General features: G+C 38.8%; 4 protein-coding genes across 6 annotated transcripts; 3 read left to right on the top strand and 1 right to left on the bottom strand.

The window, feature by feature from the left end:
• Positions 1-96,902: 96,902 nt before the first annotated feature.
• Positions 96,903-155,104, top strand: KIF2A (kinesin family member 2A). Of its 2 annotated transcripts, XM_058044632.1 has the most exons (21): positions 96,903-97,169; positions 120,923-121,017; positions 122,278-122,397; positions 122,826-122,880; positions 124,886-125,008; positions 125,558-125,658; positions 128,020-128,115; positions 128,861-128,915; positions 131,903-132,065; positions 135,377-135,467; positions 135,615-135,678; positions 136,084-136,175; positions 136,417-136,559; positions 137,276-137,480; positions 140,430-140,540; positions 144,758-144,825; positions 146,518-146,631; positions 147,760-147,910; positions 149,368-149,469; positions 151,473-151,608; positions 153,380-155,104. In XM_058044632.1, the coding sequence occupies exons 1-21, from the start codon at positions 97,106-97,108 to the stop codon at positions 153,463-153,465; spliced, it is 2,235 nt and encodes a 744-aa protein (XP_057900615.1). In that variant the 5' UTR covers positions 96,903-97,105; the 3' UTR covers positions 153,466-155,104. The 2 variants fall into 2 exon arrangements, with proteins under 2 accessions (XP_057900615.1, XP_057900616.1); XM_058044633.1 differs by lacking the exon at positions 146,518-146,631.
• DIMT1 (DIM1 rRNA methyltransferase and ribosome maturation factor) lies at positions 154,764-161,982 on the bottom strand. Its single transcript, XM_058044634.1, has 12 exons — positions 161,813-161,982; positions 161,600-161,673; positions 161,186-161,272; positions 160,759-160,820; positions 160,554-160,647; positions 160,406-160,455; positions 159,490-159,613; positions 159,281-159,373; positions 158,521-158,585; positions 158,188-158,251; positions 157,608-157,714; positions 154,764-156,876 (listed from the first exon to the last, which is right to left on the bottom strand). The coding sequence occupies exons 1-12, from the start codon at positions 161,865-161,867 to the stop codon at positions 156,834-156,836; spliced, it is 918 nt and encodes a 305-aa protein (XP_057900617.1). The 5' UTR covers positions 161,868-161,982; the 3' UTR covers positions 154,764-156,833.
• A 965-nt stretch (positions 161,983-162,947) lies between these two features.
• IPO11 (importin 11) lies at positions 162,948-248,018 on the top strand. Of its 2 annotated transcripts, none has more exons than XM_058043397.1 (32): positions 162,948-163,013; positions 163,492-163,559; positions 169,931-170,015; positions 170,301-170,444; positions 173,760-173,860; positions 182,903-182,975; positions 186,290-186,493; positions 188,119-188,251; positions 189,198-189,256; positions 190,050-190,098; positions 191,304-191,374; positions 192,730-192,922; positions 193,684-193,836; positions 194,064-194,107; positions 195,001-195,091; positions 196,270-196,317; positions 196,951-197,056; positions 200,977-201,103; positions 203,086-203,119; positions 203,306-203,346; positions 204,389-204,505; positions 205,873-205,986; positions 207,134-207,249; positions 208,719-208,795; positions 213,702-213,781; positions 214,355-214,435; positions 216,755-216,850; positions 218,349-218,462; positions 219,343-219,464; positions 238,565-238,660; positions 242,011-242,095; positions 247,706-248,018. In XM_058043397.1, exons 4-32 carry the CDS (start codon positions 170,307-170,309, stop codon positions 247,868-247,870), a joined length of 2,928 nt encoding a protein of 975 aa, XP_057899380.1. In that variant the 5' UTR covers positions 162,948-163,013; positions 163,492-163,559; positions 169,931-170,015; positions 170,301-170,306; the 3' UTR covers positions 247,871-248,018. The 2 variants fall into 2 exon arrangements, with proteins under 2 accessions (XP_057899380.1, XP_057899379.1); XM_058043396.1 differs by having other exon boundaries at positions 191,244-191,374.
• LRRC70 (leucine rich repeat containing 70) lies at positions 229,617-231,533 on the top strand. Its single transcript, XM_058043398.1, has one exon. The coding sequence runs from the start codon at positions 229,635-229,637 to the stop codon at positions 231,531-231,533; it is 1,899 nt and encodes a 632-aa protein (XP_057899381.1). The 5' UTR covers positions 229,617-229,634.
• Positions 248,019-288,358: the final 40,340 nt, after the last annotated feature.

Here is a 288,358-nt window from a genome sequence, read left to right as displayed (position 1 = left end):
CTGCAGAGGAGGCACTGGCATACCCCCCTGCAAGAGGGAAGCAGCTGTGTCTGGTTACATGTGCTACAGCCCCTCATGCAGTGGCAGAATCTGATGAGAGGACTGCAGTGCCAGAAGGCAAGCCACGCTGCCTGGGGAGGCAGCATGAGCTCTGCTCCTGACTGCTGGAGCACTCACCACCCTCTGGGTCTGCTGCTAAGCTCTCACCACAAAACAGGCTCTCAGCTTCCAGCCCAAATTCATGGGTCAGAGTGTAAATGGCAGTGCCACTCTGCCTCAGCAGGAGATTCATTTCACCTTGCTCACATGGAGCTGGGCTAGTCTGGACACAGTCAGGGGTGCCTCTGAAGAGAGACAGGCTCAGGTTCTCCCCACAAAAGACTCAGATCCAACACTGATGAGCTGAAAAGCCACAGCTGGCTCCAACCAGCTTTAGCTCTCTGAGGTCAGTTAGTGAGCTACCGAATTAGGAAGGTCACTCAGGTTGCTTTGCTTTGTCTGTATGCGATTCTCAATTAAAACTAGAGAGGTTTTATTCTGTGTGAGACAAAACCAGATCCTGATGCCACGGCCAGTGACAATTGCATAGCGCGTGAAGGAGGTACCATCCACAGAAACCCATGATCTGAAGATTGCTTTCTTAGAATTTCCTCTTAGATATGATTCAGACAGCCTGTCCTGGGGGCAATAAAATGGTATTTTCCCCTCTGGAACTGTTTCAAGTAGGCTTTGAAATTGCTGGGTCTCTCGTGTCTGGATTTTAATTTCTGCCTAGACCCTTACCATTTCATCAGCTACAGAAAGCAGAAATTGCACCAAGTCATTTGTCCTACTCTCATTCTAGCGTCTGAGGAAGCAGAACATCTCGAAAGGCTGTTGAAAGCAGAGCAGAAGGCTCAACATGATCCTTTGCTGCTGGCTCAGCCAACACTCCAGATATCCTGACAGTCAGGATCTAAATTGCCTCACTGTCATCTGTGAAGACTTAGAGCAGTCCAGCAGGCAGTGGGGTGAAAGGCACAGTGCCATAGTATGACATTCATCAAAGACTGGCCTGGTGTCTGGGACACCACTCAGATGCAGTGATAGGCATCAGAGCAACAGGAAAATAGCCTTGAAAAAAGGTGTACTTCTGCAGAACAGGAGTGCTTGTGGAGCTGGGGAAGAAGCAATATGGAAAGAAGACCCATCAGCCAAACATTTCTTCTATACAATCTTGAGGGAAGTGAAAGAGACGTGGAGTTTTGCAGAAAGATGTGAGAAGTATTTAAGTTTGTAAATGGAGTGATCAAAGCATGAGAAATTTGAACCAGGTCTACCAGAACCAGTTCTGTTTTGTTCAGTAAAGATTTCCTGAAGGGAAGTCATTACACTGCTGACTCCTGGCAGCTCCAGCTCCTCTCTGTACCAGATCCCATGCACCATGAAGGACAGGGATTCATTTGATGATTGTAAGTAAATACACATTACATCTGGCTTTCTTCACTCCCTGCCACTCAGGAGTGTGATCACTGCACTGTTCCCATGGAAAGCAGGGCCTGTGGACCTGGGCTGCCTGAGGGGTTTCTGGGCTCCTTGCAGCTAAACTTTGGGGAAGCAGACATGCTGTAGCTGTTGTGCCTGAGCAGGTAGAACCATGACTTCCCTAGGAACTAGCACAAATTGCAGGCAAGGCCCAGAACCCCTGTTTTTCACGCTTTCAGGTTTCAGTGATGAATTAATTCAGTTCCTTAAGATAAACTGTAGCCTACTGAAGTTCGTGGGAGCTTTGCTACCAAATGAATGCTGGTGAGATCTCATCTGGGGAATGCAGGCATTTTTGAGGTAAATTGATCTTCTTTTCCCTGAGCTGAAGACTTTTGAGTGTATTTTGAGAGGGAACCACATTTGCAGGGAGAATGTAAGAAAGGGACGAAAAGAAAGCCTTTATATTTGTTTCATTTGAGCCTGTGTGCAAATTTTTTATTAACTTTTAAGAACTCCTCAGCATATTACTTATTTCTGAAACACCTTGGGATACATGTTAAGATCCAGTTCTAATTTTTATTGCAGTGATGATTGATCTTTCTGAGTATTGTAGCTTGCTTCCACTGGGTCAGTTAAAACTTGGGAACAAAATATTATGGTATTGCTCTTGCATTGCAGTTTTGCTCTTTTGTTAATTTTGGCTGTAGCCCTAGATGTAGCAAAATTATTGAACTTGGTTTTACTTAGATCTCTAATTTCTGTAGCTCCTCTATTACCATGTAGCAGGGCACCATATAGGCATAATAAATAAATAATACAACACTGAGGGCTGTAACAAATCACAAAATACATTATTAAAAAATAAAAAATAAAAATTCCTCTGTTACTTAAATAGAGATTGATTTTATAATGTGGAATGCTGAGGAGAACTACTGGAAATTATATGTGAGCCTGGAGACACAGAGAATACACTGTAATGGGTGATTTTCTCCCCCAGTTAGAAAAACAAAAAATCTCAGTGAATGGATGCATTTGTCAAATGGAAACTGAGTTCATGGCCCAGGTAGAGTGCAGTGCTTGCTTCAGTCATGCTTCAGTAGGATGGTGTATCTGCTCAGCCAAAACACCAAAACAACACAAGCTGGTGCTGCAGGCTTACTCTTTACGCCTTAAACTTAAACAGTGGGATATGTGAAGAGGTTTCAGGAATGAGGCATAGGCACTGCCCTGCCCTGGTTGATGGGACACCTCTCAGTGGTTTTTCTCAGACTTTGGGAGAGGGTCCTTGGCAGAGATGGAATCACACCTGGGATGATGATGTGCTGTGGATCTGGTGTGGGTCCCAGCAGCTCCAGCTTTTTGCTACATCCTTGGGAGAGGTTTGATCACTGCAGAGCACCAGGTGGAGCAGCAAAGGTTTGTTTGCTCCACCTTGTGCCCCACAGTGATCAAACCTTTGCCCAGGTTGCAGCACAGTGGCAGAAATGTGGAGCACTGCTGAATGATCAACATGCCTTTCTTGTTTTTCAGTGAAAGGAGGGAACCATATGCTCAGTACTTCATTAAAAGGCTTACAGCAGAGTCAAGCCCTGTTCTTGTTAAAGATCCCTTTCCTTCTTGCCTCAGGTACCTTTTTACCCTTCCCCATGAGCAGGAGGAAAAGAATTACTCAGGGAGCTGGGCAATTCTCCTCTGCACAGTGGAAGGACCTGTGACATATCCCCACCTTGCTGGATGTGGCCTCAACATGCCCATGCTTCTTTTAGAGTACAGCATCCCTGCTGTGAAATCACGGAGCTGTGCAGAGTCATGTTGAGTACAGCTGTTTTCCATGCTGAATACTAAGAAGTAACACTCACTTCTTTTTCTATCAGTAGAGCTGCTTTTTAGCATTTTACCCACCCATTATCTCTGACTCCTTCCAGTCCTGCAAACGTTCAGGGAGGATTTTCAGCCTCCCTGAATAGCCTGCTTCTGTGCTGAACTCCACACCTGGCAAAGAAATCTTCCTGGTGTCTACTCTGATCTTCTCAAGGCACAGCTTGCAGCCATTGTTGTTTTCTGTGTCATCTTTCAGGAGGGGTTTGGCTCTCGTTTCTGCATTCCCTTTGAGTTGTTGTAGGTGGTCACTCCTTTGCCCACTCTCTTGTGATTGCATATCAGCTCCTCAGGCTTCTCCTTGTCAGTCATATCTATCCTGGTAGCCTTCTCCTGGACCCCATTTCCAAATCTCTCCTTATCTGGGCTCTATCTTGGGAGAGCAGAATCACTGAGTGGAGGGGAATGAAAGCATCCCTTGACCAAAAGCCTTACTCCATCTGATGCACCTCAGTGGGCATCTGGCCTTGCTCACAGCAAGTGCCTCTACCTGCAGTCCATCCCAAGTCCTTTGGTCCATTTCAGCAGGGTGGTGACATTGCCCGACACTTCCCAGCTGTGCTGTGCTTCTGACTGTCCTGCCCAGTGGAAAAACCTTCTGCTTCTCATGGCTAAGCTTCATGGGGCTACTGGTGGCTTGAACCTCTGCTGTCTGGATTGACACCCTCAGGTATTTTATCTTTAAGGTGATTATTGAAGTGCTGCTCTTCCCTGCCTAGGCTAATCTTCCCCATTTCGTGTCACCTGCAGATTTGCTGAGGGAGGGGGTTTCTCTGTTGCCATGCAGGCCACTAATTAACGTACTCCACAGTTTCAGTATCACAGAAACTAGACCCTTCTCATGGCTAGGCTTCAAGAGGCCACATTTCAATCCGTTAGCACATTGGAGATTGAAGAATGGTGGCTCAGCCTTACCGTCCTCACCAGGACAGTGCCCAGCTTTACCAAACACAACTCTATTTCCCTGTTCCCTCCTATCCTATTCAGCCCTTACCCCTGCACAGCCTTTTTCTCTGTGAGTCAGAGTTGGTTCTGCATCCCTGTACTGAATTTTCTGCTGAGAGTGCCATGGAGAGGGTGCAGTGTGGTAGTAAGGGTGGTCTTCTGTGAAAAGGACTAACACCTCAAAAAGAAGACAGACACCATTTGCCCTTAGACAGTAGGGGCACTGAGCTGCTCTCCAGGTTCATTCGGAGGACAGAAATTACCTCTTTTATATATAACTACTATTAACTTGTACCTCTATTTGGTCTTCATGTTAAAGTTGGTACTTTCAGTTTACAACATGAAACAGTGCTGAGTTGTAGTGCACGTAATTAAAATGGGGGAGAGTGACATGGGGGACCTTTCAGCCAAGCCAGCAAACCTCCTATTGACTCTGCTATATGATTTATGAGCTGGAAAACACTGACATATGAATACCTTAAAGTACAACTACCTGCAGGCTATTTTTGTTCTTCTAATTCTATGGACAGGCCTGAAAGAGCTTTAGAATAGCCAACTTGGCCATTGCAAACATCGCAGTTTTATGGATGCCACCTGACACAAATTAGTCCCATGGATATTCCCTCATCTCCTGCATGGATTTCACAAGAACACATGAACTCCTTTACTGCCACAGCTGCATCACCAGTGGTGCCTTCTGCAAAGCTGGCTGGAAGCTCCATGGCTACACAGGGTAGACATGCCTCCTGCGCCTCTGGAGCAAGGATATGGCATCCCCACAATGCAACTCAGCTTTTATTTTATGTTCCAGAGAGGTGGCCAAGAGACAGCAGCTTGAGCTGTGGGGGTCATGAACAGCAGTCACTGACATCACTGAACTTATTGGAGAGTTGGATAACTGGTCTAACACAGCTCCTTCCTGCTGCCCCTGTTTCACAGCTCCTTTTTCATCCCTTCTTGCAAACTTCCCTGTGGTCAAGCTGTATTTCTTCATACAGACATGTTTAATGTTTATGCATATGGGTTTTCATACTATTTGCCTAGGAAGTAAAAGGATTAAAGGGACTGCTTTATTTACTGCAACCCAAATTCTCTACATCAGCAACAGCATTTTTATGTATTCATATAGCCCCCATTTAACCACTCACAGACAGTTCTTACATGCACTAGAATTGGGATGTACTTTGTAGGATGACTGCCACTGACAGCACACCAATCCTGGCAAGCCTTTTGGTAACACATTATGGCAACAATTCATCATAAATGTCCCTTTGTTATGAAACCATAACCATATGGTTATGAAACCATTTTGTTTTGAACTCAGTGTGTTGCAATATTGAAACAGGCAGCATGACATAAGGGGTTCGGAGAACCCTGATGTGACTCGTATTTCTCCTCTTCTCCTTTCAACTCCCATTGTCCTGCAGTGCCATCAGCATCTGAAGGGATGGACTTTGCTATTTTGGTGTTGCTAAAGAAGAGAAGAAAACATATTACTCTTTGTGATGCAAACAATAATTGCAATATTTGATGGGTATTTATACAACACATGAACTACTCTTCAGGGCTTCAAAAATAATTATCATTGGAAGTTTAAAACATATACTTTTTCAACTCCTATTTTTGCAAGGTTTTTATTTGCTTAAAGACCTTTGTTTTTACAGAAGATGATATTTAGCTGTAATGTGAAAATATTCTATACTCTTTAACAGGTCATTCTAAAATTAATTAACTGCTTAGGTACAAGGTATTTATCTGAGGGGATGTCTTGAAGGACTAGAGTCTCTTAGGGTAGGGTTTCTGCTTCATCTCATCAATGTGAGAGTGGGGTCAGGATGATTCTCTGCGTGATGGAGCCTGCAGCTTTCAGTGATCCAGGACAGGGACTGTCATTGCACGACCAGTGTCATGCTGGCATGTCCTGCCAGCTCGTGACCACAAGAGCTATGGGACCTTGACAGCAGCACGTTGTGAGCTGCCTGGGGTAGCCAACCCAACAGGCTTTCTCATGGGGCAAGTGCTGCAGTGCTGGATTTCTTCAGCCTGACCAGCTCCTGACACTGACTATGAGAGTGGGCCACCCCCAAATAGCCATCGAATTCGGGGTGAGGCTGCAGGGCACAGCTCTCTACGGCACAGCTGGGCTGCACTGGGGACAGGACTGTGCCAAGGGTAGGGACAAGGAACAGGTCTTCTGTATGTTTTCCAGAGGTGTTTACTCCCCCGAGGGTCAGGGACAGAAAGACATTGAATCAAAAGCACTCATCACCTTATAAACAGGGGCGGTCCCAGAGGAGGATACAGTCTTGAACCAGTTGGGAGAAACTGGGGGTGGAACACAAAGCAGGAAATACAATTCTAAACCGACAGGGGGGTACAGGGGAGGATAACAACTCAAATAAACCAGTGGGGTTTCAAAGGATACAAAATTGATAGGGAAGTTTCTAAAGGAAGGGGCAGGCTTGGGGAGGGATTTACATTCAATGGGAGGAGGAACAGGAACAAAAGGGCAGGTCTTTGTTGAGATGGACAACTAGGACAAAACTGACAACACGGGGGGGAAAGGATCAACCCATGGATAGTAAAATATGTTATAACAATGCAAAATAGGAGGGGGTTATAAAACTGACTACTAGGACCAAATTACAATCAAAAACACGCACCACAAAACGCAATAACTTCATTGACAGGGAAAATTTACTGCAGGGTGGTGAATGAAGAGAGAATAAGGACAAAATAACAATTCAGATATGTATAGTGGAACAGAAAATGAGCAGCCTTTATGGTCATGATATTGTCATACAATGCATGAATCCAACAGGTCCGTCAGAAATGTTATGCCTGTCTCTTGGCCATTTACACATCAGTGCCATAGAAGTGTGCTTAAGAGGTACACGATAAAGACTGTCCTCAGAAAGCTGTGTTGAGAACCATGAAATCAATTTTCACATGAAACAGCAAGGTTAGGCTTGCACGATCAGTCAAATCTGATTTTCTCTGCTTGGTCATCTTGGAAGAGTGAATCAGGTAAATGTCTTGGGGGTACCTTGCCAGCAGTCTGATTGCAAGTCCCATTTTCAAAGGACCCACGTGTACTTCTCATTTGTGACTGAAGGCAGAGTGAGGATTCCTTCACTGCACGTGTGCCCACCCTGCTGCTGAGCAGGCCTGGTGAGGCTGCTTGTGCTTCCTCTGACACACTGGGGAAATCAGGCTTTACTCACAGCCTGGCCTGTGGGGGAGAACTTCCTCTCTTTCACCATTACTTTACTGGTTTAGTCCTATTATTTGGGCCTTCCTAGTCTAGCACCATTTTCACAACAGAGCTGACCTCTGCCTGTCAATAGAGATGGCTAATTAGGAAAACTTGTTTTTGTGGACCAACTGGATCACATGGATGCCAAGCTGAGAGCAGGAGTGGGTTCTGTCAGCAGGCTGCAGTGACTCAGTAGCGTGAGTCCCTGCTGCAGGACATGGACAACAAAGGCAGCCTTTTTGGAGGAAATGCATGGAAAAGATTTGAAGAAAATTCTGCAAAATTCTTCCTATTCATTAAAATGAAACCAGTACTTTGGAACAATGTTTCAGGGAGAAGAGCTGCTTTAGTTTTCACATATTTGCAGAACAGGAAGTATTTGTCACCCTGAATAAGCTGTGAAAAAGTATTTTTAACTTGTTTAATTACAACTGGCACAGCTAAATGCTAGAGGTGGCCAGCTCTCTAAAACATGATCATTACCAGAATGGCACTATGGGAGCTCTGCAAGGGTAACTGTAAGCCAGTTTGCAACTCTCTTTTATCATTAAGCCATCTTTAACAGCTGAGCTCCCTGCTTCATTTTAAAGGGCTGAACATTAAGGATTTTACTCACAACAGCATTAAAAGCAGGAATAACTTGGTTTTTACCATCAGGCAGATTGTCTTTCCACTTAGCAATGATAACAGAATTGTTACCTTCGCCATAAAGTGGTTATCACCTTCCATTTCTAGTTATAAACCACATACATACATGCACACTTGTATGAATTCCACTTTTATGGTTTGGGGTGAGAAGAGCTTCTTATTTTCCAAACTCTTAGAATGAGACACTGACAACAATTTTTAGTCATTTTCTCTTCATGGACTAATTGCTGTTAAACCCCCCTGCGCCCCAGTGCATGTGTTTAAGACTGTGGTGGATAATAAATTGTCATAGAAGTAGATAATTTGGGGATTTGTCCCTATATTCATTGTGATTCTAGGACCTCTCTCCCAATACCAACAGGCAAGTGTCAGTTGCTTCTGTCTCCATGTGGTCCCTTCCTCATCTCAGAGATGTTTTCCTCACTCCTGCAATAAAACATGGCAACAGAAATTAGGAGCTGTGAGTTACTGTCCCAGGCAGAGATTCTTTGGCACATACTGCTGGGTCGTGGTCACATTTGCAAGCCAGCTCCGAGGGCGGACAGAGCCTGCATGCACACAGGCATCAGGGTAACATGATTGTGGTTTAAGTCCAGTGAGAGGTGTCCTTAGTGGCTGTCCCATGAGGGAGCCAGGCAGCTCCAGCAGTGTCCTTCTGAGATGCTTTAGTCCCTGCTTGGGTGCTCCAGGGCACACAGGGTCAAGCAGAGCTGTCTGACGCGGTGCTGCACCATCAGACAGAGTGTGCCTGGAGCTGTGCTGTGCTAAAGCAGCGGTGAAACAGCTTGAAGGCTGCTGCCAGGAGCTGCTCTGGCTGGGGATGCCACAAGAGTGGAAGGAGGGTGTTAGTGATCACAACCATTTCTGCAGGAGAGCTAGGAAAACAGTTCCTGAAGGGATGGACAAACGGAGCATTTCCTTGGACCAATTCCCCTGGCTGGCTGTTTTATTTATTAGCATCCATCATTACAGATTTTCTTTCCCCTTCAGACTTACTCTTGTTTCAGATTTAACAAGATTGTAAAGTGTTAAAATTACTAAACATTGGACCAGATTCATATTTCTTTTACAACTGTTAATTCACCCTGTCTCTAAAAAGGGAACTACCCTTCTACAGCAGCATAACCAGATCAGTATCTTTCTGGTACCTCTACAGTAGTTTTCATATCATACTTGTTTTCTACAAAAACAAGTCTGTTATTCAAATAAAGCCTTTTGATTTCTAAGTTTGGCACAACAATCAATTCAAGTTACAATGTCTTCTGCCATTATTACATTTTTATTGTAAAAAGTACATTAGCTGTTCTGGTTACAATCATGAAGAATTCATGAGAATGAACGCATTTTGTACCACTTTGTCCTCATTATAGTTTAATGATACTCTCAATAATGGATTAATTCAATGTCACTTTCCACAATTTATCCTGAGAAAAAAGAAATTCAAATAGTTATGCAGCTTCAACAGGCAGTATTCTCTAGCTATTTTGGTATCAGTCTAGAGATTTTATCAAGAAGAAAAATAGTAAGAAAATGTACAATCCTGCTTGAGAGAGAATGCAAAGGGAATGTGTAAAATGGTGCAGGTGACCCAGTCCTTGTGACTGCCTCAAGGTCAAAATCTCAAGTCCAGATGCTATAATTAAAAAGATTTTTATTTATTCACTGTTTCCAAAGTGGAGCAAAACCAATTATTTAAAAATTAATATTTGAAAAAATTAAAGCTCTGCCAGTCAGATTCCTCACAAATGTATCAATTTCTGGTCATCATGAAAACTTGAAAAAAAAATAAAAAAAATATACAGACTATATTCAAAGAGCAGTCAAAAGGTCAAAAGTATTAGTAACTGATGTATATATATACTTATCACAAACTACCAGGAAGTTACACCTCTGTGGTTTTTTGCCGTATGCTGTCTACTACAAGTCCTGGATACCTACCTTGCCTTACCTACCTAACCTACAGAAGAAGCAGAGCATGAAAAGTAATTGCCAGTTTGCATCCAAGACGAAACTGGACAAGAAATTCAAGTTTTGTTGCTCTGGCCTTTGGAGATTACTTCTGTCTCCTCAAAACCTCAACTGTGATATGAATAAACTGGAGCAAGAGGAATTTTTTTTTTTGCCTGCAGACTACTTTTTTTAATATGTTACATTAAATAAGCTAGTGAACCCAAGAATGATGGATATACCTAGTTGGCATCTTCTTAGAAGCCTATTATTGAACTAAAAGTGAACTTCATTTGATGTACTCCTCCAAGAATCCCTTTTGCACCAAGAGTTTGTCTGGACAGACTGGGGATCTAACTCTTCTGCCCAGGGCTGCTCTTAATCTCTTCAGTGACTGGCTCAAGCTTGGTCTGAGACTACATAAACTCTAAATCTTGTAAAATTAATGAAATAAATGTGTTTTTCCACATAGACAGCATCTAATCCCTTATTTTTAACTTTTTAAATGATTAAACATAATTAGAGTGCTTCTAATTAGTAATATTTACTATTTAAAATTGTTATAGCCTGAAATTGCATCTGGCTTGCCACTATATGTTTTGAAATATTTATAGGCCCAGATTTTCAGTGCTCCCTGGATAAAAAGGAGAACAGAGAGGGGGAACCACCCATGAAAAATCAACAGGCACTGTCGGGGCCAGCAGTGCACTGCCAGTCCTCCAGTGCCTGCCCATCCCATCCCATCCCACCGCGTCCCGTCCCATCCCATCCCATCCCATCCCTCATGCAGGCGGTCCCGAAAGGATGCCCAGTGCCCAGGACTGTCAGGGCACTCCTGGGGTCAGCTCTGGCAGCCCAAGAGACACTCAGAGCAGAGATGTCCAGTGTAGCCCTTCTGTGGCCCTTCACCAGTATTTAAGGTGCTCATTGTGCTGGGCCAAGGTGCAAATATGAGCCTGAGTCTTTGCTGGAACAGGACTTCATCATTGCCAGTGGACAGGAAAGTGTTTGAAATGAGCAAAGATGCTTCATTTGGTCTTGCATGCTTGCTTGCTTTGATGCAAATCTTCATTTTTGAAAAATTTCTTCTGTAGATATTCTCAGAAGACATTCTGGGTCAGCAAGCAATTTATAAAGAACAGATGTGGCATGAAAATATGAGGAATTCGACTGGAAGTGATCCTGTTTGAACTATGAGCATAAATAACACCCAGCTTGGTCCTGCAGGGTCTGGACCCTGCAGGGATTGCTGCATCCAGGGACCTTCTCCATCCTGTAACCTCATACATGAGCATGGGTATTGTTTTCCTGCTCTCCTTTTCCCTAATGTTCTGTACAGCTGATTCTTAGCTTTGGTTTGGTTTTTAATAAATATTTATAATTAAATAAAGACATTAGACTTTACTGGAGGTGCGGCTGATAACAATTATGAGAAAATCAAATGCTCCTCCAAACCATTTGTGAAGTTAATGGGATTCTAATACAGGGCCAAAACTATGACTCAAAGAGGCAAGTGCTGAAGTTCAGTTAGTTAAAAACATAATCCAGCTTTGGCCATCTGTCTGCCCTGTAGATTTGGAGACAGGAATAAAGGAGAAAAACCTGCCTAACTTTGTAAACTGCTATTGCATTCATATTCTGCTCTGTGTTTGGACTGACATCAGTACAGTTTTCTGCCAATTTATGTGATTACAGTTGCCAAAATGCTTATTCACACATAGACCCGACTTGTCTGCATTAAGTCCTATTTTTAATTGGTATTTGAAACCAAAAATTACTTCATCAGGAAAAGGGGCATGTAAAAAGACATTTCAATGTATAATTTTCATTAGTATTTTACATATGTTTCATGTTATTGTTACCTATTTCAATCTCTGAAAGCTCTCTAGTTCTTTTCCTAGTCTGAAAATTTTGTCTGAGATGAATCAATCGGTTTCAGAAGTCTGGTGTGCTCACAATTATGTTCTGCCATAAATTCCTTTGTATTCTCTCTGCACGTATTTTAGTAAAGTTTTTGTTGGTGATTCTTCTCTGTTGCCAGCTTAAACTTCAGCAGACCCTTTCGGAGACCATAAAAAGGAAAACTATGTTCCTGGAGCAGGATGTGGAGGTATCACAAGCTTCTCTACCCCCATAACATCAGATCTACCTTTATCTGCAAGTCATGCAAATGCAGTCATGCGGTGTGACTGACAAACCAGATCAATCACACTCCTCATCATTACAAGGTGATGGAATTGTCCAAGAGGGCTGAAAAGATGCTGGCACTTGGGAGGAAAGTTTTTTTCAAGTGAGTGCCTCTGTACATCTTTGGGCAGATGGATCTTTCTTTGCAGGGCCTGGCTGGTGCACCCAATGTGAGAGTTTTGTTACAGGGCCTGTAATTAACAACTAATGAAATCCCCCTCGTCCCCAGCCTCCCCGTAGGCCAGCAGCAGGTGCTCCTATTTTCAGACGTATGCGAAATATCTGCCAAATCATTTGGCACATCTCAGCGAGAAATGTGCCAAATTACCTGTCACCGCTAAAATGCCTTTTTAAAAGAAAGACAAATGCTCCCGCGGCTCGGTTTGCGTGGAACCAGAGTGCCCTCCCGTGGAGCCGCGCTGCTGCCGGGGACCCCGCAGGCGCTGGGGACCGCCGGCGCGGCCACCGCGGGACGGGAGCGGGGCTGGAGCGGGGATGGGAGCGGGACTGGGAGCGGGGATGGGAGCGGGGCTGGGAACGGGGCTGAGAGCGGGGATGGGAGCGGGATGGGAGCGGGGATGGGAGCGGGAATGGGAGCGGGACGGGAGCGGGGCTGGGAACGGGGATGGGAGCGGGACGGGAGCGGGGATGGGAGCGGGGCTGGGAGCGGGGCTGGGAGCGGGGCTGGGAGCGGGGATGGGAACGGGGCTGGGAGCGGGGATGGGAGAGGGGATGGGAGCGGGAATGGGAGCGGGGATGGGAGCGGGGATGGGAGCGGGACTGGGAACGGGGCTGGGAGCGGGACTGGGAGCGGGAATGGGAGCGGGGATGGGAGCGGGGATGGGAGCGGGGATGGGAGCGGGACTGGGAGCGGGGATGGGAGCAGGGCTAGGAGCGGGGATGGGAGCGGGGATGGGAGAGGGGATGGGAGCGGGACTGGGAGCGGGGATGGGAGCGGGGATGGCAGCGGGGCTGCGAGCGGGACTGGGAGCGGGGATGGGAGCGGGACTGGGAGCGGGACTGGGAGCGGGGCTGGGAGCGGGGATGGGAGCGGGACTGGGAGCGGGACTGGGAGCGGGGATGGGAGCGGGACTGGGAGCGGGACTGGGAGCAGGACTGGGAGCGGGGCTGGGAGCGGGGATGGGAGCGGGGATGGGAGCGGGACTGGGAGTGGGCGGGCAGCGGGGCTGGGAGCGGGGCTGGAGCGGGGATGGGAGCGGGGATGGGAGCGGGGCTGGGAGCGGGGCTGGGAGCGGGGATGGGAGCGGGGATGGGAGCGGGGATGGGAGCGGACGGTCAGCGGGCGGGCAGCGGGGCTGGGAGCGGGGCTGGAGCGGGGATGGGAGCGGACGGGCAGCGGGCGGGCAGCGGGGCTCCAGCCGCGCCGGGAGCGGAGCTGAGGAGGTGCCCCGGGCTCGGAGCTGCCGTGCTGCTGCTGCTGCTGCTGCTGCTGCTGCTGCTGCTGCTGCTGCTGCTGCTGCTGCTGCTGCTGCTGCTGCTGCTGCTGCTCCGGCCCCGATGCGCGGCTCAGCTCAAAACCGCCGCGCAGGAAACCGCCGGAATCTCAGGATTCCAGGCACGCCATCGATCTTAGCAGAAGGCGTCTGAAAGAAGAGTGGATTGAACTTTTGCACAGGACAGAAGGAGAGGGAGGTGTTTTACTGCTGATGGTGACTGATGAAACTGGTGAAATTCTCTTTCATCTAATGTTTTTGACTGACATGTTTGAGGCGTCATTGTTGGATATTTCCTAATTTCTATTCCCTTTTATCATAATCTCAGGCTCCCTCTCTGGAGATTTTAATTACCTTCCCATGTGTTTTTTCAGTATGAATAAATTGTTGTTTTATTTATAGCCATCTTCATAAAAGATACCTCAAAAACTTGATCTAGCAGAAACTTAGCTGCAAGTAGCACTTGACAGTGTTCTTGCTGTGCTCCTTTCTTCCAGCTAACAACCCCATACGACCAAACTACAGAAGACAGAAAGACAGGGTTGACTGTGTCCCTAAAAAAGTCATCACGCCATGTCAACAAAGCTTTGGCTTTCAAATCCGTCTGAGTAAAGGAGCAGCCCCCCCAGGGTAATCTTGTAATTATCCACAGCTCAGTTATTGCAAAGTAGAACACAGCCTGAGCTCACTTATCAGCTTTTCACTTATCTATGATGAGTGTTTTAAATACAGTAAAGTCCCTAACTGAAAAAAAAAAAAAAAAAAAAGAAAGACATTTAATCCAGTCTTGTGACTATACCAAGCAGGATCTTGGTCTGCATAGCCTCCTCTGCCTCAGACATCAGCAAAGTCACTGAGTATCTATCTTTTGGTCACACACCAGGCAATGTGACCAGCATTGTGATCCTGTTTGTTTTTTCCACTTGTACTTGCAGGACAGGTGTCTCTTTGACTTTGCGAAGCCATTTCTAGCCTTTTCTCAGCCAAGTGTCTAACAGTCAATTGCTAACTGCCTCAGATTGTGGCTCACTTTAAAATTCCTGCAAAGTTACTATCTACTATCCTTACTGTTACTATTGCAGCTTACCTTTCCAAGGCACCTGTCAAACTGAAGCAAGACAGTGAATGAGCACTGAAATGAGACTTTTTGGGGCTTGAAGAATGGCTGATGTTGCACTGCACACTACATGAGAAATGACATTTGGGCAAACACACAGGGAGCAGTTCCACCAGTGAAAACACCTGGTAAGTGCCCTGAGAAGATCGCACCACTGTCTTTTTCCAAATTCTTTTTCGCATTGTGCAATGAGGACCTTACTTTCTTTGGGAGATGATGTCCTCTGTTGCTCCCACAGAGAAACCCTGTTCTCTGGACTTTGCTATAAAGCACAGCTATCCCTTCTCTTTTCCCATGCTGCCAGCTCTGAAAGGCACATCAGGCAGACGTGGAGGGGCTGTGTGCATGTAAGAGGTCTGCATATGCACGTGTGTTTGTGCACATGCATTGGGTGCTCGCAGGCTGCACACAGGACATCTCCAGCAGCTTCTAGGAGGTACATCCACAGCTGTGATTCAGCACTTGGCAGCCCATGAAAGCATTTCTCACACTCACTCTCTCTGTACTGAAATGCTCCATCTTTCCAGTCTTAAAAGATTTACTATGTTGTCTAAATGCCCCCTGTGACCAAAGTGACAACAATGTTTTCCCTATGTGCTCATCCTGCTTTCTGGAAGGAGCTATGGGGCAGCTGAGATCTGCCCAGTGAGGATGAAGGTGCAGCCATGGAAAATCTTACACAACAGTCACTTTGAGCTCTGAACCACATCAGGTTTGTTGTTATTTTTCTTGTCTGTGATGCAAAAAGGTGCAGCTGTTTTGGTTTTGTACAATAGAGAAGGAGCAGAAGTGGGAAGGATCTCACTATGGGAGACATTAACCACAACTGATGGCACTGTTGAGCCAAGTAGGTCAGTCAAAGCCCAAATTAATTAACTTTTCCAGCAGGACCTGATGCTTAGTGTGCTTTGAGAGACACAGATAAAGCCAAAATGTCTGGCCTTGTCCCAAGCTGTGGCTGCAAAGGATTCCTCTGCTTGGGTGGGAGTGCCCAGGCTCACCATGCCACTCACAGTAGGCACTCTTTCAGCAATTTGATTTTCTATGTGGCATGCCATGCATGTACTTCCAGAGGGATATTTCACAACTTTCACTGCAAGTTATGAAATAATAATAGGTGCAACATGGTCCTCAGGCACCTGAGCAGATGCAGCTCCAACAAGATGTCCCAAGGGTGTGTGCTGCAGCAGGAACTCTGCCAGGGAAAAATGAAAGCAGGGAAAGGCAGGCACTTGTCACATGTGAGCAAGCCAGTGATTTGCCCATTGAAACAGCAGTTCTGGTTTTAGCCCTCAATTAATGGAGAGGGGAAGGAAACTGCACAACAGGCCTGTAGCACGGAATCGGAAGATGAGTGAATTATGTGCTTCAGCTGAACACATGTAATTGCTTCCTATGCTCCCTCTGCCTTCCTTTTCTCTCTCCTCCCTGCTTGGAAGCAAGGATGGGAAGGCAAGGAGGACAAGCCTTCCTCCTGCTCCTGCAAGCAGGTAGGTATCTGGATGGGTTTTTCCATTTGCCTAGCAAAGGGCTCACAGTGGCTTGCCTCAACTAAGAGTTGGTGTCAGCAGTTAACTAGGCTTCTCCCCTTGGGTAAAGGCACAGACTTGGCAGCAGAAGGAAACAAGGACTGTTCTTGCATTTCTTTTGCTCTGAGCAGTGTGGTGAGTCATTGACAGTCCACAGTGATGTGCGTGGCATTTGCTCTTTTTTTTTAACTTGAGCTGAATTTCTTATATGGACATACACAGGCACTTGCTTGCTTTGGATCTGTTCTGAAAAACCCAGTACATTTTCATCTCCTGCCAGTCCTGGTAAATGCAGGAATGGAGAAATGGAGAAAACAGTAAGGCAAATATTTTCAGACTCCTGAGTCAGTGACAGACTGAAAATGTAGAATCAAGAAATACAGTTCAAAGTGAGATTTGGTGGCATATGGACATTAGGCTACCCAGAGTGTATTGAAAGCGAAGGGACACGACCCATCCTTTGATGTACATCGAACTCCAATTTATTGATCTACCAGCCACTTTTTATAACATTGCTAATTAAGCTCATACATATTGCAAAACCCGAGTTCACCATAGGTCACAGATTACACATTAACCCCTCCTTTTGTTTTTAATACCTGTGGTTTGTTATTGAATCCAAGATTTATTCTCTCACCCTGTTATGAAAGTTCTCAAGGCCTCCATGTTTGTCAACTTTTGCTTTCCCAAAATTTATCCAAGGACAAGATATTTACCTGTTATTAAAAACAACCTGAGAACTTCTGCTGTTTACATAAACGTGCCTGAGAACTGTTGTTGTTTACAGAAACGGGCTTTGAGAATTTGCTCCTCACAGCTGCCTTTCAGTTTTCCATCAGCTGTATATGATTATGGCATGTCTGAACAAAACTCTATAAGCCATTTCTGAGCAAAATTCTCCAACAAGAGTGGCTGCAGCTACTGCTGACAAATATATTTTTGAAGCATGCCTTCCAAGCCTGACTGCCAGTGAGCAGGCTCTCCTGTCTCAAATACAGATCCCATAGGTAAAAGGTTCCTATTGCTTCTCTAAAAGGTTCCTATTGCCTCTCTTGAAAAGTTGATATCAGCCATAATTAAAGATGGAGTTCGAAATGAGACAAAGCTTGAGTCCGACTGAACAAGGCAGCTCCTCCTACAGTTGTGTCAGATACCAAGTCTATGGAGGCAGACCAAATGAAATCCAAAAAACTGGATTAAAATATCAGAGTAGCCTTTAGGTAGCAAGGTAGGGATAGGCGCTGTTAATTAAAATAGTAGCCAGAAGTGCGCTTGACCACAGTGAGAATTCATAGTCATGAGCTGAGGGTTTCTAGCCTCCAGGCATCCATCCATTGGGTGCTTCCCTGAACCACAGGGGAAAACCCCTGCAACACACTGAAGGTCCCCACAGCTGTCATGGTGGTGGATGGGAGACGTCAAAAACTTTGACTCTGAAACCATTTCAGTGCAAAGCAGAGCAGTTTTTAGGAGATTTACACTTTGTTTGGCCTAAATGGGAACAGCGCCCTTGCTCCTGCACTGTGGAATGGCCTGGACAGAGGGAAGCAGGGCATTGCTGTAAAAGCAATTCCTGTTAATACACATTGCTCTTGCTCCCCTTCCTGTAATAGCTGGGAGTTTCTTTTGTGCAGTGTGGTGAATTCAGCACTACTGAATGTGGAGAGATCAAATTCAGTGTAAATCTGTTCCATCACTTAAGGCTTGTTTTTATCAGCCTTTTTTTGTTGTCTGAGACACGTGAGGCAATCCAATTACATGTGAATAAATTTGTGTTACACAGAGCTATTTCAATAGTCATGTACCTCTCTTCCTTCCTGAAAAACGTATCAAAACAATTTATATGTACATTTGAATAAGGCATTGATACAAACACTCTCCTTCAGGTAGAAATTTAACTTTTTCCCTAGCAGGGTTTTGTTGCTATACAAACATGTCTAAGTCACAGTTAATTGCATGGCTATCCCTGAACTTTTCTTTTTAAAGCTAGGGAAGTCATTAGAAAATATTCATGCATTCCCTAACTGAAACCAAGATTTGGTAAATGCAGATATTAAAATTGAACCTTTAGAGAATTTCAGAGATTTCTTCAGAGATTTGGCATCTTTAAAGAGGGATTTCTCTTACAAGTTGTCTCTTCCTTACTCTTGCACAGCTGAGGAGCTGTCATTAAGATTACCTCTGTGGAAGTCACATGAAACAGAGCTCCAGCCCTTCCCTCCTGCATGCACAAATCTTTGCTCAGAGGAACAGGCAGAACAAACAGATTATTCTGGAGGGTAATTATATAAACATGGGACCCATCTCAGTGCGAGAACAGGAATTAGAGGAGTCGTTTCACATAGCATGTGCAAACTGGGGAGGAAGGGCACTGGGTTCCTGGCCTTGCTGAACAAGTTCACAGTTACAACCTTGCTATAGGCTGACAGGAGATAAAATGTGATGTCAGCAGGTCTTAAAAAATGAACTGAAGGAGCTTAATGGAAGGTGGAATAGGGCAAGGGGCTGTGAGAAATGGCCTCCCGTGATGATCCCTGCAGAATAAGATCTCCCAAGGGGCATCTGGGAAGATGTGGGTCTCAAAGTCTCTCTGGCTGAACCTGAAGGGTCAGAGCAGTGAAGAAACACAGCCTCTAAAACAAAAGGAATTAATGCTTGTTGCTCCTGTGCAACTAAGTTTGATTATTAACTACAATAATTATACACCTGGTTTTTCCAGTCTCCTCAAGGCCTCACTTTGCCTGTTGAGAGCCTGATCTTGCAATCATTGCTCAGGCTCGAAACTTGGTGCCAGAACTTGTCTTTTTTCCCAGCCACTCAGTTGTTCCTAAGTGCAGTTTCCTGCCAAGTACCATTTCTAGCTTGACCATGCAACATCTCCAGTATCTGACATCAGCATCCATCTAGAGCTGCTGAGAGCTGGGATACAATCTGGGATGGGCTGTGACAGACCAGGGCTTGGATGGATGGACAAAACCTGTTAGCATTGATTGGGCACAAGCAGATCTGGCAAGACAGGAGTCTCTGGGATATGACACATGTCTTCCCAGTGGTGAGATTGGTGTGCACAGGTAGGGTCTTCTGTGTCTCTTTGTCTGCCTGGGAGACATACAAAAGTATCTTCCTGTCGTACCCCTAGAGAGATGGATGCAGGAACACAATTCACAAGATCTATTACACTATTACACAAGATCTGTCTTTTGGCTGGGGATTTGCTGGGCTGCCCCAGAAACTCACTGCCTTCTGTTCCAGACCCTCAGCCATGGATCACTTTGTCCTGCTGTGTTCATTCCATATGGTTATCCCCTATGGCACTAGATGTGCACGGACAGTAATCAGTTTCCTGAAGTTGCATTGACAGTCTGCTGGACAGACTGCACCTGCTCCATGCAGTGACTGAAAACAAGAGTTTGATACTCAGGTATCTCACTGCCTTTTCTAAGTGCGTTCCTTGGAAAATACAGGCCTGTCAGCCTCACTTCAGTGACTGGTAAAATTTTCAGCTGGGAGCTGTTGAAAAAACAGCTGAAGAACAGCAAAGTCGTTAGTCACAGCCAGCGCAGTTTCATGAGAGGAAGTCCTCCTTGTCAAACCTAATTTCCTGTTATGACAAAATAATCCCACCTAGCTGATCAAGGGAAGGCTGTTATGTAATCCTTCTGGATTTCAGTAAAACTTTCAGTACTGTCTCTCCCAGTGTCCTGCTGGACAAGGTGTCTAGCACACAGCTGGATAAGCAAGCACATCGTGTGTTGGGAGAGCAGCTGGTTCATGGGTCGGGCACAAGGGGTTGCAGTGAGTGGGGTGACATCAGAGTGGTGCCTTGTCACTACATGGGTTCCATGGGGCTCCACCTTAGGCTCTGTGCTCTTCAGCATCTTCAGAAATGATTGGGTGCAGGACTGGGAGGGATCCGAAGTTCACAGATGATACAAAACTGGGAGGAACTGTTGGCTCTGGCTGGGAGGCCCTGCAGAGAGGGCTGGGCAGTCACCAACCACATGAAGTGGTCAGGAGTAAGGGGAAGGTGCCACGTTATGCACTGATGTGGGGCAACACTGAATGTACAGACAGATGGGAATGAGAGGCTGGAGAGCAGTGCCATGGAAAGGAGCCCTGGGCAAGCTGATGGCAAGCTGAACATGAGCCAGCAGTGCCCTGGCAGCCAGGAGGGCTGCCCGTGTCCTGTGGGGCATCAGGGACAGCATCAGCAGCGGGGCAGGGAGGGATTGTCCTGCTCTGCTCTGCTCTGCACCGGGGCAGCCTCACCTCCAGCGCTGGGGGCACTTTGGGTGCTGCAGTGTAAGAAGGACAGCACTGGAGAGTGTCCAGCGAGGGCATGGAGGGGTGAAGGGCACTGGGGGGAAGCAGGATGAGGAGTGGCTGAGGACACTCGGCCTGCTCAGCCTGGAGGAGACTGAGGGGAGACACCATTGCAGTCACAACTTCCTCCTGAGGGGAAGGCACTGATCTCTGCTGTGTGGTGAGCAGTGACAGGACTGAGGGAATGGCCTCAAGCTGTGTCAGGGGAAGTTTAGGTTGAACATCAGGACAAGGTTTTTCACCGAGAGGATGGCTGAGCACTGGAACAGGCTCCCCAGGGAGTGGGGTGGTCACAGCACCAAGTCTGCCAGAGTTCAAGGTTTTGGACAATGCTTTCAGGCACATGCTAGGATTTTCAGGGCTGTCCTGTGCAGACCCACGTGTTGATATCAATGATACTTGTGGGTCCCTTCCATGTCAGGACCTATCAATGACTCTGTGAACTCATGTTCTTTCCTGTTCAAGTATTTTCTCACAGCTACAATGGCAGATCACAGACCTTGTAAATGCAGGAAGAACTAAAAGTACCCAATACTGTCCTTGGATAATAGGTTGGGCAAATTGATGCTGTAGAAAGTGCTCAGTCTGAATTAGATTCTTATTAAGTAGGTTGGGATAGAGTGACCTTGGCCATATCTTTGCTTTCCTTTATACAGATATGTCATTACTTCAAACAATAAGCTCTGATGCAAAGGCAGGAGTGAGTCACCTCCAAGGGCCTCTCTGAAGAGGTAATACAGCGGAGGCACAGAAATTACTTCAGCTTTTCCTCAGAAGTACAATAGAATTAGGTTCATGCAGGCTCTCTCCAGCCAAGGCCTGCACATGTTACCCTTACCAACACAGCACTCCGGCTTTCTCCAGCCTGCAATGGCTGCTGGCCCTCACATTTGGCGTAAGTCACCAAGTCTTCTGTTCATCAGCATCTTCTGGATTCACATATCACCTGTACAGCATTTCTTGTACATGTGATGGTGCCCAGAGACATTTAGTGCCTGTACTGACAGCTGCTTTTTCTGCACCCAGAGTAAAAGTCAGAAGAGGAAGTGAAAAAAGTAAAATCACAGCCATTAGCATCTGCTGTCAGAATTTAACTTTCAGCATTTATCATGGTATGGGGATGGGGATCAATATTTGTCACTCTTTTTCTGCGTCCCCTAAAATGAGGGACTGAGCCTTGCAAGGCGTGTTCCCCCTCCAGCCTCCCTTTGCACTAAATTGGTGCCACTCGGGTGTGTAGTCCTGTGTTCACCTGAGGTTCAAGGACTGTAGTGAGATGAAAACGTCCAGAGGAGGGAACCAAAACTGGTGAGAAGGCTGGGAGGAATGTTCTATGGGAAGAGTCTGACGACATTGTTCTTGTCTAATTTGGAGAGAAGGAGGGTGAGGGGGGACCTCACTGCTCTCTGCAGCTTCTTGGGGAGGAGAGATGCAGAGGGAGACATTGATCTCCTCTCTTGCCAGTGGTGGGGCACATAGGAATGGTTCAGAGCTGTGCTGTGAGAAGTGGAAGGTTTAGGAAGTATTTCAAGAGAGTGGTCAAACACTGCAACAGTTTCCTGGAGAGGTTGATGCTCCCAGCTTGTCAGTGTTTAAGAGGCATTTGAACAATGCCCTTGATAACATGCTGTAGCTTTTGGTCAGCCTTGAAGTGGTTGGACAGTTGGACTGGATGAATATTTGATGTCAATTCTGATAGAAATAGTCTTTTCTACTGTATACTAGAGAAGCACTGAAGAGATGTAATTTTGAAAATGCATGGAGTACCCATTTAAGGCTCTAATAATCCTCTAGAAACAAAGAGAGAAAAAAAACCCTGAAAAGCTGTCTACTCTAAATAAGAATGAGCTCTCCACAGTTAGAGATGAGCCAATATAATAAGGTGATACACAGATCCTGCCAAGCCTGGTACATACAAAATTAGATCAATTTTCTGTTCTTTAGTCTGCATAATCTAAACCAAGATGAGTGAGTTTCTTGTAACCTGATTCTCCCTGTTCATGAATGAGAAGAAAACCTGAGATCTTCCGCCCAATGATTCTAAAATTCCAGCAGCACAGCTAAACTGCAAACTGCAGCCTACGTTATTAAGTAAGAATCCAAATGACTGGGATAAAAATTGAAATCTTAATTACCCTGGCCCTTTTTGACCCAAAGACTTTGTGTTAATACAAAAAGCCCATGTAGATTTTCCATCTTTGTGGATTTTACGACTTTGTACATCTTTCTGTACCTGCAATTTTCTCTTGTGCAGCACAGAGATATGTGCTTTTACGTGATGAATCTCAGGATAAAAATGCAGCAAACAATTTCCATTGTGATTTATTACTACTGCCATGAACAGTGTTAGAACTTTATGAATAGCAGCATCTGACTGAGATTAGGCTGGTTTATTTTTTTTAAACCATATAATGCTTTCTTTTTTCTGATTATGGTCTGAAACATTCTTTTAAACATATGAAATACTAGTAAAACTTTATAAAACAATTTGTAATGAATATTATGTTAAATAATCTAGGCAGACATTCTAAATTAATTCTTTGCACAGAAATAGCTGTTAAGCACCAGAGAACAGCAATTCAAAGAATCATAGAACCATAGAATCACAGAATACGCTGAGTTGGAAGGGATCATCAAAATCCAACTCCTGTCCCTGTGCAGGACACCCCAGGAGTCACACCTGTGCCTGGAAGCACTGTCCATGTGCTTCTTGAACTCTGTCAGTCTTGGTGCTGTGGCCACTTCCCCGGGGGTCTGCACGAGTATCCAGCCACCCTCTGGACAAAAAACTTTTTTCTTGATATCCAGCCTAAACCTCTGCTGCTCATTCAGGCCATTTCTTCAAGTCCTGCCACTGGTCATGAGAGTAAAGAAATTGGTATCTGCCCCTCTGCTTCCCTTCGGGAGGATGTCAAAGAGCTCACTGAGGTCTCCCCACAGTCTCCTCCAGGCAGAACAGACCAAGTGACCTCAGACACGTCTCATACAGCCTCGTGCCAAGGCCCTTCACCATCCTCATGTACTCCTTTGGACACTATCTAATAGCTTTATGTCCTTTTTATACTGTGGCACCCAAAAGTGCTCCCAGAACCTGTGCTGAAGCTGCCCCAGTGCAGGACAATCCCCTCCCTTGCCTGGCTGGTGATGCTATGCCTGATGTACCCCAGGACACAGATGGCCATCCTACACCACTTAAATGTTGAGGGTTGATACAGATGTAACTTTAAGTATTTCGTTTCTTTTATAAATTGATGAACAGTATTTACAGTATTGATATTCCCTGTACATCACCCACGACCACTGTTGTTCACTTAGGAAGTGAATAGTAAAAAAACAAAAAAGTCTGGAAACAAATTACAGACAAGCCTCAAAACAATTAAAAATGCATGCAAATTATGGCACTCCAGAAGTTAATCACTCCAACAGATGGCTGGTAGCTTGTTAATAAGAGTGAAGCAGACATTTGTCTTTTTTTTTGAATCCCGTATCTTGAAGAGAATAGGAATGCCAAGGGACCACCAAAAATGGGATTACTGAAGCAAAGGGATTTGACTGGAAAATAGTGATTAAAATGTCCCTGGAACACCAGAAAAAACTATTTGGGGCAATTCCAATCCAATTTTCCACTCTTCCTTATTCCCTGTCCTGTTATGGCCTTGAATGTAATCCCCTAAACAGGGATTTGGATGTGCACTGTGAATGTGGGCTGTGGATGTGACTTCACAGGCTGGCCTAAAGCTGGGCTTGCACCTATGCTAACAGCCACAGAGACTTTTCACTGGAGATTTGCAGAGCAAACCCTGGTGAGCAGAGGCATCTCTTGGATCCTAGACAGCAGAACTTGAGCTTGCTCTTAGCAAAACATTCTGAAGTTGGCTTTAAATGTACCTGTGGGGCTGAGAGGACAAGGTGCTGGTGCTCTAGGAGAATGTTAGCTCTGTTGTGCTGTTGTGTATAATCAAAAGAGAAAAAAAAATAAACCTTGCAATAGTGTTAAAAGAGTAAAGCAAAAAGCAGATCCTGTTTTGGAAGCTTCCAGGTGTTCTGGTGGTGATGGGGCATACATACCCAGCACTGATTTTCACAGTTTTATAGGTTGGTTAATTAGGATGTCTAACAGGTACGTCCAATAGGAAATTCAGTCGCTGCAGTAACCCAGCCAGGGGTCAAACTCTATGAGTTGGTCCAAGGGCTTCTTTGCCCCACTTTCTGTTATGACTTCTCAGACTGGTGGGGAAAAAAATGTTCTTCTTGTAGGTCCTCTTCCTGGCAATAAGACTATACAATATTTGAGGAATGTGTTTAGAAGGTCAGCTTGTTGTTCTAAAATCTAAGAGAAAGGATAGGAAACATACCAGAGTTAATTAAGGAGATATGTAACTATATATAGTAATATAATAGTTGCTTACAAAGCTACAAATATATTAAAATTGTATAAAAAGCAAAAATCTTTTTGGCAACAGTGCACACATGAACACGCATATTATGTACAGTGATTTTTTACGTCTGGTTATTGTATAAAGAACATTTTCACAGTCACTCCAGGCCCTCAGACCATGCTGTGTTGAGTCACAGGGCCAAGGGCCTGTCCTATATAAGGAGTGTAGGAGAAAGCCTTAAGCCAGCAACATCTGAGCTACCTGCAAAAGAAACATAAAACCATCAACATGGCATGGCAGAGTTAATTAGTAAATCAGAGTGTGGATGCCTCTTACTGTTGCTTCTAGGATCTGCTCTACTGTTTTCACTGACCATGGTCCTGTCCTCTGTAATTCAGTGTGGGGTATTGTGGGTTTTTATTCTCTATTTTGGGAGTTGGTGTGGCTGCATATTCCCGTTTCAGGCCTCAATATAATGTGGTTGTGCATCCCAAATTTCTCTCTGCACAGAAGACACAATTTTTATCACAGAAATTTCCAAAATTCAAAAACTCAGAATTTTATTGATGCTGTGAAATTACTAAACCAAAATCCACAGTCTAAATTAAAGATTGTGAACAATGGATGACAGAACCAAATTCTAATAAATAACATGCCACTGTTGCAATGCCTATCTTGCAAGATTTCACTTCTACCTTCTGAAATGACAGCTCACAGATAAATATCACTCTGACAGTCTCTCTCACACCACAATGTATGTGGTTATTGAAGCCTCCCTTTAGCCAGCATGCCCAAAGGAACCTCTTAGAAAGTACAGAGGTTATAAAGTTTTAGTCCATATTCAGATAGGGAGGATATTTGTGGATAAAAGGGATGGGAAGAACTTCCATACATTACTACTGGGATGATAAACAGTCCTTCACTTTTCATCTCTTTTCTGTCTCCCTTGCCAAGGCTTACAGTGGTGAGAGGTGGTCCAGGAGATGCTAAAACCTATTTCAGAAGTTTCCTTGATGAATAAGATATTTAAACCTGCTTCTAAAATCATAAAGTGAGTTTCTAAAAAAATTCACATTTCTGTGATGCAGCTGTAAGATAACGAACTAATTTTTACTGTGCAAAAATATCTCTTTTCTCTCTTAGCAGCTTTTCCTGCATCTCTGAACTTCACTGCTATGCATCTCTTCTTCAGTCATTCACATCTCTAGGTTTAGTTTGTAAACAGTTTTTTTAATGCCTGAACTTACTTTGACTTTCACCAAAATACATCTGGAAACATTGACAAATCTCAGGTAAATTGCAAATAAAGGAAAACCTCTACCTCTTGAGCAAATAAAAAAACCTTTCTATTGAGCTCTTAGGAGAATATCGCTCAGCTCTTTGCACAGCTTTATACAATTATAAGGTTACATGACTGTAACAGTCTCTCCTTCTATTCTGGTAATTTCTGTTATGTCTTACTGGAATATTAACATAATAATCACAATATACTTCATTGAGACATATTACAAATGAGTGTAAAAAATATTCACTACTTCACCTTCATCCTCTATATGCAGATCACTAGAATTCAAATTGAATGGTAAAAAACATTATTATTTAGTTCAAGTAAAGTAACTTGCTGTTTTCATGCTCAAATAGAGTTTCCTCTGTATTAGGCATCTAACACCTAAATTTGATTGTTCCTGTTCACCATGTCTGAGATAAGAATCTGACCAGTAATATACACTTCCTGGATAGTTCAGAAGAATAATTCATTTGCAGATTTCCTCTGTTCATAAAATTTTCAATACTTTAACAACATATAAAATATCTATGTTTTATATAAACCAGGAATTGGCATTTCTGGCTGGAGAAAACTACATCAGACCATCTTACCTTGTTGCCTATTTTATGGAAAGGCATTTGTGTTGGAGAAAAGCTTGGAGGATTTTGAAAATGTAAGCAGAGGAGTCACCCAACAAAAATCATCTGCGCATTATAACTGCAGAACTCTTGATGCATAAGGCATTTGAAAGGGTTACAATGATGATACATGAATGTCAGCATTACCAAGGCTAAAGGGCAAGACATTGCATTAGGTTGTTTCTTATTGCATAAAAAAATTACTTCCCATTTAGAAAATGCTTCAAAATCTAATTATTTTTGTATAATCTGACACTTCCCCTTTTCTTCCTAGCTATGTGAACTACTGGAAGAGGATTCTCGGCTTACATGGATTTCAGCTAAATAGGTTGTCTAATCTTTTCAAGAAAATATATTTTTATATATAACTTTTGAGCACAGTGCCTTACTTATCAGCAGGATTGCTTGTGGACTGAAAACAAAGCCAGTTAGCAAGCTTAGAAATTACATTCAGAGCAAATTGCACTGGCAATAGCATTCCTGGAACTGAAGTCAATATCTAGTTCCTGAATTGTGTGCAGCACCCCATGTATCAGGAATTCAAACATGGGTTAAAAAGTTGGAGTATTACCTTCCCCAGGAGCATGCTCTGCACATGGCAAGGCGAGCCTCACCTCTATTGCATGGTAGCTCTCCATCTCTCCATCCTTTCATTTTCTTGTCACAGATCATGGGGAAGGACGAGGTGGTGGGCTGAGGATGAGAATACACATTTTTTCAAACATTGTTAATGTCCTTTCAAGGATCAGGGGTAGGTGCAATAATTTTTTTATTAATCTCTCCCAAATGCCCACAACTTTTATTTTTTTTAATAGGCTCTGTGGGATTTATATGAGTTTCTGCATTCTCAAGGGGTTTTACACCTTTTCTACCTGAGCTTTTCACCTGCTGTGAATAGTCAAAATTTTGGGAAACATTGCAAACATCCCGTGGCAAAGTATAAACTTCAGACCAGTTGACATCAATGCTTCCAACAGTACTACTTCCGAGACCAGCTTTGCCAGCCTATGGCTGGGCTGGGAGTGGAGTCAGGATCAAGAAACAACATAGCCACAGACTGCATGCAGCACAGTGTTCTAGTTCTTGCAGGAAAATCCTTATCTTCTTGCTGGAGACCCATGGGGTTTGCTGATGCTCTCCATGATGTCTAAAATAAACTGGCTCAGGAAAACCAAGAGGATCACTGTGCTGTGCCCACTTCCCTGGGGAACCTGTTCCAGTGCCTAACCACCCTCTGGGTGAAGAATCTTTTCCTGATATACAGCCTGAACCTCCCTGACTCAGTTTCATGCCATTTCTTTGGGGTTCAGAGTGATCAGTGCCTGTCCCTCCTCCTCCCCTCACGAGGAAGTTGTCAACTGTGGTGATGTCTCCCCTTCTCCAGGCTCATGTGACATCAGCCACTCCTCATACAGCTTCACCTTTTCACCATTTTTTTTGGCTCTTCTTTGGACACTGTTTAATAGTTGTATGTCCTTTTTAAATTGAGGTGCCCAAAACCCCACTTGAGGACTTGAAGTGAGGCCTACCAGCTACACTCTGACCACATCCACAGCTTTGGTAACGTCTGTAGATTTTGCATGGGAAGGTATGGTCTCCATCATCAAATGAAATTTATATGATCAATCTGTTTCTGTTCAAAGGATTATCTCTCTCTTTCCCTCACTGTGCCTATAATGAGGACTTAGAGTGACTGTGGATCCACCCTTCAGATTTCCTTTCCTGAATTAAGCTATGATGTTGTAATGAGAGGCCTCAAAGTCCCCTAAAGGAAACAAAAGTAGCATGAAAAAACACAAATCAAGTCCATCCTCAAGAGTCTGAGTCCTACACATGTAATGCTGTCAAATTTTCTACTGGAAGCAATCAGGCCTGTAGCTTCATTCTGCACACGGGAACTCCTACTGCAGTGGCTGAGAAGAGACCGCCTGGCACCTCCTGGGGACACTGTCTTTGTCTCGTAGAGACAAGTGGCCAGGCACCTCCTTAATTGTCTTCCACTTCCCCATTATCTCTTACAGCTTTTCAGGGTTAATATGCACTTATAAATGTGAACCACTCCTTCCTTCTCCAGGTCATCAGCATTTTTTCACTGTCTCTATTTTCTTTCTAATGAGCAAGTTTCTTCCTCACAAAAGGGCAACGGTTATTCTTTGCTCTAGAAACAATTATATGTTTGCTTCTTTCACGTGGTTATTAAAACCTCAGATTATTTCCTCACCATTTACTCAAAAGATTTAACACACAGTTCTTCCTAGAGAGGGCAAAGTCAGCTTTGGCTGCTTTTATTAGTTACTTTTCTAAAGTAACCAGCCAACTCATTTCACACACTGGAATTTCCTCTTTCTTTTGTCCTCTGTGCTCTGCCTCCAGGTTTCTAAGTACCAACCTTTACATTTTCACCTCCTCTGCAGAATGGCAAGATACCAAATTCACTGACATAAGTAGGTGCAGCTTCCAATTAAGTCAATGAGGTTACACCTGCCTATGTCAGCAGTGAATTTGGCTCAACATCCCTAGTGAGCAAAATGTCACATTTGCTGTGCTGAGCAGGACATTTCAAATAAAACACTAGCAAAAACAATTTGGTGGGATTAATTAAACCATTAATCCCACCAAAGCTACATTCAACCTCCCTAGGATTGAAGTAAATTCTCACTAATGTCTTTGGCTTAATATATAGTAAAGCTTTGGCATGAAATATATTGTTGAATAACACTGAATTAAGCATCATCACACTGTATTTCTATATATAAATTATATTCTTGAACGCATCTGACAACTTTTAACTACAATACTTAAGGAACTATCAGCAATGGAGCAGATCACGCAGATCTTTAATCTTCACGAAATTTGTGTAACATCTCTAAATTTTTGCAGAAATATATAAGACATTTATATCTGTATATGTATTTGTACAGTTCTCACAGCACACTTGTGTATTCCATTAGCATCTCATTTTGCATCAACAGAGATGGAAGGTTTACAACAGCATTGTTTCCTAATTCATTTTATTTGCACAGAACAGGTAGTAACAAATTTGCATGAGTGAGAGGTAAGAATGAAGTCTTGCTGTCAGCACCTGCACTGCAGCTACAGAAGAGGTCAGCATGTAATCTAACGAGATTTAAAGCCCAAGTTCAGCTCTGTGATAGATTTCCCTGAACAGCACATGGCAGCTCACAGCCAGGTACGTGTGGACCAGCATCTCCATTCTTTGCACTCTTGGATGCCCTTTTGCTTTTCAGTTTTCATAAAACCCAGATAGGATACACAGCCTCTCACTTCAGAATAAGGATAGAATTACCAATTCTTGTAGGCCAAACCCCACTGCAGCAGACAGAAGGAAAAGCTGGAGATAGAGATGAGGTCCCTGGGGATGAGAGGGAAATGAATTTCTGCAGTATATACTGTTTACAGTAATATTACTAACAATAATATTGTTAATAATATTAACAAAAGACTTCCAAAAATACAAGGTACCAGTTATATTTGGCCATCAGGTGAAAAAATATTGACCCAAACTTGGAGCATAAGAATAGCAACGTTGAATCTCTGCCTCATTCAGTTTTAGTCAAAATTTTCCCAAGGAGGGAAGACCTCAGTTGCCTTAAAGTCCTCTTCCATCTACTCAGAGAAGTCCATGGAAAAAGGAGGTTTGTACATAGCAGGTAGATGGCCAGACAGGAGAACTGTCTGCCTAACTTCTGTATTACAGGACACCATTATTTTTCTCCCTTGAAAATATAGGTGAATATGATAATATTTAATATTGAATATTGGGCTAAAGATTCTCAGCCATTACCTGAGTTTGGCTTTATATCAAATCAGCTGAAGTCAAAGTCAGGCTTATAATCAAAACCTAAATCCCATCACACAATAGCATAAAACGTGTTTCAGCAACTCTTCCCACTTGAGGAGCAGCTGTCGTTGCTGATGCTTGCAAAGATGGTTCCACACACCGAGTGTGAGTGCGGGTGAGTGATTTCATCTCACAGTACACCTTCTTCTGAAACACACTACTCAGCCCTCCTGCTAGAAATTCAGGACTATTACAATTTTCAACAGCTCTGTGTATTCTGCAGAGATACAAATAAGTTTTGCTTTAGTAATTATTTCTGACATGTTACTTAAAAGGTTTCTTACTTCTTTGAGAAAAATGAAAACCTCTAAACTCCAAGCACTGCTCTGGGCTCAACCCTAAATGTTCTCACAGCTGAAAACTCATGATGATTTTAGAGAAGCCTTGCTGGCATGAAGGATTTGGGACAAAGTACAGAGACAAGCTCTTAAGTTCAGGGCCAGCATGCTTCATCTCAGCTCCTGAGTCAGTGAAGTGGCTGGGGTAAGCCCCCCAGGCACAGCACCACTGCAGGTGCCAGGATGAGAAGGTAACTGCAGAGGGAGAGGAGCATGTGCTCTCAGTTTTATCCAGGGGGCCATGGCCAGAGAGACCCTCCGGGATGCTGTGATTCCAGTGCAGACTGGCAGCATGGCTGTGCCTGGTTTAACCAATCAAGGAACATATTGCAGCTGATTTCTGGGGTAGCTGTGATAGGTTGTACGGTTTCACCCCTCAATTGCTTTAGCACTCACCTCATTTTAAGTGCATTAGCAGCTTGATTGGAGTTGATGGTACAGTTCAGATACTTAAAATGACTTATGTTCTTAAGAATTTTGTTGAATTGAGGCCTTAATGAATACAGTTAATGAAGGTGGGATTCTCTGAGACTTGGACCATCTTTAATCTCACAGTTTACACTGCCAAGTCACTTGAATTCAGGAGAAGTCGTTGTCACCAGAAGGAATATCACCTCCCTCTTTCCTAGAAGATGGTCTTCACCACATCCCTGGTGCTGGGACCTGCAATCATATGCCTGTTCTGTGCACATGGCTCGGCAGGCAGCAGGCAGAAACAGGGTGCTAGGGGTGGTGATAAAGGTGGTGGGTGGTACCCCTTCCTCTGGCAGCAGAACCAGTATGTCCTAGTTTGACATATAACCAACAGCACCACTAAATCAAGAAGAAAACCGCTTGTTAAACCACTGGAGTGATTATCTGATAACTAAGTATTGAACAATTATGTCAGAGGTTTAACAAGCATATCAAAATTCTTTTCCAGGGAGAGCCTGGAGACTTCAGCATTTACGTCAATTGTCATGAGTGCTTTCAGAGCAAACCTTATCTGCAAACAAGAGCATGTACAACTGAGAAACATAATGTGTGTACCACCTAGTGGCAAAGGCCTGGGATTTCAGTGTGTTATTTCTGATTGAAACAATATGCACATTCCGGGAAGGAGATTCTGTTAACAAGGTGTGCAACTATTTTGGATTTCTCTTCATTAGTGTTTAAATCCATTAGCCTTTTCATGTTGTATGCCTAAACCCCACACTAATGTTGTAAAGAGTTTCTAAAAATGTTTAATGGTTCTGAACCCCCTGAATATGCTGCTGATATATGCTACAGTGGGGAAGGAAATTAGATAGTAAATGTGACAGAATCAGTGAGGGACAGACAAATATTGCAATCAGGTATGTAGAACAAGCCCAATGGTTTTAAGGTCAGTGCCACTGCACACCTGTGGCTCATTTGAGGCACAATTCTGGGTGTCCAGAAGCTCAGATGAAAAGGAATGAAATTAAGGGAAAAAACAAAACTGTGTTTTCTGCTGGATCAGGAGAGATGATAGCACAGTAAGAGAAATCCAGTTTTCTGTGTGGTAACCCTACAACTATTTAATTCATGTGTTGTCCTTAGAAGTCAAGGGTGAATGCAATATTCTTTTGTATTCTTTGCCATGAAAGGTGAATGGGCTTTCACATGGAAAGTGCACAAAAGAAAAACTCTGGATGGAAATGCCTCCAGACATGGCAAATCCTTACTTAGGCAGGAACAGTGAGATCATAACCCAAGAGAAAATAAATCCTGTCATATTGCAAACATTTTTATTGATAAATGTTCCACTTGAAAATCATTAGACATTATTTTTTATAAGCTGTACAATAAACTTTTCAATTATATGAAGCATAAAAGTTATGCTTATCCTTCACAACCATCCAGTCACTCTATTCTGAGCAGGTAATCCCATGCCCACACTTTGTGACATTTTCAGTATCATCACTAAGCAGAAAAGGGCCCACAGATAGACAAAGGGATGTGGCAACAGACTGTCACTTGGGTTTGGAAATGGACAGAAGCACAGCAGTTTTCCCTAGCCAGGGTGAGGAAACCTGCAGGCAAACCAGGCAGTGGGGGTCTCCTGGCTCTGCTCGCACCAGTTTCTCACTTGAGGTAAATCAGTAAAAAGTTCCACCTGAGACCAGGCAGGAAGTCCTGACCATGGTGAAGTTGATACAAAAACCTCTGTTAGCTGCACTTGTGGCACAATTTCACCTGGTGCTTCCAGTGATTTACAGCTCTCCTGAATTGGATTGTGGATTGATACATTTATTAATCTCACAAAGCTGTTTACAAAGTGAGGCTGCTTGATGGGACTGCAGCACGCATTGTGTGGGGATTATTCCATACCTGTTTCATCATTTCAGTCCCATTGTTGATTGTCATGTGAATATTGCATTAAATTCAGCTTTGTAAAAGCTGCTAATAGTTGCAATTCATGAAGTTGTCAGCTAATTCTATATCTAATTACTTTTTAAAAACCTACACAGCAATAGGGGTGGAAAAACCCACAACTGATACAGCTGGCATTCTAACAGCCAGGGCCAGGGCATCAGTGCAAAGAATTCTTGCACCAAAGAGAGCAGAAATGTAATAAATTTAACTACAGATTTAGGGAGGACCCATGGGTTTCACCTTAGATTGACAAGAGTCAAGCTCTCTACTGAGAGCCTGTTTGAAAGTGATTTGTCATTTAATGACAAAAATAATGACCTGCACAAAGCCATTAAATTACAGGTCCACTAGTGACATGCGTACTGCATAACAAGACCACAGTGTATTTTCTTCTGTAACACTGAATTTCAGATCTGTCTGTTAGACAGATAATAAAAACCCTTTGGAAAATAAGCTGAATGCATCACTTAGTGAAGGGGACAAGTCCATCCATCAGATCAGCTTCCCTCACAAGCACCTGGAGCCTGCCCCCTGGATCTCCACACACCCTCTCACAAGTGAAGCTCCTGGAGAGAGAGCAATCAGGTGAAATAACAAGGGCACACATACAAAACTGCAAAACTCTTGGTTGAGAAAGTATATTCTTGTGATAAAAAAATCCCGAATCTTGTTCTCTCTTAAGAATAGAGAGTGCATTAAATTAAACACTTTTATTGTAGGAATAAAGAGTCTGTCTTCATTAGCAATGTATCAAGAAAACATGAGTTTTGCCTGAGAATAAGAATTACTGAAATCTGTCAAATTTCATAAAATTCAATGGGTAAGGCTGCCTTTCAACCATATTATGAGAGACATTTCTGCATTGTTTTTGTCCAAGTTGATTTTCCTAAGCTGAGTCCCTGTACAAAGATTTCTGTCTTTTAGGCAGAACCTCCTCTTGCTTAGCCCTGCCACCTCCCATCAAGGGAGAGTGGATTGAGTTTACTGTGGAAAAGGGCATGGTCAACACTTGTGCAGGCCCACAAAAGTGATCCCACTGCAGGCTTCTACGTCCCCTGCACATTCCTCCATATCCTGAAATAAACTGCATTCAAGTCTGTGCCCTTTTGTACCTGCCCACTTTGTTATCTCCCTTTTCTGGTCCTGCAAATATGGTGACTTCAGACCAAATGACATATAAGACATTAATGTCAGACTGAAAAACAGCACCAAGTATTCCATTCATGTAAAGAGGCACAACTAAAGCATGTATTGACTTTAAACTATAATCACGAAACAGCCATGCAGAGTGTTTTTCTGAGAAAAAAAATACTACATGAATGTACTTTACTGAAGCTGCCCCTGCAAGTGTCACTAATGATAGGAAATAGCTGGATTGGTAAGAGTGACTTCTGAACTTAGGAGAAAGTTTCCATCGGAATTCCACAATTCATCTCACATTCCTGTCTTGGAAAAAAATATTCTTCCAGCAGAAAGGGAGTAGCTGTTTTGTCTGGACAAGCAACCTGAAGTGCCAGACCATAAGGTGTCTTCCTACAAGTTACCTCCAGTTCAAGGAAACTTGGCATCATTTCTCAAGTCAAATGTCAATACTGTCACTTGGCTCTGTCAGTGAAGCAACATGCCCCTTTCCAAATATAAATAAGCATTTTATAAAGTTGTGCACTTCTCAATCACGTAAGTACATTTATTTTGTTTATAACTGGTAGCTTGATATTATTCTTGTATTGCTTGGATAGTGTTCCAGCTGGTTAGATTTTCACACAAAGATGTGAATCAAAACCTCAGGCAAAACAAGAACTGTCTGTCATACCTTTTACTGATTTACAAGTAGTTCATGGCCTGCTAATGCCATTCTTAATTGGACTACACTGTGAATAGCAATTAAGACTAAATGGCTACTTGCTGAGAGCTGGTGAAAAAGAAACTGCAGCTTTAGGCATTCACGTTCTCCAGATAAAGTGCAGTTGCCTTGCTTTGATGATAAAGAAAGAAGCTTAATTTTTTAATGTATTAGTGTATTTAAAAAGCATTATTCAATTCACAGCAGGGAAATTGATTTTGGGTAGAATTATATTTTTTTAAGTTATTTTTCTAGGACCACTTTGAATATTTAAAGGCTCCTGACTGACAGCACTGGAGGTGGGACTCTCCAGTCCTAGAGCAAAGCAGTGACAGTCATAGCTGCAATAACTTTGCCACACTGCCTCACCTATAACGTGACAAAATCATCCCAGGTGATGCAGTCCATGCACCGCTGATCTGTCAGATAAGTACTGGATGTGTGATTTGTCAGTGTAAATGAAATCTGTGTAACTATTTACATCTCTACATAATCCTGAAGTCCCTAACAACCTATGTAAGATCCTCCCTCCTCAGAGATAGACGAGTGTGAGTGTCATGCCCTTCCTCTATAGTGGTTAAAATAAATGCCTGCAGTGAACTGAAATTATCTTCGGAGGATCACAGGTCCTTACTTGAGGGAAATGTCACATTCACTCCCTTATGGCACCAGAGGAAGGAATTTGCTGCAGTTAAGAGAAAATTTTATATTCCTGAATGGCTGAGCCCGAGGAAGACCACTGATCCTCCCAACTAGCAGTCTGCTGCCTTTCACTCAGGCTAAAGTTGGTATCCTGAGACTTCCCCAAACTGTTTCCTCCTCGAACCTTTGCCCCACCCTGGCAGCATGCATCCTTCAAACTCTGATCCCATTCCTGAAGCACTGCTGAAAAGCTGGTGCCTGGACACCATCTCTGTGGTTTAGCCACAACAGCCCTTGGCAGGCCTTCAGCCACAGAGTTGTCAGCCTGCCTGAAGGGATTTTGTCACTGGAAGCCTTCTGCAGTCCGACTGGGAATAAATCCCCTTGTGGGAGACAGACTCAGAGCAAACTGGCTGGATAGGAACAGTGAAAAAGGCAGCTGTGGCCTCAGCTGTGGTCTCAGCTGTTTCATCTCACCCTAGACAGAAAATACAATCAAGAAGATATCAAATTTTATGGGAGGGAAGCCTATATTTATGATGGTGGATCAAGAGCTCAATCAAGGTATCAGCCGTAACCTCTAAATGTGTTTCTGAGCTCTGAATGACAAGACTTCCACATTGGCTTGAACATAAGGAGATCTGACAGGTTTTCTATGAACAAAACTTGTTTCTCTGATACATCCTTACTGAAAAAAAGGTCTTTGTGAATCCCAGTGCTCACATCAGTTCCATATGGACTTTAAAAGCTTGAATGCCTAAGGATTTGTTTAAACCATATCACATGCCAGGAATTTCAGCATGAGTTTTTCCTTGTATAAAACATTTAAAAATAGGTAACGTATCAGTTCGCAATGATATGTGAACTGTACATACTGTATGTACATTTACATTTACATACTTTTAACTATACTGTATTTACATACTTTTAACTCCTAAATCTATTCTTTCCCTCCACCAAGGCCAAGATCTGAGAAGGAAAGGAAGTTTCAATTGCAGGAAGTCTCAATAGCATTAGCTCATTCCATCACAGAGTATTATCTACCATCATCACTAGAACGACTTATCCTGATGAGACAACACTAGCAATAATGTTATTTCATTTTTTCACTCCCCAGAAGGTATTTCTTTACCACTGAGCTACTACTTGGCAAAAATACTGCTGAACACATGCAGGAAATAAAATAAATTTAATCCAATTTATTTTGCAGGTGCAGAGTGACAAGGTCCTCTGCCACTCATTCAGCTTAGAGATCAGTCTTTTGCACAGTGTAAATAAGAAGCAAGTTGTTTGCCTTGGTTGTGGTAGTGATATAAACAAATGTAGTCAGCCTTGCAATGACACTGTGTGCCTGGGACAGGCCAGAGCCTATGTGAGGGAGGTGGAAGCACAAAGGTCTCAAAGAAGCCAGGTATAAATCAGTAGCAATGGAGAAAGAAGCTGCTTCATTGCTTATTCCTCTATCCACTTGTGCATCTGAGGCTGGTCAAGGTGAAACAGAAGGGATCAAACAGAAAGCCACTTCCACAGCAAATGATGCACACTGGGAACTAGGCTCTGAAACACAGTCTATAATCTGCTCTGACTCAGAGACCAGATGCAGCTAATTGGCACCGTTCCTTAATTAGCACAGAGCTGCCATCCCTGCAGACAGTGCAGGAGTGTGTGCAGTGTGCTGCAGCGGAGCACAGCACCTCTCAGTCGGGACCCCTCTCCTCCCATAATGATGCCCTGGCTGGGAAGGTTACCCTGGGCTAAGAAACACGGGAGAAACACTGGAGGCCAGAGGCAAACCATGAAATGTTTTTTCCCTACATGCAGGGGCTCATGCAGCTGAGCAGCTCTTGTGATAAGGAGGCTGTCCCTGTTTGTCCCTTTCAAAACCAGAAAGCAAATGTGCAGGGGGTTCCTTACACTTGTTACCTCCTCACTACAAAGGAAAAAAGGCAGTGCTTCCTTTGACATGCTTTCACCTACATTCTCTAAGTGCATTTAGCAGTGCAAACCTTTCCTGTCCTGGAATGGGCTGGTGTTTTCACCTCTAACCCCCAGATTTCATTGTCACTTCAGTACTGCCATATGCAAATAGTTACTCTGACTGCATATTAAGCACATTTGACTAAAAGATTTTACTAAACAATTCGTATAATAGTGACCTACCTCTTCTAAGAATAACATAATAAAGCAGCAAATTTTTCTTAACTACCAAAACAGCCTTCAACAGGCAAACTAGCGATTTTTCATTTTTGGTTTCTTGGGAAGAGGAGACATTTTGCAGAATACTTCTGAGACCACATTTGCAGAGGCAATTATATGTTCTCTTGTCCAAAGGGATCCATCCAAAGTGTCTTCTGCCAGACATCCTTTTCATGCTTACTACTCCTCCTGCAGCTACTGAAGCAAGGGACTCTCCTGACACTTATGGTGGTGGCTAGGGATGCAGAACAGTGACGCTTCCAGGGCCTTATTCAGAGCCCTGTCACACTGAGGGAAGGCTACGGGGATAAATCTAGTCTAGTTAGGTTATCCCAGGCATTCTCCCTCCCAGAAACAAGTCAAGGAGATGCAGAGGCACTTGCATAACATATATTTTGCAGGCCAGATTCTTTACACTCTTACCGTTTACCACATCTGCAGCAAGTCCAGTTGAGCCAGCTTTCAATCCTTTCAATGGTAAATTACATCTCTCTGCTGGGTTATTCTGGGTTGGCATTGCTGCACAAAAACAGAATTTGTCCCTTACTATAAACATTATATATATATATATATATATATATATATATATATGTGTGTGTGTGTGTGTGTGTGTGTATTTATATATATTTATATGTTATATATATATATACAGAGGGCAACAAATATAAAAAATGCAATTTTTTTTGCTGGAAAGGGCTATACTGTCCTTGAAGATACTAGGAAGACCCTAGGAAAGCTTCATGCTAAAATAAAATTTAAAATTGTGTCAGACCTTCTCCTTCCTTCTCCTGGGAAGAGTCACTATATGTAATTACAGTCCCACATCTTAGGCCCAAATAGCTTCCCATATTTACAAGTCTGTGTGCCATCACTGTAGAAAGTTTTTATCCATAAAAAGCCAGTCTTTGTAGCTTGTGCTTGTGTTTCTAAACTGAGACATAGAGTTATGCTTTACTGGCTTTTATCCAGAAGAGATAATGCTGCCAAGTTAACAATGTGTCTGTGAGCTTTTCATTAATTTTCTAACGTACTGTGTCTTAGTGGGCAATGTTGATCTGAAGTTCAAAATTTTCATGGAAAGAAAATAAATGCCTGTTAGGAAGTCAGCAATTAATTGGCTCCAAATTTTACTGTAATTTTATGAGCTCTGTGCAAATATATTTGCACAACAAATCCCAATGGACTGAGATAAGGTAAGTTGTATTTTGGATATTTTTAAAATTTGGAACATTCTTGGTGGAAAAAAAATCCTCTCTCTCTCTCTTGCTGCAGTCCTTTACACATGCACAACTTGCAGACATTATGTGCTTCATTCCATTTATGCCACTCGGGCTGCCCACATGCCTAGGAATGAAAGGGCTTTTGTGTAAGAATCTCTGCAAATGTTAACCCAAGCAGCAGGCTTGGTTTGGTTTACAGCTCCTCCTACTCGTGGCTGGAATGGTAGATACTGAGGAAATGATCTGTGGCTGCATGAGAGTGTGCACAAGAAGATTCAACAGGAATTTTCCGTAATTCAAACAGCTTGGGATGCTCTCCCCCATCTTGAAGGGTTCAGGTGATTCTGATGATATCCAGGGAAGGGAAATCAAGGCTTCAGGGAATAGGAAGGGCCTTGCTCATGACTGGGTTCCTTCATATCCAGCAGCAGACTGGCTGTTTCAATATTTCCTGAGTACTCAATTTCTAGCTGTGAACCAGTTCTCAGATGCGTTTTTTCATAGTCTCCTGAAAAGCTCACTGTACTCCCACGCCCTAGACCCTATGGGGCTTATTAAACTCTTTGTAATAAATACACAAAATATGAATTATGTCACTCAAAATACAGTGTGTCTCAATTCTGACATCAGTCATCTGCCATAAAAACAGTGTGATGCAAATGAGAATAATATATTTTTCACTGGCAGATTGCTGAGGATTGCGAAGATTGTTTCAGCCTGATGATGATAATAATACAGCAACACTAGAGACATGATTTCCTGCTTGTTTGAAAACAATGGAAAATGTAGATTGCCTAGGGAAAAGATGAATTATTTCACATAAATTAAATGAGAAAACCTCTTTGGGGTCCATTATATCTTCCTTCTTAATGTTTTATGGTTTTTATTCTGCATTTTAAAAGATTTAATGTCCTGACGTGGGCTAACTCTACAAATGTCACTTCCCAGGTGAGCTTGTTCCTATGAAATTAAAATTAAAGCACAGAATCCATAACAGACAGAACTTCCACACAGAACAAAATCTCCTTCACTCACTTTTTCCCATCCAGATTATGTTTCCCACAGAAGAGACTTAAGAATTGAATCAAATTAGAGCTAATCAACCATAGCATTTAGTAGTTAAGAAGAAGGCCACTTCCCATATGGAATGATGGAGTTTGACAACCTATTGACAATCTTGTGGCTTTTGCACCCATTAATCTGAGTCAAACTGTTTTATGGAAGAAGCGTGAGTGAGACGGAGTCACTCCATATTTATATACTACAGGAATAAGTCCAGAGTTGTTGTTTTGAGGAGCAGATGCAGGTTAAAGACAATTCAGTGCTGTGACAGCCCATTACAATGGACTGTTGGAGTGACCTGTGGTTCAGGCTGTGTCTCCCCTGAATGCTCCCATGGGTGTCACTGCATCCATCATCCCAGCATCATTACTCCTGCTGGCCTCCTGCTGTGCAGGAACAGAAGGAGCTGAGGTTGTGGTAACTCCATCTGCTAAAGCAAGGTCCTTCTAAAACTCTAGGAAGAAGCATAGGAAATACAGGAGCTCCCCTTACTCCAAAGTTCCCATGTGAGCAGCACCCAGTCTCACTTGTCTCTGAGCATCTACAGAGAATTCTGCTGCAGCCCTGAGACGGCCCTGAGGTGTCCCAAAACAGCACCAGCTGTACCCTGCACCAAGAAACAACACTGCCTGTACCCTGCGTCAAGACCCCTTTGTTAGAAAGAAAAGAAGGGTAGCTGTAATAAGAATTTCTCTTATAAGGGGAATGGAGGCCAGACTCAACTCCCAAGAAAGTCTTCTGTCCCCCACGAGCTGAGGTAAGGGACATTACTGAAAAACCTTCCAGTCTAGGAAGGCCTTCTGATTGCTATCTCTTACTGCTTGTTTAAACTGGCAGCAACCAAATAACAAAGACAAGTCTGAGGGCAATCAGAAGAGACTTCAGGGCCCTGGGGTGATTGGTAGAGGAATCAGGAGCAATGGTATTGATTTCAGAATGGGAGTAAAAAGTAGCTGACAAGAGATGAAAGAACGTTTGAGAAATATTAAGACAGAACTCATCTGATAAATCTCCAGACAGCAGAGTATTAAATGAGCATCCTCATTGTTAATCCTTTTACCTTGCATTGTCCAGACCGTCATCTTCTGGATGCATACCATGCCACTGTATTGCAGTGATTTTATTCTGGTGCTTTGTTGGATTTTGACTGTCTTCTAAGCAGAAGTAGATCAGTGGAGATATCACAATGTTTACTTTAAAACAATTTGTTGTTTTATGTGAAACAGTGTTATCTTACTATTTCTCCCAAGGCTGATTAGTCCAAAACTTGCTGCCTGAGTTGTTTCATAGCATAGTTGTGGTAATTGCCTGAGCATGAAGACAATTTGTTTTGTTTTGGTTTTGGGGTTTTTGTTTGTTTTTGTTTGTTTGTGGGTGTGGTTGTTTTGGGTTTTTTGAGATTTTTTTTTTGTGTCCAGGAATGACACTCAAGGGCACCTTAATTTACAGGGAAGAAAAACAAAAAGGCATCTATTGATAAATCAGATCATATCTTTCAGACATATAAACTGAAAAATAAACTGGTACACAAATGGCTTCACAGAATTACTGAACACTTAAACCAAATAGTGGATGAGACCAAAGCCATAGAATGCTTTGTCCCTCACTTATTTCAAAGTCTTTTTCTTACTTAAAAACCTGCTTTCTCTAACTGAACATCTGATTTTTCATAGCAAGCTAGTGTGTGTTCAGTTAGCTCAAAGCAAACAAGAACTAAAAAAAAAAGCCCTATCACACTGTTTCATATTTAAAATGCAACACGCTATACATAAATATGTACAGAGTCAACAAAACAGTTGCCTTTTATGCAAGAGACATGCACAGAGTTCCGAGAGGACTGTTGTTCTGAGGTACTAAATTTCCCAGGAGGTTCAGAGTACTTTTCAAATGGATAGAGATATTCCCTTTAATTAATAAAATACTGTACAAATCTCATTGGCGTCCATTATTTTTAGGAATTGTCTTACTGAATTAAATGGGAATGCTAATGGAAGAACTAGTCTTAAAATACTTCTAGGATATCTTTGTTTTTAAAAAACAACATGATCTTTAAACCAAATTTGTTGTTTCTCCTGACATGTTATGCAGATTTCAGCTGTGTCTACCACCCAGACACTGTGAAAAGCCCTGTCATTCTCAAAGATGTGCCTGGAATCCCGATGCAGAAGGAAAATACTAACCAACTGTCAGTTGTATTCATTTTTGCAAAGTCCTTGCCAGAATACAAATCTATTTATTTGGAGAAAAACACAGTAGTGTGCTCCTTAAATTCTAGGGTGGGTCCTTTTTCTGAGTGTAATTCCACAGTTGTTATACTGTGATAACTGTTGCTCCTTGTGTGAGTTGTGTTCAGCCATTTCAATAAAGGTCAGAGGAACCAAATAATGTCCAGCTATTCCTCCAGTGAGGCTCTCCTGCACAGGCACTCCCACTTCAGTATCTCAATCACTGAGCAAAAAGTCAGAAACTGAAAGAGAGCTTGATAGAATATCCCAAATTTAAAAGGATCCACAAGGATCATACAGCTCCTGGCACTACACAGCATCATCCCAGAAATCACACCATTTTCCTAAGAACTTTGCTCAAACACTCCTTGAACTCTGTCAGGCTGGTGCGGTGACCACTTCCCTGGGGAGCCTGTTCCAATGCCCAGCCATCCTCTGGGAGAAGAACATTTCCCTAACAGCCACCAAACACCTACCCTGACACAGCTTCATGCTGTTTTCCTGGGTTTTGTCACTGATCATGGCAGAGGAGAGAGCCCCTTTTCTTTCATTTGCAAGGAAGATATCCACTGCAATGAGGTCTCCACTCAATCTCCTCTTCTCCAGGCTGAACAGGCTGGAGGTTCCTTGTAAGTCGTCACCTCAAGGCCCTTCGCCATCTTCATGCTCTCCTTTGGACACTTTTTTAACAGAAAGTCTTTTTTTTTTTTAACAAAAAGTATTTATAGATTGAGGGTAGAGCTTTTCTTTTGAGAAAAAGAAAAGTCTCAGAAACACATATCATTATTTTTGTGGGTCAAAAACTATCACCAAAACCACAGAGTGATACTCCAGCAACCTTGTGCTTAATGTTGGTTTATTAGGGATGGAGATAACTTCCTACTCTTCTCATCGAGGACCAGCTCTGCTGAAGACTACAGACATTAATTATAGCTGTACCTTCATTGTTTTTTATGGCACTGACACACAGCTGATTTTTTGTTAGAGGTTGTGACTGCAAGGGAGGCAGCTGCCATGAGGAAGGAATTCACCTTATAAGAATACCACTGGTGGTCATGCACAGGTATCAAGCATTCAGACAGAGTCCTGCAGCTCTGCACACTCAAACAAAGTTTTCACATAATTTTTACTCAAAAAATACCTTACAGCAGAAGTGAGGAAAGGCTGAAGATAATGGTAATTATCCAAATTTAAACAGAAACTGTTAAAGAAACATCCAGTGTTACAGCTTTTTCGTTGACAAGCATAATCCAATTACTCAAGTTTTGTGCTAGCATGAGTCCAGAAAATAATTACACAAATTAAAGTAAATTTTTCAAGCTATTATTTCAGAAGAGGTAAAGCAATTGCACAACAACCTAAACTAAATTTCTCCTCTCCAAAACCTGAAAACATATATAAGACATGAGTTTTCTTTTGTGTGCAGAGAAATGAGAGAGAATGAAATGAAGAAAGGGTCTGAGTAAATTAGGAGAACAGGGAGAAGAATGGTACAGGGAGAAGGGCTGAGAGCAGAAAAGAAAAACATAGAACAGGGAGGACATCAAGAGGGACGAGGTGAAAATAAGCAAGAGCTAAGGCATATTCTTCATCAAAATTCTGATGAAAATATTTCCTTGAACAGAGCATGAGCTTAGCATGGGACATCAAGAACTATGTTGAATCAGGACAGTTGAGATTTTCAGGAAGAAATTAATACCTGGTGCTCTGTTTCCCTGAAATCTCTACACCCCATAAATTCAAGGGTGCCCACAGTGGATAAACAAGCTCTTTCTAAACAGACTACCTGACTAGGATCTCACATCATGCAGGCAATTATACCACTGACATTCATATACCTTCTGCTATACAGAATATCCCCAAATCCTTTTTGACAGAAATAATTTCTGAACTGAAGTGGAGTTGAGGAAGTGGTACAAGTGGAAATGGGAAGGTGGTGTTCTTGACTTTCAGTTAACAGGATTAATGTCATTGAAGAAAACAAAATTTCTCCAGATCTGTACTGGTGTAATTGAGGGCAGCACCTGACCCTGTGCTGTGCTAACCTGACATTTAAGAGGTCAGCGTACTCTTCTCCAGCTGTAACTTTCATGATCTTTAAGTCTAACTGAAGTAGCACAACAACTTTGAAGGATATTTTCTGGTCCGAGATGGAAATTGAAGCAAAGAGAAGGGAGGCATTGGACGTAAGATTACCCTATAAATTATAGGGTTCCACTAAGTTTCTGAAAATTCATATGTAATCTGGAAGTTAAAATAGCCACTCACTATTTCAGAGAGGAAAAAAAATTATTTCTGTATTATGCTGACTAGCTGCAGCTGGCAGAGGTCAAAGATAACACAGCCATGATACTATTGCTCTTCTCTGAATATGGAATGAAATCTGTTGTATACATGGCAATGCACTCAACAGTGAAATTACTTCCAGTTGGGTTGCTGCTATTTTTACTAATCTCAGCTAGAGTTTAGCTGGCTGTTTTCTCCTGAAGAATCAGTGTAAAGAGGGGGAAGATAATACACTGATGAAAATTACTGTTTCTGTTCAACATCCTATACCCAATAGTATTTTCTAGACTCCTCTAAATATAGCAGTACATGTTTGGAGGTAGATGCTGCACACAGTTCAGATTCACGGTGCTATGTGGGAGCGGTGACCTTCCTAAATGCCTTGTGTGCAAATCACTCCCACAGTCTTCCTCATCATCAGCTGCATCAGTTTCTTCTTTAATAGTGAAACAAAATTGCAACAGGGAATTAATTTCCACTGGCAATGTTCTTCTTTTTCATTCAAGTATTTTTCAATTTTAAGCACACAAGTAAATTCAGACTCAGACAGACTTGTAATTAAAATGACTGAAAATCCAAGGATGAATCAGATGTGTACTGATGAACAAAATTTCCACAAAAATTGCTTAACTGAACCAGATAGCTTCCCTCCAAATGTCCCATCTTGATCCTTCTGCTGGCCCCAGAAGCAGATTTGGTGTCCCTGACAGCTCCCGTGAGGATGCCTGGAGCAGTGTAGAGGAGCCAGGCTCTAGCCCTGCCGCACATGCAGGGTGCTGGATGTGTCCAGTCCCTCCCAGCAGCAAATCCCAGCTTTGCCCCAGAGCCACAGGTGATTTCCAGAGTCCCTGTCCATGGCAAAGCTGGCAGTGACAGTCATTCCAATGGCAGACTGCTGAGTTGAAGGAGCCTCTGCTTCACGTGAAATTTGGGTCAGAGAAAGATTTCCTTTCAAAATACTTAAAACAACTACAAATCCATAAAGCTGCACACCTGGTTTCAGGACAGCTCTGGTACTCTTCCAAGGTATGAAAATCACTGTCTGTATCAGCCATAAGCTTTGATTAAGAGACTAAGGGGAATCTTATATCCACATGAAAATCCTCACAGCCCCAGCCCTGCAGTTTATAATGCTCAGGCAGACTACTGTGTTCAAGTGGAGCACTATTAACTTTAATGGGGATTCCAGCCTAGCATTTTAAATTGCCAGATCAGAAACTGAAATTATACGCACACAGGGGCAGGTGTTGACTACTGCATCTTCTACAGTGTGGAACATGTGAACATTTAACAAAGGATAAAAAAATCATAGAATAACAACTATAACAATACCAATAGTAATTATGACAAAAAATAATAGATAACACTGTCCACAATATTCAACTTCAATTTTCCTTTGATGCCTTAAGTTTTAGCTTTTTTAGTTTTCAGATTCTGTGCTGCTTTAGTGTGTAGTTCTGAGCTTCATATTAAGTGTCGGTAAGCTCTCTTCACAGACTAGCTAGACAAAACAATTCCTTTTCCAGCTTGGGACCAAGGACAATCAATACAAGTTACAGGCCCAAGAGCATTGGGAGTAATTGAAAATTAACTCAAATATGCAAATGGACCAGAACTTATAAAAGTGAGAGACCTTGTGACTGGTCCTGCTCTTTGTGACCATTCTGGGTTCATCTTGGGTGTAACCCTGGCTGGGCTCTTGTACTGCCCAAAGTGGATCCATTGAGGCCTTTTAATAAATACCTGCTTTATTCTTTAATTCTGTCCAGCATCTGTTTCCAGGTCAGCCTTCTCAAGGTATCAATTTGAGTAAAACACATACCAATTTTTATTGGAGTAAGATTTGTGACCCACTATGCAGCAAGATGAGCCCAGTTTGAGAAAATTCCTCCCAGAATATTGAAATATTTTGCTGAATAGAAAACATCTTTATACAGAGTTGTTCAAATAAGAAACTTTTTATACTTTGTGCAGCTTTCAAATTTCAGATCATAGTCTAGTGATGGATGGACCTTTTTCAGGACTGGAGGGACTCAGATTCAGCAGGCTCTTGGCTCTCTCCCCAGCACCTAGGCCTGGTCCATTCACCCCTCCCAAGGCCTCTGGATCACCTTTCCCCAAACTCCAGAGGTATGTGGGCAGCACTCAGTCAAATCTCTCCTCTGAACCTCTTGGTTTGCTCAGCCTGGAGGAGAGGAGACCCCACTGCTGTTACAGCTTCCTTGTGAGGAGAAGAGGAGGGGCAGGCACTGGTCTCTTGTCTCTGGCAAGCAGTGACAGGACCGAGGGAATGGCCTCAAGCTGTGCCAGGGGAGGTTTAGGGTGGATATCAGGGAAAGGTCTTTCACCCAGAGGGGGGCTGGGAAGGCTGGAACAGCATCCCCAGGGAGGTGGCCACAGCACCAAGCCTGACACGGTTCAAGAAGCATCCAGACAGCGCTCTCAGTCAAATGGTGTGATTTATGGGGCTGTCCTGTGCAGGGTCAGCAGTCAAACTTTGGTGATCCTCACAGGTCTCTTCCAACCCAGAATATTGTGTGATGCTATAAAATGTAGAGAAGCAAAAATTTGCAGCCATCCCACTCTGTTGTCAACTATTAAAATCTGAATGTAATTTGAATTCAGTTGGTTTCAAGTTTGTTTCAATTTTAACTGGAAAACGTAAGAAACCTATAATGTTTTATATTTTCTCCCCTGTAGGCACCTATATACCAAATAATTTTCATTATTGATTTTAGTAAGGTAAATAGCTCAATCTCCTGAAGTTTGTTCTTTACAGCATTTCTTCTATGCATTTGCTGGACCTGGATAGGATACAGAAGTATCCAGAGGACTGATGCTCTTCTCAGAGGGATGCAACCAGCCCCAGCAATGCCACACTGCCAGTTTGGTTAATCCTCTTGCTCCTTTCTGATACTTCCATGCTTGCATATAAGGACAGTTCAGGGTGAGAGATGCCTTTTTGTGTCTTTCCTGAACACAGTTTAATGACTTCTTATTTTGCCTTCCACAGATTTTAGATATTTGTAATGTTAGACTTCCCTACAGCTGACCAAGAAGAACATTCAATAAATGAGGCGTAATCGTGATTCCTGCATAATTACCCCAGAAAATTCCATTATGTGAAAATCCAGAGACTTGTAAAAACCTGCTTGTTTCTGAAATATCCATGTCCTTATGAAAATTGTTTTTCAAAGCTGGTGTTAAACTAGTATATGTATATACTATGTTATTTTATTTATATATCTATATCTATATCTATATCTTTATCTATATCTATATATCTATATCAAAAGAACTTAGAAATCATCTGTATTTTTGACCACCACTCTGGATAGATTCAGTGTACTCATTTTTGGGCTTCAGGAGGATATTGCTTAGAAATATAAACTAGGACAAAATTAAGAAATTCCCTTTGGTGTGATCTAGAGTCTAAATCCAGAGAAATCTTCTCTATCTATATATTTTAGTTTACATATTCACTGGAATTGCCAAGAGGAATTATGTCTAGCCTTGCAGATCAATTAAAATCTGAAATCCTGAAAGACCACTTCCCTAACCACATCCTATCACAGCAGATTGTGACACATTATAAGAGATTCTAGATATTAATTCATTAAGACTTTCTTAAGTGTGTGATATAAAAGCCTTCATAAATCATTATTAAATTCTAGCAATTACTTATATCTTTGTTATTAGATTACTTATGTTACTTAATATTGGACCTGGAATTTCTATTTCCCACTTGAGAACTTGGGGGAGGGCATAAGGACGTATGGAAATGAATAAAGAAATGGAAGAAAGATATTATTAAAAGAACAAACCAAAAACCAAAAAACTAGCCAACCAAAGTATAGTAAAATCAAGCAAACCAACAACCCAAAACTAAACAAACAGGAAATGCTCTTAATCCTTCATATTCTTGGCAAAGGCCACGACTCAGGAGGCCACTTCCCCAAGAACGTGTCCCATGCTGGTGCTGCTGCCCTGAGCAGTACTCAGGAGCCAGCAGCATTGAGTGGCTCCAGACACTCAAATTTTGCTTTAGACAGCAGTAGACTTGTTTTTGTTCTTGCTGAGGGCTTTGATCTCAGTTTGCCCAACAGTCTCTGTTTTTGTACCGTCCCAGAAAAGCCGGGTATATTCTGTGAAGCTACTAATTGGTGACTCGTTAGTATTAATGTGTTTACTACAAGCCGCTTGTTATAATATGAGAAAGACCAACTTATCTCTAAGCAGAGATAGATTATACTTCATAAATTATCTATAAAATTAAATTTCTTGCAGACTATTATTTTTTTAATAATATATGTCAATTCTGTAGGAACATGTTGCCCATTACAAATCTTTCTTGAAAGGCAATAATGTAACTAGGTGAAAAAAAACTGGCCTAACTTGAGCATATGTCCATAACCTTTGAGAAGAGCAGCATGACCTTAGAAGATTGAAATTGTGTCTGTCTTCCATTAAGAGACTTCCACAAAACAAGCACATTTGTTAAGGGCAAGCTACAATGAAGAGTGCATTTCTGAAAGTACAAAAGCAGCAAAATGCATAAAAAGAAAATTCACAAACAGTGAGGCAGTTGAAGGAGAAGAGAGACCCTTTCAGTAAGCCACTCAGTCCATCTGATAAGCCCATCTGATTTATCTTGATCCCAGCCTTTGCTACATAACTTCTTTGTCAGTATAGTTAGCTCTATGTTTTCCCCCTTTACTTAATAGTAGCATTCACCTACAGAATACAGGTCTGTAATGGGATTACTCCCTTCAAACATTTAGAATCTCTTATCCTTTGAAATATCCTTTTCCCTCTACACACTACGTGTTCTTTCCTCCAGAGTTGTAATGTAAAAGAAAACAATACATACTCTCATAGTGATGTAATAGTTGTTCACTTGTAGCACCCATCTACATTATTTTCTTACTATTTAAAATATTTTCATATTTTCTGTCTTAAGTAATTATTTGTTGAGGTATGTAGCCATACTCCCCTGCCATATGTTGACTTGATGAAGTAGTGTATGTTTCATATTGGGAGATACCAGTTGCTTCCTCTTAAATTGTTGGCAAATATCTAGTGAAGGATCCTGTTCTGTTCAGATTTTTATCCTCAGTATAGTGCCAGTACACCATCTAGGAGCTGATAGAGGAATGGACCTACTGTCAGATGTCCCAGGATTCTTGCATTCTTGACTAGGATGATGTTAATTGATGCCAAACCATGAGTTGTTTGATCTACTGTGTATCTACTGTGATTGTCTAGATTAACTCTTATGCTCTGGCTCCCTGACTATATAATTAAATTCATTTATTCATAAACTTCAATAATTTTCTGTTATCTGAGCCACTTACACCATTACAAGCATCATATTATTGATTGGGGAGAAAGTCCTAGGTTACAAAGACCATCTACTTCACCCCAGGAAATCTGTTTACATACTGTCAGAAGGCACAATTTTCCTCTTCTGGCTCATTTGGCTCAGGAAAACCTTGACAGCCCTCTCAGATGAAATGGAAGCAGAAGCACAGTAAAATAGAAGGAAATGAGACTGGGCTACCATTGATCAGCTCATGGACCAAGCACATGTTCCCTTCAGCCAGTCATCCCCTCAGCAGTCATCAGCTGGAAACAAAATCTGTTTGGTCTGTAGAGTGCCAGGAGCTCTCTGCTGAAAACTCACCATCCAAGACACAGTGAAGGTGTCAGTGGCCCTGGTGTACTTCACAGAATTTGTTACCAGAACTCTTAGATAAAAAGGAAATCATAGACAAAGAGAATACGATTTAGATTTGTGAAGTCAAGAGGTTTAACATCGTGAAATGCCTGATTGAAGGTAGTCATGCAGTGTTGTACTTTGAGACAGGAGCTACAGGGAGGGCAGTCAGAGCATGGCACAGGTGTGCTGGGAACAGGTGTGCAGTACAGGTGTGCACTTGTCTGCTTCATGGTGTGTGGTGTCCAGTGTCCAGTGCCCTTTCCAGTTAACTGATTTTATCCCAACCCATGATGTTTGCTTTTTGTGCCTCCAATTCTCATCTCCAGCTCTCCACAGAGAGAGAGGCAGAGGAGAAAGGGGCAAGCAAATGGCACATAGTTTGGAGAATCTCAGTGGGAGCACTAAACTGGGTAGCACCATTCCTAAAACACATCAGGGTGCAATGGTGCCAATATGAAGGTTTAGATGCATGGTCAAGATACAAGTGTTAAACCTGTTTGGGTTTCTAGGGAACCTTGGTACTGTTCATCGTGTATATCCACAACCTTTCCGTCAGCTTCTGCCCCATTCATCATGCACGAGTGATATGTAGCCAGGGGTTTAAAGACCTCAGTGCTCTGACTGTTTTCTTCTTAAACTTCGCAAGCAAAGCAAAGGGCACAAAAATGCAGAACAGGTGTGATGACAGTTTTCCCAGTAACCATGAACCTTACTTAGGCCTCCTTTGTATTAAGGACTGTGCAGACATGAAGAGCGATACAGCCTCTGCTTGTGAGAAATTGGTAAATATGACAATCTCAGAGGAAGGAAGATATGTGAGTGTGATAAAAAGCATGTGAGGAGAAAGGGTCTGAGATAACATTTCAAAGAGCAGTTTGACCCAAATCCATAGTGATATTCCTTCAAATCTTCCCTTATGATTCACATAGCATGATGACCTTTAAACACAGCTTCCTTATTCTGATAAGTGTATGTGATAAACTAAAATATGTAGGTTTAGCATGTTCCTTTTTTTTTGCTGCTAACAACACAATAAAAGCCCTTTATTTGGTGTAGTCATCAACCTTTTCAAAAACTGGCTGTGTGACTACTGAAGAGCTCTGGCTACCCCCTATCTCCTGAGCCTCTTTTTGTTTTTTGAACTGCCATATCTTTTCTTACCGTAGGGGTATAATCCCTTCAAAGAAGGCGTTCTCTTTCCCTTGTTTTTTTCCTGCTTGTTGCTTCAGCCTATTCGAAATTAGAAGAGACTGTATTCCTGACAATGAGAATCCTTATTTATGTGAATGCTTTTATTCAGAAAACATTCCTAAATGTTCTTGACATACTTTTAACTGTACAGGAACAGAAGGGGTACAACCCAAAACCTAACTAAAGCAGCAGCATTTTATCCTCAGCCCCTATAATTTTATTACTATCACAGTTTTAACAATCAGACACAATTTATGTCACTCTGTTTTAACATAAAACCCACTTTCAATAAAAGTAACTTTATCAATAGATGGTCACACAGTAGGGTGTGTTGTGAAATATTTGCAAGTTAAACATGTGAGGGCACATCAGAGAGTGGTAGAATACACAGCCTTTAAAAGGAAGTAATAACACCTAGGTTGCATAATTATCACTCTGAATAATTTGAAACCTCTAAAATAAATAAACCTTATATTTTGAGGTAAATAAAATAAATATACCTTATAACCCCATGCAGTCATTGCAGGTGACTTTGTTGTTTTGTTCTTTTTTCTGGATTTTATTTTACTGAACTATATCTTAATCCATGTATCTGCTATGCTTTCCTCTTTAATTTATGGCAGCAGTTTGAGTGCAAGGAGCAGTAGGGGACAAGAAGGTAACAGTATTTGTGTATTATTGGGAAACTGGATTTTCAGAGACATCATCACTAAGACGATGAATATAAGGCAGATGTAAAAAAAGGAGCTTAAAAATGAACTTTCATATGATGGTGGATAACATAAAATTCACTGCAGCTGAGAGAAATTAGTTCATCTGTTCTATGAGTGCTGAAGTATTATGCCACAAGTTTGGGAAAGGCCAGAAGAAGGGTAATGTGTCCAAGATCCATGCAGGTAATGAGCTGACTGAAACTGTTGAATAAGAAGAGCAGATAGGCAGAAGTAGAGTCTAGAAAATGCTGGGAGGATAAACATAGCTGAAGGTATGTATGCAGTGAAAGCGATAAAGAAGTGTTAAAATTGTAGTTCAGCTATGAACCATAACAGAAAACAATAATACTGGTGTGATTGGCACTTAAGAAAAGCATGGAAGTTGGCAAAGGATTGAAAGGAACTCACTTTTGACCAAGTTAATTTTAAACTAATCATCAGAAAAGAAGAGAGAAGAGAGAAGAAAAGAAGAGAGAAATATTTTATTTGATCAAAGGAGTTTATGTATGGGAGAAATATTTTATTTGATCAAAGGAGTTTACAGGGTGACAGAGTAGTTTAAAATAGTTGCTTGGTTTTTGAAGGTTAAATGTAGTAGCTCAAGCATATTAGGCAGAGGATATCATCAAAGGAAAGGTCATAGAGTAGACAGGGACCAAGAACTGTTCTTCAAAGGAGAAAAAGGGGAAATTGCCTAAAAGAAATTTTGAACTGGTTTTAGGGAGGATGAATAGACCCAAGGAAAGAGAGTAGCACAGCAAGGACGGTTGGCAAGAGCTTCAGGTGTGGAGCGTACTCAGCAACATCAGAAAGAGTAGAGAGAGAAAGGCAGGGGATGAGGTGTTTCTCTGTGAGGTGGTTAATACAGATCTTAGTCAGAGGCAGGAAGGACAGAATGAGGGCTAGAACTGAATATAAGGCTGGGATCTTCACAATGCTAGGCAGGGTGCACTCTTTCAGAAAGGTGTCAGCGAGTGGCAGGGAGACTGTGAGGCACTGAACAAGCACTTTGTAAAGCCTGCTTTCTGCTGACATTGTACACTTCATGCTTTCCGTTTTTAAGCACAGAGTGCTGCATGCAGGGTCTGCACTCATACTTTCAAAAGGCCTTTATAAATGTGTTTGTTGTACCACTACCTGCACTCTTCATGCTCTTGCATCTGCTGGCAGAAATGTAGACTGGATCTGCCAGGGCCATAGCCCTCATGTCCTGAGGGATCCTTCATGCTCCAGCATGGCCATGCAGCAGTGCCTACCATTTTTTGCCACTGCTTTCTGTTTGAGTAATTTAAAGACTGATGTGTTTCACTGGTCATATTTTGAAACTTTCTGCGCCCCTCACTGATTGGCATAATTTAATTAACTGTACATAATTTGACAACTTCAATAAGGAATATTGTAGTCTACATTATTTGAATTCACTCTTTGGCAGAAGATGTCCTCATTCTTTCAGCTTCTTTAATATATTTTCAGCATCATGGATATTCAAAATTTTTGGATGGATATTCAACAATTTTGAATACCATATTTATATATTAAAGAGTGTTTTTATGGATATTCAACCTGAAGCTGTCAACACATTGACCATTTGGAAGGTCTTCTACTGAGCTGCTGAGTTATAAATTAATGGTTCATTTGCTTAAGATTTTTCTGTTGCCTTACAGCACCCTTTTCCTCCTTACTGCCTTTGTCATCAGCTAGTGCTCTTCCTTACATTCCCCAAAATTTGCACAGCTGTAAAAGGAACTGTCAAGTGAATTAGATGTGTCAGTTGTTATTCAACAACTTGTGAAGAGATCACTGATGCAAAGAACGCCTAATATGCAAGATGATATGTTTATGTGGCTACAGAATCGGTGTCTGAAGAGTTAAAGCTGATGATGAAGAGACCCAGCCTTGCCATGAAAGGGACTAAGGCAAATCTCAGACCAAGAGGTGTTTCTGAAATGCTCAGACACTGGGAGGCTTGATCTTTGACGTTCCAGAAAGAGCCTTATTAAAGCAGGAGGCTCCCCAGTGATGGGGAGCACATGGTTCTGCTTTCTTAGTAGTCCATTGCTCAGAGTAATGATTTGGAATCAGAGACATGGAAAAAGCAGAGATAGGCAATGGATCTTGCTGAATTCAAAGCAAAACACCTGTTCATTTACAGAGAAAAGAAGCTGCATTTTCAGGCATATTTATTGCTGACATTGGCAGTGGCACAAGGGAGAAAATACATGTCTTGGAAACTGTTTTCCACTAATCTTCTGTTCTATGCACGGGAGCACTTGTCTGTTGTTTTATGAAAAGAGGTGGTGACCTAGAAAGAATTTAGCAGGAAAAAGTAGGACATAGCAGAGTTTGGTTTACTCTTAATTACTACTTTCCTGTATTTTCTCCTTCTGTTCAGTCAACAAAGAAATTGCAAAATGATAATAATGTATTTGAGATAAAAATTCAGCTGAAGAAGAATTATAGGGTAGTAGAAAGTGCCTCATAGTGGAATAAGATTGGAAAAACAGGAACAAAGTCAGAAAATACAAATATTTATAACCTATATTTTGTCAACAGACATTATTGTTCTTTATAATAACAAATATTATCACATAAACATTTTGTTAAGCAAGAAAGTAATTTACTAACATAGTGTTCCAAATTTAATTCTTGAATGTTTGTAGAGTTTCTATGGAAACTCACAATCCACAGCATTGAAAGGACATATATGGACTGAGCCTACACCTGAGCATTCAGTGAGTTCTAACAATTTATTACTTCAAAATTGCTCCTCTGTTACATAAAAGTCATTTCTATAGGCCAATTAACAGAATAATGATCAGGGAGACAGTATTTAATTGGCTTAATTAGTAGCATGCTGGCCAAATTTCATTGTGTATATTTATCTGAATTCAAGCTTTGAGTTTTACAGAGTAGAGACTATGACAAGTTATTACAGTGATTCTCTCATACAGTAATTTACACTTCATTTCAAAACATGAGGATTTTAAAATAAGCCTAACATTGTGCAAGCTTTTATGCAGCATCAAAATCACACAAAATCATGCTCACAAATAAGCACGTACTACCAAGATGCTTAATCATGCTGTGTGGAAGGGCAAAGTTCTTATTCCATAGATGACACTGGAAAAATTCAAATGGATTTGCAAACCACTGTAGCTTAGCTCTGCTATTTCCTTTGCTACACACATTTAGCTACCTGAAGGATTTACATTTTCACTCACCACCTTTGTTTCCAAGTGCCTTCCAAATCAAATTTTGAACAGCAGTGCAATACCTAAAGGAACCTCTGTTTCAATAAGACAAGGAGAAAGTCAAGTGTCTGTTTCCAAATGACTCAGTCTCATTGCAGAACCACTGTGACTTAGGAATACTTTTGTCCATAACTATTACTCTGCTGTGAGGCCCCTGGTAAAGTTTATTAGAATGACTTCCAGTTCTCACACATGAGGAAGAAAATGAGCTTCCTCTCATTTTCTTCTCCCTTGAGCTCTTTAACATTTGAAAAATAAACATATGGCATTAAATTCTCATTGGGTAAAATATGGTACATTCACATAGCATTATTTCTAGTTGCTGGATTAGCCAGAGACAGCTGCATGAGATGGCTGTGTCCTTCATCTGGAATTCAGCAACAGCATTTCAATCAGTGCAATCAGCTTCCTTCCACTGTCTGCCTCAGAGGTCACTGCAGATGCCTTAAAAATAAAGCTAAGCTGGTCATTACTATCCAACATAAAATATTTATAGCAAGAAATACCTTCACCAAAGGCATTTCATATAGCACAGGGCATTTAAGTTTAATTCAAACACCAGCTTGTGAAGTTACTGAAGGCTTAAGTGGTTTTTTGTCTGTTACATTTATCTCGTGGTATCCTCTCTGATAATATTGTTATATTCTGATATTCTTGATAATTGTTATAGTCTGAAAAATATTCTGTTGACACAACAGAATAGTTGCACTAGAATCCACAAAAGTACAAATACTGTATTTTTGAATCTCACTGCTGATCTTTGTTATTTAATCCTACAGGAATACCATGTTTTTATAGCTTGGATTTTTGCTGAACCAAATTAATGAAAATATTGCACTGCAGAATACCTGGAAACAGCACTGGAGGAATTTAATTTTCTCAGCATTTCATTCCTAGTAAAACTGGTGTGGTTGCACTATTTTGCAGCAGTGATTTGAAAAGAAAATGGTGAGGCTAAATGTACTGAAAATCTGACATGTTCCCTGAGCAACAAAGGAATTCAAAGCAAATGTTACAGTATTACTGACAACACCAGTAGTGCTTGTTTAAGCGTTAGCTTCATAAACATTAAAATGGAGTATTAAAAAAGAAAAAAATTCACACAGGCCGCTCTGCCTGGATCAGCTTACTTGTGCTGTTTTTCTCAATTCTCTTTTAAAATAAAAACTTGTCTGCAATAACTGCTTGTGAACTTTGGTGTCTCTTCAGTGGCACCACCTGGCAGATGCCCTTGTCCTTGAAGGTTTTCTTCTTGACATGAGATTTTTATTACTATTTGCCTTCCACTATCACTTCCCACCCTCAGTAGCTGCACAATGAACAAACCATGGGGAAGTTTCTGACCTGAAGACAGTATATTCTGTCCGGTAGCATGGCAGAAAAGGCACGTTACTGGCAGGTGAGAGTGTTGGGTATGTTCATTCATGGGAGTTTGTGTGGTTATGCATTTTTTCCAGTTCACTGGCAAGCTCAGGCTAGATGATCTGAAGTCCCATGGCCAGAGAGACTGGATATACTGTTTGCACAGTGTTGGATAGCCTGGGAGAGCCCTCAGATACTGTGAGACACTGGACTGCTGGTGATCAATGACTCAAACATTCAACCACTCCAAGTAACCACCCTGGTGTCTTGAGAGACAGGACTGTAGGTGCTAATGGTTCAAACAATTGGCTGGGTGCTTTTCTATGGATGCACAGTGGCTCCTAGGTGCAGAAGGGCTTGAGGCTACAAACCAGGTTTCCCAATAAGGGAAAAGGCTGATAAGAGGCAAATCCTTCCAGGTGAAATAAATCCTTCCTATCAGGCTAATATCCTCTCTCAGTGATAACGCAGCTGTGAAAACTCCCCTCCCAGGTACTGGGACATTCCCTGCTAGGATGAAGGATTCACCTTGCCAACGGGCCATGATTGATTCAACTACACTAACTTCAGAGACAGCAGCACCATCTAGGAAGATATAAAAGGGAAGATGATATAAAAGGGAAGATATAAAAGGAAGATATAAAAGATGCAGGAAGTGTCCAGTGATCTAATGTTACCTCATTCAGGGGAGGTACAGGGGGCATAATCAACCCCATGGACTTGGTGTTTTGCAGAATTTTCCCTCAGCACTTGATGGATACTGTCTACAACCACCATCTCAACAAGACTGCAGTCACTGAGAAGACTGGGAAAGGACCAACGGGACCTTGTTGGAATCTACAGTCATGATATTTTTTCTACTTCATATGTTTCTCTGTCACTCTCTTTTTCTTTCTCCCTCCCCCACTTCCTCTCCATCTTTTTTGCTGTCTTCCCTGCAATCCTTAATGGCAGCTGAATCCACAAAAGCTATAATCATAAATCAGATCCAGCATTAAAGAAAATACCTTCACATTTATCTCGTGTTCTACTGGTGCCTGCCTGCAGAGGCCAGGTGAAATCCTCAGGTTTCATGGTGTGATCCTGTAGCAGTTTTACACCAAGTGCAGTGTTACAAGATTATACCAAAGTGAGAGACTGAGCTGTGTAAAACATCCTCTCTCAGATCTTATTTTGCTTTCATTTCCCATCAGTTCTGTCAATATTCTGTCTTCAGTACCCTCATAGATTTTATTCAGCTGTGATTCATGAAACAGAACACAGAGGAAAGCCTGCTCTCTCCTAAGGAGATTGGAAAAATCTGGGGAGTTTTCCAAAGAAAACTGACAGGAGAGTTTAGGTCATTATTTGAAGTGACAGGAGGTAGACATACTCATTCCAAAGTAGCTGCAATGGCTAAATCTCTGACTGTCAACACTTTCAAAAGAAAGATTGACTACTTTTCCTCATGTGAATTTTTGAATTTTATAACCAGGAAAAATCAGTGGCAGCCAAGCACCATTGATGGCAACTGTGTAGCTCCCTATTGGGTCTCACAGGAATAATCAGAGTAAACTGGAATGCTAAGTGTCAAGACTAGGGAGACATGTACTGAGTTTAGTTGAAAAGCTTAAGAAAAAATTCTGGTACCATGAAAGAGATTTTTAGTGCTCTGAAGGGTTCATGATCTCAATGCACATTTGAACACATTAGAAGTGGCTGAAATAAAAAAGAAATGAAAACTTGAAATAAAAAAGAAATGAAACCTTGTGTCTTCAAGTGCCCAGAAAATAAGCTGAAGGATAAGAATCCTTGAGGTAAACTGAGTCTCCAGGCTGTAAAGCTGCACAAAGAAGTAGCAACTCTGGTTGTGGTTAGAGCCAAAGTTTCACAAAGGAAACATCCAGGGGACACCCAGTGCCAGCACTGCTCAACTCAAACAACACTCAATGCCAGAGAAATCTGCAACAGCTCACAACTGGCAGGAAATTGATTTTGTTCTTTTTTAATTTTTTTTAAGGATAAAAGTGAAGGCTTCTTTTCAAGACACTGAGAGAATGTTTGAAGAAAAGGTTTGAAGGGCAGTATTAAGGAAGAGAAAAGGAAGAAAAAGGCAAAACGCTGACTTTTCCAGTTCTGGAATGTCCTTTCACAACATCTCTCTTATATTTCTCCACCACTGAAGAAGTAGCTACAGCACTTAAGTCAAGAGTAATTGAAGTTATAAGGAGAGCAGAAACCAGACCAAACTAGGTATTATCCTCACAAATTAAACTCTAGAAAATAAGACATCCCACATGTATAAAAGGGCTAAATCTCAACAGCAAATCACAACCAAGTATCTTGTGCGCCCTGGCTGCTAGCAAGTGGCAAAGGAATGAAAAGCTTCCAAGGCTCCCAGCTGCAGAACCAAGAGCAAAATCAGGTAGAAACAGGAAAAAAACAGATGGAAAGGTATCAGTGGCTGTGTACCTCTGGGCATGCCGTGCAAGAGCCTCCTGGCCCATCTCAGTTTGACTCAATCCCTACTAGGGTTCAGAGACACCAAGGCTATTCTGCTTTTGATAGAAGTGACCACGTCTTCACCTCCAAAGAGGCATCTGGAGTCCTGTTTTGGATGACACACTGGTGACTCAGCAACCACAGCCCTAACTCTGGAAGAGAGCAATTGTCTGATAGCAGTGACATGCCTCATCAGCTTCTACACCCTATGGGCACAGTTTGCCTTCTGACTGGTGGTGTTTATGTGCATGGTCTCCTCCCTTCAAAAAGGAGCCCTACACTCTTTTTCAGCAATGAACTTGAAATACCAGAAATTATGAGAAAGGAGGGGGGACTAAACCAGAGAAATTAGGTTGTTTATATCTATTTAAAGATGGATGTATAAATTCAGACTAACAAGTGAAAAACTTACTGGGTATTACAGAATTTGTAAATTATATTATTATGAACGAAACAAACAGGTTTGGGTTGGGGCTGGTTTTTGGTTGGTTGGGGTTTTTTGTTTGTTTGTGGGGGTTCTTTGTTTGTTGTTTTTTTTCATAGCATCTTAAAAGCTAGAGAAAGTTGGATATGAGTATTATCTTTCTCACTAGCCATGAAAATGGGATTGTTCCCAACTGAGACACTGAAGGGTGGCAGTAACAGACTTGTGTACACCAGGCTTCTAGTACATCCTGCTGGACACTGCTGAATAATATTGCATGTTCACAAGTGCAGGGGTCTTTCTACTATTAGCTCAGCTTCCAGTTCTGATTGTTACCACCACTCCCCTTTGCATATGTGTAACATTCCCCAAAGACCATACTTTTCACAGGTTTTTGTTTGTTATCATTACCTAAACAAACCATACACATTTACCTCCACCTATCTTGCCTGAAAACCTCCAACACATTTGCCTCCATTTCTTCTCAAGTCAGCCTTAATGATTTCAAATATTTGACAGCATGCAGTAATATTCTACAACACATTTCTGACTGTAGGAGTCCTAGTAATGTAAAATCTCTGTACTGCTTCTGCTTTTGCAGACTGAGAAATACTTCTCTCAATCTATATCTTTATGTGAATCAAGTAGAAGTGGAAGTCCAACTGAGGCTTTGGCAGAAAGGAAGGATTGCTTCAAGTGCTCTACAGCATCCTGACACGCTTAATCTGTGTTTGTTTTTTGGCCTGTTAAAAGCTGATTATTCCTGTCTGTGCTACTGCTGCCTGTTTCATTCCCCCACCCCCTCAGAACACTGCAGTTCATTTTTTCAGTCAATGTATGGAGATTTTCATTTATCCTCATTGAATCACAGCCTATTTATTTCAGTCCATTTAAACTTAACTAGATCTCATTTTCACTGAGATCCTTTTGAATGCCACCCCAGTTATCTAAAATATTTTCAATCCTTCCCAGCTTAGACTTACATGAAAATATATCAGCCATCCTCTCTCATTTTTCAACCAAGTCTTCATTTGATGGTAGGCAACACAAGACTGAATATAAATACTAATGCCCCGCAATATGTGTGACCAAGCTGGAGGTGAAGCAGTGATTGCTGTGGTTGGTTTTCTCTGTGTGCCATGAGTTTTGGTATTTTCCCTTGCACAGCACTGCTTTAGTCTGCCTATGAGCGTGCTGCAGGGACAGGGCAAATAAACACTCTAAAGCAGAGATATTACATCTCTACTTTAACCCTTTGCCACAAAGCTGTTTACACTGTCATTGAAGGAACTTAGATTGGTCTGACATGATCTATTCTTGGCAAATCCATGTTGCCAGTTACTTATGACTTTATTAACTTCTTGGCATTGTCCCAGAATGTGTACATTAGCAAACTGCTGGTAGCAAAATTTGGTTGTGTCTCAGTGGCAGTAAGTCAAGAGAGGACCTCCGGTGCCCTTCTGTTTTTCTGTATTTGCCATCTCTATCAATATCATTACTCAAAAAGCCCCATGACTGCACTCCCTCCCCTCTCTTTGAAGAAGAGCAGACAAAGCAATGTGGCCAAAAGTTTCAGTGTGACTCCTCACCTCTTTTAGCTGAATGTTCTCACCCACACATGGGTCACTTGTACCAGTAAGGACATTGTTACTAAGGACATTCTGTGTGGAGAGACCTTTGTGTGCTGCTGCTTCAGAAAAATTGCAGCTACACTGATATTTTATAAGGTTAACAGCTTGACTGACAACTTTATTTCATTTCGTGTTGGTGGCATTGAACCAGCTGTGCAAACTCTTTTCTGGTGGTCTGGGGATAAAGATGGAGAAAAAAGGAGCATGAGGAAAAAGGAGAAGATAATAAAATATTAAGGCACAGGAATGTGGAAAACACGTGGGTAATATGCGTCACTAGCAGAGATATCAAAAATGCCTATGGAGGGCACACAGAAGACAAAAATGGCCAGATCTGTGTGTGAATTGCAGAAGTGCAGTGAACACAACCATAACTCATACTTATGTTCATTTCTTTGTTAATTTTAAAAATGCTACACCCAAATGTCTTGCTTTTATCTTTCTGAAGAGAGGAAAAATACTCCAGCTGAATCCATGTGGTTTTGTGCTTTAACAGTAAGGGCAGACAAACCAAAGTGGGTCTGCGGATGCTTGGAAGTGGATCTGTCTTCTCCATTAAACAGAGTTCTATTCCCACCAGCATAAATGCCAACTTGTGAAGAGTGGATTCTATTTATGCTGCTTCTAGTCAGTCAAAAGCCATGGGCACAGCTTGTGGGGTTCTGAGCCTCTCAGGTACATCTTGGTTTTGCCCAACTGAGCACAGTACCAGAGCCGCTGTGGGTAGCAGCACACCAACAAGAATAAAATCAGTACAGCCTTCTTCCCACTGTTATTCCCCTCTGTGGAAATTTTGGAAAAGGAAGTTGAAACACAATCCTACTCCCTTTACATGAACATTCTGCCTCTTCTCTCTTTTTTTTGTTTTTCTTTTTTTTTTTTCAAACTACAGTGATTTGCATTTCTTCCCATCCTTAAGCCATTTGAGTGAAATACTGAACTGATTAATATGGCATTTTCCACTAAACTGTTTCAGGAAATGCTGCACCTTATCAGTGGGATTCTTTTGAATAATTTAATCTCCTTAGTATAATTAAAATTATATTCTGAAGTTTGTACCTATATTCCCGGGAGACACTCATCAAAATGTCAAGTGCTCCTTCTAGTGGAACAGCAGTACCATACTACAAACAAATATATTTATCCACTATTGCTTGCAAGTAGGAGACCTTTGCCTCTATTCTTTGTCACTTCATTTTTTAACATGAGCAAATATTGCATGAAATATTAAACAGTCTTTATGCACAGAATGACAGAATATTTTTAAAAGCTTGAAGAAAAGAAATCATAGTTAACAATTATTAGAAGGGGTTTTTTTGTCTTTTACTAGTGATTAAAGTGTGACTCTTCAAATTAAGTTTAACTGTTTATTTAAATACAGAACAAATATTATGAAACAAAATGTTTGCTTCCCCTAGCTTTCTCAGGGCACTATTTTGCCTTAGAGAAAAGCAGGGTTGTGGTGCCACCACCTGGAGAGCTGCAACAATTTTGCCTGTAGCTCAAGTTTCTGACAGTTGCTGGGACCAAATCCACAAATTTACATATGCGTCTTGGCAAAACTCTATTTGAAATGATAACGACTGTCCTTTTCCTGCAACATTCAGCTCTGGGACACATGACAATAATTGTCTATTCTGAAATCCAAAAGTACCAGGTAGAATGTATGTCCACAGCCATATTACTTCCTACCATTGGCCAGATTTTATAGAATGTATTTGAGATTCTTTTACTTACTTTTATTAATTTGAAAAAAAAACCCAGCTAGAAGTTATGGTATGCATTTAGGGAACTGAATAAGTTTCAGCTAGAGTTCACATTATGTATGAAAGACTTGTATCTGTTCAGCATGTTATTACTATTTATTATTGCTCTTCTTGTTCAATTTGGATGTAAAGTACAGTACAGTTTAGCTAGAGATAAAGATAAGACAGTTAAATATCTGTTGATCATTAACTTTGTCTAAACTGAGCTAAAGATAGAACAGTCAAATATCTGTTGATCATTAGCTTCCTCCTCCTAAGCTGTCATATATAAGCCATTGATGTTATTATAGGAAACAATGCATGTGCAATAAGCAACACAAGATCAAAACTAAATATTGTTCTATATAACCTAGTCACTGGGAAGTGTGCATCTAGTCTAAGCTCATCAGGAAAGATCCTCCCCAATCACTGGGGACAGGAGACACTGCTGGAATGCTTTCCCCTGAAACAATTTCCTAACCCTCATGCAGCAAACGACCCTCTGGAAAAGCCCATCTGTCCTCACCATCCCTGGACACAGCCTTCACACAGTAGGTAACCCAGCTTGCAGATGGCCAGATGACTGGTGGTTCTACCTCATCCTGCTTCTAACAACATAGAAGGATCATACGAGCCTAGCAGAAGCAATTTCTCTATGTTCTACAACAGAAATTAAGTGAATAGGCGCTTTAAGGTGTATCTTGGGAGCAAAACCGTTCTCTAACCAAGAGTGTATAGATGTTGCCTTTATTCTCAGTGGTGGGATTTACATGCACATGTATTAGTCATAACTACTCTGCACTTCCTGCAGCTAATCCTCCTGTTTATCACTTTGCTCACAATGCTCCTATTATAAGATCACTAGACAGGGGAATGACTGTCTGACAACACTGATTAGTTTAATGCATAACATAACTTCATTAGTATCCTGTAAGTACACTTGATGTTTAAACAGTCCCGTTTCATAGTTTGCAAACATTTCCACCCTAGCACATCTACGCCATGCAAGCTTAGTTGCTCCTACTAATCCACTAAAGGAAGCCTATTGCTTTTGTATATAATGGAAAACCACAACAAATGTCTTTCATTTATTGGTCTATAGTATGAAACATGCACAGTCTTTAACCTGCTAACAAAGTCTTAAGCTGAGCCCCCTTAAATCCTACATGCTCTTATTTTGTATATATTCATAATCTATTGAGTCTGAACCCCACTGCGTTTAGCAGTTGCCCCTGCCCAGGCAGACTAATAGCAATGCAGCCACCCACTCATGCCAGGGATGCCTTTGGGAGATTATGCCACCAAAATGCGTGAGCTTTCTGTCTTCTCATAAGCCAAAATCATCAAGGATCACTTTGGTGGGTTTTTTTAACCCTTTATAAACAAAATAAACCTCTATGGTTTTAGTTGTTTAAATAATCTTGAGTGTCATTCATGTACCATTATGGTGTCCAAATGGCTGTGTATGGGATGATTCTGAAGGATGAGTTACACGGTATGGTTCTGGATTCAGAAGTACCACAAAACATGTTCATCACAGCAGTTATTCGCTGCTAAAAGAGCTCCTGCAGTGCTTCTGTCATGGGCCAGCCTAGACCCTCTTAAAGGGCTCCTGGAGCAGGTTCAGCCATCCCTACTGCCACCCTGCTGAGTATCTCAATTGGTCCTTCCCATCTGGTCTGGGCATGGATGTCCCACGTCTCTTCCAACGCAGAGTGTAAGAAGTGTCTTGGCTGGCATGGCCCAGAACCAGGCAAGCCAGCCTGCCTTCATGGGCAGATCATAAGAGAACAGCCCAAAGTGGGTAGGCCACTGAGAACAGGCTCTTGCGATTTTTTTTCATTCCTCAGCTTCATTGGAGGGGTAATTTATTTATTTGCAAGCATTTTATTTTTATTATTTATTTTATTTTTTTGCAAGCATTACAGTATGTCCTACTTGTACAGCTCATGTAGAGAGCAAAGTTGATTAAATAGTGCATATTTGTTAAGGGATGTGTCATGATTTAACCCCCGCCAGCAACTAAACATTACATTTAGTCCCCCTGGTGGGAAGGGGAAAAGAATCAGAAGACTAAAAGGTAGAAAACTTGTGTATTGAGAAAAAGACTCTTTAGGTAAAGCAAAAGACATGCACACAAGTAAAATAAAACAGGGAATTAATTCAGCATTTTTCTTGGGCAATCCAGTGTCCAGCCTTCACTGGGAAGGCAGGGCACCATCACACATATGGAAGACTAGGAAAGACCAACAGCATCCGTCTGAATGTCTGCTTCTTCCTTCTGCCTCCCCCAGCTCTATATGCTGAGAATGATACCATATGGTGCAGGATCTCCTTGTGCTCATCTGTCCCTGCTGGGTCACCTCCCAGCTTCCCATGCCCTCCCAGGAGAGGATGGGGCTGTTGCAATAATAGGCAGATGAGACTCATTTTCTTCATGCAGGAAAGCCCCTTCTTCATTAACATAATTCATTGGTACACAGTTTTCACCTCGTGTTGAATTCCAGTTGGCTAGTAGCTTTTTTGCTATTCAGTTCATTAGTTAGTAGTGGGCATTTTACCTTTCCACCAAATCTCTCAATTTTTGGATTGTTTACATATTTACTGATTCTCATGGGACAGATTCATTGTTTATGCAGGTGCAGACTTATTTTGCTCTCCCAGAATGGGTTGTTATGTTTACGGACTTTTCATTCCTCTGATTTTTTCTTATGGGAACTTAAAAGCTACTGCTAGCTGAGCTAAAGTAGCAGGGCCTTATTTTATAAGACCTTATTTTTGTAATATCTCTACCTGGCTGCAGCGTGGGGGAAATGTTTTGAAGATTTATTTCTCTTCACATTATCCTACTCTGAGTTAATTGGTAATAAATTCAATTAAATTAACCAAGTTACGTCTGTTTTCCACATGAGAGTGATCAGTGAGTGACCTCTCCCTATCCTTTTCTCAACTCCTGAGACTTTCATTATAGTTTCTCTACCCTGTCCACTTGAGGAAGGAAGTGATAGAGGGCATTGGTCGACACCGGGCTTCCAGCCAGGGTCAAACCACCACAAGCACAATTCCAAAACATAGTCATATACTACCCATTGTGAAGAAAAATAACTCCAGCACAGACAAAACCAGCACAGTATGGTATGGAAATGATGGATCTGAACTCTGGGGTAGGGAACTAGCTATGAAGTAGAATATTTTTCTCCTTTCATATTTCAGCAATTTAGCAATGTCTGACAGGATCACTAATCTGTAAGGCTGAAAATACCATGTCCCCCTGTAATAAAAAATAAATCTTAAGTATAGAAAAGCCCAAAGTAATGATACCACTATTGTCCAAATTCATACGGATGTCACTGAATGTGGTGTCATTGAACGTGATGATGGAAAATGGTCTTTCCCAGTGGGTACAAATGGTACATCAATCACTGCAGTAATTGCACCACATCCTGCAGCAGAGGAAATCTGGTCATTTTAAATACACCTACTGTACTTATGTGAATTTATTTCATCCTTGAGTCTCTGGTGACGTTTCCAGTTTTTTTAACAGGACACTATATAAGCTGTTAGACTTCTCAGTGTCACATTTACAGGCTTGCAGTACGAAAAAAGGGCTCAATTTGCTAAATTTAACATCAAAAGGTCTAGAGAGAGACAACATACCAAAATAAACTCTCACTGTTTTAATAAATGAGGTGTCTATAAAGTACACTTGGATCTTCTTGGAACTACTACTGATACATATTCAAAATCCCTGAATTTACAATATAGAATGAAGAATAATCTAGAAATAGAAGGAGTTCTAATGAAAAAATGGTGTGGGTAAAAATTGTTGAAGACGCTTTGACCAATATACTTTTAGTTATTGTTCTTATCAAGAAGTATGATATGATAATGTTCCTCAGAAAGGACACAGAGAAAGTCCGTGAGCTTTTAATTTGAGGGAAAGGAAAAAGAAGTATGAATACTTTTATTAGGAGTACTGATACATATTTTCCTCTAGCATGATGTGAAAGCCTATTCAGCCTTATGCAAAATTGATTTTAATATTTTAAAAGATGCTTAGCTTCTATCTGTTAACTTTTGGTTTGGTTTGGGGTATTTTTTTTTTCTTATTGCTATTATTAATTTTTAGGATTTCAATCTCCTGAGGCTATTCAATGGCTAATTTGCAGAGCCAGCTGGGTAGCAGGCTGGTGATGGCAGTGCTCTTGCAGCTCGGGAAGAAGAATGATAGGCTGGACATAATCTCACCCATTTCCAAAGAGGGGATCTGGATTATCACAAAATCTGTGCTGGCCAGTTATGGAGTCACTTTTTATAGACTCTTCTTCACCAGTTTGGCACTCTGCAGCTGATATGTGATTTGGAGAATGAGTATTTATATTTCATCCATATCTGAGATCTCTCTAGTGTAGCAACAGAGGTTCCCATCCCAAGAAACATTGGATATTTCATAACTATCATATTATTCTTATCAGTGCAGTGGATGTCGGTTTTATACTGGATCTTTTAAGGTAGACAGAGGGAAGCAAAGGCTTTTACCTCAAAGAAGTTCATATGTTTATGTCATACAAAATAGCATTTTACTTTTTCAGCATTTTAATTTTTTCCCCCTGGATTCCTATCCTGACTGCTTTGTAAAGATGTTTTGTTTCACATCTCAACAATGTCTGCCACGCTGTTTGTACAACCCCAAACCATCTGCCTTGGCTTATTGCTGAGCATGGACAAAACATGCAGTGTCCCCTGTGCAGAGGAAGCCACCCCAGCCTGGCTGGACCCCTCTCCACGCTCACAAATTGTTCCGTGTGCCCAGAGCTCCTCACACTCTCCCTGCCCTTGGCTGCCTCCAGCTGCTCTGAGTCACCCACACAGTTAGAGTTCCACCTTTGTTTAATCATTGCCCAGAGTCCTTTGATCTGAGCTGTCTGCACTGTGCACTTCCAGGCACGGATTTACGTGGGCGCAGTACACAGTCACTGCCGAGCAGCCGAGCTCCTGCCCTGCGCACTGGCAGGATCGCTTGCCTGTCTCTTTTTCAGTCACTATTTCCCTTTATGTGCATGCAACAGTTTTCCTGTACTGTCTTGCTCCCCATGGAGAACCACAGCCTTCCTATGGTATTAGGTTCTGCCTAAGGTTGCTGGTAAAGCTTTGGTTGGTGCAGGAAAAAAAAAAAAATCTTGCAAAATTTCATGTGGTATAAAGCAGTATTTAGATACTGCAAGGGTGAATACCATGAAAATACACCCAAATCAGCGCTGATTTTTTTTCCCACATGGTCTATTGGAGAAACAAAGCTAAAATCTATTCCTTCACTAAAGTAAGCATCTGCAGTTAAAGGGCTGATTTATTATAGTACTGCTCATGCTCATAGTAACATTTAAAATATATTTTAAATTTATTTTAGAAAAAATTACGAAATTTGAGAAATGAACCTCTGAAGATGAGATTAATTTTGCATAAATATATTCAAATAAACATTTTTTCTGGCTTCAAAAAATTTAGGTTAATAAGGACATTTATGATTATGCCATATATCAAGAAAAGAAACCTGAATTACTTAACTGGGCTCTAAAACTCAGCAAATTGTATGATCCAGAAATATTTAAGTTCCCACTGTAATATTTTTTTTAGATATAAATAAAGAAATGCTTTGAACTGTCTATAAATCTATCCTTCCAAATGTTGAATTCAGCTGTGAAAAATGGCTCATCCTAAAAGAAATATGGGAGAGTTTTTGAGAGCTGAAATCCGTACTTCTCTCAGCTTCAGTGTAGAATATCACAAGCAAGCACATACTTAAGAACAGCCACCTCTTTCCAAATACAAAGCCAAAGCAAAAGATGTCTGACATCTGCTTTGACATGAGGTCTGTACAAAGCAATTGTACAAAGCAAATGGCTCTGAAACACACCCATTTTCACTCAGTTTTCACTGTTTTGCCATGGCTGTGCACCAGCATAACCAAAAATAGATCTTATCCCCTAAATTCAGTTTTGATTGCAAGTGCCTGCCTGTAAGAGGAAACAACTTGGAGAACCTTTGAACCTTTTACTATACTTTTCAAAAGTTCAAAAGGTTCAACCTTCAAACCTTTGAACCTTTTACTCTACTTTTGAAAAGGTTGTCACATCTAGAGTTTCATTGATATCATTCAATGTCACTTTGGCCCTATAATTCTTTGGCTTAGAATACACTCACTGAGGGGGAAAATGACCGATGGTTTATGCAACTAGTTCCTGAAGAATTTATTAAAAAAAAAAAACACAAAATACTTAATTTGTCAAGCTTGAAGTTGCAGGATGGGTTTGAAATGGCAAGTAATATGGGATTATAGAAATGAAAAAGGTTTATCAGATTATATTTTCTTTGTAAGAACAAATAGTGATTACATTAATAAAGACTAAAATTCCAGAAAAAAATACATCCATAAAGTTAAAAACAAGACATACAGGTCAATTCTGACACAGAGTGTCTACTTTTAGCCTGGGCCAGATAACTTCCTCCTCACAAAGAGAAGTCTAGATGGTGGGTGACACTACAAGCCCAGTGTCAGTCCTTCCTCATGCCCCTGCCCATCTGCCACCAGCCCTCATCCAGAACCCAGTCACTGCAGGGTGGGTACGGAGCATGTCTCCAGGCACACACCAGAGCCAAAGATGGTCTGCCTGTTCTCAGCATCCCCCAAGCACTGTGTGCATCAGCACAGCCTGTCACATGCTGCATGATTTATCTGACGCTGGTGAGAAACCTTGTCACCAGGACAGAATACTCAGGATCTCATTAATCCAACTTGAAACCATCACTACAGACATCAGAGCTTCTATGAGGATCAGGGAAGACCATGCCTGGAACTAGCTGTATTTCCAGTGCACAGCAGCACAGTGCATGATTTCTGAGCCTACATAGCATTAACATTGTTCCTCTGAATGGGTCTGGTCAAGCCCCCATGTGCATCCTTTTCCAAAATCCATCCTTTTCCCTGGCCTATGTGATGGTGTGCTCCCCCAGCAGCAGCCCCAGCTGAAGCCACAGTCACCAGTGGGGGCTGTGGTGGCTGCACCCAGCTCACTCTGGGCCTTGGGGCACGGAAGGAACCTGCAGCCAAGGGCTGTTTGGAGCAGTGATCCACGCAGCTTGCTGCAAGCCATGAACATGAGAGCTCTGGGCTGCACACCAGGATCTCCTCCTGCCCAGGAACGCCTGCCCACGTTACGCCTCAGGGGTGAGCGACTCCTTGCAGCAGCACATTCTCAGTAAGAGATTAATATGGCCTTTAAAGGTAACTGCTTGTTAAACTTGGACATGTCTGCTGAGAGACACAAAGGATCGATTGTGTACATACAATGCTCCGGACATAAACCACTGTCCATAAACCAAGTCTGTGCTGCTAGGATTGGATCCGGCCCCACCTAAACTCCTCTCTGAGAAGTTTAGACAGCAAGGGGGCCCTGTCAGGAACTCATGGCTCAAGGAATGGACCTCCCTGACAGCTCTGTCTGCCTCTGCCCCCTCTGCTGTAAATAGTTGAGTGTACCTTGCCATCGAATCTTGTTAAAACAGTCACATCTATGGCTGGAATTTGTTACATCAACAAAACATTTGGTAACTTTTTCTTACAAGTGAAGCGCATGACACCTCCTGCAACAGACTGTCTTCAAAAGCGCAGTTTCACAAATTCATCAGCAGTTTCTCTTCTTTCCTATAATTCATGTTACCTGTGTGCTTTCCTACTGTATGTCCTGCTCTGGAGTCCTTCAGGAGGAAAGACTGTCAGCAGGGGGAAAAGGTCCCAGTAATGTCTTAAGAGCCAGGAGGTCACAAATTTATTAATTCCTTCAAGAACATTACAGAATTGACCATTTTTGGTCTACACCAAGAGACAAATAATAAAGAAATTTTGAAGTAACATGCACATTAAAAGTCATCATGGCAAAGTATTAGCAACAAGATAAGGCCAGAAGATGACAACAACATCCCCTTAGGAAGCTAGGAAACAAATGTTTTCTAGGTCAATAAGCTCTATCCCTTTCCACGAGGAGCCCAAACTACAGATGACATGTTTTCAGGATTGGAGAGGCCACACATTATCTACTGCAGCAGAAAAAGCCAGTAAACATGAATTTACATGAATAGTGAGAACTTGCCTTTATTTGCCTAAATTTATTTATTGCCTTTAATAGGTCAGGTAAGATTCAATAGAGGCTCTTCATTTTACACAAGATCAAACAAAATCAAATAGAGGGCTCTTGTTCCTTTTTTTAAACCCAAAGGACTTAATCAGAAGAGGTTTCCAGCCTTTTGCAGTTTTTTAATCTTTCCCTTGCAGTTTGCAAGTTTCTCATGGTTCTGTATGGCAATGTAAGATACCTGGCAACAACACTTACCTGCCAAAGACATACAAAAATTACCCTGAGACCTTGCTCTTGATAGTTCTCATCTCCTGTTCAAATCCAGAAAAATCAAATAGAAGAGTCCAGGATTCTCCTTCAAATGCATCTGGCACAAAATTTCACTTTTCAGATTTTGGAGCAAGGCACAGTGTGTGTAGGGCAAGTCCTATTTTCCTTGGTGGTGTTCCATCAGCCAGTTCCCTCTGCCCTGGATGTCAGAGATGTCCATAACATATCAGAAAAAGGCCTGTAGCCAGGGAGTGATGATTCACCTCCTCATCTCACAGTGTATACCTTCTTGCTTTCCCAGTGTCCTGGCCAGCCAGGCAGCTAACCCTTCAAGGGCTAAACAGACATGGTTAGAGGAACTCCCTCTCTACCAGGAAGGATGCCAGGATTTTCCTCTTATGAAAACACTGTTCTGTATAACAATAAGGTTTTGAGCCCTAAAGCATGGTCAGTATAGGGGCATGTGGCAAGGGAAAAAGGTCTAAAAAGAGAAGTTTCTACAGTGAGGGTGTCAGTTGGCTCACACTGGATGAACTAAAATTGCAGACATGTAAAAAATCAGTTATAGTGGCCTAAAGTTGGAGTTTGATGCAAGTAAAGATGTAGTAATTGAAGAATCTGACTAAAACTCTAAAAGTAGCTCTGCATGCCAGACACAGCACCAAAAGCATCTCCCAAACCCAAAAGGGTGGTTACACAGTTGAGCATTGAGGAAGTCTTGTCGTGGGCTCTGCGTGTCTAGCCATGGACCCCTGGGTCATGGATAGAAAAGGATGCAGCTTTTATTTTCTTGTTCAGAAGGAAAATAATTAATTCATTTCTTTTGAAGAGATCTACCACTGTAAATCATAGAATCACAGAATGGGTAAGGCTGGAAGAGACAACAGTGGGTCCACAAATGGGGTATTGCCATTTTACTCATAAGCTATAGATGTGCAGGAAAAGAAAGGAATGATTGAGTCATTTTTTGTCATAGTCAGAAAAGACATGTCACATGATGCATTCTCTTAGCAGAGGCAATTTATAAATGGTGGAGTTTCTTTAAAGTATCCATTAGTGACCTACCTCCTTCCTTACTCAATTGTATTTTTCACTCTAATTCACAAATGATTTTTCCCCACCAGCATTAAGATTTAAAGAACCAATGATTCTCTTCAAAGCAAAAGAATAAATTTGAAGGATGTGATACATATCATTTAAAAGTTTAAAACAAAACAGAATAGTACATTTTATTTTGAAGTGAATGACTTGAAGAAATCTTATTATAGAGGGCAATTTGCTTTTTGTCTCATACAGAATGCACATATTTTGGAAATGTCTGCAGTTCCAACAAAATACTAACATCCCAGGGTCAGGGTGTCTTGTCTCAGGGCTGCTATAGTCTCTGCTCACCATGGGATGGGAGTAGAGTGTGCCTAGCACAGCAACAATCTGGGAAGCTTAAGTACTGCCTGCTTAAATGTAAACAATGTTTCTTTCTAAATCCTTTTCTAATCCCTGTCTGATAAGACTGAGCAGTAAAAATTCTAGCTTGACCGGTCCAGACTTACAGATATTTTCTTGATGCTAAGCACAGGGCATTTTGAGGAATTAACTTTCCCATGTGTCCTTTATTTAAGAAAATTCCTATAAAACCAGTATAGCTGAAAAGTGCAAAGTGAGTGATAAGCCTAATACACTTCAATGATTTTTTTTTTGCCCATGCTTTTCTGATGGAAAGATCTTTCCTTGTTCATTTAAATCCTTGCATGAACCAAAAGACAAGTGAATTCAGGATTTTTAGATGTCAGCAGTCACCACTACAGGTCTAGATATCAGCAGGATTTTTAGATATCAGCAGTCACCACTACAGATAAAAACAACTTTAAAAAAATGGCAAATGTCAACATGGCTGATGGGATGATGGCTGAATTAACAGTTTAGTGAAATTATTGTTTCCTTGTGAGAATTAGTACAAACCTAGTCATATATCAGTTCTTTCCTGGAAGTAGGATTGTTCAAAAAACATTAGCCTGAAGTATTTCAGCTGTCACTGAAAACACAGTGGGCTGAAGGAATGATGGTCTCCTTCAAAAAGTAGCTTTAGAAGAGAATATGATCTTAAACTAACCAGGCTACCTCTATATGGGCCTAGAAAGAGAGCAAAGTCTTAGGTTCTAGATTTCGCTGGGTTTAAATCTTTCAGATCAGTGATTCCCAATCTCTTTCAAGTTATGGAAAACTACCTATACTCAAGACCTTTCAGGGAGCTTCAAGATATTGACAGCAGTCTCCTGGACTTGAAACTGAAATTCTGTTGTTCTGTTTTCAATGGCATCCTGTCTGTCACCCTGCAGCAACCCACTGAGCTGTCATAGGAGTGACAGAGAGGCGGGAACTCTCAAGCTAGCCAAAATGACATCTGTCTCTGTAAGGATTCACAAAAGGACAAAGCATGCAGCAAAACAAAAAAGCACTCTCATAGATGTATGAAAGGATAATATATGCTGGCAGAGACGGAAGTCCTGATAAGCTGAGACAATATTTTCTGACAAACTTCTTGCTCACATTAATCCACACACATCTGGCCTTCAGTGAGAGTAGCACAACATTTCATTTCTTTTAAAAATTAGTTTAATTTTAAAAAATCATTTATATGGGTCTATCTGCATCAGTGAGTGCATTGGGAAAACGATGGGCACTTTCAAAAGCAATGAGAAGGAAACTAGGCTTGCAGGATTTTCCTGTTAGTCGCACATCTGTTTTTACCAAACCCGTGATGTGTCCAGGTGTTTGGCTGAGTTTTTGCTTGGACATACAGATACCAAACACATGCCAAGTGACCCGATTATTCTTCTTTAAGGAATCCTGTCTGCAGAGCCCCAGCTCCTCCCATGCCTTGCTGCTGCTGCGGGGGATTACAGACAGCCCTTTATTAGCCGTGACTCACGTCAGATGGGCTAACTGTACAAATGCAGCCAGTGTATTGTGCAGCGCCTGTGGATCCAGCTCAACGCGCCTTTGTTCTCTGCTCACTGCGGGGCTGTTGTCCCATCTCTTGGGTAGCCAGCGTTGCATACAAATACCTTGTTTTCTGCCACTAACTCTGCATCTGAATTGCTAAATATGGGTGCTAAAACCTCACTCTGCTACAAGCCAGTGAGGTTTTGTTACTGCTTCCAATGGGTTCAGGTACATGTGCACTCCTGGATGCTTGTTCCCTCTCAGGCCATTGCTGCTTGTCATGGTTTGACAGTGGCCAAATGTCAGGCACCCACAAAAGTTGCTCACTTATCCTTCCCTGCCACAGCTGGGCAGAGGAGAGGAAAATTTAATGAAATCTTCATGAGTTAAGGACCAGGAGAAAACACTCCAAGGGCAAAACAGGCTCAACTTTGTGTGCAAAGTGAGTTTATTACTAACAAAATCAGAGGACAATGAGAAATAAAATAAGCCCTTAAAAACACTTTTTCTTCCCCCAAACCCTCCCTCCTTCCCACCAGCAGTGCAGAGAGACCGGGCATGAGAGTTTGGTCAGTCCCTCACCTGAAGTTTTCTTCCACTGCTCAGGAAGAGGAGTCCTTCCCCTGCTGCACCGTGGGGTCCCTCCCACAGGACACAGTTCTCTGTGAATTTCTCCAGTGTGGTTCCTTCCAACCTCACAAGCAGCACCTTCTAATCTCAAGACCAGCAGTTCTGTCAAAACTGCTGCAACCTGAGTCCCTCCTATGGGCAGACAGTCCTCCCAAAACTGCTGTGGCAAGGGTCACTTCCACAGGGTGCAGTCCTCCAAGGACAGGCTGCTCCAGCCAGGGAGCAGGGCCATCTCTCTCCTTGTGGTAGTAATGTCCAGTAAAAGTGGGCAAATAGCACACCTAAAATTCAACTGCTTCATTTTGCTTTCAAATAAGGCATGTGAAGCACGTGCTTTCTATACAAAAAGCCACAGCAACCCTCTGTGAATACCAACCCATCCCCAGGAATATGCCTAAGGCCCAGGGAGAGGGCTGCCTTGCTGTCCCCTCATCCTGCCTAGCTCTTTGGCTGTGAAATCGTAGGAAAGGGTCAGAATAGTATGATGTCACTCTAAGACAGAGAAGAATTTATGAGACTGATTGAGAAAACATGAGCTGGATGCTTTGTTGATCTTTCACCTGGCTTGAGCAAGGACTATCAACTGAATGATGTCTGGACCGCAGATGAGGTCTCACAGGCCAAGGTTGTTTCATCTGCCCCTCTGTACCAGTCAATGGCCACACGCCCCTCACCATGAAAAACAAGCCTTGTTTGAAATCTAGTTCATTAATTAAAAAATGATAGGTGCAATGACCCTCTGATGAGAAAGCTTTTATTGCCACTTCAGTATGTGGAGTAGGATCAAAGTGTTTGTTCTACTTTTTTTGTCAACTGTAAATCCTTTCTGGAAGTAACTGAGATGCTCATTAATTCCCGTTTAGATTTTAATTTACATACCCCTCAGGATGCAACTGAGGGAGAACATGGGCCATGTAAAGCAAGCACATCATGTGTCTCCAAATCCCACCTATGACATGTGGTTGCTCCATTCCTGTGGGACAGGCCAGAATCTGTGGTGTAAAAGGAGAAAGCAGAATGTGTTGTAGGGAGAAAACACCTCTGGAGGAGGAAAACATCTCTGCCGGCTCGGGATCTGTCAGTGGGCTGTGTCCCTCCTCCCCTCCTGAAGAAGCTCTTTTAGGTGAGCTTTTTGCCTCGGTGTTCCTGTAGGTCCATTTGTGCATATGTATACAGTGTCAACAAATCTCCCTGGCTATACTTTCTGTTACATCTGTGCCACATGTTAACACTCTCTAATTAGTGTATCACCATGTATCACCTGCAATCCTGAACTTGCTTTCCTGTTGCTTCAGTAAACCGGGCTCTTTGTCAATCTGGATGTGCAAATCCATATTGAATGCGATCACACCTGTAGTATTAAATTGGTAAATTGGATCATTTCTGCATCTGTGCTCATGCAATTTTTTCTTTTGAGCTCAACCAGACTTAGAGTGCTAAACTGGCTTTAATGAGAAATTTAGCCCAGCCACACCCAGCTCTTCCGGTATCTGTACAACAGCTGGAACATAAGGAGGTTTATTTTCTGCTGAATTCCTATACCCTTAATGCAATAGCAGTGAGAGAGCCCTGGCTGTGAAGTCCTGTCTTGCTGCCCTGGGAAATTCCCGTGGTCCTGGCCCTGGGAAGCTGCTAAGCCCTACTGTGCCCTGTAGGTCACAAGAAACAAAACCCTTCTGTAATGCAGCTGTCCATCATTGGTCTGTGTCCAGCATCTCCACAACAGCTTTCTGTCAGCTGAGGTGTGCCAAGACCCATGTGCAGCTTGGCGACATCAAGCACAGCACACTGAAAGAAGAGGATTCACAGAAGAATCTTCACAGATTCACAGGTTTTTTAACCTTGTTTTAAATGGCTCTAGCACTTTCACATGGCAATCTGCGAATGCCATAAAAAATGGATTTGTTAATCAGGGGGGAAAGATATTTAGCATTCCTTCGTTTCTACCAAAAAAAAAAAAAATTCTATCAAATTGCGAGAAGAAAACTCCAAGCACTCCACAGACTTACATTATCAAAGCTCAAACAGAAATAAGACTCCATGAGAAAATCTCAGAAAACCTTAAAAATATTCCACTTAGTGCACTAAAAATCTGAAAACCTACCAGGGCCTGCAGTGCACATTTTATTTTTATGGACTACCTCTGAAGTGGTATTCCACAACACACCAGTGAAGCCAAGGTTTGACATTAAGGATTAAAAGGAGACTGATTCCAGTCACTGGCTCCACAAGAGTTATATTTTGTAGTGTGACATTTTGCCATTTGCAAAACAACAGCAGATCTCACTATGGCTTCTCACATGGAATCAGCTCTATGCAGTGTGATGAAGGGGAACATCCTTCTCACTCAACTCCTCATGGCAGTTCAAGGAAGATGAATGTGATCCATCCTTGTGGATGCCAAACTCCAGTGCTGACCAGCCAGAATCAAGGTATGGCCCTGCTCTCAAATCTCTCTTCATGAGGATGAAGAGAGTTACACAGATAGACAGTGCTGTCCTGCCATTTCCTGTGGCTGGTTTGGGCACCCACAAGGAGGCATAATCCAGCAGGTCAAGCTTCCCTCCCTGGCTACCCCAACCCAAAGATCCAACTTCAGTTAAGGGAGAACACTTCTGCTAATGACAGTGAGTGCTGAATCACAGACAGGTGCTCTGTTCTCAGGCACTAGGACTGCACCTCTTCTGGCTGGGGCTCAGACTGGGAAAGGGAAGCTGAACACCAACCATTCTAATGACTTCTTCTCTCCCAGGCAAAGGACAGACAGTACCATGCAGCACACACTGTTACTGCTGAAGTCAGAAGAAAAATGCAGCAATGAACTGGTAAAGAACAACTTTAATATTTTTAACCACATAGGACTAAAATGTAAGTTGGTGAACTCATAGCTTAAGCCTCTCTCTACTGCAAATCCAGTCTGTCAGTTTTGGAGTCCTTTTACTTTGTTATGAAACAGCAGCTGTATTTCTTGGCATTTACCAAAAAGGTATTGCTATGCTCTGCCCCATCTTCAAAAATTAAATCCTCATTTCCAGAAAAATATTGTGACTGTGCCTGCGGTAATAAATTATGTTTCCTGCATCATTAATGTCTCCTTCTTGCAGATTGCCTCATCCCTAGGTAACAGCTCAGTCCAAGAGAGCAAGAGAGGCAACAGTAACATAGTACTCATATAGATTAGGCATTGTGGATTTCTTCTTCATTCCCTTATTACTTGTTCATGACTGTGGATTTTTTCCATTCCATTCCATTCCATTCCATTCCATTCCATTCCATTCCATTCCATTCCATTCCATTCCACTCCACTCCGTTCTATTTTCCATTACATTTCCATTACATTCCATTTAATCCCAAATCTGTCCACATTTCTCATTAAAAAAAAATAAAAGAACAACAGAAAAAAAAAGCCTGAAAGACATAAGCAAATAATCAGCTTCATCAGATTTGAGGCAAGCTGGAAATAAAATTGTGTGCTGGACCATGTTATTTTAAAAGTCCCAAGAGAGCAAAAGCTCTTAATTTGGCAGCAAATTTCAGTGCATCTAAATAGTAAATAAGCTGTAGATAACACTAATCATGAAGATGCTTCAAATGTTACTGCTGCAGCTGCCAAAACACTTTCTATAGCTCTATTCTGTGACAATGTTTTTATCAAGAAATTGAAAGAAATAGCATCATTTCAACAGGCTGACTTACGTGCTTACATGGCTATATTTAAACAGACACTGTCAAGCTTCATTCCAACAAAGCTTCAAGAATACTACAGATTTCTGAGTGAAAGAAGTGGAACACCTAAAAAAAGTCACAATCACAGCAGAAAGACCTTTTAAATAAATTATTCTTAGTCAACAAAGATGTACTGACATATGAGCACACAGGCATATTTTTGTAATTCTTGGCCTAAAAAATAGTCTGTCAGGTTTAAGGATTCTAACTGAGTCCACACAAAACAGAAAAGTCATTGCAAAAATCCATCTGCATAACCATGACCATTGTATACTTTGTGCACCCAGATGTTAAATCGCCTTCCTTCCTTCCGCAGTAGTATTTCAGCAGCTACTGTGGTCCTACTTCTTTTGTGCATAACATTTGAAGGTTTTATAACTGGTATTTGTGACTAACAAATGATATTTTCCAAATTGAAAGAGATTAAGTAGCATTGTTCAAAAATGAATGCAATATCAGAAGTGATACATTCCTGACATTAATCTGTCACTGTAATTTCTTTCACTAACCTGTTCCTTGTATAATAACAAGGAATTGGCATTGGAATAACTCCGTGGCCTCTGCCATTTACTGCCTGGGTTCCTGCCATAGTCTAAAGAAAACACTCTTGCCTTAAAAGGCTCTAGAATTTTGCAGCAAGTCCATCTTTTTCCAGACAACTATCCCTGGACATTTCAAAAGCCATAGACAGACATGGTGTAACTCCTGATTAGCTCTGACAAGGGTAAATGTTAGGTTTTTTTCTTCATATCCTACAAAAAGATTGGGTTTTGATGAACATTAGTTCTATTGTAACACAGGAAAATCCAAGTCAGTCACAGTGATGGTTTTATTACACTTGTTTTGCGTATTTTGTTCATTTGCTGTGAAACTGTCATGTCCACTGAGCAATTATCTACAGAGCTTTAGAAATTAGGAGATGGGGAAACTTTCAAAGTGTTCTCCCACTGCTTTCATAGGTTCCTTGTTTAATTTTCCTCATTTATTCTAAGCAAAGAATGTGATAGAAGCAAGCTTCTCAGAAAATTCTTCATTACACTTCAACAAGACATAAATCATGAAAAGTACATTAATGGTATATTGGGGAGATGGTTATTTACTTACAAATATTGTTATTTATTATTGTGGGATATCTAACCAAAGGCAGAAAGCAGAAAATGGAACTTTCCAGGCTCCACTTTGTAGATTTTTTTTCCGTATTAGTGCAAAACAAAATTGGTTCATTCTAACAGAAGCAAAAATACCCTCTTGATTATAGCAACCTCATTGTGCTGTGTTTTCAGGGAAGCTTGTCAGCAGCTGTGTGATCAACTCTGATCTTGATTCCCACTGTAAACATCAAAGATGTTTTTTATGGTTTACCATAAAAAAAGTGTCAGACTTCAACAAGGGGTCTTTTGGGTTGTAGTTTTCTGGAGACAACAAACTGCAGAAGTGTTAGAAGATATCCAAACCATTTCTGCAGCTTCTGCTTCCCTGTTCCAACAACCTTTGGTTAATCCTCTTGTTTCTCTTACTAAAGTTGCACCATTTAATCTTTTACACAGACCAATTTATCTCAAAACTTGTATAGTGGCATGAGTGGCAAACTTAATATTAGACACATAAGCATCTGTCCAACTCTCCTTTCACATACAGTAGACCAGACCTTCAACAGACCATAACAATACAATGGTTCTATGGATTTTGTGTCAGATTCTGTACTTCCCTACACGGGTAATGATCACAGTGTTAACCTACCAACACAACAGAGTGGGATTTGAACTGATGAGAACTGAACATAAACCTGCATTCTTAGAATTTCTGAAAGCGTCACAGCTTCCTTGAATGTCTCTTTAGCAAAGAAAAATCTTAATGCTGTGCTTGATTTAGGCAATATTGACAGTCCCCACTGTTTACATCAATTCATTCCTCAGAGAAGACAATTAGAAATCCACTTTAGCCACAGTAGAATTGTATCTCTGTTGAAAGGTGTATCTGCAACAAAAATTGTAAAGGTTGTGACATGTCCTCTCCGTAGTTACCAAGAAGACACAAAGACCCATGACCTATGTACAGGGATGTTACAGCACCACATATCTTAGTATCATTAGGCTGTTCCCAAAGTAATAAGAAAGCCCTCAGCATCACAGAGCATCAAAAGCTTTCCTAAAATGTTAACGGTATATGTACTCCAAAGACTTGCTCCAAATCTGTCCAAGGTCAGGAAAAAAAGAATTTAGGAAGAGATTAACTTTTTCTTTTAATGAACACTTCTGTGTAATCCATTTATTATTGTGATATAATTGTCACTTGCTTAAAGAATCACTTCCTGTGTTAAACAAATGAAACATTTGCTTAATATATTGTATTTTTATGCAAATTTGTTGAAAAAGTAGTGACTGGGATTTGGCTTGTAGCTGGTGACTTGTGACAGTGGTATACAAATAAGACTTCATTTTACATGTGTAATGAATTGGCCAAGCTTGTTTGTATTTTTAAAAACATTTAAAAAATCAGATCCATAAATAAAAGATATAGATTTTAGGTACTAATGAGCACAAATACCTGTAAAATAGACAGCATTTCTGCATAAAGTAACTAGTTAGTGCTGGTTTGCATGGATTAAAAGTCAATACACCTTTTCTGGTACAGTGATTGTTTTATACAACATGGTCCCCATTGCATCACAAAAATGTGGATGTCCTGAGGGACTCTCTGAGTGTTTTCATGAAACAACTTGCCTTGAGGCCAGTCTTGCCCTGCAGCAAGGGAGATGTCTAAACACAGTCCCTCTGTCTCAGAGAGGATGCCTGTGAGCCAGGTTCACTGCTGAGCCCTGAAGGGCCGGGGTTTGCTCTCCTGGGTGCTCACCAGGATGCGCTTCAGTGTGCCTGCTGGAAACACTGCTGCAAAACCACCCAGCCCAGAAAGCTCCCCGCCCACCATGCCACTCTGAGCTGAAAATCTCATGGCAATTTCATAAAATTGATCAAATAGCACAGGATTCTAGGTGTCACTGCTGGAACAAGTCCCATGGAGACTGTTGTAGCAATGAATAATTAACAGTAATTATGCTCTGTATACACATACCATTCCTGTAGGGAAGTAAACAAAACAGCCTATGTAGCCAGATACCAGGCAAAATGCAAAGGGAAGAGAGGAATTATTGCCTGTAGCTTTCATGGTATTTTTTCCTATGTCTTTTAATAGTTTTAGTGTTTAGAGTGCCAAAGTATTTTTGAAACTCATAAAATTGCATTGTATGAAGTTACTGCAGATACATTCATTATTTCTGATTATCAGAAAAAACAACTTTAATCTCAAAATATATACTGTTAAGTATGAGTATATGAGTGTTGAGGAAAAATCTAGGGCACAAGAATGTTAAGAATAATTTTAAGCTACAAGGCAATGACAGTTTCTTCTCCATCTATAAAAGAGGATTTCTTTTCATGTGTCCAAGATCATACCCTACTTTTCAGCTTTAAAGTTCAACAGCTTTCAGCTTTTTCTTATAAAAAAACTTTTCAGCTTTTTCTTATAAAAAAGAATAAACCTCTCAAAAATTCTTTTCTAAAATATTAACTAGTAAGTGGATTGTCTTAAGGTTCTGTGAGTCATCTCTTGGAGATGCCATGACTTCCCAAGTTACACTGCTGCCAAATATTTTTGCTGAGTGAAAGGAGAACTGGCATTCACAGTCAGGAGTGGCATTTTGTCAAAATTTATCATTGCCACAGTAAATGTTATCACTTTGGTCAGTCCAGTAAACTGTAATTTAAAATATTAAAGATATATAGATATATTGAAGAAGCTGAATTTTTATTTATTTCTTAAACTGTGTAGAAATACATTCTGTAAACTCTTCTACATCTTTCATCTATTTATGCCTTTTATAGTAAAGTCATCACTCTATCACCTCTCTACGAAACAAAATTACTATAATAGATTTTATGAACAAGGACCCCAATTCTGCTGTACTTCCTCTTTAAAAAAGAATTATTTTTCTTCCTCTTCCAGACCCTGTAACCGTCCTTTCATGATTCTTGCCTTTTAGTGACAGAAAAATGGTATGTAACATAAGAAATAAATTGATTTCAGATTTTATAGTATTCTGAAGTCAAATCTAATCTAACTAATCTAAACAATTCCTTCCCGTGTAAAAAATATGATGCTTAAGGAATGCTTATTTATGAATATGTTAGTGTTTTAACCTGGGCAAATGAAGAACAGCAACAGTTCATCCTTCATCTCTTCTATTGCATGGAATTTACTGTTGATTTCAAATATGAAATTATTGGTATGCACTGCATGTAACTCTAAACTGGAGTAAAAATATGCTATTCAGTTTGGCATAATTTCATTTATTTTTATATTAGGGATCTTTTTTCTTTTTTTCCCTTTAATTCTGGTGTTCTTTTAGTTTTACAAGTCCTAAGAGTTTGCCTTGCAAATGCTGTCAAATTCTTAAAAAGACAGAATAAGCACACTTCAAGGATTAAGTTTGAATTTAAATATTTAGCACTTTGCATAAAAGTGACCCAGTTTCAGAAATATTATCAGGAAAATTCCACATACAGCTGCAAACCTGGCATTGTTTTCTATGTGTGGTTACTTATACCATGAGCAATTTCCAATCTAATTCAAGAGAATCTATGAGAAATACTAGAAATATGTTTCTCCACATGCATCTTTTAGGAACCAATTTAGGGTATTTCAGAAACATGCAGTCATACAGGAAATCAGACTTTAAAATTTTTATTGATTCTGGAGACTAGACATCTCCATTTTGAATGAGATACATGGCTGATGTATCACTTTCATCATTATGTTAGTGATTAACCAGGAAGACTCCCATTTCAAAAAAATGTCTTTGATGGTGGCCTCACTGAAGGTAGTAAAAACAATTTTCACTTTGAGTAGCTAGGTTTGAGATGGAAAGATTCTGAAATGACAGGAAATATAAATCATTGCTCTGGCTTAAAAATGAAATTACTGAAGAATATTATGACATTGGAGTTTTAGGAAAGTGTTTATTACATTTACTTCAACAGATTTTGACAAGCACTACCACCAGGATTTTCAGAGGAGCTTGTCTGGGCAATAGCTGGAGCTGCATCACAGAAAATGCAATGGGATGCCATTCAGAGTGACCTGGAAGATCTTGAGAAGAAGAGCCATGTGAACTGGATCATGAGATCCAGTCAGACCAAGCACAAAGTGCTGCATCTGGCTTGGGGAAAGCTCCTCTATCAACACAGACTGGAGATCCCAGCAGCCCTGCCCAGAAGGGTTTGGGGCTGTGGTGGCTGAGAGGCTGCACATGGCCCAGCCACGGGCACTGCCAGCCCAGAGAGCCACACGTGTCCTGGGCTGCACCCAGAGCAGGGTGGGCAGCAGGGCAGGGAGGGGATTCTGCCCCTCTGCTCTGCTCTGCTGAGACCCCACCTGCAGGGCTGCATCAGCTCTGGGGGCACAGCACAGCAAGGACAGGGACCTGTTGCAGTAGTTACAGAGGAGGGCTATGAGGATGACAAGAAGGATGAGGCACATCTCCTCTCTGAAGAAAAGCTGAGAGACCTGGGGCTGTTCAGCCTAGAGAACAGAAGGTTCTGGGGAGACTTTCCTGTCCCAGTACTTAAAACAGGCAGATTCAGACTAGATTGTTGTATAGCACTAAATAGTTATTTAGTTGTTTACATAGGGTGTTTTGGTAATTTGGACTGTTCACATGATTTGTATCTTATGACCTCATGGTCTTCCCCGTTTTCCCCTACCAAGCGCTATCCCTGGTGGTCTCTTCCCTGGTCAGTCCTTCCCCCTGCCCCTCCCCCCTTGAATCCCATTGGCTGTGATCCTCCTCCTCTGCCCCCCCATTCCACCAGGTGTAAAACTTTCCCACCATCAGGCAATGGCCTCTTTCTCACCTGGGGAGTCACCAGAGTCTGAGGTGTCACCTCACAAGTCAATAAACAGAGGACATGTGTCCCCACATGGAGAAAAGCGCTTCTGATCTTTTGCTTTCAGCTGTGTAAGATCACGTGGACTAAGGTCCATAGCTAGCTGGATTGGACTCAAACAGCCTGTCTGAGAGACAGTCTTACACTAGACACAAGGAAAGAATTTTTTACCATGATTGTTGTGAAGCACTTGAACAGGTTTCTCAGACAGGTGGAAGATACCCCATCCTTGGGGCTTATTCAGGTGGGACTAGGCTCTGAGCAACCTGATCTAACTGAAGGCCTCCCTGCTCATTGAAGGGATTAGCTGACCTTTAAAGATCCCTCACAGCTCAAATGTTGTATGATTCTACAAAGAGAGGAGATACACTGTGCTGCAGCTTTCCCAGACCAAGCTTCACTTTGCAGAGGCCCATTGTGCAAAGAGGGATTCAAAGCACCCAGTAGGTGCTGGAAAGGGGAGCTGTGTGGCTGAGGTGGAAAACTCTGAGCTGGCCCACAACAGCATGCACACTATGCACACTAGTCACTCCATGGGGTTCCTGGACAATGCATGTTTGGTAAGTGGCTGTATTTCCTTATTTAAGGCAAAATTGCCTGGAGAGGTGATAAGGTTATAGTGAGAGGTGATAGTTATTACAAGGACAGGTTGTCACATCTCAGTTACGTATTTTCAGGGAGAGAGAAGGCTCTAAATGCATGTAGAAGAATTACAGACTAAAAGGAGGGTACAATGAATACGCAGAGTTGCTCCTGGTGGGCATCACAGACAAGGATTGAGTTTACTTCTGGACAGGGCACCTCAGAACACCTCAGGATGAGGGTGAGCCTGCTGCCCTTCACTCTGCAAGGGCCTTGTAAGGACATGGACAGGAAAGAATGAGTACATACAAGTATTCACACGTGCTGAATTTCTGATCGTATGTTTTCATCCGTTAGAAGCATATCAATAATCTTTAATAATAACTTTATTATTGGTATTCCATAGCACATTTATTCTCTGGTCCAATACCAATGGCTTTGTAAGGGTTGATAAATGTTTGCACTTTGGATACATATGATCTCATAAAAATACTAAGTACAGATCTAAAAGCTGGAGAGCAACATCTCATAGAATCATATATATCTTGGGCAAGACCAGAGAGTTTATTACAAGGGAGAAATCACATAATTTTTCTATCTGGTTAAAATGTTCTATATTCTGTGTTCTGCAGAAAAATGCTATCATTTGAAAATGCATTCCTGTTGATATACTCTAGAAGCAGAGAGAAAAATGAAAGCCACAAAGGAAAAGATCAGATGAAAATCAAACTGAAGATTTATATCCACAAAAGGGTTAAGAAAGAATGTCAGAAATTGCAATCTGACACAAAATTATTTTCCAGACAAATCCTTGAAATGTTGACAGACTTTCAATAAAAGGAAGAACCTTATCTTACCTAAGTGATATAATAGTACTCAATGCAAACTGCTGAGCTTTGTAATTCGCAAACAGGTAATAACCCATATCCTTGAGCCAATACAGGTACTATATTTGTCCACTTGGACTAGTGAGATTACTTAGCAAAGCATTAGACTATGACCTGCGAATATTTATCTCAGCAAACAATACTGCACTGTACCATATTTATTCTTGATTGTCCAGCAATAGTAGATTATTTTGTCACTAGGCTGACTGGTCTTTAACAAACAGCTTTCTATGTAGCACCAATTTCACATCAAAAGACATATCAACTGTTAGATTAATTGCTGTGGTTGTTCAGCCCTCAGAACAAACCCTCATGGAAACACTCATAGAATAGGGAATATGGGGAATGCTGACCTTCTGCATGTCCTTGTAATTTTTTCTTACTCAGTGTATTTGGATTGGAGGACTGCTCATGCCTCTAATTTCCTGGAATACTAAGAATCAAATATGGACCACAGAAAAAAATTCAGTAGTTATTGTTGCTTTCTTACATACCAGTTTAGGTTGGAAAGACAAGCTTTTGTAGCAGAAACAGAACAGCAGAGATGACAGTAGGGTTAATGGTTTTGTGCTTGCCTTCATGGAGATCTCCTAAATATTGACGGCCTTTGAATACTGATGGTTTGGGGGGGGGCATAGCTCTGCACATTGCTGGTGTTCTAACACCAGCTAAGGTGTCTAAATGCCATTGGTCTAAGTAAAAATTAGTGTATAGAGGATGTCTTAATCTCAATAATGGATTACTAACATATTTTTGCCAGGCCTAGGGTGAAGTCTTTTTCTACACAGCAACAATATTTAGACTTATCTACCTGGCAGCTGCCTGGATATGGTATTACTGAGCCATCCTCTTGACTCAACTTCTTTCAATATGCCATTTTGTTGCTTTCCCACAGTCTTACACAATTATTATCAGTCTTCCAGAGTAGCAGGTGTTTTGCAGTGGTGCAAATTTTCTTTACCAATTATTCTGATATGAATACTTTACACTTGTGTGTGTAATGACAGGTCACTGTCAAGGATTATGACAAATTAAAGAGATTTCTGTGAACACAGTAAAACTTCATGCAAAAAAATTGTTACATTGTTCACCATGAGTCTGTCAAGCACCATCATCACCCAGAGTCATTCTATTTGCCTCTTTTTTGGTGAACACTCGAAAATCATGGAAAGCTGGTTTAATCAATATATGACAATCTATAAGATAGTCGCAGAATGAAGATATGAGATGATCTTTTATCTCTGAGGCACATAAATTGAGCCTTTTATTACAATACACAATTTGTAAAGTGTTTAGTACCCACACTTTTCTCCATAAGACAAATAAAATCAAATTCTTCAAAGATTTTTAGTTAAAATAAGAAATCACAGCTGAGGGGGAAAAGTTACAGTTTCTATAAATGAGCCACCATGAATTAAACACCATTCTCTAAAATCTGTGGCAACTTTGTGAGTAGATTAAAAAACTTATACGATCCCTATTTCAGTGTTTCTCAATATGCTGGGATATTTTACTAATTTATTTTACTCCAAGGATGAACAATTTGTGTAAAAACCACCTGTTTATCTAAACTTCTTTTTTTTCAGAAGGAGATTAATACAAAAATTTGTAAGTTATGAGGACAGGAAAGTTACAGGACAGGGATTTTATTCTCATCATAAACAGGTCTTGTTATTTTTCTATTTGCTTTGTATTGATGGCTGTTGACATCTGAGCAACAAAAAACAACTTGTCTGGGAAGTTTCTGACAGAGGTGTACATGTATTGCATATCCTGAAATTGTCTGGGTTAGCCTGGTTTTGTCTGTTTCTGATTTCCTTAGAGGAGGTTATAACCTCAGAATTAGAAATGAAAAATGCTAGTAACTCTAACAACCTCAGTAATTACTAAGTAAGTTCATTTTAATGCCACTGAAGGGCACTTAGATGGTTTTGGATATAATTATATAGAAAAAACCCTCCTCCACCTCTTCTGTCAGCATATTGAAAGGCAGGGATTCTTTCTTTGAGTTCTTTAGCTGCATGCTCAGGCCACCAGGTAAATAATTTTGACTGTTGTTGAACACACAGCATTAAACTTGTTGCTAAAATTATAACAGCTATGAAGTTCACATGAAATCTGTTATCCAGGTGGGGGAGAAGGTTTAAGCAGGGGAAAAAGGATTTGTCATGATTACAACAGAAATGTAAGGTTGCAAGGATCTGAAAGAGGTCATCTAGCCCATCCTCCTGCTCAGAGGTATACACCATCTCTAAGAGATACTTAATCTCTTCTTGAATCACCTTCACTGGAGAATTATGACAAACACTTCATATAATCTGATCCAGGGTTTAACTGCACTTAGCAGAAAGGATTTTTTTATCTACAACGTATCCCATGCTATTCTTCAAGAATACATCCAGCCTGAACTGACCTCTGTTTCTGCAAGAGCAGCATGACACCAGGTTGTATTAAGTGTCATTATTGTATATAATATGGGAATTTTCAAGACACTACTACTACTACACATTTCAATATTTTACTTCTCATTTGTATTTTAATATTTCAATTATGACATTTAATCTTGATGAAATATTAATTTTTGGGAATTGTAACTTTCTTCTATATGCCCAGTATATCTTTTTAAAAGCATGTTAAGAAGAAGGAAAAAAAGTCTCTTTTAAAATGAAACCTCGATAAAAAAAGTCATGTCTATGAGCTTTTGAGGGCATCTCATTCTTAGAAAGTCCAAAGGAAATAAAATAAAACTTGCTTATCTTTCAGAAGCTTTTCTGCCATTTGCCTGGATGGCAATGTTGTGCTAAAAAGGAGAAAATCATGTATACCTTTGCCAGGGGAAAGAAGAAAAATAAGAGAGGATCTTTCTTAGGGTAAGCTCTGAGACTCAGCTGGTACTTTATAGCACTTACAAGTATGTCTCAGAAGTTTAGTAACCAGAACCTAATACAAATGTATTTCTTTAACCTGACAGAAGAGCACAACTTCAAAATATTTCCTACCCACCTTCAGAGCTAAAGATATAAACAGTTTTCTCCCCAGTATATTTTCACTGTCTGTATACTACTTAGTCCTGACATAAAAAGCTTAAATATATTTAAATGTATTTCACTGGGTGGATCCAAAAATATTTTAGGTGTTTCTTCCTTCATGCATTTTATGTAGTGAGCTTGGAAACTTTGGAACTCAATTATGAATATTCAGGTGAAAAACTTTACACTACATTCACAGTGTATTGAGGCATGTTGATCTTTTCAAATAACTGCTCTCCTGAGCCACCTGCAGCTGGCTGTGACTGTAGCCATCCCAGGCCTTTCAGCCAGCCACTGGATCTTCTTCAAAGGTGCCTCTATCAATAGGACAGATTTTATGCCTCTAGCTTTAAAGAGATGGAGACCTCCCGCCATCTCCTCCAGAAGAAAAGGACTTGCCCAAACATTGATGCCTGCTGGAGTCCTTCCACAAAAAAGTGCAGTTTCTCCCCATTTATATTTTGATCCTGAGAGATGTGTGTGCCACAGAATCCATTCTGGTACAATTTATTTCTTAAAAATTGGTAGGATTTCACTGCCATAAAATGCCTGTGAGTTGCCCTCCTCCACACTGAATCTAAAGGAATCCTTGATTTCAAATGATCTCAAAGTAGCAGGTCAGCTGCAACTGTACTGAGGCAAACATCTGCTTTGACTGGGAAGTTACGGCAATGCATCCTTCAAATCATAACATTTCATTCTCATTGCTTTGGCAAAGTAAGAAGTGGCAAGACATTTGCTTCGGGACTGGAAGACAGTAGGGCTTTTCAATTTTAAAAGTTTCACAATTTCCGAAACCCAGAAAAAAGGAACACAATTTGACCATAATCCTTTAAAATAGAAAAATAACATATGGGTTGTTTTACAATAAAAGGTAGGGTATTAATAGCTTTCAGCTATTGTGGTTTTTACAGTAAGTAGTTACAATGTCTAAGATTATTTTTTAACTTTAAAGACAAAAACATCCTGCTAGCTGTGCTTATAAATTATAACAGCACCCTAAAACAAAAAACATTTGTTACAATACTCCAAAAATTCTTCATTTTGATACAGACATAATTTTTCTAATGCACAATTGATCAGAATTGTCTGCATGTATCAATTCTCTCTAATTTCCAAGATGAATAAATAGGAAATGTAGTGAGATTTGCAACGATAAAGAAGTTGATAAGTATTTTCAAATTTATATTTTCCCTGACATTAATGAAGACAAAAACATGTATGAATCAATTTGCAAGCAAATTTATAAAATTTTCCAATGAATCTGTCAAATTATTAGACAAAAAATGCATTTTAAGAAAATAATTTTATGTAGTGTTTTTTTTATAAAACAATTTCTACTATTTTTTCTTTTTTAGAAGACCTGATGAAAGTTTGTTTTTTGAAAAAACACAGGGAACAAAAATGCACCTACCTGTTTTGTAGGAGGGTGTTCTGTTTTAATTACTTTGATTTAAAAAAAAAGTTTTCTTATAATTTTTACTTCATAAGATTATTCATCATTATAGTTACAAGTGGGCTCCAGTTGCACAATCCAGGTAGTAGTAGAAAGATATCTACTATCAGAAGTCTATGCTAGTGCTTGGAAAAAACCTTGGGATTGCTGTGCCATCATACTAATTTCAAAGTTTCTGTCTTCCTGAATTTGTATAACCAAATCCCTCGCCTGACTTCCTTTAGAATAAATATCCTTTTAGTTTGAATTTAGGCCCTGGCTACTGTATGATTGAGGAACTACAAATAGCTCTTTTTGCATTTTTTTCACTTGTATGTTGAGGAACAGGTATTTTCAGGACAGAGCTCTGTGTCCCCCAGGCATATTACCAAGCCTAGTGTCTGTTTGGATGTTGACACAGTATGATGCCATGCAGTACTAGCTAGTTGCACAAATGTTACACTGGACATATGAAAGGACATCAAAAAGGGGTGAAACCACAAAACAAGCACATTGACAATCCACATTAATTCAAATTTCAACATAACAGTGTGCTAAAGAACTTAGTGTTAAGACAAAAATACCTTATGTGTGAATACCTGGTTTTACTAACACTGTGTCCTACTAGTGCAGAAACCTATGGGCAGCTACCGAATAACCTTTAAGGACAAGTAAAGAAATCCCCCAGTTTACACAAGGTGTAATAGTTCTACATGATTTGTTGCAGAAGCCTCTGTGGTGATGGTGCAAAGATGGGATGAAAAATTAAGGTCTAAAATAGATGCATACATGCTAAAGTTATTTTCACAGGTAATATGTCACTGGATATTTCCTTCTGACAGAAAAGTGAAACTGGGTAGTAGAAGGGTGTAAAAAATGTGTGTTTATCACTCAAACTGCCTGACTGGAACACCATTTTACCATAATCCCTCCGAAATTTTCCATGAAGACTTGGACAGCAGTGCAAAGAGAGGAATGGAAGAAGAGGAGAATGAAGGTTAAATATAAATAACCAGAGTTCTGGGCTAACCTGTAGGCAGCAAGAAGCTTGGACAGAGATTCATCTTCTCAGTTTTCCTCCAAAGCAGTTTGCTATCTATTAGGAATACTGCCTGTCTTTAGTACAATCAATAGGGAAGCATAATGAAACATGACCCCAAATAGATAGCTGCCCTGGGCCAGACACTCAGCAGCAGCATATGGAATGAGTAAGAAAATAAGTAATGTATATGCCAGAGCTATAATGACCTCATTATTGTCTACTGCAATAAGCACACCCAGCTTTCTTATTCTTCAGTGCTTCCCCTATTATTCTGTGAGTTTTGAACTAGTGTAGTTTTTCTTGGATTGCCATTTTCACCTTAAGGACATATTATAACTAATCCTACCAAGTGCAGAAGTAGCTATAAATACAGGGAAGAGCAAAAGATGTTGCCACCATTACTACAAATGCAGAGTTGGAGTGAAGGGCATGGTGAGAGAGGGAGGAGTGCTTTTCTCAAAAACACTTTGCTTCTCTCATGTCTCCTGGTTTGAAAGGATTGAAGTACATTCACACTCTTTTCACTTCTTGACTCCTTTATCTACCCAGCAATGCTGTGATTTTATGCATGCAGAAGCTCTTTAGAGTGCAGCTCAATCTGGAATAATAATGCAGTAAGAGAAATAACAAATTTATTTCTACAGTTGCATTTGGTTTGGGGACAGCTTTGCTCAGTTATTACTTTTCTCCACACTTTTGACTGACCATTGAAACCAATAGAATGTATTAAAACTTGAGGAGTGTTGGCCTTTACGCATGTGGAGTGTGGTGCCTGCAAGAGCAGAGATCAGTGATCCTGGGTAGCTCACTGACAGCTCTATTAAATTAGACACATGACAAGCATGTTTGAGCTTCACAGCAAGGGTTTCAGCACCTACATTCCCTATACAGAGCCAGAACGCTCTTATGCTTAGACATATTTGTTTAAATCTGAAAATCTAATCATCCATGTTGTTTCTAACATACAAATGGTTAATTATAATCCCCAAAGAATTGCTATTGAAATGAGTCGTCTGCTAACTTGATTACAAGCAGATTTGTAGGCATTTGAACCAATGTAATCTAGAATGCATGTCTGGAAGATAAAAGGTTAGTTACTAAACTTTGAATGTCCAGTTGAAAATATTTTGACTCTCAGACAAGGCAGCTATGAAAAATGATTAATGTTACAATAGCTCATTATTCAGAGGTAGTTGCATCAAAATCAGATTTTTATATAGAGTAATGCAGTTGGAAATGCATTCTAGTATTTTATCTTCAAGTAAGGCAGTTCTCTTTTTATTATTGACACTCTTGTACAGTGCATTTACTCAGGAAGTTCTGTGTCCATCAGGGGGTAGCTTTAAACAGTGATACAATACAGATGAAGAGATGTTTGAATGAAAAAAAATAACAGGGAGGGATCTGAGAGACAGTTCAGCTGATCTGTTTTCACCAAGGTACTGAAGTGGACAAGACATGTCTATCAGTCTAAGCGGGAAATGGGGATGTCAAACTAGTTCACACTCTTCTTGCACATTTTCTTACCCTTAAGTGAAAAAAAATAATCTACTATTATTAAATTTGCCCTTTGTATTTTTGGTAATAGGTTCTCATGATGACCTGAGAAGATATAGTTGTATAATGTCTCCTTTATTTGTTTCTTTATAATAGATATGCTGGCTTACTTTTTTAATCTTGCAAGTGACCACACGTTACTTGAACCTGAATGTTGGCTGCCCTGTTTACACATTTGATACCAGGTGCATCAATGGAAACAGAAATGTATTTTCAGATTTGAGCTTTAAAAAGAAGTAATTTCATATCAGTATGATTATAAATGTGTATGGTGATTAATCCTATTTTTTCCACTAATGCTGTGAAATAGTAAAAATATTTAATAATAAATTACTTCTAAGTTATGAAGCATGTAGACCCATATTAATAACTCAAGTCTTACATTGAAATACAGTAAACTGAAATTTTTTATTGCTATGACTGTGTCTGTATGAAATGCAAGCCGATGTTAGTGTGTTTGTTAAAGACGGAAGAATTCTTGCTAACCATTGAAACATAAGTGGTGCATGATCATTTTCCAGTATTTTGGATGACTCATCCAACAGCAGTCAAAGTTTTGAATGGAGTGCCAAAGCTTCAGTAATTGTCTTATTTTTCTGTATTGGCAAGAGCAATATGTCCTAGTGCTCTTAATGCATAAAAAGTAGACACATACAGCTCTTGGAATTCTGTAAACACGAATACGCTTTCTAAAAAATGATCTGAGTAATTTAATGTTGGGAGCCAATAAAATGTTATATTCTATGCAATAAAATTTTCCTGTACCTCAATTAAAAATGTGTGACTAGATTTTGGGAACTTTATTCTTCTCTTTAAAATTGCATTGAATATATATTAATGAAAATTTAGAAGAGATATATATTTAGAATACTTGGTATTCAAGAATAAGTTTTGCAAGCTTTTCCTTAAAAAAATGAAAAGAATACATTCTTACAAAAAGTTAGGAATCTTTAATTTCTTAAGAAAACTTATCATGCTTGGTCATATATTTTAATTATTTTGAATTTATTTACTATTAGCACTGTTCATTTTCCAGGCATAAACAAGAAGTTTTCTGGGCTTTGCTGACTTGCTCTACAAATGCTCCTATGTGTACTTCGTGACAAAACCAAAAAAGATCTATTTTAATATAGAGTAAAAGCTGATTTTGTAAAAACTTAATCTTGTGTATATTTTTCTAGGATACACCTTTGTTTTCTCACTGGCATGATTTTTTTGTAAAAGTTGTCATCTCTTTCTGCCACAACAGGAGTCAAATAACTTTCCAGAAATGCATATATAGTTTACTGCTCATATGCTAACATTTAGGGAGTACACAGAGCACATAATACGAAAAATAATACCTTGTTTCTTATTTAACTATTTCAAATGAGTCACTTTTCCTTTACTCTGCATCTGACCCGAGAACCGGAATGTTTTTATTTTCACATTATATAAAAAGATCAGGTAGGGTTAAAACAAGCTAATCATAAATAAAGCCTTGCAAGTGAGCACCAAGGGTCTCACAACTGCTGTGAACTGGGTCACAGGAGAATGGATTTTAGAGATAGCAATTCTCCATCCTGGCCAAAATTCAGGCCTTGAAGGCTCAATGACAAAAATGTTGTTTGATTTGGGTTGTCTTTCAGGCAATAAAAATAGGTTTCCAAGCTTATTGAATAAAACACAGGAGCTCATTAGTCAAGGTAAGTTCCTGAGAGCAGACAGTGTTTCTGATAAGCTCAAGAGCAGCTTAGCTCAGGTGATCAAGGCCTAATGAGTATTTCTGAGACTGTAGTGTGGTGGGGGAAAGCTGTACCACCCCAGCTGCTACTCTACATGTACAAAGGTTGTAGGAATTGGGAGGCCCGCCTCCTTGACTCTGACTTTCCAGGTATCACACTGATTTCAGTATAAAACTGACAGTGAAGGCAGGGAGGTGAGGCAAGAGTGACAGGCTGGCTGGGAGGGCACAGCCCTCGGTGGTGTGGCAGGGTGTCAGCTGTCATTCCATATAACCAGTTGATGTGTGGATTGGGGGATTATTTTTGCTAGACTAGCTTTTGCTTGGCAAGTAATTAGGGAGTTTATTGCGATGCTGCTCAAGGTCACCAGAAGCTATGCAGGAAGGACGATTTTAAAGCAGTGGCGGATTCATCAATTCAGGAACCACCCTTGGAGGAGAAACCCGAGGGCAGTGTGTAACCCAGTGGCCTGCCTGGGATGAAGTCACAACAGGGAAATGTGGAACATGAATTGAGTTTTATTTTTATTTAAGCAGCATAAAGACACAGGACATGAAGCAAAGGTCATAGAATCATAGAATGTTAAAGGGTTGGAATGGACCTTAAAGAACATCTAGTTCCAAACCCTCTTGCAAGAGGGCAGAGGCACATCTCACAATACCAGGCTGCTCAAGGCCTTAGTCAACATGGCCTTGGTCACTGCCTGGGTGGGGACGGCACCTACAGCCTCCCTGGGTAACCACTCCAGTGTCTCACCACTCACAGAATTTCTCTCTAACATCTAACCTAAATTTCCCCTCTAAGTTTGTACCCATTGTTCCTTGTCCTATTACTACAGTTCCTGACAAAGAGTCCCTCTCCAGCTTCCCTGCAGGCTCCCAAGATGGATGGATGCAGTTGACGGTGTGACCTTCAAAGATTAATGAAATATTCCGAATTGGAAGAGATCCACAAGGATTATCTAGCCCAACTGTTAGCCCTACACATCCCCAGAAACCGCACCATGTGCCTTCCTGGGACACAAGAGCCGCTGGCAGGCTGTGGAGCAGGACGACTGCTCCTAAGCTGCTCTGCTGTGCACACGGGAGCCGCATGAGCAGGCAGCAGGTAGATAAAGCTATTACACTAAGGCCCCAGAGCAGCTCGGCCACCATCTGGTGCTGCAGGGGAGTGTGTGTGCTGTGTGTGGTGTCAGTGCGTGTGCTCCGCGGTGACGGCCGGAGCAGCGCCCCAAGGCGCAGCCGGCACTTGCGGGCCCGGCCCCGCCCGGCGCCTCGCGGGGTGCCCGCACCCCCTGCGCGCGCCCGCGGCGAGGGGCGGGGCCACGGGGCGGGGCGCGCGGGCTGCGGCCGCGCGGCGCCCCCGCCCCCTCCCGCGAGCCGGTGCCACCGTGACGCCGCGGAGGCCGCGCAGGCGCAGCAGCGTCCACAGCGCCTGTTGTATCCGGCCGTTGCCTTTTCTCCGCTCCCCGCCTCCTTCTTCCCGGCCGCCCGTCGCCCCCGCCCAGAGCCTCCGCTGCCTCTGCCGTGCACGGCCTCCTCTCCCTCTCCGCGGTGTGGCCGGCCGGCGACGCCTCCGATCTCCCCCGTGCGCCCCATGAAGCGATGGCAGCGGCCAACTTCGGCAAGATCCAGATAGGGATCTACGTGGAGATCAAGCGCAGCGATGGTGAGAGGGCCGCGGGGAGCGGCAGCCGAGGACACCCTCCCCCCTCTCCCCCCCCCCACCCCCCCCCCATTCCCCGCATCCCGGCCGGGCGGTGCCGCGCGCGCGGGGCGCGGGGGGCGGGCGGGGCCGCGCGCGCCGGGGCCCATTGTGTGCGCGGGGCCGGGGCGGGGCCACGCCCGGCGCGCGCTGCGGTTGTCAGGGGAGCACGGGCGGGGCCGGGGGGGCCCGGGGGGAGCCGGGGGGGGCCCGCGGGTGGGGCGGGCGCCGAGCCCGGCGGGGTGGCCTGCGGGGGGGGCGGGGGGGCGTTTCGGACGCGGGTCGGTGGGAGGGGAGCCGAGGAGCTTTTGGCAGGGAGGAAGGAGGGCCTTCGGGGAGGGGATGAGGTGATGGAGAGAGGGAGGGAAGGCAGGCAGGCAGGCGGGCCTGCCTTTCGTTTGGGAGAGGTAACTTCTTGTCTGCTCCGGTGCCCTGAAAAATGACACAACGGTAATGCCCTGACAGGAACGCCTTTGGACATTTCCATCACTTGGCAGAAAGCGTGATGTTATTATTTCAGATGTTCTTTGTGATTAAAATGTAGGAAGAGTACTTGCTATTTATGCCCGTGAGTTGTAATTTCTCCGTTGGGGATCCAGTGTTTCTCGTCTTGCCCAGCTTCTCCTGGTGGGAGGATGTGTGATGCTGTCTGAAAATACATGTGAATCAAGAAGGCGTGTGTGACAGGTTTGGGGTGCTAACTCTTCATATTTGTCTCGGGAGATATTCAAAGCCCACCAGGATGTGTTCTTGTGTAACCTGCTCTAGGTGACCCTGCTTTGGCAGAAGCGTTCAATTAAATGACCTGCAGAAGTCCCTTCCAATATCAACAATTCAGTGGTTCTGCCGTTAGGAGACAACTGACATGGGAAATTGACTGAATCAATGGCAGGTCACTCATGACTTCAGCTCTTGGATATGAGTTGGGAATATGTAATCTGTTTGCAGCTTCTCTGAGATCTGTGAAACCTGCTAAACTGGGGTGGGGTTCTGCTGGGATTTTCTGGAAAGGTTTTGTTGTTGCTGCTGTTGCTGTGTGTTTTTGATTTTTTTTTTTTTTTTTTCCCCTCTGGGATCTAGAAGCTTGCTAAAGAGTAAGCAGATGTTTCTAAGGGAAAAGAGATGTGGAGGTCCAAGACTCTGAAGCTCTAGCATGGTTCTGTCATGCATGAGGCAGGAAAAAAGCAGCCAACAAGCCTTATGCAGCTTGTCTTTCTTGTGTTCCATGCTGCAATTCAGCCCTACAATAAAATAATGGTTGGTGTTGGCTGGACACTGGATGACACCCAGCAATTCAGCCCTACAAGCCCTACAATAAAATAATGGTTGGTGTTGGCTGGGCCCTGGATTACACCCAGCCCCTCAATTTGTGCCAAATGCCCTGTTTGCCACGTGATGAATCTGATCAGTCTGGCAATTATTTTTATATCTCCTGTGCATCTCTGTCTGGGATTTCAAAAAGTCTCGCAGTAGCATCTTGTAAAACTTTTTCTGATGTCTGTGTGAGCTCCTAAGAAACATTACTGTTTGGTTTTGGGTATCATGCCTTTGGAAATTAGGCATGAAAATACTTTGCTCCTCTTGTTTTCTGCTCTGTAGGGTTGTACACACTTTTTAATATCAGAAGTGATTTTGGTAGCTCTCAAATAAAATAATACTTCTTTTCATTACTATTAATGGTTTATGTATTTTGCTGTATCACTGGGAAAGGTGATGCAGCACATTAAGTATATTACTCATCAGTAATACTCATCAGTAATAGGGGACTAGGGGGATGTCTTCACAGCAGTTGCTCAAACTGTAGGGTTTTGAGAATTCATGTTAAATTGGTCCATGTGTGAGCAAGACTGCAGTGTCATAATTAATGGCAGGTCCTAGTTATTGTGATGTGTCCTTTTTTTTTCCTTGGGACTGGAAGAGATGTCCTGTTCTGGCTCAGACTGCTGCAGCTAAGTGTCATTCTCTTCCCATTAAACTGTAGGAGAAACTGTCCTAGGTATGTGGAAAAGAGCATTTTGAGGGATATATGGAGGGACAGCCAGGACTAGATTGCATTGCCTCATAGAAGGCAGTTTATAACCTCAGCTGCGGATCTCCATAGCAGGGGAAATCGGTCTTGTTGCTGATGACAAGGTGAGGGTCTTGCTGCTTGTTCCTCTGTCAGCTGAATTGTTCCTACAGACTGTCTCCCCTCCAGTGTGTCTATTGATTTTTTCTTCTGATTATTTAATATGTTAATTGATTATTTGATTAACTAAACCCAGTAGAAAACTTTTGGATGTGCTAGTTTTCTGCACAATTAGTGTGTTCCAATAGCTTATGGAGGGATCTGTGACCCCAGCAGTATCAGTATGTAGCAAATATATATGGTCATAGTCAGGATGACATAGAAGTCTTTACATGTGATCCTCTGGATCTGCTCTCCCCAGAGCTGTATTCTAGGAAGAATCAGGGCTGTCTGTCATGTCAGCTGCTGTTGGCTGAAAACCATTAAAACTGTTTAGGAAACTTTTGGAGAGCGGAATGTGTTCATATGGGCTTTTCTTTTTACATATTTTCTTGTCTGTAGTGAGTCCGTTCTTAAAACTAAAAATTGTTTTGAGCGGTGGAGATAGGAATTCTTTCAGTTTTCCTTACTTTCCTCTTTATTTGCTGAATTCAGAGAAGAATGGTTTTACTTAGTTAATGGTGTCAGTGAAAAAGTGTGTGGGTTTTTTCATCTATCTGCCAGTAATCTTAAACATTCTTTGCTGAATACAGAGTTTTATTGATTCCAGAGGACTATTTTTCCTTAAGTAAAAAGGAAAGCTAAAAGAAATGCATTTTTTTTTTGGTGAAACGTGATTGTTACAAGTGAGACCAGAACATTCTGGAAAAAATAAGTCACATATTCTGTCGTTTTGACAAGTTCTAATTAGCCTGAAGTGAGAGATTTATTGTAGAACTGAATAGAAAATGAATGTGGTACAAAAGAAGGGCATTGTTAGAAGTCATGGCCAAAAGCACATGCAAAGCAGTTTGGATAAACCCCTGCATTTTCAAGAGCTGATGTTGCAGAGTTGCTTGCTGTTTTTTTCTCAGTGGGTAAATATCCTTATAACTGTTACCTACAGCTGTAGATAGTATTTCCAGTTACTATCTAGTAAATACTAGTTGTTCCAGTGGAATAACTAGTTATGTTCATGTATCATAAAGAGGTACTAAGTGGTCACCTAGTTCAGCTTTTTGTAGTAACTTCTGATACTGAAATTTACTGCTTGGTTTAATTTATGCACATTGCTTGAAATATGACTAGTCTGTCTTGGAAATGGGAAAGAACTACTTTGTGTTAGTTTGCAAGTTGCTAAGAATGGACTGTATTTCCACATTTGAAAAATGTGCCTTTTGACATGGAAACTTAGGGCATTTAGTAGGAAACCTGAAGGTACCTGCCAGACTCACAGTATTGATCCTGTCCAGAAGATGTCCTTTGTTGAGGTCTGAAGATAGGCATTTTTCTGTTTATCAATTCCCTTTACACAAATAATAAAAGCTTGCTGCTTTATGTGTAAACTTACACCTGTATCTGCACTTCCTGTGCATTATGCCATTAATGGTGACAAAGACCTGTATAAGTATTTGCAGAAATAGTCTTTCACATTTTTTTCTCCATAAATGCAGTCTTTTGCTGAAACAAGATAAATCACTTCTGCTCTGCATCCCTTTAGTAGGTTGATGAATTTTTTTCTTTTTCTGACCATTTCCTCCTCTGACTGTTCCTGTTTTGTCTTTGCATATCTGAAATACTACATAGAAAGGCAGGGAAATTAATTATGTATTTGCTCATTTTGAAAGTGTGATGGGAGAGAGGGAGAGGCAAATACAATTCTGACTTCACTCTGTCGGAAATAACATACAGACATGGGGAGGACACTCTTGTAATTAGGAGACTGACTTGAGATTTGACTGAACTTTCAGGAAAGGAAAAATGCTGAATTTTTAAGGATTAACCATCAAATGGTGTAAAAAAGAAAGATCATGAATTTATGCCCTTGTTTTTCACAATACAAGAATAGGAGAGCTGTCAGTGTTTGAAGAGGAAAACTTGAAATTGTTAAAAGAGGAAAGGACTAGGTACAGTTACTAGGTACAGTACTAGGAAGATTGTTACCAGAGGAGATTGAATCTAGAAGCATAGCAGAATTTGAAGAAGGATGGTAGGAATATCTGGTTTATAATAAAAACTAAAAAAACTACACCAGGAACTGTAAGTACTTTTTCTTTTTCCTGAGTTTGTAGTTTAAATAACCTCTTACTGATGTGAGGTAGGAAGAAATCTTGCCCATGGCTATGATGTTTTTAATTGCCTACTTAAGAATTTTCTTCATTTGTGTCTGGAACAGCTGGAATAGTCGTGGTAGGGGATGGTCCATTCCGTCTGAAAACCTCCTGGGAGCTTCTTGCCGCTTAGTCTTCTAAAACATCTTGGTAACTGTTTTCATCTTCAGACACAAATGGGGCTACATTGTAGCAACAGTTGGGGCCATACTTTGTTTCTTTAAAACCCAGCTTCTGTGAAATTCTTGTTTCTCAGAGTTGCGACTTCCATAGCATCCTCTGTGTTCTGGGTAATCTTGTATCTTCATGTACAACTCCCAGCAGCAAGAATGATTTTATAGCAGGAGAGAAGGTTTAATAATGCTATAAAATTTCTGTTCAGGTTTGACTAGTCACCCTATTTTACAAGCTCTTGAGGATAGATTTAAATGGTAATGTGTTTTTACTCTTTCCTTTGGTGACATACATCTATTTGTGTTCCCTATGATTAAGGTGTTTGTTACCACATTTAAATCATTTGACTGAATTACCTAATCCCTATGTAATATGTACAGATACAATGTGTCTTTGTACTTCCATAATAGCCAGAATACACCCATGGTTTCAAGTCTGCTGTTGCTAGTCCAGCTATTGGGTCCAACATTTAGGCTTATCTGGTGTAGGTTCTCATTGTTACCTCCAAAGTTTCTTGAGATTTTTCCCTCAGAAAATTTGACCATATGTTAAATTTTCTGTCTCCTTTTTGGAGTCACTTTTTACATCTTCAGCTTTCATTAAGCCGTGAATTTTTATTGTAACTCACAGATTCTCAGATATTTATGTAGGCTGTCTGTATTTTGTGGAAATAGCTTTTTTGCAAGATGAATAACAAGAGCTAAGTTCTAGTCTTCAGAGAAACTTCTCATCTTTGTTCTGTAAGTGTGTTTAATATAGCATTTTTTGGCACTAATGTCTTTAGTGCTGTATGTGGGAGCTAGGATCACACAGCTTGTATTGCATGTTTTTCCCCCAGTAATCGTGTTATGGGGGAGTCTGTTCTGAATTTAATAGGTAAAGTTATTGTTCTGAGCTCCTATGCTCTCTGATGGCCTGTTGCCTGAGCATAGTGTTGCTCGTCTTTCCTTCTTATGGCTTTATGGATTGAAGACTTCTCTGTGCTGCCATGGCACCAAGTATCTCTTTTCCTCTTGTTAAGGTGGGACAAGACAATAAGTCATGGGGAAGAAGTCATGCTTGACTGAAGAGTAATGTCATTGCAAAAGTATCTCTTTCTGTTTACTCTAGGAAACAAACTAGCCTTTTGAGGTTTTTTTTCGTACATCCACTTACTGTGGAACAAGGTAGAGAAAAGAGTGAGGGATTTACCAGGTGAGCTTTTTTCTTGGAGACAAAATCTGTAGCATATTTATTGTGTTGACCTGTGAAGCGTGCTTTTATTATTTTTTTTTTGTTGGTTTTTTGGGGTTTTTTTTTTGTGTTTGAGGAACAAGTAACAGAATGGAGTAAATAAACTTCATTGCTCTGTTACTATTTAGGTTCCTTGTTTATAAACATCTACTGCTTATATCATAAAGTGGTTTTTTTTTTCCCCAGCTTTTCTTTCTGTCTTATATTTTGTTGGGTTATCTTGTCTTCCTCACCATACGGTATGACAGGATTTGGGATCAGGAGGAGAATGCAGTGGTCAACCCATGGTGACCACTAGGTGTGTTCTCTATAATTATTCACTGTGTGTGTATTCCATAGAGGAAAAGAATTCATTTACTTTTGATGCATTAAAGGTTTATGTTAACTTCAGAATTAAGTTAAATTTCTAATGTGATACGAGAAGCAAGATGTAGAAGTTCATAGTAAGAACTACTAAGCAATCTTTACCTTGTCCAGTAGTGAGAATATATACAAAATATAATACGTGGTCAGGCATGGTGGTGTTTGTGATTTAAAATTGAGAAGTTTTTAAGAAGATATTGGATTTTAATAGTCAATTTCTCATTATATGTCTATAGTATAGATAGATAAAACTGTTTAAAGGTGTATATGCTTTCAGTGTGTATTCCCGGATGTAGGATAGAAGATTTTTGTGTAGCTGCAATACATTCTCTGTTATATCTCTTCATCTATTTCAAAAACACAAAAAAACTTTCAGATATGTGAACAGTTCTTTTTCATTGCTTGAAATCTTGTGTGTGTTTTCCAGATTTACAACTCATGTCTTTTCAGAAGTTTTTTTATGTTTTTGAAGATCCTTCTAACAACTTTTTAAAACATTTGCTTGTAGTTGTACATTCAAACCTTTAGATTTTACTGTGACTTGGAATTTGGGATTCTATTTAAATTTCTCTTTGTTATGGACTGAATATAGATATAAAACCAGATATTCATAGCTATAGTGTTTGGAGCAATTTTTCTTGCATTTGGGCAGGTGTTTCCCTACTTATGTAAGACTTTAAACATAAAGACTTTAAACATAACACAAAACTGTTAAACATTTTTCATAATTAAGTTAGCTGCAGTTAGTTTTGACTACTAGGATGTTTAACCTGAGACGGCTTTTTGCTGCCTGCTATGCTGGGGTTAGATTTTAGTTGGGTGTCTTGTAGGGAAATGAAGATGGGAGGGCAGGGAACTAAAACTGTGATTTAGATATGTTGTTTAGATAGAGGTTGTCTAATACTGCTATATCCTCAAACCTATTCACACTGTGTATGTATGGACACCTGTGCTGTTTTCTTTTCCTGCTCGAGTTCCTTTCCTAAAAACCTTTATAGTGGTTATATTGCTTGTGGGTACAATATTTTAAAATTTTCATTTAAAGAATGAAACAGTCTGTATTTTCTGTTGTGTTCCAAATACATGTATAGATGGGTGATTGTCATGATTTTGCTACACCTTTGACTTATGTAAACAGATCCTTTGAATTCTGTATTAAGTGTTTAGCCATGAGACAGTGTTGCCTGTGTCTGATAGCCTGGAAACATGCTTTGTTCATATCCCCAAAAGGAATAATGATAAGGTCAATTTTGACCTTAGAACATTCACATACCATTGGTTTGCTGGAAGTCAGTGAATTCATCTGCCATTGTTAAAAGCTTTCCTGATGTGGAGCCCCCTGTGGAGGTAGAACAGGGGGCTTGATGTTGGTCTCTTGTGCCACCCTTCTCCGTGCCATGGGTAGTAGTTCTCAGGCGGGTGTTACAAAGATGGCATTACCATTTCCGCATTAAAAAAGTGTTCAGAAAAGCTAATTTTGCTGTGTTTGAATTTGGTCATTGCTAAATATATAAAACTAGGGTTTGCATTTGTCAGACAAAAGGCAATAATGCTGTGCGTAAAAAGACACTACCTTTACCTTTCCTTGATAAGAGTATGAATTTATCAGACTATGCTTGTGTGCTTTTTTTAATGTGTGTAGTGCACTGAACCATTTACATGAACACCACATGTTTAGAAGACTTCTGATAACTCTGCTATTACTGTCTAAATTCAGTTGTTTCTTGTTGCTAGGAACTCAATTTTAGAATTTCTTAAAAGGAGTGGGTAATGGCTCTTAAAGACTACTCTGTAAAACTGTGTCTAACCAAAACTTTTAATGATGGTTTTCAAAAATGTTAGTTATCAATTAAATTTAAGTAAGCCACTTGTTCAGTTTTTCCTTTTGCCTTTTTTTAATTGGATCTTGTTTAGCAACACTAGATCTGATACCATATTTTGACTCCTGAAAGATGGATAAGGGATTTTGTTGCTTTTAAGGCTTGAATGTGGTAGTAGATTTTTTTATTTTATTCAAATAAACATGCCTTCAGAGTAGCTTAGTTTTTATTTAGTGGCAGTTCTTATTCCATCAGGCATAAGCTGCTTTTATATTTCCCAGGCTTCTCTAAAGGGGACGGTCTGCTGCATTTTCTGCCACTGATGTAACACCAGCACCATGTAAAACTAATTGGACAATCCCAATCAGTAACAAAGTGACTTGTAGATAACAAAAAGTCTTTTACTGTGTTTTCATTTTTAGGAGTGTGTGGTAATTCTGTTCACCTAGTAGAATGTTGTTTACTTCAAGTTATCAGAAATCTCATTAAAGCTGTGCCAAGTTTTTTAAGCTTGATGTTCTCTTGGCTCTCATCAGGCACTTCTAGATTTGTGTAATCCCAGGTATCAGAAGTGTAATTTTTGTCTTTTAATTATAGAATTGTGTATTTAGCAATTGCCTTCAGTGGACAACTACACTGGATGTGTGGGTGGAGGGAGATGGACAGTGGTCTTTGTCTAAAACTTTCTCTTTAGAAGTGTGGTGTGGCACATACTTGTGCCCTTGCAGAATTTGGCTGTAGAAATTTTGTTGCACAGGGCTGCACATTTTGCAGTCACTAAAATGTGTTACTTCTATTCTGTGGCTAAACTACATAGGGAGTTTGAGGAGGATTTCCAGCTGATTTGTAGAAGTGTTTGCACAACTGATCTGTAGAAGTGTTTCATTTATAGAGATGCAGGAATGCATAGTGATGTACTAATGAGGATCTCTGGCTGTAGGAAGAGGGCAGTGGAAATAAATTCAGCTTGAAAAGCACATAAACATGTAGGTTTTTGAATACTCAAAATTTCTAATTCCACTTTGGCTTATGTTTTCTTGTACTTCTGTATTTTTATTATTTGAACTTTTTTGTAAATTTTGGCATTTTAGGACAATAGGAATTCAGGTGGTGATGAATAGTGTCAATATTTTAATCGTGATCAGAGGATTTTTAAGTTATGATAAGCTTTCATCAAACACAGAAGAATTAAAATACTTCTTAATGTTTTTCTTGTTGGTTTGAACTTCTAGAATTTTGTTAAGCTAAAATACAAGCTTTAAATTTGCATGAGAATGAACTCTTCTCACCTTTGAACTGGAGCAACAGTTGGCAGCTCAGTAATGAATTAAGTAACGGTATATATATTCTTACTAAATACAATTTTGTGAAGGGGAAAAGACTGTGATGGGATGGTGTTGTCATTGTAGTGCAAGAGTTCTATTGTCATTACATTGCAAGGGTTCCATATTGCTAGACTTTCACACCTCCTTGATGTTTCTTGTAGGAAGCTCCTCTAAGCACTGACTCTTCCTTGTTGTCCTCACAGTAGCCAACTGACTCTAGCGCCTACCATTCCGCTCTTTTATAACACTCTTCTTATTGGCTACAGGTGTGGCCTGTTAACATCATGCCCGCTCCTAATCTTTAGTAATTGGTTCAGCTGCAACTCTTAAGGGGATAAGATTACATTCTATAACACCTTAATTTACCCATATGGTATCCCCCTAGAAGATGAGTCATGAAAAGCAAAGGATACGATTTTGAAAATATCTGTAGAAGATGTTGTTAAAAATTTTCTGTATGATGCAGGAAGCTGTTGCTTTTAGGCAGGTATGGTTAGCTTTAGAGAAAGTAGAGAAAACTTTCCAAAGGAGGTCTTGGCCATTTATTCAAACAATAAAATTCATTTTTCAAATAAAATGGAAAAGGAGGAAAGAGAGGGAGAAGACTTGCCAAGTCACGTGAATCTTTTGCAGATGATATTCACCAAGTTAGTTTAATCAACCACAATCTTAAATCCTGTTACTAAACAAATTTCAACAACCACTAAACCCAAATGCTGTTTGAAAGACTGTCAAGGTTTAATACCAGCCAGCAACTAAGTACCACTGTTTGACTGAGCTGTTTGCTCAGTCCACACACCTCTACCTGTGGTGGGATGGGGAGGAGAATTAGAGAACAAAAAACAAATTAAAACCTGTAGGTTGAAAAAAGAGTTTAATGTTTGAGTAATAATAATAGTAGTAGTAGTGGTAAAATTAGTAAGGTAATTGTAATGAAAAGGGAGAACAATAAGAGAGAGAGAAACAAAATGTCAAAAAAGACAAGTGATGCACAGAACAAGGTCTCACCACCTGCCGACCAATATGCAGTCTGTCCCTGTGCAGCGAATTAGACCCCTCGAGCCAATTTACACCAGTTTACACCAGGTATGGAGTGACAGGATCATAGAATGATTTGGGTTGAAAAGGACCCAAAAGTTATCCACTACCACCATGTCATTACCCCTGCCAGGGGTCTTTCACTAGACCTGGTTGCTCAGAACCCTATCCAGCCTGGCCTTGAAAGCTTCCAGGGAGGGGGCGTTCACAGCTTCTCTCAACAACCATTTCCACCCTCACCACCCTCACAACAAAGAATTTTTCTGAATATCCAGTATAAACTTACTCTCTATGAGTCAAAGACTGTTACCTTAGTCCTATCCCTACCTGCTATTGTATAAATATGGAGTATGCCTTTAGCTAGTTCAGGTTAACATTCCTGGTTATGCTTCCTCCCAGGTTCTTGTCACCTACTCACTGGCATGGGACACTAATATGTCCTTCTTTTGGGGTAAGCGCTAACGAGTAACAACCAAAGCACGAGTGTGTTATCAACATTATTCTCTTACTATGTCAAAAACACAGCAGTATATTGGCTGCTAGGAAGAAAGATAACTATCTGAGTCAGTGCCATACCAGGACATACCTGAACTGAATCTAAGTTTGCTTACACGTTAGAAATGTAAGGAAATTGATACGTAACACAGAGGGTCTGGATCTGTAGAAATTTATGAAGTATTCTGAGAGTAACTTTGAGAAGCAGCTTTAGAAGTTTATAGAAGCTGCCTGCAAAATTGTTCAGTGGTCTCCAAAGAAGACTAAATGCACAAAAATATGTCAAATTATATTCAGTTTTACAAAACTATTAAAAAACCCACGAACATATAAGATACATATAACACAGAGGGTCTGGATCTGTAGAAATTTATGAAGTATTCAGAAAGTAACTTTGAGAAGCAGCTTTAGAAGTTTATAGAAGCTGCCTGCAAAATTGTTCAGTGGTCTCCAAAGAAGACTAAATGCACAAAAATATGTCAAATTGTATTCAGTTTTACAAAACTATTAAAAACCCCACAAACATATAAGATACTGAACTATTCCTGCAAAGTGTTTACAAGTTATGAACTCATTGGACAGGTAGAAATGTTGTTATCAGGAATTAAATGGAAGCTTTCACTTATGCAGCATCAGTAAAAGAAAAATTTGCTAGAGGACAGCAAATATAGTCCTGTTATACATTGATGTCTTGTTCTCATTTGAATAAAGTTTTCATTGCTGTTTAATCTTTCTTAAATATGAGAACTGGAGGGGGTTGGTGTGGGCTATGGGAGGCACTGGCAGGTGCTGGAAAACTTTACAGGAGTTTTGGAAATTGATAATTATAATTGTTTCATTTTGGGGATTTTTTACACTTTAAAAGGGATATTGATGTGTGAATATGTAACCAAATTTTTCTTTATGAAAGGTGAATGAATACTTTTCCCTTTTCTCCTTATAAGACTTACTGAAATTGGAGAAAGCTGGGTTTTTTTAAACTCTTCTGAAGTATCTTTGCTTTTTGGGGAGGTTCTTCAGTCTCCTTACCACTTATGGTACTTGCAGTAAGCTGACCACCTCTATATGAAGTACACTAGTGAATCAGATGGGTGGTTCATCTAGCCCAGCAACCAGGGGCTATTTAGGGAAGCACATCAGCTTTGTCTCTTTCCGAAGTCTTTGTCTTCCTTCACTATGCAGAATTCTATCTAGGATGTTAGAAGTACAACTTTCCCTAGTTCTAGCAATTTATAGACCAGTTTTCTGTGTATTTATTGAATACCTTTTTGACCAGACTTATACTGCCTGACTCTTGCAGACGCAAGATCAAGAAGTTCCCTGTTTTCTGTGTACAGAAATACACTACCACTTTCATCTGTCTGTAACCTATGCCTTAAGAGACCACTCCTAGCTTTAGTGTTGAAGCATTTGGTCAATAATAGTTTTCACTCATTTTGTCCTTTACGATTGTAAAGCCCAACCAAGTCCATCCTCCATGTTCTCCTTAAAAGTGAGCAGTCTTTACCTGCTTAATATCCTCTTTCTCTTTGTTTTCTTAGTTATCCTTCCCTTAACATCCTCTTATTCCACTACATATTTTTTTTTGGTGTGCCATTGTACTTGAGATGTGGGTGTACCAAAGTCTTATTTATATTTTGAAAAGGATACTTGCTTTTAAGTTTCAACAGCATTTTTTTGTCATTGCAGGTGCATGTTTAGGCAATGATGTTTTGAGAGAGCTGTGTCAACTAAAGGATCTCTAGAGCTATAACTTCTAGTTCCAGATTCAGCATTATAAACCTGTAATTAAGATTTCTCTGGATGTGTTATCTTTCCTTTAGCATTTGTCTTTGATTGAAAGACAAGTATCTGCTAAGGAGAGCAGGAGCCTCCCTTGAAATGGAAAACATGACCCCCCCCTTTCCTCCAAAGTATTATAACTTTGAAAGGAAAGAGCTTTCAGGCAAAAAGATGAAAAAAGGATTAACAGTTCTTTACTAGTGTGTGTATGTATAACAAGGCAAAGAAACAACAACAACGGCAGCAAGAACAAACAAGAACAGGAAACCCAACAAAGTCTCTGCGCTCTTTAGGCACTTCCCTTTTGATGCAGTTCCGATCCAGCCAGCAGGGGCGCTGCTGGCTCTTGGCGGGGCAGGGTGGGCGATGACTCCCCCGCGGCTGCAGGGGGCGCTGTGCCTCGTCTCCAGCTGGCTCCCTCACGCTGTAATGGCGGACACAGGCGGCAGAAGGGATGGGAAGGCGCTTCCTTTACAAACCCCCTCTGGCAGCCTATCCCAGTGACCATCCGGAAGGTGAAAGGAGCTGCAGCAGGAACCTTGGAGCCGTGACTGGAACGCAGGGGGGCTCACCCTGGGCACACCCAGCAGAAACTCTGCAGTTGCAGCTGGAACCACAGTGCATCCCGGCAGGCAAGGGGTGTGTGGCTACTGTGTAGTGGAAAACTGGGAGCAGTGGCAGGAGAACTGGATAGAGGCAGCCTGACTCTAGAACAGGGCAGGGAGAGAGGCTTGGGGATCCTGGGATTTCCCCTGAGGCACCCCAGCAGATGGTGAAGGATCCTTGTTTTCCAGTAAGGCAGGGTTCCAATAATGTCCAGTTCAGTGGCTGCTCTCATGTGCAAAGGCTCACCCACAGCACAAGAAGCAGGGCAGGGCTGGGCTCCGGCAGCAGCAGCGAGTTCCCATGCCGAGCAGCAGCTTGACCGTCCCCTTCTGAGGCCAAGAGACCAAGGCACCTACCTAGGAGCTGTGCCTAGTCCCTTTTCCCACAGCCCAATTCTCACTGTATCTCTGCTCCTGGGAGAGAAAGTAGTTACTTCTTTTGTCTCTCTTAAGTACTGATCATTATTGTAAGCAACAAAAATGGAAGAAAATTCCTTTAGAGAAAGAATACAAAAGGAAGAAATCTTAAACCCCAACAGTGTTGAAGCTCATCTGCCACTTTTTTCTGTACTCCTGTATATTTGGGGTGACTCTTTTGGAGTCATCTAACTACCCAGAAAGTTGTCTTGTCAAAGGATCAGATGGCAAATTCAATATAATGTAGTGTTACTAAACACCAGGCTCAAGATGTTCTGTAGGTTTGTAGCTAGTGTTGTGACAGCCCCATATAATAAAAGAAAACGTGATTCTCTTTCGGGATGCCTTACTTCATTCCTTGTTTGCATGCAATCTCCGTGTACACAGGATTAAAATATTTCACAATTTGCACTGTTCTGGCCATGAGTTTATCTTGTACCTCGTTTTAGTCTAATGTCCTGGTACCATGATAATTCTCAATGCACGTGTACTAGTTCACTTCCAGCCTCCCATCTGGAATTAACCTAATGACCTGCCTCCTAGAGAAAACCTGAACCCCTGTGTCTGATTCTTGAGGAGAGGCCTGAATTGCCTCATTTCGTCTGTCACTGCTTGGGCAATCTTTTATTTTAGTAAGCATCATGCTTTCATATTGTTGTGCATGTGCGTGGACATACAGTACATGCACCTAGCCATGCTCTTGAAGGCATCATTGTTGGAGGTTGAATGCAGTTTTCTTTTTTTTATGTAAGTCAAGGTAAATTATGAGGTCTTGATACTCTGTGCATATCCATATAGATACCATTTGGGACCACGGGTGCATCTGTAACAAGGATTCAGCTCATATAGTAAATGGACTTTGGACACATATCTTTGATCCTATTTACTTTCTTTTGCTGTGCTTTAGTTGACACAAAATTCCTTTTGGATGAAATGTAACTGGAGGGTATGTGCAAGAAGAGTGCATGATGCACACTGGCAAAGGGTATTCAGACTGTGGTGCCGGACCAGTCCTGTGCAAAGCACACAGTATGAACGGCTGATCCCAAGCACCACCAGCTTTGGTCTGCAGACCTCTCTGTGCCTGGTGTAGTAGTGTGCTACAGGCACAGCTGAGGGACCTGAGCTGAGCACTGAAGTGCCGTACATCCAAGCAATATGCCATGTAAGATACTAGTTCAGGCAGCTGTGAACATGAGCCAATACCATACCAATTGTCTTAGGTTTTCTCTCCACACTGTGGTCTGAAAGAAAGGCACAGAATTGATTTTCAGGACATTTTCTCTTACATCCTAGTTCTGTCTGATACTTGAGAATGAAGATGTTGGTCATGGGTTATGCCATGCTTCAGTAAGACCATGGCACAATCTACCTTGACAGCAAATGCTAGATGCTTGTCTGAGTTCCTTCCCCTCTCCACAAAGAGAAAAACTGTTGTGGTACCCCAACAACAAAACCAGCATAACTGAATAAAAAGATTTTAGGCCATGGAGCAACTGGTGATTGCATTAATATCAATTTCAGATGAGATTACAGCTCATTCTGCTTGATCTTGCCCTAAAGTAAATGGAAAAATTACAAATTAAATAGAATAATTCATACAGTAATGTACAATACCTTGACTAAAATTAGTAGCAAGCAGTGGAGGACAGATTCTGAAGTGCTTCTAGTCTCTGTGTCCCAAACTAGTGTGATAGAGATGAAGCAGGTTAGCATGATGTTGAATCCCGGAACTGAGTGTGTGGTGACCTGAGTTTGTCCCTGCCAGAGCGTCAGGATAGGAGAGGCTTTATGCAGCACTGCCAGTATTGACCATTTTGTGAAGGTAAGCCGTAAGTTTCTCTGAATTTAATAAACTGTTTAGTAGACTATGAAAAATGATTCAGATGAAGTTTAACACAAGAAAGGTAAGGTGCTTAAGACAGGTGATGATAGTTTACATAGTAATTTTTAACTAACAATATAACTCCTGGGATCAGTTTTGGGACTGGATGGCTAGTTTTTCCCATACATTAAAGTTATTAATTCCTGTTCATAACCCAGAAAGTAACACTGCTTTTGGGAAGCTTCATTACTTCACTAGAATGTGATTATCATGTATCTGGAGATGTATGTTGTGTCAGAACATTAAGAGGTATTTGACCTTATCAAAAATACAACAGAAGAGTGAATAGAGAAGATAATACAGTGCAGGGAGCACTGCAGGATTCTATCACCATGTGCTCATTCGCACAATGGATGTTCCACCCTTTAACCCTTTAGCCCCTCCCAAACTCATGTCAATTGACTCCTTCTTCGCTTCCAGTGGCAGAGATCATATTCTTACATCTTGACTTGAGGCCAGGTTTTGCCATAGTAAAAAGCCAACCCTCCCAAATGCCTCGACTACCCAGGCCATCCTGTGATAACAGTGTAAGGAGGGGGGACATAACTGTACATCTATAAAACTTCTCTTAATATATACTTAATATTTGCCCTTTAACTGTGAGAATCAACCGTCACATTACTCATCTATGACAGAGGTGTAGAGCAAAACAACTGGGGTAAAAGTGGCACAAAGTTAACATCCTATTGCTACAGATTAAGAGACCATAAAATCTAAATGATAGGTGCAAAACCTTCATATTCTTGCTAGTCACAAAGTAAGTGTGGGCAGGGTGAACTGCCAAGAAGAAAAGTAAGTGCCATTTCAGAATTGCTGTTATTTGGTTATGAGTGCTCCTGTAGAAAGTGATCTGGAGCGTCAGGGGTATTTCATCTTTTGGTTGATGGTGTTGGAAAAGCAGATACTCTTAAAAGACAGAAACAGGTAGAGATAGTGCTTGTACAGGTGTGTTTGTATAAGCCATAAAATAGAGCATAGAGTACTAAATGACTGTGAACACGTGAAATCTTAAAAAAAGTTTATATATATTGACATCAAAGTGCTAGTTTTCAAATATTTCAAAGTGAATTTTTTTTGGTTTATTGAAAATTTTCTGGGGGACTTATAACAGCATGTATTAGATATGACTTGAAAGCATTTCCTTCCAAATAATTTTTTCTGTGGGTAAGTTAGTAAGCTGAGAGCTCACCTACTCTTAAAAATGATAGGATTACTGGCATGATACAGATGAGATACCTTGATGGCAAGTATCAAGGTATCAGTGCATCTGTTGGCATAATAATAGGACACTTTGTTATGAATTGAGCTGCCTTAGTAACATGTATCTTGTTTATTAACATGCTTCTCTCTGACTAGCACCTCCAGAGGCAGTATGTACTGCAAACTCCCCAGTGCCACCATGGTCAGATGCTATTGAAAACCTTTTGTGAAGCCAGTGATTTCACTGCCGTTGATTTCACTGGCAGTTAAAGCTTCTAAAGCAAATAAAGACAAGATGTTTTAAGCAGAGGTTTTTAATGTAAAATGAAGCCCTTTGAAATCTGCTTAAAAGGATATTAACACCCTCCCCCAAAAAGAAACTGGACCTGCCTTGAAGGGAAATAAAAAACAAAGTGTTCCTTTAACTGGGGAAACCACAGAAAACTTGTTTTGAACGTAAAGGGAAACTTTAGAGATCAGCCTGCAAAATGAAATGTCAGCAGAAAAACCAACCGAATCAGAACATGACAAGACTGGAGATAGAAAATTATTAGAGAAGCAAAGACCATGACCACAATGTGGGGATGCAGCTCTTGGTAACTTTTTTAGAGGAGGTGCTTCAGTATGGATAGCTAACAAGCTCTGCTAGGCTGAACACACTCAGTTGTGATTTAGTGATTCAGAGTGGTGTGGCTTGTTAGTGTTGAATGGCTGGAAAACCAAAAAGTCACTTATGTCCTGCTTGCTGTATGAGGAACATAAAATGTACTGTTTGTATTTTGAAGCTAAATGTTATACACAGCTCAGTCACATCTCTGTGTGTTGTTTATTTCTCCCCTCCTCATTTCTTTGCGGACTGTCAGTAATATCTGTGAACTCTGTTTTTGTAAAGCACTATTTTTGATTAGTACTTGCACAGAAATTACCTGCATACCTAGCTTGGGGTATTTCTGAGTTTGGTAGTTTTTATGTAGGGACAAAGATTAAGTTAGATTTTAATTTAAAGCTGGAACATACAGGCAGAAGTGGGAAACTTGATTTGGGTAATATTACTTTCTGTCCTCAAAATCCCTGTCTCTTACATTGTAGATGTTTACAGAGATGATAAGGTGTGGTTGTAACATATGTATGAAGAACTTGAGTATTGCTGTGATAATTTAGATAACACAACAAAATGAGTTGGTAGCAGTTAGAGATGATTCACAAAAATGAATATTAAAATATGTATTTAATGAAGTTATGTCTTAATTTTAGTATTTAAGTTCTTAAATACTAAAATTATATATATATATATTGTAGGGACTGTGTATATTTAGTGTCCATTTGATGCTGTGATAACACTGTAACTAAGGTAACAGACAAGACAATGGGGAAGGCTGGCAGAGCTGAAATAAATTTGTATGATTTAAGAAAACAAAAGTGGTATAAAAGTATTAGATATAATGAAAATAAAATACGATATCCACTGATTTGTGGATGAATGAAACTTCAAAACAAAATAAAATCAAATACATTTGGTGTTATGGAGCAAGTAGCATCTGTCAGCAGTAACTACTGGTTTTTCCTTGAGGGATGAGCAGCAGGACTGCCTGTGTAGTGCAGGGAAGCTATGACAAATGATGATTTGTGTGAATAGGGCCGTCCCCATAGTTGACACTGATGGAGACACCAAGCCAGGAATTCTCTTTTTCCTTGGGATTCTTTCCTTAAAGTTGCTACAGGCATTATTTGATGAGGTTTTTTTGCCTCCTTGAGCTCTGTGAGAGCAGGAAAGCTCTTCTACCAGCGTTGCCAGGAACTGGAACTTGTAGCACAGAAGATAATTTTCTGGACTACAGTAATTCTGTCTGGTATGTGCTGCTTCTGTATTTGTAGCCTCATGCTTCTCTGATTTTTTTTTAATATGTATTTAACTTGGAGTTAACATTACTTATAAGAAAATAAAGTAAATTTTGCTTTTTACAATTTTAATTTTTGATTATCAGTTGACAGAGGGTGAAGGTCAGTCATGTTCAGGTGTCTCTAGATGAGGTAACATTCACATTAGTCACTCAGGAACATGAATAGGAAAATCACAGTAATTTCACAAATGTGTATTATAATCTTTTAAGGCATGAGTAGCTTCTGTTGCAGTGGTCATCCTCAGCAAGACTGTAGTAGGTGTGAAATTGTAGTATATTTTTACATTCACCTAATCTGTTGATGCACTTAAAAAAGCTACATGTTTGGCTGATGGCCCACTGCCAGAGCTAATATAACGTGTTAGTGCTCCTGAAGATGTGGCAAATACAAGCAATGTAAGGTGACCAAGCCCCGAGTCAAGGTGGGGTCTGTTAACATTGCTACATCTGGGTCCTGCTAAAGATAGTTTCCTGTGTTTGGGCTGCCAAGACTTAAACTATATGATGGTCATAATGTAACACTGCAGGGCAAGGTCCTCCTACTGTTTTTTGGGGTGGAATGAGAGGATCATAGTTGAAATTAGGAACCTGTCTTCTCTGTAGCCCAATACAGAGCCTGTAATTTTTAATTATTACAGCTCAAAGCTGTTTCTAAGATTTCATTAAGCTTGTGCATGAGATGTGTGAGTACAGTGTTTTTCGAGGCAGACACTTCAGTTATGTGGGCGGGTGGGGAAATAGAGCTGTAGTCCAACTCTATTTCTTGGGAAAATACAGAGGAGTTTGTCACATGTCAGCCACTGCTGTAGTCCAAACTGCAATTTAGACACCAGCCCATATTTCAGACTGATAACTTATGTCTCTGAAAAATAGTAGGGAGATGAAAGGGCCGTGGGTTTATTACTCTGATTGATCTCTGCTTCAAAATTGTGGTGGTTTGGAGAAGCTTGGTAGGTAGAAAATGTTTTCTTTCCTTAGAGGGAAGAATCTAAGTACACTTGGTATTTGCAATGAGCTGGCACTGCTAGCTAGGTTCAGGATTAATTAAAATGTTTGATTTAGCTCTGGTTATTTGCTTTCACTGCTCTTCATGAACCTTTTTGTGCACCATTAGCTGCCATAAGAACTTTCCCAATAGAGAAGATTTATATTGTATGTTTGCAGATCAGATCAGTATGCTTGCTTCCTTCTGTTTGTCAAATGTTTATCAGGTGGCTAGGAAGAAAGGGAATGGGAAATTGATGTTTTTCACTTGATTGGAATGAGAATATTGTAATGTCTGTGTATTTAAGGTAATTGTAAAGTGTTGGCATGGCACGTTTTTTTCTTCTACTGCTGTACTGGCAGCAGTATTTTCTGGTTGCTAGAGATTAGCCAGATGTCACGTGCTGTATGTCAGAACTTACCCAAATAATTGTTTTTTCAAATAACTTCTCCATTAGTTTTGAGACTCGTAGAATCATAGCGTATGCTGAGTTATAAGGGACCTGTCAGGATTATCTAGTCCCACCTCCTGGCCCTGACAAGGGACATACGACAGGAGTCATAGCATGTGCCTGAGAATGTTGTCCAAACACAAACTCAGACAGGCTTGCTACTGTGACAGGGAGCCCTACAGAAATGGAACAACTTTCAGAAAAAGAAAGTTGCTTGTGGTCTGAATTCTAATCATGTGAGGAGAGGCACTAGAAATTAAGGAAATGCCAAGTGAAGAGTTGTTGTATCAGCTCTACTTCTCTTGGTTTTAAGGTGCATCTTCTTGAATTACTTGTTACTTCTTCAGCTTATAATGCTGGTTCATGTTTACATGGACATGCTTATATGTCAAATTTTGATACCAGCTCTTAAAATGCACCAGAAATTAGGGTTGTTGCATTGAAAGACTCTCTGCCAGTTGGCTCCGACATTTTAGCATTTGTAACTTGGTCTTGCTTTATATGCTAGACGAGGTTTATGCCAGCCTAATTGGTTGCTGGCATTCCTGAATTTCCCAGCTGCTGTATTCAGCTGTGTACTAGAAAAATATAATGGAATACTGTTTCCAGAGAGCAAGAGGCAATTGTAAAAATGTAAATGCTTTATCTGACACTTCAATAACATGTAAACTTTTAGTAACACAAAGAATTTTTAGGAACAAATTGTATGAGTACATTGCCAGTGTAAATACTGTAGTGAACATTATCTCTTTAAGCTCAGAGAATTTGGAAGATGGACATAACTTTTATTTTTGTTAATATGTGAGTTTTTATGGGTATTTTTCAGCCCTGACTTTTTTGGCCCAGGAAGGGATGAAATCTGGCACAGGGATGGAAGATTTATTGTGATTCTTTTGTTACGGCATGCTGGCTTACTGTGTTTGTTAGAGTGGGGGCTATTTTCTGTTCATTCAGCAGCCTGCTTTGATCTCTTCTCACTCGTTATGGCAAAAAACATGAAACCTTTTTTAAATATTACTTGTTCTCTGTCAAAAGTAAGAGAGCACAGAAACACATAGTAGGACTTATGGTGGCTCTGTGATTATTTGCAAGCTGAAAAGTCGGTGACGGTGTCACAGGTTTCAGCTGTCAATAGTGCTTTTCTTCAAAATTTTAAAAATCTGGTAATGTACTAAGTATTATTGGAATATTGTATCAAATATGTTCTACTAAACAGATATTTTTCATACATTGTATTTTGTTGCAGACAGGTAAAAGATGTTATAAAAGAAAGGTCTTTTAAGATATGGATTAGGCTTTGCTGCTTCAGCTAACAATAGCTTGCAAGTTCCCAGGCAAAGCAATCTTGGGAATGAGAGTTCATTAATGCCACAAACCATTTGTGGGTGAAAAACAAGGACACCTGTAATAATAGGGGATCTGTCTCATGAGAATCAGTAGAAAAAGTATGTAAACTCATTAAAAATACAGAAGTTTGATAGATATTCAAAATACCATGTACTGACCAATGAACTAAATGTGAGTGTATTGTCAGCCTATAAGAGCTGACACAGTGCTTTCTGATAATCCTATAAAATATGACCTATACAATAAAGATGGGGCTTTTCCTGCATGAAGAAAATGGAGTCTCGGCTGACTTATTACAGCAGTTTTTCTCTTGATTCTGAATTGACAGCTGGGTCAGGCCTTAAAAAAGAAGCAGAAGATTATACCAAAGTAAGCTTTAATTCCTACTTCTCAGAGTTTTTGTGTCCTTGCAGCCTGGTCTCAGCACACTCTTTGCAGAAGAGGCTGGAATGGCATTAGTACAGGAAGATAGCAGCTTCTGTTGCTGCTTTGCTGAAGGACCAGACAGCTCATAGAAACAGTTCTACAACAGTGTTTTTGCACAAAATTAAGTCCCTAGAGGTTTTTAAATGCTGAAATATTAATGGAGAGGTGTATTCAGGATGGTGAGAATGGTGCTCAGGAAGCCCAAATGGAAGGGTTTGTTCAGAAAAAGCATGGGTCAGGGAAATAAAAACAAGAGAATGCCAGAGGACAGAAACTAAGTGAAGCAAAAAGGGGAGGCTTTTTATTTAGAATGTAAAAAAACTACTTAACTTGCTTTATTGTGGGAGCGACTGTTGTGCTTTGGGCCAAGAGAAGAGTGTAGGCTGTAAATGCATGTGTAACATGTGCTGCCAGTGAGGCGAGTGCTGCAGAGGTGAGGGCAATGCTGCCCAGGGCTGCCGACTGCTCTGCAAGTTCCTGAGTGCTGCACCTCACCTGAGCTGCAGCTAGTCTCTTCCTCCACACGCTGTGAGACAGTACAGGGATTTGCTGTTACCTTCTGTGATGCTTGCCTGTTTTCTCCCTTCTTACTAAATCATAACTAGATGTGAATATTTAGGCAGCCTTTGTAATAGAAGTATTAAAGGTATACATTTGTTACTCTCACTGTTAGCTGAGATAATTTGGGATATTATTCAAGGTTTTGCTTTCATTCTGTCCCTCTGCAGGCCCTAGAAGGCTTAGACTGTAAAAATCCTTTTTTTTAATTTGGAAAACTGCCAGATTGTGACTGAAGTGGCTAAAACAAAAAGCTGAAACAATCAATGGAGCAGAAAAGTAAAAGGGGTTTGTGGGGCGAATGGCTTTAGAAAAGAAGAAAAAGTGCAAAGCAGAGAAGGCCCAGGCTGATGCATCTGTGCTGATTGTACTGCGTTTTACCCTGAGAAGGTGCCTAGCAGCAGCAGCAACAGTGTATGCTCAACTGCTCCAGGACAATCACTCATGCTTTGGGAGTGCACGTAGTCCTAGGGGGTGGCTCATGGCAGGTGGAGCAAAGGATTACTTCTGCATAGTATGGGCATCATTACAGGAGGGTGTGCGAGAAGCAGATGATTTGGATTCGTGTTCTTTAGAAACCTCAGTTCTTGGCACTTGAGGGCAAAGCACAGATGTGAAATCAATGTGACACTTGGGTCTTGATCCTTTTGCGTCTGTGCATGGCTGTCCTGCTCTTCCAGTTGCTCTTCTGTACTGTGCATAGGAAAGAGGCCATAAAAAATTGCAGTGTAGTATATATTTTAGAAGAAAAATCCTTATTCCTACTGAAGGTTTACTGGTTTTATCTTACTTTGTGGGGACTTGCTTCCTTTGGGTCTTGCAGATCTTAAGCTCAGCAATCTGTGTAAGTAGCTCTTTTTAAAATAATGGTTTATGTTGTTCCAGGCAGTTTAATTTTAGTTGGAATACCACCTAATTGTTGCCTATAAAAAATGAGTATCAGAACACAATTTCAAAGGGATTAATTTCAGTGTTGAGATGTCTGATGTTGTATCAGTCTAGAAGGGGGGACAAACGAGCCTTTGTGAAGGGCACCTAAAGGACCTTTAGCACCTGTCGGAATCTTCTGGTATTGGGAGTTTTCTGTTCTCGAGGACAGAGAGTCTGAGTGGTGTGGCTTTCCTGAGAGGTTCTGTTTACTTACCACTGGATTTTCTGTTGATTGTGATTTTCACTTGGATGTTGACTGTCCCATTACAGTCTCTACTTGTGGATCAGATCTGAGCCACTTCACACTGTGTGGCCTACAACCACCTTCTATTTATCACATTTTTTTAACCATCTTCTTCCTACTTCTCTCTATATGACTAAGTGCAGGAATGAAAATATATTCTGGGAATTTTTTCCACCAGATTGTTTCCATCAATAAATGATCACCTTGTCTTTGCTTTCTAGGCCGAATTCACCAAGCTATGGTAACATCTCTAAATGAAGATAATGAAAGTGTAACTGTTGAATGGATTGAAAATGGGGATACTAAAGGGAAAGAGGTAAGCTCATTTGTTTAGGACTTTAAAACAAATGTGTAATCTATGTGAATATTACTTGGAATTTGTGCTGGAAACAAAAATGAGACATAAATCTTAATTTACTTCATGATTCTTTGCTTACAGATTGTTTTGTGCAGAAAGTGCTGAGCACATTGTTTTCTGTTGTAAATTTGAATTCCTGAGCTCTGTGTCAGAGGTTTTAGACAGATGTTTTCATCTATTGATTTTGAACCAGAGTACAAAGGCTGACTTTGTTACCCAGTTTTTACAAGTAGAAAAATAAAATTTTTTAGAGGGAGAATGACACACAATTCAGACAGGAAACTAGTAGGAGAGCTAAACTAGAAATTTTCTTGTCTTTATATTATTGAGGAATTTAACTGCCAGTTTGTTTGCTTATTCACTTATTCTTGGCAGCAATTTTCCAGCCTTGCCTTCCTTATGAAACTATGTCTTTTTGTGTAACACTTTCCAACCGCATCTTCCTTTAAATTTTGGACCATGTTAGCCAGTTTAAGTTTGGAGAAGCATATCAGAAGTAATTGTACTTTACACTTCACTGGTTTTGTGAAAACATAGGGAAAAAAAAGCCATGAGAAAGTCCCGAAGATTTCATCAGCTGAAGACACACAGAATTTATACAGCACTGAGGTCTTTGAAAGCTTCAGCAAGGAGAAATAGAAGTCTATAAAGACCAAAGCTCATCAACATTTTTATAAAATCATAATTTTACGATCCTGCTCCTCTTCCCTTACATTTTACAGCAGGTTGAATGACAGTCAGTAATACTTTAAAAAAAAAAAGAAACCCATGATAAATTTAATATGATTTCAGCTATCATTTGATTTTTTTTTTGGGACCTGTGCAATTTATTTCTTATGCACTGTCTGGGAAATTTAAGATAACTGAGATATCCTTCTTTTTATGTTACAGAATGTCTTACATATTTTGCAATAATTGTCAAATTACCATAGTAATACTAGCTATTTCTCTTTTAGTTTGATCACCTTACAAAATTATACTATCTATTGGTCATTTTTAATTCATTTTAATCCCTTTACTGAATGAAGTGTTTTCAAATAATACAAAGACCAAAAATTCATCTATTTTTAGTGAACAGAAAATAATTCAGATCTTAGCATGAACAAATTGTGGGGTAAAACCACTTAATATAATTACTATTTACTGTCAAACATAACAGGAGATAAAGAGAGGATTTATGTCAAGTGTCATTAATGTGTTTTATGCTCTTTTTCACAGATTGATTTAGAGAGCATATTTTCACTTAACCCAGATCTTGCACCTGATGAAGATATTGAGCCTAGCCCAGAGACACTACCACCACCTGCTTCATCAGCCAAAGTAAACAAAATTGTGAAGGTTGGTAATATCTATGCAATGTGTTCTTGGTAACTTTAGCTCTATACATGATGTCATGCTATAATTTTTAACTTAACTTTTGTGTCTGTGGTGCTATTTCATAACAGTGTTCTTTTCTTTTTCCTGTGTTGAATAGGGATTTCTATATTTTTTTCAGAACAGTTTTGAGGGAGAGGAAGTTGGGAACTAATATTTGTATAACTAAATGTCTTAATGAGGGATAAAGAAAAGGTTTTAGAGTTTTCTGAAACATTACAGACAGTTCAATCAGCTTTCATCCCTTCAATTTTCCTGCTGGGATTTGCAATCAAATCTCTTTTATTGATGCTGTGTTATTTTTTTTATTCACTGGAAAGAAGCACAGGTGGGGTGCAGTTTATGCTTTCAATAATATGGTGATCAAATAAGAGAGACTTCTTTTTTTATAGAGTCGACGAACTGTGTTACCTAATAAGAATGACCCTCCTGCCAGAGATAATAGAGGTAAAAGTTATCTCTTTCCATTTCAATGAAGTTAAAAATATGGTAACATTTTAACCTCCTGTTTATCTTGCATTCCTTAATAGTTTTGCATTTCTTATTTGGTATGTAGGCTTGTGACATGTAAAAGATACGGTATATAATTCCTAAAATTATTCCTGTGTATACTTAGGAATTTACAATATACAAATAATATTTATATGCAAGTTTAAGCAATATATAATTATAAAAGTTAAGCTGAATTAACTGATGGTGCAGAAATTTGAAGATAATTAATTATGCAAGGGTAAATCATGCATGGACTTCTCATATATAGGTGTCCTCAGCTTATTTGAATGTTTCCGTATACACTAAGTATCATGCTTTAAATTTTTAAAATTTTCAAATTTTAAACTATTTTTCGTAACAGACTGTTGTTTTGTAATGGTCTGTGTGTGAACAGTCATAAGAATATAATTCTTAAGTCCTATAGATTTTTTTATCACTCTACAGTTAATAGTGAAAAAAGGTGAAAAAAATTGCTGAACTGCCACAAGAGAATGGGTGAAAAGTATGTATTGGATGAATACAGATAAAATGTATCTCTAACTTGTGGAAGAATAGTTAGTGTTTATTGTTTTCATTTTCTCTCCTACATTGAACTTAACTGACTTGTACTGATGATAGTGATGATGATGATTCTTCTTCCAAATAATAATCTACTAGCATTTCTTCAGACTAGATTCCAGTCCGTCTGTTTAAACTTGGAAAACAAGTAGGCTTGCAAGTAATCAGACTCTTCTGATGTGGACCACTTTTGCCCTTCTGCCATTTGGCTCTGGGGGTATTAAGCAGATTGAAAATACAAGAGTATTTTGGGTTTTTTTTCCTATATAGTCTGGTTTAAATATGAGATGTCTTACTGATGGAATATCCTCACATCCATACATTTTTTTCATTTGTAGTAAATTATCTGTTTAGTATGAAATAACGCTGTAACTTGTATATTAATGTGTACCTTGCCTCTTACCATTCACTGTTGGCCTAAATATTTTTCTTTCTGGCCATATAATTTAGCTTTTCTCAGCACAGCACACTGTCTTATTTTATCGAGTCAATTTATACTCTAAGCTAGATTTCCTATGATGTGTGGAATGATGGCATTCATCTTGTCTGTCCTGTTCAAAACTTGTTTCTGTAGTTGTTTCTGTGTTGTACAGTGTGCTGACCTTTGTTTGGAGTCTCATCTCTGGCCACTGATCAAAGCTGATATCTTCACTTTAGTACTCTTCTGACACACTCTGTTTTAAGTGTGTGCAGGAAATGGGCCAGCTGAAGCAGAGCTGTTCAAAGCAACTATTTGAAATACAATTTAAAGTATTCAGCTCTATCACACATGCTTACATGCTCACCACTCCCACTGCATTCACTGGAAAAAGACATCACAGCATTTTCAGAAGCTGGCATTCTTAGCACATATAGAATCAATGCATAAGTTTAGACATATTGATTGTATCTGTATCCCTTCTTCCACTTACAGATTGTGCTGCACTTCACTGGCCTTAATTTCTTTTGCTTTGCTCCTCCAGTGATCATAGGCTTAATGGGGTTGGGGCATTTTGTGCAATCTAGAGAATGTGAGACAGCAGGACTTCTTTTTTTATTAGTCTTTTGGGTATAATTACAATATTAATAAAATTTAAGCACTTTATGCTTCAGGACTACGTATCTCCAAGCAAATTATTCATTCTGTGTGTATAGTAAGTTGTACTAATTCTGCAGGATTTAAAAATATGCACATGCAGCATTGGTACTTAATAATCATGTTGTACAGCACTAGGGTAAAAAAGTCTGCATACCAGATGTTTTTATTAATAGACTTTCCATGAGTATGGCTCCTCCTCATCCACAGTAAATTGTTGTGTTTAGAAAGGGGCCTCATTTTATCTCATCTTAACAAAGCATTTCAGAAATGGGTAGAAAGATTACTCCTCCATGTCCAGATGAGCTTTTTGCCTTTCCTTTGCAGTGGTTGGTTCTGCACGTGCACGACCTACTCAGCTTCCCGAGCAGTCTTCCTCCTCTCAACAGAATGGTAGTGTTTCAGATATATCTCCAGTTCAAGCTGCAAAAAAGGAATTTGGACCCCCTTGTATGTAAATCGTGTATCAAGGACTCGTTCATTCTGGGCATTACATGTACATTCTCTTGGATTACGTTGTTATCCATAAATGACGAATGGTCTACATATTCAGTTGTCTGTGAGCTTCCTTGAGGAGCTTCTCAGAAAGCTGTGGTTAAACATATGTTCATTTTCATCATAATTGTACTAGTATTTGGAATTTACTTTTCCTTTGTTTTCTTTTACCATGGTAGTATTTTTTAGTGCTTTTTTTTCCAATTTTTTTAAAATTTGTCTGGGCTTAATTTTAATTCAAACCAAGAGATCACATGTATCTGTCCAAGTATTTTTCAAGGTCATATATTTTTGTTTGTGTGATTATTGTCCCATTCCCATGGCATTTTTCTAATAAATTTTATGCATTTTAGAAATTTAAATGCCGTAATGATTCTTCACTAATCAGATTTGCTTGAAAATATAGTAAATAGTTGATGCATTCTAATTATTGATACATTAATTTAATTGAAATTTACAGTGTAAATATGGAAAGTATTTTTAACTTGCATCTTTTTCCTTAAGCACGTAGAAAATCTAACTGTGTAAAAGAGGTTGAAAAATTGCAAGAGAAGCGTGAAAAAAGAAGGTTACAGCAGCAGGAACTTAGAGAAAAGAGAGCTCAGGTTAGTATTTTTAGCTCAACTGAAAATCATACATCTGCAAGAGAAATCTGCAAAATTATGCTTTTTTTCTGTCTTTAATAATTTATGGACTGTGATAATCTTGAAAATAAGTGTCAATTTTGTCAAGATTTGACAATATTTTGTTGTTTCATAGGATTGTTCTCATAATCTACTACTACTACTTTAGATGGTTTTCCCCCTCTTTTTTTTCCTACAGAAATCATTGCTTTCAATTGCTGTCTTGCTGCATGTTCTTTAGAGAACAACTACTGATCATAGCTATTTCTTAGAGAAAATGTATTTTTGAAAATAACCAACCTTTTGACTTTTAGAGAAGTCTGTTATTCTACAGGAGGTAATACAACATTTTGATAAATTGTTCATTATAATCTTTGATACTTTATAGGTCTATTTGAGGCTCATGTTGTAACAGTGACTTCTAATGTTTCTTTCTTTAAACTAGTCTGTACATTTGTAATTTCTTCATGCTAGCAGCTTGGTAGCCAATTGTTAAAAACTTGTGTGAAACGAATGAAGTTGCTAATCCTTTGAGAAAAATCTCTTAATATGAAATGATTTTCTGTCGGAATGGTGTAAAAGCTTTAGCAAAGCTAGGAGTGTAATCTTGTTGGCAGCTGTGTGTGTATGTGCTAGTCTCTAAAGAGGGAGTACCAGTCTGCTACTGACATGACAATTGCCACCATCAAGTAAATCATTCATACAATTTACTTTTCATGGTTTAATGTTTCCTAAAGTTGGCCTAAAATCACCTATGTTAAATTTGTGTTTTATAAGTTACATTCATTTACACAAAACATTATAATGTCCTTATGTGTGAAGAATGACCATTTCTGGCTTTATATATTAAAATAGTTTGAAATGGTGTTACTTGTAAAATTTTCTTTTTATTGCTTCTGTGAACACCCCTCTTGCATCTGAGTCTTAAACTTTTGTGTGAGTAGGTTGTTGTGAAACACAGCAATAATTCACCAAGCAATGCTAGTGTGCAAGACCTTTAAACAGGGCTTGAAAAATATTAGGTAAATCCTTTCTCCATGATAAACAATACTCTTTTCTGAATGTTATAAAGAAGCATTTTGTGAAGGCTTACTGTCAGCAGTTTTTAATTCTGTGTTGTGAGAGTGAATGACATCAAGGTACAATCAGCTTCTGATCACCAGGACACAGCTTTTTCTGAGGTGAGGATTGGCTGTGTCACAAGTGCAAGGAATGAGCCAGCTCCCTTTCAGTTTAGTAATCCAAATCTGGTGCTTCCTGAGAGTGCCTACACTGTGTCCACAGCCAGCTGTGATTCAGAAATTTTATATCATGTGGGGGTAGCCATGCAAAACTTAGTAGGGTCTGAGCACCAGAACTGGCTATACTTGGCATCAACAGCATGTCCTGAAGTGTTGTAAAACAGGTATTTGCAGGGAGAAGTGACTGGAAGTTGTTTCATCAGTTCTGCAGAAAAGAGGATAGGCTCAGGCTCAGCTTATTGGTACTCCATGCATGGCCTCTTACATGTCCGTTCACTCTGGTATTGATTGCTCCAGGTTTAAGGATGGGTTATCTTCTGTGCCTGTGTCATGGGGTCAGCTGTCCTGGCTGTGTTGACTGCCTTGCTAGTGGGGTGGGATGAGGACCAAAAAGTGACTTTGCTGTGTAAATGCTGCTCAGGAGTAGCTAAAACATCCATGTATTATCAACCTTGTTTCCATCACAAATCCAAAACAGAGCTGCATATCACATTCTTCTATGGAGAAAACTCTATCTCAGCCAAAACCATCACAGTCTGGATGTAGCCTATTGAGTGTCCTTGGGACTGCTTCTGCTTTGCTGTGGGTGTGGGAAGATTTGCAATGCATCCAAATATGTGTGTAAATTAACACAGGACCAATAGTTAGGACCAAGCTGCTTTGACTGGCTTGTATCTAGCAGGATTGTGTTTAGAGCAACTGGGGTTCCAGAACTGTCCTCTCTGGTGTGTGTTGTTCCTGTATAGTGGAGTATCTGTGCATCTGTCAGAGTGCCAGACAGGAAGTGTTGACTATATCTTTCTTCAGTGTGAAGGTGCTGGCAAAGGCAGGAGTAATTTTTCTTGAGTAGACTATTAATGACTCCTCAAATAATAAGTATTTTCTATTATATGCCAACCAAAATTACATGGGAAGCGTATAATTGTTTCCTTTATGGTCAGTAAATTAGCTACATCAGAGTGCAAAAAGGCATTAAACTATTATTAAACTTGCAAGAGACGTTTCTGGTGTTTTGCAGAAAAAAAAGATCATAGTTAATCAATTAAGGCCTTTTCTGGAAACAAAAAGTATAGTAGAAATTCTGTTGCTTACTTTTTCCTAGGATGTTGATGCTACAAACCCAAACTATGAAATTATGTGCATGATAAGAGATTTCAGGGGAAGTTTGGATTATAGACCACTCACAACTGCAGATCCTGTAAGTATGCCAGCAGCATGGAAGTGTGTTACCCTTCTGTGTTTTTGCTGTGTGTTTTCTTTTTTTTTCCCATGCATACTTCTGTTAATGCAAAAAATAGGTATTTTAATATATATTAGTATTTAATATAACACTGGTTGATTTTTCTAGTAATTTGTTGATACTGAAATGAGTAGGTTTTGGAAGTTGTACTTTACTAAACTGTTATTAAATTATTTAAATATATTTTTACTATTAAATAATGCCAATATGTACTAAGTAGTCACTCGGCCTTTGTATGGTAAATTTTCCTGGGATGCTAAGGAATGTACATACAAAGCCATGAAACTTATTTGAAGAGCTGTCTTCAACATAATGATTATTATTTAATCTTTGAAGGTGATGTGATTCTGGTTTGCAGCCAAGTCAGAGGAGTGGAATCCTTAAATGATCAAAACTCAGATTCTGTGGAAATCAGAGAATGGCACAATTTCTGTCAATAGCATATTTACCCTGTTAAAGCTAGATTTGCTTTCCTAACCCAATAGTACCTGTTGATCTATTGGATTAGATCACTGTCTGTGGGGAGTTTTGTTAACATATGGTTCTCCCTTTTGGGTTCTTGGCTACTGTGCAGGCACAAGGGATTTTTTACATGTTCAGATGACTCACTGTCTTGGAAATTTCACTTTGTTTAGGTCAAATAAAGTTAAATATTTTGTAACTGGAATTGAGATACAGTTCACTGAAAGACTTTCCTTTGCAGATTGATGAGCACAGGATTTGTGTTTGTGTACGAAAACGACCACTCAATAAAAAAGGTATGATTGTTGAAAATATGGTTCATTTGTTTATCTGAAAAGCTGCTTCTGATAGTAACATTATTTGTGTTAAACAACTCTAGAAATACTAGGTGAAGCGGTGAAGCTCTTATATTAGACAATATGTGTGATAAACCTAGAAAATTCATAGACTTGTCATAACCAGGGGAGAAAAGTAGTTTACCCGACACAATTTTATGTAGTAGGAGGTGAGGCGCAGGAAGAGTGTGATTTTTTCCCAAGATCATCTAGGATGTATTTAGTTGATCTGGAAATTAATTCTGCTGTAATCTCTTCACTATTCTTACGTTGTATTAGGATCACTGTCTTTTTGAAGTATGCTTCAAGTGATCTCCTGAGCAGAGAGTTACACAGTGAAAACTTTCATACATGTTTTTGTATATATGTTTTTGTACTTCCAAGTGATCTTGAATCAGACATCAAGGAGGTATCTTATGATGTGGCTGGTGCCTGAACTTGTCCAAGACATCCTCACAGGGCTAGTGGACTGCAGGCAAACAGAAGACTTGTATCCCCTGGAGTTGTTGCTCAGGGCTGGCAAAGTTACTCTAGAGCATATCAAATGCCGCTAAAAAATGGTTAGGTACTTAAAAGAACCCCTTAATGACTCTTAATTTTATGTGATGAGTGTTTGAGCTACTTTTCTTACTGCCTGCTCATCAGACTACAGTCTTTATTAAAAAAAAAAACCAAACAAAACCAAACAAAAAAAACCTGTTCAGCTTTTGATTCTAGTTAAATTGAAATTTTTACTTCCTAGGGAGCTTTTTTACTTTCAGTGGGAATTCAGAACACAAATGCCTACTGGATTGCAGCCTGTCTGAATCCAGTGCTGCAAGATGTTTTTTTCCTTCTCTTTCTCTTATATTCTGTTCAGATGAAGGACTCAAAGAGCACCACTCTGATGCTGATGCAACGTGGGATGCTATTTATTGTTTTTGTACTGTCAGAAGTACACATTTAGGATTATTTGAAGCATGCCCAGAGGAAAGTGGGAGAAAGATGTTCCCTTTCCCATACATATGTTGATACCCGTATATAGTTAGGTTTTGAGTTATTTTTCCCTTTCACATTGCTGCTTCTATTTTTTCTTTTAATTTTTAATTTTACTATTGGGAAAAATGTGACTTTCTACTTGTGCTGGAGGTGAACAAAGTGAAATCGCAGTAAATGAAAATAGGTTGTTAAGGGACATGAGTTGGGATTCAGATGCAGGATTTGATTTTGTGAAAGTTGCATATATTTGATATTAGTGGTTTGGAGCTATTAAAAAAGTAGATCAGAGGTGTTTGTAGAAATATGAATGTCTAAGTAAAAATGAGATTGATGCTTACATCTGTTTTGCATTTTTAAGAATAAACAGTAGTAAAAAAGTTGTTAACTAAATAATCTGTGAAGGGGATGATAATCTAGTACCCGCATGATACAATCTCCTGAAAACACTCAGTTCACAAGAAACAGTATTTCTCATAAAATCATAGAAAAGCATAAAAGAATTAAAGATGGTAGACTGTAATCTTATGATTAGAAAAAAATAAAATTAATTTGTTTTGTCATCTCAAAAATGCAGAATTATCACCAAAACCATTAGGTATTCTCAGCATTAATTGTTCTCTGGATTGACTTCACAGGAAGTAGGTGTTCAGAGTGACACTTTGAGATTTTAGTTCAGTGACATGTATTTATAATTGTGAAATGTATGATGGGTTTCAGAGATGTTATTCCTGATTTTCATCAGCAGATAATGCAGCTTCTCATACCAAATAGATAGGAGGAAGTATATGTCTTACTCCAAACAACTTTTTAAGAAAAATCCTCTTCTGCCTAGTTAAACTAAAATGTTTTTACTGCAAAGAATTGTCCATCATACATTTCTTTTTGTCACTGTTCCTTATTTATTATCTGTGATTAGTGCAGAATAATCGCATTTCATTTTATTGCAGTGCAGTTGAAAAATTCATTATACATTGACTGGAATGTGCATTTCCATTGGTGTGTAATGTAATGCAACGGTAACCATGATACTGTTTGATCAGGATGTTAATTCATGAAAAGGTTTCTATCTGGTTGTATAAAGTCATGTCAAATTCTTGAACTGCATGCCTTAAGAAATTTTACAAAGAAATGCAAGTAGGATGCATTAGTGAATCCTGACTGTATACACAAAGGGTCTTTATTTTTGTGCATACTATGGATCACTGGGTTCTCTGTTTTGCTGACTCATATACCATACAACAATTAGCAGTAAATTGCAGTCCAGTATAGTAATTATAATCTAGGATCTCACTGTTGAAGTCACAGTGATAGGAAGGATCATTATAATTTTCAGCTTATTCTGCTTACAAGATAATATTTTGAAAGTATTTTACTTTAGAAGAATTATATGTTAAAGATATGTACTATAGGTTCCGGGAGGAATGCACAAATGAAAATGTCCCTGAGGAATGAAAGCAAAATTTAAAGAAAATACCAAGATAAAATTTTAAAATAAAATGTATTATCATAAGGAGGTTAATTTCTTTGTGTTTTAAAGTTTGAAGCAGTTTAGTACTACCATCTAATTTCTCCACTAGAGAAGATATTTTTAAAAACTTGAAGGATATGGCAGTGAGCTGTAGAAGACTATATAATCACTGAGGAATAAGACCTCAAGTCCAAGAAAGGTGTTATAGACGGCATAACAAGTTACAATGATAGTGCTGTAGTTAATGATCATAGTCTTTAGTCTAAACAGCTTTGTACTTCTCTTTAATTTCTAGCAATTGGTAGAATAGGATGCTTAGACTTCCAAAATGAAATCTCTTGCTTAGCAGACTACTATCTAGGCATCAGAAGCCCAAACCCATTGCAGTGTTGTTACTTGGAGGAGCTGTGTTATCTGAGATGTTATGAGAGTGTAAACAATGGGAAAATGTAAAAAATAATGATGTATTGTTAGTTAAATTTATATTTCACTTATTTTATAGAAACTTTAATGAAAGACCTTGATGTAATAACAATTCCTAGTAAAGATGTTGTGATGGTACATGAACCAAAACAAAAGGTGGATTTAACAAGGTACCTAGAAAACCAAACTTTTCGTTTTGATTATGCCTTTGATGACACGGCTCCTAATGAAATGGTTTACAGGTATGTGTATATGCTTTTTTTTGGTGAATCTTTTTTCTCATGTTTTTTCCATACTAATGACTGTTACACTTACATTGGTCTTAGACTTTATTCCTATTCTCTTGTTACCAGTTGGTATATTGCTACCTCCATTCTTTTACCTGTTTAGTTTTGTTTTAACTCTTTATCCCTAATTTTTCACCTGCACTGTCATTTCCACCTCTGTTGACCTCAGTCCTACTCCCAGTCCTCTTCCAAGCCCTGCTGCATTCCAGGCTCTAGCAAGTATCGCCTGCCTCCTCAGCTGCTGATTACTTGAGCCACGTAATCAGTTCTCCATTTGCTTCCAGGTTATTGTCTTATTATTAGTGTGTGTGCAGCACCTGAGAAACCTGAGTCATGGCTTTTGGTCATCAGGGAACCTGGAGGAAAAGGAGAGCCCTAGCACCAAAGAGCTTGCAGTCTGAATATAGGATAATTAAGAGATGGAAACAAATCAGTAGAGGGCGAGAAAAGAGTACAAATAAAGTCAGAGAGTGTATATTGCAGTATTGCCAAGATGCCTGAGCTAACATATCTTCTGGAAGCAATCTGGCTGATGTAATGTGGAAGTGCATAGAGCTCAGTTATCATGCTGTAAATGCCAAATCCTTCTAATTTAAAAACAAACAGCAGCAAAGACACATATCCTTTCTTATAAGCCAAAGATATTTGGGTCTCCATTTTGTTCTTTGCTCTTCTGTTTCAGTTCCACTGTTGGTATGGAATAATTCACACAGCACTTTTAAAACCATGTTTAGAAGTGGCTATTTCCCTTGAACAAGTCACTAAATGAGGTACATACAGTAGTGGGCAAGGTTAGACACTGACATAATATTGGTCAGAATCTTAGTATGCATCTAAATAACTTTGAAACTTTTTTCAGGAAATGTTGATATTAAAAATGAATTTGGTGAAGATATAATTTTTCTTATGCTTGGGAAATACTTCCCATAGTCTTAAAAAGTATTGACAGAGAAATATCTTACTTGTTGTTTTTAATCCACAACTAGGAAGTCAAAGTTAGGATCATGCCCTGATTGATAGTGGATAGCAAAAGAATTTTTAAAAGGTTGTGAAAATAAAAACTTCTGTCTTATGTTTGTTATAATTAGAGAAGGGGGCAAAAGGAAAATCTTATGAAACTAATGCTAACAAAAGAGTTGTAAACAGCAAAGCTGTATCCTTGGAGATTTCTGTCTTTGCTGGTTGTCTGCTGGAAGCATCTTTCCTTTCCTTGATGCTGAAGAGCTGTGGGAGAGCCAGCTGGTTGATGATGCATGAAGTAATTATCTTGCTTGACAATCCATTCTTCTAATCTCCCTCCTTCCTTTATTTATCTGTGTGAACATGATGTTTAGTGTGAGGGGTGGTATATTTTGGTATACAATGTTGTTGTGTTTTGTAGTGAGTTTTTTCAGAGTTTTTATTAGCTATGTAATACATTAATGGCAATATAGGAATATATTTTAAGATTATTGTATTCAAACTGAAACAGCAGATCTCTAGTCTTTCTCCTTCTCCCTCATATGGCGCAATAATGATCATTATTTGATGGGCAATCTGTTTTAAGGTCTTCCATAATAACAGAAATAAGAGTGGGATAGGTGTCATCATGTGCTCTCATCAGAACCTCAGGGTCATACTGAGAAAAAAAATATTGTGTCAAGATGCTCCAGTTTCCTCCAATATGCTAAATTTATGGTATATCTATGCTGAAAAAATGTTCAGTCCAAGGTAGAAAAGTACATACTCTATTATTATTACTTCTACTACTATTATTATTACCATTATTACTACTGTTATTATTTTGCTTAACCTGTATTTTAAGTATTTTTATCCACAAACCACAACACAGAGTTGAAAATCTTTGTTAATATTAAAAAAAACCAGTTGGAATGGATATGCCATATGAGTTTTAAAGGAGAACCAGTTCAGGTTTCTGAAAGAATAAGGTTGCAAATAAAAGTTCTAGTAAAAGTAAAGTTGGACTCTTTTAACATAGTCTCATTTGGAGTTGTGCAGTACTTTATGAAAACGTTTTAAGATATATTTCCATTTTTTTCTTACTTTAAAATAGATATATTTAGGTCCCTTTTTAATAAATCAGCAAAATAAAGAGTTTCAAATTCAATCAAACAGAAGTAATGGAGTGTGCTTCTAAGGTGGCTAGACTTTGTGAATTTTTCAATTTTTATATATAGAAAAAACAAACATCAAAATATGAGAATATCCTCTTGAGAAGACAGAAGACATATACTTAAAAAAAAGCAAAGAAAGAAAGGCTAAGGCTGTTCAGTAATCTTTGGTGTATTCTTGGTGAAAGTTCATGATTCAGCTAGATGTAGATTCTTTATATAACCCTGGGTTGCTGCTGAATGGCTCAGTCTTACCCATATTGTTTTTGTAAGTGATCTTGTGTTTGAAAGCAGAATGAAGGAAGGTTGTAGCATCTCAGTGTTTCTGCAATTAATTTTTTTTCCTTTATTGGTCACTATCAGGTTATTTATATGTAAACAACTGGGAAAAGTTTAGAAAGAGCTTTGCAGAGAGAATCATCTCCATACATAACTCACCAAGTTTACCCTTTGCTTTTGGAGTCTGCAATGAAATCATAGTGATAAGCAGCTGAAGTAGGAACAATAGTTCAGTGTTTCTTAAAATAAAATTAATTATCTAAAAAAAGAAATGATACTTTAGATAATACTTTTGATACAGCAAATAGTACCTCAGAGATAAGTAGATTTTTTCATTCTTAAGAGCTTGGGTATCCATTATCTTGACCCCTTTCTTAATGTATGCATGTTCTCAAAAATTGAGCAGTGCTGTTTTGGCCTTTTCTCTTCCAAATTTAATCTTGGAAGTTGATTTGAGGAGGAAAAAAAACGACAGCGGACATTTACTATTGACAAAACTCTTATCTGCTACACTGTTTCACTTCAATATCTTCATATTCTGTCATGTGAGGGAACTTCAGACTGTTTAGTAAACTCTGGGGTGTTGGATCATTAAAACAAGGACATCATTGTTTTAGGGTTTAAAGAAGGATAATATTGTTGTGAAACAAATGAGAGAGACCTCAAATGAGAAAGACCTTGTAGCTTGTGATGGTTTGGAAAATTTGAATACCTTAGAGCTGGTATTACTTCAGAAATTAATGTATAAATGTCCTTTGACCTGTCAAAGTATAGGATCAATTTTGTCGCTACTGGCCTTAGCATTTTAATTTTCCTTGGGGTAGTGGCATCTTAAAGTACTCAAGTTTTTTAAGGACAATTTTTTTTGCATTTAAGGTTTACAGCTCGACCATTAGTGGAGACCATATTTGAAAGGGGAATGGCCACTTGTTTTGCATATGGACAAACAGGCAGTGGGAAAACCCATGTAAGTAGTTCTTCTACAAATCAGCAATACTCTTTTTTTACATTACACACTTAGATGAGTTCTAATAAATAAGAAATATGTAAACTACAATTATGTGACTTTAATGGTGCTTTTCTTCTTTTCCTTGCTTTTTTCTTTTAAATTTAGACTATGGGTGGTGATTTTTCAGGAAAGAACCAAGATTGCTCTAAAGGCATATATGCACTAGCAGGTGAGACTTCATTGATCAGCTGGCTTTGGGCAGACCAGTTGAGATCAATAAATTTTCTACTCTTTGTCATACAAATATAGCAGTTTACTTTCTTTGCATTGCAGTGGAGCTTTGGTAACATCAAAAGTTGTCCCTAGATATGTTTCCTTTACACACCAATGTAAATATAGACTACTTAACAAAGATGCACTAACAGATTATTTAAGTTTATCATTTTGGGGTCTTCTGCATCTTCCAGTGTAATGTGGCAGTTTAGATTGTGTTGTTTTAGGCTTGGTTGACTGACTCTATTTGTCATTCTTGCAAAATATGAGGTGCTGTAAAATAGACTGTTACACATGAATGAATCTTCACTAAATGAAAACACATGATGAGGTTTCTTTTATTCTGGAAATGTATTCACAGCTCGAGATGTCTTTTTAATGCTAAAGAAGCCAAACTATAAGAAGTTAGAACTTCAGGTGTATGCAACGTTTTTTGAGATCTACAGTGGTAAGGTAATTACCTGATCTTTTTCTGAGAAAGAAGGAGTTTCTCAAACTTTTGACAAAATTTTGAGCTTGTCACATAAAAGAATTTTCCCTCTTTGTCTTAAAAGCTGTATTTCAAGGGAATTTTACATTTTTCTTCCAATCATGTATTTCCATGGAATGTTTTGCGTTATTTGAAATGGAATTTGAAAGAGGATTTTTTTTTAAAGCTCCTCTTTTAACTGTTCTGTTTTCCTCCTTTCTTAAGGTTTTTGACTTGTTGAACCGGAAGACAAAATTAAGGGTGTTGGAAGATGGTAAACAGCAAGTCCAGGTGGTGGGATTACAGGAGCGAGAAGTCAAATGTGTTGAAGATGTTCTTAAGCTTATTGAAGTAGGCAACAGCTGCAGGTATCTTCTATAGCTTGCACCAGTTTTTCATAGTACATTAAAAAATCAGAACAAGATTTTTTGGGGTGTATTTCTAGTGATGCCTTTCCATATTCAAGTGATTTTTTGATGTTGTTGCCTGCAAGTAAAGAATCTACCTATGTTTTAAATAGAGACGTTTAGAGTTTCTCTGTCTCCTAGAGAGAAATAACTGATTGTTCAAGAGGATGTGAATTGCATGCATTATGTAAGCAGCTTACTGACTTAAATTCACATAATTTAAAAACTGGAATGCTGCCAGGTTCTTCATCTGTAAAAGGCCTTGATGCATACTGGCAGAGGTTAAGCACAATTTTTTTTTTTAAGACTTCAGCTTCATTGTTTTTAAAATTAGCCTTGAGCATGGACTGCTGCATGATCAGATAAAAATGCCATCAGCATTTTTTATGTAAGCTCTCTGATAATCTGTAATATGTGAAGATCTGATTTTAAAAGGGAGGCAAAATGTTACTAATCTTCCATTTCCATTCAAAGAGATGGAAGAAGAGGCATAATTGTACTATATATATCCAAATATTAGTGTTCTATGTCTAGTGTTCACAAGAGTGCTAGACATTCTGTCAGCCTGTAAGAAAATAAAGGAATGTGCCCTGAAAACCTATCATTGTGAGGTTAGTGTTTAACATGTGTGGTCCTCTACTGGTTAACGTCTTTCTCTGCTTGTCTGTTGTTTAAAGGACATCTGGCCAGACATCTGCAAATGCACACTCATCTCGAAGCCACGCAGTGTTTCAGATTATTCTCAGAAGGAAGGGGAAGTTGCATGGTAAATTTTCTCTGATTGATTTGGCTGGCAATGAAAGAGGAGCAGATACTTCGAGTGCAGATAGGCAGACGCGACTGGAAGGTGCAGAAATTAACAAGAGCCTTTTAGCCCTCAAGGTAACTGATATGTTTCTATTGCCTTGGAGTAGGTGGAAGCCTACATATAATAGCAATTAAGTAAAATTAGTGTTTTTGCAGGCTTTGCTTGTCTACATTGTCTATTGATATGACAGGTATAAACCAATTTAGTAATTTTTCCTCTACATGCATGAGGGAACACTTAGTAAGTCCCAAGTAGAAACAATGCAGAAACATTGTGCTATCAACTTAGATGTAGTTTTTGTAAAATAAAATCAAAACACCCCAGCAAAACCAGCCTACCAACCAAGTGAAAAACAAAACCAAACCCCTAAACAAAGAAAACACCCCAAACCACCAAGTTCTCTAAAAGTCTTCAGTGGTTGAATTTGTAGACATTTCTGATGCATACCTAAAATGTGAAGGCAAATTATTTACTTTGGTACTCAGAGTATGACATACTAACAGGAAGTACTCTTACTGATCTCACTATTTCTTTTTTTAAATAAAAAATAATACTACACTGACAACATATTTGCTGCTATTAATACATTGACTAAAGCAAAACAACAGCAGCCTGTCCAGAAAAAACTAGCAAATAATTAAAATAAACCTTGAAAGATGAAATCCATTTTTGCCAACCCTTCTTCATAGCAAATTGTCTGATTCAGTCACTTTACAGATTTTCATATATCCCATTCATATAAACAGAAGAAATACTGAATATAAAGAAATACTACTTAAATATTAATCTGCCTTTTTTTGTTTGATGTTTTATAGTGATTAAAAGAGGCTCAGTCTAAATAGGGGAAGTAATTTTTTAATTTCAAACTGGAGAAATGGTATCTTTTGAGTGCCTTAGAATTTGTCTCTGGTTTTGGTTAGTTTTGCTTAGGTTTACTACTCTCAGCACCAACACTGGTTTTATATAAAAAATCTGAAGCCCAAGATTTGTGTGGTTACCTTTTTATTCCCAGTACACACTTGGGAGGAGACTGGTATCTGACTACATAGAACTCACAACACACGATAAAATTGTAATGTATAATGTATCATTACAAAATTCTATGGCATGTTGAAAAACTGGAAGCAGCAGTTCCAAAACTTTTGCTTTTAACAGCCTATTCTGCTTTAACGTCAGAGTAAGCATTGCTGGCACCATTGGGTTGATGCTACTACTCATTTCCAAGTGAAACTGAATAAAGCTATTTTGTTTGGGGTGTTTGGTTTGAGGGGTTTTTTTATTTTTCAGTTTATTTATTTTGTACCGGATAGTGCTCGTACAACGTATTTGGTTAATTTTTATATAACTTGTCTTTTTAATTATAGCAAAAAGTTCTGCTGCTAGTGATTTTCATCAAAATTATTTGAGGAAGGGGGAAATAAAAATAAATATGTATCTTGCAGCAGTCTAAAAGGTGATACAAAATCATAAATATTTCTCAATTACATTTTTGCCATTTTTCATCTATCCCAAAAACGTTATACAACCTTTGCCATTTGTGTTTAGAAGCCATGAAGTTATTTTCAAGTTCCAGTTAAACTAATACATTCTGACAAAGTGGTCTTTGTTGATAATCCAAGATTTGCTGTTTCCATCTGGATATCAGTCCTGTCTTAACCTGTTCAGGATTTTGGCACCGGAATTTATTTCTGTAATGTCTCTACATGGGAGTAGTGTTGTGTCATTTTGTTACCTGGTTTTCAGAGATGTAATGAAAACTGAACGTAGCTTAAAACTCTGTTACAAATTTAGACACTGGTGGTGTTCTTCTATAATCTTTTACTAGTTAGGAGATAATCCAATTCTAATTTTTTAGGAGTAAGGAAACTAGATGTCATTATAGTAAATTAAAATTCAAAACTTGGTGATTGCCATATCAGTAATTATATATAGAATATGTCTGCAGCTGGAGGATTAGTTGAACTTCTGTAGAATTATTAATGTAAGACAAAGGCCTATTCCATCTATTAATGCAGCTAAAAGCAAAAAAGCTCTGATTTGAAATACATTTGAAGTTTGGTTGGTTGTAGAAGTTCTGTGTGTAGATACTTTAAAAGTGCACCAAGGAAGCCTTGCATCTGAAGAGATGTCTGTTAAGGAAAACGCAGAGTCTGGAATTAACAGTCAAAATATTATGATTGCGACAATACAAAAATCTAAAATTAAAAGTTCTTTGCATAGGAATAACTTATTAGACAGTATTAGAGTGCTGAGTGGACAGAAGTGATGGTTAGAGTAATGGTGTCTTGGTGTCAGTAAGTTGTACTTAGTTGCTGCTGTATCTTCTGTAGTAATTTCATATTATTTACCTCTATGCAGTATTGCTCACTGGAACCCAATTAGTTGCAAATATTAGTGTAGCCCCTTGCCTCTGGGCACGGAAGAGAAGATCTTATCCCTGTTTCTTCACATAAAGACTATTTTAAAACAGGGAGCGACCTAATGTTTCCAGGTTTCTTCCAATGCTAAGTAGAGAGCTTGCTTCCAGTAGAGAGCTATGCCTACTTGGTTTGTGACCTGTAGAACTTTCAGAAAGTTTGTTTCCTTCTAAGCTGAAAAGAAAGACAGCGGTAAAATCGGAGTTAAGGCCACTGCTTTTAACTGATGCAGTTAACCCATATCCCTGCCCACACTGTTGCTGCTGGCAGAGGTTGTAGCTCATTCAGGCTTTTGTAGCTGATAATCAGGAATAAATGTTAGCCAGAACATTTCACATCAACACTGTTTAGTTGTGTTGTTGGGTACAGTGGGTGTAAACAATTTGGATGACAGCTTTTAGGCTTCTAATCCTTTAAAATTCTTTCCTCTGTACTGAGCTTAACCAGAAGTGGAACCCTAATGCTTATTGAATTCAAGCTTTTAGCAGTACATTTTAATGATATTTTTGGGGGAGTGCATCAGATAAGGCATGTATTTTCTGTTTCTGAGTTGCATTTTTATTACCTTTATTTAACCCATGATAAAGAATCTCTTTGTTCTTTCAGGAGTGCATTAGAGCCTTAGGCCGAAATAAACCTCATACACCCTTCAGAGCAAGTAAACTTACTCAGGTGCTAAGAGATTCATTCATTGGAGAAAACTCACGTACCTGTATGGTAAGTTGATTTGGTTAACTGTTCTAACAATTACAAAGCGAAAGGACACTGCAAATTTAGGCTTTTATGTTAAAAATTGATTGCGTGCTACTGGTAGGGTGTTGGACTTACATTTATTTACTAACTCACATTATATGTGAAGGGGGGTTTCAAAAGAGACATTTCTCAATGATTTAAATTGAATATTAGGAGAAATTTCTTCACCAAAGGAGCTGTCAAGCATTGGAACCAGCTGCTTAGGGAAAGTGGTCTAGTCTCAATCCTCAGAGATCTTTAAAAGGTGCATAGATGTGGTAATTAGGGACATGCTCATGGGCTTCCTGGGGTTAATGGTGGGACTAAATTATTTTAGAAGTCTTTTCCAGCCCATATGATTCTATGATTATGTGATTTTAGATAACTTGTTTCCTTCTTACTTTTTTATTGACCTTTCTTATTGCTGGTTCTAGTTTTCTAGCTAGGCTGGCAGCTAGAGACACTTCTACCTTGAGAAGCTTGTTTGTTTTAGCAGTGTCTTAATTATAAAAGAGTCTTGGTTGTTTTTTGCAGAATTCTGGAAAAGAGAGTGTAGACTGGAAATAGTGATGAGTTGTGGTTTTTAAATGACAAAGATTAAACTAAAAGTTGGTATCAAGCTCATCAGAATATGCTTCATGCTGTTGCAAAGGAAGTTGTTGGAATAGATGGCATTAAAAACTGTTGTAAATACATTAAAAATATATAAGAATATATAAATGTATAAAATAGAATATTAATCAAAATTATTGTAAATATTATAAATTATTAACTATTATAAATATAAAAGTATATATACTTATGTAAATAATTGTTGAATAGCTGTAAATGTACATTTGTGCCAGTCTGAAAAACAGAATTCTTCTGAAAGGACAGATAAAAGTCCTGATGCCCAGTTGTTTTATTTGTGTGTCTGTGACATTTCTCTTTATGAGAATGTGAACTCTCTGCAGTACATAGTGATTACAGGCTTATTTGTGTTGGTTACTTTTTACAGGCTCCTTTGAATTAATTACTCTAGAGGCTAGAGAAGTCTGCAGGCCACAATGTGTAAACCATGGTCTTAGGACAGCTTGGTCTTCCCTTTAGCTGTTAGGTATGGTTCAAATACAAAAACAGTGGTAAAATAATGTTTTTATTAACTTTTTTTCCTTCAGTTCTCTAACGAAACAACAGGATAGTTTGCTTTCCCACTGAGCCATAGCTGACCAAGCTGAAGATGTCCCTGCTCACTACATAGGGGTTGAACTAAATGACCTTTAGAAGTCTCTTCCGGCTCAAATCATTGTATGACTCTGTAACTTCATGAACCCCATGCAGGATTAGATAGCTAGATGGTGCAATTCTAGCATGTGTATCCACACTGCTGAAGGAGGTTTGAAAAATTAGCCTGTTGGAAGTTACTCTCTGCACATCAAATAATTAACCTTTATGACTATTTCATGGAAGTTCTTAAATAATAAAAATAATCCCCTCTGAAAGTGGAAATATGCTTGAACTATTTTTTTTTTTATTTTCTCATTCACATAACTGCAGTTCACAATTAAGCTTAAGAAACCTCGTTGAGGATAAGATACTGCCTTCAAATTAATTCTTCTGCTATTTTTCTTAACAGTAGTACCATATGTGACATACTGGTTTTAGTGTTTGTTTACATGAATTTTTTAATTAAGAATGTAATCAGCAGAGTTTCATATTAAGATATTGTCATGGTTTAACCCCCAGCCAGCAATGGGGGTTACTACTAAGGTCAACAAGAGAGATTTTGTCCACTCTTCAAATGTGCTGTTTGAATAAGACGTTTTTAACTATGTGGTGCTTTTCAATATGGAATGCATATAAAATGATGTAGTAAAATCTTGTGATTTTTAACTTACCAAACGATCCCTGAAATAATAAAATATCTGCTGTATGTTTTCCATTTGCTTTCTGATATATGAATCTGTAAGGAGGATATATGAGTAAAACTCATTGGCTGGTTTCTACACTTCATTTTTATGTGATTTTTTCTTTTATTATTAATGGATATGTTGCAGTTGTAAAAGTTACATCTTTAGGGATGGAGTATTCTCTCTGTATATAATATTAAACTATGGTTTGGAAACTCTTTGTCTTTTCAAATTTGTTCAGAAAAATATTTTGAAAGCTCATAAAGTTTTGAAACTTCATAATGTGGAGAGTTACAAATAGGATTTGCTTCCTTCAAAAGAAATCCAAAGACTTACAATCAGCATAAATATTTTTTTAAATTTTATCAGTCATTGCAGTTTTACTGTTCTTGTCAAAATAGTTTGAGAAACCATTTAAAGTTTTTGAAGAGTTGCATTGTAGGATAATGGATTGTCATTTGAAAGTTGAGTTGCAGTGTGACTACATAAAATAGTCTCATTTTTTTAACCAGTGCTGCTCCTGGACATGTTGCATCCTTTGTGTGCTGCAGTCACAGCTGAAGTGGTCAGACCCCTCAACCCTCCAGTGTGGGAGTGGGAATCTGCAGACTTCCATGTCCCAGCAGGGCCATTGATCGCATTGTGATGGCTTACAAGCAGCGTAGGCCTATTAGTTCAAAATAGGAAGAATGATTATTGCAGATCTTAAAGATGCTCCTGTCCCTAAGTAGTGTAGCTTGTTCCATCCTCATTTGAAATTAGGAACAAGAAAGTGAGCAACAGAGAGGTCTGAGTCCTCCTATCCTGCCTGGACTGGCTTTGTTGGGGCCTGAGGAGAGGTCATACACAAGACTTGTGCTCAAGTTCATGTGTCCTGAACAGCAGACCAAGGCATCTACAATGGTACTTCCCTAGAGCAGCTGTACCTTAATCTCTTTAAGTGTTGGAGTAGTCTCCTAGTGTTACAGCAGTGGTAGTAAATAGGTAAAGCCAAAGCCACAAAGACAAAGCAAAGGAAAACATGGAATTAATTCAGCACTTCCAATTGTCAGGATAGTTCAGTTGTCCCTAGGCTGTATCACGTGTAACAATGACTTGGGAAGCCAAATACCATCTATCTAAATGTCACTGTCTGTGGCATGCTCTGAACATGAAACTGGTGGAAGAGATGTATGCATTTTTCACATTATTTCAGTTTGGAGGTGTTTTAGGAAATTTAGATTTTTGTTAGTTAGCACACAGAACAAGAGACATGCAGCTGTGTGATCTCAAATTTAAGCTTGTTGTTTTCCTTCGTAATTGATGTATACCAGTATTAGAGTTTTAGACTTAGATCTGTATGATCACTTCCACCATATGGTTTTCCTTTCTCTCCAGAAGGAGAAATTCCTCTTGGCATGACTACCTCTGCTTTTATATAGAACTGTCAGCAGCAGGATGAAAGAGAAGACAGGGACTATTTAATCACCATCAGTTTCAGTCTCCTGAGTCTATCATGGCACAAAAACGTTAGTGTGTGGGATCATAGAAGTATTTGTTCTGGGCAGAGCCTTTATGACTGCTTAGGGAAGAAAGTGGGTGGAAAAATTGGACTACTGAGAGAAACTAGGAGAAATAATGATCCCACTTTTCCTAATCACAGTTTTAATTTTTGCTGATTTCAGGTGCTATCTTCAAGGGTAGTTAATTTAAGATGGTGCTGTCTTCAGGGTAGTTAATTTAACTGGAAAAAGAAAGACCTTTACATTCCAGATAGGTCTCATGAAAGATTTGCCATCAAGTACTGTTTACAGATAGTTTCTAATTGAGAAAAAATATATCTCTACTTAGGAAAATAGTTAAGCTTATCTTTACTACTATCAAGTTCATTTCTGATGTGGCCAAAATCAGCATAGAATCTCCTTGAACAGAGGAGAGGCTCAAAGAATACATAAAAAAATAATGTGATAATTGTTTGTAGGCTATATTAGACTTAAGGTCTACTCAGTTGCCTATTTTCTTTTTTGAGGAGTGTGTTTTTTAAGTTACAATTTCACATTTGCACAGTATGTTACAAAGATGGTTGGGGAAAAAAAAATTTAATTTCTATGAATTCTTGATGTTCCTTGTAGGGTTAAAAAAATTAAATTGAAGCTTTCACTAGACATCTAGTGTGTCCCTGAGATGTCGTTGTATAAGGACAGCTGTACATAGCAGACATTTTTTGTAGAAGATCAGAAATGAAGCTGGAGATGAAATAATATATACATTTAAATTTATCTACCCTTTCGTCTGTATAAAGTGATTTGCTAATGTGTGGCTTGTTTTCTCCAGATTGCTACGATTTCTCCAGGGATGGCATCATGTGAAAACACTCTAAATACATTGAGATACGCAAATAGGTATGAAAAACATTATTTCTTAAAACTGTACTGGCTGTTGATGACTGACATTTGAAATAGTGCTGTTCCATGATGTATGATTTTTTTAGCTACTTGAAGAATTCAGTGGTAGTTGTGTTTCTTAATAAAATTAAGAAATTAAAACCAATTTACTGATCCAGGCTCATATTCAATTTAAATTGTCACTTTGTACAACCACTACAAAAGAATCTACTAAAACTGAATGTATGCCATTAGCCAGAGATGGATAATGTGGATTGCAAGTTATGTAGGATATCCTACTATTAGTTTTGCCCTTTGAAAGACCATCTTTTGCATTAGGGATAGTTGGTGTTCATGAAGATTCCCTGGAGTGCTGGCTAAATACCTTTCTGTGATGTGATTTCTTTTCCCCACCCCTTTTGTGGAATTGTGTGCAGTTGCCAGTCTGTATTATATATACATATAAAATTTCATGCTTCCCAAATTCAAGCAAATATCTGAGAACACTAAGTAAAGGCTTAAAAAGGCAGAAAATCCAGCAGACTTTATGATCGCTGTGGAGAAATTAGCACCTTCAGAGGCAGATGCATCACTGGAGACCTGTACTGCTGTAAAAAAGTGTTCAGCTCTCTCCAGTGAGTGTGTGAATGGAGCCCTCACCTGCTGCAGTTCTCCTGTGTTTAAAGTCTGTGGAGATGGTGCAGTCAGGTCATGTGTGTCCCTGCAGCCAGACCTGTGACTCAGAGATGCCCCACGCTTTCCTGCAAAGGACAAAGGTGGCAGACAGCCTCTGGACCATCAGAAGCCCTGGCTTTGCCAGAAGAGGCGGCCACCATCTGTGGGTCTGTTTGCCCAGTGAGTGGTCAGGCTGAACCACAACTTCTTCTGCTTGTCAAGGCACAAAGGCATGCTAGGGAGGCTTACTGCCTGCTTCCCTCTGTCTCCAAATGTCCTTGTGTCTGGGTTAATGGAGCTGGTAGTAAACCTGCCTGGCTTGGACCACCCTGTCTCATTTCCTCCCTGAAGAGAATGAGGCATCTACTCCTCTGCTTACAGTAACATGATGCAGGACCTTGCACATTCAAGACTTGTTGGAACTTTTACCCCTTATAATCCCTTATACAACTTAGATTACTGAAGTGACTCTGTAAAAAGTCACTGCAAAACAAAACAAGCTCCTCTTTCTAGTGTACCAAATAGTTGTACTGAAACTGTTTCAGTACTGACTTGTTATGGAGTATTCACCAGTCACTGTAATGTCGCTTCTTGTGTTTTGTATAGATTTTTTTTTTCTAAAAATACATAAAATTCATTGTAGTTAGTTTTAGGTGCTGGACATTAGTGTGTGGACAGTGACCACAGGAGGTGAAATAGAATTTATGCTTTTGTATATTGATATTTTAAAAGGAGTGATTTAGTGGAATATTGAATGTAGACCAAATCATATTAACCATACAAAATGAAATCTGGAATTACTCTTCTCAAAACACTGCTGTTATAGTCTCCTGCAAATTAGCAGCACTGGTTTTGTTCAGTTTTGCTAGTGATCTGAACTGTTTGCAGAGAGTTTAAAGATGTTGAAACACTTGTGTTATAAAAATGATTTTGTAGTTAAACAATTAAAGAAGTATGCTAAACAAAGAGTTGTCATTTTAACTGTGTTTATGAGAACATTTTCTTTTAATTTGCCACTGTATTTTGCTGCTGCAGAGTAAAGGAATTTGGAATTAGTCCTTCGGACATTCCCTTCTCACAGGGTAGTGGCAGTCGCTCTGATCTCTCTCCTTCCTATGAGTATGACGACTTTTCTCCTTCAAACACCAGGTCGACTTCATTCTATACATGGAACTTTATTTTTAAGTTTTCTTTTTGGTTATGTTATTTTACAGACCAACCTTTCATTAGTCCCCTTGCCTTGAGTCACACATACTTTGTTTTAATTTTGGTTTGGCAGGTGATGGTTCTGCATGATATGCAATCATCTTCCCAGTATTTTGTTTACCCTCCTTAAACATCCACATTCTGTATCCAGGCTTGCTAGTTCCCTTCATACATTTAAAAAAATAGAAATGGTGATGTCACCTTTGTACATTTAATGGACCAAATCTAACAATTCTGTGTTTAGGGTAACTTGAATATCTCTGAAAGGGAAAATTTTCTTAAATATATGTATATGTATATGTATGTTATTAAAGCTTTTCAGCACTCTGAAGATAAATGAAAAATATTTTCTATTGTAGTAAATAAATGCTAGTTGAAAGAACATTTTTCCCATAAAAGAAATTGAGAATATTTTCTAAACCTTGCTCACAGACTTCCATGCATCTTTTATAAATTTGATTTTAAATAAGCTTTTTTTTGACAGAATCATGGTCAGTCTTTAAACTACTTACATGCTGTGAGAGCCTAACATTTTATTAAAATATTTTCACCTTGGAAATTAGTGAAAGGATCTATTTATTCTCTGAAATGCTTGGTTGCAAGTTATTATTTTCTTCAGAATTTCTTGGTTCATTTGCTTATAACAGCTAGTGCAGAGCTGACTAACTTTTGTAAAGTGCAGCTGTATATAAAAAGAAAAAGAAATATTGTCAGGTCTAGGGTGCTAAATGTCCTTCTCTTTGAAATATCACCCATTGAGTTAATGTTGAGGGGTTTGAAATTTTTGCCCTTATAACTGTTAACAAATAGTAAGATTTCAATCAGAAAATACTTCTTGCTAGATTTACTTTAATCCACATGCAAGTAATAAAAATACAAGCGTCCGTGCCTTTTAGGAACTGGACTAACATCTTTTTGTCACTGAAAGTACATTAAATTTGTGAAGCTGACATCACCATCTTCCTTATTAAATGAACTGATTGTGCATAAACCTGTAGAGCTGTACTCTTGGTTGTGACTCTTTTGCACAGGAGGTCACTAATTTTCAAATGGAACATTTTCTGCCCATAGGGTGAAGGAGCTGACAGTTGATCCTAGTGCTGCAGGAGATATCCGTTCCATTATACACCATACTCCCAATCAGATGGATGACTTGGAGACACAGTGGGGTGTGGGAAGCTCTCCTCAGAGGGATGATCTCAAACTGCTTTGTGAACAAAATGTGAGTGGTTTACAGAATTATATGGAAAGAGATGATGACATACAGTGGGCTGAACAAATCCAGATCAATAGCCTGTTAGTAAGATCTTAAACACATACAGCATACCTCTTCACCTTTTCTGTTTATGGTATTACACTCATTTCCTTACAAAGACAATGTTTCTTGAATGGTTTCTTTATCTTCCCTGCTGCCTAGGGCTTTTAATGTCTGTCATGTATTTTTTCCACAATAGCATCACATTTTTTAGGCAGTTGGAAGTATCCTAAAACTCACCTGTTTTATTTAACCCTTTCTGGTTTTGAGCGTTATTTTCCCTGCATGCAAACCTCATTTCAGTTGAGTTTGCCTTTCCCTGCATGTGGAAATCTGGCTACCCATCCTGGTTTTCCTAGGGTGAAATCCCAATAAACTGTTTGGGATGACAGCCAGTATGTCTCCCTGGGCTGGAAGAGTAGGGAGCTGAGAGATGTCTTCTGAAGGGCATTCTCCCTCATTGCTGATTATCAGCTTTAGTCTTGGTCCTTAAATTTCAAAAGGGATTAAAACTCTATTTGTGAAAATGCCCATGAAAAATAGAAAGGAAAAATCCTTACAATCCTAACATTTCTCACAAGACTCTCAGTTTGGTCAGTCATCTCTTTGCGATATCTGTGGTATGTCTCACTTTAGTAAATTACATTTTTTTTCCAGGACTCTCTTTCATAAGAACATAGTAGTGATTCCTAGAGCTTCCTATTGGATGTTCCTTACAACCAGATATCCCATCATATCTCTTGTTCATAGCACATGTCTTGCTAAACATTAATTTCAGCCTACAGTACTTTTCTATTGCTGACTATTCATTTCTAAAGAAGCCTTCTTTAGAAGGCTTCAGTTTGTAAATCCGTGTGTGCCTTCTTTTAATTTATTAGTCCGTAGGTACATTTTAGATTTCTCCCTTTCCATTTATTTAACTTTTTTCCCTAAGGTTTAATTTAATTTTGATTTCTTGGAATGTGTTGAATGTTGCTGTTCTCTTTTTTTGGAAAGTTTTTTCCTGTCTGTTGCAGCATGCACAACAAAAAGCCCTGACAGAAACCCAAAGTTTTCTGTGGGCATTAAAATCTGTTAAGAATTATAATTCTTCCCTTGAGACTTCTTATTCCCATTATTTTAACTTGTTATTTTTATGTGGAATAATCTGATTACTGGTATTTGCTAGTATTAGTGACTGGAAATTTTTGGTGAATATTAATTAAATTTAATTCTGTAAATATTTTGAATTTATTGCCCCTTCTGTTCATTCCTGGAGATTTTCTTAATACTTCTTAGGAATATTCTATTCTAGTAAATTCTATTTGTGACAGTTTTGCCTTCTGCATATTTTTTTTCATGTTCTGTGATGAAATGGATCACATTCAACATTTTTCTGTAGCGACAGTTCTTTTCAGGCTAACAAGGTTAACTGCTGTTTTTAGGAAGAAGAAGTTTCTCCACAGTTGTTTAGTTTCCATGAAGCTGTGTCACAAATGGTAGAAATGGAAGAGCAAGTAGTAGAAGACCACAGGACTGTGTTCCAGGTAAAAGATGGACCTCCACTTTGTTTTATCGTAATTCGGGAATCCAGGTTTTCCTAATGAAAGTGCATACTCTTGAAGATGGAGGAGCATCTGATCCATAGTCATTCTGTCTGTCAAAGATACCTAAACTGATTTATTATGTTAAGCTGATTGTATCAAACAAACAGGAACAGATTCTGTAACACCCAGTCTTTGTCCCTATGATTTCTGTGTCATTCTAGAAATTAGTAAAATTTTCCTTTGCTGGCCTGGTAATTAATAGTTATGTGTCTGTTGGTGTCATTTCTGTTTGGTCGTCTTCCTTCAACTATTGTGTCTGAATCTGAGTATTCTTTTGTGACATCTCCCTCTGAGATCAGAAGAGGGACATGTATTTCAAACTGCCTATTTGATTCCATGTTACAGGTACATAAATATTTCACTCACTGTTAGTCAGGGCTTTTGGAAGCAATACTTCCCTGTTGAACTGGTCAGTGTTATGGAACCTTTTACACTCACAAAATCATGGCAATAAGTTACTTATTTTCAGAAGGAAATGTGGATTGCTTCTGTTCACAACCATAAAGCCTTTAGGCAAGCTGTCTGTTTGGCAAATCTGTTCCTAGAGAACAGTAGACTATCAAACCTGTAGGGAATACAAATTATCTCCTCAGCATAGGTATCTAGCTTAGTGGAACATTCACAATAAAGCAAGATGCTAAATAAAACATCTTACAGCGGATGCAGAGGTCTAGTTATTATGGAACATTAGCCCTGAAGTAAAACATACGGAAGTGTGAAAGTCATGTGTCATATGCTGAGGCTATGTCCTAATGTGGCTTCTGGAGAGACAAGCTGCATTAGTTTAAGATGTAATTGCCTCTGTGTGTCCATCTGGCCTTCTGCTGGAGATTATTGCTCCTTCTGGCAGTCTCTGGGAGGAAATGTGTCCAAGCCTAAGGTCCCTTCATTCATAGCATGGCTTGTTTATGCTGTGTGTGTAGTTGGACTGCACTGATACAAAATCCACAGCTGTACTAGGCATCTTCTGTCAATGTTCTCCTGAAAGCAGCTGATACACAACATCCTTTCCTAACAAAAATGGCTAAAATACACCAGTGCAACTCAGAGTGCTCTATGTGTTCAGGAGTCTTTGTCTTCAATGTACAAGGTTATGTTAGGTGAGATGAATCTTACCCCAGTGTAAGCTCCATCTCTTCTGAAAGCCAAAAAACAGACAAGGGGTTTTGACTACATTTTCAGTTTTGCTTGGGCTATGGAGCACAGAGGGAAGGACTTCATCCTAATATGTCAAACCAAGCTTTCTAGTATGCCTAGAACTGTCAGCTGCTTTCTTTTTTATTTTAAACCGAAGCATTTCCAATGGGCTCAGTTCTTCTGATCACAATTTTGCATGGTTCTATAACATTTAAACTCCTGGCTGCAGTCTTCTTTGCTGCAACTTTTTTTCCCCCCTCTTATTTTTTTGTAATGCTCAGAGTGCAAAGATAAGCTTCTTTAACCAACCTTTATTGTATTCCTGTATGTGGATTTAGATCATATAATAGTGAGTTTAAAATAGGTATCCTTTTATACAGCTTCTCTCAAAACAGGGCAGAATTATCTTGGCTCCTTGAATGTAATAATGACTCCGTGACTATATAGTGGTAAGCAGCTCAAACTTAGAGCCTGACTTCTTGTCTAAGGGGAGACAAACATGACAAAGTTCTGTTCCCTAAAGTTCTGTTCCCTAAATTTCTCATCTTTACGACCATCTAATGTTCTGAATTTGAAGACAACTGGGTAGCTGGGGTTTGCCTGTGATGATGTGACACTGAAATTAAAAAATAATGTAAAAAAAAAGCCATTTTGCTGCATTAGTAATAAGGTTTCTGTTTTGGATTGAAATCTGGTTTACTGAGGTTGCTGTACAATGTCTGCTAATTGTGTGAAAAAGTCTTAATCAGCTCTTGGTCTTGACATATTGCTGATGTATTTTGTTGTATTTTTAAACTTTTATCTAGGAATCCATTAGATGGTTGGAAGTTGAAAAACTGCTTCTTGAGATGACAGAAGAAGTGGACTATGATGTGGATTCTTACGCTACCCAACTTGAAGCAATTCTAGAGCAAAAAATTGATATTCTGACTGAACTTAGAGGTAAGTTGCTTTTAATCATTTCTCTGTACATTATTAGCATATGCCATGGAGACTTGCAGTCAAAACAAGGAGGAAATAAAAAGTGGTTATATTCTAGGGTCTTTTTTCCCTGCTTATGCTGGCCTTCAGTGGAAGGAGCATTTCTTCTGCAGTCTAAGAACAAGTTCACATCTAAGATCAGTTCATCCTAATGTAAAGAAGGAGTCTATGCTTTACCTCCAGGAAGTGCAAACTGAGTCTTGCAACTTTTCTTTTTTTCAAAAACACTAAAGGAAAGTAAGAAAATCCAAACCAACTCTATGCAAAAGAACAGAAGGCCATGCAATGAGGAAAAAGCAGTAGGAACTCCCAGTCCCTGATGTTGTGTAGTGTAGCAGGGAGCCTGCTGCCATTTTTAAGAGTGCTTAAGAGTGCCATCAAGCTCTGAGCATTTTTTTTGTTTTTTTTTTCTAACAGCCTTTGTTTGAATTTTGTCAGCTCATGTTTGTTGAAAAACAAACTGCAGCTAATTCAGTGCCCAAAATTAACTCTTGTCTTCCAAAATGAGCTTCTCAGTTGGTTATATCCTGGAGATTAATTTTCCTTTTCATTTTTTGTTAACTGTTTAGACTCCAGGAGACATACTGCTCTACTGGCAGAAGCTCAGGGGTGGGTTGGGGGACTCATGGAGCAGTTTTCTTATCTATGTTAAAAAACTATTAAGTTAAAATCTCACTTTTTACTCAGTCTGAGTATCTGCTTGGAATACAAGCAGATCAGATGTGGCCTGCTTGCCTCCTAAGCATGCTAGTTACACTTTTGCTAGGAATTAGTTTCCTTTTGTTTTTTATGGGTGATGGCTTTTGAGACACCAGCAGTGAAAAAATGCAGTTTAGATGACTACCTGTTCTTCAAAAACGTAGCAGATACTGTTTTTGAGAAGCCTGCTGGAGGTAAAATGCTAAGAGATCTTGCATCTTTACAACCAGCTTAATATAACTGTAGTTTCACAAGAGAAAATGTGTATAACGTTAAAAATGCTCTCTTGGTATCGTCTGTGTTGTGCTCATGGCACGTAATGGTCACTGTGCAATTGTTCAGCCTTTACTTCTGTCACTGTGCAATATGATGACATATTACTGCCATCATTTCGGTTTCCTTCTTTCCATTCTTGGGCATATTACTGGGGAATAGAAGGGATAGGAATAGAAAAACAAGGATGCTACACTTCCTTAAGTTTCTCCCACTTTTACTGAATTACAATGAAACTAGTGAACAGTGCATTTTACTATTTACAATGAGTAAGTTCCAAAACTTATTCACAAATGTTTTTCACATTCATAAGAAAACAGAGGGAATTATAATTTACTATTCTGGGTTTTGGAATGTACTAGAAATGGCAGACTGTACTCTAAATATGATTTTGTATGTCCCTAAAAATGGTTTGGAAGGTGCTGGGAAGGAATAGGATAGCGGTAGTATATACCTCCCTAGACTCTCTAAGATAGAAGGAGAATGGAAGTATGAAAAGTTCACATGCTGGGTATACAATCATGCTGTTTACAAACCTATCCTGCCTAGAGACAGGGGTAGTATGCAAGAAGACAGTTGCTAAGCAACTTGTTTGTATGGTTTTGAATGCAAGCATAGCTCAATCCCCTGGAAGTTTGTAGTCAGCTATTTTTGTGGAGGAATTTGTTGTTTGTTAGAGCTGGAGGATCAGGGCTTAGTTTCAAGATCTGTTGAGCACAGGCACATCAGTTCTCATCCTTCTGGTTTTTTTTCCTTAAAGACAAAGTGAAATCTTTCCGGGCAGCTCTACAAGAAGAGGAGCAGGCCAGTAAACAGATCAACCCGAAAAGACCACGTGCCCTTTGAAAAGGGCCTCTGCTGCTAAAGGAACCTGTACTGCTGTAGCACACATTTGTTACAAAACCTAGTGACCGAGAGAACTCAACTACTTGAAAGCGTAAAAATGTTAGCAATGTTTGTGGAAATTTCCTGTTTCTTATTCACCTGAATGACATTTTCAGTTTTATGTGAAATGCTCCTGATGTCTACAAAATGCTTCTAGACCAGACAGCACAACCTGCAGGGTTCAGATCTGTGAAGCACTTTGTTTAAATATTTCATTTATTCAAATAGTGAAATGTTTGGAAATACTTGCCATATTTTTAATAAAGTAAAACTGTGGCCATTAAAAAGTCACAGCACTTCCTTCTGACCATGTTCAGTTTTATGACAAAGACCAGCTGTGCAGTTTAAAATTGTGGCGTGCATGCACACCTCACTAGTGGTTTAACGTAACTTCTCTTCCACAAACAGCTGTGCTTAACTCTTCCCATTCTGTGCCTTGATGAAGGCTACTTAACCCTAAATATCCTCTTTCTGAAGCACAGCCTTAAAAAATACATTCCTTATTTGTCAATATAAATTACTTTAGTGTGTGTGTGTTTCAAGAAGACTTATTTTTTGGTGGATAGTTTCATTTCACAGGATGTGCCATATCATTTTAAGAGGAACTGCAGGCTGTTAAGAGTAGATGAACAGCTGGACATTCCATTTTTAGTGTGAAAATCTGGAATCTTTGTTTTATTTGAATACCATTAAGAATGGTTATATAATTTTAACATTTTATCTGTAACAATTAAAAAAAACCAAAAAAACCAACAAATCAACAAAAACCCACAAAAATATAAATTAGTTGATGTATATTAAAGGGTAATGTTTTAAGTACTGAGGAGAGTTGTATCTTAGGATAATGCAGATAATATGATATGTGGTATGGTGTGATAATGCTATGTATGGATAAGTTAACTATCAAACTTTGGGGATAAATACATCCATACTGGCCTTTCACATACTGTTTTAAAAACTTGGATTTTGATGCATGACAAAGTTACATGTACATTAACCGTAGTTTGCAGGTAGCTTGAGTAGTTCTGTTGCTTTAAGAAGTAGCTAATACCTATTTTTCCCTTTGTACAGTGCCAGCAGCTGAAAAGTGGGGTGAAATTGCATCATTTGACGATTTTGCACAATACCTCTACCTAGCGCTAATAGAAATCCCACAAATACCTGAATTCTCACAAATGGCGCCATGTGTATCAGCACTTTTTAGGTGGTGGCACTCAAGTTATTTTTGCAAGTCAGTATGCAAAAAAGATTGACCTTTCATGTAAGAACTGTAGATCTCTCTAGGAGTTCTCCCCCTTTCCAGGAGTTTGTCTCAGCAGAATTTCCTTTGGGGATGTTTAAAAACTACTTTTGGAATACAAGCCTGTTTGTTTGTGCCAGGCCTGGAGGGGGGGAATAAAGGGAAGGCAATGAAAAGAGACTTAAATGAGCCAGAACTTCTTGTAGTGTTTAATGTTTGTATCTCCCATAGAAAGGTAGGCTATGGGAAGCTCTTGTCGCATCATGGTTAAAAATGAAAAATCCTCTTGTGTGTAAACATGAAAACTGAAACAATGTAGATTTTACATAATGTGTTTAATAAATTAAGCTATTAAATGAATTACATCTGAGAATTTCTGTTATGCTTTGGGAAGGGTTTCCATTTGTAAGTAGATCAGTTACATTTTTGAAAAGGCCTCTGATTTCAAAATAAAGCAAACTCTTTTATACAAGTTTGTTATATGGAAGGAAGTTCCCCAGACCATTGTCCTGACTTTAATTTTGCAGCAGATCTTACAAAAACATCACACCTCTTTCTGAACATTTTTTTAAGATCATCACCCATCACAGCTAAAAGAAAAAAAAAACAATGGAACAGAAGGCAATAGGTTCTGTTGGCAGGTGATAGTACAGGCTATCATATAGTATCAGAGGTTTTCTCACAAGCTGCTCTGGACAATTCTCACTTGCTCAGAAACTTCTGAAGACTGAGACATCCCACAGGAGTAACAGTAGCTTCCATATATCTGTCCATGCAAGCCTAGCACCACAGCCAGGCTATGGCTTACTGTGGGTCCCAAAAGGACAAAAAGGACAGTCAGTTTTCAGCACGTTTTTACAAAGCCCTGTAAATTACATGTGTCCTGTCAAGTAGCACATGCTAGCTGCAACTGTCTACTCTCAGTCTTTGTGCCAGAGCCTGCTATAAGTTAGATCTATACCTGATACTGAAGCAGTTAGAATAAAGAAAAATTGGTAAGGCTGGTATTCTTTGTGGCTGTCTACCTAACTCATCATTTGGCTCACTTCACTGCATGAAGTGAAGCAGCACTAGAATTACTGAATTATTAACTTGTGAAATAAATGTGCAATTCAGTTTTTTAAGTCGATGCTTCAGGATGCCTCTTTCTATACATGCTTCTGAATCAATTACTTTTAAAAGCCATTGGGATGTCAATGGCAGCTGCTAGCTGGACTCAGGACATCTTTTCCAACCTTAATAATGTAATGATGTGTATAAATATAAGCTTTTCTTGGAGGAGGTTTTGCTAATTTGCATGCATTGCTCTAAATCTCACTGAAAGGTATGATCTGTGCTAAAACTTTTTCCTGCATTAACAGTGAAGGAGTTACCTTAAAAAATAGTTACTTGAATTAAGTTAACAAAAAAACCCATCCTGCTGTCTGTCTTTGAGCCCTGGCCCACTGGTAGTTTTTTTTCCAGTTCCAACAGTGGAGGAGAGGGTAAAGGCAATAATGTAAAGGATATCAAGCCCACAAGGTAAATTCTTTTGTTTTCTGAGAAACACTCACTGGGGTTCTCTAAGAGAAGCAGATTTTTAACAGGCTTGTTAGTTACCAGAAGGATGAGAGAGACAGGCATCTCAAATCAGAAGGAAGTGTTTAAATACACTTAATAACAAACACACAAATGAATACCAAAAAAGGAATTCCTACAACTTTTTTTTTGTTGTCCAGACCCATTATGGGTTGTACTGTTGAGTACTGTACATGAATATACTGAGGTGAAGTCCATCACTGGAGAACAGATTTCAATTATCATCAGTCCATGTTTTAGGATATATATATATATATATATATAGGAAAACACAGTCATGAGGCAGTCCAGCACCTCGCTTCAGCTCTGAAAGAATTTGCTGCTTTTAAAAGACAGAGCAGCAGCTCCTTGCCTATTGTCTGCGATAAAATCACATCTAACATTCTGAGTCCAAGCATACCCGCTGTATTCTGTTCATTGCTTTTAGGAGGAGCTTGTACCATTGCACTCACACTGGCTTGGGTAAAACTTTGGTGAAAAAATACAGCATCTTTCATTCTTCTAGGAGTATCTATGAAAAATGAATGCCTTCTGAATTGAAGCCATGTAGCAATCTGAAAGATTGAAATATATGTATTATAACTCTAGCAATTTAAACTTCAGCTTGAGGCATTTTTAAGATGTGGATAGAAAATAGCATGAAAGCAGCCATCAATGATCAACTGCAAAAAAAGAATTTTAACAAATCTGAAACTAGAAGTTATTAGCAAATTTGCCATTTTAGAGATGCAGGTTTATTCTCAAGGAAGTTACTTATGTCGGATCCTACCAAGTTCACTATGTTTTTTCAGAGATCATTACCTGTCTTAGCTCTCCAAATGAGAAGCAGATAGGAACTTTTGTCTTGAATTACAACAGGATTCACAATGCCACCCAAGGTAAGAGCGGAATACAGCAGTTAATCATTCATATTTAAGATTATGCTATAGACTACGGCCTAATTATCAAGGCAGAGAAAGGCTATGTGGGGCTCTAGAAAAATTTTAATAACCAGTTTACACTATGGCCATTCTTAAAGGAGACACAGAAGGGTCTAGTACAGAAACACCTGAAACAGGGATCCTTACCTAGTTGCTCTCAATATTATAAACAGCATTTGAAATATATAAGTAGGCCTTAAGTGTTTGCTTAGGTTCAGGACTGGAAGCAAGGAGTGTCTGGTACTATGAGGGAAACCCTACTATTCCTGTGCAACCCAATACTAATCTGTGTTACACAGCTACAGATGCAGATAGAATTTCAAGAAGCTTAAAAGGAAGGCATAAAGAGGAAAAAAAAAGAATACCGAATGAAATCATCTATATCCATTGAACGGGCTCGTTTTTCAGAGTAACCTGTGTCTTTTAGGACTGTCTGTATTTTCTCTGCAATTTTGAAGTTCTCAGGAATTTCCTGTCAATGAAAAATGGGATAGAAATGATTTTCTACTCAAAACACAGGAAAAGGTTCATTTAAATAATTAATTATTTCCTGTTCTTAGAACAGTTCTTGTTTCAAGTGAAAAAATGTAAGTTATATTTTTTCTATTATGGATTATTGTATTAGTCTGTTGAATCTGAATTTTTGTATCTCAGTTCATTCATTATATATGAATCACAACAGTATTGAAAAGCAGACAAGAAATGTTTTATTAAATTAGTAAAAGACCTTGAGACATACATATATGGACAATATACTTAATTTTAAGCTTTTTTACTATGATTTAATTACCCTTTTAGATTTTTGTCTACAAAAAGAGGCAAGTTCTTCCAACCTTTAAACTCTTTTGGAAAAACTTTGATACATTAAGCTTTTCAATGTTAATTTTTTACTCATATATGTAGGCCACAGAACACAGAAGTAGAAGAGATTAGGAAGGAACTTACTGTATTATGTAAGGAACAATGAACTCGGTAATTATGATCCAGCAACTGCTCTACAGCACTTGATCTGAAAGAAATACATGTTTAGCATGAAAACTGAACTGTGACTATTATTCACTCAACTGGTTGTGTTCACTCACAATTCACTCTACTATAAAAAACTGTAACGATTATGCAGAATTGTTCTTTATAAAAACCTGCCTAGTTTTCTTCTAAAAGAAAAAGCTTGTGACATCAGTATAAATCTTCCACCATAGTTTATTACTGACTATGTAACACTGCTATGCATTTGCACAAAAGAAATGGTTAACAGGTTCTCTGACAGAAGTTACTTACTTAAATGCTGCAGAGAGTGTCTTGTTTTTCCTAACAAAGGCTATCCTTACCAGACCATCCCACTCCTGAAAATGAAAATTTCAGAATTTTAGAAAGTAACATAAGCTACGACAAACAAAAACAGTCACTACCGAGAATTTCAGAACAATACTGAACACAAAGGAATATCCTTCATGGACATGTCCTTCTAAACAACAGAAAACCAGCTGTATCTTGGGACAAAGCAATACAAATGGAGGAGAAAATACTTTGCCCCCAAAACCCTTTGAACTGTACTTGTTCATGCCTAGTGCTATTACGAGCAGAGAAGGCAGATACTTGAAGAAAATCTGGCTAACCTTGGGGAAGGCTGAAATGGTCTTGAAGTGTTTTACAAATTAAGAATATTCTTCTGTAACATTTGAGATTACACACACTTGTCTGAAGACAAATCTCATAAATTCCTTTGATCAAAACCTGCAAAATTATCAGCCAGAAACATCTCGGGGAGACGTAAACCATGATAAAAGGGATATTATTACTAACAGTTCTCCAACTGACCTTGGTCTTATGAGAGATACTGTACACAAAGCTGCCCCCATGATGGTGGCATGTTCTGTTAATGTTGTAACACAAGCCTGATCAACAGAGAAATAAGCATTTTGGAAACTCCAATGAGTAGCTGGTAGTTTGTACTAGAATCAGCACATGGAATTGAATAGTCAGTGGGAAGAAGTAGGAAATTATCACTAATATGTTACATTGAGTATACACTGCTCACCTGGAAGTTGATAGGTGGTGGTGGGTTCTTTGGCTCTATTCTGACAACACTGGATTCGACTTTGGGAGGAGGCTTGAAGTTGTTCTTTCCAACCTGTTAGATAAGAGCAGTCAAGCAGCTGTGTGAATAAGCAACAAACTCCTCACATCCCTTGCAACACTCTTCTCTTATGTTTGATAGCTGAGTTACCCAAAGGCAGAGTGACGTACCTTCATCAGATGGTCCACTCGAGCCAATAGCTGAGTGTTAATAGAGAGTCTGCAGTACAGTTTGCTTCCTGGTTTGGCAACCAAACGAAGTGCAAACTCCCTTTGAAACATAAGGATTGCACACCTGAGAATAACAGAAATGAAAAAATCAATTCCAAGTATTCAATTTTTATGTCAGAAGCCAACTAACACACTTGGAAAACACACAATTTGCCTCAGCACTCAGAAGAGTAAACGTTCATAATAAACAACTCTGCCTTGATTGGTGTGTTGAAAAAAAACCAAAACCCATCACAGAACTTTGTGAAGCCATCCAAGTCTCCTTAAAGCTATTACATAATTTGATTATTTATACTGCTAAATGGATCAGGATCAAAGAGACAATCTAGTGTCACAGTTGCCTGACTGTAATGAATCATTAGAGTAACTCTCTGCTGAGTCCTTCAAATCCAAGCTTTCCAAAATTGACCGATAACGTTACCAATGTTCCTTTGAGAGACATCATTGATGACTGACACACAGACAGAGCAGTTACACTTTTAGATCAGACAACAAGAAAGTGACTTGGCATTGATTCTACCCTTTCCAGCCTAACTTAGACAGGAAGGTATTTGAAATGCTATCATGCCCTGCTTATCCCTGGAATAGTTATAATACTAAGGAGATGTAACTCCTGTTTTTATCTGCTGGGCGGTCACTGTTGCCAAGTTTAAATTTTCTCCTCATGCTCAATACATCAACATAAACTTAATTTCCAGGCACTGTCAGACTATGTATCACAGAAAAATTTTAGTGCAGCTCAGCTCTGATCCATCAAACTTGTATCTTAGGAACTAAAATCATAATGGATTTGAAAATACTTTTAAAACTATTTTTCTTCCTCCCAAGTAATACAGAGCTCTATTCTTCCACATACCTGAAAAAAGGTCTATGAAGCAGTAACTTGAAAACAAAAGGTGAAGAAATCTGAGAAAAAAGAATTAATAATGTTAGTATAATTCCTGGGAAATCAGCATTTAAAAATAATTTTTTTAATGTTGTATGCTATGTTGTTTGTCCCATACCTGGTAAGGCAGGTTAGCCACACATGCATCAAAGAATGGTAAATCTGTTTTCAAGACATCTCCAACCTTGATTTCAAGTTTGTTTGCTAGACACCTGGGGGAAAAGATACATTGTGGTTATCCTCAGAAAAGCAGTGTTGCCAAAATTTGTACCAAAGCAGCTCTGCTACTTTAAGTGCTCCCTGTTTCCATAATCGATACTTACGTGCCCTGGACTCTCTTCTGAAGCTCACCAACAAGTCTAGGGTCAATTTCACATGCAATAACCTGAAAAAAAAGTATATATTTGCAACTCCATGCATCTCCTAACTGGAATTTATTCATAAAAACCCCAAACCTGTATCTGTTGCTGTGGGTTTAAAGAATCCTTTCAAAGTCCCTATTAGGCTATGCACCTTCTACCCTCTCCAAATACAAGCAAGCTTTTCCACGTAAATGGACAACAGCAATGGATGAAACCACACAAAATTTATGTGATCAGCTAAAAACCCATTGGAATTATTCATATGTTAAGAAAAATATCAATGGAGTAATTCTACTTATCTTCATCACGCCTATGAAGACTCTTCTGTTTGTTGTAGTCTAAGCCAAGGCACAGTCAGAGCTTCGGAAGTGAGAGAATTTGCACTTACTTTTTTTACTTTCTCCAGCATCTTTACTGTCAGGTTTCCAGTTCCCGGGCCCACCTCCAGAATGACATCCGTGCGGCGCAGGGCAGCCTAAGGACAAACAGCATTACGAGTGCTTCCACAGCACCAATTTCGTTCAATCATTTGACTTTAGAATGAAAGTAAGCGCCTTTGACACAGTAAAAAGTTGGAACTGAGTATTCAAGGGAGCACGAGAGTCGTTTAGGAAGGAAGGAGTGGGAAACGGGGAGACCAGGAATGTCCTGGCGCTGGCTGGCCACGCGTGAGCAACCAGCGAGCACGCACGTAAAGGACAGACGAGGGCCAAGGCCACCGCACGCTCCGACAGTCGGCACCCGGCGCGGCGCCTGTCCCGGCCGTCCCGCCAGCCCCGGCTCCCGGGCCCGCCGCGCCCACCTTGTCGATGATGCTGTTCACCACGAGCGGGTTCTTCAGGATGTGCTGCCCGGCCCCGGTGTTGAACAGGATGCCTGGGGAAGAGACTGCTGTGTTATCGTGGGCAGCCGCGATCCGCCGGCACCCCGCCAGCCCCGGCTCGGGTGCGAGCGCCGGCCCGGCCTCGGCTCCCGGGATCCCGCCCGCCGCCCGCCCGCTCCGCTCCACACTCACCGCCGGCGCGGCCCTCCCGGCGCTCCGGCCGCTTCCCGGCCCTCGCCTTGGGCATGGCGGCAGCTCCGCTCGGCTCCCTTCAGGCACGGTCGGTCCGGTCCGGCTCGGCTCGCTCCGGCCCCGCTTGTCTCACCTCGGCCCCGTTCGGCTCGTTCCAGTCCGGCTCGGCTCGCTCCGGCCCCGCTCCCCACGTGCCGCGCGGCACCGCAGCTGGCGGGCGGCTCCGCGTGCGGCCGGCGGGCGGGGCAGCGCCCCCTGGCGGGCTGGCGGACCGCGGGCGCTCGATCCTCCCGGGAGCGTCCCGCCCGTCCCACCCTTCGGAGAATGGGAGCAGCCGTGAGCCCTAAGTGACCGTGGGCTACAGGGGCGGCGGGTGTCAGCGCGTCCACAGAAGCTTTCCAAGGTTTATTAGTAAATAACACACGGCCTAAAAATGAGTGTGTTTAGTACCCCGAGCTAGTCCGTAAGCAGGCGGCAGTGGGTTTTTGATAAATGGGCAGGGTGAAAAGGAAAAGAGAAAACGCGAGATGAATGAGAAGGGGAGAGGGAGAGAAAAAAAGGGCTAGAGGAAGAAAAAATACAATAAAGGAAAGAAGGGAGGAAGGAAGGAAAGGAGGAAGGAAAGGAAGGAAAGGAAGGGAAAGGAAAGGAAGGAAAGGAAGGAAAGGAAGGAAGGAAGGATTTTGCACGGCGATCCTCATAAGTTTCTGCCGATAAGAAAACGCGGCTCTTTAACCCCCTGACTCCGCACAAAGCGCCCGCCCGCTCGTGGCCTGGAGTCACAGTACGGGTGTAGTCATTCCCAGCCGCTGCCACGCCAATAAAGTACACTCATTTTTTTAATCCTTTCTGTATTTTTTGCTTGACTTTCTCACATATTTAGCGCTATGTTCTGACGCGAGCAGCACGCACGTCCGCCGTGAGGCCCCGCCGCGGGAACGTCTCAGGGAAGCGCGGCACACTGCCCCGCGCGCCACACCGCCCTGCGCGCGGGCAGCCGCCGCCTGACGTCAGCGGGCTGCGCGCTCCGAGAGCCCCAGCCCCGCCCCCGCCGCCCCAAGCCACGCCCCCGCCTCCCCAGGCCTCGCCTCAGCGCTTTTGTCGGCGGAGCGGCGCGGGTGGCGCTTTGGCGTCGCGGGGACGTGACGCCAGAGCCGCGCGTCGCGGAGGCGGTGTGGCGGCGCGGCGCTCGCTGGTCCCGGTTCGTGCGGGGACGGGACGGGAGGGGAGGGGCGGCGCCGGCGGCTCCGGCGGGGCAGGAGGGGCACGGAGCCCGGGGCTGCGCCGCTGCGGGCGGCGCCGCTCCTACGCACTTGCTTCGGCTGCTGCTCTGCCGGCTGTGCCCCCGTTTGCGCTGCCCGAGCCGGCGCGGCTCCGGCGTGGAGTGCCCGCCACGGTACCGCCTCCGCGGCACCGCCCCCGGGGTTAGGGCAGCCAGGCCTCCTTTACCTATTATTGCTGGCCGCGACAAAAGGCCTGGTCGGAGCAGGAAGTAAATAACTGGTGCCTAACTCCTGGCAGGCAACAGTTTCCCGCTTTCTCCTTGGAACAGTTTTGAGTCAGGCTGGAATTAATGGGAGGCTTGGGAGGAAGATGAGGCGTTAACCCGAGAGAACTTGTTTTGTGCGGGAAGAGGCGCGTACTTGCCTTTATTCCAGGTGGTTGCTTTCTTCCTGCAGGCTGAAGAACAGCAATTTTTCTGCCGAGCAGTCTTCCCTTAATCAGAGTCAGGCTCAGTGCACCACTGGTGAGTTATTTCTCCAGTTTGTTACCGTGGAAGACAGCACTATGTGTAACGTACAAGAACAGGGCCCTAAATGCAATGTTGGTGCTGCTTCCCACTTAGGCTTCCATGTGCCTTGTTGCCCATGTCTCCTACATGAAGTCATATCTGTAACACATTTGGTCTGGCTTTTAAATCAGCTCACACAGCACATCAGCAAAATGCTGCTGAGTTCAAATTTATATGTACATAAGATATATCCAAGTTTTTGCCAAAAGTGTATTCCTTATGGAGTTTGGTTTCTTCAGACTTCATGGCAACACCAAATTTGTTACTGCTCTCTGTTTTTCTTCTCATTCTTTCACTGTACTGTTCTCATCAGGGACATTTATTATCATGTGTATAAATGATAAAGGTGTTTGTCACCCAGGCTTTACATATAACATTTTGAAACTGTATCATCAAGAGTGGGATTTAACTGTAGTTAAAATGAAAGTGTTTAAACCTGTTTCAGAGCTGGAGGACTGAATGAAACATGCGTATCCATCTCAGCTGTGTGGCGCTAGTTTGTTTTAAGTGGTCTGTCAGGTCTTTTTAAAAGTCCATTAAGTTAGGTAAACTAGGAAGAAGTTAAAGGAATGAGATTCACCTTGTAGTATTGGTCATCCTAGAAAGTTACTATTAAATGTTAAAAATATTCTCACATTGTCTCTGTATCCATTTGTCTTTTCCTGTGTCATCAATCACTGTGACAGAGTAATTTTTGAGTTAATCCTTGGAATTGTCTCACTCATTTCTTTGCTCCCTGTTCTTTCTGTTGGGAATTTTTGGTCACTTTGGTGGTTACTGTTTAATATCAAAGTCAATTCTTCTCCTCAGAATTTTTAATATAATCTGATTGTCTTTCCTTAACATTGTTGTCAGCCTTGCTTGTTGCTGTCCTTTAATACTGTGGTCCTTGCTGTTCTTAGTTCTTGTATCCTTCGTGTCTTCTGCATGCTTTTTTCAGACCTAAGTTTTAGTTTCAGTGTTAAATTTTTGTAAAAATGAAATTTTGGAAATTCTACTTCTGTGTTTCTGTTACTAGCAGTATGGGAAAAAAACCACCTCTAACTCTCTTTGCTGCTCAGACATTTTGTCTTCTTTATTGTGGCTTAAAAATTGAGCAAACTTTACATAGCTTGGTTCAATTACATAAAGAAAAATTAATATGTGGGTTCTGAAAAATTTTAGTAATGCTTAATATTAGTAATTGTGTTGGTTTTGGTGATTGCTGTAGTTATTAGTGAGTTTAAGTAGTATCTTCAATAACCAGGATAGTTTTAGTTCTTTTGGGTGCATTCCTCAGTAGGAGTATGAGCATGTCGCATGATTGATGCAGATACTGCCATGTTAGAAAAGAGATTCATGGAGGAGTTTGTGGAAGGCTGGAGAAAAATCAGTGTAACTACCAACTTTTCCTGAAGGTCACAGTATCCATGGTAATGTATCTTATCTCTATGACAGAATGCCAGTGTTTGTGTTACTTATTTCAGGAGTTCTTGTGGCTTTTCAACACGGAAACTTTGTTTTTCCTGTTTCCCTTGAAACAAACGTGCCGTAAACGACAGTCCCAATTTTCTACTTGAACCTTCTGAGCTGCAGGGTGTAGCTTTATAGTTGTTTGTTAACCGACAACAGTATAATCTGCTGATAGGAAGCAGCAAGTTGTCTTTGTAAGCACTCTTCAGGGAATTAGTTTTAGGTGTCTGCAAAGTCTTCCTTAGGTTCCATTGTCATAAACAACATTAAACTTTACCTCCTCACAGATAATTTTCTTTAGACCACAGACTATCCTAGTAGCTCTGACCTCTCTCCAGTTTGCTCCTTCTTGAACTGAAGAGAGGGAGAACTGTGAGAACCAAGCTGTAAATGGGGTCCTAGGAGCCATCTCAGACACTGGGTAAAGAAGGATCACAACATCATCAGAGCCACTGGTGCTCTTGAAGTAGCCCAGAATGTATTTGCACTATGATCAGAGAGAGCACACTGTATTTTGTGTAATGTGTTTATGGCTTTGTCATCTTCTGATTTCATAAAATCTTAATTTTTTCTTGTACCTTCTTACAGCTGGAAAGTATTAATTGAATTCTTAACAAAAGAAAACAAAAATACACAGAATTAATTATCTGGATATGAGTGAGTTGTTACACTGCATTCTCTCAGAAAAAGTGAAGTGGGGAGGAGTTTAGTGATGAAATCCTTTGTTTTGTACCCCTTCAGATGTTTAGTAGTTGCCAATTTCTTTTGGCACATGTGATTTTAAAATTAGGATGCTTTTTAGTGTGAAGGGAAAATACTACATACTTATTTGTTAGTATCAGAAACATTGGCTGTTAAGGAAAAACATTACACTGGCATGGCTAATATAAAACCAGAACATTTAAGACATTGAATACTTTCTAGTGACAAGGATTTCTTTTCCTTCCTGCAAAATGTTTGTGTGCAATTTTGTTGTTACAGCTATGGGTGTGGACCACAGAAAAGCAGGAGAAGGCAGTGAACATTCCTGATACTGCTCAGTGTTTATGGTGAAGACATAGACTGATGTTAGTAAATAAAAAGGGGAAATGACACCCTTACTCAGTAATCAAACCTGGAAATTCTGGCTATTGTGACACAGATGCAGACCTTTAGACCATTCCTTCTAAAAATATGTTGCTTATAAGGCAAAAATTTATATAGGTGCCTCATGTCTCAGAAAGTACCCAAAAGACAATAGCTATTTAATACTCACCTTCTGAGTTTCATCTCTAGGACAGTCTTGTAGATATAGTTCAGTAGTGAGTAAAGCTGTAGAAGTCCCATGAGCTGTGGGGAAAGTCCTTGTCCCTGTGATTTAACCAGTCTCTGGGGTAACCTATGTCCCTTTTGCCTTTCCCATGCAACAGGCGAAGTCGGATATTTAAATAGTGAGGATTGTCTCTATCTCATCAATAAAAAAGAAAAAAAAAGAGGGCAGTGTGAGGGTATCACAACAATCTAAGATTGGAGAGATCTGGGTTTAAACTCCCAAGGTGCAGCTGTGTCTGTCTACAGGAATAACTTTCACAAGTGCATCTGTACATGGCAGTAGTTAAAACAGTATTTTGAGCAGATCCCACTAAGATAGGAGCTGGTGCCCTCCCTGAGTCAATTGTCTTTACAGGGAGCATGCCGGGAATAAGCTCCCTGTAGAAGTCCTGTCATTGAGAAGGGAAGGTAGGGACTTTGTCAGAGTTGAAGTTACATGCTAGGACTTGAACCTGAATGGCTTGACATTGTTTGAAGTCATGTAGTCGTCCTCACTCCTGTAATGTCCTCTAGTGTTTGTGGAACGGTGTGCTTAGATGGCTTGACCTTTTGGCTTGTTTGGTTTTTTTTTGTTGTGTGTGCCCCTGGGATCCCACCCCTGCCTTTTGCCTTTTGGTGGGCAGTTATGACTCAGTCACAGTTTGCAAGCTTGTTCTAAGTTTACATCATATTTTGCCAAGAGCGTGAAATACAAGCTGCTTGCTGTTCTGTCTGCTTTTTTATACCTAGCACATTTACCTGTCAACAATGTGGTGTGAAAATTATTGGAATGCTTGATCCAAAGGAAAACCTGCATTTTTCCTGCTCCTTCCATCTTTGGGTATTTAAGTGGTATGACAGTATATAACCCTCCTCTTCAGGGAGAAGCAGAGGGTTATACTATTTATTTTGGCCACTGTAGCTCTTTGTTTTAGCTTAACTAATTTGTAGCTAGCTTAAACTGCAAATTAGAGTTTTGTACAGTAAGATTGATTCAAAATATTTTGTTGAAATTTTAAAATTTCTTTTTATTCTCTTTTTTTTTTTAATTCAAAATTAATACAAGTTAAATAGTGACTTACTAGAAGAAAACAAACTGTTCAGAGGAATTTTTAAAAAGCAGTAGCAATAGACAGCTTTTTTACATGTCTGCCATTTGTGTTTGCTACATGTTTATTACATGTTTTTTCCAGTTAATTTTTTGCTACCCAAATCATACCACTTCACTAAATATTTTGCAGTATTTATAAACATTATTTGTAGTTGACCCATCTCCAGGGAGATTATTTTCTGATTCAGTTTTGCTATTTGGCTTGTGATGGCCTCATCCAATGATCTTTACATGGGATCAAAAAGTGACTGTGCAAATTCATTGGAGACTAAATCTTGAGGGCTGTTAAATTCCCTGCCTCTTAATAGAAAATTCTTGAACCAGAGTTTTCTGGGTGGCAAGCCAGCATTATGTAAAATGTTCTGACCTGAGTATCTGCAGTGGTTTTGACAGAGCAAGAGCATTGGATTAAATAAATTTTTGTTCTGACCCACTAAGCTGTTTGATTTTTCTTGAGTTTTTTTTTTTGAGCAGTAGCTCAAACCATAGCTGCTCCAGTTTTTACATGGAAGTACAAACCTTTTCAAGAATGAGAAACATTATTAAAAAAGAAGCAAATATTTCACTTTGATTTTTGTTGCTGTCCTTTGTTGTTATCTTTAGAACGGTCAGCTAATTGTTTTGAAATAAGAAACTGGAAAAAAGTCACCTGTTTTTTGTGCTTGCATTTTACTAACTTAAGTATGTCTTCTAATGAGAAGTGTTTTAGGCGGAGTATATAAATTTCCAGTGTAAGCCAAAGCCTTTAGGTTTTTCCTCCCTCTTCTTAGACATGTTATCCTAGAGGTGCCACCACTGTTGCTGGTGGGTCCAGTGGCAGATGTGTCTCGGGGCCATCTGGCACTGCTTCTGTCAGACATGCAGGAAGCTTCTTGCAGCTTGTCACAGAAGACACCCCTGTAGTAACCCCCCCTTCTGCTACCTTGTGCACAACTGGTTAAAGCAGAAAGATTGGAAGGTTCTTCACATGGAAAGTATAGAGCAGAGATGGAGTCAACTGAGTAATTATTGCTGTGAGGAGAGATGTGATTTTGTGTTTCATGGGTTTAAATGTAGACTTTTTTTAACCTTAGGACCTTCAAATTTTAGTCAACTTTTTTAGAGGATGGTTGGAGATTTGGAGATGAAGAACTTTTTTTTTTAGGGGTGTAATACTTTTTTTTTCAATTATGCAATGCTATTACTGGTATAAAATGTCTCCAGTATTGTGTCTAGTTTAGTTAAGGTGATTTTTCTAAAAAAAATCAAAAATTTTAAGCCTCTGTCAAAATAAATTTCATGTCTTCCACTTTCTTACTATTACTGTAGCAATTTTAATCTTGATCTTTTTCCTGAAGGTGGAAAAATAAACCTTTTTTTCCCATTAAACAAAAACAAATCACAGAAGTGATTTCCAATCACGATATTGGAAAAGACCTCCAAGACTGAGTCCAGCCTTTGACGGATCACTGCTTTGTCAGCTACACCGCTGCACTAAGTGCCACATCCAGGCTTTACCTGACCACCTCCAGGGATGACAACTCCACAGCTTCTCTTGGCAGCCCATTCTGATGCTTAGCAATCCTTTCCATGAAGAAATTCCTCCTGATGCCCCACCTGAACCTCCTTCTCTCTCCTCTTTGAAGAGAAACTGTTCTTTGTTGTTCATTTAGAAAACCTAAGTATATGACTATTCACTGTGTCTGTGTTATTAAAAGTTAACATAGGCTTTAAACTGACTTTTTTTTATAAGCAGAAAACAGACTTCATAGTTTCTTTCATATATGAGTCTTTTTCTTCTTGTAACATTGTTTCTGTGGTCATTATAAGTGTAATTTCTATCATCTGGAGAGCAGGGTTTTGTTTTGCTTTCACAGAGTACAAAAGTACAAAACCATGTATATAAACTGGAAATTTGGCATTATGCATTCGTAGTTCAGCTGGTTAGCATTTGTATGTCACAGCGCAGGGAAACTCAGGACGCTCAATGTGAGAATCAGCAAGCTTCATTTATTAATTAGACCACCAGACATTTATTTACAACAAGTAATAAGCTCATGCATGTTCTGTATGCCAAGCAGTCTATTGTTTATACTACAATATCAGCTCTTCTTTATTCTTTAGAAGTCACATGTCTCTTTTCTCATGTCTCTTTCTCAATTACAGCATCTTGCTATCACAATACAGCTATGCTTCAAGGACACAGTGTTTTTGCAGCTGCAGGGACTAGATTAGCCATGGCCTTGTACTTTTCCAATTCCTGGTTAGCTATTTTTCCAACATTTGTATGATAAATAAGGAAACCAAATACATTGAGGAAAATTCTGTATCATGTAAGACTAATTGTGAGACTTAATGCTTTTTTTTTTAATTAATATGAATTGTTTGGATGAATTTGAGTTATAGAATGTGACTATATGAATGTGTAATTTTCTGTCTTGAAGAAAAAGTAATATGCAAAAATGTTAATAATCTGCATTTTTGCCTCTTTCAGACAACCCCATGGTTTGCTCTGGTTACAGTTGAGTAATTATCTCTAGTTGCAGTTTTGCTCTTAGCTGCTGTGCTTCACAAGAGAGGTAACTTTTTGCAATCAAAATATTTCCTGCACTTCCTCAGATCTAGCAAATATGCTTGTAATAATTGATTTAATGCCTGCTCCTTCTGCTGAGAGATTTCTGAAAGCAAATAGTTCTATCCCTGTACCTCAACTGCCTGTGAGTGGGTGTTGTGCTATCTTTACACTTTGTAGTCTAATGAAAAATGAGTGTGGGGTGTTTGGATAATAAGAATGGAAAATACCTGTCTATATTTGCTATCTTTTACTGATTAGGTGTTTTTTTCTCCTTTTTAAATGTTTTCAGATTCTCATGGATCTCAACAGTGCTAGCACTGTTGTTTTGCAAGTCTTGACGCAAGCTACTAGCCAGGATACTGCAGTGTTGAAGCCAGCTGAGGAGCAACTGAAGCAGTGGGAGACACAGCCAGGTTTTTATTCAGTCTTGTTGGTAAGATACAGTGGAAAAGTGCCATTAAGTAAACTCTGAATAATTTTGAGTACTAGTCTCTAGAACACGGTTGAGCCATGACCTCTGCCTGAGGGAAGTCCTGAGTTGTCATGGTCCAGGCAGTAGAATCCTTATGCTGAAGGATAGGGTAGGTAGGATGTGTCAATGCTAGGCATTGTCATTACTGTATCTCAAAGTAAGCTCTTTCCCTGGGTATTCAGAAGGTGGAAATCCAGCCTCTAGCAGTATGAGTGGGCAGTAGTGCTAAATCTTTTATTTACCTGTTGTGAATTGTGGATGGTAAAAGGCCAAGAGGGCCCTTCTCAAAGGAATTGCCTTTACTGCCTCAAGAGGCAGGGGACTGTTTATATATCAAGGCAATGAGGACCTTTTCTTTTTTGGGGGGATGATGCTTTATGATCATTTTAATAGGCATTTCCTCCTGCTTTCCATTGAATTGTGTGATACCTCTCTGGGGTTACTTTCCTTTTTGTTAGTGGAGGGAGACTTCCAGGGAGACTAACTGACCTGGCTGTGGTAGTAAGGTCCTGGAATGGGGAAGGTGAATGCTTCTAGAAGTGCTATGACCATTCATGAAATTGATGCATTAATATGGTCAAAATGATGACAACACAGTCAAAAAGGAAATGAACCTGTTTCAGCAAAGACACCTGAAAGTTAACACTGTTGTTATTCTCCAATATCTCTGTATATATTTATAGTAATATTAAAAACAGACGTAAAATGTTTTTTCTACAAACATCTGTCCTCAGTGCATAGATTGAATGCCTTAGATTTGTTGGGTGATGTGTTCTGTTCTCTATAAACCATCTAATTTGTTTGGAGAGTTGAAGGTGAGCCCGAGGATTTAGGGAAAGGAGTAGAAGAAGATACATTGAGCTGCCAAGTTTCCTTTTATGTACTGCCTTTGCAATAGTGTAGTTGTGGTGGTAAATGATCTTGATAGAAACCAGTGGAAATTGCCACTAGTGATTTTTTTTTTTCCTCTGCATGTTCGGTTTGAGACCTTGCACCTTGGGGTGCAGACAAATTGGGCACTCACAGGTAACTGGAGCAAATATGAGTTAATTTTAAATATAAGGACTAAAAATTCAGGTGTTTAGATGCTTATTAAAGATGTATATGCTGGCACATAATATTCAAATGCTGATAAATTTTTTTAAGTGGTTAGGTGGATTTGTTGAGGCCACATCAGCCTTTCTTTAAGAGTGAAAATATCAAGATAGTCTTCCAAACGAAACAAGTGAAGTGTCTGCTTCTTTGTTTAACTTGATCATGACAGGTGTGCTGTCTGGGAGAGAAAGTAGTTGACATCTTCTTGGTGGAGCAGAAAAGGGTTCAGGGAAACAAGTGGAGAGTGGGTAAGACAGCTGATATCTGTGGGTTGTGGCAAGTAATATAATTGCTTACTGTGAGATATGCTTGCTTCTGGGACAGAGGAAAGAAAATCATAAAGAAGATCATGAGACATGCATCCTTGATCCTACCATTTTTAGTACTTAGTGGAGTTGCTATCATTACTTTTCTGTGTTTGTCTTTTGAAGGTATTATAAATCTCTCTTTTGATTCAGAATTGGGTGGTTTTGAAAAGAACCTCCGTGCAAATTATATCAGTTTGTATATTGGCTTCATTCCCGTTCTATGACAGCATTACTGTGTTACATTAAATACTTCATGTTTTAGGAAGTTCATACGAAGATAAAGAATGTAATGAGAAGTTCTACTTGTTTTTGTGTAGATTGTTTGGTCTATTTTTTTTCATTTTTAATCTAGGTTTGGTCTAGTTTTAGGGTCTTTATCTGTGGAAGCTTTGTTTCTGCTAAATATTTTAGCAAGGAGAGGAATATTCAGTATGAGTAGTTTGGGTTTTCCATGTTTCATTTATTTTGAAATGTTATTTTTCTAATATGGAAGTGGTGTTTGAAGTTAGCTGTTAGTATTTTAATATGCTTAAATTGTATTTGGGAAAGGTCAAGTCTTTTAGAGATTCAGTCTGTCTTCCTAAATGAGCTTTGTGGAAGGAGAACATACTACATATAGATCATTTTTGTGTTGTGTGATATTTTTGGTGGGTTACCACCTTTCTGATATTTTTCTACAATTGCTAGTTTTGAAGTTTATATCATTGTTGGCATGTAAATCTGTCTACTTTCTAGTGATTGGAGTGTGTTAGTTTTTTTGGGTTGGCCATTACCTCTAGAAACATGTTACTATTAATAAAGGAAGATTTTGAGAGAAAATTAGGTTTTGAATTCATAGTGAAAATGAAATCCCAGGTTTCTACTTATAACTGCTGAGTTACTTGAAAGGTTTGTTTATGCCTGTGTTTGCAGGCATGCTGCCCAAAAGTAGCTGATACTTTTGACCAGAATCCCTGCATTTTTCAGGTCCCTTCTTAGTGGACTTCTAAAAGCAAGAAATACAAGTGGTGCACTCTTTGTGCAGTGTACTGCATAGTAAGAACATACTTCACACATGCTTGCTCTCTAAACGTTGGAGTAATGATGTCTCACCCCTTGAGAGGGATCCATCTGATCCAGTAGAAAACAGAAGGAGAGCTGCTGTTCAGAGTAGTGCCTGTGCTGAAATTCAGTAGCCTACCTTTATTTTAGTTTCTTTTGGTTGGTTAATTTTACACCATTACCATACAAAATAACTCCTCTGTGTTTGTCTGTATGTACATACAGATATATAAAAGTGTATATATATGTATAGAGAGATATATATGTATGTATCTACAGATATATAGCTTTTTATTGGTAGAAACTAATTTCCTGATTTCCTAAGCATAGTCAAATTTGAGAATTGCAGACCTACCAGGTCACTATTTTACAAACAGTATTGCTAGATAGGATGGTTCTTGTCATATGAATAAATAATCTGAAGACTGGATTCTGACTAGAATAAGGAATTAGCCTGTGTTCTGCAATGGCACAAACTTCTGAGAGCTATGTCATTAAAGAATGTAAAAATTGTCTGATTATATTAATTACTACCCCTATATTTCCTTCTCTGCCAGACAAGATTAGCAATACATTTGCCTTATATGTTGTTTTTTTAAATAAATCAAAATTTGGGCTAGTCATAAAAAATTTTTTAATCTCTAAAAATTTATGTTTAGATCAGTGTTTTCACTTCCCTGTCAAATGATGATTAAGGCTTTTTGTTTATGTACACCCATATCACAGTGGTGTGTGTATTTCTACATATACCAGGGCATGTGTTGATACAATTTCTGTCTTTCTTGTGGTATCTTGAGAAATTTTTAACTTTTTCTTTTTTTTTTTTTAACAGAATATCTTTACAAATCATAGCCTGGATGTGAATGTAAGATGGTTAGCTGTACTGTACTTTAAAAATGGAATTGATCGCTACTGGAGACGGACCACACCACAGTAAGTTTTGAGATCTTCCACTTCACCATCTTAAAGTTGGCTTTGTTATGGTTGCCAGGCTGGAAAAAGAGGAGATCCTTAATTGGTAGAAGTTACTTTAGAATTTGTGGTGGAACTGACAATATGCTTCAACCTTCAGGACTTGCTGATAAAACATTTTGTCTTTATATTGCTTCTTATGACTGTTAATGATTTACTTTTGAGAGCTGAGTTAGAAGGCTCTTTCATAGGTAATAGGTTTTGAAGTGATGCTGTATGTGTTGTAACGTTAACACCTGGGTTTACTGAAAGTGACAGAAGTGAAAGGTAACCTCTTGGACAGTGAGAAGGAACTTTCATTTTGTTCATGCTGATATGTATTGAATATGTACACAGGAAGGAGGCAGCAGTTATCATACTAAAAAGTTCTGGTCTTCTTTTTTCATTGCTCTGATAATGCATGACAAAGAGTTCTCCAAAGAAGATGAGAAATATAGGCACTTTTCATGAGTAGCATATAATTTACTTAAAATTTACAAAACGTGCCATTTTAATATGTAACCTGTAGAATTATATACTTCTCAGTCTTTTGTGTGGAGTGCTTATTTTTCCTTTAAAAACAGGTGTGTTTTCACAAAGAGTTTCAATTCCAGAACTCAAAGGCTTGCAAGTGTTCAGTCTGAAATGCTTGTAATAGGTGGGACTGTCACTGTCAGATATAGGGTATTAGATGGAATTCTAGGTACAGTTTTTCTGGATCACAAATCTAAGTTCGTGTTATGATGCAAAATATGAGTTTCATTGTTCATTGTTTGAGATAGTTCAATGTGTTTTGCCTTGCATTGTAAGCCTTTCCAAAGCTCTACCAAAGGAGTGAAAACTTTTAAAATTCTGTATCCACAGCACTTTTTAAGTGGTGTAGTGCTTCTTCATTATGACATAGAGCACTAGAGTATTTGTATGTGTGAATTAGTATATAATTGCAAAACATCTGCAAGCATTTGGATTCTTTTTTATGTAACAGGAAAATACCATCTTTTTAATGAAAGATGGCATATATCTTTGACATTTCTGGTTAACAGGATTCAGCTTACAACACTGGTACTTCGCAAGAACTGTTGGAAGAAGTTAAATGTTGTTTCAATTTGTTAGTATTTTTAGCCACTAGTAGTATTTCTGGTAAAAAAGTGTGGTTTATTTCTTGCAGAACTAAAAACTAGAATTTTACTGTTTGAGGTAAAAATTAAATAGAAATATATTAATGTAGCTTCCCTGTAGTTTTAAATTAAATGTAATTTAAAAAATAATTTTTTCTTGACTGTTAAGGATTCCATGAGTTTAAATCTATATTAAATTTCCCATGCAACCCTATTTTTCCCCATTTCTAACTTTTCTGCCACTAATTTAGTGCAATTAAATGATAAAATAAATTTTAAAATTTGTTGGCTGCTGTTAAGGATTCAGTGGAGTATTGCATACTAAATTTTTACTCTGTGTCCAACTGTTTTTCTTTCTAAATATGTTAGATGTGACATTTTGTCAGCACTCAACCAGATCACATTTCTCGTAGAATATGTTGAGGTAATTTTGAAAAATCCTGATTTAAACTAAATTTTTAGTTGATTATTTTGTGAATCAATCATACTTTGAATACCATTATTTTTTGAAGACTTCATTGTAGATGCTGCATTTTTGTTGTCTTTGCAAAATTCTTGTCTTTTGTCTTGTATCTCACTTCAGCAGCTGTCTGCTCTCCATCCATAGTATCACAGAATCACAGAATTACAGAAATTCTAGGTTGGAAGAGACCTTTAAGATCATCGAGTGCAACCCATGATCCTCAACTAGATCATGGCACCAAGTGCCACATCCAGTCTTTTTTTAAACTCTTTGAGGGATGGTGACTCCACCACCTCCCTGGGTAGATAATTCCAGTATTTTACCACTCTTTCTGTAAAATACTTCCTCCTTAATTCTAGCCTGTATCTCCCTTGGCGCAGCTTGAGACTGTGTCCTCTTGTTCTGTCTGTTGTTGCCTGGAGAAAGAGACCAACCCACAGCTCACCACAGCCACCCTTCAGGAAGTTGAAGAGAGTGATAAGGTCACCCCTGAGTCTACTTTTCTCCAGGCTGAACAACCCCAGCTCCCTCAGTCGTTCTTCATATGGCTTGTGTTCCAAGCCCCTCACCAGCCTCGTTGCTCTCCTTTGGACACGCTCAAGCATCTCAACGTCCCTCCTAAAGTGAGGGCCCAGAACTGGATGCAATACTCCAGGTGAGGCCTCACCAGTGCTGAGTACAGGGGAAGGATGACCTCCCTGCTCCTGCTGGCCACACTGTGCCTGACACTGGCCAGGATGCCACTGGCCTGTAAGGGCACCAGGGCACACTGCTGGCTCGTGTTCAGCCGACTGTCAACCAGCACCCCCAGGTCCCTTTCTGCCTGGGCACTGTCCAGCCACACCATCCCCAGCTTATATCGGTGCAGGGGGTTATTGTGGCCAAAGTGCAGGACTCGGCACTTGGACTTCTTGAACTTCATCCCATTAGATTCTGCCCATCCATCCAACCGTTCCAAGTCCCTCTGCAAAGCCCTCTGTCCCTCTAACAGATAAACAAACGTTCCCAGCTTAGTGTCATCTGCAAATTTGCTAATAAAGGACTCTAAACCCTCATCCATGTCATCAATAAAAATATTAAACAGAACTGGCCCCAGCACAGACCCCTGAGGGACACCACTGGTGACTGGTCGCCAGCTGGATGCAGCACCATTCACCAGCACCCTCTGGGCCCGGCCATCCAGCCAGTTCTGAACCCAGCAAAGAGTGCTCCTGTCCAAGCCATGGGCTGCCAGCTTGTCTAGGAGTATGCTGTGGGAGACAGTGCCAAGGCCTTGCTGAAGTCCAGGTAAACAACATCTACAGCCTTCCCAGCCTTCCACTAGGCGGGTTACCTGGTCATAAAAGGTGACCAGGTTGGTCAAACATGACCTCCTAAATCATGCTGGCTGGGTCTGATACCCTGGCCATCTTGTAAATTTTGCGTGATGGCGCTTAATATAAACTGTTCCATTATTTTGCCAGATATTGAGGTCAGGCTGTCTGGTCTGTAATTACCAGGATCTTCCTTTGCACCTTTTTAGTGAATGGGTATCACATTGGCCAGCTTCCAGTCATCCGGAACCTCACCAGTGAGCCATGACTGTTGGTAAATGATGGAGAGTGGCTTTGCAAGCCTGTTTGCCAGCTCTCTCATTACCCTGGGGTGGATCCCGTCTGGTCCCATAGATTTATGAATATCCAAGCATTTCAGTAGTTCTATGACTGCCTCCTCTTGGATAATGGGGGGACCATTCTGCTCCCTGTCACCATCAACCAGCCCAGGTGGGCAGGTGTCTTGAGGGCAAGTCATCTTCCCAATAAAAACTGAGGCAAAATAGGCATTAAGCACTTCTGCCTTTTCCTCATCTTCAGATACTAAGTTCCCTCCTTTGTCCAATAAAGAACAAAGGCTGGTCTTACCTTTCCTTCTACCATTAAAGTATTTGTAAAAACATTTTTTATTATCCTTTACAGAAGTTGCCATTCTAAGTTCAAACCGAGCTTTGGCCTCCCTAATTTTTTTTCTGCATGCTCTAGCAGCCTTCTTGAATACTTCCTTAGAGACCTGACCCTTCTTCCAACGCTGATACATCCTCTTTTTATTCTTAAGTTCCTCCAAAATCTCCTTGCCCAGCCAGTCTGGACGTTTACCCCATTGACTGATCTTTCGGCACACAGGGATGATCTGTTCCTGTGCCCTCAAGATCTCTGTTTTAAGGTATGCCCACCCTTCCTGAACTCCTTTGTTTTTTAGGACTGCTTCCCAAGGGATGCTCTGAATAAGTTTCCTAAACAGGCCAAAGTCTGCCCTCCAGAAGTCCAATGCAAGAGTTTTACTAGTGCTCTTCCTGACTCACCAAATATTGAGAACTCTATTATTTCGTGATCACTCTGCCCCAAGCGACCTCTAACCACCACATCTCCCACCAGCCCATCTCTGTTTGCGAACAGCAGATCTAACATAGTCCCTCCCCTGGTGGGTTCACCCACCAGCTGCAACAAAAAGTTGTCCTCCATACATTCTAAGAATTTCCTGGACTGCCTCTTTATTGCTGTATTAAGTTCCCAGCAGATGTCTGGTAGGTTGAAGTCACCCACAAGAACAAGGGCTGATGATCTTGAAACATTACCTAGCTGCTTATAGAATAAGTGATCTACATCTTCTTCCTGGTCGGGTGGACGATAACAGACTCCCAGTATAGTGTCAGCCTTGTTGGCCTTCCCCTTTATTCTTACCCATTGACATTCAACTCCATCTTCCTTAGTTTCAATTTTGATGGCATCAAAAGTTTGCTTAATATAAAGTGCCACCCCTCCTCCTCTTCTGCCTTTCCTGTCTCTCCTGAAGAGCTTGTATCCATCCAGTGCAGTACTCCAGTTATATGAGTCGTCCCACCATGTTTCCATGATGGCAACTACATCACAGCTCTGCAGTTGCACCATGGCCTCCTGCTCTTCTTGTTTGTTGCCCAAGCTGCATGCATTGGTATACATGCACCTCACATGCACGTCATCTGGGCTACTGACCTCACCCCTAACTCAGCCTTGCAATTCTTGGGCCTGTTTCCAGATAGCTCAGCTGGTTCCCCTTCCCCCTTCAAACCTAGTTTAAAGCTCTCTCAATGAGGTCTGCCAGTTCATGAGCTAAAAACCTTTTGCCCTTAACAGAGAGGTGTACCCCATCTGGTTCCAGCAGATAAGATGCTGTAAAAGTTTCCCCATGATCAAAGAATCCAAAATTTTGCCGATGACACCAACCCTTAAGCTACTTGTTGATGATGCGGATTCTTCTGTTTCTTTCATCATTTTCCTCCGCCACCAAAGGGACTGAGCAGAACACTACCTGTGCTCCTGCCCTATCAACTACCTGACCCAGTACCCTGAAGTCCTTTCTAATTGCCTTGACACTCCTCTTCTCAATCTCATCACTACCAGCCTGGAGTATCAGCAGTGGGTAATAATCAGAGGACTGAATCAGCCCAGGAAGTCTCTCAGTGATATTTTGTACCCGGGCCCCAGGGAGGTAGCAGACTTCCCTGTGCGATGGGTCTGGTCAACATATGGGGCCCTCAGTTCCCTTCAGGAGGGAATCACTTACTACGATTACCCTTCTTTTCTTCTTGATGCTAGAGGTAGTGATCCGTCTTGCAGATGAATCATAATTGGGGGGTTCACTGGGCAGGCAATTCTCTCCTAAGTCATCTAGTTGAGTCTCTCTATCCAGGATCTCGTACCTATTCTGAAGTGGTACTTGGCTGGATGATGATGGGGAGGGGGAGGACTTTTTGCTATTACCTCCCCGAATGGGGACCCGTTTCCATTCCTCTTCATCTACCAGGTGCCCTTCTGTTGCCTGAGAGCGGGAGGCATATAAGTCCTCAGTCTCTTGGTCAGAAGCCTCCCTTAAAGGTGGTAGGGCTGAACTCCTCCAGTCTATTTCCCTTTCACTTTCCCTGATACTCCTTAACCTTTCGACTTTCTCCCTAAGCTCAGCCACCAGTGAAAGGAGGTCATTCACTTGTTCACACCGCAGGCAGGTCTCCTCCACAACACTCCCTGATGCCACCGATAAGCTAAAACACTTTGGACACGGATGGGTCTGTACAGACACATCCTTTTTGGAGGGCCCGACTTGGTCACTTATACCAGCCACAGCTTTTGACCGTGTAGAAACCATTACTGACAAACACCTCAAAAATAACCAGGCAGCAGAAAGACCTCAAACAACACAGAGCACTCCTTACTAGCAAGAAAGCTGGCAACCCTGCCTGCGCGAACTGCCGCGCAAGCCACCTTGTATACTCCCCAGAGACTCACCACACCCCTGTGTGCCCGCTCCTGTTCGCCGCGCTCCCCAGACACCTCTTATAATCAGCCACTCAGCAGCAACTGAGGAAGCTCCACCCTCTGCTCCTCTCTGACTCACAATGCCAGTAGTACATCAGAGCATGTTCTGATGTATAGATCAGGCTTAAAACTGCATTTTCCAGTGAGAGTGATTTAGAAGACGAGCCTGTGAACTTCCTCCCTCCTTCTTTTTCAGGCAGCTTTTCATATAGCTGTGGCAAAGAGCCTAGAGTTGTCGTAGACTCTTTTCAGGCACAATTTGGCTTCTTCTTCTGAAATTTGTTGTCAGCCTCCTCAAAAGCTGGTCTCACAGGATGATTTTGTATGTGTTTTTATTTTCTTCAGAAATGGTTTGTCTTGATTTCAAGAGCTGAACGTGTTTTTGATTTTACAGACAATTGTATCCCATCTCTTGCGGACTTTGTTCTCTTATTTGAGTACTATGTTAGCAACACGGTGCAATACTTTAACAGTACTTTTCAAATATATGTTTTCACTTGTGTGATTACTTCTCATAAGCCATAAATCCAAATGTGAAATATCAGGCTTTTTTTTAATAAAGCTTCAAAATAATTTTTAAAGTATTTGGATGTATATATCTCCATACCACAAACACAGAGAAAGATCAAAGTAATGTTGAATTTGCAAATTGTGAAAGACTACAGCATAGTAGATAGTACTTAGAAGTTCATGTGTATATGGAGTTGTTTTAATTTTTGGGCACATATAATTCAATGTTGAAGGGAAATAACTGGCTGAAGGAGGCACGTTCTTCCTGACTTCTCGCCTGTCTGTGACTTTTACAGGCGGAATTGTGGAATTGGCTTTCTTGCGAGGCATTAAGGGAGGCTGGGGCAGTGGCGCGGGTCTGTGTCTCCTTCAGGGGCTGAGGGTGTCCCTGTTCTCCGGCAGATGTCACTCTCGTGTTGTTGGAACGCGGAGTTCCTCCGCCCACGGTCCGGCAAACCCTCAGGAACTCTGTCGCGCAGTGCTGCTGGGTGACACTTGCATCGACATTGATTTCTTGGATTTTTTTCGTTACTGTTTTCTAGTTTTGCTTATCACAAGCTGGTGTCTTTAAGGCATTGATCCTCATGAATCTGTTTCTTTTCTTTCCTTTGTTTTGTCTGCAATGGCAAAAGCTTAATTACAGCGTTTTTATTTACAGTAAGTAATGAACTGAATTCTTGATGCTCTTAGACTGTGCATATGATAAGTTTAATATAATTATGAAAAAGAGTTTAAAGCCAGGGGTCTTGTGAGCCCAGAAACAAAATAAATTCAGTAATATAGTAAAACAGGGTATTTTTCTTTTTACAAACCAGGTTTTACATGCTTTCTCTTGTCTCTGAAAGTGAGTTATTATACAATCTACATTTAACTGATTATAGATTTTTAAATTTTATTAATAAGAGTTTTTAAGTTTTAGAAACCACTTAGACGATTGCCTGCATGTGTGGATATTATATACTGCATTTTCATATTATAAAAGAAAAACCCTCAAAAATTTATTGTCATGGAACATCATCTCATGGCTTTAGATTAATAAGTAAAGTAGTTACATGCAGAAAAGCTGTTACTGTTGCAGAGATCTCTGTAAATTTTAACCAAAATACTTTTAGGGATAATTTAATTTTTTCAGAAAAAAACTTAAAGCCTATGTTTTGATTTAAAATGTAAAAAATAAAATTGTGGCTCCTGAATGCTAGCATTACCTTGGAAAATAAGACTTAGTGTACAGTTCTGAGTCACCAGTGAAACAATGGATTGCCCCCCTTTTGTACTATACTTCAAATGATAAGTCTTTGATTGAGAAAATAGTGAATACTTGTGTTTTTGCAGAGGTGAAGACAAAGTGAAAACTAGAATATTTTTGTAAATGTTTGTTCTTATGGCAATTCCTGCCTCTATTTTCTTATTATTTTGAGATTAATATTTAGTATTTGTCTAGATTAGAGTAAAACCTATGCTTTAGGGAGCTTCAGATGTAATTTTAAATCTCAGTATATAAAACTAGTCAGTTAATATCTGTGCCTGAAGTCAGACAAGAGGAAGTTGTTGTGTTGGTGTGCTTAATCTTCTTAATTTCCAGCCTCTAGCCTTCACTGAGATGTGATGTTTGCATGCTTCTAAATCATTGCAATGTTAGGTGAAACTTTAATCTGAACGACCTTGTGTGATAACTTCCAGGCTTTTTATGAAGGAGAAACAGCATTCCAGGTGCTGTCAGTAGATGAAAATTGGTTGGGGTTTTTTGTTTAGTTTGGTTTGGTTTTTCTTTTCCCCCAGTAGTGTAATCTATAAATACCAACAAAACCTTTTTTAGAGCAGTGTGTTGTGTTTCCTGCCTGGAAATTATAGGAAAATTGCATGAATGATATAAAATCCGAAGTAATACAGTAGTGATATCATACTGTAACTTGTAGTCTTAAAGTGATAGGGGTCACTTAAAATTAAGTATTAAGATACCACAATGTTGCACTTGAATGAAAATTAACCTTTATGGCTTAGAATTTTTTCCCTGCTCACTATTTTCCCCTGCACTTTATGGAGAATATATCAACATGCTTTTCACACAAAGCTATAATTTTCAATGGATCTGTACTTTTAAGTGTAAATATATTGCTTTCTTATAGAAAAGGGTTTATAATAGAAAAGACTTAACTGCTTTTCCAAAGAAGCTGTCATCATCAATCATGATATGATGATTGCCTTATTCTGGATATTTTTTGGCCACTGTCCATTAGTATACATGGACAAATTTATGTTCAAATCCTCTATTCTGTCAATAATAACTATATGACAATTGTCTATGAGCAATCCATTTGTATTTTGTACAGTTTTGTGTTTTTTCATTGTGTATATGTGTATTTCACTCTGTCAACTCTTTTGCCATTTATCTTTGAAAAGGTCACACCAAGTCTCAGAATGTGAGACTAAAATGCCTTATAAGTATTTTTTTCACAGTTCCTCTCTTTTTAAGGATATTTGAGATAGTGGAAGAGCAAATGATGTTCTTTTGTTAGTTTTGATAGTTTTTTTGATAGTTACAAATGAATTGATAGTAGTTTTTTAATTGAAAATAAATAATATTTTGATAAATGTATCCTGGCAGTGCTCTTTCGGAAGAAGAAAAATCTACATTGCGTGCTGGACTTATCACCAACTTTAATGAGCCAGTCAATCAGGTTAGTGGTGATTGTTTATTACTCTTCCAAGAAATACTTGTATTGATAGATATCTTATTTTCTTTCTTTACAAAGTATTTAATTATAATAATGAAGTTGCAGTTTACATAGTGCTTTGCAGACAGACCTTGAAGTGAGATTTTTTACCATCGGTCATAACTCATTGAATTATAGAACTACTTTGGCCTGAAACAACATTTTGTCTCTGTGGTTTGTTTCTTTTGGTGTTGCAGTGGCAGTTTGTTGTCCCTTGCTGTTTGTGCAACTATTTGGTGAAATGGTTCAGGGAATGGATGTAGCTGAAAAATAACCTTTCCCTGAGTGATTTTGTTTTTTTCAGCTGTGTCTGCTGTCTTACCTGACTCCCAATGTGGCCATGCAAGGAAATGTGGCAGAGGCAAAGCAGGAGCGAGCTGCTGATGTTGCTGCTGTATAAACCCACCTGAGCAGTATTGCTGCCACATGTCTAGTTACAGCAGTTTAGTGAATTTAAATAAGCTTAATAAAGCTTCAGTGTGATAGTGTCTTTTCTTACATAAAATGACTAACTGTAAGCCATGATTTTGATTAGGATAAGAATTTATTATATTGAGTCCAGAACTAATGTTAGGGGCACAGAATATGCCCATACTAGATGAATCAATCTTACTTTTGATAACTTCTTCATCATGTAAGTATAAGATTCTGCAGGGAAGTATTTGCTAATATTTTGAGCTGGATCTTAAAAAACTTTGTCAAGGAAATACAGAAATGGTGGGCTTAAGGTTAAGATTGAAAAGAAAAGGCATTGGGAATAAACTTCTATTCTGCAGACAGTTCAAATTTAACTTCTTGGGATTTCTTGACAGGATTAATGTAACTTCTAGGATTTAGAGCATTTTATCAAAATTAGGGTAGTTTAGTCTTTGTAAAAGCCCATTGTGAATGACAGTTTTGAGTAGAGCTAAGAATTTTCATTGCAAATGCAATTTTTAAAAAAGCATATAAAGTGTTTTAAAATTTGTTCTGCAGATACAGTTTCAATGTAAACAATATGACAAATATTGCTTGTTTCTGAATGTTAACTAAAAAGAATTATGAAGTATGGCAAGCTGAACCATAGTGTGTGTCATTTATACTTTACTAGGTGGAATATAATTTATCAAATATTTAATTTTGAAGTTTGTATGGTTTTTCGCATATATTAATAGGTAAATTAACTATGAAACTCTAATATTAAGTATATTTTTTGCAAACCAAAACTTTTTATCAATATTTTTTTCCTACATTCATACATTCATTAGTATTTCATCAGTTTGCCTGCTAAGATGATAGCATAGCACTTTTCATAGTTAAGAATGCCACTGCTGATGAACAGTTCTGGAGTTGTCCAACTATAGTTGCAGTTGAGATTGGAATGTTTTTAACTGACATTTTAAAGAGTTGTGGCTTCATGTTTTGGTTTATACGTCCTTATGACATTTTTTGGGATGTCATTTTTTAAGATGTGGAGATTTTTATTTGTTTTTATCACAGCAGTCTAAATAATTGCCCAAACAATTACATGTGATATGGAAATATGCTTCCAAATCCCTTTCTTTACCTTTGTTCCCCACTCTGTCTTGTAGGTATCCTGAGGTGTCCTTTCCAAGGAATCTTTAGTTGCCAGCCTGCTTGATATATCTGAGTGTTGATATCCTGTGTTCCTGATAACTGCACTTTTCCAGTCACAGGCAGTTCGTAACACAGTTGCTATCTGCCTATGCTTTTTGCATCACTGAAAGCAGAAAAAATTATGACTCTTGTATAGAGAAAAAAAACAACACAAAAAAGTGAGAAGTAGGCATAGTATGGAAATGTTATGATACAACTTGACTTCCAGGGGAGGTGTAGGAGAAAAAGAGAACATACCATCTGCTGAAAGCATAATTGCCATGCCCTCTGAAGATATTTAGCATATGGAGGGAACAGTGAAACACAGTACTTTTTCAAATGTATTACAGCAAGTTCTTTTTCTTCTTTCTCCCCATTTAAAAAGCTTGTGCTCAAGATAAAAGTACTTTTGCCTTTCCTGGGAGGGTTGCTTCTTGTGTCACATAGGGAGAAAAATTTGTTTGCTCCCCCTGTTATGTCAATTGACGTAATTTGATATAGTAATAAGTAGGACTCCCAGCTCTTCATTGTGAACCTTGACATCATTTTCCTGAAGCAATTCTTCTCACTAAGTAGCATGGTAGGAATAAGTGTTTTGGAAGACTTGGTGGGGTTGTCAGACTCCAGATGAAACAGCTCAGGCGCCAGTAAAGAGGGGCATTGCTCTATCCGTCTTAGGCCTGAAATTCCTTGGATTTGGATTCCTTCTGGTAGCCTAAGAAAGTGACTTTTTCCCCAGGCTGGAAGTGTGGTTGTTCTAGTGTGCTGAGGGGAGAGAGTGTCTACTTCACCAGTCCAGTCAAGGACCTTTTCAATTAGAATGGGAAGAACAGGGAAAAGAAGAATGTGAAATTTTTGGATGTTTGAAGTAGGGTTTTGGGCGACCGTGCAAAATATGCTAAGGAATGTTTAGGGGAAGGGAGTTGCACAGCAGCCAAGTGTGGAATAGACAGAAAGAGGGCATAAGAGGGACTAGTCATGTGTAAACATGGGTGGTCTGTACCTGTGTCTGAACAAACCCTGTGCCTGATGATCACTGCCTGTCCTGTGTTCTGATTGCATCACTTACCTGTCTTACTGTGTAATCTCACTCTGTTAATCATGCATGTGTGCTCCAAGGACCAGGTTCCAGCTGCTGGCAAGACTGGTGCCAGTGGAACTTGGGCCTAGCAACCAAAGTCAGGTGGTGTGAGTAGTGCAGGTGCTTCTGGCCTGAGGTTCTGAAGATCTGGAGCAAGAGGGAGTCTCAGGGCTTAGTGTACACATCTGTGTTCCTGGGCCTAGGGATGGCTCTATGTAAAAGTCAGGTAGAGGCAAACTGTGAGTAATGCGTATTCAGCAGTGTGTGCTCATAGAAAGTGATAGAAAAGATTGCTAAGTAAGAAGTGGTTCCCAGATATTTGTTTCTTTATGTGATTTCTAGAATAAATACAGTTACTGGTCTTCATGTAAAATTTAAACAAGGTATTAAGTTTAGTATTTTATGTAATGCTTGCTACAAACATAAACTTTTTTCCCACATTTATTTGCATTCAGCAAACTTAAAAACAGCTTGAGAAAAAGCACAAAAAATGTATCATTCTAGGTTTTTTTTTGTTCAGGCTTTATTTGACTGTGGATCTTGTCATTATTCATTTCCTAAATGCCCTTTGACTTAGTGGTGTCTGTGGTATTTTTTGCAGATAGCAACTCAGATCTCTGTATTGATTGCTAAAGTTGCCAGAGTGGACTGCCCAAGACAATGGCCAGAACTTATACCCGCTCTTGTAGAAGCTGTGAAGGTGCAGGATGATCTTCAGCAACACAGGGCGCTACTTACATTTTACCATGTTACGAAGACCCTGGCATCCAAACGGCTTGCTACAGATAGGAAGCTTTTCTATGATGTAAGTAATGTGATGCAGTATTGTACAGCATGCAAACTGGGTATTGCACATGCTTGCTTCTTCCTGAGTTTAGCTGGCAGGGCATTAATGGCATGTCTGTGGACTTAAATATCTGCTCTTATGTTGTGGGTATCTATGTACTATGGAATAACTGGAGGCCATTTTCTGGGTGAGACATTTGCGATCTTTATTAATTTTGCATACAGCTCGAGCATTATCTTAATTTATGTAAAGATACTGAAATTCATCTACAGAACATCTATAGACCTTTTCTAGGAATTTATGGAGTTTTTTTGGAAGTGTGTTCTGAATTTTTAAGTCAGTATAGTCTTTAAGAAATACTGGGATTTAGACTTCTATACTACCATATTTTGGTTTTTACCACCAGCAGGAATGTGTTTGAGATTTTTCCAGGCCATCTCTTCAGGTTAATTAAAAGGCAAGATGTGAATCCAATGCCAAATATCGAGTCATTCAGCTTATATTCTCCACTGTAAAAATGCACTGATTAGAACGCGGATGTAATTTTGGCTGTAGGCCACGTAGCTCCAAACCCATTTGGAGCTGGGCAACAGTGTAGTACCAGCTAACTGAATTTAATGACTGAAACATTTTTTCCAAACATGTTCCTCTGGAATTTTTGAAATTTCAGTTTATTCCTTCATTATAAAGGAAGAAGTGAGTACTGAAAATGAAGACTGTTTATGGATGTTTACTTACTTATCTATGTAGAAATTTCTGTCTGTGTAATCAATAAGATGAAATTTTAAACATCAGGAGTCTGAGGCATTCAAGACTGACTTGTAAATAGGACCTTTACTAACCTTTACTCATTCAAAGCAACTAAATACACCGGTCATGTGCTTATGACTCCATTGATGTAAGGTGTAACAGACTTAAATTCAGATTTATGTAATTATGAAGCCATCCATTGCTACCATAACTGAGTGAGAAAATCTTCATCTTCTGTTTGTAATTTAGAAATCTTTATCAGTTAAGCACTGTGTGTGAACTGTAATGTGAATTAAGTTAGAGATTTGTTCAGTTCTACCTGATTAGAAACTGTTTGTCATTCTGTTTTTTAAAAAAATTACTATTTGCAGCTACTGACAAAGTAAAGTTAGTTTTGGAGTAGGCATTGTTCAATACTATATTGCACCTGTAACTGCTAAGTGTGTCCCAGAGTAAGATGATTCAGACATTAATTTAACCTTAAGATGGACAGCTTGTCCTTGTCTTTGTGGGAGAAGAGGTGATGAGGAAAGCTGATAATTTTTTGAAGCGTCATAGCATATTATGTACCAGCAGCTGTATTTACTGAAAATCAGGTAAGAAAGGAGCCCTAAATAGTTTTCTTTAAGGTGAGAGTCATAGACCCAAGTAGTCAGGGACACCAATGAGTCTATCATAATATCTTCAAATCAAGACAAGGTATTTTTCTGGAAAATGTCTTAAGATTAGTATGACTCATTACAAAGAAGCAAATTAAACATTGTGGTCCACGATACATACAAGAAGCTGTATTAAATATTTTAATAGTCAAAACAAGCCTTTAAAATTTGGGGATTTATTATGGTATAGCAAAATTCAGGAAACAAAATACATTCTACATCTTCCTTTTGCAGCTTACATCAAGTATTTATAGCTTTGCATGTTCCTTGTGGAATCACCATACAGATACATTCCTACAACAGATTTGTAGAGGGGATGAAGCTGCAGCTGCAAATTCCCTAGAAAGGACCTTGTTGTCATTGAAAGGTAATAATATAGAATGATGTTAAGTGTAAGGAATCAAATAACTTTCTTCACCGGGAATGCATAGAAGTTCTTTGGTAAATAGTTCCCATTCTCTAACAAAGCCATTCCCATTGGAAATAACTGTAGTTTTGTTTTGTTTTACCTGTACTGTTAGCAAGGCAGGAGGACTATTGCTCATGCAGAAGGGAGAGAGAGTGCTTTTGTTTCTCAGTATGCCAGAAACTGTGCACTCCACTGTGCATGTTTTAAGAAGTCAATGTCTAGGAGGTTGGAAGGTGGGTGGCATAACAGGATGTTTCCTTATGTGTGTTGTAATTTAGGCTTGCATGTCTTCAGCACTTTTATGAGGAAGCTGAGCTACAAGTTTCATTCCATTAAGTTCACCCTGTGTCCACTGAAAAGCTAGCCTTAGCAGTTAGTTTGTTTTAGGTTGATGCTCAAGGGCTTATGAGTGGAGTAAATGCATATCCTGACTACTTTGCTGCTTTTAACAATTGGGATTTTATTCTCTGCAATTCTTGCAATGTAAATAATACATGTCCTGAGTTGTTTCCGAAGATGCAGCATGCAGCTTTTGCTGGGTTACAGGCATTGATGAACTGGAGAGAATTTACCAGTGTCTCATGTGCCTTACCTGACTGTACTTGGCCCTTTTCCTGCTACTGCAGGATCTTTCAGGAGTTTAATACTTAAGAGTTTTGGCAGAATTCTTCCTGATGGAGTAATTGTTAAAAGTTCTCTTCGTTATTTCACACAAGATATATTTTAAAGTAATTTCAACAAGGTGAATGTTAGATATGGGTGAGGCATCCACAACCGAAAATTATGTGTATTTTTTAAAGCATTGAGTTGAAAGAAAGGCACGGCAAGTGGAATTTTTATTGTGTTCTGAAATCTGTTGAAGCAAGAACTAATAAATAGCTACACAAGTAATTTTTTTTCCTAGTGCTTCGGAAACTAACAGTCCATGGCTTTGTAGAACCTCATTGCAATGCAGAGGTGATGGTAAGTGTGTTTCTAGTTCTAGATTAGAAAACTTTTGTGGTGATTTCAGGTGTTATTGGAGCTATGTCTGGAAATCATTGAAAGGCACGCATTTGTATTATGCAAAGGAAGATCAAGCAACATCCTCTCGAAGTTGTCCTCCTGTCAGCCAAGGGCTCTCAAATCCTAGATGGATTCTAATGGCATCATGTTTAAAAAAAGAAAGGACATCCGTTCCAAGTTACACACCACATGGTGGTCATTCCTGTTGCTTACTGAAAGGTGTCTTACATGTGCTCCCCCCCACCCCAGTTAAAACCATTTGGTTAAGTGATGAATTTGATGCCGTGCTTGTCCTGTCACATTTGAGAGAGATAAAAGCCTGTAGTCTGCAGCCCCTGGAGAGGGTAGGGTCAGACAAAGAGACCCAAGCACCTTCCTTAACCTCCAGTGCTGCCTGTGGAGGAGTTGAGTACCTACAACCTACGGCCTGCACTAGGAAGTTGAGAACAAGGTACAACTTGATAAACATATTTAAAGGACATGTCTCCAGTTACTATCTTTCCTTCTACTAGAGTTGCAATGCCTTTAAGTTGCACTGATAAGGTCAGTTTGGATCATCGGTGCAGTCTGCTTGCTAGCTAATTGTTAATTTCTTGAAGAAATTGTTTAAAGTAATCAAAGAGTTCAGTTCAACTTATGTGGTCATGTCTGAGCTGGTAACACAAATGAACTAACTTTAGTCTGACATAATTTTGTTCTCATAATACAGTACAGAATAAGCTTCACCTTTAAAGACACGTTTGTTTTTCAGGGTTTTCTGCATGACGTATTTGAACGGCTGAAACAGTTTCTGGAGTGTAGTAAGTATCTGAGCATTTTTCTTTGTATTTATTGTTAAATGTTAGAAGCTGGATGAAAATATACAGGCTAGTGCATGATCAGTAATCATTTGGGTGCAAGGTATTTTTGTAGAAGTTGACACTATTTTTTTAAATGCTGCTGAAACTGTTAAGGAGGAATTCAGTAAAAGTGTATTTTTGTATCAATGGGCTAAAATCACATCAAAATTCTATTTGGTGTAATATTTCAACAACACTATTTACAAGAATAGATGTCTAAACTGAATAGGAAATTTTTTTTTTAAATAAGTTATATGCAGTTTTGATATTTTTGTGAAGTTCCTGGATTCCGGAGCCTGTACTCCAGTAAGAAGTCTGACTGGGGCTTTGAGCCTCATTTTTAGAAGAGATGGAAACTGCCTCCAATTGTCACTTTGGCTATACTACAGTCAGGCTCCTTCTGGCTCTTATTTCATTTTTGACAAGGTGCAGAGCTGAATAGAAGGGATTGAAGGCCATCCCATACTGAGGTTTGGTGTAGTCCCCTAGAATATGAGGACTTTAGGGTTTCTGTGTCCTAAGACAAGAACTGAGCTGAACCTTCCCATTTCTGCATTTCTAATCAGTAGATTGTTTTGTTGCAAAAGCAGGTACAACTAGCTTATAGGATTAGTGTTTGCTTTTGTTATATTGTGTTTCTGCCTGTATGCTTTCAATATGGCCCTTTCTTTTTTTTCTTTCATTTAATAAAAATTGTCTGGTTTGTTTTCCTAATTCAGAATGTTTTCTAATGCCCATAATAAATTATTCTTTAAGGTGGTGTTTCCAGAAAAGCACATAACAGTATGTGGTTTTATTAAAAGGACATCTTTATATTTTCAATGCATAATTATTTTTTCTCTGTATTAGCATTTGCTTGCATTATTTTAACTGCCTTTTATCATTGAATTTTCTGTATCTGTAATGATATCACAGTTTTTATAGCCTGATCAACTGCAGTGAATTTCAGTACACTTGAGAGAAACAGTTTAATATTTCTATTCCTAGTCATTACCTTGAATTTGATTTAGAATTTATTTTGCCCTAAAATTTTTTTCAAGCTTAACTTAATCTCTTAACTACAGTAAAAATAAGTTCTTCTCCAATGTTAATTATTTAAAACCTAGCTATCCAGAAGGAAAATGAAAGTCTAAAAAATGATAGTGGTGAAATGTCTGATTTACCAGGTAGAATGGTAAGAGCAGAAAGCATATGCAGAGATCGTCTAGAAAAGACCATAATTCTGTTCACTAAAGTGGTAAGTAAAATCTCCTTTTGGTTGTTGTATAGCTTATATTTCTGGAGGAGCAGTCCCCATTCAGACACTTAGGTGCCTTAAAGTGAATCTGTTTCAGACCTTTCAAAGAAGTGGAAGGTGCTATAACTTAAGACTTCTTTGTTAGGACTTGTATTTTTGAAGAAAGGGGTGTCTGTTTACTCATGCTGTTGTAAGTTGCAGCAGTGAAGAGTACATTTTCTTAGCTGAAACAAAATTAAGTGCATTTCATTAATAAATTATTTATCTAGGATTTGTTTAAAGAAGAGTTGGGGAAGCATTGGTTAAACAATGGTACTGGTATTAAGGAATAGAGAAGAGATAGTCTTTGCATCATACCTTTTATAGGTAGTTAGATCACTGTTTCTATGGCTTTGTTATTTCTGTGGAATTACTGACCACACTAATTAATCAAAAGAAAATGACCAACATACTCTTCCCCTCTGAGGTTTGTATTGTCTAATACACTTGGACTTGTCAGCTGATTCTGTGCAAGTGTTAAATGCATATTGTATTGAAGATAATGTAAACATAGACACTTGGTCTTTTTTTTTTTGGGGTTCTGTTATTTTTTTTAAAGTTACAAAACCTACAGAGTTCCCACTGTTTTCAGATTCTATCTAGAGGCCATGGATGTATTTTAAATATTCAGCCTAGTTATCAGAAGTAAAAAGCACCTATCAGCTTCACTAAAATTGAGCTGAAAATGCTCTGACACATTATTTTTGGTCTTTGTCATACTACTTAGATTGCAAATGTGAATCTTTTTTCACAGACCTGAAGAGAAAGTAAATTTGATTAATCTACCAATATACCACCTATGGAAATTCACATGCAAGAATGTAGGTTTAGGCATTTTTGCAGTACTAAAGGAGATTAAAGGAATGCACCAGTGTATTTTAGATCACTAATTGGAAAAGCTAAGTTGAGGAACAAGTGCTTGTAGTGCATTGGTTATGTTGGGGGAGGAGTTATATAGCCCTCATACTGCTTTTGCTTACACTGATTCCTATAGGGATTAATTATCTGCTGAAATACTCACTGTTTTAAGTATGGCTGATATATTTTATTTACTACTAGTAAGCTGGTCCATTTGAAAATTGGTATTCTTCCCCATACTTAAAAAAAGTAATTTTGAACCAAAATCAAGAATTTTGCCATTAAATAATGCTTCATTAACAGTTGATACTGATCTCTTCCTAATTTCCTGTCCATGTTCAGTTTTCTATAGTTTTATATGAATTGGCACCTGTTTTTGATAACTAGTTTACTAAAGCATTTAGTAAGACTTCACCAAAAGTGTTTTGATTTTTCTGTTTCTACTTCCTTTTTTTAAGCTTTTGGACTTCCTGGATCAACATCCTTGCTCATTCACTGCTTTGATTCAGAGATCACTGGAGTTCTCTGTAAGCTACGTTTTCACAGGAGCTGGTGAAGGAGTTGTATTTGAGCAGTTTATTATACAATGCATGAATCTCATTAAGATGATTGTAAAAAATTATGCATACAAACCATCCAAAAATATTGAAGGTACTGTCATTACTAAAATAATTTTTTATGTCTTGAGAAATATTTTGCTAGCTATTCTCAACAGTTAAACTCCTTTATTAATGTTTTAATAATTATTGAAATATGTATGGTTCCACCTCTATATTGAGAATTGTTATTTTAAGTTTTAAAGTATTAATGTATACAGATAATGACATTCCAAAGGACTTTTAAATGCAGAAGGAGCACAAATATATTTTCTTTTTTGATTGTTCTAGTTTCCATTGAACGAATTTTAAAAAGTACTGAGGTACAGAGTTTGGTTTATTATCATCAGCTAGTTTGTTGCATCTTTCCCATGAGATATGTTTGATAAAATGGTGTATTTTCTGTAATTACTAATACCAGTACAATGAAATACAGTTGATTTGAGATGCAGTTGTATATAAAGGAATTCATATGTTTTGCTTTGTAGGACTGTTTCATTTTGAAACTTCATACATTTCTGTATGGGTGAATTAAAAAAATCCCTCAACTTTTCACATTAGTGGCAATGACTAGATAACAATTAGCATTCTCTATGAATTTGAAAAAAGTTTTAAATACATACTGGTATGTGTCAGAATCAATTACTTGCTTAAAAACCTGTCTTACGAGCTGAAAGTTAGTTAAAGTCTGCCATGTAAGTAAGTTTTTCTGTTTCTCTCAGAATATAAGAATTTTGTATTGATTGATTTTTATAATTTTACTATACTAGTCTTTGATCATTAAGCCACTTGATTATCCGTCATGTTTTATTTCAGACAGCAGCCCTGAAACTCTTGAAGCACATAACATAAAGGCTGCTTTTTTCACATTCCCAACGCTAATGGAAATCTGTAAGAGATTAGTTACTCATTATTTCCTGCTGACAAAGGAAGAATTGGCTATGTGGGAAGAGGATCCAGAAAGCTTCAGTAAGAAACATGCTATATACTTGGTAGTAGTGTAATTAGATATTTGCCTAAGTGCTTCATTATTGGCCATTTTATTTCCTGCAGTTTTCTTGGACAAATATTCTTTCTGGATATTATTTCTGTAATAAAAGATTCTTGATAGTCTATGATACCCTTAACCTACCACTAGACTTTCTTTGAACCATAGCTGAAATAATGCTTTTTTTCTTGTCTTTGTGGAATAATAGCTGTAGAAGAGACTGGAGGAGATTCTTGGAAGTACAGTCTCAGAGTAAGTGTTCAATTTGAAATAAATCCATTAAACATTCCTGAATGCAATTCTCGATAGTTTTATTACCAAGATGGATAATATTTGGAAAAAATCCTTTTGCTTCTTCAGGTTTAGTAAAATTTCACTTTATTCTTTTTTCAGTATTCAAACTTGATGAAATACATGGGAATCTATGGACTTCATATTTTAGAAGGGAGGGAAAAGGAGTTTGCTTCCATTTGAATTATGTAGCATCTGGTTAAAGCCAGCAGACGTTGTCTCTTTTTTAAACTGATAATTAATGTAATCACTTATGACTTTGTTAGTAGACATGATGAGTGAAGGAAGTTTCAGGTGCATCTTTATTAGTTAATTATATTAATTAATTATTTTATTAGTTAATTTAGTGTTCAGATCAGAAATATGCTGTCGTAGTGTATCTCCCAGTTCTAATTGCTGTGATTTGCTTTGCAGGAGATCTCAAAACTTCTTTGCTGGATCACTTTTATTTTAAAACTAAAAAACCTAGCATAGTGCACATAATATGTTCTGGTTGTAGAATGGTGTTCAGACCAAGTCCCTGGCCTAGAGCTGCTAAGCCAATACACCAAGAACGTGGGACATACCTGCAGTGTGGCCACTGGCGGCACAGCACCAGCTGTTTCACTCCGCAGAGTGACCGTTCTTCTGCCACAGAACTGGTTGATACAGATACAGCCATCAAACTCATGCTAGAGTTAAGCACAAAGTATAGTAGAAAAAAAGTGGTATTTCTTACAATCTTAATTTTGCTACTGTTGTGTTCTAAATTGTGACTTTCAGTGTGAGGTATTCAGCACTTAAAATTTTAGCATAAAATGTATTTTACTTGCCTTTATTTTGATAGATTCTAACCAGATCTTTTAATTTTTCAGCCATGCATGGAAGTCCTTTTTATTGATATTTTTCATGAATATAATCAGACTCTTACCCCAGTTCTTTTGGAAATGGTTCACAGTCTACAAGGTAAGTTATGGAAAAAAATAAGAGAAGTATAAAATGTATAATTGTTTACATTCATAACATACTCTTGTCAACTATTAAACTATTTGACCTTGTAACATCTAATTTTTTATAGTGCGTTCTGTCTGTATTTTTGAAAGTACATGTTAATATTCCAAAATTATTTCTAAACCTACCATAACAGAATGCATTGTGTATCTAGGAGGAGGAAGTCCTAAAGGGTCTTTGGTTTTATAGTAACTATTCTAGATAATTGACAAATGTTGTGGCATTTCTAATTTTAAGAGGTTTCAGGCTTTCTTAGCAGTGATCTACTTGCAAGCTTAATGAATTCTTTGGGTTGTTAATAGTTGGGAACTTCCTGTTCAAATGTTGCAAGGTAGTTCATGCTTTGTCTCTGCTAAAATCTTGGAGGGAGAAAAAATTTTAAAAGAAAAACTTTAGGTTAAGCTGTCATTTTGTAGAGTCTAGATGACTTTCCAAATCTGAAGAATCTGCTTTAAAAATTTAGGGGTTTTTTGTATGAAGACTAAATTATTCATAGGTTGACGAGTGATTAATATTTTCTTTGTTTTACCTTATGATTCTTTGCCCCCAAACTAAGTTTTATAATGGCCAGAAAAGATAATAAGTGGGAGTGACTTTTTTTTCCCCTGTCAGTTCAGCTCAGTTTGTTTCCCCCAGCTGTCTTAGTTGAGTTACAGTATTTTGTATTTGAGCTTATCAGAAAGGATCATTACATTCTATTAAAATAAAATAAATAATCATTTTCTGAGAGTGGTTTCTGCCTTCACAAAATCTGTTCATAAAGTACTTTGTGCGTAGGTTTTAGGTTGCCTTCAGAAAATATTTGGTTTTAGGCACACATATATAAAAAATCAGGGAGCTGGGTCTATGACCCTTTTGGATGTGGTGGTACTATGTGATTGACAGTTGTCTGCAGTTTGCAGGTTTTGAGTCTTTTCGTTTAAAATACTCCCTTCTGACTTATATGTATGTTGTGTTATTAAAAATGTTTGTCTCCAAAGAAGTAAGTTTGTGTCCAGAGAAGTAAGTCAAAAATAGGGTGTGAAAGCAGAAATTTTGATATAGTCGCTGAACAGAGTATCAAAACTGAACTGCCAAGTTGCTTGCATTCCTTGTTTTAGTGACACTTTATTTATTTTAACTTTGGCTTGTAGGATCTACCAACGTGGAAAATACCAGTGCTATACTGATTAAAGATGCTGGTAAATTAAATTTTACTTTATCTTTGAAGTAACAGAGCCACTTTCGTGTATGTGTTTTACTTCTTAAAAAATGCATGAAGAATTTGCAAGATTTTTTCAAAGTCATTTGGAAAGTGGGACCTAAATCCTAATTCTCCTTTCATTGATGTTGGTTTTCACTTTTGAAAATGTTTATGTAAAAATACACTGCTTTTTGGCTTTTTTCTGAAATAAGCAATCTCCTTTACTGTCCTGTTCTTTCTGCTGTGCCAAGTAAATGACCTTCAATATTTTCTGAAGAAAATAGAGATACTCTGTCCATTTTACAAGTGAGGAGATTTTATGGCAAAAGAAAATAATTGTTTCTTATGGAACTGTCCTTGATGATAGAATAAGATCCTCATTGTTCTTTTGACTTCTATTTTTTTTGAGAATCTAATCTTTCTTCTGTAGTGTCTTTCTTTTACTAATAATTTGCACCAGAGTTCCTTTCATCATGATCTGATAAAACTTTCTTTAGAAAGATAGGCTTTAGTTTTGTTTTCTTTATTATGTTCAGGTTATGAAAATGTGGTCTGAATATTAATCTGATTATTCAGTATTAAAAAGTTAACATTGAAGTAAACAATATGCATAACTATCATTTTTCCCCAGTGTATAATGCGGTTGGACTGGCTGCCTATGAACTATTTGATAGTGTGGATTTTGATCAATGGTTTAAAAATCAACTATTAGCAGAACTACAGGTTTCTCATGACAGGTAAATACTTTGATTTGTTATGCCTTCATCATTTAAATATAGACGATTGATACAAGTCTGATAAGATATAATGCCTAAAAATTGCCAAGCTGCAAAATACTCAGCTTGAAACATATCCATGAAATGAGGAGAGGTATGAAATGCTTGCAGATAACTGATAGCAGTCACAGAAGTGACAGTGTTCTTGATAGTTCTTATTTAAATTACTGTGTGGTGAATATTTCAGGGTTCTGTAGAAGTACATTGTTTGTCTTCTTGCATACATTAGAGTTGACTAAACCTTCTCAGGACAACCACCTTTGCTTGTTTAAAAAATGATATTTAGGCCTCCAGAGACTTTTAGGCAGCAGAGTTCAAATGAAGTCTGTGGAAATCATCCCTGTAAAATGGTAGTTTAGCCAAGATAGTGATTTGTTCTTCTCTTTAAGTTTAAATTGAAAATTTAAAATTAAAGAGAAGAAAAATTAAATTGAAATTAAAACTGATCAGTAATTCTGATCAGTTAATTTTACTGCAATAAAGAGGGGAAATAATGGTTTGGGTTGTGTTGTAAAGTGTGGATGATTGCACCTTCTTCTGCATGAAGAGTTTTATGCAGTCCATCTGCTGTGGTGTTTCCTTCTCACCAAGGTCACCCTCACTTGGATGGCCTTCACAGCAGTACCTCTATTGTTCAGTGGATATCATGGGGTATTTTGAAAGATCGTTTTTGTCATCTCAGCACAGACTGAGCTGTCACTCTTTGTAACTATCTGGAAGACACTGTTCCTCCCTTTCCCTGAAGCTCACTTCCTAGGGGAAGGACAATGACCACTATTGTGCATGTTAATCCTTATCAGACAAGTTCAAATCAGCCGTTGACTCTAAATAAGTATGTCCTATTTTTCTCAACACAGTCATCAGCAGTGACCTGAATGTCCTTTGAAGACTGTTACTATGTTTTTCTTCTACATTTGCAATTCATCTTACCAGTGGCAATTTTTATGTGAAACATAAACTAATTTGTTTCCTTATACCCTTAGGAGCTACTATAAATTGTAAATGATTTTCCGTAATGAGTGGCTAGTCGGGTTTTTTATTTCTAAATGCTGTTTTTACAAAGAGAGTTCAGTTTCCTGTAGAGTGGAACTTAAATTGCTTTTTTCTACTACAATAAACTTTAAAACAATTAATGACCTATTTTTGGATGTATAACTTTATGTTAGTGTCAAAGAATGATTGCCACAGTTGTTTACTTGCTGTCTCGTCATGCTTTTATTCTTCTTCTCATTAGACTGGTTTTTTTTACTAAGATTTACTTACTATTTTCAAATTGCCAAGTACTCTAATGATTAGGCTAAATGTCAGAAGAGCAGGAAAAAATGGGAGATCTTGTGTAAGATTGTTCATTTTCTGTTGTGCTCCTCCAGCAGCAGTCTCCAAATAAAGCTGCCATGATCTTAGAAGCCCGTGCTGGCTATGGCATTTTAATGGTATTCACCCATCTAGCATAAGTGAAACTGATAAGCTTTTTGTTGTTGATACAGTTGTATACAGTCAGGAAGACACTTGATTTAACCATTTGGTTGGCATTTGAGATATCCCAGAATGAAGTAAGTTCCTGTGGGGACAAAAGTATAAGAAGTTGTAGTAGAATTGCAGTAGAAGTTGTCTGGAATTTTGAAACCCTGTTTACTTTAACTGCTTTTACTGCCTTCGTCATAGGAGACCACCATGGCAATAAGGGAAGGCAGTGTTTGTGGGTTCAATGGAGTACTGCTTCAACAGCAGCTTTGGGAATACACATGCAGTTCAGATAAGAGTGGGTTGGAGAGCATCCTCTGCTGTCCCACAGAATGTCCCATGGTTTCTTGTGTGCTTGTTCAGAACTGGTTGATGTTTGGAAACACAAACCTATGTGTTGTCAGCAGTGAGCGTGGAGTTTGCAATGTTTTGTTTTCTCTGAATGTTTCATTACCCCTTGATAGTAAGCCCATCAACCATGACCACAGTAATAGAAGAAATATGGAATTAAAAAAAAAGTTCTAAAAGATTTTTAGAAATAGTGCACTGCCAGATTTATCACTTGCAATGATGCTTTGTACTGATTAATGAGAATCTTTTCCATAACATGAAAGTATGTTACTGAATACATTTTTTTGTTGCAATTACTCACTTGTAAAGCAATATTTCCTCCTGAGAGAGAAAGTAAAGTACTTCTGACTTGGACAACCTGATGCAGTCCAGACTGCTTAAAGGTACTGTCCTATGACTAATGCAGCAGAGATGGCCATAGTTTTCCTATGTGAGCTTTAGGTCCACCAGGCTTAGTGGTGGACCTATATTCAGTCACTGTGTGCTCTTTTTGTAAAAGCTAATCTTCTGAAAAAAAAGTTAAAAATACAGCTAAGCTTTTCCCAGAAATAGTGAATGTAGAAAAAACAGGACCTCAAAAATGAGCACCTAGGAGAAACTTCAGTATTAAAAAACAAACCCACAAAAAAACTCCAAAAAAAACCCAAACAAAACTCAACCCAGACAAAACCCAAACACACACCTACCCCAAAAAAATCTCAAAAACATGTTGTATTTTCTCTACCATGTAGAGAGAGAGGAATAATATAGATATGCAGAGGTAGGATATATGTATTAAACATATAGTACCTACGACCAGACCTGAAAATCTTTGCTGTCAGCACTCAGTTATGTACTTAGATCATGTAATTTAAAACTTTTCTTTGTGATATTGGTCTATATAAAAAAATACAGATATATATAAAAATCTCAATAAAATCACTTAGTTTTTAAAATACTCTGATGTCTGCAAGATTAGGTGTCAGATATGGGCCTTCTAAGAGTAAAAAAAATTGTATCATCACAGCTTCTTGAACAAAACTAAGGGTGCATTAATAAGGCAATCTTTTGTGTAAGTCATGTTTCAGTATGTGTTATTTATGCTTCACTGCCACTCAGTAAACATAAAGCAACACTGGACTGTTACTCCACATTAGATATGTGTTCCAGTCTAATGAGTTACTTTATATATGCCATTTCCACAACTTTCATGTTCTCTGAAGATGTTTTTTGTTTATAGTCTTATAGTTATGGGAATGCTTAATAAAACACACTTACTAAACGTAGAGAAACCTCAATAACTTCAGTTTAAATGTCTTTTTGATGGCTTACAATGGAGTAATTCTTCAAGTGAAAACCACATTTATGATAATCATATATTAGTTAAAATTCTCTAAATATGGTTTGTCTTTCTTTATACATCTGTAAGTTAAATATATAATTATGAGTTATTCCATCAGTGGAGAAAATATTAGCTCTGTGAAATGCTTTTCTCTATCATTGTTCTGGTTTGTTCTTCCCATCAACTCTAAAGGTGTTTGATTTGTGCCCTTGTTGTGGCACTAGTGCAAGATTAGGTAATGTCTGTTCTTAGAATAGTTTTAGACTGATGAAGTGAACTACTCTGACAGTTGCTGTAGTGCAGTCCTTAAGTTTGCATTTTTAAATTGTATCTGACTTAAAATTTTTGAGCATAAACAGGTTATCAAGGGAATTGCTGGGAACTGTAGTGAAAGCAGTGGATACCATGACTGCAGTAATAAGTGTAACATTTATTTTTATTTTTTTAATTGGTGTGCTGCATGTAGAATGAACTGCATCCCTAGGGAGAAACATTCAAGATTCAGTCATTTAGGATGAAAATTATCTTTTTCAGACTAAGCTGGTTTTTCCTGAGCCTTTTTGTGAAGAATTTTAATGGAGAGTTCAGTTTTTGCACTGAAGTTGATATTGAACAACTAAGTCTTTTAATTGTTTTGGGCAATAACATTTTCATCATGATTCTTGGATTTCTTTTTCATCAGAGTACTCTATAACAATAGTGTAATGAGTTAACAAGTGCAATTTTTTTCCTCCTACTTTTAAAGATATAAACCAATACGCCGACGAGTAATCTGGCTGATTGGACAGTGGATTCCTGTAAAATTCCAATCAGACTTGAGACCTATTTTATATGAAGCAATTCGTAACTTACTTCAAGACCGTGACTTAGTGGTAAGTATAAATAGCTAATCTTTTGGACTACACATTTGTTGTAATCACAGATGAAACAGAAATACCTCCCTTTGTGTACACTTGATAGAGAATTTCATGATGTCATGCCTTTAAAGTCTGTTGTGTCTTGCAGAACGTAAATAATTGGGAAGATGTGCTGATGTTTACTAGTGGAGATACTGAACAGTAATGTCAAATACATTAAATGAGGCCTGAATGTTCAATAAGTGATGACTTGGTGGGAAAATTAATTCCAAGAGCAACAATCTTTTTGTTTTATAGGAATAAAATGACGAAATGTCTTACAGTGATTTATAAACTAATGTAGCTAGAACTGAGTTATTCTTTGACTAGTACCTTTAGTATACAGCATTGATGAAGTGAGTTTGCAGATCACACCAAGCTGGGTGGGAGTGCTGATCTGCTGGAGGGCAGGGAGGCTCTGCAGAGGGATCTGGGCAGGCTGGATCATGTCTGAGGCCAATAGTGAGAGGTTCAACAAGGCCCAGTGCTGGGTCTTGCCCTTGGGTCACAACAGCCCCCCAGGCAGCTCCACAGGCTGGGGCAGAGTGGCTGGAAAGGAGCTGGGGGTGCTGGTGGCAGCAGCTGAACATGAGCCAGGCTGTGCCCAGGGAGCCAAGAAGGCCAATGGCATCCTGGCCTGGATCAGCAATGCTGTGGCCAGCAGGGCCAGGGCAGGGATTGTCCCCCTGTGCTGGGCACTGGTGAGGCCACAGCTCCAGTGCTGTGTCCAGGGCTGGGCCCTCACTGCAGGAAAGGCCCTGAGGGGCTGGAGAGAGCCCAGAGAAGGGCAATGGAGCTGGGGCAGGGTCTGGGGCACAAGTGCTGTGAAGAGTGCTTGAGAGATCTAGGGGTGTGAGACAAGGTGGCTCAGGGATGACCTTATCACTCCCTGAGAAGGAGCTTGTGGCCAGGTGTGTCGTCTCTTCTCCCAGGCAACTGGTGACAGGGCAAGAAGAATTTGCCTTGAGCTGCACCAAGTGAGGTTCAGGTTGGACATAAGGAAAAATTTCTTCACTGAAAGAGTTGTCAGACATTGGAACAGGTGGAGTCACCTGGAAATGTTCAATAATGTGTGGAGATGGCAGCTGGGGTTATGGTTTATTGCACCACCAGTGGTGCTGGTTTGGTGGTTGGGCTTAAAGGTCTTTTACATCCATAATGATTCTGTGATTCTATGGTTATTTAGGCTTTAAAGATACCTGCTAACAGGATATGATAAATGGCATTGTTTGCTAAACTGTTAAGTACAAATCTGTAGTTTTAAGCTACAACTTCAGTTTACCAGCAGGTGAGATGAAGTTGAGATGCTGGTTTTGCCATTGTTTATTTTATTTTTATTTTTAAACAAACTGGGCTACCAGCCCACAAAAAAAAAACCAACAACCAATAAACTTTCCTAGTTTGGTAAATACATTTAAAGTAGCAATTGTCAGTCATAATTATAATTTCTGTGATTCCTAAAGACAGCTTTAGCAGACCAGAGTGTGTTTGTTTTAGCAGACCAGAGTGTGTTTGTGTCAGCTGTTTTTACTTAATGCTTTCCAAGGCATTTCTAAGCATCTACAGGAAGAACAGTCTAACTTGTTGAGTTTATTAGTTTCTGTGCTTCTTGGTTGACAGCAAGCTGTGAGATCATTCCATGTAAAATTCCTCCTCTATTGCAAGAGTTTTTATCACAGTCTGAGTAGATATCTTCTTGTTTAATTACGTCTTGTCCTTGAAGGTTTTGCCTGAGTAGTTTTTTCAATTTCTACCACTTGAGCAATGACAAATAAAATGTAAAGGATACTCAAATTAAAGTGAATGAAAATGAACTGACTACAATTCTTAGAGGATGATAAAACACAGAGTGATTCCATTTCCAAAACATAAAGTGATTTGATATTGTCAGGTACTCTCTGGGTAATCAAAATGTTTAATGGATGTATGTATGATGCTTCTTGACTTTTGTCTTTTAGGTCCGTATTGAGACAGCTACGACACTGAAGTTAAATATCCTTATTTGCAAAGCTGTTTGATTAGTTCTTAATTCTGAATTACTGGAAAACAATCAATTTTAAGCTTACATTATAAGTAAATTCTTTACATTATATTTTTTGAGTATCCATGAAATATTTGCTCATTTGAGTCTTGGTATCTATCTTCAGTCTGTATTATTTTTCCTTAATGTTTGTTTACCTGTAGATGACTTTGAGTTCAGAACTGACCAGTTCTTACCGGTAAGAGCATTTACATATTCTGAAGAGTATGAATACATAGAGAAAAGCAGGAAAATATATTTTCCAATTTTATTTTGAACTATGTTATTTAATAATTGATGTGTGTGCATGTTTGTATTGTATGTTCAGTCTTCACAGACCCAAATATATACTCATACTGTTGCTGTTAAAGTTGCTAATGTGTAGATTTTAGTATTATGCTATTACAACTTTATAGCAGTGTGTTTATTGCTTTATATACCAAGTGTTGCCAGATAGTAAGTTTCTTTATGATAAGAATATATTAAAATTGTATCTAAGAGATACATCTACACAACTCTGTGGCTCTTCTACATACTTCCTTCACGCAGTACTTTCCAACCTCCTGCTTCTTAAAAATATTAAATACAAGTGTGTGGTTACAGTAGTGCCTTTAAAAGGCACCACTTTCTAGTTCTCCTGTGTTTGTGTTCTTTACCATAGTCATTATTGTTGTCAGTTAGTAAAAAGTGGAACGAGATAAGTATGCCAAAGTTTTATTTTGGTCACTCAAATCTAGCAGATGTGTTTCCTCATTTCATTTTGACTTCCATGTTAATCTCAACTCTCTTGAGAACAAACAAACCAAAATGCAGAGTGCCTCTAGACTGTAAACACTGGAATTTTCTAAGATGTCTTTTTTGGTTCAATATTTAACTTTTATTTACTGGCGTAAAAGCTGGAAGACTACTTTTGGTTTGACTCTAATAAAATGCTCCTTCTGGAGAGACAGCCTGTTTTACCTGTGAAACCACATTTACACTTATCAAAACTTGAAATGGTGTATGTTCAAACCATTCATGTTTGAACTGGTATGTAGGGGTAGATCTGAATTTTTTTACCTTGCTTAGTCAGGGATTGGGTAGTGTGCTTTTTTGCAAGTGAAAGAGTAATATTTTTCCACACTTTTTAAGGGTTTTCAAAGTTTACATGTTAGAGTTTTAAGCATATGGGAAAAGTACCAGTTCATGTGACCAGTTATATTTTTGGTAGTCTAATCTGTGGTTCTTTATTTTTCTTTTAGTACCTGGAGTCCATGTTTACACTGCTCTTTCAGCTACTTCAGGAAGTAACTCAATGTGACACCAAAATGCACGTTCTTCATGTTCTGTCCTGTGTGATTGAAAGAGTCAATATGCAGGTATTTTTTAATATATGTTTCAGTTTTAGCTTTATCCTAAGAACATGGAGGAGGACTTGTTGTGGAAGGAAAATGTCATCAATTAATAGACTGGTTGTTGTTGTCAGAGATGCCTGCGCTGTTGGCATTACTTGGTCCTCTTCTCAATTCTCATTTATCTTTTGTGTAAAATGTTAACTTAATTTCCTCAAGTTATGCAAATAATGTATTTTTTGTATTGAATCAGCTTTTAGCGTATTGAAGGAGTTTTGCATCTTGTGGCATTTCTTGCAATTTTATTCTTTTATTTGTGATTTATTCTAATTGTCTTAGCAAATATTTTAATCTATCTTACATATTAAAAAAGGCATTTCTGGGGAAAAATGCTTTGCACTCGTAGGGAGTGTGCAGTTAAATTTGTAATTTCTTGTTGATACTGATATGGGTCAGCATTTCCTCTACTTTCCTTAACTGCATGACAGGTTTCAAATACACATTATGATTCTCAGTACTTTAGTGTTAAATTATGTGCTTCAGCTTTTACATGAAGAATTAGAAGATGGTTTTGCAGAATTAAGCAATGAATAGTTGGCTCCTTTTGTCTCAGGTTCCATTGTGGTGGGTATGGTTTGGGATTTTTTTTCAGCGTTACTGTATTAAGGACAGAGATAATGCATGTCTTTGAGTTTATCTTGTCTTTCTATGAGTAATCCTGTCTGTGAGCCGGATGAAGCTTTCATAATTGTCCCTTGAAGAAAAAGTCAACATGACAGCAGATTTCCCTGCAGTTTAGAGATGCAGCATTAAAAGCAAGTTGAGAAAAAACCCCTTGAATATGTTTAGGTTAATTCCTAATTAAATACTTTCAAAGACAAATAGATTAACCTTTTAGTATTGAAGACCATAATAGAAAATAATACAAGCTAGGACAAAGCTCTCAAAGTTACGCAGTCCAACTTCTGCTCAGTGACTCCAGAGGTTATTCCGTTGTTTGTGTTTTTTGTTGTTTGTTTTGTTGTTTTTTTTTTACTAGGACTGTTCCTGGTTTTAAAGAATGCCGTTTAGGAATCCTGTCAAAGTTAACAATATACAAATATGAAAATACCTCTGTGTATCAAGCTTTATGTACTTCTCGTGTCCTATTTACTACATAAGCTTGCTTGCTGTGCACAAATATCACCATAAGTAATATGTTTGTTTGAGACTACTCTGCAGTCAGAAGTTACTTTAGCCACAGATGAAGGATACAGTGCTATAAAAAGATTTAAGCAAACTCTGTGTTTTTACTGAGGCAGAATCAGCTCCTATATTTTTCAGAAGCTATGCTTTGGATAAGTTATTAGTCTTGTTTTGCATATTAAGAAACCAGTTTGTGTTCTGAACTTCAGATACGACCGTATGTCGGATGTTTGGTTCAGTATTTACCACAGCTGTGGAAGCAGAGTGAGGAGCACAATATGCTACGTTGTGCCATTCTAACCACGCTAATCCATCTCATCCGGGTAAGGAATCTGAGTCACATAAACATTGTCAGTACTTCCTACAGTTGTTTTTTGATGATAAAACAGCACCTGGTTATATTGCCTGCAGAATCTGTGCTATTGGATACTTCTTTAATACAGACTATATGCCACACTACCTTCTCCAACCCCTGCTGTGTCTCAAAGAAAATGTAGTAGGACTAGCAGAGACCAAGAGAAGTCTCCTATGACAGTGTCTGTACAGGAACAGACTTAATGTACAGTCTTGAACTTCTGGAAATGCATGACTTAAAAGGATGGTATTGCAGAGGTTAATGGTGGAGAGAAAGTGAAAGGGAAATATTATGAAAGGAGAAATAAAGGTTCTTTCCAAAGTGGTGTAACTTTAAAGGAAGAGGAAATAGATTTTTACCATAAACAAACTGTGGAAATACTTTTTTAGTCCCCTGTAGAGACTAAAATATTAGGGCTTTTTTTACAAAAGGTGTATCTCTTGGTGTAGGTAGTCACAAAAAGATGAGACAGATTTGTAGAAAAATCTTTTTCTTTTAAGGCATGTTTGTTTAAGTAAGTAGATAAATACACAAAGAAGCTGCAACTTAAAAGTACAAAATATTTTGAACTTTTCCATTATCAAAATACAGGAATTATGCAAGCTCAGCATTCCACTAGCCTCAGCTCTCTTGAGTAGTAATATTATAGTACTCTGTAATGCTGTTCAGTAATTGGCAGTTGTTCCTGGTTTACTCTTTATTGTTCAAAAGTCTATTGGATCATTTAAAAACTGAATCACTGTCATCGGCCTGTGAATCTTTGGGTAGCTATAAAAATAAACCCATTAGAATATGGCACATGTTTTTGTAAATTATGAGAACCAAAGAGTAATTTTTTTCGTGACCTGTAAAACATTCAGCTTTTAGTCGTCTGGTTTTTGTTAAACTATTGACCTCTCCAAGAAAGAGAACCACCAGTGAATGTTTTTAGGAATGTATGTTCTTTATATTTTCTTTTTGCAGGCTATTGGTAACTGGATTGTTTAAAAAAACAAAAGTTCTCAAGACATGTTGAGAGATAGCTTAGGAATATTGGGCTATTTTATTGTTATGTGAAATGGAAGCAAGTTCCACCTTTGATTTTCTTACTTACTTTACATTGCTTACTTTTTTAGGGACTGGGAGCAGACAGCCAAAATCTCTACCCATTTCTACTTCCAGTTATCCAACTAAGTACAGATGTTTCTCAGCCTCCACATGTCTATCTTCTGGAAGATGGTTTACAGCTGTGGTAAGAATGTTTTCTTTATTTTTGTATTCCCAGGAGAAAAAACAGTTGTAAAAAGCTTTGAATAATAAATTTGATATGTTCTTGTTACCTTACCTTGACATCTCCTATATCATACCTTTTCTCAGAGGAGAGGAGGTTAGGAAATTTATATACTCAGCTGTTTTTAGTTGTGTTTTGTCTTTTATTAATTTTCAGGCAGTTGATACTGAAGATCCCGTTCTGTAGCAGGACAAAAAGTCTAGACTCACTATGTGTGAGACTCACTCACACTCTAGACTCACACTGTGAGCTAATTTAACAATTTGGTGTGCTTGACTTAGGGAGAACAGTGAGCCAGTGGATCAGAGCTGGCTGCAAGAAGAGATGTCATAATTACAAGGATAAAATGTGGAAGTTACTTTCTGTATCTCAGACTTTCTGGTGACTGAAGTGACACAGTGCTCAGTTTGCCATGAGCCTGATTTATTTGTTTCTGATGCAGCTGATGCTGTAAGAGGGGACCAAATTCTGAAGAATAGGAATACATAGGGTTTGTCTTGAAATTGTGAGCAATTCCTTTGATCTAAATTATAAATGAGCATTTAAATTACAAAGAGCCTACAAATGCTCTGTTCTATATACACAGCAAAATTGAGATTTATAATGCTGGTGGCAGCAAGTAAAGGTGCAAGAGTGTCTCAAAATATAGAATTGGGGTCTTTTACCTGTATCAGTTCAGAACTTTTATATCTTCTTAATGATGCTGATCTTGAGGTTGCTCTTTTGATGTTGGTGCAGAAGAATGATATTCTAAGATGTCTCAGAGCATCAGAGAAATCTGGGGAGCTGGCAGAGACAGTTAGACTTTGAGGGCTTCTTGAACCAAGAGCAGGAAAATAACTAAGATATTTCACATAAACAGACATGTTACTTAAATGTGGTAATCCCATGCTGAAGATCTAGGAGAAAATGGAGTTTGTTGCTGCGGCTTTAAATGCAAGTTTAATTTATAACTACTGTTTTCAAATGTCAGGAATTTTAAATTGTTATAAACAATGTAAGATAATGCCTCATTTCGGACTTAAAAAAAAATATAAACGAGTGAGCTGGTCTGTCACAGCTTCTCCTTTGAGGTTTAGAACACAACATGTGTTGTCCTTGCACTGTAAATATCCCTCTCTACCCACCTTCTCCAAGTTCCTTGGCTGGCTACTCAGACATTTTCACTGTTGCATTTCAGCACTTATGCTGTCTTTATAAAAACACAGTATGGTGTTGTTCTTTGTTTTCCTACCTTGGCAAGACCTGTGCCTATACTGATCAGTGTGTTGTGAGGACTATTGCTCTGCTTGAAGTATGCTCTAGGATAATTGTTACACATTGTTGATAACATAGATGGTTATTCGAAGTTAAAATATTTACATCTGTCAAAATGATTGTTTAATGTTACTTATACATCATCTTAAACATTTTGTATGATCTGTTCTTAGGTTAGTGACATTGGAGAATAGTCCATATCTTACACCAGAGCTCCTGAGAATATTTCAGAATATGTCTGCCCTTCTTGGTAAGTCTTTCACTAATAAAATTTCAGGTTTTTTTCCCTGCTACTTGTTGTTCATGCACTAAGCAATGCTTGTGTGGTTGCAAGTACTAAGGGAGCTTGCAGAATTGTAACAAAAATTGAGGAATAGGTTTTTGTTGTCTGACTTATGATCTCATATTTTATAACACTTATGATCTACATACCCTTTTTTTTTAATAAATTGGAGCTGCTGTACATGAGAGATAAGACAGATTTCAGAGAAAGTTTATAATTTCAGAGGTTATTTTAAGAAGTTTCTGAAATTGAGCACCAAATGTGCCAAGTGTTATTGATACTGATTATCTGGAATACTTGCATGTTCTGCTTGCAACCAGAGTAAAGTTATTAGCTTTTCCCTTATCCAGTTAATAGCAATGTAGGATGTTTTCAAACTACCTAGATATGTCTATAAACACTTGGGTCAAGCACTGAAATGCAGTGCTGGCAAAATATAAACTTAGTAGTGAGAAATAGGATTCAATGCTTAGGAAATACTGATATTTCAAGTACTTTTGCTTCATAATTAAAGGGAGTATAAAAATTCAGTGGTTTAATTTTTTGTTAATATGTTTGTGTTTAGATCTTTAGCTGTGCTTTTGAGGTTTCAACACTACTGCAGAAAATGGTTCCATTTTTTAAGAGAAATGTGTTCACAGAATTACAGAAGTTAGCTTTTTAATTGATAATTGTTTTCAGGACTTAATATTTTATTCTATTTCTACTGGTCAGTAGAAAGTTATGTCTTGGCAGGTAGGTGGATTATGATGTCTTCTGTTATTTCCCCTTGTATACAAGATCTCTAATGACAAAACTGCTCTGTTTAGTAGTAGTCGCTTTATGGTGAAGTACTCCACAGCTACTGCTAAAGTTCAGTGTCTGCTGAGTCCTGATGACTGTTGTGATCATCCATAACTACACCTTTGCCTTCTGCCTTCTTTTCTGTGTCACTCAGAGGTGGTGTCTGCTGCAGGACACCTGCACTGCATGAATGGCTGTGATTTTCATGGTTTGTCACACTGCTAATCTGCTTGACTTAAATTTAGAAGTACTCGGTATTTGTGGCTTATTTGTTTGCTACTGATATTTTCCCCCCAGTCCTCATGTGATACTTTTCAGAGAGTAGAGATGAGTAGAAATGGAAACCCCGGCATACTCTTAGAAAAGAGGTACTCTGGAATATTCTACACTTATAATGTTTTCCTTGTTTTATGAATGGATCCTGGAGAATAGTGACGCTCTCCTTTGGAAAAAAAATACATTCTCAAGGGAAATTGTTTATTCTGAAAAATGAAAGCTGCGTGATGCTGGTGTAGAGTAAGTAGTACCGTTAAGCTGGGTAGGGTTTCCTTAGGACAAGCTTTCAAACATGCTTATCTCAAACTTTTTTTTAATCAGGCTTGGGAGTGAAACACACCAGCTGATGTGTAATCACCCTATAGGCTTCTGTACTACTTCACTTCCTGAGCATATTTCTGAAAAACTGTTTTTGAGTGTCATGTTTGTCAAAAATTTTGATTGCTACAAATGATGCACATTTTTCCAGGTGGAATGGTTTCCAGTGGAAACCATTCTGATATGCTCTTTGCCTACAAATACTGTTTATATTAGGAGAATCTCACAAGACAGCCTCCACATGACATAGCTATGGTATTGTGATGCTTAAATAGAGCTGGAATTTTGGATTAGTACTAACCTTATTTTAAAACATGGTAGTTAGAAAACCAGTACAATACTGCCATCTGCTACCCATCATGGAGCTACTTCATTCAGGACACTTGAAAAAGAGATTCTTCACTTAAATCAAGTGCAACAGTATAGTTTAAGGTGCAGCATCTTGCAAAAGAAAACATATTGATCACTGATGATCAATAGTGCTAGTTAATTAAATAACTGTTCAGTTTTAAACATGTAGCAGAATTTTTCTAATACACCAGTAGCTGCATTCAGCTGAAACTTCCAGCACTTTTAAGTCAGACTCTTCTGTCCTTCTTAGCATGGTGATGTAGCTGTCAGAACAGGTGAGAAGTCAAAATTGCAAATTCTTGTGTGCCTTAAGTGTCTGAGATAAGGGGGAAAAAGATAATCTCTCCAAGACTGGTTTTCAATTCAGTCTGAAGGCATCAAAGTAAAAGTCAAAGGACAGATGAGGTAAAGGGAAGTTCTGAATAGGTAACTACCATGTTTATATCTTGTGGGGTGGGGTAGAGAATTAGCAACAAGATGCTCCAGAAAATTAGTTCTTGAAAATACAATGTAAGTAGTATTAACCTCCTGACCTTTGTTTTCTGAATTTATTTTTACCGAATGGAATTACTGTAATATACAGGTAATGTAATGATTTTGCTGGTGTGTTTAGCTTCTATATAAGCGTGTAAGTCATTCAGAAAATATGTCAGAGGTGAACATGGACAAAGTAGAAGAGCAGAGGGCACAGGAAAAAGAATTCATATGTGAGATTTTTGAACTTGAGAAGGGGAAAGATATTAGTAAATATGTTTTTGATTTTCCTTTTTTAACTTTTTTAAAAACTTCCTTTTTTAATTTAATCTGAAAATAATGTGTAGTTGTTCACTTCCAGATATAATTGTCGTTATGAAAATATCTTTTTATTCCCATTTCAAGATACTACTGTTGTTGGAAGTGGATGTAAGAGGAGTTATACAAGTCAATTAGATTTGCCTTTAGAAGCAGAATGTTGCATTTGATATGAAGGCTTGATGTCACTTGCATAAGTCACCGACCTTCAAAGTTTATGGTGTTGTCACTGATGTATAATAAATATTCACAGCATAATAGTCATACCAGTTCAGCACTGGTGCTACTGTTTAAACTCTGTTGAAATGTAATTGCATGTAGAGAGATTGCACAGTCTCTTTAATACATCTCTTGCAATGTATTGAATAATGTGGAATGGAGAAATACATTGATTTTCTGAGGATGGAAGTATTTCTGCACTGAGGCTGCTTAAAATGACAGTTGAATTTGGTACAATTTCAGGTTGGGAATACGGTCATAGTCTAGACGTATCTATTCCAAGAAGCACTAAGATTAATGTGCATGTCCTGTATTTATAAAGGTACTGGCAAAAACCAGGTTACTGAAACTGGTCTAACTCCTCTGATCCAACAAAACTCAAAGGAGCACATTAATGAATTCAGAAAAATGTTTGATTCAGGAAATCCTGGCAAGAGAATTGATGTATAATTAGCTTCTAAATGTAGTTAGTTCAACATGAGGTCTTTCCAGAAAATTTTGCTAAACATCGAGCTGTGTTTGAGTGACTGAGGTTCAGTTATTTCTGTTGCATCTGTCCTACCTGTTTTCATTTTGACCTGAAGTACAATTTTTGCTACACACATTTTATTACCTTTTATTGCTTATCACATAATGGGAAGTTATGGAAAACTTAGTAGTAATTAATGTTTATGTGACCATTTATTTAGAATTTATCTACTTGCTTCAGTGTCTGAAACTTTAAATATTATTCTATCCAGTAAAGAGAAAAACACAAATGCAGACCTCTAAGGAGAACTCAATGTGTAACTCTAGTAATATGCTACTTAAACTAAACTCATAGTTATCTTGTAATCTTTTGATGAGCATTTTGGATTGATAGATGATCTCTTTTCAAGTCAAGAGACAAAAATACTCATAATAAATATTTACAAGATATGAACTGTCTGAGTACTGACATATGAACATACACAGGAATGCAAAACTGTCCTATGGCCATATCCAATGGAAGAGCATCAATATTCACCTAATGAGTGGGGGAAAAAAGCAAATCTGCTGAACCTCCCCAGAACAATACAGATGTTATAATGGAAAAGCAGCCACAGTCATGGCGATAACTGATTTTGGTAGAACTTTTTATATATAAATATTGCTAGGTGTAAGCAACACTTTCATATGACTGCTTTCATCTAAGCCTTGGGAGACACATGAGGTCTTAGCCAGATGCTTGTTCCATCTGGTGAAGGAATTTTATTTAAAATTAATGTAAAAATATTTTTCTGTTGCTTCTCCATAATGGTTTTATTAGATATTTAAAAGCTGATGGAACTGAGGTCCAACTCTTTTATCCAATGATAGTTTGTCTTCCAAACTGCTTTAAAGGAAATTTATCTCTTTGAGGTTCTTTGGTCTTTTGCCTTGGTTTTACACAATGTGGACTTCCTGCACTATTATCAACATCCATGTGAAACTTTGAAACTTTTCATTTTGCTGTGAGTTCTGCTTATACATGTTCCAGAGTGATTTTTTTTCCTTTAACAGTCTTACAGGTAATGCCTGAGGATATATCATTTTTTCTCTCTTCCAGCTGCTGCTGTAAATCTTCCTCCATGTGTGCCTGTCTTAGGCCGCTATTTCTTTATTGAAATACTCAAGCTATGCCCTACAGCTCAGTGTGTGTCAGCTCAATGCCATTTAATATGGCATCTGGGTCAGAAGAGCAAAACTGCAATCTTTATTTCGTTCTTTTTGCTCAGCATTTACTGACTCAGTGTGAGAGAGACCATTTATCTGTAACTGCAAGTCTCTAAAGTATATGTTTCATTTATTCTGTGTTTAATATCTCCTTAACACAGTATTGCATCCAAAACCTGACTTTTGTTTGTTTGTTTTTCGTTTTTAGTTGCCATTGGCTTTTGAGGTTGTAGGATTTCTTGTGCTTCCATTTGAGCACGAGAGCTGTCATCCCACACCAGTAATTGTCTTTGGAGAGAGAGAGAGCAAGCCTGATTGGCACTGGATCTAAGATCTTTTTTCTATTTGTTGGCATCTGGCACTACAAGCTGTGAGAGGAGAAGACTTTTAGAAGGAAATTGTCTTGGTTGTACTTCAGTTTGATGATCAGGTTCTGAATTGTGATTTCTGTTTCTTCCAGAGCTGAGTTCAGAAAATCTCAAAAATTGCTTTAAGATCATCAATGCTTATATTTTCTTATCTTCATCTGAATTTTTGGAGGTATGTTACCATTATATAAAGATCCATACTACCGCCTCAGGTCTTTACTGGCAAACTGTTTTTTCTCTCATCTTGGAGCATGCCATACACACAAACATTTATACTCTTATTCATATATGTGTATACTGTTTTAATGTTAGCTCTTTATGGTGCATGGTGGACATTCAGATTTGAGAAATATTATTTAGAATCAATGCTTTGTGGATTGATTTAGTAGTTTGATATCTTTGTGGTCCTATGCTGGGTAATAATAGTTACTGTTATTATCCTACCAGATTAAAATTATGAATGTACATGCTAACAGGAGTTGAACAAGATATTATACCTTGTTGTCACACCTTCTTGATTAGAAAATTCTTTGAGATTGTTTTGATGTTCTGCAATGTTAAAAATGGAACAAAATGCTTAGATTAGATTTTAATTAGTTTAGAATGATGAACATTTTAACAGATACAATCTTTGAAGAGAAACTGGGTCTTTAGGCATATGTAAGCCCCTAAGGAATTGAGTTTTAAAATATATACCAATATATAAAATGCATTGCATAATACCTTCGTTTTCATTTTGTTTTAGATGTATGCTGCTGACTTATGTCGGTCATTTTGTGAGCTTTTGAAGGACATAACTATTGAAGGTCAAGTTCAAGTTTTAAAGGTGGAGTATAATGAAAATAATATTTAGAGGCTCAGCTTGTACATGTAATGTTTTCAAGTAGAATGTAGAACATGTAGAAGAAACCAAAGTAGTTAGCAGAATTTGACACTGGAGTTAAACCGTCAGTGGTGGTTTAACTACTTACTTGAAGTGAGTATAGAGCAAACTTCTCCTATCTTTATTGAATGGCATATGTATGTGGTCTCCATGAAATTCCTTTGTGTTCCATACTTCCATTTGTACCAGACACAGAGTTCAAACAATCTTTGTTTGCCTTTGGCATAAGTTGCTGTTGTAATGGCCATAACTGCTTAAATAAAGTTGCTAAAGGTTTTTCAAAGAACCAGAAATTTATATTTTCACACTGCCTTAAAATGATGTTGTGGAACTCATAAGCTTTTGAAGTGTTAATAACAATGATTTCAATATGTCTTTTAAAGAATTTTGGGAAATAAAGTTGAAATATATGATTGCAAGGTAACTGACTAGTAGCTGTAGTGTACTACTGGTAACAGTGGTTGCACTTACAGGAGGCTCTGTGTTGTTTATGAAAATTTGGACTTGAATTAAATTAATTGTAAATGTGATGGGGGATATAAATCGGATCCCAGCTGTCCCTTTGGTGGATTCACAGCTGGTTCCAGAATCCAGGACAGAAAACAACTGGTGAAGTTCAGAGTCTCCCCTGTTTGTAGTTACTTCTGTGAAAAGCATAAGACCTCTAGGTCTGAAATTTAAAATGTCAATTCCAGTTGATTCAGTGATAGTATTTAAAGTCTGTAGTTGAGCAAATGTTTTATGCAGCAGCTTTTAATCAAATTTCTAAAATGGAATTATACTGCTAGTACAGAATAATTTATTCACTTGGGTCCCAGTGTGGCCTTGCTGCAAGATTTGTGTAGTATACTTGGAACACTTTCCTAGCAATGCCCTCTTGATTCCAGAGGGATAACTGAGCTATCATCCTTGTAAATATTTTTAGAAAAAGCAAAAGTTTTGTCAGGCTTCACTGTGCTGACTTGTGAAACACCAAAATCTAGATAAGCATTGGGAACAGAAACACCCGGGGGTGTTCTCTGAAGTAGTTTCATTCAAACAGCTTTCGTGGATTGTAAATGGATATTAGAACAGTAATTAAATTAATAAGGTTGAAAAATATTAATTTGGACTGATAAGACAATTTGTTGCAAGATTGCTGAGGCTTGATGTGACTTGATTTTATAATTATCTTGACACAGACAATAAAAGGTTTAAAAAGACTGTGCAAGGAACAAAGGAGATGGCCAAAACTTCCAGTACCCAGAAAGAGTAGGGAAGAAGTTATGTTTACCTCTGTTTATAATAAGCCTTTTTTATAACTCTGCATATTAAAGGTCTACAAAATTGAGAGGCATTGAGAAAGGTCAACTGCTTAACACTTTTCTCAGTGCAAAAACTAGAGTATTAAATGAAGGTATTGGGAACAAGGTTCAAAATGGAGAAAAAAATATTTAGGACAATTTGGTCAAGAGCACAGAATAATTGGTCCTTGTTGAAATTCCTCTGAGGTGGAAGTAAATGGAGACTAAGAGTGTTTAGGTGTGGTACATTTATGATACCTTTATGTGCTTGAAAACACATCAGTGTGTTCATGCATGTGGCATCACTTTCTCTACCTGGAAGTAGGAGTGACAAGCCCTCAGCCCATTATTCTCACAGCCTCTTCCCATCTCTCTCGGTACAAGGGTGGAGCACAAACATCTGGGCAAAAGAAAAATGGAAGAAGGCAGGAAAACAAATTACTTCAGGGAACAGCACATGAGGGGAAAAGGATCTGAAAAACAAAGGGTAAAGATTTTAAACATTGTGAACCAGAGCAAGGTGCCCAGAATAGCACCTCTGAGAGCACACCTGCAAGGAGCTGGTAGATCCTAATCAGCAGGCTCTCAAAAAATGACATGACAACTATGGAAATACGCTCTGAACTGCTGGTACTTCACCCTACCAACCACCTCAATCCTCCGCTTTTCCTGGAACCATAACAAGGTCCCTTTTTCCAAACCACCTCATCAACTTTGCTTGGGCCATGGGGAGGCTTGTGAGGTGCTTGGCTAGGTGGGTTTCATTGGCCTGTCAGCTTTAACCAGGTGTTTTTATGCAAATCAGGTTTGCAGAATATTTTACTAGAATATAGTTTCAGCAATCTGGGATTTGCTGGTATTTAATGGTAAGCATCCTCTGAACACTTTTTATGTGTACACCAGTTCACATGGGTTTAAAGCTTTGGTTAAGGTTTATGAATGTACTTTGCTAATGGTCTACTTTGCTTTTGTTCTTAAGGTTGTAGAAAATGTCCTAAAAGTCAACCCTGTGTTGGGTCCTCAAATGTTTCAACCCCTTCTGCCATCAGTATTCAGGGGGATTATAGAAGGGGAGGTAAGAGTTCCTTAAACTACTCTCTACTTTTCATTTGGAAAATGAAAGTACCTTCCATTATCTCCAGCTTTTTCATACTGATGTTGTATTTTCTCTTGTTTTAAGAGCATCAGATAGATTTTTCATATCTACTTTAAAAATCTTTAAAGGTAACACAGTAGCACAAGAAAAAACAACCTGTCCAGCACTTGTTTTGTCATGCAGTGTTTGTTTTAATAAAATAGCAGAAATTTAATTCTGCTGTTCCGCTGTTTCTTCACCATTAACATTTTTAAGAGTTATAACATTAGGCCTAGTGTAACCCTTAGTCAGTGATGGAGTTTTTTATTGTTGCGTGTTTTTTTTTTTTAAGACACGTACTATTCCTTTTTCATTGTACCTGGATGAGAGAAAAACAAACTGAACCAGGAGAAGATCAACTTGACCTTCTTTTCCTAACTGATATATCTAATATGAAGAGCTGAATGAGTTGTGTGAGATAGTCTTTAGGATTTTGCTGGCTTACATGTCATAACATCTCCATGTTCTCTCTTTGTAGACAACAAATGAGTGAAATCAAATATGCTTTAACTGTGTTGAACCTTTCAGTTTCTAGCAGGAATCAGTGGGTGGAATTCTTTAAGCTTTTTTACTTTTTTGATCAAAATCTTTGCTTTTTTCTCAGTTGAAGACCTTCAAATATCAATAAGTAGCTCCAGTATCTGAGCTGGATAAGATTTCCAAATTTAAGCAAGTAATGCTATATAGCAAAGTACTTTTTGCTGTTTAAAGCACAAGGATAGAGAGTGGATTTTTAAAATGTCTTCTGATTTATGACTAATAAATTCATTGTACCCCATTCGAAATATATTACTCTGGGTTAGAATGTTCAGGTAAATGTTAGCATTTTGTTTTTCAGGTAGGCTATTTCACAAAATACAGTTATATTGTTATGTGCTGAGTTTAATATGAAAAAATCCATAGCTTCTTTTAAAATAACCAAAGATAATATACTAGTGAACTTATTCCTCTATCCAGTTAATTTTGAGACACCTGCAGATTAGTTTTTGGCAAATGTATTATGGCTTTTATCAGAAAAAAGTAAAAACTTCAGAGATACTAAGTGTTCTTAATTGTACTGAAATTGTAAGCAGTAACTTGGAACCAGCATCAACTTCAAAAGTGGTGTTTTAACAGTACAATAAACTGTTGGTTCCTTAAGATACAGGTTTTGAAATTTAAAGTAAAATCACCCTGCAAGTTGAGGGATGAGTCTGTTTGGATGAAACAGACTTTGAAACTGCTTTAGTTTTCATATTGTAAGAACTGAAAACTGGTAAAGATTGCTCACTCAGTCTTCTGTTCCTAGAGGCTCTTAAATTGCAAGTTATAATTTAAAAGTTCGTGAAAGACATAAGGGATGCATACAAGTATTTTCCAGGTACTACTGCTGTGTGTGTCAAATATTTTTCTTTTACTGACACTAAGCGCCTTTTGTTTTGGTTTATTTTAATTTCAGAGGTACCCAGTGGTGATGTCTACTTATCTGGGGATCATGGGTAGAGTTCTACTACAAAATGCAAGGTTTTTTTCATTACTTTTGAGCCAGATGGCATGTGAATTGGGTCAGGAGGTAAGGTTTATTGTCCTTTTTTGTCCTTTCGGGTTTTTTGTGTCTTGGTATTTCAACTGTATTACATAGAGTATTCTTGCCTTCTTTTGATCTGACTAAACTTTTCCCTCTATTATCCATGATTGTTCCTGCCCAGTTAATCTTGAAAAGGGGCTCTTCTCCCTCCTTCTCTCCTTTACCTGAACACCATGTAACAACTTTTACATGTTCCCATAATTACTTTAAAAATTTTAATGGGATGTTTTTAGAGTCCCTAAATTCTCTTCCTGCTTTATCCCACAATTAGCCATGTAAACCCCCTTAGTTCACATGCAATTGTAGGGGGAGAATTTCTTTCCTTGTGCCATCTTGATGGATCTTGCAGCCTGGAGGATGGTCTAATGATTCTCCTCTGCATTTCTAGAGTATCAAATTCAGTGTGATTCAGTTTCACTGAGGGTCTTTTGCTACAGGTGTTCTATTATGTCTTTCAGTGAAATTTGCTTTTTGGGTATAATACAGTTTTCAAACAAATAACGACCAGTCTTTTTTTTTTTTAATTGGTCGATGTGTAGATAAAACAGAATAAGTCCATGTGCTTTGTTTCTATGAGACTGTTAGGGAAAAACGGAATAATTTGCTGTCCTGAATTAGTTCCCTCTCCATAAATGAAATACATTTCAAGCATCTAGGTTACAGCTAATGGTATGTAGGGTTCAGGGCCTAGAAGCATTATCATAGAAAATGTAAAAAGTACATGTTTTTACTTCTGTCAGGTATACAACTGTGTAGTGTCTTTCCAAGACTAAATAATGTATTCATTTGCTAGAAAAATTAAGTTCTTTTCTAAACACACTGATGTACTTAAAATTGAAAAAGAACATGGTGTTTCCCAATGCAGTCGGACCAAATTCTTGGTAACATGATTGAAATGTGGGTTGATCGGATGGATAACATCACTCAGCCAGAAAGAAGAAAACTTTCTGCTTTGGCATTGCTTTCTCTTCTGCCTTCATTAAATAGGTAAGCAAATGTACAATATATTAAATAAGAATACTTGAAAGACCCTTGGAATTGTTTTTAAAGTATTTCACCATTCTGCAGCTAAATATTCCAATACAAATAGTTTTATTTGCTTGTTGTTCTCCGCCAAGAGAAATTTTATTAAGACAGAAATTCCATGCTACATTATATTAACTTCTTATTTGGCTTCAAAAGCATTATAGTAACCTTTCTTCCATTTCATAGGAAATGTCATTTAGGTAAAGTGAGGAACCAGCAAATTTTATTGTTGGTTCTCATATTAACTTAGAACTATCTGCTTCTCTCATCTGTGATTAAGTAGTTGCTTTAGTTGACATGTTACTATTTTGGTGTCCCTTCCAGGGAGCAGTGTTCAGTTTTCTTTCCTGTTACAGGTGATCTGAACTTTCATTCTGGTTTTCTCCTTTATGACATTAAGTGTAAGAAAGAGTTGCTATGGAAGACTGTGTTGTTTCGGTGAAACACTATAGGTTTTATAGCAAGGAGATTTTCCTGTTATCCTTTCAGTAGCCGTTGTCATTCCTGGACATACATAGAACATGCAAGTTTTAAATGAAAATGCTGAATACACTGACTTCTAAGTTGTCAATACTAGAAGTCATGTATAACACATTTAGGTGAGAGTTCAGTCCATAGTTACCTTCAGATTATTTTTGTGTGTTTGACATTCAGGAAGACGAGACTGAATGAGTTTACATTTAGTCTGTTGGGTTTCCTGACCATTCTTGTCTGTTGTATTGTCTGTCAAGAATTTAGATGTTGCTCCCAAATCCTAAAAGCTACGTTAGTATCTGTAGAATATGTAGTATCTGTCAAAGCCGTAGTCTATGTAGTCACTATCTAAAAAAAAATCTGAGAACACTTATGTGTAGTTTAGAGGCTTCATTGCTTTTTATATGCATAGAAATGTTTCTCTTTTTTTGATCAGATGGGTAGTCAGGATAACCATGTAGCTAAAGGTGAACCGAGAAGCTGCTTTGAAAGGTTTTTTCCCAGTAAATGTAACAGTATTATGTTGTTTATAAGTATATTTGAAATATTTTTAAGGAGATGTTAGCTAAAATGTAATGTGCTGAACTACATCTGTCTTCGTGTGAAGTTTCTGTTAGAGGAAGGAAAAAAATAAATTCCTTTAGATAACCATATTATTTTGAACTATGTTCAGCTGTTCCAGATTTCCTGCTGCAAAAGCCAATTATTTCTGGCAGTCCGTAACTTAATAAAACCATCTCTAATGACAGCTTTATTTTTCAGTTACCCATATCATTTAAGAAAGCTGCTTCTCAAATAAAAAGTCTTTCTTTAGTGAGACGTATTTATGTCAAGGCTATGAAAATTTCATTTATACAATTGATAGACTGCCAAACTTAGCTTCAGACTGAGTGTGTGAAAAGGATTCTGTCAATTGATTGTTTCTTTTACTAGAACAATGTGAGTCACTCTGGTTTTGCTGTATCTCAGGGATTATACTACAGATACTTACTGGATCCTGTCTCTTCAGGCTTCTTGCGCAACTCCATTTGCACAGTTGAAACAAAAAATTTTTAAATGGAATGCGGTGTTTAAACAACGTTTGGATTAATGTGTTTTCAATGATTAATGTGTTGTAGTAATTTTTCCTGTTGGAATGCCTCACTAGCCAGTTGCATGACTAGATTTTACTTTAGATATCCAAGGTAAATTCAGGATTTCTCAGCTGCAGAGGCAGAACAGAATTCTGTCTTATGTGGATGGCTGATAGGGGGTCTTGAGAATGCCAAAGTGAGAGTGAGATTCTTCCCTCAGCTTGCGGCTCTGTGGTGGCCAGGATTGGTACCAGTAGCAAGCTCAGATTTTCAAGGTTTTGCTGAAAGGAAAACAGGCATCTGTGCTGTGTCTAACACTTTCTGAGAATTTTTTTCCTTTTGCCAGTTGTTTTCTCTAGCCTATAGCTGAAGCACTGGTTTATTTTAGGGAGGAGAGGGAGGTAGTAGACAATAACAGTGGGGGGAAAATGAAGATTACATGTATTCTCATTCTTCCCTCAGAGTTGTTTTATGCATAAAATTTTGGGGAAAGTTTTAAACAGTAACCATTTTTATTCTCCGTGTAGTATTAGTTCATGGATTTTAATTGTTTCTGTAGTTAGTGATCAGGTTTATAATTACAAATATGTGGAACTCTAGACTTTCTGCATTTTAGGGGAAGGTAAAAGGTAGGTTCCAGCATTATTAATTTAAAACAGTTTGACACAAATAATTTTCTGATTCAAGAACAACACCTTTGACAGTGTCATGAGTGAAGGATTTTAGAGCAGATAAGACAGGACTCAGTGCAGAGCAGTTGTTCACAGTGGCTCTTGGGCTGACTAGTTTGACTAAGCAGATTATGAAATGACAAATTGTTAGCCACACTAATTTTCTCATCTAGGCAGTACCATACAGAGATAGACGTAATGGCATGCTTTTGGTATCAAGAGTAGTGCTGCATTTTAATCATGTGTGCTTGTCCTTCAATCTAGCATCCTGTTTATCTTCTCACAGCTGCACATTGCGTTAGTGGTTAGAAATTCACATTAAAAAAAGAACAATAACTGCTACTTTCCTGATTAGTGTGTTGCAGCACCTTTTCACGGAACAGTAATTTCCTGGTATTACTTAGGGCTTTGCCCAAATTAAATGTTATATAATTGTCTGCTTTTGCTATCCAGTTAATGTTAGCTTGTTTTTTGATGTTTGACAAGTACATGCATTGGCAATATTTTCTGTATTTTGTATTCTTACTGCCTCTTTATCACTCATCCATCCATGTACATTTTCATTAATTTATTAAAAAAATCTTACTATTTCATAAAGTAGGTTGAAGACTTCTGTCTTTAAACTGCTGAGTATAACAGTGGGGACCAATAACATTCAGCAGGAAGGATGCACTTGTGGAGTGAGTACCAGGTTAAGTACATGAGAAAAGTGTGGATAGACACACAGTAGCTCTAATGGGAATGGCTTTTTGAAAAACATGCAAGGACTTGAAGTTTTTTGGAGGAAATTTGTATTTAAGCTAGAGTGTGACAGCAACCTGGATGAGTAAATTCACAAATGTGATTTTCCTACTGTTATCAGTCATTTGTGCTTGTCTACAACCTTAATGGCTTGTTCATGAACATACAGCTGCAAGAGTACTCTTCCAGGCTGAGTTGAGTTTTATTAGATGTGCCCTTAGTCCCTAAAGTAATGACTAGTGAATATGGTCAGTGGCAGCATTCTACCTCTTGTTTGTTGTAGAAAATGTGTGGGCCTCCACCACTATCTAGGGTTCTGCGTTTTGAGCTCTTCAGCATCCTTTGTCATCCTTGTAATTCCTGATGCCAGAGTGGCTAAAATAGTACTATGGCCTCTTCTCCTACCCATATCTATCTATCTGGAAATAATTAGTTTGCTTACTGCAGTGTAATGTCAGTATTACAGTGTTTTGGAATGTCCTTCTCTGGAGATATTGAAAGCTTTTAATGATTTATTTAGCAAAGTAGTTATCTTCTTTATTCCTACAGTTGTGTGTATTTTAGTGGAACGCAACACTGAAAGATGCTAGAGAGTGATAGGAACATTTCTTCTCTAATAAGAAAATGGAAACAGATTTTGGAAGGACTATAGTGTCAATGATCAGCTTTGTTTGGGGTGGTGCCTGATTGTACCCACAGGCAGCATTTGACACCATGTTGAAAGCTAAGCACTCCCCTTCTGCAGGTGAATGTTATTTCCATGTCTGTCACTCTTGAATGGGAGATTGCCATGTTTACTTTTACTCAGTCAGTGCTTTCCAAAACAGGCCACAAACTGTGGTCCTTGAGGATAGGCTTATTTTTGATGGAACTACTTGTGTAGAGTGGTACCATTCTGAAGTAGAGGAGACTTTACTGAGCTTAAAATATGAAGTATTTTAATTTATCTTTCTTCATTTTGGTTTCTGGTACATGAGTAGTTTTCATTTTACCCCTTTGAGTTAAGTATGTTTATGTATTGTGGGGAAGGGGTTAAGAGGTTCCCCAGGTTTCTAGTAATTTGTAAATGAATGTCTGCTTTTTCTCATTGTGTATCAAGTCTGATATGACAGCCAGTATGAGTTCTGCCAGTTAGGTAATTGGCATTTTGTGAGTGTAAGCACTTACAGTATGCAATTATAAATCCTCATTAGATTATTATAGAGTTTTGCCTCTGTCATTTGTTAAAATTACTTAGAAATTTTAATTTTCTTCTCAAAAAGTTGTCTATATGTAATGTTAGCTAAATGGTAAGAAAGTGCCTAATAAAATGTCATGGTGTCCTCATGATAGTTATGTCCTCATTTATAAAGTCAGAATTTCTTACATAATTACTTGTACATCCTTCTTTCTTTATAGGGATGATTCTCTGAAGCTGTTTTATCTTCCCCTCCATTTTTTTAATCCCCCTAGTTAAAGGAATGCTCACCCACGCCTTTAATAGACTATTAGCATTTAAAGGAGCTCTTTAAAATATGATTTTGCAGTTGTCATCAGTGTTTGGCCGTGGATTTATTTAGCTTGCCTGACAGATAACGGTGCAATTTTAATGATAAGAGTGAAAAATGTGGCTTTAGTCTTAGTCTGACTATCAGAGTCTGCATAATTCCGAAGGTTACACAGAGCACTGCCAACTTCTTTAATTGCATGTCACGTTATGGCATTGGCAAAAGGATGTACTCATTAAACTTCCCTTGTTCACAGTCTCCATTAATTTTTCTCCTACACTTGATGGCTAGTATGGACTGGTCAGGAGCATATTATCTTTTCCCCTAAGACACTTAAGCCTTGATTTCAAGGAAAAATGTACCAAGTGATAGCAAGAAATTGTCATTAATTGCATCTAAACTGCTGCAAAAAAAATAACCTACAGTCATGAGGGTTTGGTTGCTGCTGCTATCTTGATTTTGTTTATGGCCTATATAAAATATTTCAGAAGTCTTTCCTAAAACTATTCTAATTAGATTTACCCTAAAATTTAAGATTTTAATTATATAAAAGCAAAAGATAACAGACGAACTAGCTTCCTTCAAACTCTTTGCAATGTATGGTTTACATGTTTGCAAATTAGATACTGAATAAGTAGTGACTGAAGTATAGCATATTACTAAAAATGTGTAAATATCACAAGATTGTAACAAAAGTAAAAAAAAAAATTCCCAAACCCAAAACATAGATTTACAGCTGTTTTTGCACCTGTGTGTGTTGGAGCCGTTTTGGTATATCTGCTTATCTGTCTGTGCTATACTCTGTGAAATTTGAGACTGCCAGAGAGTAGCTGAGATTTTTCAGTGACTTTCTTTAACAATGCCAGACTACTATGATGAGATACCAGAAGTGATAAACACCACAACCCATGTCACTACAGGACCTTCTGCAAATAAGTACTGTCTTGAAAAATGATGTTTCATATTCAAATAATTTAATGAGAAAGTGAGTGTTTAAAACAAAACATCAGGTTTTGATATTAAAAAAATGCCCAAGTATAAAGGAAGCTTGTATTTTTAAGAAATAGCTATTATATTTTGTGTGTGAATATTTTCTGTAGTAGTTGTTAGGAACTGTTGATGTTTTCTCTGTTGAATATTTGGAGCTATCAGTTGTTAATGCCAAGTGTATGCCCATCCTGTCTCCTAAACTAGCAGGCGAAGTGTGGTTTTGGAATTGAATTTAGTTTTGATTAAATTTCTAGAAGTTGAAATTTGGGAAATTAATTTGAGTTCTTTGAACCTTTTGGTTTGAACTGCATTTATATAGAGTACATTAATGCTTTTATAGTTTGAGCAGAATTGCTAAATATTGCAGTGAAAAGTAAAGGCTAAAGCTGTAGTGTTATTATCAGTATATCACATCTGTGTGTTACGTTCATGGCTACCCTTTTTATATTGCTGTTTTGTTCACAAACTTGGTGGTTGCTCCATGGAAGATGTAAATTTCTGAATAAAGAGAATAAACTACTTTCTCTAGTAAGCTTTTAGTTTCATGAGAGCTTTCTGTCATATTAATTTTACTGGAGTCTAAGGTCAAATTAGGTTTATGGAATGGAAACTTATTTTCATATCCTCAATGGGAAAAATAATTTTGTTGTTTTTACGCTGTGGAAGAGAGAAATTTTCAGTAAATGCAGCAGCAAGTCAGGAATCTTACTGAAACAGAAGCATCAAATCCTAGAAGGAATCTGCAATATTTGAAACGATCAGAAATGTTTTGGTAAACTAGATAATGAGAAAAACAGAAAAGTGTTTCGGGATCTGATAAGTTAATAAGGTGTCAACAGTTCACCTGCCTACTGGATGTTAATTAAATGTTGATGTCTGTGCTACCTAAGCAGTAGTTTAGTTTCTGAATTGCTTTGATTTGGGGTCATATCTAGACATGATGTGGTCAGAAGGAAGTAGGGATTTGAAAAACTAAAATTGTACACTAGCCTACTTGTGGAGAATAAAAGTATAAGGAAGGAAGCCCTGCAAGAGCAGATGGTTGCTAGATACATAATGGGACAGCAATAAATAGTTTCACTCAAATAAGCTTAAAAGAATAATTACAGTGCTAAAATTATTTGTCCTCGTTTGTGGGCTTTAACAGAATTTTGTAGTAATTATAAGAATGAAATCCCTTCTCAAAAATTCACTTTTGACCCTGGTTTTGAACTTCTTGCATGTTTTCTGTTCTATGTAAGTGGGATTTGGATGACTACTTTCTGCCACCTAATATTCATTATATTGGCATTAATGTAACATGGGTGAAGTGCTTGTATGTTCTTTCAGTTACTTTGACCTGTCATTTTATGCCCAGTTTGACAAATTGCTGTTACTCAGGCTTCATGCTTGTATTTACAAGGAGTCATAGTTGAACTAGATTTTAATGTTAAAAAGCCAATAGCTTTCAATATTAGTATATTAAGATGAAATTCACTTGTGGGTTCAAAAATAATTTTTCTGTTACCATATGAAGCTGTATTCAGGTAAAAACCTAGTAATGCTCTCTCTGCAGAAGAAAATTTGCAGTGAATGAAATATGAGAGCAGCCTAAGCTTGTTAGTGTTTCCTGGGTTTTTTTGTACAGTTTTCAAAAAGTAATGGATTTTATTTCTAAGTATGAGCCTCTTTGACTAATGCTGATCCAAGTTACGTATGTATCCCACCTAGCTTTTTTTATGGTTTTCCCCAAAATGGTATCAGTTATGTGGCACATAATTTTGCATCTTGTTCTTAACAGATACTGCTTTCAGATACTTTAATGATATGTAGTATTAATGAAATAATAACTCTAAGATACATTGCAATTAGATCTGCAGGCAGTGCAGGCTGCAGTATTGACAAAGTATAAATCAGGACTTCTCTAGATTTCATAGTGCAGAATGGAAGGAGCCATGACCTGGATTAAGATTTTTTCCCCTATTTTGGGCATGGGATTCAACTATCAGAAGAGTCCTTAGTGTGGTCAGAACCACAGTGGAGCTAGGGTTCAAGCAAAAGTTTTGTGAATATTCATAAGGTACTTCCAGTGCAAGACCACGGAGGCATTTAGCCAATTAGTTACTGGTCATCAACTTTCTTTTATCTGGCCTCTGCTCTACTGGTTCCTCTAAATTTTCATGCTATCTGATATACCGTAGAGCTTCATTAATTGCTTTAGTTTTTCAAACTGTGTTGCTTCTGACATTTTCAAAAAGAGAGCTCTATGAACATTTGCCTTTAAAAACTTTTTTTTTAAATTTTACTTACTTTTTGTAGCTATAAAGGGTTGCTTCATATAGCAGACCTTGGAAGAATAATTTTTTTTGTCTGGGTTTTTTTTACACATATAGGTTTCAATATAAAGGGACTACAGGCAGTGAAGTCTAGGTAGAACATAATTTCCTGTTTGAAGTCACTTTGCATTCTTCGCCTGTCTCTGATTTTCCCCTCATCTGACTCTATTGATAATCCTTTTCCTTTACGCTTACTGTTCTGTCCCCCACATCCAGGATGCTTCACCATTGTTCCTGTGGATTATATGGTGTTTTCCCTTTAAGTAAATGACATGACATTTTATTTTACTTTTCTCATAATGTCAACAATTATGTTAAATACTGTGAAAAAATATGTGTGAAAATAAATATTCAAAACTAAGGAAGAATTAGTTTTCCTATTGATCTATTGGTCTCAGAAAAAAAGAAACAAATGTAGTTCTAATTCTGGGTTGTAACTGATACAGGCTTTGTCTAAAATGGCCCATGGACCAATTTTACTTATTTTATTTCTTATTTTAGACTATGTATTTGGAAGAAAGCTTCTTCAAAAGCATGTCTTTGTCTGTTCTGCTTCCCTTTCTCATCTGTGTCCTGCATTTCAGATTGGATTATATAGACAAAGACATTTGGGTTACATTTCACCCCTTATGTGAACTCAGGCTTCCTGTGTGAGATCACTGTAGCGGAAGGGACTTGGTTCTCCTGCTGCTGTGCCTCTTTTTTGGCTGTGGCTACTGATGGGCTTTGTCATCTTTCTTTTGCTGAGCAGAAGGTCTCGTTGCAGTAAAATAATGGAGTTTTAGTTATGTTGCTATTTGTAGACTAAATCTCCCCTTTCCCCCTTTGATGACTGATGTGACTGAGCTTTGCAAGTATTTCTTGACTGTGATGGATAAACTGAGGGTGTAATCTCTGGTCCTTAAGCAGAGGGATGTTTATAGCCCATGTAGTCTTTTTCTGCACAGGGGACACTGCAGGAAATGAAAGCTGTGCATGAAAGGTGTGGCTCTCAGAACCGGAAACTATCTCATAGTCCTCTGTGGATGAATTTGGTTTTAAAAGGGTGGCCTAAAGTGAGACTTTACAAAGTGCTTGGGGTCAGGTCAGAAATACAAGTACATAGCAGCTTAGTGCCACATCATGTGAGCCTCATATCCTAGGATTTCATAGGTTTCTGTGGGATTGCTGGCAGATTGTGCCTTGTCAGAGGGCAAGAGACACTGGGCTCTTCCCTTCAGAGTGTTTCTTTTCCCTCTTGTCCAGGCCACTGGAATGTCTGTGCATGTGGCAGCAGTTTGGTTCTGTAGACAGGGAACAGTGTAAGTGCTGCTACAAATTTAATAAAGCTTTTCAGGTTCTGGCTGAAAGATAAGGGAGTTACAGGTAATGCAATAGTGCTGTTACAAATAGTTGTGCTTTATTCTGAAAGTTAGACTTAAGATAATACTCTTTTAAGCTCTCCTAGTTAAGTCAGTGGACTTTAAAAAAAAAAGGCAAAACAGAAAAAGAACAAAAAAAAATCCCCAAACAACAAAACCCAGCAGTTACAGACTAAGATAGTTCTTGGTTTTCTAGAAACAAATCATTGAGATTTCCTTTCTAACAATACTTCTGAAGCACAGATAAAATGGCTTCCTGTCCCAGGGTTTCCTGTATCCATGGCAACCTGACTTCAGGCACTTCTTTCCTAGTTTCCTGAGCAAACTGTTGCAAACCCTGGGGCAAAAATGTCAGTGTTGTAGTACACAGCAATACTGCCTTTACCAAGGTTTCCCAGATGAGTGTAGTTGGTCAGTTTATAACATAATCTAGCGGATTGCAAACAGCAAAATAACGGAAATAATGAGCTTCAGATTTGGGGTAAGGAAATGCTTCTATTTCTTTTAAATGTGACTCAGCTTTATAAAAGTAAAATTCAAATTGTAAGTCATCTGCCAGTAAAATGTAACTTATTTACAGTTGGCATTTCTACTTGAATGCTTTTGAAACATTTCTTAGTGATGGTTAGCTATGAGAAGTAGAGAATATATAGTATTTTTAAATTAATAGAAGCTGTTATTTTGGCAGCTTAGATACTTTTATGCTACAGCCAATTGAATATTTTCTGGCTAAGTTACCGGTATATTTATGTAATTGTGCATTTACTTTGAAAAATCTTTTGCAGTGAAGTCCAGTTAGTAAGTTGGAGTTCTAAACTCCTTCTTTGGCATGAAAGAATAATATGTAAAATACCAATTTTGGGAGTAATGCTAATATTTTTAAGACTGTACACATAGATCCAAATAATTATTAATGATTAATATATATAATAAATATATTTGAATTAATTATATTTATATACTTCTTTTTATCTCTAATAGTGAAGTCAGAGAGGACTAAGAAGGCCAAAGACAGGGATATGTGTGTTCTGCAAAGTTCTTCATCCTGCCCAGGAGCATTCCTGTATATATTTAATTGTTTTCTTTGGTTGCTGCTCCAGAAGGAGGCTTTTGGCTGTCCATCTGCTTGTCAGCTCTGCACAGGGAGACAAGTTAGCTGTCGTAATGCAGGGCTTTCGAGCATCCCTTGGAACCTTCCTAAAACAACAATTCTTGTTTACCTCAGTGGGAATAATATATCACATGTCACTCCAAATGATCTAAGAGGCTTTCTGAAGCTTGCTGCACTCCACATGGATAATTCCAGTATTTTGTATGTGCACCCAAAAGCTTTTGTGGAACTCCCCAAACTGTGCTACTTGCATCTAAATAGCAATCATATTAAACGCCTGGATCCAGGAATCTTTGAAGGCCTTTCCAATCTTCATTGTTTATATCTTCAGAATAACCAAATAGCTTTTCTTCCCAGAGGATTATTTAGTGATCTTCTTTCTGTTAGATATTTAACACTTCAAAGAAATCGTCTCAGTGTCCTTGGAAGTGGGACTTTCTGGGGAATGATAAGTCTCCAAACACTAAACCTAGCAAATAATAAGATTTCACGGATATCAGATGCAGCATTTCATCATCTTGAAAATCTTACATATTTGTTTCTTGAAGGTAACAACTTACCACTTGTGCCATCAAATGCCATTGGAAGGCTCAAAAATCTTGAAAGACTTTCTTTGTCTCACAATCCCATTGGATCAATTCAGCCTTTTGCATTTAAGGGACTTAATAAGCTTAAATATCTGTCTTTGAAAAATGTCAAGCTAAAATGTCTTGCTGTAAACGGATTTTTTGGATTAAACAACCTTAGCCAGCTAATCTTAAGTTATAATGATTTAGAAACTATAAATTCCAGCACTTTTACCTTATTGACGAATTTAATGTATCTACAGCTAGACAGAAATAGAATAGGCAGTATTGGCAATGGTACCTTTGAAGAAATGGGGCGGTCACTTAAAGTACTCAATTTAGCATTTAATAATATCACAGAGTTACAACCTGAAGTGCTCAAGCCCTTAGTATCTCTAACTCATCTGCAGGTACATTCTAATCCTTGGAACTGCAGCTGCAAAATGCTTGCATTACTTAATTGGCTAGCATCATCTTCTGTTTCTGCAAAAATCCACTGTCAGCATCCTCAGAGTATGCGTGGTAGACCTTTGCTTTATATGAAATGGGCTTGGTTTTCAAACTGCATTGGCCCCACTGCCAGCCTGGGCTCTGCCCCAAGTCTGGGATCTGTCGTGGTGCGTCACAGCGCTACCACTCTGCTGATGGCCTGGCATAAAGGGAACAGGCACAACACATTGGAGCAATTCGTCACTGCAGAAACTAAGTATATTGGTTTCTGGGAGGGAACTGCAGCCACATCTTCTACCCCATTGCCTTATCAGGAATATGCTGTTGAAGTGCCATCACAGGCAGCTACAGTGTTATCAACATTACCAGTGCAAATTCCAGCAAAAATTATACCTACTAATGGAAATGTAGAAGAAGAATGGTTGTTTACAACGGATCCTTCTCCTGCATCAGTAAAAACAACCCAGATTTGTACACAACAGGTTGAAAAGCTGAATCAAGCTTTTGATATTTTACTAGCCTTTTTCATTCTGGCTTGTGCTGTTATCCTGTTCTTAACCTGTAAAATTATTCAGTTTAGGCAAAAACTAAAGGTGCTGGAAAACTCGGGGGAAAAGAGTATAGAATATTATGGCTTTTATCAGCCTGGCAGATACAACATAACTGACTCAGTGCAGTCTCTAACTCGGAAATCTGTGGAACATTCAGAACTGGACCAAATAAGGCTGCTCAAGCGAACAGTATCAGAAAGTCAGGCACAGGTCATCTTGTTCGAACATTCATCATTGTAATTTATCTCATTTGATTTGGTGTTAACTGTGATATGAAAGGTCAAGAAATCAAGAGCTCAATTCTGTAAAAATACGTCTGCCGATTAAAATCAACTGCTTAATAGAACTGTGGAAAATGGCACAATTTGGGTTCTACATCAACATTTGCTTACTGAATGTTTTGAAAGTTATTGATTATTTCATTATATGTCATTTCAGTCTAACATGGATAAGTTTATTAACCTAGGTCCCTGTTTGTAGTAGTTTTTCACCTATGCTCAAGTGTACATGTAGTATAAAGTACAGTTTAATTTATTTTGCCATACTTAATAATGTAAGTTCCTATAGAAATTCCATAGCTGTTGTGCAGCAAGCAAAATATCAGTTCTTAGTAGGATCACGAAGCCAAGAAATCTTGGGGAATCAGAAGTGTTTAATGTGTTTATTGTAATAGAGTTTATACTCTTCCTCTATTAAATAAAGCACAGGGGAAAACCCCCCACATTTACAGTTAGCATGTTCAAATTCTTGAGCAGAGAAAAATTTCAAACTATACAAATTCTATTTATACATATAGCATATTGTAATATACAAAGTTGTGTGTTCAGTCTGTATAATGTTTATAGTAAAGTGATTTTTATTAGTGTGTATCTCTATGGTTTTATGAAATACCCTAAATTGGAGTTAAGAAAACCAAAATGCTGTTGAAATTTACCAAAGTGTGATGACCAAATTTATTATGTCTAAAGTAATAGAGCTGGTTAATTATTGTCAATAACAGATCATCATCTATGTAATCTATGTAGTAATATTTCTTAGGGACTTTTTAGCTAGATAAGAGGTACAAATTGAAGAAATACACTACACTGTAAGTACATAATGCTAAATTAAGAGCTGAAAACATTTATATATTGGTTTTTATTTGAAGGTGTCAGGTCAAGATATGTGTTCTTAGTTAAAGCTTCATCTTCAAAATAGGGATATTTTCTTTTATAGTTTGCATATAACTTTTTATTTCTATTTCAAATGTTAGTGTTCTGTTGTTGTCAGGGCATGTCTAGTATGCTGTAGCTTTATTTTCAACCTGAATGTCTGCGATTTTTGTTTTTCTGTTAATACTATAATTCAAACTTTTTTTCTGGAATTAAATGTCATAAAACTATGTGCCAAATAGTCTGATGTTGTAAAATCTACTTATTTTTGTAGATGCTGTTTTTCTTGTACAGGCTGTGCCCTAGAGATTTTGGCCACATTTATAAGTTACACAGTTTACAGCTAGACCATTTTCCTCAAGGAAAAGTGGGGAACAATGCTTTGATAGACTTTCCTCTGTGGTGTTGATTTAAATTGTGTAGAAGCATATTGCTGTTCCAGGCTCCAGCCCAGAGCCTGTTGCATTGTCCAGCTGAGCCAGAGCTGCCCTCAGCATTCTTGTTCTCTCTCCTCTCTTTCCTGCTGCTGAACTCTGGGCTGTGCAGATCCCACTCATCCTGTTTGTCCATCTGCAGTTCTTTTCCAGCAGGGAAAAAAAAAATCTATTTTCTACTATCAGGACATATAGAAATCTTGACTGCACTGAGTGGGTGTGAAAGTGCAAGTATGACTTCATTATTGTTTGTTATTAGTGTAATGAAATAATATTGTATTTGTGTGTAATTTATTGTATCATAGATCAAATACTTCTAGGGAATACACAATTCAGCTTCTTGGACAAAAGCTTAAACTGTTTAGTATTGCTTGAGTAGAAACTGTTTTTTAAAATGATTTTCTAACTTAAGATCAGATGTTAAATATAATGGGCAAATGCTTTTAGGAAGGGAAAACACTGGCTGTAATTTATGCACCTTTCTCCAGAGGCTAATCCACTGCAGTCTCTTTCTCTTCAACTCATTTTTGTTACCTTCTGTGTCTCCTACATAATTTGTTGTGATAAATATTAATTTTGTTTTCACTTAGTAACAACTGCATAATCAATGATTGCACGTAGTAGGTTCTGCAGTTTTATGTGCTATATTTTTAAATTTTTAATTTTATGTGAACGCCTTCAGAAATAGTGGACTTCAAATGCAGTAGAAACTATGCTTTCTCTTGCTAGAATGCTGCTATGCCTTTTTTACAGAGGAGTTTTGCTAATTCACAAAGGTTAAAAACTGAATAAACCTAATTCTCAATTCTCAAATCTGGCAGAGAGCAGCTCTGTTATTTTAGGCTCTGATTTCCACAGCTGCTCTTTACAGAAAGGCATGAGAGCTTCTCTCTGTAGGTGCATCTTTTTGCACTGACAAGCTGCTGTGGGAGTTGTTTGCCAGGTATGCCTCTCACCATCTGTAGTGGGGGAACATGAAAGGAAACTGGTGTCACAGCTGTTTGCGCAGCAGAGAGTTAGAGCCATTGAAAGCCATCCTTTGGAGTGGAGATATCCTCGAATTACCAGCTTGCTGACACAGGGATTAGACTGACAAGGCACTGAGAGATTTATTATGCAGTTGTGAGGGAAAGGCCTTTCTTTAGCAGCCAGTATCTTTTGTATTTAAATGTTCACTTGAGGAAGCCAACTCTTTAATGTACACATGTGGTTCATATGTCAATTAAAATCACTAGGGAATAATTAGAAGCCTTAGTGAAATCTGCCCTCATGAAGCAAAGTGGTGCTTCATGAAGATCAGGTTTATGGTCAGTCATAGGACTCCCCTGGCAATACTGTCTTAGCTGCTACTTCACTGCTTTAGGAGCTCCCTAGAACTGTGCAGCTCCTAAAGGTGTGTGTGTGTGTAATAATCATTTACGTCACTTACAATATGTGCAGAGTAACCTCTGCTTGTCCCACTCCACCTCTTTCCTTGGCTAATGAGATAAGAAAAAAGAATTAAACTTGCTCAATATGTAAACTAGTAAAGATATGAAATCAAACTCTTCTTGGTGTTTGCATCATCCTGGTGACTGTAGAAAAGCAGAAAATATTTTGTTTTATCTCTGAAAAAGTCTTTTTTCTCATACAGATTTTTTTCTCATTCTCTGAGGGATATGCAAAGTAGATATGGGATCCATTTTATTTAAGCACCACTAAAAATATGTCAGGACATGTTTTAACATGATGACAAACTTTTGTCTCCAGTAGTTTGCTATGTAAGTGAAGTAAAAATTAGGAATTTTCACATAAATCCTCAGGATAATAAATTGTACATAGAGCCGTGTGCATTAGAAATTAAAACAGAATGAAAAAAACAAACAAAGTATGTTTTTTATTTTCAGAATAGATGGGGTCTGTTCTGTCCTTTGCAAAGCCTTTATTCTTTTATTTAAAAACTTATGCAAACTTCTATTTTGAAGTTTTGAGATTATTCTTGTGGAAGCTGCCTTGAATGCTAAATTTTGTTTTCTGTTGGTAAGGTGAATTTTATTAACAGGCAGCATAAAATATCTGTTCTGTAATAAAAAAAAGTAGTGCTTATATCTTTGAAACTGGATTATGAAGTGTTTTAGTCCCAATTGTGGGCCTTTTACTTTTGCTGCATACCAAAACATTTTTTGTGCCAATAATTTAGGAAGACTGGGTAGATATAAAACCAGTTGTAGCCTGATGGTTTTGTTTGTTGCATTGCTAATCTGGATTGTATGCAATTCAATGGGGGAACTGTTTAAATGGTGTCTTCCTCCAGGTTTAAGATTTTCGTATGAAACATATTAACTGCTCTGTTCTGAAAATTCATCTAAATGCAGCATTTGTCTTCTTTGTATCCACTCATGAATTTTCTAATTATTTCTTTAAATAAGTAGGCTAATTTTAGTCTCTTTGAAAAGGTATTACTTTGAGTGACATGGCATGCTTTCTTATCTATGAAAATAAGGCCTGATGCGTTTTATCATTTTATATTGCCACTGAACTTTGAGGTTTCTTTTTTTAAAGCGTGAGTCTGTGGTATCTTTATTTTTCACCAGCATGTGTCTTGTGTTCTAGGAATAGTCACAGTGTTTAATGGCTCCATACTTGGTAAATATTCCAGTGGGTCTTTGGTAGAAAGAAACTGTATGTCCCATTTAAAGAGGAGAAAAAAGCAAAGAAAAGGAATTATATTTACTGAAAGCTGCAAGCAAATTACATTTTGAAAGGTGCTCTACATTCTTTTTTTTCCTTAAAAAAAACCCAAAAGCACTCTCATGAATCTTCCACTAAAGAAGTGAAGTACTATTTCTCATTTATGTCATAAAATAGGAATATTCTTTCCAAGAAATCAGTGATTTCCTTATGAGCTTTTGTGGTAACTATCAAGAGCAATATTTTTGCTGCTCTGTGCTGATGAGACCACAGCTGGAGTGCTGCATCCTGGTCTGGGCCCTTAATGTAAGGAGGACCTGATACTCCAGGAGCAAGTCCAGGGACCGCGAGGTTGATGAGAGGAGTGGAACGCTCTCCTGTGAGGACAGGCTGGGAAAGTTGTGGTGGTTCAGCCTGGAGAAGAGAATGTTGTGTGGAGACCTGACTTCAAACTTCCAGTCTCTGAAAGGGCCTGCAAGGAAGCCAGAGAGGGACTGTTCATCAGAAATGGTAGTGATAGGACAAGGGGGAATGACTTAAAAGTGGGAGTAGGTTTTGATTAGATTTTACGGAGAAATTCCTTACTGTGAGGGTAATGAAGCACTGAGTTGCCCAGAGAAGCTGTGGATGCTCCCTCCCTGGAAGTGTTTAAGGCCAGGTTGGATGGGGCTTTGAGCAGCCTGGTCCATTGGAAGGTGACCTGCCTATGGCAGCAAGAGTCAGAACTAGGTGACCTCACTTTCAACCCAATCCATTCTGGGATTCGTGCAACGTGGAAGGAAGAAATAATACAGATATTGGACAGCATCCTGTATTATTAATAGAATAGTGTGTATGAACAGGGCAGAGTTTACTTCTCCAGGGCTCAGAGTGTTCACATTTTTCTCCATTGAATGCTTCCTATCTACTATTGATTTGAATCTGAGGGCAGCTTGTTGGGAAATACTAACCTTACTCATGTTGGAAAATATTAACTGTTTTAGATATATTCTTAGAGATGTGTTTCAAAAACAAGGATGAGGCAAAAGAGTCTTAATGGAAGTGTGCTAGGCCGGACCCTTGACATGGTGAAGAAACCTGCTCTGTCTCAGAGGGCTCATTGTGCAGGTGACTGAGGCACTCTTGACTTTCTCAGCTGTGCTGTGAGGTCAGTAGGTTGTTTGCTTGCTGTGTGCAGAACCTAACAGATTCAGTCTCACAACATGTAACATTTTGCTGTTCTGAATGTGATGGGGAAGCCTTTTGGCAAAGAACTAAATGTCTTTTAAAATACATAACTGGCAATCAGGCAGTAGAAATCATGTCAGTTTTCATTTTGTGGAATTCAAGAGTTTCAAGACTGATATGCAAAATACACTTCAGATTCTGGCATACAAGAGTAGCTGAATTTTAAAAAGGGAACAAAAACTAATCCCTTTGAAAGAAAGGATCATGAATGAGATTACAGTTTTATCAAAACAAACATAAAAGAAATACTTTCTATGCTTAGTATTCTAATGTGGTAAGCATTTTTTCTAAGGTATCTATTGTTATTTAGCTCTTTGTCATAGGTATAAAATGTTGTTGTGTGTCCGATAAGAAATTTTTCAAAAGCAGTTGCTGTTGTGTAAGGGGCTACAGTTCATCCATGTCTTCAGTTTTCACCCCAAATAAGAAAAGGAAATGAAAGAATATTAGGGAATAGATTTGTCTGTGTTAAAACAATTATCAACTACAAAGTACAATATATGTTCATGTTCGATGCCTATAAATAAATGCAATGTGTCTGCTTCTGCCTGCCTCTGCCTCTTAGGGAGCAGCATCAGCAGCATCTTTTTGGAGAATTAAGCCTGAAATTCCAAACAGGGAGCAATAAGGTGCATCAGTCAGTGGCAGTCCCAGGAAAAGGGTTGTAGTTTATGATCACCAGTTCGGTCCTTTCTCTTTCTTTGCTGCGTGTAGCTGGAGGTATTCCTGAGATGAACATCTTTTCCCTTGCAGTTTGTCGTCATGGTGCAAGGTTTTTACTTGCAGTTTGTCATCATGCTTTTGCAGTTCATGGAGTAGGAGTCTGAGAACCCATGTTCTACAACAGCATGTCTCTGGCGTTAGATCCACAGTAGCAGGAAATGGAGCAGAAGCAGCAGCTGGCTGCTCTCCATTAACGAGGAGCTGGTGTCCCCTACTATGTGTGTCAACGGGAGATCTTGTTGCTATGCCCTTACCCTACTAGCACATCCTTTCTCAAGGCAGGGGCAAATGTAAATGTGTTCAGTGTCATTTTGGGCGTTGTGGACCTGTCTAGTCAAGCCCTCAGGTCATGCTGAGTAAAGGTACTCGTGTCTTTTAACTCCCAAGTGATATCTACCAGCCTTTTGCATTAGTCTTAAATAGCTTTATGTGTCAAATGGCAGAAGCTGTCTGTGTTTAAACAGATAAATCCTGTTGCCTTTTCTCTGTACAGTCAGGAAAGTGACTTTCTTGCAGAACTGGTTGCAGGGTTTTTCCACCCACTCTGGGGAGCTGACTCCCCAGTCAGCTGGAAAGTGAAGAAATACAGGTAAGTAGGGGAGTGTACCTTCTTTACAAGCAGCCATTGCTCAAGGGGTTGTGTAGGTTTATGCGTTGAAGAGTGATGGTAGAAAAGTTCTAAATGTTTTGGGAGTAGAAGCCACTACTTTCTTCCCTGTTGGCAGGAGCATGCCCTTCCCACTCAGTTTCTTGACTCCTAATGTCAAGGATATTGCTAATGTGTATTTTCTTCTGTTCATTTGCAATTACTTTTAGGTTTTCAGTGGCACACTATGTTCTATTATATTTAAAAATAATGTTTTTTGTATATTTTGAAGCCTTTTTGTAATTAAACAATATACTGAATTAGCTGCTTGATAACATGCTCAGCTAAGCAGTAAACAAGGAAAATACCTCTCAGTAAATGTACTCCAAAATTGAGCAAATTTCCTGTGCAGTTCCTTTAGCTAAGTCACTTTCCTGTTCTTTTCCAATGTTATCCAAAGTAAATTTTGTTCTTTTACAGTGTTATCCAAGATAAATTTTGTGGTATCATCAACATTTCAGTGGAAGGACTGAATGATGTTATGACTGAAGATCCTGAAACAGGAACATACAAAGAGTAAGCGGAAAATCTAATTTAAACAGGGTTTAACAGTAGCAGTACTGTTTTATATAAAATATTTTCATTTGAAAATTCTGTAGGCAGTTAAGACATGCTTGTTAGAGATCTATTTTGTCAAGAGCGAGTGTTTTAGGAAGACACGGAGCTTTTGGTCTTAAAAGAAAATATTTGCAATGGGGAAAGAGGTCTTAAAATGATAGTATAATTTTATATTGTTCATTAAGTTATCTACTCAATGATGTTTTAAAACATTCATATGCTTAGATTTGCTTTTTGCTTACTTGACTTTTGCATCTAAAATTTCAATATAACAATCTTGTGTATTGATAGGGACCACCCTTGCTTAGAGGTAGTTCAGAGTTTATTTGAATGGGACATGAACTTCATGTGAGTTTACCTAGTGTACAATATTTCACAGCCTGGAGAACTTAGAAGCATATCCCACAAGAAGAGTTCTTCATTTGTTCCATGTAACACATGTAACTGCTACAGAATATATCTCAAAAGTTTCCCAAGCTAGGAGTTGGAGCTTGCTTGTGGCAGGAATGTGGATGATGGAGGTGTCCTTGGTGGTGTTCTGCCACCCAGCGCCACACTCATTCATCTTCTGATGGTTCCCTGGTTACTGGTTGGAGCCCATCAAAGCTGGGGGGGAAAAAGCCAACCTAATGACCAGTAAGATATTTTTTGGGCAGACATCTTAATGTCATTTTTATCTCTGTAATGATTACTTACTTTTAGAATGGAGAGTTGTAATAACAGAATTTACTGATGCTCTGATGCAAAGAATCAAGCATTTTCTTTCAGATCATTACATGGTGATTGAACAGACTCTATCTGAGCTAATTAATTTACTGCTTAAGGGGATGTTCACTGCCACTGAAACTAGGTGGCACAGAACAGCCAGAATGCAATCTATTTAGTTCTTCTCCACTTAAAACTGGTGGTATGCACACAACTGTGTGTTCAGAGCAGTCCACACTCACACTGAGCCTGAAGTATGCCTAAGAATTTCTTGCCAAAGTACTTCCGCCAAACTCTTAGTAAAGAAGATGTAAGTCCAAAGTCTGGGAATATGCACAATGTCTGGCACTGTGTTTTGTTTACTATTAGAGAAAACCTTTCAGAGCCCTTCTATTTCTAAACATGTTGCTTTGCTGGTACTTGTTGAAAATAGTTCTCAACTTTATCCTAGTTCATTTCAAATTTTAAACCTGAAGGCTTGTAGAATTTGTCACTACTTTTCCAAAGTCTGGGCATTGTTTTTACTTCATAAAATATAGTCACACTGAACCAAGGACATATTTATGTTGGCAGTTTCTGAAAGAGCTGTTTGAAAGATTTTGACTTTTGCATAATATATCTTGACATCATTTAGAAGTAAAGTGAGAGCAGTCATCTGAAATCATGTGCACTGTTGTGGCTCTCCAAACTAAAGAAGAATGGCTTAAGCCCGATCTGGTTCAGAAAAAAGATAATGTGATGTCCACTGATTATCATACTAGCTAAATATTGTAGTGCAGGAAATAAAATTATGTGCATGTTTCACAAGGGGAGATCAAAGCTGAAATGCTATAGAACTGAAGGTAGAAGAGTGGGGTAAACATGTACAGGGAAGACTGTAAAGGTTAAACGATGTCAATGGCTTAAGTGACTTAATCTCTTCAAATGAATACATTTAAACTGGAATTTTAAAGAAAGTGCTGTAGTTAGAGCAGTGAGATTTTGGAACCAGTAAAAGGCTTGTGAGTTTTTAGATTTATATTGGATTTTAATCAGGTTATGGAAATGTTTACACTGTCTTAGCTGGGTTTCATAGAGTTCATATTTCACGTTGTTGGGATAATTATGAGAGAAATTTACAAAGCTCAAATTTTCTGGAATGGGGAGCATTCCCTTGCTCTAGACTTGTTTACCAACACTCAGATTTTTCCTAATTGTATCACCATCTCTTCTTCTATTCTCTCCTCTCCTTGTGTTTGGGATTCTGTGGTACCTAAAATTAATGAAGATCTGAAAAAGTTAATGCAGTCTTGTATGTTGACATTGACAGTTTTTTCTCCTTTTCCTTTAATAAACTGAGATGCAAGCAGCCCTTTGTAAGCAGAGGAGATATGCAATTTGATATACTATTTTGAAATAACTAATCCCTTTATTAAAAATGGCTTCTGTGTTAGTATTTGACCCTGCTTGTCATGCCGTTTAGCAAGTGTTTCATACAGCTCTAAGTACATGTTAATAGAACTAAATATGTAAACAGAATAAGTCTGAACATTTTCATAAAAAGTCATATAAAAACACCTAAGATCACAACCTTTTTTCATGTTAGTAGCATTAAAATGGGTTTTTCATCTTAGTTGATGGAGTATTTCACATGCTATTGGAATGCAGTAATTAAAAATGCGCAGTAATGCAGGACTGAAAATGAACAATAATCTGCATCTGTCTTGGTGCTTTGTAATATGTGAATTATGTGTCCTTTGTGTCTTAAATCATACCTGATACATGGTGGCAAGTTGTCATCAGCTGATTGTTTTTTAAACAGTTTTGGGTTTTAAGGCAGAAATTATAGGAAAAGATTTGATAAAATGGTGGAATATTTGTCTAATGTTTCAGCATAGAGCATATAAAGTTAATGAAAGGCATGCTTTCTATTGGATAGCTGTCATTAATGTCTTTATTAAGTCCATTCAAATAATTTCAGCAGGCAGGAAAATCTCTGGATTTTAAATTGAATTTTTTTCATATTTTCTGGTTTTATACTTCAAAAATAAAAGTTAAAATATGGCTGTTAATTTTACATATGAGTACCTGCCACTTGAGGCACGTAAAAAATGAGTTTAAAAACTTTGTTCAGTGTCTTGGAGATTTTACTGTAGAATAACACTGTCCTTACTAGTTTTCAGGTCCTTTTGACAAAGACCTCACAGAAAAACATGGATACCACGAGACATCTTTGCAATCTTTGTATATGTTTAGCCACTATGACTTTGTATAGAGTGCTTGTACGGCATTTTCTTGAAAAGGAGTGGAAATTTTTTGTAAAGAACAGTAGGTTTTCTGTATTTTTTTAAAGCCATGTAGTCTGTTTTTTATGTGCCCAAATGCATTTAAACCCACAACTTAAGCTAAAACGTGAAGGATAACTGAGATTGTTATATGGGTGGAGGTGACAGACAACATGCATTCCAGGCTTCCTTAGATTCACTGTTCTCAGGAAAAAATTACTTGTGATCAGATTGCCTGACTTTCAGCAAACTCCTCTATCTTTCCTGTGTTTTTAAAAGTATTTTAAAATAATTTTTAATGATAATGTATATTAAAACTCTTCTTGTTCCCATTTTTAGCTGCATGTTAATGTTTCATTTTGAAGAGCCCAGAGCTACAGAAGTTGAGGAACCTCCCACAGAACAAGACAAAAGGAAAAAAATTGTAAGTTTTAGATCTGTTATTCAGTCATAGACCTGATTATGTGCTGCACTTCTGTCACACTAAATTCTTTTTAGGTTTGGTTGATCTGTTGTTCTTGGAAAATTCATGCTTTGAATCAAAAAAAAAAGGAAGTTTACTGCCAAACCTTGCAACCACAACACTTAGGCTTCTGCTTGCCTTTTGCATCTTCATAACTGTTATCAAAATAAACATCATCTGTCCACAAAATCTGGGTATTGCAATACTAACACAATATAGAAGGAATTTACTGAAAAAAGAAGAGAGCTAAACTTTATTGAAATGTCATGGCAGGCCAAATTTCTTATATGTAAAAGAATTAATGTGCCTGCATAGATTTTTTTTCTAATGTGAAGAACACTTACAAAGAAGCCAGTGTATACTTGTGTAACTTCTTTTACATATAAAAGCAATGTAATATATGTCTTTTTTAAAAAAATGTAAACCTTTCCATATTCTTCTGCTATTAGAAATGCCTTAAGAGAAATTCCTAGTGTCTTGCAATTTCATATTTAAACAAAATGCAGAAATGCAATTTTCAGTGGTCCTTAAAACTGTACTACACAGTTCTATAATTGTTATTCTTAAAAGCATCTCTAGACTCTGTTAAATTTCCTTCTTGCTTATGAGCTTAAATTCTAGCTGTTTGTTGCACAGTGATATTTATTCTTTGTGGTTTTGTATAATCTCTCTCTATATATATGTGTATATTGTTATTGTTATGAATAGGGATTGATATATCTATAGATCAACAGGGAGAAGAAAGACATGTTTTGTTTGTTAATCAGATGTAAAAAGCAAAAGTTAATTTTCATTACTTTTGAGTGTACTCAGACTACATTGCTGTCTGGCTAAAGTTTTAATAACGTTGTGTCAGATGTTAAGTTTTCTGTTGCAGGTTAACTTCAATAGTTTGGATATGTGTTGAGGAATTTAGACTTGTTAGATTTGTGATGGATTACCTTTAGTGTGAATATGTCAGGCAAAATGAAAAGCAGGGCACATTGAATTATGCTGTATCATTAAATTACAAAACATACCAATATGCTGCTGATGTACACAGTTACAGTGAGGGGACTGTTCTGGGGTGACATGCAGTATGACATCAGTTGTCATTTGAATGACAAATGTGCTTGGATAAGGAGGAGCTTCACCAAACTAAAAGCCACACATCAGAGGTCTTGATTTACTTCCCTTGTGTCTATCTTCCCTTACATATGTCTTCCTTTGCATGTCACTTTCCTTTTTTCCCTAAGGAATTGCTTGAGCTTTTTTCCTCGTCTTCTCTTTAATGTTAAGCTTAAACACATTTTCAGCCTTTGTTTTCTTGTAAAGTTTACAGAGAATAAATTATCATACATGAACGTCAAAGCTTCATTTTCATTTTGGATCTCATAGTCTAAATTTAACTATTTCCATGGTTGCTGTTTTCTAGATTCCTAAGCATTATTCTTTGTTTTTCTTCTTTCAAGCCTTCTTTGTAAGAATAGCTGCCAATTTTAGTCTTCTCATTCTTATATTTAGTTAATTTTTCCTGATATATTTCTCACTTAAGCCTTCTACATTGTCATTTTTTCAGCTAACTTTAGTATACACTGTATTCTTACTCTTTTTAATGTAATTTCTTGCAGCTGTGAAAGCAAGTGAACTGCAGTTGTTATGAATGTTTGCTATAAATTCATTCTGAATCCCAGCTGAAATAATGAGATATATAGCATTGAAGATGGTGCAGAAATTGAGACACAACACTTGGCTATTTACTTCAAAATTGTACGGGTCCTTTGGGCTGGTCACTTATAGCAGAAGTGTCAGATAATAATCAGAATTGTTAATCATGGCTTCAAAAGCAACAGCTAGCATTTGATTTTAGAAACAGGATTAAAAACAAAACATTACCTGGGCCCATTCCTACCTCTGTGTGATGGAAGTTTTTTCCTCTCTGTAGTGCACACACTCACATGAAACTTAGAAAACTATAATAGCTGGTACCACGGGTAAAGTAAAAGAGGGAATAAATATAAAATGTGATAAGAAAATCAAGAACAACCTAAAGGGAATCAGCAAAACCTCTGAACTGTTTGTCTGCTTCAAGCCCATGTTTACAGCCAGTGCGGTGGAAGATTGGTTTCTGCAGTCCAGCCAGTGCCAAGATCAATTTGTAAAGTAACAAGATTAAAAAAATAGTCAAATCCATGTTTCCACTTAGCATCATAAGGCACATTTCAATAATCAATTACTTGCCAAATTTTTGTTTCCTGTCTGTAGCTGTTTTGACTGAGCTGTTGGAATTTACTAGTGGCTTTTTTAACTGGAAAATAGATTTGTTTTGTCTTATCAGAGTCAGTCGCATTTCAATAACTCAGCTATGGCCACACACCTAGGAACTCAGCATACATACTTAGTATATAGTCCTTCGCCAACTATGCTTACTATTCTTCCAAACTTATGATTTTGTTTGCTTAATCAGTGAAGACTGCAGCTGTCTGTCGAATATTGTTGACAAACTCATTATATCAAACTATTTCATTTGTTTTGTTAGTTCTGAATACTAGTTACAAAAAAGTAGAGGAAAAGAAAATCAACTTCTTGTTGCAGGAAACTCTTTTATTTACTTGAAATACTTTTGATATGACTATCTGAATGAAAACAAGTTAGTGTATTAACTCCTTAATTAAGTCTGAAGACTCTTAAGTCGCATTTGACTTACAGATGGTAGCAGCAAGCATTAGTCATACTACAGAAGTCTTTACTGGCTTCAAGTGCTACTGCTTTGAGCAGTGAGGCAGCCAAGGAGCAATGAGATGTGTGAGAGCAACAAATCTGCAGACACTGAGGTCAGGGAGAAAGGAAAGGCAGGAGGTGCTCCAGGCACCGGAGCTGAGGCTCCCCTGCAGCCCCTGGTGCAGACCATGGTGAGGCAGCTGTGGCCCTGCAGCCATGGAGGTCCCTGGGGTTACAGAGATCCATGTGCAGCCCAAGTTGGAGCAGGTGGATGCCTGAAGGAGTCTGACCCTATGGGAAGCCCACACTGGAGTGTGGCCATATGGAGAGAGGAGCCCACACTGGAACCGCCTGTTCCTGAAGGACTGCACCATATGGAAAAAAAGGGATCGGCGCTGGAAGAATTAGTGAAGGACTGCAGCCCATGGAACTTCTTGTGGGAGAAGTTCATGGAGTACTGTCTCCTGTGGGTAGGACCCCATGATAGAGCAGGGTGAGAGTGTGAAGAGGAAGAAGCAGCACAGAAAACATGTGATAAAATGACTGCAATCCCCATTCCCTTGTCCCTCAAGCTGTTCCAGAGAAGGTAGAGGATTTAGGATTAAATTTGAGCCCAGGAAGAAGGAAGGTGTTTTAAGATGGTTTCATTTCTCATTACCCTATCCTGATCTGGTTGACAGTAAAATAACTTGTCGGGGTCAAATCTGTTTTGCTCATGTGAGAAACTGGTGAGTGATCTTTCCTGATCTTACCTCAGCCCATAAGCTTTTCATTATATTTTCTCTCCTGTCCCAGTTGTGGAGAATATGATTGAGTGGTTTTGGTCAGGGTCACAAGGATGAGAACACTTGTATTTACCTGTTTTTCTGTGCAGTCTTTCCTAGAGTAATTTTATACATGACTGTTCAGAGCTATGAACTTAGAGAAACTATGTATAAATGCATTATATGTCCCAAATTACAGTTTTAGGTGAACAAATGCAAATCATTCAGAAACTGGCAGATTCTTTGCCTGGCAAGGCAGGAAAAATATGATACTAACTTTGGCAAATATTGATTAGATTAGTTGTGATTTAGAAATTTTGTTAGAAAAGTCTATTATATTCTACAGCTTCAAATTACATTTACTGAAAAAAAATCCTCCTACAGAGTACCAAGTAAGTACTGCACTTACTTCCCCTTTCTAAATAGTGTTATGGTAATCATAGGTAATAAAATTATCAAGTCTTACCTTGAAACAGCAAAATAGTTTATATAGTTTGCCTTCCAGCATAAGCAGTAGTATTGTTTGGGTTTGACACTAAGATGAACAGATCACAGGTCTACATTAGTTGCTGTTAATTTCAACATCCTACTTCTTTGATACAGCAAGCACCTGTGGGATCTCAGCACCTCAGGACTGAGGTGCAGAGACCGAGACCACCCTTGGGGGGCTCGGGAGTCCTGGAATGTTGCCAGAAGTGTCTGGTGGCAGGACTTTGATCCTACACAGGAGATGACACCTGTATGAGGACTGGGAGGATTTCACTGGGGTGAATGGTGAAGGGATAAGTTAATTAAAGTGTAAAACACAGGGTTTAGGATTTCTGTACAGGGGGGTCTAAAGAAGTAAGATGGAGGAATTGGGGTGTGTCCTGTCCTTCTTCTTCTTCTTCTTGGCCTCCATCTTCTGTGGTGATGGTGGCACTTTGGGATTGGTCTTTACTAGAAGTGCACCGGTTAAAAAGAGTAGAAGGTTTTGGAGAAAAATCATAAATATTGTACACGTAACTTCGGGTATAAAGATAAGTGACCGCCCCAGGGGCTGCGGGAGTGTGCCCATGGCTGACTTGCTGTGCAGACCTCTGTCGGGCTGAAAGAAAATCTTTTAGATAAACAATTAATAAACACTGAGACCGAAACAAGATCAGAAGTCTCTCCTCGTCCTTTGAAGCGTGGGCTGCCCAAGGCCACTCTGGGCCTTTCCAGGTCTTTGAAACAGCCGAGAAACCGAGCAAGTGGCATCCCTGAGAATCTCCGGACATAAATCAGCCAGCAGGAGAAACAGAAAACCAAAAAGCCTAAATCAACTATAAATCAACCTAAGTCAACAAAGAGAAACACTTGAAAATCTACAAGCACCAGGTGTCCCCATCTCCCATCCCCTCCTTCCCAGCCTGGTGGACTGAGGGACAAATGCGGCATAACTGTCAGTGCCCTGAGCCTGCCCATGTGTCTGCTGACTAAAATTAGCAGTACATCCTCTGTCAATGTAGCTTCTTCTTTTACCTATTTTTGCTATTAAAAGGCAACTAACGTGGGAAAATAGTAACAAATATCCTGTCTTTCCCTTCCCCAAAAGAAAATTGTATAATCCAGCTAGATTTTTGAGGTCTACAGGTATCAGTACTGAAGTGTGGCTATTCTTTATACATGTGGACAGTTTATTTTGTTTGTTATATTATCTAAACAAGTTTGACTTTTTCAGTGTTTTGTTTTCTTACTAATAAAATAAAACTGACCATAGTGCATGCCATCATTATAAAGTCCTTGATAAGATCTGATCTGATTTTTAGGAGTTACAGGAACCTCATTCATCAGCAACTAATAAAGTAGCTTTGAAATTATTTTATCTTGTAAAAGCATTAAACCTTAGAGCAAAGTGTAAGACTCATGATTTGACACTGTTTCAAATAGTTTAAAACTGATATCTGCCTTGATAATAATTAATTTGATCTTTGTTTTGCACTAGTGTTTCCTCTTGTTTCTCAAGTAAATATGAAGAAAATAAAAGTAGATTTCTTTCTTGAGCTGGGGTTATAATCAAAATGTGTAAGTCATATAGTAATATTTTTGCATTGTTATCTATTTTTATTTTACATATTTTCCACAGCTTGCGCTGAGGGACCCAGTACACGCTGTGTCACTGCAGCAGTTCGTCTATGAGAAGTTAAAGGCACAGCAGGAATTACTGGGAGAACAAGGTTTTCACGCCCTTATGGAAACCGTGGATACAGAAATAGTTGCCCAACTACAAGAATTTTTACAAGGCTTCTAAATAAGCAGAAAAAAGATTTTCTATGTCAAATTTATATTTCAAAAATATGAAAGAACTCTAGCCTTGGGTCTTGTATGGATGAGTCTAATGAAAGGAGAAAATAACTTGATACAAAAGAATAAAAAAAGTTGCTGCTGTTGCTCCTAAACTATGCTATTTTGATTTTTTTTTTTAATGACAGAATGTTAATTAAGGCTTCTATCATTAATCTAACATTTCTGTGATTCCTAACATGGTATATGCTGCCCTAGGTAGTACCATTTTTGGTACCCTTTACCATGCTATTGGTTCACAAAGGTATGTCATAAAGTCAGCAGTCTGAAGGAACTTACTAATGTATATTGAAGGGAAGCGTCTGTTAATTCAGCACTATAATTCAGTCTCAGGAGCTGCTTCCTTTAATACTGTAGATCTGTAACTTTATCCCTTTCTATTGCTTTTTTAGACTGTATGTTCAACCTTACGAACAGAAGGATTTAGAAAGATGTAAGACTGTAAACAGAAATACTCCTTCATGAGAGAAAAATAATTCCCATTTGAGTTGATTGTCTCAGAGAAAAAAACTTTATAACACTTAAATTGTGTTCAAATTGTTAGAGAAATCAGTATATATTTCTGTCTGAAGATGTGAGTTTTCATTTTTATCACCAAGTTTTCTTTTTTTCTGTTACCAAGAAATTAATTTCTTGAGTTACTTCTATTTCACTTTTAGCTGTCATAACACAAAGAAATTCACCAGAGGTAGATGAGCAATTAATTCTAGTTAATTTGTGGCCGTACCTGGACTACTTAAGATTACCATGTACAGTATCTCAATTCTTTCTGTTTTTTCAGCAAAGACATGTCATGAGGATACTTCAGAATTGTTACTAAAATGTTTAAGCCAATATGGTCACAGTTATAACAACTATTTACAAACAAGAGGCTCGCTTTCAATTATTTATTAGTTACCTGCAGGGTAAAGCTCCTCCTTTCTATGTGCCTTTGTCTTTTGTACCTTGCAGGTAGGAGTCGGAGGAAAAATCTGATTTCCATTTTCAGATTTTTCCTGTTAAGTACTGATCTTCCACCTTTAAAGTTGAAGTTAACTTTGCCTCACTAAGGGATGATTCAGCTATTAAATCAGATTTTTTTTCCAGAGGGGATTAGCTGTTTAAAGACACCTACAAGCTTTTGACAATCTTACTAGATTACCAGATGCTTTTAAAAATATGAGCCTTTTTTACTGATCTTTTTGGAGTAATCTCTCTTGAAACCATCTCTCAGTTTGTAGAGGAAGGCTCATCTTTCTCTCCTCCTTTGGCATTGCTATCAGAGACTGTTTGGGCTCCTACAGTTCTAAATGCGTAACCTCCCCTGTCCCCTGCTGCCAGCATCTGTCAGGAGAAGTTGTGTGAGAACTCAGCTCGTTGTTTCCTGCATTTTAGCTTAGCATAGGGAGGTTTATCAGAAGAATTGCTATTCTTTGTTTGTATGTTATATGTATCTCATTTCCTCAATCATCCACCATCATCATCTCATAATTAGGAGGTTTATCTGGTTACATTTGGCACTTGCAAGGGAGGAGACTCAGTGTGCTGATGGTCCCATTCAGTTGTGAACCACAATTACCAGAACCTGGGAGCTTTTGACTGTGTTTGGATTTGTTGCACAGTTAATCTGCAGACACCCCAAGCTTTTAGCTCAATATAAAATCTCTGCAGATCTGGTCACCTTTGCTAGCTTTGACCCCACCTGGCATGATGGCCTGGTGTACAGAAACACGTCCTGGCAGCAAGCAGTACTGCTGCCCCTCCACTGTTCTGCAGAATCTCTTGTGCTGTGCCTAATGGCACTCCCTGGAGTTTCAGAGGGAGGCAGGTCCTACTGCTGTAGTCCAGCCCTGGCCTAAAGGCTGCTCTCTGCTCTGTGGCCAAGCCACCCTGCTCCCCATGCAGCTTCTCACAAGTCAGGTCTCTCATCCTGGCTGAGGCAGGCCTGCATCATTCTCAGAGCACTTCCACCCCCGTTACCTCATGTCGTGGAGTGTTAACTGCAGTCTATGTTAATGCACGATGGTGGCTGAGACCCTGTCAAGGCTGATGGATGTGCTTTCAGCTAATAACAGCACAAGAAGTTGTGATTAACTTTCTGAGTAATGTCTTTGTGTAGTGCATGTGTTTATTTTCATATGCATTAGGGAACAAGTTAAATTTGTTACTAGGTGTTTGGCTTGTGATCTTGGAAGATATTTCTCTGAGGCTTGGACTATAATTGAAAACAATCATCGTTATCATAATTCTTTATATGACAACCATTGTCAATGAGCACAATGCCAAACAAGTGTCCATCTGCAGCCATAAACAATCTAGTACTCAAAGTGGAGAAATTTCAGCTTGAAACAGCAGAAAAACTATTACATACAGTCATTATATATTAAACCCTTAGACATAGGATTAAATTTTCTCTGGAAGAATATGGGTTATAACTGCAGCAAGCTACAGCCCTTTTTCAATTTGATAGTGAAATTTTTAACTTTTGGCTCTAGGGAAAGATCGGAAACCAAATATAGCAATTAGCCTGATGCCAAAGCAGTAAAGTACAGTTTCTGAAATTCTCCTGAGGAAGGATCTTGGATTCTCTTGTATTCTGGGCTTTGATTTTCAAGGCAAAAGTAATTTCAGTTGGGGTGGTTTTTTTTTCCTATGGCATACTGAATACTTCAAAATGCTATCAGTTTACTTTTCAGAAAAGGCAATGATTAAGGTGAAGAAAAACTTTCTGCCTCTGATAAGAGTTAAATGAGAGGACTAATTCTGCTGTTTCAATCTTCAAAACGTCAGCTTTGCTGTATCAATGATGCCCATTTTTAGGCCCCTGGCCTAACTGAAGGGTTAATAACTCATGTACTGTCTTTGCAATCTGTTAAATCTTTTTCAGCTTTAGAAACTAAATTTATCCAAGCTGTAACTTACTTCTATTTAATAGTTGAGGTGTTTGTCTCATGTAAAATACAACTGGACTAACTTCCAAGGATGTTTTCAGGTTGGATAACCTGTGAGCATGGTCTTATGTTCTCACAGTGCCTTTGCCTTGCCAGCAGTGAGGCCGTGGCCTCCCACCCTCCCTGCAGTGAAGTGGTGGAGGATTTTGTCTCATTTGTGAGCAAGTGCTGGGATCAGGCTGTGTGCTTGAGACCTCAGCCACGGTTGTGTCCCAGGAGGTGCAGAGGGAGCGTGGGGTGCCTGTCCCAGTAGCCCTCGTGGGCAGGGCTGCTGGAGAGATCTCCACTCCTTCCCAGGGAAGCGACTGCTTGTTGCACAGCTGGCAGATGGGCAGGGAGTGTTCTGCCCACTCTGCCTTCACTGAGAAGGGCTTTCACAATTCCAGAGAAGAACATGCCATGCAGCTGTCCTGGTTTAGGGCAAATTTGGGTGAAAACTTCCAAAACAGGCCCCTCAGAAAGCCAACCCACAAGGCCCCTCTCCCCAGCCGATTCAGAAAAATTTCCTCAGAGAGACGTGGAAAAAAAACCTGCTTATTTAACAGGCAAGGCACTCCCCAGCACACAAAATTAACAATACCAGATGACAAAACTCATTTGCTGCTCTGAAGAGATGACGAATTCAGAAAGTCTCTGCTGTGGGTCCTCGCTCTGTTATCAATCCCTCCGGTGCTGGGAAAGGCCACTGCCCAGAGTACGCCCCAGTGGTCACAATGTGCAAGCTCTCGGTGCTCCCCATGTCCTGGTCTGGAGCAAGTTCAAATGGTTCCAAGAAAAGGGAAAGAAAAACAATCCAGGGAAAGCTTGGACTGCCTCAGCTAGCTAAACTAACTAACTAAAAAGCAAAAGCAGCACTGTGTTCTGCCTTGTCCGTGCCCAGACAGCAACAGTGGAGTTCTGTGTTCCAGCAGACTGTGGAGGAGAGTGCAGCAGATAACAAAACTGTGCTCCTTCTTCTCCCCACCTCAACTGGGGATACCAACATCATAATGTCACCCTAGCACAGCAGGTCATTCCTGTCTACTTCTTTTTCCTCAAAATATTTGCATGCACAGATAACTCATCAGCTTTTTCCAGTGTGTTTTCCCTAAATAACTGAGACTGTTTCAGATGGTACTCTGAGTACCCTGGTCTAGTGGAAGGTGTCAACCCATGGTAGAGGGATTGGATCTAGATGGTTTTAAGGTCCCTTCCAACCCAAACTACTCTATGATTTTGATCCTCCTAAGCCTTAGAGGATTTGCAGGAGGGAAAGTCAGGTGTTCAGACATGTTCTGCCAAGGAATCTGGAGTGAAGGCCAAAGTCCTAAGCAGAATCACAGGTCATAGCTAAAAATTGTAACAGATATGGTTTTCTCTCTGATGATTCGGCAATGATGAAATTGCTTCTTTACATCATATTAACACAGATACCAGTTTGGAGTTAATACTAAATACTGTTTAGTATGCTTGACTTTCCTTAATTTTTATTCAATTCCAAACTCTAGTAGTGCTCCTAAATTGCAGCTCATAATGTTAGAACATTGAACATGCCACATCTTTTTAGAACAAGCAGCACCTTAGTAACTAAGATACACATTTTGAAGGCTCTTCAGACTAATTTACTTGCTTCAGACTCATTGTCTTCCTTCAATGCTGCCACTTCAAAAACTAAATTATTGCTAACACAATTTCCATTTTACTGCTGACTGTGATTAACAATCTGACTAATCACCTGGTAGTCAGATTTGACTATCTCTGTAGAAACATTTCATAAGGTTCAATGGCTTGTTCATAACATATTTTGCTGATCCTTGGGGAAATGAAATCTAATTGAGTGGAGACAACCCCCTTAAAAATATAATTGGGTATTCATAAGTAATGCTTACAAATGTTGCAGGCTCTGCTCCTCATAGTGGCCAGGCCGGGCTGTTTGGTAAGCTGTGTGTACTACTGCATCAACTGGTGTATATATGGCATGCTTGAAAATACTGATTATGAAGGAGTTAATTTTCAAATTTACACAGAATGGGTGATCAGTTTTGGTCTAAAATGAAGTGAAAAGGACTAAAAGGATTTGCTGCAAACCAGGAAATTCCACCAGCAAAACATAAACATAACTAGTACATGCCTCTTTGTAGTTGGTTATAGGAAATAAAATCACAACCCAGATCAAGGTGTGTGTCATTTCTGAAGTAAGCAGCAGATGTTGGCAGGTGGCAGAGAAGTTTAGCTGGGCTGGAGTTGTGCAAGCAGTTGACTTTTCATTCCATTTTTGAAGAGGGGAAAATGCTTAAAAGAAGCGTATTACTTGACCTAAGGTTTAATGCTATATTTCTCTCTTTTTTAAGACTTCTTAACTTGCTTTTAATAAAATACCAGCCAGTTTTGATGTCAGGCTGTCACTTCTAAACCTGTGAAAAGCCCAAAATGTTGACAATAAATACTCATAGATAAAACAATTTGCTGAATGTGCATATTGGTTCAGGTAGTATGAAAGTTTTCAGTTGTTAGATTAATCTCTCAAAAACATATCCAATTCTATAATGGAGTGTAGTGCTAATAAAGAGATACTGCTTAAAACGATGACAAAAAATCAATCACGTTTACTGTGACTGCAGGTTGTCAACCCCTCCCACTGGAATTTTAACCAGCAAAAGTGGTTTTTGAAGCAGCATATAGAAACAGACAGAAAATGTTTCAGTGATGCAAATATTTGACCCAGGAGATATATTGTTTTTTCTAATATTTGCACCAGCACAATATTTGGTGTTAATCAGAGAAAGTAGCAGAACATTGTGGGGCCTGTCCAATAGACGGTAGTTGTGGTTTAAACTTAGAATATTTCCTTAGTTTTCAGGAAACAGTTGAATCAGTCATACAATATAGACAAATGCCCAATAACTTACCACCTTGAAAAATGGAAATTGCTGATAGGTAAATTCTGAGCGGAGAAAGTGTACACCTTATTTTGTTGCATGGCAGTGTTTTGAAAATACACCATGAGTAATTTCAAAAGTATTTTAAACCAAGTAGTCTTTATTTTAATGGCAAATGATCTATTTATTAATTGTTACAATTTGATTTTTTAAAACTAAAATGACAAAGATATCGTACAGATTTTTTATAGGATACTGAGAAAAACTCATAATTCTTATACATCTGAGTTGTGGGAGTGACTGCTGACTAACTAACTGAGCCTTCAAGGGAATAGAGACTTAACTATACCTTCACCCTGATGCTTCACCAACCCAACTTTAAACATTGTGCAGGTCTGCAAGGAAGCTTACTGACATAAACTACATGTGCAAACAGCTTTTCACCTATTTTAGCTGTTGATATACTCTGCCCTGTATTTCCCCACACTTTACACTACCAGGTGTAGCTTTTTGGTTTACTACATCTGTAACAAGTGCCTGCTGTTTCACAAGCACTTGTGTTTTTCAGTTCTTAAATACATAAATGAAATCCTTGTATGCTGCCTGTTAAGCACTCTGGTGAGGAATAAGAGATGCAGATTGGTTTGTCCAACAGCTGTGGGTGAAGGAAGTGGTTAGTCCCATATTCGCCTATCTGGCCTTTAAAGCTATTTAATCATTTTATTTAATGATACTGTAATGCCTCATGTGTGGGTAGACCCCAGATCCCAAGAGTCCTCATCTAGGTTTTTTGCTGCTAGCTGTACTCATTTGTTGAAACATTTTGATGCATTATTGTCTCTCTCCTGAGAATCGATCCGAGAGCCCTGCAAACAGAATTGTTCTGCTCCACAGAAGTTCCTTTTCATCCTCCACCTCCTGAAGTACTTGTGAAGAAATCAACAAATTTATCTCAGCCTCTTTCTTGAGATGCTGCAAGCACAGTGTCAAACACTCGGCTGAATGAGAGGAGTTGGTCTTTCGGAAGGCTGCAGCGCAGAGGCTCCTGGGGAGGCTGGCTGGTGGTGCAGTCAGACGTGAAATGCTAACTTCCAAGTAACAGGCAGTAATGAAGAGAGTGAACAAGCCATTTTCAGCCTGGCTGAAGAGAGATTCCACAAAGTTTCTGTATCAGGACTGAGTTTTATCAAACTTTATGGATGGTTTAGGAGCACTGATGAAAAAAACTGCCAGTGAAATTGAAATGGCAAGAATGTTACTGAGCAGGGTGCAGTAGTGTTGCAGCTTGTCACTGGCCAGACTGCCACAGCAGGGCAGAGGAGTGAAAAATTTAACAAAGGCTTCATGAGTTAAGGACTGGAGAAAACACTCCAAGGGCAAAACAGGCTCAAGTTAGAGATACAAAGTGAGTTTATTACTAACAAAATCGGAGGATAATGAGAAATAAAATAAGCCCTTAAAAACACTTTTTCTTCCCCCAGACACTCCCTCCTTCCCACCAGCAGTGCAGAGAGACCGGGCATGAGAGTTTGGTCAGTCCCTCACCTGAAGTTTTCTTCCACTGCTCAGGAGGAGGAGTCCTTCCCCTGCTGCACCATGGGGTCCCTCCCACAGGACACAGTTCTCTGTGAATTTCTCCAGTGTGGTTCCTTCCAACCTCACAAGCAGCACCTTCTAATCTCAAGACCAGCAGTTCTGTCAAAACTGCTGCAGTCTGAGTCTCTCCTATGGGCAGACAGTCCTCCCAAAACTGCTGTGGCAAGGGTCACTTCCACAGGGTGCAGTCCTCCAAGGACAGGCTGCTCCAGCCAGGGAGCAGGGCCCCCTCTCTCCATAGAGTCTCCCACTGGACCACAGCCTCTTCCAGGCAACCACCTGCTCTGGTGTGGGCACCTCCTGCATGGGCTGCAGATGAATCGCTGCCTCTTCCATGGATCCCCTTTGGCTGCAGGGGCACAGCTGCTTCACCATGGTCTCACCACAGCCCGCAGGGGAATCTTGGCTCCAGCACCTGGAGCACCTCCTGCCCCTCCTCCTCCACTGGCCTTGGTGTCTTCAAGTTTCCATCACATATTCTCAACTCCTCCTCTTGTCTGACTGGAATTAAAACTAAATCACTACTTTTGTTTTGTTTTCTTAAATATGTTATCATAGAGGTGTTGCCATCATCTCTAACTGGCCCAGCCTTGGCCAGCAGCATGTCCATCCTCAGAGCCACCTGGGATTGACTCTGCTGGACATGGTGGAAGCTTCTGGCAGTTTCTCACAGAAGCCAACTCTCTGCCACCCCCCCCACCCAGTACCAAAATCAGGCTATGTAGAACCAACACGAGTAGCAACACAAAGATGGATGAAGCTCTAGAGCTGGAAAATGCTGATCTGCCTTGTGGCAGATGGTTCAGTCAGCCCTTGTGTGTCATGTTTTGCTTGGGGCTTGTGAAATGGAAATCTAGAAATGGAAATCTAGAGGGTCCCATTGTTGAGGAAGAGCATTCGAACAAGTTCACACAGCTGGAAATGAGATTTCACAGAATTGTATAGGTTGGAATATTCTCTTGAGGTCACATAGTTTACCCTCCTGGTAAAGACAATCAGCTGCAGCAGATTGCCTAGACTCATGTCCAGTTGGTTCTTGAGTACCTCCACAATGATGAGGGCTCCACAGCCTCCTGGGCAGCCTCTTTGGCCACGCTCACATCTTGTGCTCAAACAAAATTTCATGTTTCAGTTTTTGTCCACTGCCTCTTGGGCTGTGAGTGAGCATGCCTAAGAGGAATTCAGCTCCCTTTTCTTCATCTCTCTTGTTGGGTATCTATACATACTGCTAAGATCCTTCAAAATTTGACAGTCTCTATCTGTGGAGTGTGTTTAAGGGGCAAATTCTCTCAAGGAAGATAAAATGGTGAAACTCAGTGGATCCCAACTGGGCGTAGAGAAGAAACAGGATTGTTCATAAAGCAGAGTACTGGCCAGTATTTGGGTTAGAGACTAGATGGACCCATAATAAGAAGAGGATATGAATTTCTACAGACTGGAAGGGTCTTACAGGTACTCGGCCATGAGGAAGGAGAAATATCTGAACCTTTACAATGAGGATATGTCAGGAGCAAAACCCAGAGGAGGTGAGGACCTCTTCAGAAGAGATGTTTGATTTTGATTTCTTGTAAAGGGAAGACTAATTTGGGGAAAGGCAGAATTTCTGCCTTGACACCTACAGCTGGCAAGTTAGTTGTGGAAGGAATGATCCAATCTTGTGATGTCTAAGGTTGAATTTGCTCACGAAATCTGTCCTGAGATTGAAAAATGAAGAACAGAATCATTTTGTCCCATTTTTAAGATGAACTTGCACAACTGGAGACAGATGAACCCTGAATTAATTAGGAGATATCACATATGCCCAGCCATGAGCATATTGCATCTCAACAAAAACCAGCAATGTTGGCTTGGCCCATTTGTAAAACAGCAAGGAAACCTTAATTTGAGATGGGAATGTTTGCTGTTTTTCATGACAACATGATTTCTGGAGTTTAAGGTTCTTGTTTTAATATATGAGCATATAAGTGGGAGTTAAGCATCAAAGATATAATGAAGTCTTTAATGTCTTATTGCCCATAGGCAATGAGTGGAATTATTTTTATTTGCACTTTATGCAAAATCAGTTTGTAAACAGAAAAATAATGACAGAAACCGGCTTTAGAAACTTATTCGTTTTTGTGTGATAAGTCACTTCTTCACTATTTTGAAATAACATTAGAGTAGTACAAAAATTTTAGACCTAGCAGACCATATCAGAGGCTGTTCTATTTCTATACTTTATTTTTAACCTCTTTTTATTGTGAAGGATTCCGGGATGCTGCTCCTAATTGACCGCCATGTTAGGCATTTTCCTATTCTATTTACCAGATTTAAAAGCGCTTTTTTTTTTCCTTAAACAGAGTTATCTTCAATGTGTATTTCTTAGGTAATTGTTAATATACTGCATTACCTTTACAGGCATATAGAACATGCAAATTAGTCATAGGCTGCAACTAAATAAAACTCAGTGGCATCAGAGAATTCTGTTGGCACTAAATCTTGGAAGACTGAACCGGTAGGTAGAAATTGAAAGGTTTTCTCAGGCTTCCAGAAATATTCTGTGTTTGATTCAACTGGCACTTGAGGAAGATAGTGATGGCAGTCAGGTGAAGTCCCACGTGACTAGAAAAAGGAAAACATGGTCTTAGGAGAGGGTAGAAAGAAAGACTCTGGGACCTGCCAACCTGTCAGCCTCACTTTTGTGCCTGGGAAGATGATGGAACAGATTATCCTGGAAGCTGTGCTAAGGTACATGGAGGACAGAGAGGTGATTCAGGACATCCAGCTTAGCTTCACCGAGGGCAAATCCTCCCTGACCAACCCAATGCCCTTCTATGATGGAGTGACTTTTCCACATCAGTGGAAAAGGGGAGGGCTGTGGATGTAATTAATCTGGACTTCTGTAAAGCTTTTGACGCAGTCCCTCACAATGTCCTTCTAAGCGGGAGAGAAGAATTTAATAGGAGGGGTGTTTGGTGGATAAGGAATGAGTTGGATCCAGTGGGTAGTGGTCAGCTGCTCAGTCCCAATGGACATAAGTGAAAAATGGTGACCATCAGAGGTTTGTACTGGGACAAGTGTTATTTAATATCTTCTTAAATGGCATAGAGGAGTCAAGTGCACCCTCGGCAGATTTGCAGATGACTCCAAGTGGTGCTGCTGACACACCTGAAGGATGGGATGTCATCCAGAGGGACCTGGACAAACTGGAGAAGTGGCTCATGAGAACCTCGAGACGAAGTGCTGGTGCTGCACTTGGGTCAGGGCAAACCCCAGTGTTGACACAGGCTGGGGTTGGACAGACCCAGAGCAGCCCTGCCCAGAAGGGCTTGGGGCTGTGGTGGCTGAGAGGCTGCACATGGCCCAGCCATGGGCACTGCCAGCCCAGAGAGCCACACGTGTCCTGGGCTGCATCCAGAGCAGGGTGGGCAGCAGGGCAGGGAGGGGATTCTGCCCCTCTGCTCTGCTCTGCTGAGACCCCACCTGCAGGGCTGCATCAGCTCTGGGGGCACAGCACAGCAAGGACACATGGATCTGTTGGAACACATCCAGAGGAGGCCACAGAGTTGATTAGAGGAATAGAGAACTTCTCCCATGAGGAAAGGATTGGGATTGTTCAGCCAGGAAAATAGAAGTCTTCAGGATGACCTAACCAGAGATTTCCAATACCTAAAGGAAGCCTGTAGGAGAGATGAAGAGAAATGTGCGCATGTAGTCAAAGGACAAGGGAAAATATGTTTATACTAAAATAGGGTGGCTTCAGATTAGATATTAGGAAGAAATTCTTTGCTATGAGGGTGGTGAAACAGGTTGCTCAGAGGAGTGGTGGATACCCCATCCATGGAAGTGTTCAAGGCCTGTCTGGATGGAGCTTTGAGTAACCAGGTCTAATGGAAAGTGTCTATGGAAGGGGGTTGGAACTAAGTAATTTTTGATGTCACTTCCAACTCAAGCCATTTTATAATTATATGGTTCTAAAATTAGAGGTGTACCTTTGTATTTACTGAATTTTTAAGCTAATTCTCCCTGGCCTGGATATTGGGATGATAGCATGGTCCTCACAGATGCAGATTAATTTTGTCTGAATCACACATTCCTGCCCGTGACTCAGCAGAGTTTGACCACAACCAGTTTATATTGTCTGCTGTGGGATTTCTCTTCATAGCTTTGGGGTAGAACAATTTTAAGTACCTGCTAACAGAAAACAGGTGAGTACAAGATTTCCTCAGTAGGAACTGAAGAGAAATGGACTGCCTTAGGGAAGAAGAGGATATAAAAAGTGTGTTTAGGAGAAAAAATGTAGTGGAAAAGAAAAAGAGGAAAGTGGTGAGAATTGACATGGGAACACACATGAGAAGGGAATGATACTAAATTATGAAAATTATAAACACAAAATAATGGAAAACAGGTAAAACACAAGTAACAGTGTCTGGCTAATAATGTTCTATTCAGTGTGCATGCACTGTCCTGTGTTTCTGTCACCAGGATTATTTTATTTCTCAGAGCTTGCCTGGTGAAATAGGTCCTTGAGACTTGCACCTGGGGCATTCAAGTTTACCAGAACTTCTCCTATTTTGGAGCAGAAAGATATTTGTTGCTTGCAGCCGTATTTTAAAGTGGCAGTAGAAATCATGGCAGAGTTGGTATGCTGTTGGTGTAAGATGTCCTCCTGTTTTGAGTAAGAAACAAAACCACATTTTCTTAAAACAGCATGAACTGCTACTGAAGGTGTGTAGGACTGAAGCTTTGTACCTTTACAGAAGCAGATCAGTGGTAAGTCACCAAGTGGCAACAACGCACTTGTTCCTGATCATTTTTGCACACCCCAAATATTGATGTAAAGCCTTACTGTAGGCATCACCAGTAAAAAATATGACTTTGATGTTATGATTAAGAGAATACAAACAAACAAACCTCAGAAGTACATTTGCCTCCCCTCCAGAGAGTGGAGTTTTTTGTGTAATCTTATCTCTGGAGTTGTCAGTCTACCAAATACTAAATTTGCTCAGAGTTATTACTTTAACACTTCTTTCAGTAAAAATTATATTAAAATCTATATTATTTCCGTTTGCCCACAGTTATGTTTGCACTTCAAAGTCAATAAAATCTTACAGCAATAAAATTCTAAGCAATCTTAAGTTCAGGCAAGTACAAGGGACTTTGTGTGCAGCTTCAGGTTAAATTGAAGTTCTAACTCAACTTCATTTTGCAGTAAATTTGGATAAAGTAACTAATATAAGCTTTAGTGCCCATAAATATGATACATTTCAGCAGAGGCACTAAATACACAATTTAAAGTGAAAAGGCTGTGATGTTAATAACTTAACATACACTCTTACTATAAGAGATTTTTAGGTACTGTATTAGAGGCAAATTATACCTAACCCAGGGCATCCATTCCTCTCCAGTCTTTAATGATGTGAAACTACAAAGCAGAGGTCAGGAATAGAAAAAAACTGTGTGTTCTTGTGTAAGGGATGGGAGGATTTGTTTTTTTCCCCACTGAGTTGTTTAGGGGCCCCATATAGCAGAATAATTGCAGTTTACTGCTTGGATAATGTTACTATTAGAGAACACAGTGAGAAATGGTGCAGAGATGTTGTTTATACCACGTGAAGCTTTAGCAGGGTGTTAAGGCTCCAAGTCAAAACTTGTTCTTTCTCCTGTGGAACTGCTTAGCATGCTGTCCTGCTAGGGCTGGATTTCTGGAGTTCTGCTACCTCTGTGTCCGTGTTGGATACAGTCTCCACTGCTTCCTGCTTTCCCGCAACCTGGCTCATATGAAAAGGCTTTGCAACAATTAGCTTTAGCTGAGCCAAAACTCATTTCTTGAACCAGAGCTGGCTTTGCCACAAATGCCCTTGTGCTGTTGCATGCAGCATTCTCAATTGAAGAAAAGTGACCAGAAACACCATGTTTGGATCTGCTTGCACAGGCTGAGACAGGTGCTTTTAGTTCTGGCTCCTTATAGCACTGATGCAGCAGCCACACTTATCTGTCTACATTGGCCTGTAATTTATAAATTATTCTCAAATTAGCCTATATTTGAGCTAATAAACCTTTGTCAAGACACGTTGAGTCAACAGCATGGCAATTAGGGGTTTCTATACCTGTTGCCTTCTTAATCTGCAGCCTGAATGTCTCAGTGGTGTCTCAACAAAACTAAAGCCCATTTAAAAGCACTTTGAGGGGTCCAATTTGTCCACAATTGACCTGCACTTCTAGGGCACAGGGGTCCAGATGTATGTAGTGTAGTCCTTTCATCTGTAGTCTGCCCAATTCTCTTTGGGATTTATTTTTTTCCCCGGAAAGCACACTGAAATTTAGAAGACCTGTTCTGTACTGTGGCTGCTTGAAGATGTTGAGCTGAGTGGGAGGTTTGTGAAAAGCAACCATGACTCAATTCCTAGAGTGGGATACCCTTTCCAGAGAAACACCAGCAGTATGGATTGGATGGACAGGGCAGAGAATTAGAACACTGACTCATGCTGGTGCTGTGTGGAGATTTTTTTTTTTTTAAGTATTTTACTCATTGCTGCTGCCCTCAGGAGAGGCATGTGCCTCTGCTGATTGAGGCTAGGCAGCTGCAGGACCTTGATGTAATGCACCATGTGGTTCATCCTTGCTGTGGTGGTGCTTAAGGCACAGCAGACAGAAATGCTGCTCTCCTCATCTTTAAATTTGGCTTCAGAGTTTTCTTGGACCTCATAACTGTTCCTGGGAATAGTATGCTGTGCTCTTCTGTGTGTCATATTTCATAGTAAGGATCATTACTGCTCAAGAAAAATAGTCTGACTATTAGACTCTTATTTGATGATGCTTCTTGTTTTCATAGAGTCATAGAATCCTTAAGGTTGGAAAATGCCTCTAAGATCGTCAAGTCCAACCATATTGCTTTTGTGTCACCACCAAACCATGTCCCCACATGCCACAACCACATGTTTTTGGAACACTTCCAGGGCCAGTGACACCACCACTTCCCTGGGCAATGCTTGAAAACCTTTTCTGTGAAGATATTTTTCCAAATATCTAATCTAAACTTCCCCTGGTGTAACTTGAGATTATCTCCTTTTATCTTGCCTCTCTCTTGTTACCTGGGAGAAGAACCCCACCTGGCTACACCCTCCTTTCAGGCAGTTGTAGAGGGGAATAAGGTCGTTCTTGAGCCTTCTCTTCTACAGGGTAAGCAATACCAGATTATTCAGTTGCTTCTTATTCAGATATTTGCTTATTATCACATTAAACTGACAGGCAAAAATGAACTGGAGCATGTTAATTCGAGCTATTAAGTGATGTGGCACTAATTATGTCTACCAAAAAACTCAGAAGTACTAAGGCAAATTCCTTTTTTGGTTGAATTGCTGTAATTTGGAGTAAACTGTAAATTATAGAGAGAATGTTTGATTCAGGGGTGACAAATGCATTTGTCCTGGATTTATCTAGATGCTGTACAACTTGCTGAAATCATATGTTTGCCTACTGACACTGTGCACAAGCAGAGAACAACCTCTCTTTTGACAGGAGAGCCTCACCTGAGCAAAGCTTTCCACTAAGGAACCTGAAGAAGACAAGAAAAAAAGCAGTATAAATGAGATAATATTAATTTTTAATGGTAGTGCACAGGAGGAGAAGGTATAATCCTGTATTAAATATAATTAACATAACAGATGAATGCACACCTTAACAGCACAATATGGTTTTCTGTCTATATAACTGATAAATGCTCTTTTTTTGGGTGGAATCTTTCCAAATACAAAATAACAATTTTATCTGAGAGGTTATTGCTTTAGTGGTCAGGAAGGAGGAAAGGGGATAAGTCTTATGGATTTGCTTACCTTAGCAGGCTTTACCAGGCCTCGTTATTCAACTCTGCAGCTGAACATGGTCAATTCCATTAACCTCAAGTACCACTAATCTGTCATATCATGTGTTCCACTGCACTGCTGCTGTGGTTCTTCTGCAGTATAATAGAAGCTGTTGGCAGAGCTGAAGTTCTGCTAATTAAACAAGAAACACCACCTGCCCCTGAAAATCATCAATATCAGATACCTATACTTACTTTCTTCTATCTAATATGTTGTGTCATAAATTAGTAATTTTTCACATATGGGAAAAGTATATGATGAAAAATTGTGTCATGAAGATTTCACAGGTAGGGGTTTGGTTTGGCTCTGTAAGTATCAAAACAACTGCTTTTTCTGGAATTACTATCTGAAAAAGGCAAGTATTATGCAAATTTTATTGCATAATATTTGTACTTGGTTTGGGGTTTTTTAGAAGGTCAGATATATTAACTGATATAACTTCAACCGTTCAAGTGTTTCAGCTGGGTTTTTTGTTGTTCCTTTTCTTTCTGTTGTGATGTAATGACCTTAGGAATTGATATTTTGGGACAAAAAGCAAGCTCTGTGTTTCACACGAAGTGTCATAATTTGGGTTTTTAATCTCTGACAAATAGCGCGACACTCAATTTTAAATTTTTTTCTCGTCTAAGACTGAATTGTGTGAGTTCCATATATATTCTTGGACTGGAGTTATATGCATTACAAGTATATGCTGTGAGCGATGAGAGAAGGATTCCAGAGATATAGCTATACATACATACTGTAGCACATATATGTTTGCAACACCATTGTATTACCTGAGGAAGGATGAATCATGTAATCAGAGAAAAAAACAAAAGCTCTGGGGAGACTGCTAGCAGTCTTTCTGTACCTAAGGTGGCCTATAAAAAAAGCTGGAAAGAGGCTTATAATACGGGCAGGCAGTGACTGGTCTAGGCACAATGGTTTTCAACTACAAAAGGGTAGGTCTATATTAGATATTAGGAAGAAATTCTTTACCGTGAGGGTGGTGAGGCACTGGCACAGGTTGCCCAGAGAACCTGCGGATGCTCCATCCCTGGCAGTGTTCAAGGCCAGGCTGGATGTGGCTCTGAGCAACCTGGTCTAGTGGGAGATGTCCCAGCCCATGGAAACGGGGTTGGAAATAGATGATCTTTAAAGCCTATTCCAACCCAGAACATTCTATGATTCTATGAAATGCAACTGAAATTTCTAAGTTTAACATTGCCCTCGCTCCAGGTATCCTCCAGAGTCTGAGTTGCAGGGTCATTGTTTATTCCAGAATTTTGGACAGAATATACAAAGAACATACAGTTGTTCTTGATAGTAACTTTTAAGATCCTTTGTATATTTACAAATCTCATCTTCAATCTTTAATTCCTGTCATAAAGGATTTCCCATCTCACTGAATTGCACAGCCTAATTGCACACTGTGTAAAAACAAACCCTGAAAACTGTGTTAAAGAGACTGAGCTGTTTTATGTAATGGTAGAAGATGTTACTACACACAATGAAAATGCATCTCTGAGTTTTTCAAAAGAAAATTTAAGCACTTTTCTCAGGCTGCTTGCAAATGTCAGTCCTGTGAGCGTTATTGAGGCAATAACTACGTTGAGAACAAAGCTTCTGGTAATTCTGATATATTTGAGGTAAATATGAGGGGCTGTCTTGGGTGGAAATAGGAGATATGTTTCTCTGGGGAAAATATTTGTGTCAGAGAAAACACTAGGCAATGTGAACTAAGCTTTTTACCACCTGCATGGGCTTTTGAAAAATGTGCTTAAAAACAATAACCTGAAAGTAGAAGGTAGCATCCCACAGAATACAAGGAGGCATTCAGAAGTCTCTGCACTACCCAGGAGGAATCTATTTTGTGCAGATAAACAAAATAGATTGTTTGATAAACCCTGGATGAAGGCTGGATACCTGTTAAGTCTACAGCTGTCATAGATCAAAGAGATGGTGTTTATCACGCAAAGCACTTTTGACCAAGATGTCAGGTGTTTTACTCCCCTGTCACTCAATGCACTCAGGAGTTCATGACAACTGGGGAGAAGAAAAGGTTGTTGCAAAGGACAGTGAGTTGACTTTCATGTTTAGAGACTCATGACTCAGAATCCTGGGACTACATGTAGGTATTTGTACAGCTTTAGTGCCAAAACATGGCATGTCAGAAAAGAGTTCTACTTTGCATAGTATTTTTTCCATCATAAGCTTAACATTATTAAAACACGAATTGTCTTAGTTCACTTGATTTTTGGTTATGGCTTACCTGGTCAGCGTTTTCAAATGTGTGAATACTTTCCATATATCCAATTACCTGTGAAGTCACAAAATTCTTATTAGAGGCACAAAGAGTGAGGTGAGCCTTGTGAGCCTGTAGAGTAGATGTGCATACATCAGAATTGGTCATTTTAGGTCCCCAGAAAGGGACAGTTTGAAATAATTGGAATAAATCTGATGCAGAGGTGATAGTTTCTCTTCATTAGCACAAATGTGTTTTGAGCTCACCTAAGGTTTTTCATGCAGAAACTGAAGTTTCCTGGGGCCAGCATCCCTGAAACCTGTGAAAACCTTAAGGCATTCACCTCACACTGGTGAAAGGTATTTGATTACTGAGCCAAACATGAGGCTTAAACCCTGCCCCATCCCCAGTACCTCTTAGCATAGTGAGATTCTTTACTATCCTTTGGCTGCTTCACATTATTTTTCTCTTCTCTTTCCTTTGCCTTAAATGCTCTTCTTTGCAACTGTAAAAATGACAAAAGTAATCTCTATGCTGATGGCAGATCTAATGGCATGAAGAGTTTCAGGAGTTTCAAAAGGGGTTTTAATCTTTTTTAGCAAACAAAAGTTGATCTTCATGTGTAGTAACTGGGAGGGTTTTTTTGTCGGCTTTTGGTGAAAATATGAGCGTAACAGAAGCGTTACAGAAGACTGTAATGATGACAGTAAAGCTGAATACAAAGTATTCATGAAGATACAAAGATGATGCAGTGTTTTGTTGTGAATGCTGGAGTTTAAATATGCTTATGAACAAAGACAAGGCAGAAATAAAATGTGCTTTTTAAAGCAAAATAATTAGATATCAATGGAATATTGCACTTGAGATGCTAGAATTTGCCAGCAATTATTTATTTGAGTCACTATACTAACATAAATCTTAAAAAATTATGAAAAAGACAGTTTTTTGAGATTTGGAAGATCAGCTCTTGTGGTGCTCTAGTACTTGTTCATAGGATGATTTTTCACAAGGGTCAGGCCTTTAAAAAAATTGTAAACACTTTGGTCTTCTTACCACTTGCAGCTTTTCTGTAATAATTACAGTGTCTGCTTGTGCATATGTTGAGTGGGAGGTTCATAGCTGTTCTTCAATTACCTATTATGAATACTCCTATTTTTATAGTATTACATTTAATTACTGAAGGTAGTTCTGAAAGTTTCTAAACTGTTTTCTGTGCCTTTGCTTTATTCTGAATGTTTTTATGTTATGCAGCTGAGAACAGGAGGCATAGACCCTTAATAAATTGGGTCTTGGCCCTATTTTGGTCATCAAACCTCAGAAAAGTCCTATTCATCATCTGCAGTGTCTAGGAAATGGCATTAATGACTGCACAGTTTAAATCATGTTCTGAGATTAATTTAGTTACTGCTGATGGTGCTGTTTTAAAATAGCCTCCTTTTGACTAAAGGATTTCAGGGATCACTAAATTTCAAAAGGTAATACAAGGTCTGAAGAAACCAGAATTTTCTTTGTTGTTGTTGAACTTTATGTTCACATTGAGCAAAAATTGAGCTGGGCTGATAAATCAGTAAAAGATAAATACAGGTAAAAGAAGTTATGATACAGTTCTGTGTTCTATCTGGAGGACAGGGTTTCTGAAGGGAGAAGGAGGATATTAAAATGGAGATAAAAATTATATAAATCCTACTGGTCTAGGTAACATGGAATAGGAGAAAGTAGAATTTTTTAGGTTGCATCTGAGTAAAGACAGGGAAAAAAAGAATTTTTGTCATAGCAATCTGCACTGGGATTTGGGTCCTGTTTTTCCAGACAGTATGATTGTGTCAAATTTTAAGTAATCATCCAAACTTTTTGTTCTGTGTCTGGGTTCATTTCCTAAACTACTTACAAGTCACTGAGTAAAACCTTGTGCTGTTCTGAAATATGGAAGCTGAGTCATGAGCATTTATCTCTGTGACAGACCAGTTTAGGTCAGCGGGACTCAGGATTTAGCACCAAAACTTTCCAAGGAAGCCACCAAGTATGCACAAGTGTGGTTTCTCCTCATTTTTTTCTAAAATAAAAATTAGTCTCACAGCCTCTTATGATGTGGAGTAACTTTCATTCATGGTTACTTCACTCTGTAATGCTTTTGCCTGCATAAAATTTTATTTTTTAAAATGCCTTCACATAACCAAACAATGCCTTGAAGGCTAAAGCTGAAGAAATTGTTTTCATGCCCCCTAGAGCCAGTGCAAGAGTTATACATAGAGAAACATTTAGACATTTCTCTCTCTCTCAAATTGTCTTGATTTTAAAAACAATGTTCTATGAGTCAAAGGTATATTAAAAAGTAATTACAGAGATCGGATGCTTTTCTACTATCTAGTTTATTTGAAGACACAACGTGATATGGGAGGAATGTTAGGAACAAGAACTGTACAAGCCAGTAGTGAGTCCTCTGTTTTCCGCTGTATTCATTTGTGCTGCTGAGACGTAGTTGTATTTTGTCAAATCCACTTAGTTTGCAGCTGGCAAGGAATGGGTAGGTGTGAGGCTGCCAAACTAAATGTACATGTTGCAGAAAGTAGCACTGCAGATGGTACACCTCCTTATGAACACTTTGGCTTCTTTATGTTGAAGAAGGGGTTGTGCACGGAGGTAGAAAGTGTGAAGGCCACAATGCAGTTGTCTAGGAAACAGACTGTAAAGCTGGAAAGCACGGAAAAATTGTCAGGCTGGTCCTGTCATGTTATGTGAGCCTCCATACTGCCACCCTGGTTCAGCTGAAAGCTCATTGATTTGGTCTGTGTTTTGCTGGTTTCTTTTTGGTTTCAGTGTGTTTTGTTTGTTTGTTTGGGGATTTTGGGGTTTTTCTGTTTTGTTTTTTATGCAAGTGACTTTGCTCCTACAGTGCTGCTGGTGCAAGGGAGGGAGCAGGAGGAGCTGTGGTAGGACAGAACTCATCTGTAGGTTTGTTGTCCCTGTGCTTTTAATATCCCTTCTAAATTTTCCTCTGTCCTTTAGCATGGCTTAAGGAACACTCCCAAGCTGTGGAGGGTTTCCTGCTCCTGCTGAGATAGCTGATATCCCAGACTGACTTCCCTTCTCCCAGGTGCCTTGTTGCTGTCCATGGAGCAGTGAAGACTGATGGCTTTGGTGCCAGGGGGAGCTCCCAGAGCAGCTGGCTCAGAAGTGAGTGAGGGCAGCTTTGGCTTTTGGATGGGTGGCTGGGATCAGCCCAGGAGCTTCCTCTGGCACTGAAACCATATCTGTGAGGCAGTACTTGTCCAAAACTAGACTGAGTAGGACTTTTCCTGCCTCACTATTACCATGCACAGTTTTGCTATCACCAGGAGTTAGTAGGGAGGCCACTATGCTGGGTACATAGAGAGAAAAAAAATGCTGCTTGCAGCTAGTATTCCTGTTCACTTCTAAAAGACAATTCCTCTTTTAGGGCTGAAATTGTCTCTGTTCCTATATCCAGGAATACTTTTTTGCTCTCCCTGTCTCTGCTTTTACTTCCAAATACAGTCAGAAAAGTTGTCTGCTGCAAAGATTGGTTCGTCTTCCACACATCTGACTATTGACACATCTGAAATTCGTGTTGTGCTTGAAGAATATAGGTGCAACAAAACTTGACTTCTGTTCCACAAAAGAGCCCCCTGGAGAATACCAGCTTTCATTCCTTTGTAACATTGCTTTTGGAGAGAGGTAACAAGCAACTCTTGTTAGAGACAAAAACTTCTGGTTGTTAATGTGAAAATTTAATCTGTTTCAGATGCAATGAGTAACACGTATTCAGCTGTTTGTTTGTGAGCTCACTGAGCTTCTATTTCAGCTCACGGAGTGGTGTTTCTTCATTGTACCCCCAGGTACCAGTTCTAACTCTCCCTCAGAAGTGAAGCATCTGCATTCTTAAAGCATTTCAAGAGTTATGTTGACTTTACAGAAGACTCTTTGAAAAGCAAAATTAGGCTTAGAATTTTGTCTTCTGTTTTGTCTGAGAATTGAATTTTGTTCCTATGAGGATTGGCTCAGATCAAAGGAGAAATTTACCACCAGGGAATTATTAATATTGTGACACCTCCATAACAGCCTGTACATTCAGGTTTTTTTTCTATAATTTTAATGTATCTGCATTGTCTGAATAACAGATTTGTTAGGTATTTTAGCTTGTTAGGCTCCTTAATTTTGAAGGTACATTTTGTCTGATGTAACTGACCATCTTCTTTTTCCTATCACTTACATGCAGGGTAAGTTATTTATAAATGAAAATAAAATTATAGAGATAAAATACAGATCTGAACAACTTACAGAAAGGAGTGTCTGGAGATACACCTCATCTTTTTTTTCAAATTACTAGTTTAAAGGTCGGAAAGCATCAGCATGGAACAAGTTGAGATCACTCAAAAGAACTTTGATATTTCTTTTGTTCAGCTCAAAATGTAAACAACAGTAATCATTTTAAAAAATGAAAATGCTCTCAGTCAATCACCTGTGCCTTCCTTACCATTTTTCTGATAAACTGAGATTATGATTATAAGGGAAAGCAAATAGCTTTTTACAGATAAAGTACAAATAGTTTCCACTGTTCCAAGTGATTTCTTCTCACTGTGCTTCTGACCTCAAAGGTGAAGAGAAAACCTGAACAATAAAAGTAGTGAGAGGTAATGGTGCAAAGTGCTAGCAAGGATATTGAGTTTTCAGGTGAATTAGCTGGAATGAGTGAATAGGGCATTATAGCTCTAATCTCTGTGATTGTGGACTTTTGCTTTGCTACCAGACTCTTAATGAGATATTTGGTTCAGAGGTCTGGCATTTCTTGAGCCTTCTCTGCTCACAAACACGTTCTTCACTCATCTGTCTCAGCAGGATAAGTGTGTATTAAATTGCCAGCTACAAGCACTGTTGTTAGGTTACCCATTAGTGGTAACTGTGGGCTGTGCTTGAAAAACCAGTATGATTGAAAGGTATGCCTGCAGTAATATTTGGTTTATCCAGCTATGAGCATCACATCTTAAATTTGCATACCCATTTTTCAGATATGCCATGAGTGTGCATTTTGCTTTGCGATGATCAGTTTTCAGTTGTGAGAACTAGGTTAAATGAATTTTATATTTAGTTAAACATGATTTAAATCACATCAATATCTAACTTCTTGCAAGTGCTTACTGGAAAAAATTTATCACTTGACCATTTTTTACTGGCAGAATACATATATTTACAATGTTGTTTGTGTCCATGTACGCACATACAGGTTTCTCAGATTTCTCTGAATTTTTTCACTTTTAGCCAAGGGTGATTTCATACTGCTGATCCAAACTGGGGATGGCTGATACACCTGAAGGCTCTGCTGCCTTTGGGCTGGGCCTGGCTGGGCTGGAGAGTTGGACAGGGAGAACCTAACGAGGTTCAACAAGGGCAAGTGCAGGGTCCTGCAGCTGGGGAGGAATAACCCCAAGGAGCAGCACAGGCTGGGGCTGCCCCACTGAAGAGCAGCTCTGCAGAGAAGGACCTGGGAGTCTTGGTGGACCACAAGGTGACAATGAGCCAGCAGTGTGTCCCTGTGGCCAGGAGGCCCAGTGGGATCCTGGGCTGCACTGGGAAGAGCGTGGCCAGCAGGTCAAGGGAGCTGATCCTCCCCCTCTACTGGGCCCTGGTGAGGCCACATCTGGAGTGCTGTGTCCAGCTCTGGGCTCCTCAGTACCAGAGAGACAAGGAGCTCCTGGAGAGGGTCCATTGAAGGGGCACAAAGATGATGAGGGGTCTGGAGCACCTCTCTTAACGAGGAGAGACTGAGAGAGCTGGGCCTGTTTAGTCTAGAGAGGGGATTTCATCAATGCATATAAATATCTCAGAGGTGAGTGCCAAGAGGATGGTGCCAGCCTTCTCAGTGGTGCCCAGATACTGGACAAGGAGAAATGGTCATAAACTAAAACACAAGAAGTTCCACCTCAGCACAGGGAAGAACTTCTCTATGCTGAAAGCGGCAGAGCACTACAACAGGCTGCCTAGGGAGGTCACGGAGTCTCCCTCTCTTGAGACATTCAAAACCCAACTGGACATTTTCCTGTGCCACCTGCTGTAGGTGACTCTCCCTTGGCAGTGATTTGGAAGAGATCATCTCCAGAGATTCCTTTCAACCCCAAATATTCTGTGATTCTGTGATTCATCATGGCTGAAGAGAATGACTGCATGGTTTTCAAAGGGTGACTTGGGCTTGTTTTGGAGAGAAAGAATTGTTCACAAGTTTGTGATGAGGTTTTGTTTCCTATTACCCTCTATAAAAGTGTCACAACTCTACTTCCTTGACATGACGCCTTTCTCTCCATTAATGAACTTGAAGTGTAAAAGGCTGACTCCTTAGCCTGTGCTTTTAATAGGGTTCTTAAATTTGGAGTTCACCCTGCACATCGCTGAGCAGCTGTACTGGGGACCTTGCCTTATGATAAAGGAACACATTTTCCCAGGCCATTCTTCTGTGTGTTGTGGGCATAAATGCTGAGAGATGTGTCACTAGGCAGCCATCACTGGCATAATTTCATTTGCATCAGAAGGATTAACTGAATGTTTAACACTGCAATACACAAATACAAATAAGACTTGATGCAAGTGAACTAAAGTAATTAATTAGGCTGACTGGATGTCATGGTAGAATATTAAGTAAACATAGTTTAGAGATTTTTTTGTTTGGTTTGGTTTTTTTTTTTTGATTGGTTGGTTAGATTTTGTTTTTGTGTTTGTTCTTTTCTTGGTTGCTTTTTTGGTTTCTTAAATTTTGTTTGTGTTGTTTATCTGTTTGGGGATTTGTTTGTCCTTTTTTTGTAGATTTTTTTTTTATTTGTAGCTATACAATCAATTTTGCTTGGATGGGAAAAGCGTGTAACTTAAGAAAAAAAAGATACCTGAGAGGTAGCCCATATTGTATATATAAGGAAATAAATCTGTCTTGACAACCATCAGCAGTTCTTCAGCTGTGGCAAAGACAAAGTTGTTTAAAAGTTCTCTCCCCATTTACTAAAACTGTTGCTGGATATTACTGTCCTAATTCTGGGATTTTAGTGGGAAACTTCAGTATGATCCAGTTTACCTGGAGAGTTTTGTCCAACTAACACTGTTAGTTTCCTCCTTTATGGCAGGACCCAGCTTAGATTTTGCTCTCTTGGGAAAGAAGAATGAAGAAAGGGAGGAGATGTTGGTCGGGAAAAGGTGGCATTGGGAACTAAGCCACTGTCTTGACAGAGAAGGTGGGGAGAGATGGAAGGAAGGAGAACTCGTAGCCAGAGAGGATGGTGTTACCTCCACTCTGGGTGCTGCAATTCTTGAATCATAGACTAGAATCATTTGGAAAAGATTTCTGAGATCAGCAAGTCCAATCACTAACCCCATTTTTGACACCATTCTTTAGACATACGTAGAACAAGCTCTGCAGGTATATATATAACAAAGGCAGCTTTCAGCAGAAGGAGCCCCGAATTTGACCTGCCTCACTGAAATTTTCACATGAAGTGTTTTAAAAGGGAAAGATTCAAGGGAAAACTGACAAGTAGAGAATTCTTATTCAAATTGTTGCTACGAATTTTACAGAGTAAGTTAGATTATTTTAAAAATCCGAAACAAAAGAAAACCATATCAAGGAAAAACTCAACAGCACTCTAATAATACAAAAAAAAAAAAAAATCACCATCACATAACCAAGCTAAACCAACCAACCAACCAACCAACCAACCCCCCCAAAACAAATAAAAATCACAGCCCAAACCAACAACAACAACAACAATAACAAAATTCCCTAAAACTACCAAAAATAAACAAACAAAGTGAAACAAGAGGTAGAGCCATGACCTAGGATAAATGATCTTACACCAATGGGTTACTTTCTTAATTTAAACAGAGATATTTTTGACTTTGGAGAATTTAAATGTGCAGCTGTTAAAAACTGAACAGCACAAAGGAGGTGCGTTTTCAGTGGGAAAGTTGCTATTTAATTAGAAAAAATCCCACATGTATAATTTTAAATACAAGAGCATTATTTTCCAAGGGTCCTTTCCTGATTGCCCTTTGCTTTAGCATTACTGGCAGCCTGGATGATCACACCTGCTGCTCGCTCCAATTCTGTTTTGGTTTCTATGTTATGAAAGTTTACTTTCTTATTCCCAGTTTCCTCAGTCCTAAAGACTTGTGTATTATAGAACATTATATTTTCCTTATGCAAAACTTATGTAAGACAAGCAAGGGATTATGAGGTATTTTTAGTCTTGTTGGAACCTGGAAAGTTATAGGGGAAATAAGCTGTTAACTGGGTGTTTGATGTAGTACTTCAGTCTGCTACACTGGATAATACAGAGGGATTATGGTTGCTTATTCTTAAGGCTAAATATATATTTTTTTCTTTAATGCTATGCAAAGACAAAGTCCCTGGGCTCAAAGGCTACCATCAGAAAGAAGCATGCAGATGTGACATGTAATTTCCATTTGCTGTTGCCCCTATGAGCTCTTTGTTCAAAAATAGTCTTCACATTCCCATGACAGGAATGAATCACAACCATTTGATTTTTTTATACTGGATACTAAATAATTTATTCCCACTTAGCCATTCATTCCAGCATCATACTATCCATTCCAGACATTGTACTGGGGCATATTATTTTTATAACTGATGTCTATACCATACGTCCAGGGAGTCAGCTGAAGGTGGTTTGATTTTTATTGGAAATGAAATAAAATTGCACAGCTACACTATTTATAAAGGCTCCTAAAAGTTTGGTCTCAGCAGAGGCTGTTCAGAAGAAGTATAGACCTACAGAGGTGTTTAAATAGTAATCAGAAATTGACGGCTGTTGAGATTGTGAACAAAGAAAAAGCTTTATTGCTTCTGGTTTTGTGTTTTGCCAGAAATAGAGATGCCTTTTCACAGACATATTTCTCTAGATACTTGACCTCTTTGAATTGAAAGAAAAAACAGAGAAAGTAAGAAATCTTACAGTCCTGAAGAACTGAAATAAACACTTGAAATTAGAAAAGAACATTAAGTAATGTCAGATTTCAGGATTGGTAAATTAATGCTAATGTTATGGTACTCAGTTAAAGCTGAACTGCTTTCATCATTGCTTAAATACCAAATTGTAAATGGTCTAAATTAGCAAATGAAATTTCACACCGAAGTAGGCCCCATCTTGATTCTTGTTCTTCCAATTCTTTCTGGTCAGTCAGGTCATCATTTTGATTCCTGCTCTGGCCTTTTTTATTGGAAGAAATAAAAGGTTTTGTGCCTTCATGTTCACTTCAACAGCATCAGATTATGAAATGTATAATGCTTGTTTGTGAAGCCACACCATTTTCAAAGATCATTTTTAGTAATTTAAAATAGCTGTTTTATCCCCTTTTTGAATTAATTTCTTTATAACAACAACAACAATGACAACAAAAAATTTAATAAATCAATAATTACTTAAAGAAAAAAAATGTGGGTAAAAAATAAATTAGCGTTTTTCTTTTTTTTTTTTTTTTGTCTGTGGCAATACTGTTTTGTTCAGAAACTTACATATCCATTTCAGTTAGGGAACCTCATTTGTAGAAACAGGCTGCTGCTGATGTTTAGCTAGATGGCTAAACCAATGGATTATCATTGAGAAAATGATGAAATCTTCTGAGATGTTTGGCTCTCCAATAACGGCCACTGAGTGCTCCGACAATGAATGTGGACTACTTAAATTACCAAACAGCATGTGTTAATAAGGAATCAATGATTGATAATGGGTAACAAAGCTTATTGTGGTGTCCTGTGACTGGACCATTTGGCAAATATCAGCTGTATATATGCTTTCAGAGGAACACTGCAAGATGACTTCTTTAAGTAAGTAGGTCTGTCAATATAAGCACAAAGTCATGCTATATTCTCAAGTATCTGTGTACCTTGGCAGTTCTTTACTAAAATTGTTAGCAAAACACTGGGGTTTGTATCATTGCTTGGGTTGTTTGAGAGGGATCTTTAACACTGCAACTTGCCACAGCATCTGACTGCAGTTATTGGTCCCTGAAAACATCGCTGAAGCTGTTTGTGGTAAGTGAGGTTCTTCCAACAGCACCATAAGACATTTACCCATGTCCAGAGGAACAAGCCAGTGCCTGTATGTTGCCTAAATCCCATTTCAGTCTTGCAGAATGGAGGTATTAGTGGCAACGTTATGTGGAATGATACTCTTAATTTTCTTGCTGCCAGAATTTGAATCAGGCTAAAAAATTTTGACTGTATCTGAGTGCACAATTACACTGAATAGTGATATCTAAGCCTGCCTGGGACTGAGCCAGGTGGCAGAGCTACTGCAGAGGCTATAATCCAGACTGCTCTTCTGCCATTTATGTAAATTGTGTAAAGAGATGGTGTGTTTAAGAGGTAAGAGCTATTTATCCCAAAGGGAAACAAAGAAAATGTTAATATTTAGTTTGAGCACCAAGCCTTCCAATGTAAATCATAGTATTTTGTGCATAAAGCGTCCTCAGGCAAAGGTCCACATCAAGCTTTGAAAATATTTTATAGGGAGAGGTACTGCCATGATGACACTTACTGTGCTAGCCAGTGCTCATATCTTTCTGATTATTCTTTTATGTATAAGAAATGGCTACTGAAAAAAAAGAAATACCACTAAGAAACATATCACAAGTTTGAAATAATTGTCTTCTCCATATCTCCTCTTCAGCAGCTTTCCAGTTGCATCATCCTCTGACTTTCTCCTGAAGAAAATGTGAAATATTCCTGCCACAATCCCCAACATGTGCCTGGTCTAAATTGATGTAGGCAACATGCATTCAGTAGAACACTTTTTTTTGTTCATATGCTCCCCATGCTGGGATACGAAAATCTTTACACTATTTTTTAATGGGAATGATAATAATTAACTTGCATGAAGGGTTTGTTTAAAAAGCTAAGTATGAATTATACTGTGACCAACTCAATAATCTGTCCATATTTATTATTGATAATAATGACCACAGTTCTGGGCTCTATCATGCTTTGAAGAATGTCAAAAATACATACAGCAAATAATCCCCTTCAAGCTGTTTTAAAACATTTGCTTTTGTACAGCAGGTGTGGAATTCCAAATATCTTTCATGTGAGTGTTTTTGATGGAGGCGTTAAAGAAACCAAGTTGTGTCAACTTTGTAGATGTGCCCAGTAATAATATTTTTAAAAACCCATAAAATTATATACTTTGGTTTTCATTTGTATAGGAGATTTAAAATATTAGTTCCCAAGCAACTTGTTACCCTATCTTATAGAAAGAGAATGGAGTGGCTAACTTTAATCTCCTGTCCAGGGATTTTCAGAAGAAACGCCTACAAGGATGCAATCTACTCCTCAGTAGAATCCACATAAATTGAGGGCAGAGAGGCTTCTTTCCCAGAAAGCATTATGGTTGAGTCATTCCTTCAGTTTCCATGAGAGGGTAAAAGCACTGCACTGGTCTCTCTGGGTTTCTGTCTTTGATCACACAAACAAGAAATGAACTGTTATCATACAACTCTTATGAAAAAACAGATCTTCTGTGTCTGGTGCTTTTTTTCATGTTCCTGGAAAAATGTTTTCCTTCTTTTTTCTGTACAACCTCTTGATATGACTTGCTCTTCATCTGTGTATCACACTATAGGAGAATATTTTAAATAGTATTGTCATCAGTGCACAAATCTCAAGTTTTGTGGTTAGTTAGTTCAAAATTGGCAATGTAATAGTGCACCAGAGTTTAGGAAACCTCAAGTGATTTTCAGTCGGGAACAACTACTTATGTTGTGTATCTCTTTTTGCCAACTGAGCATCTCTAAGCCAGGGAGCAAGTTCGGATCCTAAGGAACTAAGGTGCCCCTTGGGACCTGTGGTCAAATACCAAATAGTTCAGTTATTGCCAAATTAATACTATGGTAATTAAAATAATCAAGATGAGCCTTTGCAGTAAGAGTGTCTGATAAATAACTGTACAGAATATACAATACTGTACCAAAAAAAGTACACAACACTGCATATTAAAAATAAATCTAAAAGATGCAGTGACTCTGAAAATTACAGTAATACATATAGACGTGTATATGCAATATAGATAATACATGCAGTAAATTGCCAAACTGTCTAACAGTGAGTGTATTTCTTTGTTATTGAATACCTTTTTGCATAAAAATAATCATCCATATCCAATTCATCTATGAGCATCAATGTTTTTGCTTCATTACTGTTGCACTACAAAAGCTGTTAGGAGGAAGCAGATGGGTATGGAAATGGATCAGCTGAGAAGAATTCTTACTGCTTTTAAAGACAATATTGTAAAAAACTTATAAAGTGAAGTTTATTTATAGTTTTATTTATTTGCTTGCTTTACTTGAATCATGCTCTATTCTTCTTTATTTCAAAAATGACGTGCAAGGAAAAAGATAATTGATGTGACATAATTTTCAGCTCCTTTTAAATTTTTTATAGAAAATACAAATATTCTTAAAAATACAGCTTTTTGACTATCACCTGTTTGGACTGATATTTAGATTTTACCTGTCTGGAAGATGCACATCTTGAGGAATGCTTGAAATTATGACAATAATGAAACAAAACTTGAAAAATTTCTAGGGTAAAGACCAAATTAAACTATTCTGTTCTCCCTGCTAAAAATGTCAGGATGTGAGAAAAAGATTCAATTAAAAGAAAATAAAATGAGAGACCTTTCATTATTTTATAAAACCGTCCTCAAAAGCTGATGGAAATGACATTGTGGGAAGTCTTCTAAGATTTAGAGAGGTTTTTTGAAATCAGTGGGGCCAGATGCAAGTGCAAGACAGGAGATGTGGGCACAAATGGAAAATTCCTTTCCAATCACCTGAACATCTAAATGTTTAGTTGTGAAAAAAAGAGATACATAACAAGTTATTTCCAGAAGTAAAAACAAGGAAATAAAAATTAATTTTATTAATATACAGTTATTATTTGTGGTACAGAATCTTCAGAAAATGATGTGTAATAATTGTAAATGTTTTGGGGGTTTCTTCTGAACTCACATTCACAAATGCACCTCTCAAGAAAGGGAAAGTCACCTCCATTCTGTCAAATCAGGGGTTGGATCCCAAGTGCAGAGGACATTTCAGTTGGCTCATTGACTCTGAGTGGGATTGTTTGCATACATAAATATAATACGTTGTTAAATTATGCCAAATTGAGCACAAGCCAAAAGCACTCACAGAACAGAACTTCATCAAAGCAAGAATATGTGAAGGAGAGTTTTCAGAATTTTTTGGTGTCAGTATTCATGTCATTGAGAAAAATGAGAAGATGTCAGTGTCCTTCATACAAAGATAATGGAAAGATTATTCTAGTATATATAGAGCATTGTTTGGCTGTATTATTAAAGACCCTGGCTTGCCTGAAAAATTACCTCTGATGCTTCATTTTCCTATGATCTATGCACTGAATAGAAATCTTTTCATGGACTAGTACTCTTAATGAAGGTCCTAAATATATGGTAGCTGAATACATTAAAGAAGATTAGTGTAATAATGGGGCATGAAAAAGGAACAAGAACTTTTTAAAACCTGAATTGGAACATGGCCTCTTGGTGGAAAAAACACTGTTAGGCAAGTGATCTGCCACCACTGCAATATACTAAAGGAAAATAAAAGGAATAAAGCTTCAGTATTTCTTCATCCTGGAAATCTGTGATTAAGTCCTCAAAGACCTGATGCTCTGCAACTTCACTTTTTTAGTGAAAATTTAGTCAGTTCTCTTTTCCTTAAGAGAGTTCCTCTGCAGTTTCTAAAGTAAAAAAATTGAAGCCTGATGGTATTTATGCCTATGTCACTAAACCCTAATTTGTCTTGGTAGTGGTCTGGTAGGGCCACGAGCATAGAGGTTTACTGCTTTCTAAAGGACATCACCTACTGGAGTAGTATTATCCCCATTTAAAAAAACCCAACAGACAAGAAACAACCCCCACCCAAAAAACCTTCAAAATCCAACGCAAACAAAAAAACCCACCAAAAAAAAACCAAAAACCAAAAAAACCCAAAAAACCAAAAAACCCCCCAAAAATCCCCACAAACCCCCCAAAAATCTCCTCACCCTGGTATAATAACATCCTAGCTGGGTACTTTTCCAGAGCTTTGTATTGGCTCAGAGTGACTCAGAGTTTAGTTCTCCAACATTTCTGAATGCCATGACTGACATGTGACATGTGACCAGATTTATAGAGGAAAAATTACTTTTTGTCAAATCTCCATTTGAACGGAAAGGAAATATTTCCTGTTTACAAGTAGAAATATTCTTACAGCTGGTTTTTCATGTTCATCAACTTGCCAATAATTCTTTTTTCATCAGCTTTTAGGGTAAATTAACACTTTTCTTGCTTTCTGGCTGCACTTGCAGACCAGCAGTGCTGTGCAATTGATGGATTGCCAGGACTCTGATGGAGCCAGGCTTGGAGGAAGAGGTTTAAGCTTCCTTCCCCCACCTCTTTTCATCCTGCAAAAGTTTTTGAAATCTAGTTTTGTGGTTGCTGAATGAGCAACTTTGTTTTCCAAGGTCTGTAAAACCATTAACTTGGAAAGCAGTTATTAAAGAATAAAAATCACGACACAGGATTAAATTAATACTCTCTTTTCTCTAATTTATTACAAATTTGGTGTAATTGTGTCCCTTCAGGGCTCATTTGTAAAGAAGATTAAATCTTACCTGGCTGTTGGGCCAGCAACAGGTACAGCCAGGCTGAGAGAAAATTTTAAGAAATGGCTTTGTAATTTTCTTTCCAGTTTTGCAATTTTATTTATACTTGATTTAATCAACTTATTTTAATTTGAAATTGATTGCTAAATCAGACACTTTCTGCAAAACAGAATATGGTAACAAACCAGAGTATCATGTCTCTTTTGTAGAGCGATGGAGCAGTGCGGTCTCTGGTCTGTCCAGTCTTTGTGAAAGGTAGACTGAGGGGGCACAGGTTTCATTTCATGCAGTAGCTGCACACACAGTCTGCAATATTAAACCTGAGACACTGAGCAGTGTGCTAGGATGAGATGCTGCTCAGTGGAGTTCACCTCTGGGCCTCTAGCTTGGGGTGTGCATAACCCAGTCATCGATTTTTGGGGATTTTTAAGAACTTTATTATTAATTTAAAAGGATTTATCTTCCAAAGGAGATTTTCTGAGTTCATTTTTCAGGGGTAGAATTTCTTCAACTCCATTTTGCACTTAGATACCTAAGAATCTGGATAAGGAGAGGGGATGAACATTGTGCTGAGCAAACAAGGGAGTTATTTCCATGGTGAAGACCAGGCAATGCTGGCTAAAAGGCTGCTGAGATCAGTAGAGAGCTGAAGTGGTTAGCACTCCAGAAGATTATTTGCACTACAGAAAATAATTGGGCTTTCTTAATTTTTCTGAAGAAGTTAAGGAGCCTTATTACAATATCTTAAACATAGAATTGTAAAAAAAGAAACCCTCTACTTTTCCATGGATTTCTATGGTTTTGCTTTTAAAATAAATTACTACTGTACCTTTCAGTGAACATCTTCAGGAGAAAAGCAATTACATTCCAAAATTTTTATCAAAGTTCACGTATAAATTTGCTCCTACCGTCATGATACTCAATGAATTCTTCAAGGAACAGAAAATATGTCTTTGGTGGAGAAATATGCAGGAAGCTCTGTAAGAGTCTCAGAATGCAAGTTTTCCCCAAAAGAACATGGTCAAAAAGTGAGTGTACAGGAAAAGGACAGGAAAATCTCTGTTTAGGCACAATCAAATGACATACCACAGTGATGCCATGGCTTAGTACAGACACTGCACTGTCTATTCCGAAGAGCTTAGCTGTTCTCTTATTTTTCTAACTTTTTATCTTTTCTTCATTCCTCTAGGACTTCATTGCAGCTCACGATGGACCAGACTGTTAGATTATGAACTTTGTTTTGGAGACTATGTGCCATTGTACATGTGCATGGTGTTTAACACACTAGGAATTAAGCCCACATACCTTTATGGAGAGCTGAACATTTTTCACAGGACTTCAGCAGCACAAATATGTAATAAACTTGGCTATGTTTTCAAGAATTAAGAATCACTGTGCATCAACACGTGCAAATGTTTCATGCTTCCCTCACATGCTTCCATTTGCACTGGTTTGGTTTCTGTTCTGATCAATCAGAAACAGCCTATAAGGGCAGGTAGTTGTCCATACCTACTAAAGGTATACACTCCTATAGACTGTAACTTCTGAAATTGGGTAAGATCAATTTCTCAGAGTTACAGTTTGTACAAAGTGTTTCTTCTAAATTTTGTGTCAAATTTCACTTAAAATTCTCACAGCTGACCTTTAAATTCATGGAAATGCTAATGGAGAGTTATTAGGAGCATTAGTTATTAGTGTGGGTATTGCCAGACTTATATTGATACTAAGATTGCATTAAATCCCCCATGCTCAGGCATTACAATCCTGAAATAGTTGATGCTAAATCTCTCAGTTGTCAGCAACAGTCCTGGCTAACCAAAAAGAGCGCCTGAAGTGATAGCTAATACCTTGAAAGGGCACAGTGTGCGAATAGTAACAAACCCACTTTGAAAAACACTCCTGATCTTGCGACAAGTCATGCCGGAGGTTCTGATGTCCTCTAAACTGTTGTCTTGGTACATGATCATTATTCATTTTATCTGGTACAGCATGAGCAGTGAGTATATGGTATATATTTGTAAATACAGCACGGTACAGAAGAAGGAGGTGCAATCTCTACTTCACCATCCAGTTCTATGGCTCATTTATTTTCAGGGCATTAAAATAGTAGCTCTTAAGGGTACATCACAATGCATGTTTTTTTTTTTTTTTGCAAGAAAGCTGGGAATAAGGGATAGCTGAAGTTGTGGATTGTTGTGGACTGGTAGTTTTTCAGGGATTTTCAAGGTTTTTTTGGTAGTCAAGTATCTTGTGATGTCTATTCTACGTCTGTTTTTTAGATGGAAAGAAGGGTAAAAGCTATCAGAACACTGTAGGTCATCACTGTTCTGGTCTCCTTGTCTTCAAAGTGGAATTTAAAAAGAATATTATTATTAATTATCATGTACTGTAAGTTATTCTACGACATAAATTCCTGCTAAATTGAGATATCTAGACTTGATCCATCTAGTGCTCAGCTGATGTATGCCAGAGAAAACAATTTAGGATTTTAAAATAAGAATAAAGATTTGAGAGCAAGCTTTAGGGTGCTGCTAGGAATTACTATCACTATTTCATCTGTGTTCTCCTTTTCATGGGGGAAATTATAAGACATTTTTAAAAAAATCAGTTAGCGGTAGATTAATTAAATGGTGCCACCTTAGAGCACTTCTCAATATATTGTCTTGTTTTCTTCATAAATCTCTTCCTGTATATATATAACAAAATTTTAATGAAGTGTTTGGGCTTTTTTGTACTGTTGCCAGAAAAGTATCCTGCTGGGAAAAAAGCTTTGATGCTTGTGCTGTATCTCTCTGTGCAGACCTGAGGCAGGTAAAATGAGGTGGCTGGGAAAACATAATCACAGTGAAGGGAAGGCTCTGGGCACACTTGAATCTCATTGCTGCTGTGTCTTTACTTTTTAGTAGAGATCCCAGAGCAATGGGAAATGATGGAGAGAGCCTGAAGGACACTGTGGTGATGGCCAGGAATCCTGGGCTCTTCCTGCTTCTCCTCTCTGTACTGCCTTCAGCTGAAATCCAGTCTCTCTCTCACTGTGATCCCTGGGCACTCTGGTGCTCTTTGCCTTCCCAAGCTGGCAGCTGTGATCTCCTGGGAAAGGGGCAATTCTATTAATAGAAAACATTTTACATGCTTGGCTTTCCAGATCAGGAAAAGAGATGTATGTATGGAATCTTTCTTGATCGGATCCTAATGTCTCATTAATTTTGTTTCACTCCAAAACATGGCCAGTATTTGCTTTGTGCTGATTGTCAGGAAATGAGTTGAAATAGGAGTCGTAATGAAAGCAACAGTCATTAATTTAAGTGAGCTTTTGTGTTTCATTTATAAACACCACTGAAAGTAAGATAATGAAGTGATCAATCATTTTCAAATAAAAATATTATCTTGTAAAAATGTCCAATCAATGAAATCAGAGCACTAGGGACTCCTTTTGCTAATAAAACCTGACGCCCAAAAAACTATGACAGCCTTCCTGATGGTAAAAATACACCACAACCACCCAAACCTCTCTTTTAGTTACTCTTTTGATATTAAATTTGTAATTAGAATCCTTGGTTATCAAAGCAAGAAATAGCTTTAGACAATTCCTGAATTGAGTTACAATATTATAAATATTTCTAAATGTTTATCTAAGAGCTTTTGTTCTTGTTTTATAAGCCTTGGAATTTGTCTTTTTATTGGGGGGAAAATGGCAAAGGAAAATATTACTAATGGATTTTTAATATTTACATATATAAAACTTTTCACAATTAAACAAATACAGGAACTAAAAGAGGAGGAGTGGCATGAGGCAAACTGAAAGCTGATTAAGCCACTGTTAAAAGTGACCTCATGTGAGCAGCACACAATCTTTCCAGGACTGATGTTATTCAAATAATATGGGAACCACTTGCTATGAAATAGTGATGTATATTAAAAAAAAATGCAAATAAATGGAAAGTTTATTCTGAATCTTTGTTGAACCACAGAATGAAATAGTTACGTAATTTTGTGGTAATGATGTGGTGTAATCACAGATGTTATAAAGGAGGGGAAGATAGGAAATAAAATGTGCAGGTTTTTCAAGTGAGACCATGCAGTTGTGTCTGGGTGGAAAGCTGCCTCTTGAATTTCTTCATTTGTGACAATGCCTACATAGAGCCGTGTTTATCACTGTAGGAGTTTCATAGTTCAGATGCAGATATTTTAACAGTCTGCTGTAGATACTACTGGGTTTAGTAATAATTTTCCAGATCAGCATGCAGGTAAAGGGAAAAGAGAAAATGAATGCCATCAATATTATAATAAAAGGTGAAGTGTTTTGTAGAATACCATACCATCCTCCACAATTTTTTTCCTGCACTATGGATACTCTCTTTTGTTTATTACAGTAGGATGGTTTTCAAGACTTAAGCTGTCCTCAGAACTTTGTTTTGATGAAGGTGTGTGCAAAGAATTCTCAAGTCTGTGCTGAAGTATTACACAGAGTGACAAAGCTCCTACTGACACCTGTGAGAGTTTTGCCTGATTTAACATTTTAGGCTTTAGTTCAAGCAAATGAAGAAACGACTGAAATATAGACAAAAGGAAATTCTGCATATTCAACAGCAGAGAACTGTATTGGACGTGGCTTCCCACAAACAAGACAGAAGAAAAAAATGCCAAGACTATCTCGTCTCATCATCCCCATCCAAAGGTTGTACAAGAGTGTTTCAGAAGGGGTCATGATGAAAAAGCTGAGCTCTCAGATATGCCAGTTCATCCTTTCATGTCATGTTTTAGCACAATTATAGGAACACTAGTGCTACAGTGTGTCATATCTTCTGGAAATTTCTTTAAATTCTGTATATTATATATTTTTTTTCCCAGTTGAGAAACCTTAAAATTGAAATATCTTGAACTTTTTATTTGAAATATCTTGAACTATTTTATTTATTTCATGAACAACTTCTGTTGTTCATGATTACGTACAAATTTCATGTGTGTGTCTCAGTATACAAGCGAGGAAAGAATCACTGCTTTGCAGCCCAGCACTGTCAGAACAGGTGGACAAAGCAGCCAATGTCTCCCTCTGCAGAGACAGCATAATGTTTCAGGACTCCCATCTCAGTGGGTCTGCCGGTGCACAGCAAGGAGGGAAATGCTGGGGAATGGCATTTTTGGGATTATGTATTGTCTCTATTGTGTGGCTCCTGGGACCATCCTCTGCTCTGTGGTGAACAGATGGGCAGGCACATTTGAGATGTACGGACAAGTCTTCTGACCTCAAAATGGGACTAGGTAGACCACAGTTATGTGGAACATAACATATTAAAAATTTTAAAGCTGGCTTTATCTTACAGAAGGTAGGTAACTATAGAGTATCTTCTGTTTAAAATTAACAGGTGTGAAGAAATCTCAAATAGATTTGGATTGCACTTCCCTTTTCCTTGCATTGGGGAACTTAGCATGCTATTTGAATGAAGGGGTGAATACAGAAGCTGGAATGTTATGACTGGTGGAAAACTTTCATTGCAATATTATCTGAAGATGCATGGAGATTTAAGTTAACTTCAATGATAATCCATTGCTTAATCCATATCTCCTCAGTGAGAATATTTTCTTGTTCATTTGTCATAAAATAGAAATCTAGAAAAGATTGTACTTATGTGTGTGTGGTTTGATTTCCCATATAGACAGTACACAGATCTTTGCAAAAGTTCCTATTTAATCTTGAATATCTTCAGATATCTGAAGAATGATATCTTCAGAAAACTGATAATGAAAGATTTTGTTGTTGACAGATTTCACTGCAGCCTTTGGTAGGTTCTTGTAATCTCCATTAGCTGAAATTAAGGTACTTTTGTTTATTTCAAATGTAATGACATTTATCCATGGCTTTATCATTATTGTCTGTCAGAGTGCAGGTGCTGCAGTGTTTCACAGAGTAAAACTGACTTTTTGATGTTGCTTTTATTTCATCAATTAACATCAGTGGAAATGAAGGTTAAAAGCTTGTAATGTCATCAGAATGTCCCTGGGAAGCAACAAGACCTCAAGCATGCTGGACCTGCAGGAGGTTTGAACAAGGGGAAGTCAGGCAGCTGCTTCCAGTTCCAGACGTTACGACTTCATCATCCTCATGTTCGGCCTCAGGTATGTGGAGGGTCAGAGCACCCCATGGTGGAGATGGAAATGCACAGACTCCATCTAAAAGGGAGAGGACAAAACCACAGAAACGATGAAAACAAAGTAAGCCCCAAATATTTGGACACTAATACTACTGCTCCCAATGTTTGGAGAAATCTAGCAGGCTTTCAGTGTTTTGCACAATGCTGATGTGTAGGGTACCTGCCATCAGCAAATGTAGGGACAGTACATTGACCAGGTCTTCCACAACCAGCAGCTTCAGCAGCTGCTCACCAAGACTCATCTTTCCCATGGCATTATAGTTATAGATCATCTGGGAAGAAAAAACAACTACAATCACCATTGCTCCAGAGACCTTTTGCCAGTATTTAAAATAATAAGTGGATAACACTGTTTCCAGCTGGGACCCAAGACAGCAAATGCTTCCACCCACAGTCAGCTAGTGGGTCTTTGCTGGTCTGGACAATTATCAGTCAGGTGAGGATGCGTGAGTCTTCATTGACCCTGAAACATGGTGATCCTCAGCCTCACTTAATTGCCTCATTATCTTTGTTTTTTCTTTCATACCGTTTCTTTTATACTGTTTATGTTGCATTTTGCCATTTACTCCATGACAGACTGCCTTACGTTCTATCTTTTTTGGTTTTTTAATGTTTCATATATTGCCTGGCATTAGCTTTATTGCATTCTGTCACAGCTCAATAATTGGTTTTTAGATAAAGCTAAGCCAAGGATGAACAGCTATGCCATAGTGGTCAGAGTAGCTGAATGTCAGACTAGGGGTTACAGTGGCGTGACAATGGAATTAATATTGTCTTGTACTCTTTTTGTAAGTACCTTAAGCCACCTTAAGTAAGGCTTCTAAAACCTGAGAAAATTTATAAGATGGCATCTTCCCATGGCAGTTTAGTTGTATGACACATGCATGGTAATGCACATGAATTAATGTATTAAAAAACCCTGGATCTTAAAATGAACAGAACACAAGAAAATATGACAGCTATCAAAATTTAATTAATGATTTAGAAAAATAGTTAAATCCTCTCTTCTGGGATTCCATTGTAGTTTTGTTTTATTTATGTGTGTGTTTGAAAGGATTTTGCAGTTCACTACTCAGGTGAAATCTGTCATTAGTACTTGGGAACAGCATTTTTGAAAATTAGGATTTGAAATTTCAAACCAGAAAAATCAACACTATAATGGCAAAGGTGGAGTTCAAATGGAATCACAACTCTCTCTTTGTACTTGATATGATCTCTTGAGGTTTTAGGGTTTTAGAAATGCGCACTGACTCAAATTGCTGCTAGAATAATGATTTTTTTTTCATATTTGCATAATTAATTCTAGAGTTTTTCACTTTCCTTGTAGTCCTTGTAGTATTTTTGGGCTTTTTTGTGTACCAAGAATATTTATAGATAAAAAAGATCAGAATAAATTTTACTGCAGACAGTGGAAATTATTTTAAGCATGCACAATCAGCCAATTTAAATTATGAAGTAATTGTCCCATGACCTTTATATCACATGGTATTGGTAGGATATATAAATCACATGATATAATCATGATCCTATGATATAAAATATTTTATTATTTTAAAAAATATAAGTTTGCTGATAACTATTTCCATTTTTCATACATTTCCAGAAAAAGAAGATAAGGCCTTAAGGCCTCTGTCTTCAAAAGCAGCTTGGGAAGTGTCTGCCTTCAGCTAAATGTTAGAACATGGGTTGGACTCAATGATCTTAAAGGTCTCTTCCAAGCTAGAAATTCTGTGATCCTGTGACTCTGTGAAATGAGTGCACATTTGTCAGATACACTGGTTGCACTTGGTATGTGATACTGAAGGATGCATGTCATAAAGATGTAGCCAAGGGAAAGGAAATCTGCATTTTATCTTGAGTGTGAGGAGCAGCACAGTTGAAGACAGTGCAGGTACATGTCTCTGGAGAAAAAAAAATTGTGACTAATTCTGCAATTTGCTGAATACCAAAACCAGTGCAGCCACTAAAATTTTCAGTTATGTGAAAAACAGAGCAAAAATTCAGAATTACTTCAGCTGGGCAAGCATTTAAATAATTACTGATTTTTTGCCTCAACTGTAATTTGTCCAAAGCAGGGCACATCATGTTTCCTGGTTTTGCAGATGAGTGGAATACACCTCACTCAAAAGAGAGAGAAAAAATGTGTTTTATAAAGGT

Source organism: Melospiza georgiana, chromosome Z (assembly GCF_028018845.1).
Source record: "Melospiza georgiana isolate bMelGeo1 chromosome Z, bMelGeo1.pri, whole genome shotgun sequence".
Classification (NCBI taxonomy): domain Eukaryota; kingdom Metazoa; phylum Chordata; class Aves; order Passeriformes; family Passerellidae; genus Melospiza; species Melospiza georgiana.
The sequence above is the reverse complement of the archived record's forward strand: the minus strand, read 5'-3'. Positions and strand labels throughout refer to the sequence as shown.

Coding starts and splice junctions, on each gene's coding strand:
- KIF2A (XM_058044632.1), top strand. CDS start 97,106: ATGGCAGCGGCCAACTTCGGCAAGATCCAGATAGGGATCTACGTGGAG. Junction 121,018..122,277: donor GGGATACTAAAGGGAAAGAG/GTAAGCTCATTT, acceptor TCTTTTTCACAG/ATTGATTTAGAGAGCATATT. Junction 122,398..122,825: donor AAGTAAACAAAATTGTGAAG/GTTGGTAATATC, acceptor CTTTTTTTATAG/AGTCGACGAACTGTGTTACC.
- DIMT1 (XM_058044634.1), bottom strand. CDS start 161,867: ATGCCCAAGGCGAGGGCCGGGAAGCGGCCGGAGCGCCGGGAGGGCCGC. Junction 161,273..161,599: donor TGAACAGCATCATCGACAAG/GTGGGCGCGGCG, acceptor GTTTGTCCTTAG/GCTGCCCTGCGCCGCACGGA. Junction 159,374..159,489: donor GAGTGGACCATCTGATGAAG/GTACGTCACTCT, acceptor CTTATCTAACAG/GTTGGAAAGAACAACTTCAA.
- IPO11 (XM_058043396.1), top strand. CDS start 170,307: ATGGATCTCAACAGTGCTAGCACTGTTGTTTTGCAAGTCTTGACGCAA. Junction 189,257..190,049: donor ATTGCAATGCAGAGGTGATG/GTAAGTGTGTTT, acceptor TTTGTTTTTCAG/GGTTTTCTGCATGACGTATT. Junction 194,108..195,000: donor CTTGGAAGTACAGTCTCAGA/GTAAGTGTTCAA, acceptor TTAATTTTTCAG/CCATGCATGGAAGTCCTTTT.
- LRRC70 (XM_058043398.1), top strand. CDS start 229,635: ATGTGTGTTCTGCAAAGTTCTTCATCCTGCCCAGGAGCATTCCTGTAT.